Here is a 217,312-nt window from a genome sequence, read left to right as displayed (position 1 = left end):
CCTCCCCACCCCAACTTCCAACTGTGCTCTCTGCCTTCTGCAGATGGTTAGGGAAGAATCTCACCGGAGGGGCACGAGCTCGTCTCTTCTCCCTGCCACCCCACCCCCCACCCCCAAAAAATTAAGCCTGCTTTTACCCCTCGTGTTTCAGCTTTCTGTTCCTCCCTCTGTGCTGTTGTAACCTTTTGGTAATATTCAGTCAGCTTCTTCAGTCTCTGATCCTGAGCTGCTCCATTCCCCGCTCATTACTGATTTTGCTGACCCAAGGGCAGGGCCTCTCTCATTCCCCACTGCCCTTCCCTCGTCCTCTGCCCCTTCCAAATCTAATTTCAAAAAAACAATCAAATTAGAATTTTGTGCCTTTTGTCAGGTACTCCGAGCTGGAGTATGGTTATTGTTGTTTACTGAGGTACAGTGGAAAATCTTTTGCCTGCCGTGCAGACAGATCATTTCACCGTATCAGTATGTTGAGGTAGTACAAGGGAAAACAATAACAGAATGCAGAATAAAGTGTTACACTTACAGAGAAAGTGCAGTGCAGGCAGACAAGGTGCAAGGGTATAACAAGGTAATTAAGGTCAAGAGTCCATTTTATTGTGCCAGGGGAACGTTCAATAGTCTTATAACAGTGGGATAGAAGCTGTCCTTGAACCTGTGTATAGTTTTCTACTTGAAGGGCAAGTGTAAAGTTCTACTTTACATTTTCTTTTAATTTTGAGCTAATTTTAACATGTGGAGAGAGATTCATTTGGGATCCTGAAATCCACAGGAAGGAACAAACTTCAAGTCCGAATGGTTCATCTTTCTCACATGTGACTGTACAAGCTTTTGACATTTATTTCTAGCTCCCCTGAAGATGTATGAAGACATTCCAAGGTACAAACCATGAATATATTGTCATGGTGTGAAACAGACCCGCACGTCCTTGGGATGTGGGAGGAATCCAGAGCAGCCAGATGGTCACAGGGAGAACGTGCAAACTCCACACAGACAGCAGCCAAGGATTGAACCCAGGTCACAGGAGCTGGGAGACAATGGGACCACGGCAGCTCTCATGGTAGCTGATCTGATTTATAATCTCAACTCTGCATCCCCTGTGATTGTAAAACCTCTAAACTTTAAAAATATTCAGTCAGTAGAGTGGTATAACATGAGCAGGCCATTCGGCCTACCATGCTGACCAGTGGGCAGCCATCTGTATTCATCCCAGCACTTGCTCCATGGTCTTCCATGGCTGGTCTTGTGACCTCAGCTGAATAAAGCTCGCCAACAGTCCTGTACAACTGAGGCGTAACCCATTTACAGCACATCTGTTACATCTTTCCAACTGGAAAACAGACCCACTTATGCTTACTGTTTCCTGTTAGTCAGCCCATCCCTCTCTATGGTCATGTTATCTCCTATACCATGAGCCTCTGTATTTCCCCCATAATCTGAGGTGACATTTTATCATACCATATTCACTGGTTCCCTTCATCCACAGATGCTGGTAGATGAATTTTCTCTCTCAGGTATTCCCTGTGACTTGCTAGTTTGTCAGTGATGCACCATGTGGTTCAACAGAGAAGTTAAACATTGAAAATCATGGTGAAGAAGTTGGGGGGGTGAGTTTGTTGGGGGATCTCCTCGTCGGTCTGCTCCTGGGCCTGGCCTAAGTGGCCATTCACAGGTCCAGGCAGCAGGCTGTCGAGAGTTCCACCTGAGCTGACTGCCTCCCCCTCTTCTGAGGAAATGACCGTGCCTGGGTGTCCCTGGAGAGGGAGCACACGTTGTCCACTGGCTCCTTGGAGGCCTTCTTAGACCTATGGTGGCATGTGTCCTGGACAATGTTTTAATGCACATTTTGTACATATTGAATTGAGAACCAATGTAAATACTATAAAAATATTAGTAAACCCTTTTTTAAAAAAAAGACAGTGGACCAGGCAAATATTGCATGTGAATTCAGAAATGTTTGACTTTAAGATTGAGTGCATTGGTGTCAATGTCAAACGTGGTTTAGTTGGTGAGACTCCCAGACATTTTGCTGGTTGTAGAATGAAATCTCACTTGATACTTGAGCACAGAATTCTAGGTTGATGTCTCAGTGCAGTGGATACGCTGTGGTGCTGCAGATAGTACACAGATGAAAGAGACTGCAAATTCAGGAATCTAGAACAAAAACAATACTGAAAGAACTCAGCAGATGAAGTCCCGAAGTAGGGTCTTGATCCAAAATGTCAGCTTGAACCTTGTGCCTCAACAGATGCTGCTTGACCTCGAGTTCTTCCAGCATTCTGTTCTTGCTGCAGGTAGTGCATGTGTTTCCATTGACTTGCATTGGTCTCGAACTGAAACGTTGAATGCTTATTTCCCTCCATGGATGCTGCCTGACCTGCTGAGTTCCTCCAGCATTTTGTGTATTGCTACCTCATTATGACCTTGCACCTTACTGTCTACCTGCACCACACTTTCTCTGCTGTTCGGTGAATTGGCTACTGTAAATTGCCCCTAGCACAGGTGGGTGCTAGGAGAGTTTTTATTGGAGAGGGGTTGAATTGTTACTTAGCCTGAGAGAGAGAATACATTATGGGAAAATAAGTGGGGGAGTGGGATTGTTTTGAGACCTGACATGGACTTAATGGGTCGAATGGTCTCCTTTGCCATGAGGAGATACGGAAGGAACACTGTTGTTGGAATCACTGCCTTTTGGATCAAGTATAAAATGGAAGCCACGTATACCCTCCCAAATTGACAAGAAGACCCCATGATCAAGCAAGTTCTCTTTGGTCCGGTCAAGGTTTTCCCTCAATCAACGTAACTATAATGTTATTTGATCATTATCTCATTGCTGTTGTGGGAGCTTGCTGTGTCCAAATTGTTTGCCGTGTTTCCTCTGTTACACTTCCAAAGTGCTTAATTGACTGTAAAGGACTTTGGGAAACATTGCACTGAGAGAAGGCACAATCGTCCTGGTTTTAACCTCCAGTTGTTGTGCTGAAAGCTTGTTAATTTCTGCAAGTTGAATGATGTAATGTTTCCAAAAAATTCGGAGATCATGCAGTGTTATGATAATTCAGTTCGGGTATCTTGGACAAGTTTGAGTAATCGAGGCTTCAAGGCAATGACTTTAAATTTACAGCAATGGGTAGTGCTTGTGTGTTAAAGTTCCAAGTCAGGAACACCCATGTGGTGAGGCCAGCACTAAATGTGGAGTGGTGCCAGTGATCATGTTTGATTTGTTTTCTCTTGCACAGTATGATTGTGGCTGTTTGTACCCTGTCGGACTGATTAACTGCATTGATTAACAAATGGTATCTGCAGGCTTTGAAATCAAGAAATTGACAACCGGTTTAGCAGAGTCTGCCCCAGCCTACTCTCCAAACACATGGCTTATCTTGGGAAAGTGTAAATGCATTTCAGAATTTCATCTGCTGTGTGGGAGTTCAATTAGCACAGAGTCTGCTCTGGACTGAGTTGAGAGAGGTGTTGTAAATAAGGAGTGCCACCTCCTGGGTGTGACAGCAGCTGTCGATTTTTAAATCCAGCCTTATTTGAGAACTTGTCTTCCACTGGGCACGTTGCAACCTTTGGGTCTCAATATTGAAATAATCACACAGCATGGGAACAGCTCATGGGGTCAACCAATAGGTACCCATCAGTTTCCAGCACTCACCGTTCCCTTCAATGCCATCGTGCTTCCAGTGCTCAAATGTCATGAGTACCTGCTTCCAACATCCCCTTGGTCAGTGCGGTTCAGATTTCAATCACCCTTTGGGTCGGAAAACCTCTTCCTCAATCCCCTCTCGATCTCCCACCTCTTGAACTTGCGCACTCAGGCCCCAGCACTGATCCCTGCAGCCCACCAATGGTCGCAGGCTTCCAATCACAAAAACAACTCTGTCGTCACTCTCCGCCCCCTATCACTGCCAACCTACCTGAATCCCGTGGGCTCTTTTTGGACTGTGGGACCTTGTCAGAGGACTGATGTAGATCGCATCACACTAATCTCATGGAAGGAGGCCAAGGCTAAGGGAGCTCCTGCCTTTATCCTTTTTAAAAAAAAGTGAACTTCATGAAACTGGATCACTGCTTAACAAAGCCATGTTGATTATCCCTGATTAATCTTGTCTCCCCCAAATGCAGATTAATCCTGTCAGTAATCCAACAATTTTGGGTACCTTACATTTTCTGTTTATATCAGAACTGACCAAACCTGCTGCAAAGTTATCCATCCATAATAATTTGGTCTTTCTCTCTCCATAGACACCACCTGATATGCTGGGCATTTCCAGCATTCTCCTTTTGGTTTCACAGTTCAGCAGCAGCTCTGACCTGGCAACAAGAGATTGCAGATGCTGGAATCTGGAGGAACTCACTAGGTCAGGCAGCATCCGTGGAGGGAAATGGGCAGTCATTGATTCGGGTCGAGACCCTTCATTGCCACCAACTTCCACTTTGCCAAAAGCAGTCCAGTTGACATCAACTGTCCACTTCCCTCCACAGATGCTGCCTGACCTGCTGAGCTCCTCCAGCAGTTTTTTTTTAGCTCTGATCTGCATTTTACAGTTTTAACAAGTCTTTAACTGCCTTCATTCATCTATTAGCCAGAGAGCTCATAAACCTCAAAATCACCTCCGCAGCCTGCTTCACCCCATCAGTGACGTTCCCTTTGTCCTATTCATCCACCCCTCTCCCTGCAACTCAGCACTAACATATTCTCTCTAGACCCGAAACAATTCTTTCCAAAGACACTGCCTGACTTCTGAGAGTCACCAGCATTTTCTGTTTGAGAACTTTACTCCCTATCATTAATTTTCACGGGAAAGCAAGGGCGGATCTTGGGTTGCTTTGAATGTGTGCTAGAAACCTGAACTTTAACCAAAATGTTAGTGTTTTTAAACCAGCAGGTGGTGCTGGCTACTTCTACATTTCCCATTCCTTAGCTACCTTTGTTTGCACAGGATTCTCTCAGAAGTGCACACATTTTGTTGGACAACTTGAGAAACTGAACCTCTGACTGGTAACAAGTGCGCTGATTTCTTTTGTACATCTGTTTTTTTTTAATGGCCATTTCTGCATAAGGAAACACCTGATCAACAATGTGTGTGAGTAAAAATGTAAATCTAATAAATGTTAGTCACAGTCTCGTTCCAATAAGCTATAACTGTTAATGGAGCAAAAATGTGTGTCTCTCTGTGTGTATATATACTGGATACATAGATGTATGTTAGTCCTGGAACTTTGCTGGCAATAAGTGTACAGTTGTATGATGGTTACATTACTGAACTTGTATCCAGTAATCTGGACTAATGATTCTGGAAAAGAGCATTTAAATTCAGTTAGAGACACAAGAGACTGCAGATACTGGAATCTGGAGCAACAAACAATCTGCTGGAGGAACTCAGCGGGTCGAGCAGCATCTGTGGGGTGGGGGGAAAAATTCCAGGATTTCAACCTGAAATGTCAAAAATTCCTTTCCCCCTTACAGATGCTGCTTAAACCTGCTGAGTTCCTCCAGCAGGTGGTTTGTTCCTACTTCCCTTCAACCATTAGGTTCTTGAACCGACCGGCACAACCCTAATCACTACCTCAGCAGAGCAACACTGTGACCACTTGGCACTATAATGGACCATTTTTGTTTGTTCTAATTGTGTTCTTTCTTGTATAATTTGTTTTTCTTGTGAATGCTGCTTATCTGATGCTAGTGCCTGTGATGCTGCTGCAAGTAAGTTTTTCATTGCACCTGTGCACACGTGTACTTGTGCAGATGACAATAATCTCAACTTTGACTTTGATTCACTGATGTTCCTCAGGGAAAGAAATTGCATGGGGCGGAAGTCAACTGTTTATTTCCCTCCATAGATGCTGCCTGACCTGCTGAGTTCCTCCATTTTGCAGAGAAATCTGTCCTACCTGGTCTGGCTGTTTGTGATTCCAGACCCACGAATGTGGAGAACTCCTAGTAGTTTCTTCAGCTCGGGTTACGGATGGACGGTTAACACGAGTGAAGTGCACGTGATTATCATATTGGTTTACTACTGTCACGTGAAAAGGTTTTGTTTGCGTGGCCTCCAGACACGTCACAAATGGCAAAAGGAAAACCGTGCAGAACTGAAGTGATTGCGTTTATTATAAAAGTGAGCCAAGCTGAAGTAGCCACCCGTCACCTCAACATGTGAACTGAGAGGAATGCTGAAATAATTTGTTTGAAGGAGGAAATCAAGGAGCAACAACACTGTTTGGAACTAGATGTAGAAATACCATAAATACCATAAATACCATGCTGCCTGGTTTGGAGAGTATGCATTATGAGGAGAGACTAAGGCAGCTGGGGCTTTACTCTTTGGAGAGAAGGAGGATGAGAGGAGACATGATAGAGGTGTACAAAATATTAAGGGGAATAGATAGAGTGGACAGCCAGCGCCTCTTTCCCAGGGCACCAATGCTCACTACAAGAGGGCATGGCTTTAAAGTAATGGGTGGGAAGTTCAAGGGAGATATCAAGAGGGAGGTTTTTTACCCAGAGAGTGGTTGGGGCATGGAATGCACTGCCTGGGGTGGTGGTGGAGGCAGGTACATTGGTCAAATTCAAGAGATTGTTAGATAAACATATGGAAGAATTTAAAATAGAGGGATATGTGGGAGGAAGGGGTTAGATAGTCTTAGGTGAGGTTTAAAGGTCGGCACAACATTGTGGGCCGAAGGGCCTGTATTGTGCTGTACTGTTCTATGTTCTAAATCATGACGACCCGTGGCCATTCAGCCCATCACGTCCATGTTGGTCAAAAGGACCAATCGGCTAATCCCAATTTCCGCCCAGAATCAATATCCTGCAGCTGCTGAAAAGCTGAAGCAAAACAAAATATTAGAAGAACTTGTTGCAGCTGTAGGAAACTTTGGTTTATGGGAGTACTGTGTGCGGTTCTGGTCATCCCATCGCAGGAAGGATGTGGTGGCTTTGGAGAGGGTGCAGAAGAGGTTCACCAGGGTGTTGCCTGGATTGGAGGGTATTAGCAATAGGAGGAGTTTGGACAAAGTTGGATTGTTTTCTCTGGAGTATCAGAGGTTGAGGGTGACCTGACTGAAGTCTAGAGGCATAAATAGGGTGGATAGAGCCTTTTTCCCAGGGAGGAAATGTCAAATGCTAGAAGGCATAGCTTTAGGTGCGAGGGGGAAAGTTTAAAGGAGATTGACTTGGCAAGTTTTTTTTACACAGTGGTGGGTGCCTGAAGTGTGCTGCTCAGGGAGGGCAGACACAACAGCAACGTTTAAGAGGCATTTAGACATACATGAACAGGCAGGGAGTGGAGGGATACAGACCGTGTGCAGGCAGATGGGAGTAGTTTATATTAGCATCATGGTTGGCACAGACATGGTGGGCCGAAGGGCCTGTTCCTGTGCTGTGCTCTTCTATGCAGACAAAGACTACAGATGCTGGAATCTGGAGCAACAAACAATCCGCTGGAAGATCTCAGCAGGTCGAGCAGCTGGGAGGGGGAAGGAATTGTCGACATTTTGGATCAAAACCCTGCATCAGGACTGCTTGACTTGCTGAGTTTCTCCAGTAGATTGTTTGCTCCTGTTCTACTTGTTGTGTGTACGTAGCTGGTCAGGCAGCAGATATGAAGTTCAAAAGATGATGCACCTGGAACGTAAGCTGCTTTTCTCCCCATTGATCTGAGTGAGGCACGGTAGCATAGTGATTAGCATAACGCTTTACAGCGCCAGTGACCTGGGTTCAAATCCGGCCAGTCTGCAAGGAGTTTGTACGTTCTCCCCGTGTCTGCGTGGGTTTCCTCCAGGTGCTCTGGTTTCCTCCCACGTTCCAAAGGTGTACGGGTTAGGAAGTAGTGGGCGTGCTATGTTGGCGCCGGAAGCGTGGCGACACTTGTGGGCTGCCCCCCAAATCACTACGCAAAATATGTATTTCACTGTGTGTTTCGATGTACGTGACTAATAAAAAAAATCTTATCTTATCCTTGGAGTAATCTCTGTTTGTTCTATTCCATCTCTTGAACTGCACTCTTGTAGGTTACTGCTTATCAAATGCTTATCCTGCTGCCTTTTGTATCTGAGAGTTTCTGCCTTCACTCCTTGCAACAGCACCTCACTCCTCCCTCACCCCAAATCCTTTCTAATCACCTAAAATCTATATCCCCTAATTACTGACCTCCCTTATTAAGGAAATGGATCATTCTTGTTCGACTTGGTTAGATCCCCTTGTAATTTTATACTCCTTAAAGTAATTACACCGCCCTCCTCTTTATTCAACTAAAGGACAGCCCTAACCTCATCTGCCCTTTCTGCTAAGTTTCTCCCGTATAGGTAACGTCCTTAGAAACTTCCTTTAAACCTGTTTTGTACAATCACTAGCTGGAATCAAATCAGAGTGTGTTGTAAATAGTGAAAGTTTAAAAGATTGTTCAGAGGGACCTGGGGATCCTTGTACAGGAACTGCTGAATGTGCAGGTTCAACAAGTAATTGGGGATGCAAATTGTATGCTGATCTTTATGCTAGATAGGTGAGTAACTCATCAGTATCACAGACAGGGTGGTGAAGAAGGCGTTTGGCATGTTGGCTTTCAGTCAGGGCACTGAGTACAGGAGTTGGGAGTTATGTTGCAGTTATATAAGATATTGGTGAGGCCTCACTTGGAGTATTGGGTACAGTTTTGGTCACCCTGTTATAGGAAAGATGTTATTAAACTAGAAAGAGTGCAGACAAGATTTACCAGGATGTTGCTTGGACTTGGGGCCTGAGTTACGAGGAGAGGGTGCGTAGACTAGCACTTTATTCCCTGGAACGTAGGAGATTGAGGGGTGACCCAATAGAGGTATATAAGATCATGAGGGGCATAGACAGGGTGAAGGCACACAGTTTTTTTCCCAGGGAGGGAGGCTAAAAACAAGAGGGCATAGGTTTAAGATCAGAGGTGAGAGATTTAAAAGGGACGTCAGGGGCAGCTTCTTCACACAAAGGGTGGTGTGTATTTGGAACGAGGCGGGCACATTAGCAACATTTAAAAGCCACCTAGATAAGTCCACGGATAGGAGAGGTTTAGATGGTTATGGGCCAAACGTGGGCAGATGGGACCAGCTCGCTGGGTAACACAGTCGGCATGGACGAGTTGGGCCCCATTTCCGTGCTGTATGACTTTATCGCAAGAGGGTCGTACAGATTCCTGGTAGGACTGCCTATGGAATATTGTGTTGGTCTTGTCTAACCAATAGAGGGAGTGCGGTGAAGCTTTGTTGGATTGGTTCCTGGGATGGTGGGTTTGCCGTATGTGGAAATGGATCAATACTGTATAGAACTTTGAGGAATGAAAGGTGGCCTCATTGTAAAGTGCAAAATTCTTCAGGGACTTGGCGAGGTAGATACGAAGCTGAGGTATCATTGTCTCAAAATAAAGAACTGGCCATTCAAGGCCATCAGCTGCTATCTGTCTAGTTGGGTTAAAATGCATATCGTGAGGGTGTGGATGCCTGGTGTCATCACTTCTGGATCCAACCCTCTGTGTTACCTGTGGTATGATGACAACTTCCATCCAGATCTGATGAAGGGAAGACCGATGATACAGCCAGCTACAGTCCACTTCAGAAGCTTTGTAGTTGGGGAAGCGGTTTTTGAAGTGAAGGGAACATTGTGCACAGCAAGATCCCACCTGCATTTTGACTCTCAATTTTATTATTGAAGGTTAAATACGAGCCCGGGTACCTGGGAAAACTCTGCTCTTCTGCTGATGTATCCTTGACAAGCCAAGTGGCCTTCTGCATATCCTGGACAAGGAAGGCAGAACCTTTGTGGCAGTCAAAAGACAAGTGCACCATTGATGCACTGGAGTATCGCAGGGTGCTTCGCAGTGTTCAGAGAAACATGGATGGCAAACCAGCAGCCAGGCAGTCCAAGGTCAAGCATTTCTAAGGAGCATTTTAGGACTGTGTGAAGAGGAGGGAGAGATTAGAGGAGAGAATTGCAGGGCTTGCTGCCCTTGCAGAGGGAGGCATGGCTGCCAATGTTGAAGGAACTAAATCCAACAATGATCAAGTGATCAGAGTTGGAGGACTGCAGGAACCATGCAAAGCTGGAGGGCATTAGAGTTGGGGGGGGGGGGGCGAGTCCATGGACTTGCCTCTGTCCTCGATGCAGCGTCTGCTGAACCAGCAGTAGTTTAGCTGTTGACCAAACCTGACTTGAGACATTTCTCAATGGGGCTAACACACTGATGCAATCACGAAGAAGGCACGCCAGCAGCTCTACTTCATTAGGAGTTTGAGGAGATAAGATATCTTTATTGGTCACATGTACATCGAAACGCAGTGAAATAATCTTTTGCGTAGAGTGTTCTGGGGGCAGCCCGCAAGTGTCGCCACGCTTCCGGCGCCAACATAGCATGTCCGCAACTTCCTAACCCGTACGTCTTTGGAATGTGGGAGGGAACTGGAGCACCCGGAGGAAACCCACACAGACACGGAGAGAACATACAAACTCCCTACCGGCAGTGGCCAGAATTGAATCTGGGTCACTGGCGCTGTAATAGTGTTACCTTAACCGCTACAAAAGACTCTTGCAAATTTCTGCAGCTGTACAGTGGAGAGCATTCTGACTGGGTGCATCACCGCCTGGTGGGGAGGCTCCAATGCGCAGGACCAAAAGAGGATGCAGAGGGTTGTGGACTCAGCCAGCTCCATCACGGGCACAACCCTCCCCGCCATCGAGGACATCTTCAAGAGGCGGTGCCTCAAGAAGGCAACATCCATCACTGAGGACCCTCACCATCCAGGACAGTTGGGTTTCAGAATGAGATTTATTAACCCTCTTCACGTTACTACCATCAGGGAGGAGGTACAGGAGCCTGAAGACCCACACTCAACATTTTAGGAACAGCTTCTTCCCCTCTGCCGTCAGATTTCTGAATGGTCCATGAACACTACCCTGTTATTCCTCTTTTGCATTATTTATTTATTTTTGTAACTTATAGTAATTTTTATGCCTTTATGTCTTGCACTGTACTGCTGCCACAAAACATCATTTTTCATGATATGTCAGTGATAATAAACCTGATTCTGATATTCGGGTCCCTGCAGTCAGCTGATGGAGATTCCAAAACACAGTTGGGTTTCAGAATGAGATTTATTATCACTGACACCTGACGTGAAATCCGTTGTTTTGCAGCAGACTAAATGTGCCTCTCATTGGTGAAACACGTTACCAGTGTCAATTTCCCATCCCCACCTGCCACTGAGAACATGTGGTGTGTGCCTTCCTGTTACTTGTGGTTTGCTGGTCCATCTCACAGTGCAGTAAGAGACAACCATGCTGGTGTGGTCTGGAACCATATGTTAGCCAGACTGAGTAAGGACAGATTGCCTCAAAGGACAACAGGACACAAGAAGATCCACCTCTGTCTGGTAGTTTTGGTTTTGGCCCTCATTACTGATGCTAGCTTTTTCCCAGCTCTGTTAACTGAGTTTACATCCCCAGCTGCCACAGTGGGAACTTGTTTTTTGGATCATTCACCCCGGCCTCTGGTTCTGAGTCAAGTTACATGACCGCTGCTACCATGAGCTGGAGAATCAACATCATTTTGGGAGAAGGGACAAGTTTGGCCACAGAAGGCTGATGTGTTCCAGATGTGTTTCACTGGAGCTGCTTTGATCCACGTTCTGGAACACTGCCTCTGAAGCACAACACTGACACGCGTCAAGCAGATAAACTGATCATCTGTTGCTTTGCTCTTAGTTCTACCTAATGAGGTCACGCCTGTTAGTCCGATGGGGAATGTGAAACTACAGCTCACACATTTACACTTACCCGTTGGCCTCTTTAAATAAGATTTTCTCTGCCCAGTACCTTTCCCCAGTGTGAAGATCAGAGCGGTTCAGCCAAACCTTCATTTAATCTATGTCAGTGTGCCTCATTCAGCTGGTCTGAAACAACCACTGAGATATTTGTGCCTTTTATAATTAATGCACATGGAAATAATTATTTTAGCCTGCACTGTTGCATTTGGGCAGTTGGCTTTGAGGTTGCTACCACATTGGAAACTCAATTCCGATTGTAAATGCATTCAGATTAGTTTTTTAATGTGTACACCTGACTTTAGTGTCATTATATTGGTTTATTATTGACACCTGTGCCGAGATGCAGTGAAAAGCTTTGTCTGCTTGCCTTCCAGGCAGATAATTTCATAGATCAGTACATTGAGGTAGTAAAAAGAATCAGGTTTTATTATCACTGACATGACGTGAAATTTGTTGTTTTGCGGCAGCAGTACAGTGCACGACATAAAAATTACTATAAATTACGAAAATAAATAAATAGTGCAAAAGGGAATAACGAGGCAGTGTTCATGGGTTCATGGACCGTTCAGAAATCTGACGGCGGAGGGGAAGAAGCTGTTCCTGAATCGTTGAGTGTGGGTCTTCAGGCTCCTGTACCTCCTCCCTGATGGTAGTAACGAGAAGAGGTCACGTCCTGGGTGGTGAGGGTCCTTAGTGATGGATGCCGCCTTCTTGAGGCACCACCTCTTGAAGATGTCCTCGATGGCGGGGAGGGTTGTGCCCGTGATGGAGCTGGCTGAGTCTACAACCCTCTGCAGCCTCTTGCGATCCTGTGCATTGGAGCCTCCATACCAGGCGGTGATGCAACCAGTCAGAATGCTCCCCACCATACGTCTGCAGAAATTTGTAAGAGTCTTTGGTGACAGACCGAATCTCCTAATGAAGCTGAGGCGCTGGCGTGCCGCCTTCATGATTATATCAAAGAAAACAGAATGCAGATGTTACGGACTCAGTGAAAGTCCCTTTAAGATAGAGAGTGTGTGTGTGGGGCGTGCTTACGTCAATAGAAGATAAAGGACGTAATGACGTTGTTGAAGAGGCAGAAGAAGAAGGAGAGAGAGAGAGAGAAGGGAGAGAGACACCAGCCTGCTTGTTTTCTCTATCGATGGATGAGAAACAATAACTGTGTTTGCCACTGAAATCCATGTATGGAAGTTGGAAGTAATCCGGTGGAGTTCACTTTGTTGCTGACCTGTAGAAGGAAACAGGTATTTGTGTGTGGACGACCACGGTTTGGATGCTTTTCGGGGTGAGGAAGTCACTACCGAGTAAACACTGAAGTGTCGTTTGGGTTCCATCGTGGAACATTTGGATTTCGTATGTACTCTCTCTATGTTTTTCTACATCTACATCTTATCTTCAGACAACGGTGGTTGTTGAAGAAGCCCTTGCTCATGTTTCACCTTATGGCTTGCGGAACTGAACTTTAAGAACCATTCAGGAACTGGGAGTTTTGGACTTTGTCACACACACACACGACAAGTTTAGTTTTGGGGTTAACGTTCGAGGTTTAACATTCTTGAATTCTAACATACTAACATTTTTACTTTTATTTTACATATTATCATAAGTAGTGATTAATAAAATAGTTTTTAACACTGAATCATGCTCAGTGTGTTTCTTTTGTTGCTGGTTTGTGACAAAATTGGGGGCTCGTCCGGGATAGTTCCCAAGGTTAACGAGTGTCGTCTGGGATCGTTCCCCAGATTGACGAGATTTGTTCGGGATTCAATCCAAAGATTTTTGAGGGAGGTCTGATAAATTCTTTTTAATTGGCTTGTGTGTGTGGAAACCAGCAGCAATGGATATTAAGGCATTTTTGGAGTCACCAACCCAAAAGGGATTAGAGGTGGCGAAAAAGGATGATTTGATAAAGATTGCTACAAGGCTAAACCTTACAGAAGTAAAGCAGTCTATGAGAAAGGCAGATATTCAGAGACTGATAGCTGGCCATTATGTGGAAAAGAAGGTGTTTGAGAAGGAAGTGTTAAAACAGTTTCCTGGCAGTGAAATAGCAATTTCTGAGGCACAGGTGCAGCTGGCAAAGATAGAGGCTGAACGAGAGCAAACCCAGTTAAAGATAGAAGCTAAACGAGAGCAAACCCAGTTAAAGATAGCTGAACGAGAGCAAAAGAGATTAGAGGCCGAACAAAAGAAATTAGAGACTGAACAAGAGATAACTCGGATGAAGTTAGAGGGGGAACGGGAACTAATTCGGTTAAAGTTTGAGGCAGAGGAGAAGGAAAAACAGGCAGCATGAGTTACAAATGAAGCGTAGGAGTTCGGAATCTGATTCTGATGATGGTTTTTCAGCCAGCAGGGAGGTTCGATTAGTCCCTCCGTTTGAAGAAGATCAGGTTGATCAGTATTTCCAACATTTTGAAAAGGTTGCTGTGAGTTCAAACTGGCCAAGGAAAGGATGGGCTCTTATGGTACAGAGTGTGATTAAAGGTCAAGCTCAAAAAGCTTATTCTGCTTTGTCTGCTGAGGATGCAGCTGATTATACCAAGGTAAAACAAGCTATTTTGAAGGCCTATGAATTGGTCCCTGAGGCTTATAGACAAAAATTCAGAGACTTGAGGAAATCTGCAGATCAGACTTATATGGAATTTGCCAATGGAAAGCGAATATGTTTTGAACGATGGTGCCTGGCTAAAAATGTAGATGGGGATTATGATAAATTGACAGAATTGATACTGGTGGAAGACTTTAAAAGATGTGTTCCAGCTGAATTAACAACATATTTAAATGAAAAGGCAGTGGAAACTTTACAAGAAACTGCTAGGTTGGCAGATGATTATGCTTTAACCCATAAATCCAGATGGGGACAACCTAAAACCTTTCAAAAGAGTTACAAAGACAATCCAGGTAAACCGGAGATTAAATTGGGAGGTAATCAAAAAGGAAAAGATGAAAAGAAGCCAGGGCTGGAGAAACCTGTTGAGCGTACTTGTTATTACTGTAGGAAACCTGGCCACGTGATATCTAATTGTGCCCTTTTGAAGAAAAAGAAGGAAGCTGGGCCCAATGCTTGCTTTCAGGCAATTAAAAATCAAAAAGGTTTAGGAGATGCTGTTAAAGATCAGTCCTTGCAAGAGGGAAAAGCGGAAAAGTTGGAGGAGGTGAGAAAAGAATTCCGTTCTTATGTATCAGAGGGTTTTGTTTCACTGAATGATGAGTCACCCCAGGTGCCAGTGAAAATTCTTAGAGATACTGGGGCTAGTCAATCTCTCTTGCTGGACAGTGTTTTAAATTTTGGTGAAGAAAGTGACACTGGTGAAGTAAATCTAGTACGAGGCGTTACAGGTGAGACCATGTCTGTCCCTTTTCACAGGGTGATTTTAAAGTCAAAGTTCGTAGAAGGACCAGTCGAGATAGGGATAAGACCTAGGTTGCCAGTGGAAGGAGTTTCTTTGTTATTGGGAAATGACCTTGCAAATGGAGAAAGTGATCCTGTGGTACGGTTAACAACCAAACCAAGGATTGATGAGTCTGAGAATGATCCAGATGTTTACCCATCATGTGCGGTGACTCGAGCTAGAGCTAAAGAATTAGCCAAGACAGACAGTCCGGTGCAGTCTGATGTAGTTCCTTGTGACAGTCCTAAACAGGAAGAAAATTATGATGCCTTATCTGAGACTTTTCTGTCTTCACTGGAGGATCAACATCCTTATAGTGAGCCTGAATTTAAAGATTTGTCTTTGTCGAGGAAGGATTTTATGGTGGAACAGACAAAGGACCCTGAGTTGACAGAATTGAAAGAAAAAGCTCTCTCATGTGAGGAGATTGAGAAAGTGCCAACTGGATACTATGTCAAAAATGGAGTGTTAATGAGGAAATGGAGACCTCCTCATGTTCCTGTTACTGAGGAATGGGAAGTTATTCATCAGGTTGTTGTTCCAAAAGTTTATAGGGATGAGATTTTAAACCTGGCCCACAGTATGCCTTTGGGTGGTCATTTTGGTGTGAATAAAACTGTAGGGAAGATCTTGAAACAATTCTATTGGCCTGGTTTGAGAAAAGATGTGGTGATGTTTTGTCGAACCTGCCACACATGTCAGATGGTAGGTAAACCAAATCAAAAACCCCCTGTGGCTCCTTTGAAGCCAATTCCTGCTTTTGGGGAGCCCTTTTCGAAGGTGATTGTGGACTGTGTTGGCCCCTTACCAAAGTCTAAGACTGGAAATCAGTATTTGTTAACCATCGTGTGTGCCACTTCTAGATTTCCAGAGGCAATACCCCTTAGAAATATTAAGGCCAAGACGGTGTCAAAGGCTCTTGTAAAATTTTTTACCTTGTTTGGTTTGCCAAAAGAAATCCAATCTGATCAAGGTAGTAATTTTATGTCAAAAATTTTTCAACAAATAGTCTATGAGCTGGGAGCAAAGCAGATTGTATCATCTGCATATCACCCAGAATCTCAAGGAGCTCTGGAGAGATTTCATTCTACTCTCAAAAATATGCTGAAGACTTATTGCTTTGAAAACACAAAGGATTGGGACGAAGGTATCCATCTACTTTTGTTTGCCGTTAGAGAATCGATCCAGGAGTCAATCGGATTTAGTCCGTTTGAGCTTGTGTTTGGACATAGGCTGAGAGGACCTTTGGAGTTGTTAAGAGAGCAATGGGTTAATGAGGAAGTGCACTTGAGTCTGTTGGACTATGTCCAAAAATTTAAAACTCGGTTGGAGAGAGTCTGCCAGCTAGCGAGAGAGAATCTGAAAACAAGCCAGATAAGAATGAAGACATATTTTGATAGACGTGCTCGGCCTAGGACATTCGCAGTGGGGCAAAAGGTGTTGGTATTTTTCCCTAGCCAAAATAATCCCTTGCAAGCTCGTTTTTCTGGACCCTATGTTATTGAATCTCGAGTGACTGATCTAACATATATAATCAAAACACCAGATAGACGCAAGAAAACACAACTCTGTCATGTAAACATGCTAAAACCTTATTATAAGAGGGATTCAGTTGTGGCCTTGGTGGATGGTGTAAAGGTTGTTTCTAGAATGCCTGATGTTGATGTTGAGGAAGGCCAATTTAGACCAAATATTGTTCCCTCGAAACTAAAAAACCAAAATATCCTGGAGAACCTTGAAACGAAGTTGGACCATTTACAAGTTTCACAAAAACAACAGATGAGAGAATTAATTTTAAAATTTAAAAATCTGTTCCCAGATGTTCCAAACAGAACATCGATAATTACCCATGATGTTGATGTTGGGGATGCAAAACCAATCAAACAACACCCATATCGAATGAATGTGGAAAAAAGTAAACTTGTTGATCAGGAAATAAAATACATGTTGGAAAATGATATTATTAGACATTCTACTTCAAATTGGAGTTCGCCCTGTGTTATTGTACCTAAACCTGATGGAACTGTTAGATTTTGCACAGATTACAGGAAAGTGAATGCTGTAACAAAGTCAGATGCTTACCCTATTCCTAGGGTGGATGATTGCATAGACAGAGTGGGAAAGGCAAAATTTCTTACAAAGATTGACCTATTAAAAGGGTACTGGTGTGTTCCATTAACAGATAGAGGAAGGGAAATTTCAGCCTTTGTAACCCCTTCTGGATTGTATGAATACAATGTTTTGCCATTTGGAATGAAAAATGCTCCGGCAACATTTCAAAGAATGATTAATTCAGTGATTCATGGGTTAAAACATACAGATGCCTACATTGACGACTTAGTGACTGGGAATGATACATGGGAGGATCACATCTTTGCGTTAGAAAGGTTGTTTGAAAGACTTTCCAAGGCTAACCTTACAGTTAACTTGGCTAAAAGTGAATTTGGCCATGCCACTGTGACGTATCTTGGTTATGTTGTAGGTCAAGGCAAGCAAGCTCCTGTTCAGGCAAAAGTTCAAGCGATATCTGAGTTCCCTATTCCCACAGGTACGAGGACTGTTAGAAGATTTTTGGGAATGGTTGGATATTACCGAAAATTTTGTAAAAATTTTGCTGATATTGCTCTTCCCCGAACTAATCTTCTGAAGAAGGGAGTAAAGTTTGTTTGGACAGATTCTTGTCAAGAAGCATCTGAGAAGCTGAAAGCCATTTTATGCTACCATCCTGTGCTCAAATCACCTGACTTTGAAAAGCCATTTTCATTAGCAGTAGATGCCAGTGATGAAGCTGCAGGAGCTGTGTTGTTGCAGAAGGGTGACCTTGATGATATTGACCATCCTGTAGCTTACTTTTCAAAGAAATTTAATGAGCATCAAAAGAATTATTCCACCATAGAGAAAGAATTACTGTCGCTTGTTTTAGCCTTGCAACATTTCAGTGTATATGTTTGCACCGCTCAGAAACCATTGACTGTATATACAGATCATAACCCATTGGTGTTTCTGAGCCGAGTCAAAAACAAGAACAGAAGGCTGTTAAACTGGAGTTTAGTTTTGCAAGAGTTTGATCTCATGATAACTCACATTAAAGGCAAAGATAATGTGATTGCTGATTGTCTTTCTCGATGTTAAATGGGAAACATGTATCTGTACTAATCTGATAGTCTGTAGTTGTGTAGCATGACAATCATTAACATTACTAACTGTATGCGCGGTTAAATTTTTCTTGGGAAAAAATTTTTTTAGGTGGGAGGTGTTACGGACTCAGTGAAAGTCCCTTTAAGATAGAGAGTGTGTGTGTATGTGTGTGTGGGGCGTGCTTACGTCAATAGAAGATAAAGGACGTAATGACGTTGTTGAAGAAGAAGAAGAAGAAGGAGGAGAGAGAGAGAGAGAGAAGGGAGAGAGACACCAGCCTGCTTGTTTTCTCTATCGATGGATGAGAAACAATAACTGTGTTTGCCACTGAAATCCATGTATGGAAGTTGGAAGTAATCCGGTGGAGTTCACTTTGTTGCTGACCTGTAGAAGGAAACAGGTATTTGTGTGTGGACGACCACGGTTCGGATGCTTTTCGGGGTGAGGAAGTCACTACCGAGTAAACACTGAAGTGTCGTTTGGGTTCCATCGTGGAACATTTGGATTTCGTATGTACTCTCTCTGTTTTTCTACATCTACATCTTATCTTCCAACAACGGTGGTTGTTGAAGAAGCCCTTGCTCATGTTTCACCTTATGGCTTGCGGAACTGAACTTTAAGAACCATTCAGGAACTGGGAGTTTTGGACTTTGTCACACACACACACGACAAGTTTAGTTTTGGGGTTAACGTTCGAGGTTTAACATTCTTGAATTCTAACATACTAACATTTTTACTTTTATTTTACATATTATCATAAGTAGTAATTAATAAAATAGTTTTTAACACTGAATCATGCTCAGTGTGTTTCTTTTGTTGCTGGTTTGTGACACAGAATAAAGTGTTACAGTTCCAGAGAAAGTGCAGTGCAGGTAGACAGAGTGCAAGGGTCATGATGAGGTAGATTGGGAGTTCAAGAATTCACCTTTAGCATATGAGAGGTCTGTTCAAGAGTTTGATAACAGTGGGATAGAAGCTGTTCTTAAGCCTGATGGTGCGTGCCTTCAAGATTTAGTATCTCCTGCCTGACAGGTGAGGGGAGAAGAGAGAATGTCCGGGGTGGGTGGGGTCTTTGATTATGTCAGCTGCTTTACCAAGGCGGCGGGAAGTGTAGGCAAGAGTCCATGGAGGGGAGGCTGGTTTGCAAGATGGACAAAGCACTCGCGGTTGTGGAAGGTGTTATAAAAGTGACAGCTACACGTCTTTTTCTCTTCATCTCCATTTTGCCAAGGGCATAGGGCACAATTTCATCAGGTGCACTGGAGTGGTTCTTTAGGAGTCAGAGTCAGAGTCAGTGCACAGAAACAGGCCCATCGGCCCAACTGGTCTATGCCAACCAAGATTCCCATCTAAGCTGGTCCCATTTGCCTGCATTTGGCCCATATCCCTCTGAACTTTTCCTATCCATGTACCTGTCCAAGTGTCTTTTAAATGTCGTTATTGTACCTGCCTCAACCATTTCCTTTGGCAGCTCGTTCGATAGATGTACCACCCTCTGCGTGAAGAAGTTGCCCCTTAACTCTTTCCTCTCTCACCTTAAACCTATGCCCTCTAGTTTTAGATTCCCTTTCCCTGGGAAAAAGACTGAGTGTGCATTCACCCTGTTGATGGCCCTCATGATTTTATACACCTCTATAAGGTCACCCCTCAGTCTCCTATTCTCCGAGGAATAAAGTCCTTGCCTGTCCATCCTCTCCCTATAACTCAGCCCAAATCCTGGCAAAATTTTCAAATCTTCTCTGCACTCTTTCCCGCTTAATGACGTCTTTCCTATAACAGGGTGACCAAACTATACACAACACTCCAAGTGCGGCCTCACCAACATCTTGTACAAATGTAACGTAACATTTCAACTCTTGTATTCAATGCTCTGACTGATGAAGGCCATTGTGTCAAATGCCTCCTTCACCACCCTGTCTACTTATGATGCCACTTTGAGGGAACTAAGTACCTGTGCACCTAAGTCCCTCTGTTCCATAGCGCTCCCCAGGACCCCATCATTCACTGTATAAATCCTACCCTGGTTTGACTTCCCAAAATGTAACACCTCGCACTTATCTGGACTGAACACCACTTGCCGATTCCCAGCCCACATACCCAGCTGATGTAGACCCCCCTGTAATTTTGATAACTTTCTTCACTGTTTACGACACCACCTATTTTAGCATCATCTACAAACTTACTAACCATGGCCTTGTACATTCTCATCCAAATCGTTTATATAAATAACGACAGCAATGGTCCCAGCACTGATCACTACTGCTCCCAGCCCTCCATCACACGAAGGGAGTAGGAATGTTTTGAAAGAGGCATGTACCTGATGGGTTGGGTGGCCTCTCGTCATAACACAATAACGAGGTGAGACCTGAGGTATGAAAAGAGCTTGGATGGACAATAAATATTGGTTTGGCCAGCAGCTCTGATGTCCCGTGAATCAATAAGTCGTAGATGTCATATGTTGCCAAACACTTAATGCAAAGTGCTGGTAAATACTTAATGGGTGTAACAGAGTGCACTTTGAATGCGATCTCCTCTTTACTAATTAATGTTGTCACGTGGGACATCTTTAACGAGTAGTCTGGTAATGGTTTCAATGTCAAGTAGAAGCCCAATAATGCCGGACTTAATGCACTGTAATTGCTGTGAATTCACACATAACTATGTCTTAAGTTGCTTATTTCTGATTGGGATAAAGAAAAACAAATAACTTATGATATTGAAGATACTCAACAGGTCTATTGGTGTCCTACAGACATTACAGGTTAGTTCTGCATGATGCACTTATGGTTTGGAACTCTCTCTGTCTCGCCCATATTGTGTTGACATGAGTATCTTGTATTTTCCAACTTTCTGCTCTGGGTTGTTTGGAAGTTGGTCGTCCTGCACACTGTAATTCCTGCTTCATTTGGACATGTTGTCACCCATGGGTATTAAGGATACGGATATGTCAGTTGTGATCTCATGGAGCAGTGGGTACAGGCTTGAAGGTCTAAACGGACTACTTTCTCCGTGTTCCTAATTTAATCCTGCCTGGATGCACACAAGTAGTATCCTTTGTCATGAATAAATTAATCCTTATATTTTGTTCAATGTGTCATTCAACCAGGTCAGGCAAAGAATTCTTTGCTTTCAAAGTGCGGTCATTTGAAGAGATGTAAAGGCTAATTTATCTTGAGCAACCTCCCACAGAGCAAAGACAAAACCCATGTGTGGATGGAGCGGTACAGCACAGAAATAGGCCCTTCAGCCCATCGTGTCCACACCAACCTTTTGCCCATCTCTACTACTCCCTGTCCAAATGCCTCAAGGGTAGTAATTGTAACGGATTCCACCACGTCCACTGGCAGCACATTCCAGAATCAACCACTCTCTGTGTAGAAAATCTACCCCTCACATTCCCTTTTAAGACCCGTTCCTCTCACCTTAAATCTGGGCCCTTTTAGTCAGAGTCCTACAGCACAGAAACAGGCCTTTCAGCCCAAATGGTCGACACTAACCAAGATGCTAGTCCATTTGTCCGTGTTTGGCCCAGATCCCTCTAAACCTTTCCTATCTACATATCTGTTCAAATGTCTTTTAAGTGTTGTTAGTGTACCTGCCTCAACCACTTCCTCTGGCAGCTTGTTCCACATACTGACCACCCTCTGGGTGAAAACGTAGCCCCTCAGGTTCCTATTAAATCTCCCCCCTCACCTTAAACCTGTGCCCTCTTGTTCTTGAATCCCCAACCCTGGGAAAAAGACTTGAGTGCATTCACCCTGTCTACACTCCCCGTGATTTTTTTAATACCTCTATATCATCACCCCTCAGTCTCCTACGCTTTAAGGAACAAAGTCCTAGCCTGCCCAACCTCTCCCTATAACTTAGGCCCTTGAGTCCTGGCAACGTTCTCATAAATTTCCTCCGTGCTCTTTCCAGTTTATTAACATCTTTCCTACAGCAGGGTGACCAAAACCGAACACAATGTTCCAAATGCGGCCTCACCAGCGTCTTGTCCAACTGTAACATAAAGTCCCAACTTCTATACTCAGTGCCCTGACTGACGAAGGCCAGTGTGCCAAAAGCCCTCTTCGCCACCCTGTCTACTTGCGACGCCACTTGTTTTTTGATACCCCTATAATGGGAAAAAGACTCTTATCTACCTATCTGCCTCTCATAATCTTAGTTACTTCTGTCAGGTCACCCCTTGGATTACTTTGCCTCAGGAAAAAGAAAGCCAATTTATCCCATCTCTCCCTGTGTGTGGGATAAATATTTAAAAATTCACAGGAATAACTGCAGTGTTTCTCTTCAAGTCATGGTGAAATGGTGTCTTCTCTTGAGGTTACAAGTGATACCTCATTCTAATATTTTATCTTAGCCACAGTACCCCAGACAATGCAGTACGGGAACGTCAGCCCAGATATTGTGCTGACGTCTCAGGTTCTGGATTGGGCAATCCTACTCTGAGCTGCTACAGCTGGTAGATCCGCTGCCTCACAGCTCCAGTGACCTGGGTTCAATCCTGACCTCCGGCGCTGTCTGTGTGGAGTTTGCATGTTCTCCCTGTGGCCGCATGGGTTTCCCCCTGGGTGCTCCAGTTTCCTCCCACATCCCAAGGACGTTCAGGTTGGTAGGTTAATTGAGTTGTCCCCAGTGTGTGGGTGAGGGGTAGAATCTGGAGGGTTTTGATGGGAATGTGGGGAGAATGGTGTGGGATGGGTGTAAATGGGTGGGTGATGGTCAGCACGGACTCAGTGGGCCGAAGGGCCTGTTTCTGTGTCCTGTGTCTCCGTGACTCTATGACAAGTGACAAATCATTTCATTTTGATCATCGTCTGGAGAGGACAGGGAAGAGTACCTCTGGCTACCTTCCTTTTATTATTTTTTAAGTCGTTTTTTTTTGTCCAAAGATCAGAAAAATCTGTGAGTTTATAGGGATCCAGATTTAAATGTTGCATTTTACTTTGTGAGTCAACATCATTGGAGCAGCTCACTTGGTCAAAGTCGAGTCTATTGTCAGGTGTGCACAGGTGCAATGAAACACTTACAGCAGCATCACAGGCACAGAGCCTCAGAGACACAACAGTCACAGAGGAACTGAGAAAAGGGCACGGCGTCCTTGCAAGCGACAGAGTGGGTGGAGGTGTAGTCGAGGTACTGACACCCACGGCGACCTCGACCGCACCTCCTCCCACCCTGTCACTTGCAAGGACGCCATGCCCTTTTCTCAGTTCCTCTGTCTCCGCCGCGTCCGTTCTTGTGATGAACCCTTCCGCCCCAGGACATCCAGGATGCCCTCCTCTTTCAGAACATCAGCCTTTCGCCGGTCAGCTCTTGCTCCACCTCTTTATACCGGCTATCTCCCCTCTATCTTTCAGTCTAGACGAAGGGTCTCGACCCAAAATGTTGACGGTCCATTTCCCTCCACGGATGCTGCCTGACCCCCCGCTGAGTTTCTCCAGCATCTTGTGTGAGGGACCTTTGATGATCATGTTATTCATATTTCCTTTTGATAGAAAGAGGCCATTCAGCCCATCGAGTCTATCCCATTCCCCATTAATTTTCCTTCTAACCTATCCTCCCCACATTCCCTTCGACCCTCACCCCCCCCCCAGCTTCCACCACTCACCTACTCACTGGGGGGGGGCAAATTTTTGGAGACCGTGCAGACAATCTGCCCCCTGCCTGCCCACCCGAAATGGTTGCAGCCTTGGTGTTGGGGTCAATGGCCTTTGAGAGGACACGGAGGCTGGTGTCCTCTAGCCGCCGGTGGGTCTAGAGGATTTGCAGAGTCACCAATGGTGGTCTCCCTCCAGTGCTCCCAAGAACCTGGTTTAAATGGATCACGTTTCAGAAGCATTTGGGGAGTGGGACCACTTGCTCAATCATGAACTTGGTGCTGGGTTTGAGGTTCACGGTATTGAGAAATTGGCTACACATCATGCAGACTCCAAGGATTTTTTCACATGACAGACACTTGAATCAAAACATTTGGTCCAACTCGCCTGTGTCTGCTCTTGTGCAGAACAATTTGTTTAGTCCCATCTCCTGGTTCATTCCACCGATCTATGTAGTCCTTCTCCAGTACTTATCCCAATTCCCCTCAGTAGCTGACATTGAATCATCAGGCAGTGGATCCAAATCCTAACCACTTGTTTTGTGAAAATTTTACCTCCTTGGCACTCCCTCTCCTCAGCAACCTTTCTGCCAGAGACTTCATTCTGTCCAAACAGCTCATGGTTTTGGAAGCATTTCAGAACCTGCGTTGCCTTGCTCTGTGGAGGCAGGTATCCTGCTCTTCAGATGGAATTGCCGTTCTCCTTGGTTTTCAGGGCACAGGGACTTTCTTTTTTCTCTCCTTTGTTTGACATTCCAACATTTTAAGAAGACATCTTGCTGGTGTGTTTACATGGACTGAAAGCTGTTGATTTATCTTTGATTAAATATTGAATAAAATATGAGTCTTGTACTCTTTCAGAATTCTGGGTGTGTTGTTGTTGTACTGAAGCCATCCAGAAACCCTGCCCCAGCTATTGTCACCGAGATAGTGGAGTTATTAGGGAATGCAATGTCCAGGAGCAGTGAAGGTTAAAAGGTGAATTAATTGAGGTGTACGAGGAGATTGGAGGGGTTTGTACGAGGAGATTGGAGGGGTTTATCACGAGTAATGAATTCCTGAATGGTGAGATATCAAGAACAAAAGGCTGGAAACTCTAAAACTGGAGCCAGATCATTCAGAGTGAAATCAGGAAATGTTTGGTAGATTTTCAAGTGTTTTGAGGAATACAGAACCAAGTAAACCCATGGCCTTCCAAACCCACCACCTAGAAGGACAAGGGCGGCAAGAGCACGGGGAACCCCACCCCCTGGGAGTTGCCCCCCAGTCCACACACCGTCCTGACTGGGAAATATATCGCCGTTCCTTCACCGCCAGCTGGGTCAAAATGCTGGAACTCCCCATTGTGGGTACACCCACACCTCAAGGACTGCAGTGGTTCAAGAAGGCAGCTCACCACCACCTTCTCAGGGGCAGCTTGGGATGGGCAATTAAATGCTGGTTCAGCCTGCGGAGCCCACATTCCTTGAATGAATAAAGAAATCAGGAAACACACCAAATGTGGTTAATTGAGTGAGGGAACAGGTTTAAGGGGCTCCCCCCCACCCCCCCGTTTGTTGCCTGTTCTGAGGGGGTACATACACAAGAAGAGAATTGGGACTATTTTCTGCAAAATGAAGATGAAGAGATTGAAGTGTATGTCGAGAACCAAAGGACCGCAGATGCTGAATCTAGATGAAAAAACAAGATGCTGGAGGAACTCAGCAGACCAGGCAGCATCCGTGGAGAAAAGCAGACGGTCAACGTTTCGGTTCAGGACTCGCAGGAGAAGTGTAGGTGTCATTTTTATAACACCTTTCACAACCTCGAGTGGTTAGTCCCTCACTCAAACCTGCTTCCCCTCCACGGACTCTGCCTACACTTCCCACTGCTGCGGGAAAACAGCCAATGTAATCAAGGATCCCTCCCACCCCGGTCAGTCTCTCTTTTCCCCCCTCCCACTGGGTAAGAGATACAAATGTTTGAGAGCACGTACCCCCAGGCTCAGGGACAGCTTCTGTTATAAGACTATTGAATGGTTCCCTAGTATGATAAGATGGACTCTTGACCTCATTATCTACCTCATTATGACCTTCACCTTATTGTCTGCCTGCACTGCACTCACTCTGTAACGGTAACACTTTATTCTGCATTCTGTTATTGTCTTCCCTTGTACTACCTTGATGCACTGAAGTATGGAATGATCTGTCTGGACTGCATGCAAAACAAAAGCTTTTCACTGGAGACCGGTACATGTGACAATAATAAACCAATTACCAACTTAGATAAGAAAAGATATCTTTATTAGTCACATGTACCTCAAAATGCACAGTGAAATGCATCTTTTGCGTAGTGTGTTCTGGGGGCAGCCCGCAAGTGTCGCCACGCTTCCAGCGCCAACATAACATGCCCACAACTTCCTAACCCGTACGTCTTTGGAATGTGGGAGGAAACCGGAGCACCTGGAGGAAACCCACGCAGACACGGGGAGAACGTACAAACTCCTTACAGACAGTGGCCAGAATTGAACCTGGGTCGCTGGCGCTGTAATAGCGTTACGCTAACCGCTACACTACCATGCTTGCCAGAGGCCAATTAATCTGTATGTCTTTGGGATGTGGAAGGACAATGGAGCACCCGGAGGAAACCCACACAGTCGCAGGGAGAACGTGCAAACCCCACCCAGACAGCACAGGTTGAACCTGTGTCACTGGAACTGTGAAGTAGCAGCTCTGGTAGCTGCACCACTGTGCTGCCCCAAGTGTTTCACAGTCCATTTTCCATAGCGTTCTCGTGCTCCATCCCCCAAACCCACTCGGTTTTGGAAGATTCTTCTGGAACTGAGTGGGTTTGGGAGATGGAGCACCAGAATGCAATGGAAATTGGACTGTGAAACGACACTTGGACTTCCTCGTCTTTGCCCTGCAAGCAAACCACTTTCAAAGCATTTGGACCCCTGTTCTTATCTAGAACGCACTCCTTGGAGGTGCAGAGAAGTATTATTGAAAAATTCCCATTGATGAGCAATGGGAAGAATTCAGAAGGAAAAGATCATCCCTTATCAATAGTCTCCTGCAGAAGCCTACAGGATAACACACATAGCAGCAGAAACAGGGCGGACAACAGGTATGTATGGATCTAAGGGCACTTGTATCCCTGTGTTGGGTGACCATTCATTTCATTCAGTTTTTTTTAATAGTCTTTCATGACAGAAGGACTCAATGCAGTCGGGGGATTGAGTTCAAGAGCCGTGAGGTGATGTTGCAGCTCGATAGAATTCTGGTCAGACCACACTTGGAGTATTGTGTTCTGTTCTGGTCGCCTCATTATAGGAAGGATGTGGAAGCTTTAGAGAGGGTGCAGAGGAGATTTACCAGGATGCTGCCTGGATTGGAGAGCATGTCTTATGAGGAACGGTTGAGTGAGCTAGAGCATTTTTCTTTAGAGAGGAGGAGGATGAGAGGTGACTTGATGGAGGTGTACAAGATGATGAGGCATAGATCAAATGGACAGTCAGAGACTTTTTCCCAGGGCGAAAATGGCTAACATGAGGGGGCATAATTTTAAGGTGATTGGAGGGAGATATAAGGGAGATGTCGGGGTAAGTTTTTTTACATGAGAGTGGTGGATGTGTGGAACACACTGCCGGCAGACGTTGTGGGGGCAGATACATTAGGGACATTTAAGAGACTCTTAGATAGACACATGAATGATAGAGAAATGGAGGGCTATGTGGGAGGGAAGGGTTAGATAGATCTTAGAGCAGGATAAAATGTTGGCACAACATTCTGGGCCAAAGGGCCTTTACTGTGCTGTAATGTTCTAAGGAGGCCATTCAGCCTATTGAATCTATGCCAGCTCCCTGAACAATCGCATTTAAAATTGCCCTACTTATTTCCTTGTAATCAATTCTCACTCAACAACATCACTTAGATGGGCATCTTGGTTGGCATGGACCAGTTGGGCTGAAGGCCTGTTTCTGTGCTGTATGACTCTATGACTCTAACATGGCACAGTGGTGCAGCTATTGGAGCCACTAAGTCACCGCTTCGGTGACTGGGGTTCAATCCTGACCTTGGGTGCTGTCCATGTGGAATTTGCTCATTCTCCCTGTAGATTTTCCCCAAGTGCTCTGGTTTTTTCCCTCATCCCAAATAGATGTAGGTCAGTGGGTTAACTGGCCACCAGTGTGTGGGTGAGGAATAGAATGTGGGGGGAGCTGATGGGAATGTGGGGAGAATAAGTTACAGGGGAAATCAGGAGTGAATTGGATCGGTCTGTGAAACAGCATAAACAACCTCCTCTGAAGGCTAAGGAAATTCAGCATGTCCCCGTAGACCCTCACTGTTTTTTTTATCAATGCAGCATAGAAAGCATCCTATCGGGATGCATCACGGCTTGGTACGGCAACTGCTCTGCCCGGGACTGCAAGAAATTGCAGAGAGTTGTGGACACAGCTCTGTCTATCATGGAAACCAGCCTCCCCTCCATTGACTCTGTCTACACTTCTTGCTACCTTGGGAAAGCAGCCAACATAATCAAAGACCCCTCCCACCCCGGTCATTCTCTCTTCTCCCCCCCCTCCCATCGGGCAGAAGATACAAAAGCCTGAAAGCACGTACCACTAGGCTCAAGGACAGCTTCTATCCCACTGTTAGAAGACTATCGAATGGACCTCTCATACGCTAAGATGAACTCTTGATCTACCTCGTTGTGGCCCTTGCACCTTATTGTCTGCCTGCACTGCACTTTCTCTGTAACTGTAATACTACATTCTGCATTCTGTTTTTCTTTTTACTACCTCGATGTACTTTTGTATGGAATGATCTGTCTGGATGGCACGCAACCAAAAGCTTTTTACTGTATCTTGGTACATGTGACAATAATAAACCAATTCCAATAAAGGAAATATACCTCTGGAAATATAGAACTGCCCTGATTCTCCTGTCACCCAGGCACATGACAAATTAACCTACCTGTTGTCTGTCAGCTTTTTCCCTCTGTTTCCAAAGTTTACAACCTCTTCCAACCCTGGACCCCACTGGATCTCTGCAACTCTATTTCTGGTGTCTGATTTTTATTGCTCCTCATCAGCAGCTGTGCCCTCAGTTGCCAAGTACCTTGGCTTTGGAATTCCCTTCCTGAATCTCCTTCTGTGTCTTTGGGGCAAGCATTTGGTCACCTTACGCAATGTGACTGGTGTAAGACTCCTGTTAAATGGCTTAGGTGGCTCAGGGATGTTATAAACATTCAGGTTGTCGTATTACAGAAAGTTTTGAACAACTTCTATTCCTCCCCCGTTCCCACTTGAATTGTATTTACGGACACCAGGAGCAGAGGTTTCAATTCCCTGTGCCTTCCCCACTGGTCTGACAGCACTTCTCTGATAATCCAGAGGCAAGGAGAACCAAGTAACACAAGTTCAAGGCCGGTATACGCCTGTGGCACCCTTTGTTTTGGCATTGTTACTCCTGTTGTAACAGTAGTCCTTGTGGAAAGGACAGTAAATTCTTTCTCCTTGAGACAGCTCCATCTGGTTCACTCTGAACTGTGTTGGAAGATGCAACACTGAGCTGACAAGTAAGCAGTTCCATAAATATTTTGGATTACTGAGTACTTGTGAGTCAGTTGATTGGAAACCATGGATATCCCAGTACTGGGTTCATTCTGTTCTGCAGAATTTTTTCACCAAATATGTTGAAGGAACGGTGTAAGATCAGAGTTGCCTGTTCCAAGTCTCAGTGTGTGAAGGATCTTCCATGCAGTGGAATATTCTGCTTTGATCCATGCAAGGAGTTTCTGAACTCAAGCTTCTCTCTATCAATCTTTCTGAGAGGTGTTTTTCCCCCAAAATGGAAAGTCTACAATAGGATTACTAGTTTCAGAGTAAAGGATCATTCATTTATGATTTGTGATGGAAACATTTTTACTGAGAGTTCTGAGTATATTCATTTTTGGAGTGGAGGGGCTTGGGGGTGAGGTGGGAAGGAACACGCACACTCCTATCAAACAGTGAAATTGTTGGTGTGGCTGAGGGTTCAGGAAGGAGTTTGAGGTTAATCCTCATCAAATCCCTCATCTTAAACAGTTGTACCAAGGAAATTATTCTTTTGTGTTGGAAAAGTAAGGGCTGCCTTCTCTGTGACTGAGGGAACTTAAAGGGAATACAAGGAGTATTACATTCAATCTGTTTTCTGAGGGTTGCACTAACAAAAGATTTAACATCAGAACAGACTCCCAAAAGTTGGAAGTGCAAGTTTTATTTCAATATTAGTTCATGCGATGCGGTCATCTCTGACAATGCCAGCACTTATTGTCCGGCCACAATTGCCGCTGAGCAGTAGTTAAGAGTCAACCACATTGGTGAGGATGGCTGATATTAGTGAACCAGATGGGGTTTTCTGACAATTTGGTAGTTTCCTCATTCCTGTCACCGAGACTGGCATTTAATTCCAAATAAGAAATGTAACTGGAACATAAGCCTGCAGTTGCCACAGTGGGAGTTGAATCACTGTCCCTGGGTCAGTGGTTTGGACTTGCTCTGGTGAGTCGTTTCACCAAATGCCTTTGTTTCCCCAACAATAGAAGAGAAACTGATGAGTGAACTAGGGCTTTTCTCTCTCAACTTTTCCTCATAAGACATGTTCTCTAAACCAGGCAGCATCCTGGTAAATCTCCTCTGCACCCTCTCTAAAGCTTCCACATCCTTCCTACAATGAAGCAACCAGAACTGAACACAATACTCCAAGTGTGGTAGAGTTAATTGAGCTGCAACATCACCTCGCGGCTATTGAACTCAGTACCCCGACTAATGAAGGCCAACGCACCATATGCCTCCTTAACCACCTTATCAATTTATGTGGCAACTTTGAGGGATTTATGGACTTGGACCCCAATATCCCTCTGTTCCTCCACACTGCTCAGAATCCTGCCATCAACCTTGTACTCCATCTTCAAGTTTGATCTTCTAAAGTGTATCACTTCACACTTTCCTGGATTGAACTCCATCTGCCACTTCTCCGCCCAGCTCTGCATCCTGTCTATATCCCATTGTAACCTACTACAACCTTCTACATTATCCGTAACCCCTCCAACTTTTGTGTCATCTGAAAACTTACTAACCCATCCCCTACTTCCTCATTCCAGTCATTTATGAAAATCACAAAGAGCAGGGGTCCCAGAACAGATCCCTGCGGAACACCACTGGTCACCGATCTCCAGGCAGAATACACTCCATCTACTACCACCCTATGCCTTCTGTGGCAAACCAATTCCAAATCTACGCAGCCAAGTCTCCATGGATCCCATGCCTCATGATTTTCTGGATGAATCTACCATGGGCAACCTTGTCAAATGCTTTACTGAAGTCCATATACACCACATCCGCCGCTCTACCTTCATCAATTTGTTTTGTCGCCTCCTTGAAAACTCAAATAGGCTTGTGAGGCACGATCTGCCCCTCACAAAGCAATACTGACTGTCCCTAATCAGCCTATGCTGCTCCAAATGCTCATAAATCCTGTCCCTAAGAATCCTCTCCAGTAGTTTGCCCACCACTGATGTAAGACTCACTGCTCTATAATTCCCAGGATTATCCCTATTACCTTCCTTGAACAGAGGAACAACATTTGCCATCCTCCAATCCTCTGGTACCACTCCTGCAGCCAGGGAGGAGGCAAATATCATCGTCAACGCCCCAGCAATCTCTTCTCTTGCCTCCCGTAGTAACCTGGGGTATATCCTGTCCGGTCCTGGGGACTTATCTATCCTAATGCTTTTCAGAAGCTCTAACACTGCCTCTTTCTCAACCTCAACATGCTCCAGCATATTGACTACAAAGACTTCACATTCGTCAAAGTCCCTCTCCCCGGTGAACACCGAAGCAAGGTGTTCATTAAGGACCTCCCCTTCCTCCTCCGCCTCCAGATACATGTTACCCCCTTTATCCCTGAGTGGTCTTACCCTCGGTCTAGTCATCCTCCTGTTCTTCATGTACATGTAGAATGCCTTGGGGTGTTCCTTAATTCTACTCACCAAGGCCTTCTCATGTCCCCTTGTAGCTCTCCTAAGTCCTTTCTGGCTACCTTATAATTCTCAAGAGCCCTGCCTGATTTATGTTTCCTAAACCTTAAGTATGCTTCCTTCTTTCTCTTGACTGAATGTTCCAGCAACGAGAGTTGCTCTCCAAACTGCTCCCCGCTCTTGTTCTCACTATTGTAAAATGTAACGAGGTCCAGTTTTGCGTGCCATCCATACAGATCATTTCATCTCATCAGTGCATCGAGGTAGTACAAGGGAAAACAATAACAGAGGAAGTGCAGTGTAGGGAGACAATAGGGTGCAAGGTCATAATGAGGTAGACTGTGAGATCAAGAGTCCATCTTATCATTAGTTTTATAACTAACGATAAGATGGACTCTTGATCTCACAATAGTCTTATAACAGTGGGATAGAAGCTGTCCTTGAGCCTGGTGGTACGTGCTTTCAGGCTTTTGTATCTTCTGCCTGATGGGAGAGGGGAGAAGAGAGAATGGCCGGGGTGGGAGGGGTCTTTGATTATGCTGGCTGCTTTAAGAGGCTAAGTTGCACTGAGTCCTGTTCTACAGCGAAGGACTCCTGTGGAGGATTCAGCTTGGGAGTTTGGTGAATGGAGGAATTTGGTGCCAGGGCTTCTATTCAGGTGTTTTCAGGGGGGAAAGTGCCAAGTGGCCAGAGAGATTCAGGATAGAAAGTCAAATAAATACAAGATCCAAGAGTGGCAAATGAACTCAAACCAACTCAGTGGTAGGAAGCAAAGGCTAATGATTGTGATTGGAAGACAGTTAACAATGGAGCTCCACAGGACTCGGTCTCAAGTCTCCTGCCTTTTGTAATATATTTTAGTCTGAATCATTAGTGTGTTGGGAGAGTGGTAAAGAGGTTTGTTGCTGATACAAAAACTGGCCGTGCGGGTGACTTGGAGGAGGAAACCTTTGGACTGCAGGAAGATATTGATGGTTTGGCCAGTTGGACAGAAAAGTGGCCAAAGGAATTTAATCCAGATGGTGCACTTGGGGAGGTGCTGCAAGGCTGGGGAATGTGTAGTGGATGAGAAGATAACGAGAAGTGTGGAGTAACAGAGGGACCTTGGAGCACCGTCACATTCCCTCAAGGCCAAAAGTCAAGTCATTCAAGAAGCTCTGAGTAATTCCCGTGGGATTGGCCAGCCCGAGGACCCCAGTGGTGGTCATCTCTTATTGGACAAAAGCGTTACGCACCTCAGTATGGAGTCGGTCGCCACACACCAAGTCTATGGATGTCCTTCTCAAGTCCACGTTCCACAGTATCTCAGGAACTCTCCACCAGCTCGTCTCAGTTCTTGTACTGCTCTTCCTCGCCTTTTCGGAGGGAGAGGTTGCAACCAGCGGGTTGTTTCAGAAGGTACGCAGCAATCCAAACTTTGATCAACCATCTTTTTGACCCAGCATGGACCACTTGGGCCGAATAGCCTGTTTCTGTGGGTTATATTCTATGTAAATCCATCAGCCAGTCACCTACCGTCACGGTCCTGCCACGGCAGAGAATGGAAAAGGAGGTTCTGTGGAGGGACCACACCTGTGACCAACCAGACCCACCACAGCTGCCCCACCGCATTGTCAGAGAGTCATGTTCAAACGATTCAGGACTGGACGAGGCCTCCTGCAGACATCCAGCACCCTGACAGTCCAGGGGATACGGTCCAAGCATCGATGCATCTTGTTGAGGGTCTCTGCTGAGCAAACACGGTGGTGAGCTTGCCACTAGGGATGCTGTTATTGACTTGGTGAATGCAAAAACAAAACCGTGAATAAACAGAAGCAAGGAGAAGTGGAGTTGGACGTTGGACTGAAAGGCAATGAACTATCTCAAGTTCAGCAAGAGGTTGCAATGATGAATTGACAAGTAGACAGATTCAAAATCCTCTGACTCATCTTGATTTGCTTCCTTTAATAATGAAGTTGAGTCATTCTTGGATTGAAGACTAGAGAAAAAGACAGAATAGGATGAGTAAATTGTTGGATTCAACTGTTTTAAGTAGTTTTTTTTAACATGTATAGTGTTTAATACACCTCGTGGCTGCACAAGGAATGGCCACTTCCTAGCTGGTGAGCTTTCTTGGCCATGGCATCTACGTGATTGGAGCAGGACAGGCTATTGGTGACGCTCACTCCCAGGAACTTGAAGCTCTCAACCCTCTCGACCTCAGCACCATTGATGTAGACGGGTGCGTCACCCCTTTGCTCCAGGTGAAACAAGCCCAGGTTATCCAGTCTCTGCTTTTAACAGAAATGTTCCAACTCAGGCAACAACTTGGTGAAGCTCCTCTGCACCATCTCCAGTGCAGTCCTCTACAAATGACCATATCACCCATGTATTTGGGGAATGGTGTTGCACTGAGGTGGTGAACCAGAAGGAGATTGAGGATTATGTGAAGGAGATGCTGGATCATCATTGCCTTGAGGCTCACTGTGAACGATGGATTGTAGGTGGACCTCAGGGGAGAGTAACTGGGTGGTACTCCATTGATATATTCACCACGTCAACTTCTGGCAATTTGGGGAGTGAATACTTTACTTTCTTTTGTGTTGTGTACTGTCTGCCCCAGAAGAAACAGAGAAGGGAAAGGAAATATGATATAATCTCACAGGGTTAATTAAGTTAATCTGATAAACACTAACCTCTAAATTAAGGCATAAATCATGGCTCAGTTAGTCACACTCTCTCCTTCCAGAAGATTATGGGTACAACCTTCAATCAAGACACGGAAACAAAACTCTAAGTTGGATCCCCAGTTCATCAGAGAGGGAGAGCCAAGCTTCTGGAGGGACTATCATTCAGATGGAACATTGAACCAAGGCTCATTTGATTCCTCAACTTGGCATAAGATATTATTTTGATAAATAACAAAATTGTGCTTTTGGAATTGGAATTGGTTTATTATTGTCACGCATACTGAGGTACAGTTGAAAAACTTGTCTTGCACACTGTTCGTACAGATCAATTCATTACACGGTGCATTGAGCTAGTACAGGGTAAAACAGTAACAGAATGAAGAATAAAGTGTAACAGCTACAGAGAAAGTGTTATGCCACCTAGAGAGAACCAATGTCTTTTAGAGTCATTGAGTAGTGTGTTGTACTGTGTTTGTAATGTGTTTGTACTGTGCTGTAATGTTCTATAAGGGTTAGATAGATCTTAGAGCAGGATAAAATGCTGGCACAACATTGTGGGCTGAAGGGCCTGTACTGTGCTGTAATGTTCTATGTAATATAGCATGGAAACAGGCCCTTCAGCCCAACTCATCCATGCTGACCAAGATGCCCGTCTAAGCTAGTCCCATTTCCCTGCGATGAGTCTATATCCAGTTAAACCTTTCCTACCCGTGTACTGGTCCAATGTTGACTGCGTCATAATGCAAAGGGCTTGGATAGGATGGAAATTGTTAAATGTGTCCAAGAAAGCCTCCTTAATCAATAAATAGAGGACCCTACTGGAGAGCAAAAAAAAATCCGTTTCACTTATTTTGGGATCTTGCTGTGTAATGATTGCTACTTTGTTTCCTATGTTACAACAGTGACTAGACTTCTGTGATCTCCTGAAATCATGATAGGTGCTATATAAATGCAACTTATTATTGAAGAATCTCCTGCCTTCTGAATGAACAATGGTTTAATTAGTCAATGAAGGGGCATAGATAGGGTGAATGCACTCGGTCTTTTTTTTACCAGAGTTGGGGAATCAAGAACTAAAGAGTGTAGGTTTAGGGTGAGATGGGAGAAATTTAGTAGGAAATTGAGAGGCAGCTTTTTTACACAATGGGTGGAGTGTACATGGAACGAGCTGCCAGAGGAAGTGGTTGAGGCAGGTACAACAACAACTTTTAAAAGACAGTTGGACAGGTACATGGATTGGAAAGGTTTAGAAGGTTATGGGCCAGGCGCTGGCAAATGGGACTAGCTTTGATGGGGCATCTTGGACCAGTTGGGCCGAAGGGCCTGTTTCTGTGCTGTATGACTCTAAGTGCTCAGGTGGACCTGGGGAACGTCGCCCAGCTTCACCTGGGCACTTATTGGCTAACTAAACCATTCAGCAACAAGTTGCAAATCATGTTTTTCACCTTAAATGTGGTAGAACATTCTGCGCTGCTTCACAGGAATGTGATTAAAAATAATTTGATACCCAGCCTCAGAGATATTGACCAAGCTTTGTACAACTGACCTAATGTGGGTGGCTTTAAGGAATTTAAAAGGGCGGATGTTGAGGTTTTGTGAGGTGATTCCATAGCTTGGACTTCGGCAGATGAAGCTAGAGCCACCATTGGTGGTTAATTCTGAGAGAGGTCAAGAAGCTGAGATACCTCAAAGGAGTTCTGGGGTTTTGAATGAAAAGCTTAATGGACAGTGAGATGATAAGTATAGCTGAGAGGTTAAAAAAACACGTGCAAGGTTGTAGTCACACTGATAAGATCAGATATCTTTATTAGTCACATGTGCATCGAAACACACAGTGAAATGCATCTGTTGCGCAGAGTGTTCTGGGGGCAGCCCGCGAGTGTCGCCACGCTTTCGGCGCCAACATAGCATGCCCACAACTTCCTAACCCGTACGTCTTTGGAATGTGGGAGGAAACCGGAGCACCCGGAGGAAACCCACGCAGACACGGGGAGAACGTACAAACTCCCTACAGACAGCGGCCGGAATTGAACCCAGGTCGCTGGCGCTGTAATCGAGTTACGCTGACCGCTACACAACGACCCAACTGGTTCATTCATATTAGAGAAACAAAGGACTGCAGATGCTGGAATCTAGGTGAAAAACACGATGATGCTGGAGGAACTCAGCAGGCCAGGCAGCATCCGTGGAGAAAAGCAGGCCGTCAACGTTTCGGGTCAGGACCCTTCTTCAGGACTGAAGATCGGAAAAAGGGAAGCCCAACATATAGGAGGGAAAAGCAGAGCAGTGATAGGTGGACAGAAGAGGGGAGGCGGGGTGGGCACAGGGTGGTGATAGGTCGATGCAGGTGAGAGATAGTGATGGGCAGGTGCGGGGAAGGAGGGGAGAGCAGATCCACTGGGGGATGGGTCAAGGGTAAGGAGAGAGAGAGGAAAAAAAAAGGCTAGGAAAGGGAAGAAGAGAAGCATGGTGGGGGGGGGGGGTGTTGTGGGGAAGGGGGGGGGGTTGGGGATTACCTAAAGTGGGAGAATTTAATGTTCATGCCGTTAGGCTGCAAGGTTCCAAGACGGAAAATGAGGTGCTGTTCCTCCAGTTTGCGCTTGGAATTCTCCCGGCAGTGGAGGAGGCCGAGGACTGAGATATCAGTGGTAGTGTGGGAGGGGGAGTTGAAGTGACCGGCAACGGGGAGATGCAGACCGCGGTTACGGACAGAACGCAGGTGTTCTGCGAAACGGTCACCTAGTCTGCGTTTGGTCTCACCAGTGTAGAGGAGGCCACACTTGGAGCACCTTCCTTAATATCATCTACTGCATTCAGTGCTCCTGCATCTGCGGCCCTTTGTTTCTCTACTTTAAGGGAGTTCTGGCGTTTTGAATGAAAAGGTTATCAGAGGGTAGAAACTGCACAGTGAGAGCATGAGGGTAGTTGAGAGGTTAAAAAAAAGTGCAAGGTTGTAGTCACACTGAGGCAGGGTTGTTCAGACCCGACTGGTTCATTCATATTGTCTAGGGATTGAAATCTTGCACCCTTGCCCAGTAAATGGCAGAATGTAATCCACTAATATGAAGTGGTTGCATTTTGCGAGAACTGTTAAGGGTAGAACATACCCCATGAATGGTAGGGCCCTGCAGGATATTGAGGAACCGAGGATGTACGAGCCCAAAGAACACTGAAGGTGGCAGCACAGGTAGATACGGTGGTACGGGATTCTTGCCTTCATTAGCTGGGGCACAGAATAAAAGAGCAGGGAGTTTATGGTACAATCTTACAAAATACTGGTTAGGCCACAGCTGGGGTACAGTGTTGTTCAGGTCACCACACTATAGGAAGGACCATAAGATATAGGAGCAGAATTAGGCCATTCGGCCCATCGAGTCTGCTCTGCCATTTGATCATAGCTTTTTTTTTAACCCCCCTTCTCCCGCCTCTTCCTGTAACCCTTAACCCCCTTACCAATCAAGAGCCTTAAATACACCCAATGACTTGGCCTTCACAGCTCTCTGTGGCAACGGATTCCACAGATTTGCCACCCTCTGGCTGAAGAAATTCCTCCTCATCTCAGTTCTAAAGAGATGTCCCTTTATTCTGAGGCTGTGCCCTTGGATCCTAGACTCTCCCACTGATGGAAACATCCTCTCCACCTCCACTCTATCCAGGCCTTTCTCTATTTAGTAGGTTTCAATGAGATTCCCCCCCCCCCGCCCCCCCCCACTCCATCCTTCTGAACTCCATTGAGTACAGGCCCAGAGACATCAAACACTCCTCATACATTGAGCCTTTTATTCCTGGGATTATTCTTGTGAACCTCTGGACCCTCTCCAGGGCCAGCACATCCTTCCTTAGGTACAGAGTCCAAAATTGTTTACAATTGCACTGGAGAGAGCGCACAGGGGATTCACCAGGATGTTCCCTGAGATGTTCCAGTTATGAGGGGAGACTGAATAGGTTTGGTTTGTTTTCCTTGGAGCAGAAGATGCTGAAGAATGACCTAAAGGTGTATATAAAATCATGACGGGACGAGAAAAGGTAGATAGTAAAAATCTTTTACCTATGGAGTGCAAGTGCATAGTTTGCTGAAAGCAGTGTCACAGGTAAACAGTATGGTGAAGAAGGCTTTGGCACCCTGGCCTTCATCAATCAGGGCATTGAGTATAGGAGTTGGGAAGTTATGTTGCAGTTATATAAGATGTTGGTGAGGCCACACTTGGTGTATTGTGTACGGTTTTGGTCATCCTTCTATAGGGAAGATGTTATTAAACTAGAAAGAGTGCAGAAAACATTTAGCAGGACATTGCCTGGACTTGGGGGCCTGAGTTACAAGGAGAGGTTGTGTAGACTGGGACTTTATTCCCTGGAACGTAGGAGATTGAGGGGGTGACCTGATAGAGGTGTATAAGGTCATGAGGGGCATAGACAGGGTGAAAGAACAGTCTTTTTCCTGGGGGGGGGGTGGGGGGCAGTTGCTTAAAAACAGGAGGGCAGAGGTTTAAGATCAGAGGCAAGAGATTTAAAAGGGACATCAGGGGCAGCTTCTTCACACAAAGGGTGATGCGTATTTGGAATGAGCTGCCAGAAATAGTGGTTGAGGAAGGCACATTAGCAACGTTTAAAAGCCATCTAGTTAAGTATATGGATAGGAGAGGTTTAGAGGGCTATAGGCCCAAACGCGGGCAGATGGGACCAGCTCACTGGACAACACAGTCAGCATGGACGAGTTGGGCTGAAGGGCCTGTTTCTGTGCTGTATGACTGACTCTATGGTGGAGATATCAAAGACAAGAGAGCGTAGGTTTAAGGTGAGGGGTTTAGCGGGGGATTTTTTTTTCACCCAGAGGGTGGTTGGAATCTGGAATGCACTGCCTGAGGGGGTGGTGGAGGCAGAGACTCTCACAGCATTGAAGTGTCTAGTCAAGCACTTGAATTGCCAAGGCATAGAAGGCTGTGGACCTGGTACATGGAATAAGTATCAGTGGGTGCTTGATAGTCAGTATGGACGTGATGGGCTGAAGGTCCTGTTTCTGTGCTGACTATGAATCTTTCAATATCACCTTCACCCACATATAACTCGGATCTGCACAATGTGCAGCTGAAATGAAGTTGCCTTGAATTTGTGATGCCAAGCTCACCCTGAACATTGTGGTGCAGTTTTGTGTGGTTGAAGGATAGTTTAGTGGTTTGGTGACTGGGTTTAAGACAGGAACCAGAGTCATTATGAAGTTAGAGGAATTTTAGACTCCTCCAGTCTTGGACGTTGTTTGAGAAATCTGACCATGGAGGGGTTATTACAGAGATGTGGTTGCAAAATGACCAAAGGTGGGAATTAAATATTCTGGGATACTTATTGAAAGTGTGGGCGAAGTGGTGAGAGTGAACAGAAAGCCAGGGAGACACAAGAGACTGCAGGTGCTGGGATCTAGAGCAACACACAATCTGCTGGAGGAACTGGGCAGATCGTGCAGCATCTGTTGGGGGAAAGGAATTGTCAATGTTTCAGGTCGAGACCCCGCATCAGAACAGTTCGCTCTTGTGTTGATTTCGGCGCACCAGGTGGGATCTTGTGTGCCAAGTGGTCTGGGCTAGGCTAAATACCGATCCTTCCAGGTAAGCAAAAGAGACCTCGGTAAACTCTCAGTGACGGCAAATATTGTTCAGTTACAACAGAGTGGGAGGAAGGGGAGGGGACTCAAGGTCATGGGAAGGACAAGATCAAATGCCCTTGTGTCTTTGATAAAACGGATGCTTAACTTGCATTTGCCTCTCCATCTCTGCACGTCCAAAGAGACAAAAATATATTAAGCCTGGCATAAGATTTTAATTTTAAATATTCACTCAATACACCGGAGTAAAAGAAACATCGCTGCACCACAAATCGACTTTCAGAGAACAAGGGAAATGTGTATATTTACTTAAACGTAGGAAATCCGATACTAACACAGAGCAAAGACTGTCCTCTTCCTCCTCACCCTGAAGGGTTGTGAGATTGCCCAAGTTCCCAGGACTGTTGAAAAGCGGTTTGATTCCTACAGCACCTCTTGCATCCCCTTCACAATGTCCTGAAGTGCTTTACAGCCAGCAAGGTACTTTTGAAGTGGGCTCAATTCTCATTAGGAAATTTGTCCTTGTAGATGTTCTCAGCAGGGGTTGACCCTCAGCTGGCCTCTGATCTGCTACAGCGGTCACAGCTGGAAGAACCACCTGCGGTGAGCACGAGTCACCATCGTCCTCTCGAGGATAAGTACAGATGGGCAAAAGGTGCTGCGTTCACTAATGATGTCCGGACGTTGGGAATAGAGGGAGTGCTGTGAGTCCCATAACCAACCTATTTTCAGCTGTCAGATTTGACAGCAAGATTAGCTTGTTAAGTCGCGAGGTAGAGCCAAGAGGGGAGGGTGTAGACCACAGTAGTCAAGGTAACAGCAAGTGTACAATACGGCTGATATCTAGACTGAGGGAACAGGTTCTCGTCAACTGCCACTGATTTAACCCTTGACATGCTGGACCCATACTAGCAGTGGCCATCAGAATCAGGTTTATTATCACTGATTTATATATCGTGAAATTTGTTGTTTTGCAGCAGCAGTACAGTGCAAAGACATAAAATTACTATAAGTTACAAAATAAATAAAGTGTAAAAAAAAGGAATAACAAGGTGTTCATGGACCATTCATAAATCTGATGGCAGAGGAGAAGAAGCTGTTCCTAAATTGTTGAGTGTGGGTCTTCAGGCTCCTGTACCTCCTCCCCGATGGTAGTAACGTGAAGAGGGCATGACCCGGGTGGTGAGGGTCCTCAGTGATGGATGTTGCCTTCTTGAGGCACCACCTCTTGAAGATGTCCTCGATGGTGGGGAGGGTTGTGCCCGTGATGGAGCTGGCTGTGTCTACAACCGTCTGCAGCCTCTTGCGATCCTGTGCATTGGAGTCTCCATACCAGGCTGTGATGCAACCAGTCAGAATGCTCCCCACTGTACATCTATAGAAATTTGCAAGAGTCTTTGGTGACGTACCAAATCTCCTCAAACTCCTAATGAAGTAGAGCCACTGGCGTGCCTTCTTCATGATTGCACCATTGTGCTGGGCCCAGGATAGATCCTCCAAGATATTGACACCCAGGAACTTGAAGCTGCTCACTCTTTTCACCGCTGACCCTTCAATGAGGACTGGAGTGTGTTCTCTTGACTTCCTCTTTCTGAAATCCACAATCAATTCCTTGGTCTTGCTGATGTTCAATGCGAGGTTGTTGTTACACCACTCAACCAGCCGATCTATCTCACTCCTGTACACCTCTTTGTCACCATCTGAGATACTGCCAACAACAGTGGTGTCATTGGTGAATTTATAGATGGTGTTTGAGTTGTGATTAGCCACACAGTAATGAGTGTAGAGAGAGTGGAGCAGTAGGCTAAGCATGCATCCTTGAGGTGCGAGCAAAGATGTGCTAGAAGGTTAACTAACAAATGTAAACGAACCCTCGTGTAGATGCGTGGCAAAGAGAGTCAAAGGGGAGTTGATGGGCAGGTGAGGGAGGACAAGTTGCGGGGTGACAATGAAATGGGAAGGGGAGAACGGGGTTGATGTAATTGGTCTCCTGGGAACTAATATAGACTCTGTGGACCGAATAGCCTCTTGTGTCAAAATAAGTGAGCAAGCAAATCTAAACTGCCCAGAACCAAGTGGAATCTCCTTCAGGTGTTGAACAAGGTTCTGAACATGTGAAGCATCAGTTCCTCGCTTTTTAATTCCCTTGACCCAGGCACTAATGTTTTGTTATCATTTTAACTTCTTTCAGCACCTGCGTTTTAACTTTTGTTGACTTGACCAGCTGGACAAAATCTTCCTTTCCTCCCTGGAGTTCTTAATCGCTCCCTATGTTTTAAAAATTAAATCCATTTGTCTATCTTGGGTCCGAAGTGGATGAACTTCCCCATATAGGACACAGAACGTGGGAAGCACACAGCAGGTCAGGCAGCATCAGTGGGAGAGAAGCAGTCGACTTTTCAGGTCAAGTACTCTTAGACAGATTGAGAAAGCAAGCATGTTAAGTTACAGGTGGGAAAACAAACAGAGAATGTCTGTGATAGCACTTCCAGCATTTTCTATTCTTATTTTTGGATACCAAAACATCCAAAGTTCCAGCATCTGCAGTCTCTTGTGTCTCTATTTTATTTTTTGCTTTGATTTCTGGTTCTGAACTTCATTTATCATGTTTTGTCCACCGTGTGCCCATCTATGCAATCTACTGCATTTCTCCATACTGGCTATCTCCCCTCTACTCATTCAGTCCAAATGAAGGGTCTGGACAAGACATTAACTGTCCATTTCCCTCCACTGATGCTGCCTGATCCATTGAGTTCATCCAGCTCGGTTTTTGCTCCAGATTCCAGCATCTGCAATCTCTGTGTCTCTACTGGTACTTCCTAATTTGGATACTGAATTCTATTCTCTGATTCTTGAAGCATGGTGAAGAGATGATTCCTCAGTGCAGTTTTTTGGGGAACATCACTTGCCATGTCCTGAAAATAGGGAAACATTGGCTTTATCCCTGTCTCCCATCTCCCAGTCAATGTCACCTCCAATTTTATACTCTCTCTTATTTCCGGTGTTCTTACCCAGTACATTCTGGTGGTTCATCTGGGGTCTCACGATACTTCCTTGGGAGAAAGAACATGTCATGTGACCCTGCTGCACAAATGTAAGGTGCTCTATAATCTTGCAGAAAAACTTACTGAACTGATTCACAAAGATCAAAGGGGTGGGAGTTAAGGTAAAGGGGAGCTATTGATCAGGAGGAAGAGCTTAATCAAGTCTTGGTTGGAGAAGGAAAATAAATGAGCAAGTGGTAAATTGGTTTATTATTGTCACATGAACTAAGGTACAGTGAAAAACTTTGTTTTGCATGCCATCCATACAGATCATTTCATCACATCAGTGCATTGAGGTAGTACAAGGGAAAACAGTAACAGAATGTAGAATAAAGTGTTACAGTTACAGAGAAAGTGCAGGTAGACAATAAGGTGCAAGGTCATGATGAGGGAGATTTTGAGGTCAAGAGTCCATCTTACCGTACTAGGGGACCATTCAATAGTCTCATAACAGCGGGATAGAAGCTGTCCTTGAGCCTGGTGGTACGTGCTTTCAGGCTTTTGTATCTTCTGCCCTGTGGGAGAGGGGAGAAGAGAGAATGTCCGGGGTGGGTGGGGTCTTTGATAATGTTGGCTGCTTTACCGAGGCAGCGAGAAGTGTAGACAGAGTCCATGGAGGCGAGGCTGGTTTCCATGATATGCTGAGCTGTGTCCACAACTCTCTGAAGTTTCTTGCGGTCCCGGGCAGAGTGATAGTGGAAGTAATTCTGAGTGGTTGAAGACTTGAGTTGAATTTGATCTTTATCAATTTTATTAATAGCTTTAAATTTTAAATTTATTGTGGTTGTTTGGGTAAAATTTGATAAGGAGCTAAAACTTTATGAATCGGATTCATGTTTTTATTGCATGCATGCTTAATCTTTTCGTATTCTGCTGCCATGGTAGCAGATTTAAGTTTATAAAGTAACATTTCAGAGTAGAGACAGGATTTTATTAATGTGAAGCATGATGTTTGAAAGGGCAATGTAAACAGATTCATTTCAAAGAGTTGGATAAAAGGGAAATGAAAAATTGCAGGGAACAGCCCTTTCAAAACTGGGCTATGTGATGCTTTGGAAATGTACTGCCTATTTCTGAGATTTCTTAGTGTCCATTCCTTTGCCAAGGCCAACTTGTATACAGTCTAAAAATTCTTCAGACTATCAAATAAAGATTATATATCCAGTCAGAGATGTCTGTTGAAAAGGACAGAATAACAGGAGCACTGAATCTTTTGATTGTAAATTTACTTTTTGGAACAAGTTATGATTATGTAGATTGGTCGACGATGAAAGAGTGAGTTAATGCAACAGGCCAGAAGGACTTGAGAAAATCTGCTGCAGCAGATGGAATTTAGTGCTGGTTAACTTACTGAAAGACAGTAATACAAATTGGTAAATTGGTTTATTATTGTCACATGTATCGAGGTACAGGGAAAAACTTTGTTTTGCATTAAATCCATACAGATCACACTTAAGTACATCAAGGTAGTACAAGGAAAAACAATACAGAATGCAGAATAAAGTGTTACAGAGAAAATGCAGTATGCATAGAACAGTACAGCACAGAACAGGCCCTTCAGCCCACAATGTTGTGCTGACATAGCAATTCCCTCCTACCTACAAAATGCCCATATCTCTCTATTTTCCTCTCATCCGTGTGCCCATCCAAGCCCCTCTTAAAAGCTCCCAATGAATTTGCCTCCACTACCCTATCAGGCAACACATTCCAGGCATCCACCACAGTCTCAGTAAAAATTGTACCCCTCACGTCTGTTCTGAACCTATCCCCTCTCACCTTAAATGCATGCCCTCTGGTATTGGATCACTCAATAATGGGAAAATGATATTGCTTGTCCACCCTGTCTATGCCCCTCATAATTTTATACACTATGCAGGCAGACAGTAAGGTGCAAGTTCACAACGAGGTAGATTGTGAGGTCAAGAGTCCATCTTATCATACTGGGGGACCGTTCAATAGTCTTGTAACAGTGGGATAGAAGCTATCCTTGAGCCTGGTACGTTGGAAACACTCAGCAGGTCAGGCTACATCTATGGGAAGAGAAACAGCTAATATTTCAGGTTGAAGGCCCTTCATCAGAACAGGGAAGGAGACAGAAGAAGCTTCTTAAGCTGCACGTTGTTAGGGAGGGGCAGGGGAATGTCTTTGGTAGGGAATGTCTTTGGTAAGGTATGTCCAGGGTGACCTTGGCAATAAGCTGTCAAGGTTATCTGTTCAATGAGTGAATGGGAGCATAGAGAGTGAGAACATAGACAAAAGAATGTAGGAGTTGTGAAATGCAGAGCAGGAAGATGTGCCTGGAATGTCAGGCTGGGCATGTCCTCCACTCCCAGAGGTAAAAAAGGTGGAAATAAAACGAATGATCTGAGCCAAATCACCGATAGGACACTGACACAGGCAGAAAAATCAAGTTGCCTAAAGTTGTAGAATTCAATATTGAGTCCAGAAGGCTGCAGCTTGCTGAGACAGAAGATGAGGTGCTGTTTGTCAATCTTGCGTTGGGCTTCGGTAAAAGAGACCACAGACCAATGGGTCAGAAGGGGAATGGGATGGGGAGTTATGTGGCAGGCAGTGAATGGTGAAATGCCTGCTCCAGATTCCAATTGTTTACAACTTGGTAGTAATTTTTTTCCCTGGTTCATAATCTAACCCACTGTTATAAGACTATTGAATGGTCCTCTAGTACAATAAAATGGACTCTTGACCTCACAATCTACCTCGTTATGGCCTTGCGCCTTATTGTCTCCCTGCACTGCACTTTCTCTGTAACTGTAACATTATATTCTGCATTCTGTTATTGTTTTCCATTGTACTACCTCAATGCACTGTTGTAATGAAATGATCTGTATGAACTGTATGCAAGAAAAGATAAGATATTTATTTATTAGTCACAAGTACATCGAAACACACAGCAAAATGTGTCTTTTTGTGTTACTGAGAATGTGCTGGGGGCAGCCCGCAAGTGTCGCCACTCTTCCGATGCCAACATACCCAACATAAAGTTTTTCACTTTACCTCAGTCGGGCGGCATGGTAGTGTAGCAGTTAACTTAACGCTTTACAGCGCCAGCGACCTGGGTTCAATTCCGGCCACTGTCTGTAAAGAGTTTGTACGTTCTCCCCGTGTCTGCGTGGGTTTCCTCCGGGTGCTCTGGTTTCCTCCCACATTCCAAAGACGTACAGGTTATTGGTATTGGTTTATTATTGTCACTTGTACTGAGGTACAGTGAAAAGCTTGTCTTACAAACCGATCATACAGGTCAATTCATTACACAGTGCAGTTACATTGAGTTAGTACAGAGTGCATTGAGGTAGTACAGGTAAAAACAGTAACAGTACAGAGTAAAGTGTCACAGCTACAGAGAAAGTGCAGTGCAATAAGGTGCAAGGTCACAACAAGGTAGATCGTGAGGTCAGAGTCCATCTCATTGTATAAGGGAACTGTTCAATAGTCTTATCACAGTGGGGTAGAAGCTGTCCTTAAGTCTAGTGGTACGTGCCCTCAGGCACCTGTATCTTCTACCCGATGGAAGAGGAGAGAAGAGAGAATGTCCCGGGTGGGTGGGGTCTTTGATTATGCTGGCTGCTACACCAAGACAATGAGAGGTAAAGACAAGAGTCCAAGGAGGGAAGACTGGTGTCTGTGATGCGCTGGGCTGTGTCCACAACTCTCTGCAGCTTCTTGTGGTCCTGGGCAGAGCAGTTGCTGTACCAAGCTGTGATACATCCAGATAGGATGCTTTCAATTGTGCATCGGTAAAAGTTGGTGAGAGTCAAAGGGGACAAACCAAATTTCTTTAGCTTCCTGAGGAAGTAGAGGCGCTGGTGAGCTTTCTTGGCTGTGGCATCTACATGATTTGACCAGGACAGGCTGTTGACAGGTTAGGAGCTGTGGGCATGCTGTGTTGGCACCAGAAGTGTGGTGACACTTGCGGGCTGCCTCCAGCACATTCTCAGTAATGCAAAAAGACGCATTTCACTGTGTGTTTTGATGTACATGTGATTAATAAATAAATATCTTAAATATCTATCTTATCTTACATGTGACAATATCAAACCAATTTACCAATTTAACACAAAGTTTCCAGGAGGTGAAGTTAAAATGTACCATTTCCATTTCAAGTGCCTTTACCAGGGGCAGAATGTTGACTGAGGCGGGAGGGAGAGTTGGGAACAGTTACATTTGTTCTTTCAGGAGTTGTTCTTGTTACATTCTGAATATGCTTGCTTTTTACCACTGAAACAACAAGTTATAGAAAAGGAAATGCTGGAAACACTCAGCAAGTCAGGCAGCATCCATGGACAGAAAAATATTGACATATCCCTTTATTTATTTTCTCTCCTGCTTCCCTCATTAACAGATTATTCTCATGGTGACCCTGGAGATATTTCCTTTGTCCTATTCCTCCCCCCTCCCCTCCCCCTCTCTGCAACTTTGTCTTTTCTAACTTTTCTCCTTCTGATGAAGGATCTTTGACTTGAAATGTTGGCTCTATCTCTCTCTCCACAGATGCTGCCTGACCTGCTGAGTGTTTCCAGCATTTTTTTGTTTTTATTTTGGATTTCTAGCATCTGCAGGTTTTTGATTATTATTTCTTGTTTAATTTTAATTGTAATGTTGATCTATCAAATGAGGTAACATTAGGTGACATTTGATTTCTTTATTTTTTTGGTATCTGTGTGTTACTGTGTGGTCAGCATTTATTGTCCATTCTTAATTCAGAATATTGTGGGGAATCACCTTCTTTGAACCACCACAGTTTTCTGGTGAAAGTACTTCCAGAGTTCAGTTTGGTCTGTCTGGTTTTATTCTTTCATTGTTTAAGCAGAGTAATACAGGCAGTCCCCAGGCTACGACGGGGTTCTGTTCCTGAGAACTGTTTCTAACCCGAACTGTTCATAAATCAGAGACGCAAGACACTGCATTTGCCAGAGCAACACACAAACTGCTGGAGGAACTCAGCGGGTCAGGCAGCATCCGTGGGGAGAAATGGACAGTCAACATTCCACCATATTCAGCCCTTTTTCACCTCCACCTCTCACCTCCCGACCTCTGTCACTATCTCCACTCCCCCCTCCTCCACCTGGATCCATGTATCACCTGCTGGCTCTTGTCCACCCCTTCCCTCCACCTTTTTATACCGGCTCTCTCCCCTCTTTCTTTCAGTCCAGATGAAGGGTCTCGACCCGAAATGTCAACTGTCCATTTCCCTCCGCAGATGACCCACTGAGTTCCTCCAGCACCTTGTTGGAAAGGAACAACAGTGTGTGGGGGACGGAGCAGGCACAGGGAGAACGGTCGCCAGCCGGCCTCACTGACTCAGCAAGTGAGTCTGCTCAGCACTCCCGGGCTCTGCTCAGCTCCACCCAGCCCCCGATCGTTGGGGCTCGGGGGAGGTGGGGAGAGAAGGCACGGGGAAATGCCCCGTTCCCACCCGGCAGAAGATACCTGTAGCCCTACAGCAGCTGGCAAATCCATCCTGATCCACCCCGCCGGTCTCCCAAACACTCACTCGTGTGTACGGGGTGTCTGTAAGTTGGGCATTTGTAACCCAGGGAGAACCTGTAATGGTGTAACTGAGTGACTTGCTGGACCATTTCAGTGGGGATTTAAGAGCCAACCACATCGGTGGAAATGGATTCAGACCCAGGTACGGACGGTGAGAGTCTGACTGCACTTCAGCCGACGCTGCTGATCTACGGTCACCTGGTGCGGCGTGGGGTGGGTCGTGCGGAAGATCTCCTGGTGTGTCTTCTGTTGGGCCTGGCCAAGCTGGCCATCGACGGTTTGCAGCGGCGGGCAGCTGAGGGTTCCTGCGCGCACGGGTGTCCTTGGAGAGGGAGCACGCTGCCTCCGTGGTCACCCTGGTTGAGTTCCACGCTCAGTGGGCTCCTCAGGATCGCGTGTGTCGTGGACGGTGAGAATGCAATTCTTCTGTGAAGTGTTGCGTGGTGCGTTTAGTGGGTGTTGTGTTGCATGTGCGTTTCGCGGGTGATTAGTTAGTGTTATTTTGCTGTAGTTCTGTAGCTGCTTAGTTTGTTTCTTCTCTTCTGTATTAGATGTAGTGTACCAACACTGGTTGTCCTCTTGTAGAGCTTTTAGTTAATAAAAGGACGATGAGAGGGGAAAGATTTAAAAAAAGGACCTGGGGGGGAAACTTCTTCACGCAGAGGGTGGTCAGTATATGGAACGAGCTGCCAGAGGAAATGGTTGTGGCAGGTACATTAACAACATTTAAAAGACACTTGGACAGGAAGGTTTAGAGGGATATGGGCCAAATGTGGGCAAATGGTATTAGCTTAGATGGACATCTTGGTTGGCATGGACCAGTTGGGCTGAAGGGCCTGGTTCTGTGCTGTATTACTCTGACTCTATTTCATCTCCTGAAGGACATTAGTGTACTTGATGGATTTTTTACAACTATTTTTCTAGCCATCATTGCTCAGATGAGTTACTGCTGAGTTTTTCATATCCCAGATTATTAATGTGAATCTAAATTCCTCCACATCTATGGTGGGATTTGAACTCTGGATTGTTAGTCCATCTGGTCTGGTCCATATCCTCAGCACCACTCCTTAACCCATGGGTTGATGGAAATATCATAGTGTAGCGGTTAGCGTAACGCTATTACAGTGCCTGCGACCCGGGTTCAATTCTGGCCACTGTCTGTAAGGAGTTTGTACGTTCTCCCCGTGTCTGCGTGGGTTTCCTCCGGGTGCTCCGGTTTCCTCCCACGTTCCAAAGACGTACGGGTTAGGAAGTTGTGGGCGTGCTATCTTGGCGTCGGAAGCGTGGCGACACTTGCGGGCTGCCCCCCAGAACACTCTACGCAAAGACGCATTTCACTGTGTTACACGTGACTAATAAAGATACCTTATCTTATTGCTCAGTCATTATAAGGTATCTTTATTAGTCACGTAACACAGTGAAATGCGTCTTTGCGTAGAGTGTTCTGGGGGGCAGCCCGCAAGTGTCGCCACGCTTCCGACGCCAAGATAGCACGCCCACAACTTCCTAACCCGTACGTCTTTGGAACGTGGGAGGAAACCCACACAGACACGGGGAGAACGTACAAACTCCTTACAGACAGCGGCCGGAATTGAATCTGGGTCACTGGCGCTGTAATAGCGTTATGCTAACCGCTGCACCACCGTGCCTGCTCCCAAGTGAGACTAATTGGCTTGCCCTGACACAGGTACATTGGGCTGAATGGCCTCAGTAACATTGGAATTGGGATATCATCAGGGAAAAAAAAATATTTTTATAAAGCAGAATATGCCAAAATACAATTTGGTATGTAACCATGGTGTCATATATAAAATATGGTAGCCAAATTGTACACAGCTAGGTCCCAGATGGTGCCCAGGTAATCCTTTAATCTTTTGGTTGAAGAATAGTGCAGATACTTATCCTTGCTATCTGGTACAGGGTCTGGAAGGGGAATGGAGGGGGGAGGCTGGAGAGACCCCCAGTACAATGCTTTGTCATCCGAGGGTAGAAATGACTTGGTTTTCATATTTCCAACAGAATACAGTGCTCACTCCAACAGCGCGGCGCTCCCTCGGCACAGCTCCCCCCGGGGCGGCGCAGCGCTCCCTCAGCACCGCAAGTGAATTGTGCGCAATTTATCGCCTGAAACAGCAGAAAAATTGCCAACTTGCAGCGTGAGCGGGACAGTTACCCGAGCGGCCGAAGAGTTGGCTTAAAGTTGCAGAAGTTAGATTTGTGTTTTAACAACAGGGTTTTTTTTTCTGCAGTTTTCAAGTTTCGTTTTAAGGTTTTGTTTTGCGGAGGTTTTGCCCCGGGTGAGGGAGGGACTGCTCCCCGCCCTCGGCAGCCCACAGCGACCCCGGGACAGAACCGCAATCTCTTTGTCCGTCTGGGCAGCGTTGGATCGACGGGCGAGCCCAGGTGGGGAGCGGCGCCGGGCGGCTGCTGGAGGGGGCGGGGGTGCGGTCCTTCCCGCTCTCACACCACCCCCCGAACTCCCGGGGGGGGGGGTCCTCCTCCCCACTCCTCCTCCCTCCTCACCCTCCTCCCTCCTCCACCTCACCCCCCTCCTCACCCCTCCCTCCTCCTCCTCACCCCCTCCTCATCCCCTCCTCATCCCCCTCCCTCCTCCTCCTCACCCCCCTCCCTCCTCCTCCTCACCCCCTCCTCACCCCCCTCCCTCCTCCTCCTCACCCCCCTCCTCACCCCCCTCCCTCCTCCTCCTCCCAAACACCCCCCCTCCCTCCTCCTCCTCACCCCCTCCTCACCCCCTCCCTCCTCCTCCTCACCCCCTCCTCACCCCCCTCCCTCCTCCTCACCCCCACCCCCCTCCTCCCCCCTCCTCCTCACCCCCCCCACCCTCCTCCTCCCACCCCACCCTCCTCCTCCCCCTCCTCCTCCTCCCCCTCCTCCTCCCCCCTCCCCTCCTCCCCCCACCCTCCTACCTCCTCCCACCCTCCTCCTCCTCCCCCCACCCTCCTCCTCCTCCCACCCTCCTCCTCCCCCCCTCCCCCCTCCTCCTCCCCCCCTCCCCCCCTCCTCCTCCCCCCCTCCCCCCTCCTCCTCCCCCCTCCCCCTCCCCCCCTCCCCCTCCCCCCCCCCCCCCTCCTCCTCCCCCCTCCTCCCCCTCCCCCCCTCCCCCTCCCCCTCCCCCCCTCCCCCTCCTCCTCCCCCTCCCCCCCTCCCCCCTCCTCCTCCCCCTCTCCCCCTCCCCCCTCCTCCTCCCCCTCCTCTCCTCCCCCTCCCCCCCTCCCCCCTCCTCCTCCCCCCTCCCCCCTCCTCCTCCCCCCTCCCCCCTCCTCCTCCCCCCTCCTCTCCTCCCCCTCCCCCCCTCCTCCTCCCCCCTCCCCCCCCTCCCCCCCTCCCCCCTCCTCCTCCCCCCTCCTCCTCCCCCCTCCCCCCCTCCCCCCTCCTCCTCCCCCCTCCTCCTCCCCCTCCCTCCTCCCCCCCTCCTCCCCCCACCCTCCTACCTCCTCCCACCTCCTCCTCCCACCCTCCTCCTCCTCCCACCCTCCTCCTCCTCCCATCCTCCTCCCACCCTCCTCCCATCCTCCTCCCACCCTCCTCCTCCTCCCATCCTCCTCCCACCCTCCTCCTCCTCCCACCTCCTCCTCCCACCCTCCTCCCACCCTCCTCCTCCCACCCTCCTCCTCTTCCCATCCTCCTCCCACCTCCTCCTCCCACCCTCCTCCTCCTCCTCCTCCCCCCACCCTCCTCCTCCTCCCCACCCTCCTCCTCCTCCCCCACCCTCCTCCCCCACCCTCCTCCTCCTCCTCCTCCCACCCTCCTCCTCCTCCCACCCTCCTCCCCCTCCTCCCCCTCCTCCTCCCCCTCCTCCTCCCCCCACCCTCCTCCTCCTCCTCCTCCTCCTCCCCCCACCCTCCTCCTCCCCCCACCCTCCTCCTCCTCCTCCTCCTCCTCCCCCCCTCCTCCTCCTCCCACCCTCCTCCTCCTCCTCCTCCCACCCTCCTCCTCCTCCTCCCACCCTCCTCCTCCTCCTCCTCCCACCCTCCTCCTCCTCCCACCCTCCTCCTCCTCCTCTCCTCCTCCTCCCCCCACCCTCCTCCTCCTCCTCCCCCCACCCTCCTCCTCCTCCTCCCACCCTCCTCCTCCTCCCACCCTCCTCCTCCTCCCACCCTCCTCCTCCTCCCCCTCCCACCCTCCTCCTCCTCCCCCTCCCACCCTCCTCCTCCTCCTCCCCCCACCCTCCTCCTCCTCCTCCCCCCACCCTCCTCCTCCTCCTCCCACCCTCCTCCTCCTCCTCCCCCCACCCTCCTCCTCCTCCTCCTCCCACCCTCCTCCTCCCCCTCCCACCCTCCTCCTCCTCCTCCCCCCACCCTCCTCCTCCTCCTCCTCCTCCCACCCTCCTCCTCCTCCTCCTCCTCCTCCTCCCACCCTCCTCCTCCTCCCACCCTCCTCCTCCTCCTCCCACCCTCCTCCTCCTCCTCCCACCCTCCTCCTCCTCCTCCTCCCACCCTCCTCCTCCTCCTCCTCCCCCCCTCCTCCTCCTCCTCCTCCTCCTCCCACCCTCCTCCTCCTCCTCCTCCTCCCACCCTCCTCCTCCTCCTCCTCCCACCCTCCTCCTCCTCCTCCTCCCACCCTCCTCCTCCTCCTCCCACCCTCCTCCTCCTCCTCCTCCTCCCACCCTCCTCCTCCTCCTCCTCCCACCCTCCTCCTCCTCCTCCTCCTCCTCCCCTCCCACCCTCCTCCTCCTCCTCCCCTCCCACCCTCCTCCTCCTCCCCTCCCACCCTCCTCCTCCTCCCCTCCCACCCTCCTCCTCCTCCCCTCCCACCCTCCTCCTCCTCCTCTCCCACCCTCCTCCTCCTCCTCCTCCTCCCACCCTCCTCCTCCTCCTCCTCCCACCCTCCTCCTCCTCCTCCTCCTCCTCCCACCCTCCTCCTCCTCCTCCTCCCACCCTCCTCCTCCTCCTCCTCCCACCCTCCTCCTCCTCCTCCTCCCACCCTCCTCCTCCTCCTCCTCCCACCCTCCTCCTCCTCCTCCTCCCCCTCCCACCCTCCTCCTCCTCCTCCTCCCACCCTCCTCCTCCTCCTCCTCCCCCTCCCACCCTCCTCCTCCTCCTCCTCCTCCTCCCCCTCCCACCCTCCTCCTCCTCCCCCTCCCACCCTCCTCCTCCTCCCCCTCCCACCCTCCTCCTCCTCCTCCCCCTCCCACCCTCCTCCTCCTCCCCCTCCCACCCTCCTCCTCCTCCCCCTCCCACCCTCCTCCTCCTCCCACCCTCCTCCTCCTCCCCCTCCCACCCTCCTCCTCCTCCCACCCTCCTCCTCCTCCCCCCACCCTCCTCCTCCTCCCCCTCCCACCCTCCTCCTCCTCCCCCTCCCACCCTCCTCCTCCTCCCCCTCCCACCCTCCTCCTCCTCCTCCCCCTCCCACCCTCCTCCTCCTCCTCCCCCTCCCACCCTCCTCCTCCTCCCACCCTCCTCCTCCTCCTCCTCCTCCCACCCTCCTCCTCCTCCTCCTCCTCCCACCCTCCTCCTCCTCCTCCCACCCTCCTCCTCCTCCTCCCACCCTCCTCCTCCTCCTCCTCCTCCCACCCTCCTCCTCCTCCTCCCACCCTCCTCCTCCTCCTCCTCCTCCTCCTCCTCCCACCCTGCTCTTCCTCACACAAACCCCCGTCACTCCACCTCACCCCCTCCTCACCTCCCTCAACACCCCCACCCCTCCCGCCGTGGTGGGACGGGACTCCAGCCCTCTCCCACCTCCGGGGAGGGGCTGTTCGGTTCTTCCGCTGCGGCTGAGGCGCTCGGTGCGGCGGCGGCTCCCGGGACAGGGAGAGGGGCAGAGGGAGCCCGTGAGCGGCACCTGCGGCGGCCGAGCGCAGGTAGGCGGCGTGTAGTTGGGGGAGGGTTTGGGAGGGGAAGGGGGTGGGAATTCCCGGCTAAACTGGCTCCGAAGGACTTGTCTCCTTATTTGTTTTGTCTCCTCAGGTCGCTCCGGGCGGGGAGAGGCGACGCCGAACTTTTACCCAAACTTTTTTCGAACTTTTATCCAAACTTTTTCTCTCCTTGTGTGAGGAGGGGGGAGAAGTTTTTGTTTGGTGGCGATGGCGAGCGGGGGTTACCGGCCTCCCGGGAACACCACCGACTTCCTGGAGGAATGGAAGGCCAAGAGGGAGAAGATGCGAGCCCGGTTTGCCGCCGCTACCGGTGCCAACAGCGCCGGCAACTCCGCCGCTAACGGCGCCGCCAACTCCGCCGATTCCGGACCCAACCGTAACGGCGGGGCGCCGCCGGTGAGCGAGCTAAACAATAACAACAACGGCGGCGGCAGCGAACGGGCGGCGGTGCCACCGGGAACGGCGAGCGCCGGCGGCAGGGCGGCTCCTCCGGCAGCGCGGCGCGGCGACGAGGAGGGGAGAAGCGGCGAGGGCGCCGCCAGAAATTCGGCGGCGGACGGAGGCGAAGCGGAGCCGCCGCCGCCGGTTTCTGCTCCCGCCGCCGCCGCCGCCGCCTCCTCGCCGCCTGCCTGCCCCAAGAGCAAGGAGAAGAAGAGCTCGGGACCGAGCGCCCGCAAGGGCAAGGGGCAGATTGAGAAGAGGAAGCTGAGGGAGAAGAGGAGGTCCACGGGGGTGGTCAACATCCCCTCGGCTGAGGTAAGAGCGGTCTGTGCCCCCAACCCTCCCCCCGAATCCCCAACTCACCTAATCCTTCCCCTTCCACCCCCAGCCCCCCCGATCCCCTTCCTCCTCCCCCCCAGCCCTCCCCATCCTCCACCCCCCCAGCCCTCCCCATCCTCCACCCCCCCAGCCCTCCCCATCCTCCACCCCAGCCCTCCCCATCCTCCACGTCCCCCGATCCCCTTTCCCCCACCAGCCACCCCGATCCTCCACCAGCCCCCTTCCCCCCCCCAGCCCCCGGATCCCCTCCTCCCCCCCCCCCCCCCGGATCCCCTCCTCCCCCCCCCCCCCCCCCCCCCAGCCCCCGGATCCCCTTCCCCCAATTAACATCACTGCAATATATTTGCATTGGGGGCATCTCTGAGAATCTTCAATAGTCTAATTTTTCTGATAAATGAACCTTGTGAGACATCCTGTGGGTTGTGAGTGGCACTATATAAATGCACGCTTTCTGCTTTTATCAACTAATGCAGTTAAGTCATCAGCACATTAAACTTCTTGTTGACATCGAGGTGGTGATGTTGGGTCTTTCAAAGAATGTTCAGGTAGACAAGTCCCCAGGGCTTGAGGGGAGTTCTCCCAGGTTATTGAGAGGAAGTTGCTGGGCCCTTGACAGAGATCTTTGTATTCTCTTTGGCCATAGCTGAGGTCCCAGAGGACTGGAGAATAGCCAAGATTCCTCCTTTTGTTTAAGGAGGGCAATAGGGACAGACTAGTAAATTATAGGCTTGTTAGCCTTGTGTCCAGTGGTAGGGAAATTACTGGAGAAACCTATTCTCGGGGATAGGTTTGTACAAGTCTGGAAAAGCATGGATGTGGGATAGTCAGCAGGCCTTTGTGTTTGGGAGGTCCTCTCTCTCAAATCTGAGTCTTTGAGGAGGTGATGAAGATGATTGATGAGGATCGGGCAGTGGATGTTGTCTACGTGTACTTTGGTAAAACATTCAAGAAAGTCCCTCATGATAGGCTGATCCAGAAGACTAAGCCATATGTATCCACAGAGACTTGGTAGATTGGGTTCAAAATTAGCTTGGTCATAGAAGACAGAGGGTAGTGGTGGAAGGGTGTAATTCTGACTGGAGGTCTGTGACCAGTGGTGTACCACAGGGATTAGTACTGGGACTTGTATGTAAAAATGATTTGGATGAAAGTATAGGTGGGCTGATAAGTAGGTTTGTAGATGACACCAAGATTGGCAGAGCTGTGGATAGTGAGGAAGGTTGTCAAAGGATACGGTATGGGCAGAGAAATGGCAAATGGAGTTTAATTCAGACAAGTGTGAGGTATTGCACTTGGGAAGTCAAATGTAAGAGGAACGTATACAGTAAATGGCATGGGTGGATCTTGGGTGTAAGTCCAGAGATCCCTGAAAGTGACAGCACAAGCAACACAAGAATAAGCTTCCATCAGTCGGGGCATTGAGTATAAAAGTTGGAAGTCATGTTGCAGCTGTATAAAATGTTGGTTAGGTCACATTTGGAGTATTGTGTGCAGTTCTGGTCACTGCATTACAGGAAGGACATGGAGGCTTTAGAGAGGGTGCAGAAGGGTTTTAGCTATAAGGAAAGGTTGGATGAACTTGGGTTGTTTTCTCTGGAGTGTCGGAGGCTGAGGGGGGACCTGATAGAAGTTTGTAAGATTATGAGAGGCATATGTAGACAATCAGATCTTTGCGCCAGGGTGGAAATGTGAAGTACTAGAGGACATGCATTTCAGGTGAGAGGGGGAAAGGACAAATCTTTATACAGAGAGTGGTGGGTGCTTGGAATGCACTGCTAGGGGGTGGTTGTAGAAGCAGGTATGATAACAACGTGTAAAAGAGATTTGGATGTGCACAGGAACAGGCAGGGAATGGAGGGATATAGACTCTGTGCCGGCAGTTTAAATTGGCATTGTGGTCGGCACAGATCGTGGGCCAAAGTGCCTGTTCCTGTGCTGTACTGTTCTGTATTTAGGCTGGTTATGGTGTTCCCAGCCTGGTCCAGGATGAGTGCCTTTTCACCTGTTTGCTGCATTTTTCTGAAGGTTAAGATGATGAAAGGCATTGATTGGGTGGATAGTCAGAGGCTTTTTCCCAGGGCTGAAATGGTTGCCACAAGAGGACACAGGTTTAAGGTGCTGGGGAGTAGGTACAGAGGAGGTGTCAGGGGTAAGTTTTTTACTCAGAGAGTGGTGAGTGCATGGAATGGGCTGCCGGCAACGGTGGTGGAGGCGGATACGATAGGGTCTTTTAAGAGACTTTTGGATAGGTACATGGACCTGAGGAAGATAGAGGGCTATGGGTAAGCCTAGTAATTTCTAAGGTAGGGACATGTTTGGCACAGCTTTGTGGGCTAAAGGGCCTGAATTGTGCTGTAGGTTTTCTATGTTCTATGAGTCCTTTTGACTCATTGTAAAGCTAACCCAATAAATCCTGTTTCCAGTGCCCTTTCCCCAAAGTACCGCTTGTGTTTCCTTTATACCTAATCAATTTATTTTAAAAATTTGCTATTGGATTCTCAAAAGTTTATGCTGATCATATATTTTTGTTCTCCGAGGGTCTGCATTCAGTCTTGGTATGATTAAAAGATGCTGTTTAAACTAGACTAACATACTCTCTCAGGTCCTGGGTGATGGGCTCCCCAATCTGCCTCTCTGTTACTCTTAATACTGAGTCCCTAAATCCAGGTGATTGGTGAATTTATAACACGTTGCCTGCCTGTATGTTACCCTGGCTGTTCACAAACCAGCTGCTATACTTCCAAGATGGTAATCGGCTCACAAGCAGTTTATTCTGGTTTTGAAAGATGTATAAATATCGCTGTATTAATTGAATTTTCACCGTGGTTGGGGGTAATTTTGCAACTCCATCTTAGATTGAGTCACAAGTCTGCAGATGCTGGAAATCCGGAGCAACACACAAGATGCTGGAGGAACTCAGTGGGTCGGGCAGCATCTGTGGAGGGAAATGGACAGTCGACATTTTAGGTTGAGACCCTTCCTCAGTCACAACATGTACTCCCCTCTGTTCCTCCTACTGGTTCCCCTCCCCACCTCCTTCCCTTTATTCCATGGTCTGCAGTCCTCCCCTAGCAGATTCCCATCCTCTTCAGTCCTTGCAGCTATCACTTCACAGCGTCTTGCATCATTCCCACTCCCCTCTCCCCCACCTGCCTATCATCCCCTTCCCACCTGGATCCACCTATCATCTGCCAGTTCTCGCTTTACCCCTTCTCTCTCTTCTCCCCCCCCCCCCCCACCTCTTCATACCAGCTATCTCCCCTCTTTCTTTCCAACCCAGATGAAGGGTCTCGATCGGAAATGTTGACTGTCCATCTCCCTCCACAGATGCTGCCTGGCCCACTGTGTTGCTCCATCTTAGATTGGGTACCTAGTTCACTAACACGGAAAACTCAGATCAATGATATGCTAATTCCCTGTCGATGTTATAACCTTTATTTCTCTGAGCGTCTGTTGCTTGGTTATCTGCACTACGTCCTGTTTTCAAAAATTAAAAAAAACCTGCAGATGCAGGAAATCTGCAACAAAAATTGGAATTGGTAAATTGGTTTCTTGTTTTCACATGTACTGAGGTACAGTGGAAAAACTTGACTTGCGTACAGTCCATACAGTGCATTGAGGTAGCACAAGGGAAGGCAATAGCAGAATGCAGAATACAGTGTTGCAGAGAAAGTGCAGGGAGACAATAAGGTGCAAGGTCATAACGAGGTAGATGGTGAGGACAAGAATCCATCTTATTGTACTAGGGGACCATTCAATAGTCTTATAACGGCGGGATAGAAGCTGTCCTTGAGCTTGGTGGTACGTGCTCTCAGGCCTTTGTATCTTCTGCCCGATGGGAGGGGGGAGAAGAGAGAATGTCCGGGGTGGGTGGGGTCTTTGATTATGTTGGCTGCTTTACCGAGGCATCAAGAAGTGTGGACAAAACCTGTTCATTCTGTTTCTCTCTTCACAGATGTTGACTGTTCTGCTGAGTGTTTCCAGCATTTTCTGTTTCAGGCACTCTTTTTTAACTTGGTGAGAGGTGTGATCGTATTAAACGTCGAGATGAAATTGAAATATTTTCAAGAGAGTGCTGTAGCAGTTGGATAATTCACATCAGGATTATCTTCAGACTTCAGGAAGTTATTAACTTTTATCAGTTCTGTCCTGTAAACCTAGACTGTTTAGAATATACAGCAAACTACCAGCTTTTCAGTTTTTTATCTATTTCAAAGGACTGAGGATTGAAAGAAGCCAGCAAAGAATAAGCAAAAAAAAAGTTGGACAGTAAACCAACAAGAATTCAGCACACAGGCTGCAAGACGCACATCTCCTTTGAACTTCTCACCTCTCACCTTAAATGTATTAGACATTTCAACCCTGGGAAAAAGATAACGCCTGTCTACTCTCAATGCCTCATAATTTTATATTGGGTCTCCCCTCAGTCTCTGCCGCTCCAGAGAAAACTACCCAAGCCTGTCTTTTTCCCAAGGTTGGGGGAATCAAGAACTAGAGGGCATAGGTTTAAGGTAAGAGGGGAGAGATTTAATAGGAATCTGCGAGACAAGGTTTTCACTCAGAGGGTGGTCAGTAGATGGAATGAGGTGGTTGAAGTAGGTACATTAACAATATTTAAAAGGTACTTAGACAGGTACATGGACAGGAAAGGTTTAGAAGGATATGGGCCAAACGCAGGCATATGGCACCAGCTTAGATGGGTTTCTTGGTCGACATGGATCAGTTGGGCCAAAGGGCGTCTTTATGTGCTGTATGACTCTATGAAAACTCTTGTATGGTTGGGAAAAAAAATCGGAAAAGTTAATGTGTGTCCCTCAGGAACGGGTAAAGGGGAAACTGTAATGGGGAATAAGGAGGTCTGTAATAATTGTGTGTGTTTTCACAGTACGATGTATTGCAATCCATACAGAGATTGGAGGGAGCCAAGGAGCTAATGACAGTGAAGAACTTTGGTAATTGAAATTAGTAACTAAAAAAGGACTGGAGAATTCACTGGGACTAAGTGGTTGCATAGAGAGTGGGTGCATTGGTAGTGATCTTTTGAAAATATGTTTGATTTTGTAGTTGTCCTCGTGGCTCAGAACCTGACCACTGCTGTTCAAGACAGGAGGAAGCGAGAGAGAGAGAAAAGGGAAGTAAGGCCAGGTTCTGAGAAAACTGCGGGAAAAATTTCATCAGGAAATGGTGACAGAGAGTTTAGAAAATCAGCTCGATTTAAGCAGAGGCAACTTGATTTTCTGAAATCAATATAGTGTTTTAGCCAAGATTTCTTTTGAGGATGTAGCTGGATTGGAAGATATCGAAGTCTGTGGATGTGGCATATCTGGATTTTTGAAGAGCTTGGGAGGGATATTTAGTTTGGTGAAGGGCAGAAAACTGAGAAGGGCTGAATGTGCTACTTTGCGGTAGGTGGCGGGAGTTAAGTGCATGGGCTAGAAGGTGTCGGATGGTCCAGTGCAGGAAAATGTCAGTTTATTGTCATATGCACAAGTACATGTATGCACAAGTGCAATGAAAAGCTCACCTGTAGCAGCATCACAGGCACATAGCGTTAGAGACACAACATTTATAAGAACATCATAAATTAAACATGTATCATACAAGAAAGAACGCAATTAGAGCAAAACAAAACCATTGTAGTGCAAAGTGGTGATAGTGTTTCTATACTGAGGTAGTGATTATGGTTGTGCAGGTTGCTTGAAGGGAAGTCACTGTTCCTGAACCTGGTGGTGTGGGACTTAGGGCTTCTGTACCTTCTGCCCGATGGTAGCTGCGACAAGATGGCATGGCCCAGATGGTGGGGATCTTTGATGGATGTTGCCTTTCTGAGGCAGTGCGTCATGTAGACACTACCGATGGTGGGGAGGGATGTGCCCGTGATGTGTTGGGCTGAGTCCACTACTCTCTGCAGCTGCTTGTGTTTCTGCACATTCGAATTGCCATAGCAGACCATGATGCAACCAGTCAGGATACTTTCAACAGTGCATCTGTAGAAGTTTGTTGGTGTGTTCGATGCTACGCTGAACCTTCCAAGAAAGTAAAGATGCTGGTGCACCTTCCTTGTGATTGCATCTGTGTGCTATCAGATGTTCAGTGTGTGGCTATTCATTCTGTGGTGTTCAGGGAAATGAGTGTTCTTGCTGAAGGGAGACAAGATACTGCTACAATGTGGGTTGAATGTGTACTGCCAGAGTGTTGGGTTTGATTATATAGGGCTTTCATACTATACTGGAGCACTGAGTGGTTTTGGTCTCCTTGCCTAAATCAGTGCGGTGTACATTAACTACCAGGTTGAGGAGAGACTGAGGGAGAATGGAGACACAAGAGACTGCAGATGCTGGAATATGGAGCAACTAACAATCTCCTAGAGGAACTCAGCGGGTCGAGCAGCATCTGCGGGAGGAAAGGAACTGTTGATGTTTTGGGTTGAAACTGTCCTGATGCAGGGTTTTGACCTGAAACGTCGACAATTCCTTGCCCCACCCACAGATGCTGCTCGACCTGCTGAGTTCCTCCAGCAGATTTTGTTGCTAAGGATGTGTGTTGTACTCATTGGAAGAAGAGAAGTGAAGTCCTTGAGATGGTTTGACTGGCTGGGTACCGAGAGGCTCCTTGCGAAGGGTGAGAATGTGGGGCTGGTGTTGTAGTTCCAGCAGTAGTGGTTGGCCATCTGGGACTGATGACAAGAAATTCCTTTCCTCAGTGGGTTGTGGCCACTCAGTAACGGTACATAATCAGCCACAGTCATACTGAGGGGTAGAACAGACTTGAGGGGCTGAGTTCTATTTCTTATGTTGCCAGGACTCGAGTTATGGAGAGAGTTTGAGCAGGCTGTGACCTTATTAGATAAGATACCTTTATTAGTCACATGTACATCGAATCATCATAAGAGAATGAGGGGTGATTTTACAGAGGTGTATAAAATCATGAGGGGCATAGGTAGGTGAATGCACACAGTCTTTTTCCCAGGGTTGGGGAATCAAGAACTAGAGGGCATAGGTTTGAGGGGAGAGATTTAGTTGGAACCTGAGGGGCAACCTTTTCACGCAGAGGGTGGTCAGTATATGGAACGAGCTGCCAGAGGAAGTGGTTGAGGTAGGTACATTAACATTTAAAAGACACTTGGGCAGGTACATGGATAGGAAAAGTTTAGAGGGATATGGGTCAAACTCTGGGCATCTTGGTTGGCATGGACTGGTTGGGTTGAAGGGCCTGTTTCCGTGCTGTATGACTCTGACTCATGTTGGTAGTTAATTGTGTTGTCGATACAGTGTGCTTATTTAAAAAAATAATCACTGTTTGCCTGAAGCTGCCTACATACTGGGAAGCAGGTGGGGCTGGGAGACGGGCAGTGAATTCTACGTATTGTTTTCCATTATAATGTATAATTTCAGGCTGAAGTGAGTGCATGTATGACTGTACCGCAGAAATGCACATTATTGTAGGGTTGTCATGAAGCCAGCTGTTTTGGGCATCATGGCACAGCACTGGATGTAACAATCTAATGCATGGAGCAAGATATGAAAAAACAAGTGATGTGTTGACAGAGCCATACATTGAATCACCAGCTCTGCAGCCAAGATAGATGGTATTTTTCAGACATGTTTGACTGAGTCGCTACTCATTCAACATGTCATCACAAGAAAGGGAGCAGAAGTAGGCCATGTGGCCCATCAAGTCTGCTCCAAAGAAAAGGGGGAAAGGAAATGAGGAATGGGGGGGGGGGTGGAGGGAGTCTGCTCCATGAGCAAAAAAAAGACTATTCTAACCCCAATTTCCGGCCTTATCCCCATATCCCTTGATACCTTGACCAATTAGATATCTATCTATCTATCTCCTCCTCAAACGCCTCCAGTGATCTGCTGTACGTGGCAAAGAATTCCATAAATTCACTACCCTCTGGCTAAAGAAATTTCTCCTCATCTCTGTTTTAAACCTGTACCCTCTAATTCTAAGATTGTGCCCTCTGGTCCTGGACTCACCCACCAAGGGAAACAGCTTGGCCACATCTACTCTGTCCAGTCATTTTAAATGTTTTTGAGGTTCCCTCTCATTCTTCTGTACTCCAGTGAGTACAGTCCAAGAGCTGACAAACGCACATCAGTGGCTTGTTCTCTTGTCTCATAGCTGCCTAGTCATAAAGGCAAATGTAGGTTGGTTCATTAATGTAGAGAACCTCAACCACTGAAGTATCTCACAGTCAATGAACCACTTCTGGTGTAGTCTTTATTATAATGCGGGGAATGTGGCAGTCAGTATTGGCAGAGGAAGCTCCCAAAAGCAACTCTGTGGTAGTGGCAGTCTCATTTGTGTACTACCCAAATTGGGGCAGGTCCTCAGATACGATTATCAGCTCCTACTGGGTCCTCCTGGACCCTGTCATGATGTTTTGCAGGATTGCAATGTTTTCATCACAACCAGTGTTTGCACCATAATCCCCTTCTACCTTGACGTTGGATCATTTCACTGAGCCTCTTCACCAGGATTTAGACCGTCTGTTGGAGAAATAGTGGAGGATATGCGCGCTGCTCATGAGAATAGTTTTCTGAACATGTCTTGAACCTGTTGCGTTTTGTGGAAATTCAAACAGAGCTCTGACAAAGGGTCTTCAACCTGAAACCTTAACTCTGTTTCCCTCTGCACAGATGCTGCCTGCCATGCTGGGTGTTTCCAGCTTTATCTGTTTCCATTTCAAATTTCCAGCATCTGCAGTTTTTGTTTTGCTTCTCATAGAATGTTTTTTGCCTATTCTGAGGGTAGTTGTGGCCTCTGTTTAACACCACCTCTTTGACTGGATATTCCACTGTGACGTGAGCCTACACCAGGTGCTGCCACAGGGTTGTGGCTGCTGTTACCTGTATCTTCATGTCTGGCTTCAGTTTCCCAGCCGGATTCTATTCCACAGAGACCGTGACTCTGAATTATTAAGAATAGCTTGCATGTTATCACAGGGTGTTGGCTCCACATTGTAGCCAAGGATTTGGCATCTAACTGCGGATGAAGGTGCCGGATCCAGCTTTAACAACTTGCGTGTATTAGTGGTAAACTGCATGTAAACTAATTTTCCTAGATTCTTGCTGTGGGTTAAGTATTGTGTCAGAGAACTGAAATTTATTTTTATGACTGTTTACCATTGTGTTATTTACTTACCTTAAAAATAATTCATATTAATATTGCATTTCCAAAACACCTTTTGCTTTGTAGGAGATGGTAAGATGCACTTATTTTACTTTCTTCGCCATCTTTAAATGGTTACCACAATAATTGTTTCGTGTTATCACCATTCATGTGCAGCTTGTAATTGTCCACAATGCAGATGTTACTTGAGTGCTGTTTGAATGAGTATGTTGTGTATTGCTGTCAACAGGAGGTAGATTGAGCCCAAAATTTGGAAATGTGTTTTGAAATAACTTTTTTTTTAAAGATCTGGAAATATTCAGTTCATTTTGTACAGTGTATAGTTACTAATTGAATTTTATAAGAAACATAAGAAACAGGAGCAGGAATAGGCCATTCGGCCCTCGCCTGCTTTCCCCACCCCTTCACCAAGACGCCTGATCTTCCATCTCAGCTCCATTTTCTTTTCCCATGCCCACATCACTTGATTCCTCTTGGGAGGCTGTTATTGAATTCATTCACAGTCCTCTGCGCTAAAGAATTCCAAAGGTTCGCCACTCTCACCAGTGAAGGAATTTGCTTGACTCAGTCCTGATTTGTCAGTCCTTTTTTTTGAGGCTCAGTTCTAGACTCCTCGGCCTGAGGCAGTATCTCCCCTGACAGAGTTAAAGACATCACCTCTCATCCTTCTAACTCCAGGGAGTACAGCCCTGGTCTCCTTGGCCTTTCCTTATATGAGAGATTTGCCATCCCTGCAGGTCTGTCGACTTGTAATTAAACTTTGTGTATCTACTTCTGACTGAAGTGTGTGTTTCAGAAGAGCATGCTGTGCATCTGTCTCTGAGTTGGGTGGCTTCAGTTTCACTTCTGCTGTGGAGGTCTGAGCTCAAATCTAGTTGCTGCAGTTCAGTATCAGGAATGTGGTCTTCCTGACTTCTCCTCAGGGAAGACGGCAAACCTTACATGCATAAGTTGCTCCTGAATGGAGTCCAGGGCGTACATGCTGAGGACAGATTCATGGCTGAGGAGGTCCTCAAGGTGGTGTTTGCCTTTCTGCCTTCGATATCTTCACCTCTGGCCCTGGCCTGGTGGGGCCTTGGTATTTGTGCCACAGAGTGCCTCAACAGTACTGAGGAATCTGCATGTGCCCTGGTTTGTTGACCCATCTGCACTTTCTCCATCCACCACATGTTCTTCAGCTCTCCAGCCTTCTGCTGGCTCTTGGCCTTCACGTGTTTGCAGAGCTGTTGCTCTTCACCCAATGAATGGTGGCATCTCCCGTCTTCACGTCTGTAGTTCTCCTGTGGATCCCCTGTTTGTTCTCATCAGGCCTGTTGCCCCCTGTGTGTGGTAGAGCTGGAGGCTGGGAATGTGGTGAGATTTTGAGGTGGAGTTGGGTTGGGAACATGGGCGGTGTGCGGCCAGGATTGAGAGCAGAACATGGGAGCATGGAGAGTTGGGTGGGTGAGGAGGGAGGCAGCAGGCAAGTGTTGCCTTATTGGATGAGGTGCTACACCAGTGCCCTGTGTTTTATCCGAAGTGCATGTAGAAGATCGCCTATCACTAAGAGGGGCATGGTAATTTTCCCTGGCTTCTTGGCCAGTATTTATCAATGTCAAACATTATGCTGCTTTTTCTCGCACTGTTTTTTGGGGAGCTTGCTGTGTGCAAGTTGGCTGCCAAGTTTCCTGCATTGCACCAGGAGCATTTTCATTGGCTGTGAAGTGCTTTGGGATGTCTTGAGAGGAACATAAAGGGTGCAAGTCTCTCTATAGCGTGATTCAGCGTTTGCAACACACATCTGGCTGCTAGGCCCTCACTCTTCACCAGTGTTTATGCTCCACATGAGCCTTGCCCATTTCTGTCTGTCTCTCCCTGTTATCATATCATTCTATTCCTTTCTCCTCTGTTCATCCAGTTTCCCTTCGTGCACGCACACTCTTCACTTCAACTCCCTTGTGACATCGAGCTCCATTTCCTTCCCACTCTCTGGGTAAGGAAAGTTTATCTGTGACCATCTTATATTTGTTATCCCTGATCTCGCCCACAAGCAGTAATATCTTAAGACTGTTAAACCCTTTTCTAATGGATTTCTAAAGCACAAAAACAAGACTTTAGGCCCATTGAATCTCTGCTTGCTTACACTAATCCAACCTGAAACATGAAGTGTTCCTCTTTCCACAGATGTGGCCTGACCTGCTAAGTAGTCCAGCCTTTTCTGTTTTTGTTTCACAGTAATCCCGTTTTTATTCTCCCCACCTTCCTATCAACTCTCCCCTGACTCTACCCCTCACCCACACACTAGAGGGAACTTGCAGCGTTCAATTAACCCACCAACCTGCACGTCTTTGCAATGTGGGAGGAAACCGGAGCACCTGTGGGGAAACCCATGCGGTCACAGGGAGAGCGTGCAAACTCCACACAGACAGCACTGGAGGTTGGGATTGAACCTGGGTCACTGGAGCTGTGAGGCAGCAGCTCAGTTGTTGTCACTGTGCCACCCACTATATTTGACGTCTTATCAAGTCACCACTCAGTACAGGGACTTCCCCGGCTTATGAATGACTTGACTGATGGAAATCTGACTTTGCAAATTCTCCCATGTATTTTTAAAGCATTTTTCAAGCGAGTGATAATCCTAATAAAAACTATTAGTTCAATTATGGGTAGTGTTAGAATCAGATTTATTATCACCAACCACACTCAACTATTGAGTGTGGGCCTTCAGGCTCCTGTACCTCCTCCCCGATGGTAGTAACGAGAAGAGGGCATGTCCCGGATGGTGAGGGTCCTTAGTGATGGATGCTGCCTTCTTGATGCACCGCTTCTTGAAGATGTCCTCGAAGGTGGGGAGGGTTGTGCCCGTGATGGAGCTGGCTGAGTCTACAACCCTCTGCAGCCTCTTGCGATCCTGTGCATTGGAGCCTCTGTGCTAGGCTGTGATGCAACCCTGAAATGAAAGAATTATACCAAGAGTACATAGAGTGATACGATAAGGAAAATGGATGTTTCTAACTTGTGGAAAAATTGGTTTAAGGACCCTTGCATAAGCTCAGAACTGCCAGTATTTGTTTCATAAAATAGAGTCTCCTTTTCGATCTTTTTTGCTGGTATAAATTATTTGGTTCTTGATTCACCCTTTCCCAGAGTCTCAAAATCTTTATTTCCATTAAATTTAGTATGGAGACAATGTTGTTCACTGTCTAACTGTGTTTTGATGGGTTCAAAATTAATCATTTTTAAATTATCCAGAATATAAATATTTTGTTGGGTGAATTTATGGTTCATTTATCTTCAAGCTAAAGCCCCATTAGCACAGTTAGATCTTGCTTCTGAAGGTCCCTGTGACCACCTTAAACTCCACACCAAAAGGCATGATCTTGCATTTTATATATTGAACTTTCTTTGCCAATTTCCTGAACATTTGATAAACTTTTCAATGTTTTCCTATATATATTTTTTCTGGTCCTTGCTATGCATAACTGTATTCCCTGTCCACCACTGCCCAGATGTAACACAACCCACAAAGTTTAAAATTGTACTCCTGGAGTCAAGCTCACATTGTTTATACAGCAAGTTCTTGCTGCTGTTTTAGGCCATGTAATTGGATGATTGTATTGAAATCTTGGTCCAAGTAGTTAACTAAAAAAAAATGTTTGTTGTACAACAAACTTTGTTGTAGTTTCATTTAAAACAGGAAAAAAAAGTGTGTAAACAAACTACTTTTTGTTTAGAAATGAGAAAAAAAAATTCCCCTCTTTGTAGCACCTTTCACATTGTCAGGTCTTCCCAAATACTTTGCAACCAGTGCAACGTTTGGGCAGTTGATTGGTGCACAGCAAGATCCCGCAAGCAGCACGGAGAGAATCGAAGGTTGAGCGCTAAATACTTTCTCTTGAGATCTGAGAGAGAGAAGGGGAAGGCTCGGTTTAATGTTTCACTTGAATCAGTGACCTTGTCTCTTCGAGGCACGAGTTTTAAAAGCCCTGTTATCAGTGTCTCAGATAATCGGTAGGGTGGTGGAAACCTTTTTGGATGGACCTTGACCTATTTTACCAATCAGCCTTGTTGGCAAACAAACCTACATGCCCACGGACGCTTGGGGCTTCTCTGGACGTGTGTTTGGTGTCCTCTTCACGGTGAGGTTGGTGTGCCCGCTCTCCCGGAATTGGCTTGACAAAGGCCTCGCCAAATGGGCTCCCTGCTCACCTTTGACCTGGAGTGACGCAAAAGAGTGCAATCTCGTGCAATACTGTTGTGGCTTGTCTGATAAAGTTGCACTTTGGCAGGACACTCGCTGATGGAGTTGATGCTTTCACTGGTCGTTTAGTCTCCATTAAATCACGGACTTAAATACTAAAATTGGTAATTGGTTTATTATTGTCACATGTCCTAAGATGCAGTGAAAAACTTTGTTTTGCACACCATCCAGACAGATCAATTCATTACAGCAGTGCATTGAGGTAGTGCAGGGGAAAACAATACAGAACAAAGAATAAAGTGTTACAGTTAGAGAAAGTGCAGTGCAGGTGGACTGCTGGTAATCCGAGACTTGCTCGGTGGCTCTTCCTCATGAGGTCAAGGAGGCCATTTGGACCATTTGCATCAATGCTGGCTGCCCCAGCATTCTCATCAGTCCTGTTCTCTCGCTCTTGCTCTCTCTCTCGCACATGCACACTATTGCCTCTTGCTTCTCCTGGTACCCACCAATATTAAAAGTAATTAACAGTGACCAATTAATCGATAAAGAAATCTGGCATGTCTCCTTTGGCCTTCACTAATTTTGATCAATGCACCATGGAAAACATCCTATCCGGATGCATCGTGGCTCGGTATGGTAACTGCTCTGCATGAGACCGCAAGAAACTGTAGAGAATTGTGGACACAGCTCAGCACATCACGGAAACCAGTCTCCCCTCCGTGGACTCTGTCTACACCTTGCTGCCTCAGTAAAGTAGCCAACATAATCAAAGACACCACCCACCCCTAACGTTCTCTTTTCTCCCCTCTCCCATTGGGCAGAAGATACAAAAGCCTGAAAGCACGTACCACCAGGCTCAAGAACAGCTTCTATCCCGCTGTTATAAGACCTATTGAATGAGCCCCTAGTATGATAAGGTGGACTCTTGACCTCACAATCTACCCTGTTATGACCTTGCACCTTATTGTCTACCTGGATTGTACTTTCTCTGTAACTGTGACACTTTATTCTGCATTCTGTTATTGTTTTACCTTGTACTACCTTGATATTACTGATGTGGTGGAGTGATGTGTGTGGATGGTATGCAAGACAAGATTTTCAATGTACCTCGGTACATGTGACAATAATAAACCAACTTACAAGGACGTCTTTGGGATATGGGCGGAAACTGGAGCACTCGGGAGACCCATGCAGTCACAGGAAGAACGTGCAAACTCAACACACATAGCACTTGAATCAAAAGGAATTGCAAATAGTGGAAATCTAAAATAAAGATGGCAAATGCTGGAGATGGTCAGGCCTCGTCTGTGGGAAGAGAAACAGAGCTAACGTTTAGGGTTGAAGACCCTTTATCAGGACTTGGGTCGATGGAATTGTGAGGCAGCGGAACTACCCAAGTGTTGGGGGGGGGAGGTGTGGGAGAAGGACAAATGCTGGGTAGTGGGGCCAACTATCCAGCTCTTTCAGAACATTAGGTTTCGGGTGGAATTGGTATTGGTTTATTATTGTCACGTACCAAGGTACAGTGAAAAGCTTGTCTTGCATACTGTTCATACAATTCATTATAACAGCACAACATAAAACAATAACAATGCAGAATATAGTGTTACAGCTACAGAGAACGTACAGTGCAGGTGGACAATAAGGTGCAAGGTCATAACGAGCTAGATTGTAAGGTGAAGAGTCCATCTTATTCGTATCAGGGAACCATCCAATAGTTTTATAGCAGCGGCATAGAAGCTGTGCTTGAGCCTGGTGGTACGTGCTTTCAGGCTTTTGTATCTTCTGCCCGATGGGAGGGGGGAGAAGAGAGAATGTCCAGGGTGGGAGGGGTCTTTGATTATGTTGGCTGCTTTGCGGGGGCGGCGAGAAGTGTAGACAGAGCCCAAGGAGGGGAGGCTGGTTTCCGTGATGTGCTGATCTGTGTCCACAACACTCTGCAGTTTCTTGCGGTCCCAGGTAGAGCAGTTGCCGTACCAAGCCGTGATGCGTTCAGATAGGATGCTTTCTATGCTGCAGTTTGTAGGCAACAGGATAATTATCCCACATATTTGCTGTTCTCTTTGCTGGAGATGTTGTCTCACTAGAAAATGCCTCTCTGCCCATGTCTTCATTACCCTTGTACAGTTCCTTTATTGGTGTCCATACTTTTTGTTTTGTTTTTATTCTGGGTGGATTGGAGTCCCAAACATCTGCCTCTTGTTTTTGTGTCCACTTTAGTTTCAAGACTGCATTCATCTCTTAATTATGGCTAATTGTAATCTGGAGCTAAATCACTTTTGGTATCTGTGGTCCCAGCTTGGGCTTTACCTTCCTGGCTCCTTTTAGGGTAGGGGTTTGATGGGCTGAATGGCCCATTCTTCAGTATTTCTGGGTTCCTGAGAATCCTGATAATCCATTGAATATAATAAATTTGGATTAAGAAGTCTAGTATTTTCACTTTGGTCATTTTATCATTAGCAAACTTCTATTGTTCTAAACACAGTGCTTTCAGAACCATCTCTGCTGAAGCCTAAATGATTCAGAAACCCAATACCTGCCCTTGTGCCATTGGATGTGGGGATGGGGAAGTCTCTGCCGGTGTTGTTTTGCTTCTGCAAATGTTGTGGTGTTGCCTCGAGGGCTCAGCATAGAAATACTTGGTCCTGTGAAAATGCTGCACCTGGTGTGGTTGATGCCTACCAAACCAGAAAACATGAGGGCTTGTTCATTCTAGTGTGTGTGTGGATTCCAGTGGATGTGATAATTACTGACAGACCGCCTCTCTGACACTGAAAATTAGCTGCAGGAAGCCTTGTTCCTTCAAATTTCAATTGAGACAGTTGTACAGCACAGAAACAGGCCCTTCAGCCCACATGTCTATGCTGACCATTGTCCCCATCTATATGGCACCATTTTCCAGCGCTTGGGTCTGTAGCCTTCCATGCTCTGGTTCATGTGCTTGTTCAGATACTTAAATGTTGTAAGAGTATCTGCCTCCATTTCTCAGGTCCCCTCTTACTTTAAACTTATGCCCTCTGGTTTTGGATATCTCTTGGAGAAAGTTTCTTACCATCTATTTTATCTATGCCCCTCATAATTGTGTACACCTCTGTCAGATCCCTCAGCATAAAAGCAATCAGTCAGAGAGAGACAGCATAGAAACAGACCCTTTGGCTCACAGTCGATGCTGACCATCGAACACCCATTTGCACTCATCTGACATTATTCTCCGTAGATTCTACTACTTGCCTACACGCTGAGGGATTTTACAGCAGCCAATTAACCTAGCAACCCACATGTCCTTGGGATGTGGGAGAAAGCCAGAGTGCCTGGGGTGGAGGAAAATCCCACATGGTCACAGGAGGAATGTGGAAACTCCACACAGACAGCATCGGAGGTCAGGATTGAACCTGAGTCTCTGGAGCTGTGAGGCAGTGGCTCTGTCTGCTGCGCCACTGTGTGGGGATGGCAAGTTCCCCTGTCACCAACATCCCCCCCCCCCAAATGACATGAGTGAACCAGATGAGTTTATATGCCAGTCTGGCAAGTTTATATTTGTTACGAGTATTTGGTTGCTTTTTCATTTAGTTCCAGGTTATTAACTGAACTTAACTTTGTGTCCCTGGTGTGGTTTGGATTAACCTTTGGATTACTAGTCTTGTAACAAGTGCTGTGTCATCATAGCTCGCAGTTCACCAGGTCTTGTGGGTGTTCTCATTGAGTCATAATAAGATACAGCACAAAAATGGGCCTTCAGCCCACTGAATCTGTGCCAACCACCAAGTGTCCCTTCTCCCATGAATCCCACCCTAACCCACTTTATTCTCTGCTGATGCCCATTAACTCCCCCCGGATTCCACCACCCACCTGCACACTGGGGCTAATTTACAGCAGCCAATTAACCTACCAACCCGCACGTCTTTGGGATGTGGGAGGAAATGGGAGCACCTGGTGGAGACCCACGCAGTCACAGGGAGAACGTGCAAACTCCACTCAGACAGCGCCCGAGGTCAGCATTGAACCTGGGTCGCTGGAGGCAGTGGCTTTACCAGCTGTGCCACTGTGCCGTCCCACAGTGAGTTAAGAAGATTGAGAGGAAACCTAATGGTGATGGTTAAATGTGGAAAGATTTAGATTATATAACAAGTATGGGGAGGATGACTATTTAGTTGTGGTGTGGATATCCCTCTTCACATGGGATACATGAAATTTGGAGCTTCTCTTTCTGCAATGGTTAAATATGCCAAGGGACAGTTGGAGATTTAAGAGTGAACGACAGGTCTTGAATTGATCTGTAGCAACGGTATGCACGACCAGTTTTTCCACTGTACCTTGGTACGTTACAATAACAAACCAATTTATCAATTTGTTAGGTGCAAGTTTTGAGGATGTGGGGCAGGGAAGGATAAATGGGTTTAAGGGACAGGATCCAACTAAATGGTGGCACAAGCTTGTGGGACGAATGGTTTCGGGCACCTATGTTCCAGCCCCAACTTACAAGAAAGGCCTGTATTTTATTCAGAGCCTACCAGCATTTGGCAACTTCAGACTTGGAGCGAAGCCTCTCGTAGTCTCAGTGTGGGGTTCATTTATTTTTAAAACAAAAGGAACGTTTCTGTACAAAATGATCCTGTTGGACTTGCTGCAGACTTCATTACTCTGTCTACCTTCCAAATCGGCTGGTCTCCAAGTTCACGGAGTTGAATTCTCCTCAGTTAGTTATGGGCCAACAAAAATACTTCATAAGAATAGTTCAGCTGGCAGGTCCTAAAAAGTAATCTCTATTATTCTCGGCTCCTTAGATTAGATCCCGTTCTTTCTGAGCTAAATGTGCAGGATATTTGCCTGGCTCTTGAATGACCTTGGCAGCAGCTTTTCTCGATACAGTAAAACTCTGACCCTTCAGAAATCCTGATGGTTTGGCTTCTGGCTCACCAGGTGTGGTGATGTTTGTACTTTCCATTTGCTGGGACCCCAGTTCCTACACTCTCTTCCACCCTCCTGCTCTGCGACGCCCTCACTCCCTTCTGACTTGCCTAGTCACCCTTGCCCCGCTCCCTTCTGCAGGTCATGTGTCCTGAAATGTTTCCGTGTGACATTATTTTAATAAGTGAATTAGGGTGTTGGAGGATTAACAAAATAACATCTGATAGCCTGGGAAATCGCTTTGGCATCACCAAAACCCCAGCCGTGCCAGATTAACAGCTTTATTGTAATGGGAAAGTCCAAATAATCAGTTGACGCTGTTGTGTGTACAAGTCAGATTTGATCCCATAATGCAAGCCCATTGCAGTTCCAAGGGTGTGTTTCATGGTCAAGCATGAGTTGTTTTGAACCATCAGTTCAGGGCATGTAAGATAAGATTTCTTTATTAGTCACTTGTACATCGAAACACACAGTGAAATGCATCTTTTGCGTAATGTTCTGGGGGCAGCCCGCAAGTGTCGCCACGCTTCCGGCGCCAACATGGCATGCCCGCAACTTCCTAACCTGTACGTCTTTGGAATGTGGGAGGAAACCGGAGCACCCGGAGGAAACCCGCGCAGACACGGGGAGAACGCACAAACTCCTTACTGACAGCGGCCGGAATTGAACCAGGGTCACTGGTGCTGTAATAGTGTTACGCTAACCGCTACACTACAGTGCCTGCCCTCCATGTGGATGTTAAAGTTAAGTTTATTGTCATAGGCACAAGTCCATGTGTGCACAGGTGCAATGAAAAACTTGCTTGCAGCAGCATCACAGGCACAGAGCATCAGATAAGCAGCAGTCATAAGAAAAACATAAATTATACACAAATTTTACAGGAAAGAACACAATCAGAATGAAGAAAAAATGAAGTCCATTGTAGTCCAAAATGTTGCAAAACTGTAGTGATTAGGGTTGTGCCGGTTGGTTCAAGAACCGGATGGTTGAAGGGAAGTAGCTGTTCTTGAACCTGGTGGTGTGGGACTTCAGGCTTCTGTACCTCCTGCCCGATAGTAGCTGTGAAAAGATGGCATGGCCCAGATGGTGGGGTCTTTGATGATGGATGTTGTCCTCTTGAGGTAGTGCCTTGTAGATACTTCTGATGGTGGGGAGGGATGTGTCCGTGATGTATTGGGCAGAGTTCACTACTCTCTGCAGCTTCCTGTGTCACCAACGATGCTGGTATTTATTGTCCAGGTGAGCGTCAGCCACATTGGTGGTCTGGAGTCTTAGACAGGTTAGACCATGTAAGGCTGACAGATTCCCCACTTGAATGTGAATAAGATGTGTTCAAAGTATAATCCATTAATGTTATGGCCAGTATTACGAGATGTATTTTTAAAACTTTTGGATTTCTGTGAATTTAAGATTCCCAGCAGCCATGGTTGGATTCAAACTCTCATCTTTCGAGGCTCCAGAATTCTTGCAGCTTGTCCTGTAACTTAACCGATGTCCTACTGTATCCTCTGCTACATTGAACCCTGTCTGGCCTTTTGGGTTGTAATGATCCAATGGCAAGGTTTGAAGAGCACTGAGCAACACCAAAAATATCAAGGGTCATAAGAATTAGGAGTAGGCCATTCCGCCCTTCGAGTCTGTTCTCCGAACCATGATCTTGATGAATGATCTTCCACCTCAGCTCCATTTTCCAGCACAATCACCATATCCCCTGACCCTGTTTAAAATCCAGAAGTCTATGGATCTCTGTTTGGATGAACTCAGTGATTGAACCTCTGATGTTGAGAATTCCAAAGGTTCGCTCCCACTCTCTGGGTGAGGAAGTTTATCCTTAGCTCAACTGCTTATTGTGAGACCATGACCTCTGATTCTAGATTCTTCAGCTGGGGAAACTGCAGTGCTCTTGCTGTTGGATATATTACATCTCCCTGGGGCCTGACATGGCTTTGATGTAACATCAGGGGTCCCTGTCATGTTGCTGTTTGATGAATCTCTCTGTGGACAGCTTGGCTGCTGCGTTTCCTACATCACAGCAGCAACTGTGCAGGCAGCCAGAAGGCCTGTTTCCATGCTGTATTACTCCGGCTCAACTTGTCCATGCTGGTCAAGGTGCCCATCAAGTCAGTCCCATTTACCCGTGTTTGGCCCATATCCCTCTAAACCCCTCCTATCCATGTACTTATCCAAATATCCTTTTATGTAAGGGTTCCATTCCTAAGAACTGTCCATAAGCTGATTCCTCTGTCAGAAATGTCCCTTTTCTAAAGCTACCTATATCACATCACTCTACTTAAACTTGCTATAGTTTCATTTAATATTCACCCTAACACTACCAATAACTAACTTAATGGAATAAATACCACAGCAACAAACAACCTGCTGGAAGACCTCACTGGGTCAAGCAGTGTCTGTGGGAGGAAAGGAATTGGTCAAAACCCCGCATCAGGAGGAATAAATATTGTACCCAGTAATTCATGAATACCATGAAACATCATTATCACTAACTTGAAGTCTACTTTATGCAAATTCACCCACACATTTTTAAAGCTGAATTTCTGTGAGTTAGGTCCTTTGTAATCTGGGGAGTCCCTGTGTTTCATTGCCTGTACAGAAAGCAAAGGCTAAGCTGGTGATTCACAGTGCTAGACTGTGATTTTAGCCTAAGGTGGCCTGGTAGGGGAAGGGTGTGAAATGACATCTGCTGTGTTGTGGTTGGTGCAAGGAGATAGTGTCAATGAAATCAGAACTCCCATCAGTTCACTGTGTCCTAAAGAAATTTGGAAACCAGCCTCCCCTCCACGGACTCTGTCTACACTTCTTGCTGCCTTGGTAAAGCAGCCGGCATAATCAAAGACCCCACCAACCCTAGACATTCTCTCATCTCCCCTCTCCCATCAGGCAGAAGATACAAAAGCCTGAAAGCACGTACCACCAGGCTCAAGGACAGCTTCTATCCCGCTGTTATGAGACTATTGAATGGTCCCCTAATACATAAGATGGACTCTTGAACACGCAATCTACCTCCTTATGACCTTGCACCTTATTGTCTACCTGCACTGCTCTCTAACTGTAACACTATATTCTGCATTCTGTTATTGTTTTACCTTGTACTACCTCAATGCACTGTGTAATGAAATGATCTGTATGGGTGGTATGCAAGACAAGATTTTCAGTACATGTGACAATAATAAACCAATTCCCTCAGCAATGAGAGTTGTCAGCCCAACACTACCTGCCCTGTTCTTCCCCATACCCTGATACCACACACAAGGCTCAACCCTCCTGCAGTGTGAATTGTGATTATACAGCACAGAAGCAGACCATTTGGCCCAACCAGTCCATGCCAGCATCGATCCTCTACCTGGGTCTTCTCCTGTCTATCTTCATATATTTGCGTGACCCTCCATCCCCTTCTCTGAAGTGTAGCTGAGGACTGTGTAATTGAGGGAGGAGAGCCCATTTCTTTGATAGTGTTCAATGTTGGTTTAGAGTTTTGGCCTTGCCATGATTTCTTGAAGCCCAGGGATAAAATTTGTTTTCGTTATTGGGGACAGAATCCATTGAACCTCACAGAATGTGTCCATGATGCTGATGGTATCTCGGAAACACAGTCGTTCAATTACTTCCAGGAAGCCTCCATGCCATCCAAGGCAAAGCCACACACTTGATTGGCAGCCAGTCCCATTGCCTCTGGCCAGTCATGGCTGCAGTGCGCACAGCTGACAAAATGCACTGCCCAGACTACTCTGACAGAGCTTCCTAAACCTACAACCTCTACACCCAACAAAGACAGATGCAGTTCCCCTCCAAACCAGACGCCATCCTGACTTGGAAATATATCGCTGCTCCTTTGTTGCTGAACCCGCCCCAACAGCACAGCGGGAGCACCTTCACCAGAAGGACTGCAGCGGTTCAAGAAGGGGGCTCACTCCCCCCTCGCCTTCTCAAGGATGAGAAGTGTGCAATAAATGCTGGCCTTGGCTCTGATACAACACTTAGCAAAGCAACAAGGAGACAAAAGTGGGTAGGGCTGTAAGATCCTGTTGATAGTCTCTGCATAAAACCACATCACGTCAGGATAAAGGGCAAATCATATTAAGGTTGCATTTTGCCAAGTGCAGCTAAACCTTTGGAAGAATTTTTTGCTTTGAGTTTTAATTGAAGTGAATGTTCAGTAATCTTAGACTTGGGGGAGAGACGTGGGCAACAGATCCTGTGTTTTGCGCTGGGCATTTTGCTCCTGTGGAGTGCTCCTTGAGCGAGCAGTAATTTCGTCTGGTGTGAAAGGGAGGGAATGCTTGGGTGTTCTCGTTGAATGCTTTTCGTTTTAGGTTTCCTCTTAGCCTGTAATTTTGCTGGGCTTTGTATCTTGGGCGTACACTGATCCATTATCTCCGAGGAATGCGGAAGTGAGATCTGCCCATTATTTTCACTGAATATGTTTGCCCAGTGAATGTTCCACATTATTGAACACATTCGAGTTTATTGTACACCTTTCACACAACTACTGTATTCTACCACAAAGCTGCTGGATTTTAGTAATTAAATTCTGTTTTAAAGCTCCTTTTTACGGGTCAGGCTTCCACACTAGTTGGAAGCTGGTTAGCATACAAAATAAAGTACTGGGTGGGGGAGGGAGGCGGATAATTGAGAGTGTGCAACTTTGCATGGATTTTCTGGTCTCTGCTCACTCATGCGTCTTTGTCATAGTCAGACGTGGTTCAGTGAGGTTGGAATTTGATGCGGGAGTGGAGAATATCTTGTGCATTCCTGCTGCTTGGTTGCGACTAGTTATTGCATTGTTAAATTGCTCTAACTGCTTGCTAGGAACCAGCAATGTAAATAACTATCCTTTATAAAACTGTGAGACACTCTGAAGGAAGTTGTTGATATTCATTCTGTACTTGGTGAAGCACAGAATGTTCTAACTGGAATTTGCTTGACTTTTCACTGCTCGAACCCTGATAGTGTGCGAACTTCTAGTAATCATGCAGCACAGAAACAGGCCCTTCGGTCCACCCAGTCTGTGCTAACCATCAAGCACCCAGTAATGCTAATCCCATTTTATTCTCCCCACCATCGGCTACACACTAGGGGCAAGTTATGGTGGCCAGTTAACCTATCAGCATGTGCTGGGGCTGTGAGGAAGAAACCCACACGGTCACAGGGAGAATGTGCAAACTCCACACCGACAGAGGTCAGGATTGAACCCAGGTCTTGGGTGCTGTGAGGCGGCGGCTCTACCTGCTGCGCCAGTGTGCTGCCTCAAGTCAATTGTACCCACCCACTGACTCCTGTCAGGCTTCCTGGTTACCTGCTTAGAGACTTGGCTTAAAGTGGTATTGGTTTATTATTGTCACTTGTACCGAGGTACAGTGAAAAACTTGTCTTGCAAACCGTTCATACAGATCAATTCATTACACAGTGCATTGAGGTAGTACAGGGTAAAAACAATAACAGAATGCAGAGTAAAGTGTCACAGCTACAGGGAAGTTCATTGCAGGTAGACAATAAAGTGCAAGGTCAAACAATGTAGATTGTGAGGTCAAGAGTCCATCTCATCGTATAAGCGAACCGTTCAATCGTCTTATGACAGTGGGATAGAAGCTGTCCTTGAGCCTGGTGGTATGTGCCCTCAGGGAGAGGAGAGGATGACCTGGGTGGATGGGGTCTTTGATTATACTGGCTGCTTCACCAAGGCAGCAAGAGATATGGACGGAGTCCAAGAAGGGGAGGCTGGTTTCCATGATGTGCTGAGCTGTGTCCACATCTCTCTGCAGTTTTTTGTGGTCAGGGGCAAAGCAGTTGCTGTACCAAGCCATGATGCATCCAGACAGGATGCTTCCTATGGTGCATCGGTAAAAGTTGGTGAGTGTCAAAGGGGACATGCCAAATTTCTTTAGCCTCCTGAGGAAGTAGAGGTTCTGGTGCACTCTCTTGTCCGTGGTGTCTATGTGGTTGGTATTACCTGTGGGTCACAGATCATCAATCCATTTCCCACAGAGATCCAACGTGTGCTGGGAAGTCTTTTCTGTTGGAGGTGATATCAGTCCCAACCCTCAGCCTCCTGAGAGTCGTCACCAGCCCCCTACCAGCCCAAGTAATGAGACTTCACTATTCTTTGTTACTGAGCTATGATTATGGGCCAAGACTCCTTGCTGTTATGCAAATATTATTGAGCTTGGCACCAAGCCAGAAACATATTTACATAGCTGGACAATTCTCAGATGATGTAATAAAACTAGAGTCTGCCTCCTTAAAGAATTAAGCAATATATTTACCTCTTCCTTGAATATATTTAATAATTTGGTCCTCACTGCCTTCTGTGGAGAAAATTCCACAGGTTCACCAATCTTCTGGTGAAGAAATTTCTTCTCGTCTCTGTTCCATATGGTCAGGTTTACTGTCATGTGCACAAGTTCAGTGGGGTAGCAGCATCACAGGCACGTAGGTACAGATATCTTTATTAGTCACATGTACATCGAAACACACAGTGAAATGCACCTTTTGCGTAGAGTGTTCTGGGGGCAGCCCACAAGTGTCACCATGCTTCCAGTGCCAACATAGCATGCCCACAACTTCCTAACCCGTGAAGACTATCTGCCCTATCTGTGCCTGTCATAATTTTATATACATCTGGTCACCCATCAGCCTCTGACGTTCCAGAGAAAACAATCCAAGTTTGTCCCATCTCTCCTTGTAGCAAATCTCTCCAGCCCAGGCAACATACTGGTGAACCTCTTCTACACCCTCTCCAAAGCCTCCATATCCTTCGTGTACAGCGGCGACCAGAACTGCACACAATACTCCAAATGTGGCCTGACCAAAGTTTTATACAGCTGCAACATGACTTCCCTAGTTTTATACTCAATGATGAAGACAGTCATGCCATATGCTGCCTTTACCATTCTATCTGTAAGTGTTGCCATTTTCAGGGAGCTATGGACTTGCATCCCAAGATCCCTGCATAGATCAATGCTCCCAAGGATCTTGCCATTTACTCTATGCTTTCTGTTGCAATTGACCTCCCAAAATACATCACCTCTGGCTTAAACTCCACCTGGTATTTCTCCGCCCAAAATTCCAACTGATCAATGTCCTTTGACCACCTTCCTCTCTGCACACAACTGCACCAATTTTCGTATCATCTGAAAACCTAATCAGACCACCTACATTTTCATCCAAATCATTTATATTAACCATCAGAGGTCCCAGCACCGATCCTTGTGGAAAACCATTGGTCACAGACCTCCAAGTCAGAATGACACCCCTCTACCACTACCCTCTGTCTTCTGTGACCAAGCCAATTCTGGATCCAATTTACCAACCTATCATGTGATTTAATCTGGACCAACCTACCGTGAGTGACCATGACTAATACTGTACTAAAGTCCATGTAAACAAAACCCACTGCCCTACCCTCACCTTTGTCACCTCCTCAAAACGCTCAATCAAATTTGTGAAACAGGACCTCCCCCACACAAAGCCCTGCTGCCTATCGCTCATGTCCATGCTTTTCCAAATGTAAGTCCTGTCCCTGAGAACCTTCTCCAGTAATTTCCCTGCCACTGAAGGAAGGAAAGATTGGAATTCAGTCAAGTCAGTGAGCGGTGTTAAATGAAATGTGACACCTGGACCCTGAGAAGTCATTTTTCAAAGACTTCAAAATCCTTTTTTTCAACTTTAGTTAATTTTTTTAAAAGTTATTTGTTTGATCTTGCTGCCACTGCCTGCAGGGGCAGTGGAAACAGATGAAGCAGCAAGGTTCAGAAGGAGAGTTGGATAACTACCCAAAAAAGGAAAGGAATTTGCAGGGGTTGGAGAAGGTGCAGAGAGGAATGGGTGGACTGTGCAGGGCTTTAGAAGAGCCAACACAGTTGCGACAGGCTGAATAGCCAACTGGATGTTGCCGTACTATCAGGTTGGATTTGGGTATGGAGAGAGAGAGAGAGAGACTTAAAGACGGAGAAACGATGTCCCTGTGCAATTGATGAATTGGATCAATTTATTGCCATATACAGCAGGGTGCAATGAAATTACTTGAAATTAATTATTCTTGAGTGCTTTCCCTCATTTTATTACAAGATATCTCAAATTTAAATGCAACAAGTTCCTGTAAAATCAGCATTAAGCAACACATTTCTTGCGTCGATTATGTCAGGGTGGATGCCAGTCAGAATCCCTCTCACGAGTGCCATGGGACCATATTAAGAGGTTGGAAGGAGCCTTGGTCCATCTCATCCGAAAGAGAGCGCATTCAGCAGTGCAGCATTCCCTCCAAACCGCGCTGGGAGCACTGGGTTTAGATTCTTTGCTGCTGGGATGGGGGACTTGAACCCACAATGTGACTCGGGGTTGGGGAGAGAGCCAATGCACTAAACCACGGCGAGAGAACAAATATTTGCAAGTTGTTTTCATTTCTTGGCCTACAGTAAGCAGTCTGTACTATAACATTTGTTACAAAGCGATTGAGTCTGATAAAGTTTACAGTTAAGATTTATGGTGTGATCAGATATGTGCTTTTGGCAATATTAGACCAGTATCTGTAAATCTAATATTGTGCTGTATTGTGTCAATGTCACAATATTGTAAACCTGGATGCTGTTGTGTGGGCAATGCTGATATTTAAAGTGAGATTCTAATAACTCTAGATCAAAGTTCCATTTCCCTTCACTGAATGTAGTCGTACAGCATGGAAGCAGGCCATTCAGCCCACAACATCCGTGCCAAACCAGTGGGCACCCATCTGTTTTAATCCCATCCTCCAGACTTCTGTTCCCAGGCGATTCAGGTGTTCATCTAGACACTTCTTGCATGCCAGAGAAACAAAGGACTGCAGATGCTGGAATCTAGATGAAAAACATGCTGATGCAGGAGGAACTCAGCAGGCCAGGCAGCATCCGCGGAGAAAAGCAGGTGGTCAACGTTTCGGGTCAGGACCCTTCTTCAGGACTGGAGATAGGAAAAGGGGAAGCCCAATATATAGGAGGGAAAAGCAGAACAGTGATAGGTGGACAGAAGAGGGGAGGTGGGGTGGGCACAGGGTGGTGATAGGTAGATGCAGGTAAGAGATAGTGATGGGCAGGTGTGGGGGAGGAGGGGAGAGCAGATCCACCGGGGGATGGGTCAAAGGTAAGGAGAGAAAGGAATAAAAAGGCTAGGAAAGGGAAGAAGGGTGGGGGGTGGGGTGGGGGGGGGGAGGTGTTGTGGGGAAGGAGGGGTGGGGATACCTAAAGTGGGAGAATTCAATGTTCGCGCCGTTAGGCTGCAAGGTTCCAAGACGGAAAATGAGGTGCTGTTCCTCCAGTTTGTGCTTGGAATTCTCCCGGCAGTGGAGGAGGCCGAGGACTGACATATCAGGATTGATAGAGGTGGGAGGGGGAGTTGAAGTGACCGGCAACGGGGAGATGCAGATTGCGGTTACGGACAGAGCGCAGGGTGTTCTGCGAAACGGTTGGTGACTCTGCTTTCACCACTGTCTCAGGCAGTGTGCTCCAGATACTCGCTACTCTTTGGGTGAAATAGATCCCTTTCAGATCCCCTCTGAATCTCTTCCCCCTTACCCTTACCCTAAATCTATGGCCTCCTGTTCACCTGTGATAAGGGGGAAAATTTCCTGCATTCTGCTCTATCTGTAACCCTCATAATCTTACATTCCTCAATTATGTCCCCATTTAACCTCCTCCGCTCTGGGGGGATCAGACCCAGCTTCTCCAGTCTCCTCATAAATGAAACACCCCATTCCAGCAACATCCCCAGTGAAGCTGCTCTGCACCACCAGCAATATCAAATCCAGCTGGGGATTCACAGAGGCAGGTAACTGATTATCTATCTCGTGTCTGTCAGACTTTCAGATAGATAGAACATATCAACTCCCCCTCCCACACTATCACTGACATGTCAGTCCTCGGCCTCCTCCACTGCCAGGAGAATTCCAAGCGCAAACGGAGGAACAGCACCTCATTTTCCGTCTTGGAACCTTGCAGCCTGACGGCGCGAACATGAATTCTCCCACTGTAGGTAATCCCCACCACCATGATTCTTCTCTTCCCTTTCCTAGCCTCTTTTTTTTCCAGCCCTTTTTTCCCTCTCTCTCTGACCCATCCCCCAGTGGATCTGCTCTCCCCTCCTCCCCCGCACCTGCCTATCACTATCTCTTACCTGCATCTACCTATCACCACCCTGTGCCCACACCACCTCCCTCTTCTGTCCACCTATCCACTGATCCACTTGCTCTGCTTTTCCCTCCTATATATTGGGCTTCCCCTTTTCCTATCTTCAGTCCTGAAGAAGGTCTTGATCCACAACGTCGACCGTCTGCTTTTCTCCACGGATGCTGCCTGGCCTCCTGAGTTCCTCCAGCATCCATGTTTTTTTCGTCCAGATTCCAGCATCTGCAGTCCTTTGTTTCTCTACCCTTCGCTCTGGAATTACTCCAGAAATCTCCACCTCTCTTACCACCCTGGATAATCCTTAAATTGTACTTTAATTAAACTTTTGGTTCCTTGCCTACACACCCTCCCTTTATAAATCACTCAGATTTGTTTGCTATTGCACCTTGCGTGATGCTACCTGGATTAGAGGGTATGAGCAATAAGGAGAGGTGGATGAACTTGGTTGTTTTCTCTGGAGAGGCGGAGGCTGAGGGGAGACTGATAGAAGTTTATAAGGTCTGAGAGGCATAGATAGAGAGTTGACTGTCAGAATCTTATTCCCAGGGTGGAAATTCTCAGAGACAGGATTTATGGGCATTTGGAGAAGCATAGGCTGATTAGAGACAGTCAACATGGTTCTGTGAGGGGCATGATTGAATTCTATGAGGATGTGACAAAGCACATTGATGAAGGTAGAGCAGTGGATGTGGTCTACGTGGGTTTTGGTAAGGCATTTGATAAGGTTCCTCATGGAAGGCTCATTCAGAAAGTGAGGAGGCATGGGATCCAGGAAAACTTGGCTGTGTGGATTCAGAATTGGCTCACTCATAGAAGACGGGGTGGTGGTAGATGGAACGTATTCTGCCTGGAGGTCGGTGACCAGTGGTGTTACACAGGGATCTGTCCTGGGACCCCTGCTCTTTGTGATTTTTATAAATGACTTGGATAAGGATATGGAAGGGTGGGTTGGTAAGTTTGCTGATGATACAAAGGTTGGTGGTGTTGTGGATAGTGTAGAAAGTTGCTGTAGATTACAACAGGACATTGATAGAATACAGAGCTGGGCTGAGAAGTGGCAGATGGAGTTCAACCTGGGTAAGTGTGAAGGGAGACACTTTGGGAGATCGAATTTGAAGGCAGAATACAAGGTTAATGGCAGAACTCTTAGCAGTGTGGAGGAACAGAGGGATCTTGGGGTCCACATCCACGCAGGTCGATAGGGTTGTCAAGAAGGCGTATGGTGTGTTGGCCATCGTTAGTCGGGGTATTGAGTTCAAGAGCTGTGAGGTAATTTTGCAGCTCGATAGGACTTTGGTTAGACCATATTTGGAATATTGTCATCAGTTCTGGTCGCCTCATTATCGGAAGGATGTGGAAGCTTTAGAGAGGGTGCAGAGGAGATTTACCAGGATGTTGCCTGGATTGGAGAGCATGTCTTCTGAGAATAGGTTGAGCGAGCTAGGGCTTTTCTCTTTGGAGAGGAGGAGGATGAGAGGTGAGTTGATAGAGGTGTACAAGATGATAAGAGGCATAGATTGAGTGGACAGTCAGAGACTTTTTCCCAGGGCGAAAATGACTAACACGAGGGGGCATAATTTTAAGGAAGATGTAAAGGGGATGTCAGGGGTGTTTTATACAGAGAGAGTGGGTGTGTGGAACGCACTGCCAGCAGAGATTGTGGGGGCAGATACATTAGGGACATTTGAGAGACTCTTAGATAGCTACATGAATGATAGAGAAACGAAAGGCTATGTGGGAGGGAAGGGTTAGAGAGATCTTAGAGCAGGATAAAATGTCGGCACAACATCGTGGGCCGAAGGTCCTGTTCCTGTACTGTACTGTTCTATGTCTGATTGTATCTGTGGTGCTATATAAATACACATTATTTCGTGGGCAATGATGTGCAGGAGATTGGCTGGCAGAATGTGTGACCCCATTGAACACTGGAGATCATTAAAGTTGCTGGAGTTTAAGAACTGACTGGGCTCCACTGTAACTGCTCAGAAAAATTTCTTTGAATACAAAATAGCATTTGTTTCACATCAAAGCAAAACCAAGATTGTCTAAATATCTTTTGGTATTTAGTGTTAAATAAGAGCAAAGAAGAAGTAGAAACAGGAATGGGCCATTTGAACTTATAGGGATGTATAAAATCATAAGGGGCATCGATAGGGTGGATGCACACAGTCTTTTTCCCAGGGTTGGGGAATCAAGAACTAAAGGGCATAGATTTTAAGGTGAGAGGGGAGAGATTTAATAGGAACCTGAGGGGCAACTTTTTCACCCAGAGGGTGGTCAGTATATGGAATGAGCTGCCAGAGGAAGTGACAACAACGTTTCAAAGACACTTGGACAGGTCCATGGATCGGAAAAGGTCGAGGGATCTGGGCCAAATGCAGGCAATTGGGACTAGTTTAGATGGGCATCTTGGTCGGCATGGACCAGTTGGGTTGAAGGGCCTGTTTCCGTGCTGTATGACTGATCTTTTACCACTTTCCTGTACTAATCAATATCCAAAATTCTATTGATCTGTTTCTTGAATGTACTCAATGACTGAGTCTCCACGCCCCTCTTGGGTAGAAAATTCCAAGGACTCATCACCTTCTGGGTGAAGGAATTTCTTTTCTGAATGGCTGTCATCTTATTTTGCGATCATGTCCCCTGATTCTAGACACCTCTGCCTGGGGAGACATCTATCCTGTATGCACACTGTTATGCTGCATAAAATTTTACAAGTTTCAGAGAGATCTCTTTCTTTTAAACTTGAGCACACAGGCCCAGTCTGCTTGATCTCTCTCTAAAGGACAATCCCTCTCTCCCCTGCCCCTCGTTCAGGAATCTCTGGTGAAATTTTGGTGCACGTATGTCCTTTCTGTACCCACTATTCCAGTGTGGTTTCGCAGTAGCACTGTTTAAGTTGTACATAATTTGAGTCTACCCTTTCTGGAACTAGTAACATATGGTGGGTCAAAGGACCTGTTTCTGTGCTGTACTACTCTATGCATTTCTATAGGCATGTTTAGGATGCTCCAGAATGCATTACAGTCTATGAACACAGATCACGGCACCAGGGATCTTCAGTAAGATCATGGCTTAATCCTGACCTCCTGTGCTGTCTGTGTGGAGTTTGCACGTTCTCCCTGTGACCACGTGGGTTTCCCCGGGTGCCCTGGTTTCCTCCCGCATCCCAAAGACGTGCAGGTTGGTAGGTTAGTTGGCCGCTGTAAATTGTCCCTGGTATGTAGGTGAGGGGTAGAATATTGGGGGGGGGGCTGGTGGGGGGGGGTGGGAGGAGTTAATGAGAAGGTGGGGAGAATAAAAAATGGTAATTGGTTTATTATGTCACATGTATCAAGATGCAGTGGAAAGCTTTTGTTTTGCATGCCATCCATACAGATCATTTCAACACAACTACATCAAGGTAGCACATAAGGAAAACTATAACAGAATGTGGAATATAGTGTTACAGTTGCAGAGAAAGTGCAGTGTAGGGTTTAGAGTGCGTGGGTGTGGTTGATATCAGTGTGAACATTGGCTGAAGGGCCTGTTTTCACGCTGTATCTCTCTATGACTACAATTGCTCTTGAAGTGTAGTCATTGTGGTAATGTGGGGCACACAGCAAGCTCCCACAAACTGCAATTTTGCAGTGCTTCAGAATCAAGCATGACTTGCTGCCACTCTGGTTTTGTGGTTTCTGAGGTGGCTGATGAGGCAAATGTAGGAACCACAGATCCTTTCCGAGATGGGGCAGGTGGTGATGTGAAGTGTTTCTGTCACATCCAGGGACTCTGTGTGGACTCCTAGTTCTCAATATGATTGCTGGTCTTCCACTCTAAATGGTCACAGTCCAGAAATTCCCAGGAGTTGGTGGGAATATTTCATTTTTTTTTCTAGGATTGTGTTCTTGATTCTTTTCCCTTGTCCACCTGGTAATCTTCCAGTAATGGAGCCCGGAACAGAGTGTCTGTTTCCAGAGCGATGTGGTCATGACTACCTTATCTACTTTGACGTTGATTAGGAGATGAACATTTGCCAGGACTTGGATGTTAAATCCCTCTAATCATCCTTGGATTGTCATCCAGAGATTTTTTTTTAAACTCCACGTGAGAGGCAGACAGGTTCAGGAGACAACTGGTCTGGTAGTACTTCAACTGAGATTATTCTGAGGTTTGCTGGAACTGATCTTGAACCTGTGGCCTTCTGACCTAGAAGTGATAATTAGGTATGTACTGAATGTGCATTTGGTTTTAAAAATAGCAAAATGAATCCAGTCTTAAAATGGTTAAAAGCACAGCCCATGGAATTATTTCCTTATTAGGACTTGTGTTTCTTGGCAATTTCTTCTGATCAATGCCAAACCCATTGATAGGAAGTTGGAATTATTCACATTATTTAGGCATGCATAACTTAGATTGGTGTTCTTCCAGGAACTTTATCCAATGAATTGTGGAAGAAAAAATTCCTCCTCAATTGCAGGAGGATATTTTTAAACAAACAGAAAATAATTTTATTCCTGAGTCTTGGGATTGTAGGATTTGGATTCAGCTTCCTTGGAGTTGTTCATCTCAATCTTGTCTCATTCTTTCTCCCAGTTCATGAAGATACTAATGAGATGAAAGAATTCATTCTGAAGTATTTTCCTCCCAGTTTATCTTCATTCCTGTGTTTCTGGCCAAAGTTTCTTTGGGGTGGTGGGGGCGGGGGGAGGTGAAAGCAAAAATTTGCATTTCTACTACTCCTTTGACAATCAATGGAATATTTCCAAAGTGAAATCAAGCCATTTTGAGCACAGCAAACTCCCATCAGCAGAGGCAGAGGAGGCTGGATAATCTGTTTAATGATGTTGGTTGAGAGATGAATAGGGTAGGTTTCTGCTAATGCCCCTCAACGGAGGTTGAGAAGTTATACTGATCCCAGGAATGAAAGGCTTATTGTATGGAGAGCATTTGATGTCTCTGGGTCTGTACTTGATGGAGTTCAGAAGGATGAAGGGGATCTCATTGAAACCTACTGGATACTGAAAGGCCTGGATACAGTAGATGTGGAAAGGATGTTTCCATTAATAGGACAGTCTAGGATCTGAGGGCACAGCCTCAGAATAAAGGGACATCCCTTTAGAACTGAGGTGAGGAGGAATTTCTTCAGCCAGAAGGTGGAGGCTAAGTCATTGGGTATATTTAAGGCAGAGATCGATAGGTTCTTGATTGGTAAGGGGGCTTGGGATTATGGGAAGAGAGCGGGAGAATGGGGTTGGAAAAAAAATCAGGCATGATTGAATGGCGGAGTAGACTCGATGGGCTAAATGGCTTAATTCTGCTTATCTTATGTGACATTGTAACTTGGGCCAAAATATATTCTATGTGAAAATTCTCATATTCCAAGACAGCTGGGTTTGTAGAACAATGCCGTATAGAGTGAGGCCATTCAGCCCATTATACAAATGGCAGCTTTTTGAAAGAGCTCCTCGAGTCATCCCATTCACCTGTACTTGAGCACAAAAATCTCGGCTTGGCTTCAGGTGCAGCAGGTGAGAGTGCTGCACTGTAGGGGTTGGTGTTTTTGGCTCAAGCTGAGGACCTCATCAGCTCTCGGTCACTGGGATCATGGCACATAGAAGAAAAGCAGGGAATTCTCTGTGGTGAGCTGGTCAGTATTTATCCCTCACTGAACACTGAATAACTTTGTCACAGGTTGCTTAAGTGTGGGCATACGTATTGTTTGCTCAAATGCAACTGTGGCAACGGGCAGATACATTAGGGACATTTAGGAGACTCTTAGACACATGAATGATAGAGAAATGGGGAGCTATATGGGAGGGAAGGGTTAGACAGATCTTAGAGCAGGATAAAATGTCAGCACAACATTGTGGGCTGAAGGGCCTGTACTGTGCTGTAGTGTTCTATGTTCTAACACTTCAGAAGTATCTTAATTGCTGTGCAGAACTTCAGGGTGTCCTGAGGGATGTAAAAAAAAGATGCTGCAGAGAGAGTTTTCTTCCTTTCTGGCTGTTTCAAACGAACACAAGAAAATAAGAGCTAGGAGTAGGCCACTCAGCCCCTTAAGCCTGCCTCGCCCTTCAATGTGCAGCGCTGATCTGCCCCAGGCCTCTTCTGTGTCAATTCCCTGATCTTTCAAATGTGTATTAGTTTATTATTGTCACTTGTACCAAGGTACAGTTATACTGTACTGTTATCTGTCTTCACTTTAAATATCTCTCATGATCTGGCCTCCACCACTCTCGGGGGCAGAGAGTTCCAGAGATGCCCCATCCTTCTCTCCATAGAGTCATGGAGGAATGCTGCACAGATACAGGCCCTTCGGCCCAACCAATCCATTCTGACCACGTTGTCCACGTCCAACAAAAAGTCAATTCTGATCCTTTGCTTTATCCCAGTTTTAACAGTTCCACGATTTGCTGGCTTTCCTTTGGTCCTTTGATCCTAAACTTCGACGGGCAGTGGTGACACGGTGATTAAAATCCAGAGACTCGAATTCAAATCCCACCACAACAGCTGTGGAATTTAAATTTGGTTAATAATCTGGAATTGAAGAAAAAAAAGGCAGTCATGGGTAAAGACCACAAAACTACTGGATTGTTGCAAAAGCACATCAGGTTCACACATGTTCAGGAGAGGATATCTGCCGTCCTTCCCCGGACTGGCTGATGTGAGACTCCAGACGCAGCTGTGTAGTTTACACTTAAATACCTTCTGAATCGCCTCAGCCGCCCACTCAGTTCAAGGGGAATTAGGGATGGGCAATAAATGCCAGCCCTTCTCATGATTGCCCAGGTGCTAGAAAATGTGAAAATTTAAATAGAAACCTCTCTACCTTTCTATGCTCCTTTTGAGGTGCTCTTTTAACCCTACCCCTTTGACCAAGTATTGGGTCCATTTGGAATATTGTGTTCGGTTTTAGTCACACTGCTATAGGAAAGATGCCATTAATCTGGAAAGAGTGCAGAGGAGATGTACGAGGATGGGGCTGAGTTATGGAGAGAGGTTGAGTAGGTTGAGACTTTTTAGAAATGGGATGACTTGAGCTTTTTCAAAAATCTGTCATTGGTGTAATGGCCTCATTCTGTATGGCATTGTTCGACAAACCCAGCTGTCTTGGAATATGACAATTTTCACATAGAAAATATTTTGGCTCAAGTTACAATGTCATATAAGATCATAAGATAAGCAGAATTTGGCAATTTGGCCCATCGAATCTGCTCCACCATTCAATCATACCTGTTTATTCCCAACCCCATTCTCCTGCCTTCTCCCCATTACCCCTAACCCCCTTACCAATCAAGAACCTATCGATCTCTGCCTTTTTTCATTGGAGCACAGGAGACCGAGGGGCATGGACAAGGTGACTGCGCACAGCCTTTTTCCCAGGGTTGGGGAATCAACAACGAGGGAGCATAGGTTTAGGGTGAGAGGGGAAAGATTTAATAGGAACCTGATGGGCAACTTTTTCACCCAGAGAGTGGTCAGTATGTGGAACGAGCTGCCAGAGGAAGTGGTTGAGGCAGGTACATTATCAACTTGGTCGGCATGGACCAGTTGGACCAAAGGGCCTGGTTTCATGCTGTGTGACAATGACTCCGTGACTTGTCCTAATGTGTCTTGGGGTTAGGTTTTGCCACCATGAAGTGTCTTGTTACTATTTTGAACATGTGATATGAATGCAAGTTGTTGTTTATTGGTTGGTTTATTATTGTGATGTACTGAGGTGCAGTGGAAAAACATTTGTTTGCGTGCCATCCAGGCAGATCATTCCATAAATAATTACATCCAGGTAGTAAAAGGAAAAAAAATGCAGAATATATTGTGGCAGTTGCAGAGAAAGTACAGTGCAGGGAGACAAAGTGCAAGGGCCATGACGAAGTAGATTGGAAGATCAAGAGTTCATTTTTAGCGTACGTGAGGTCTGTTCAACAGTTTGATAATGGGGATTGAAGCTGTCCTTGAGCCTGGTGGTACGTGCCTTCAAAGTTTTGTATCTTCTGCCCTACGGGAGGGGGGAGAAGAGAGAATGTCCGGGGTGGGTGGGGTCTTTGATTATATCAGCTGCTTTCCCGAGGCTGCGGGAAGTGTAGACGGAGTCAATAGAGGGGAGGCTGGTTTGCGTGATGGACTGGGCTATGATTGCAACTCTGGAATTTCTTGCGGTCTTGGGCAGAGCAGTTGTCGTACCAAGCTGTGATGCATCTGGACAGGATGCTTTCTATGGTGCATCTGCTTTTTAAAAAAAAAAGCTGGTAAGAATCATTGGAAACATTTCAAATTTAGTCCATCCCACCAAACGGTTGTTGAGACTGGTGGTGCCAATTGCTGTGAAGGTTTGGCAGAGTGGTTCTGGGGATGGTTAGGTTGTCCCGTGAGGAGAGACTTGGGTATAGTGGGCCTGCATTCTTTATTGTTTAGATCCCATTGAAACATACAAACCTCTTATGGGAATTGACAGGGTAGATGCAGAGTCGATGTTGCCCCTGACTGGTCAGAGTCTTGAAATAAGGGATCGGTAACTTAGGACAGAGGTGAGAAGACATTTCTTTGAGAAGGTGCTCTTTGGAATTTTCTCCCCAAGAGAGCTGTGGAGGTTCAGTCACTGAGTGCATTCAAGCTGTTTGATTAATTATTGGGTATTAAGAAAATTAAGGGATATGGGGTTATTGTGGAGAAAGTGGCACCAAGATAAAACTCTTTGTAAGCTGTTCTCAGCAGATCCTCTCCCTGTAGCTGTGACACTTTCCTCTGTATTCTGTTATTGTTTATACCCTGTACTACCTCAATGCACTGTGTAATGAATTGATCTGTACAGTCAGTATGCAAGACAAGTTTTTCACTGCACCTCAGTACAAGTGACAATAATAAACCAATACCACTAATTGTTACAATCATTCTGCTCTTTTAAATCTCAATTCTAAGACTGTCAGAATCACTAACAATGTTCTGCATTCTGTTTTCTTTTTACTACCTCCTTGTACTAATGTATGGAATGATCTATCTGGGTGGCATGCAGACAAAAGCTTTTCACTGTATCTCGGTACATGTGACAATATCAATATTGGGTATGAGGCTCCAAAGACCCCCTCCTGCTCAATATTGGCTGTTCATGCACTGTGCAAGCTCAGCAGAATCATCAATAGAGCATGCAGATTTAGAGTTAGTGTATTGGCCTGGAAAGTAACTTTGAACAGGCATCAGTTTTGCATAGTCTGGCATTATGCTAATTTTCCTTCTCATGAACATCTTTGTTATGTAGTCACTGCTCTAACTCTTGTAATTAGCTAAAATTGTGATCTGTATTATTTCAGGTGCAAGACATTATTGGTAGTAGGTTTTGAATCAGGCAATGTCCCACATTAACTTGTGGAAAATCTTAAAAGTTTTTAGATGAAGTTGCATTTCGCTGCTGTGCATTGCTCAATGCACAATTAATTAAAACAATATTATTGTTATGTTCTTGTATGCAGAATAGTATTTTTCTCCATATCCAGCATTGTTCTTACATAGCGTAATACCCAGATTTATTCTGTGCATGTTTTGGATTCCTTTGGACTCTGCCTGTGCCAGATTCTTCAACTTAACTGGACTCTGAACTGGTTAAGAACAGAAGACAAACCATCCATTCCCCAAAGCTAGGATAAAAAGTTTCATTTGCATAGCCCTTTCCAACCATAGCGTGCTTTGCAGCATATTACAGAATCAGATTTATTATCATTGACTTGTATGAAGTGAAATCTGTCATTTTTGTGGCAGCAGTACAGTGCAAAGACATAAAATTGCTATAAATTACAAAACTAAATAGTGCAAAAAAAGAGTAACGTGGGTTCATGGGCCATTCAGAAATCTGATGGCGGAGGGGAAGAAGCTGTTCCTGAATCATTGAGTGTGGGTCTTCAGGCCTCTGTACCTCCTCCCTGATGGTAGTAGTGAGAAGAGGGCATGTCCCGGATGGTGAGGGCCCTTAATGATGGATGCCGCCTTCTTGAGGTACCGCCTCTTGAAGATGTCCTTGATGGTGGGGAGGGTTGTGCCCGTGATGGAGCTGGCTGAGTCTACAACCCTCTGCAGCCTCCTTCAATCCTGTGCGTTGGAGCCTCTGTACCAGGCGGTGATGCAACCAGTCAGAATGCTCTCCACCGTACATCGATAGAAATTTGTAAGAGTCTTTGATGTACCAAATCTCCTCAAACTCCTAATGAAGTGGAGCTGCTGGTGTGCCTTCTTTGTGATTGCATCAATGTTTACTTGATTTTTTGAGGTATAGTCAATCTTGTGATGCACAGCAAGATTCCACAAAGAGGCTGGACTGATAGACAATCTGGGCCACTGTTGTTCCTAGTTTGCATAGGCAATTTGGACTGCTGAATTGGAAGTATGATTTTTGTCATTTCTTATCTTACAGTCATAGAGTTATGCAACACAGTTCAAGTCATCCATGCCAACCATGATGTCATCTTCACTCCCCATTTGTCTGCAGTAGGCCTCTACCCCCTCCTACTCTCCTATGCGAGTATCTGTCCAAACGCCTTTTTAACATTGTAATTGTATCAGCTTCCACCATATCCCCACCACCCCTCAGATTTCCTTTAAATTTTTTCCCTTCTCAGCTTAAACCTGTGCCCTCTAGTTTTAGACTCCCCTACCCTGGGGAAAAGACTCTACCCTATCACAGTAGTGTAGCGGTTAGCGTAACGCTATTACAGCACCAGCAACCCGGGTTCAATTCCTACTGCTGTCTGTACGGAGTTTGTACGTTCTCCCCATGTCTGCGTGGGTTTCCTCCGGGTGCTCCGGTTTCCTCCCACATTCCAAAGACGTTTGGGTTAGCAAGTTGTGGGCATGGTGTGTTGGCGCCGGAAGCGTGGTGACACTTGCGGGCTGCCCCCAGAACACTCTACGCAAAAGATGCATTTCACTATGTTTTGATATATATGTGACTAATAAAATATCTAATTTTATAAACATTTATAAGATCACCTCTCAACCTCCTATGTTCCAATAAGAATAAACCCAACCTATCCAATCTCTCCTTATAAGTATGGAGACTGCAGATGCTGGAATCTGGAGGGGAAAAACAATCTGCTGGAGGAACTCAGGTCGAGCAGCATCTGTGGGGGGGAAATGGACAGGTGATGTTTCAGGTTAAGACCCTTCATCTGGATTGATGAAGAATCTTCTTTTTATTTCTCCCTATAAGTATCTTCTTTAAACTTAATACAGCTGGAGGCCCTGCTCCCATTGTGATCCTAGTTCCTGGGGAACAATCTCATCAGGCCCACCCCTTTCTCCTTATTTCTCTATACTCATGCAACTCATGTGCCCATCAGTGCCTTTTTGATTCTTTATGCCATTAAGTGACACTGGGAGTAATTTACAATGGCCACTTACTCTACCAATTTGCCTTTGGTTTATAGAAGGAAACTGGAGCACCTCGGGGAAACCCACATGGTCACAGGGAGAACGTGTAAACCCCACACAGAAAGCACTGGTGGTCAGGATTGAACCCAGGTCTCTGGAGCTGTGAGACAGCAGCTCTAGTAGATGCACCACCAAAATACTATCCCTTTTAGTAAATTGGTTCATTATTGTGACGTGTACTGATGTACAGTGAAAAATTTTCTTTTGCATGCCATCCATACACATCGCATCAATACATTGAGGTAGTACAAAGGGAAAAGCAATAACAGAATTCAGAATATAGTGTTACAGTTCCAGAGAAAGTGGATAATAAGGTGCAAGGGCCATGGTGAGGCGATTGTGAGGCCAAGACCCCATCTTATTGTACAAGAAGTCCATTCAATACAAAAGAGCAGGATAGAAGCTGTCCTTGAGCCTGGTGGTACGTGCTTTCAGGCTTTTGTATCTTCTGCCCAATGGGAGAGGGAAGAAGAGAGAATGTCTGGGGTGGGTGGGGTCTTTGATTATGTTGGCTGCTTTACTGAAGCAGCTAGACAGGGTCCATGGAGGGGAGGCTGGTTTCTGTGATGTGCTGAGCTGTGTCCACAACTCTCTGCAATTTCTTGCGATCCTGGGCAGAGCAGTTGCCATACCAAGCTGTGATGCATCTGCATAGGATGCTTTCTATGGTGCATCGGTTAAAAATTGGTGAGTGTCGACAGGGACATGCTGAATTTCTTCACTCTGTATCTCTCATTTTCACAACTCATCTCACCATCTCTGCCAAGGTCTCATTAATCCCTGTGTATTTTTCATTTTTGTTTTAGATTTCCAGTACATTATATTTTCTTACAATGTAGACAGGCCATTTGGCCCACTATGTTTGTGCTAGCTCTTGGAGTATTCACAGCAATTCCACTCCCCATTATGTTCCTGTAACTTATTCTCCCTCACGTACCCATTAATTCCCCTGGATTCTCCCACAACTGCCCACAGTAGGTGTAATCAACAGCAGTCAATTAATCCAAACCCATGTGGGAGGAAACTGGGGCACCTGGAGGAAACCTGCGTGGTTACAGGGAGAATGTGCAAACTTTGCAAACGTAGCTGTATAAAACTTTGGTCAGGCCCATTTGGAACATTGTATGCAGTTCTGGTTGCTGCATTACAGGGAGGATGTAGAGGCTTTGGAGAGGGTGCAGAAGAGGTTCTGTTACCTGCATTAGAGGGTATGAGCTATAAGGAGAGGTTGGACAAATTTGTATTGTTTTCTCTGGAGTGTCGGAGGCTAAGGGGAGACCTGTTAGAGGCATAGCTAGATCAAAAGGAAGGTTAAAAGATAAAGGAGCATGGTGTAGAATATCAGGGTGATTGAAAAGATTAATAAATAGTCAGAGTGTGAGGAAATGATTATATGACCACGTTGTGGCTTTCCACAGATCCTGGCAGACAAAAGATAAACGTTAGAGCTTGTGTGTTTATCCCTGGCTTAAACAATGAGAGTAGATGAGCAGCAGAGGCCGAGGGGAGACCTGATAGAAGTTTATAAAATTATGAGAGGCTTAGATAGAGTAGAATCCTTTTCCCAGGGTGGAAATGTCAAATATTCAATCATAGCTCTAAGGCGAGAGGGGGAAAGTTTTTAAAGGAGATTTACAAGGGAATTTTTTTGTGGTGGGTGCCTGGGACATGCTTCCAGGGGAGATGGTGGAAGCAGATACAATAGCAACGTTTAAGGGGCATTTAGACAGCCATATGAACAGGCAGGAAATGGAGGGATTTAGACCATGTGCAGGCAGATGGGATTAGTTTGGGTTGGCATCATGGTCAGCACAGACATGGTTGGGCCGAAGGGCCTGTTCTTGTTCCATGTTCTCCGACAGCACCAGAGGTCAGGATTGAACTGGGTCAGATGACAGCACATTAATAAATGTACAGAATGGTTAAGTAATTAGCAAAGAATCCACAATTGTGAGGTGGCACATTTTGGTTGGAATATTAAGGAGGCCATGTGTTCTGTGGAGAGTAACATGAGCTGGAGGAAGTGGAGGGTCTGGGAATATGGAGAAACAATCAGCTAAACTAGCACACAAACATGGCCTGGTTCATTCCCACTTCAAGGGAACCAAAGACTAACAAGTGATGTGCAGTCCACATCCGGAGTATCATGAGCATTTCTGCTTTCCATGTTACGAAAGTGGCTGAAAAGCTGCTATCCAAATGAAAATTGTTTTTTCCATGTCACACTTTGAATTTATTTCCCTCGGAGTATTTATCCAGTTCCCTACGGAAAGCTCGGGATGAATCCACTTCCACTGCTCTTTCAGGTAGCACATTCCAAACCGGGACTCGCTGTGTAAGGAGAAGTGTTCTGCTCCCTCTGGCACGGTTGTCAGTGGCGTGACATGACCTTTTTTCTCCAGCTTTCTTTTCTTCAGTGTTTTGGTAGAAGCCAGACCTCCTCCTGATGGCCTTGCTTGGTTTGTGGTGATGTTGCACTGGGCAGTTGCCCCCTTGTATTGCTGCTGCCATCACCTGACCGACCTCGTCTCGTGGTCTGGATTCCAAACTCCAGATCGCACTTGGCCTCGACTCTCCCCACACCTTGTACGCCCCTCTGACCGCGCAACCTTGGCACGTCACATACTCTTGGCCAATGCTGACCGCTTCCCACTGCTGGCAGCCTTGTCATACCTTGTCAACCCTTCATGCCTTCTCACCCGTCCCTCCTCCCTCAATATCTCAATACTTCAGTCTTTCTGAACCGTCCCAGTCTCTGTGTGTGGCTTGGTGGCAGATTATAGCTGAGTACAATTTATTGACGCACTTTTGGCCATTACACTATGTAATTCCCATAATCGTTTTTTTTAAATGTACTTGCTGGGAACTGCTCACAAGAATCTTTATGCACGAGGCTTTAATTGACAAATTGATACTCTTGAGAAAACTGCTGCAAATGACATCTCTTGAAAAAGGAACGACATACTGTAACCCATACGGCTCGCCCTAGAAATCTCCCCTTCTGGTTCTTTTTCTAAAAGAGACTGATGATATCTTTCACGTCCTCTGCAGCTTATGAACGATGGGAGATGTTCAAACAGCAGGTTGGGATTATTTTCATTGGAATGTCGGAGAATGAGGGGTGACCTTATAGAGGTGTATAAAACCATGAGGGACATAGGGTGAATGCACACAGTCTTTTTCCCAGGGTTGGGGAATCAAGAACTAGAGGGCACAGATTTAAGGTGAGAGCGGAGAGGTTTAATAGGAACCTGAGGGACAACTTCTTCACCCAGAGGGTGGCCAGTACATGGAATGAGCTGCCAGAGGGTGGTTGAGGCAGGTACATTAATATTTAAAAGGCACTTGGACAGGTCCATGGATAGGAAAGGTTCTGAGGGCAAATGGAACTAGCTTGGGTGGGAATCTTGATCGGCATGGACCGGTTGGGCCGAAGGGCCTGTTTCCAGGATGTATGACTCTATGTAGGTTTTGATGAAGATTCATAGTGCAGTTTTCTTTAAAAATCTGGATACAAAGTATTGGAAAAATTACACGAGGCTGGCTTTGCATTTGATCAGTAAATAAAAACAGAAAATGCTGAAAACTCAACAGGTCAGGCAGCATCTGTGGAGAGAGAGAGTTGACATTTCAGGTCAATGAGCAACACACAATCTGCTGGAGGAACTCAGTGGGTCGAGCAGCATCTGTGGGGGTGGCGGGGGGGGGGGAGGAATTGTTGACGTTTCGGGTCAAAACCTTGTATCGGGTGGAGACGGGAGATGGCCAGTATAAAGAGGAGAGGGGGAGTGGTGAGAAAGGACTCGAGGCGATTGGAGGACTGAGGAGGGGTGTGAGGTGACAGGTGGGTAGTGTCAGGTAGGGGAGGAGAGCGGGGCTAGAGTTGGGAGACGGTGGCAGGTGAATTCGCAGACAGAGAAGGCGGAAAAGGGGGGAAGAAACAGATGGAGCGAGGTGGGGGGAGGCGAGTGTGAACGTCACCTCCACCCCTACTCGCCTCCCTCACCTGGCACCACCTGCCTGTCGTCTTGCAGTCCACCAGTCGCCTGGGAATCCTTTCTCACCACTACACCGGCCATCTCCACTCTCGGTCCTGATGCAAGTTCTCGACCTGACTTGTCGACAGTTCCTTTCCTCCCACAAATGCTGCTCGACCCACTGAGTTGCTCCAGATTCCAGCATCTGTAGTCTCTTGTGCCTTTTAGGTCAATGACCCATCTTCGGTTCTAGCGATTGTTTCGGTATTTTCTGTTCTTGTTTCAGATTTGAAACATCTGCGCCTTTTTTTGTGTTCCAATCAACTATTAAATCCTTCAACACCAACCTTGAATTGCTCCTTCGTTAATCTGGTGCATTTATTTCCCACAGTAACCTGGAAGTATTGCTGTGCAGTCAGTGGTATGACTGATTGTCTGTTCAGGTCGCCCAGCTCTAGAAAGGATGTCGTTAAGCTGGAGAGGGTGCAGAAGAGATTCACGCGGATGTTATCGGGACTGGAGGGCTTGAGTTATCGGCAGAGACTGGATAGGCTGAGATTTTTTTCCTTGGAACATAGGAGGCTGAAGGGGTGACCTTATAGAGGTTTATAAAAATTATGAGGGGCATGGATAAAGTGGATGGTCACCAAGGTAGGGGACTCTAAAACTTGAGGGCATAGATTTAAGGTGAGAGGAGAAAGACTTAAAGGGGATCTGAGGGGCAACTTTTCCACACACAGAGTGGTGCGTATGTAGAACGAGCTGCCAGAAGTAGTAGTAGAGGCGGGTACAATTACAGTGTTTAAAATACACTTGCACAGGTACATGGATAGGAAAGGTCCAGGGGGATATGGGCCAAACCTGGGAAAATGGTATTGGTTTATTATTGTCACGTACTGAGGTACAGTGAAAAACTTGTCTTGCATACCGTTCATACAGATTGATTCATTACGCAGTGCACTGAGGTAGTACAGGGTAAAAACAATACCTGAATACACAGTAAAGTAACACAGCTACAGAGAAAGTGCAGTGCAGGTAGACAATAAGCTGCAAGGTCATAACAAGGTAGATTGTGAGGTCAAGAGTCCATCTCATCGTATGATGGAACCATTCAGTAGTCTTATGACAGTGGGATAGAAGCTGTCCTTGAGCCTGGCGGTACGTGCCCTCAGGCTCCTGTATCTTCTGCCTGATTGGGAAAGGGGAGAAGAGAGAATGACCTGGGTGGATGGGTTTTTTGATTATGCTGGCTGCTTCATCAAGGCAGTGAGAAGTATAGACAGAGTCCATGGAGGGGAGGCTGGTTGTGATGTGCTGGGCTGTGTCCACAACTCTCTGCAGTTTCTTGCGGTCCCAGGCACAGCAGTCGCCATATCAAGCTGTGATGCATCCAGATAGGATGCTTTCTATGGTGCATCGATAAAAGTTGGTGAGTGTCAAAGGGGACATGCCAAATTTCTTTAGCCTCCTGAGGAAGTGGAGGTGCTGGTGAGCTTTCTTGGCCACGGCGTCTATGTGATTGGACCAGGACAGGCTATTGGTGATGTTCACTCCTAGGAACTCGAAACTCTCAACCCTCTTGACCTCAGCACCATTGATGTAGATGGCTGCATGTACACCGCCCCCTTTCCTAAAGTCAATGACCAGCTCTTTTGTTTTGCTGACATTGAGGGAAAGCTTGTTGTCATGACACCATGTAGCTTAGGACATCTGGGTTGGCATGCATGAGTTGGGCCAAAGGGCCTGTTACTATACCGTATGACTCTTCCAGACGCTGCCTGACCCACTGAGTTCCTCCAGCAGATTGTTTGTTGCTCCAAATTCCGGCACCTGCAGTCTCTTGTGTCTCCCTGAATTCCATCTGTGCTGGAAGGAGGTATAAGAGACACAGTCAGTGAGTCACTGTCAGACCAATAGACATATGCCCCACTGCATTCCCGTGACTTTAGTTAAATGTACTTGCTGGAAGCTACCCACTAGAGTCTGTGTGCAGAAGACTTTAATTGAAAAAAATTGCAATTCTTGGAAAAACTGTGTAGTCAATGAGATATCTTGGAACAAGAACAACGTGAAGATCTATATTGTGGCCCAAACAGCTCACCCCCCCAAATTTTCCTCTCCACATTTTTTTGATGAAGTCATTTTGAGGTTCAAACACTGTTGAAATATATTGGAATGGCACAAGAGTTTCCGTAACCAGCAATGTGATAATGGTGTGACCATCTGAGGGATAAACCTGGGCAGGGCACAGGGTTAACTTGTATTATGCAAGTAAAATGGTGCAAGGAATCTTTTACAACAGCAGCAAAGTGCATTTATGTAAAACTATAACGTAATCATAGAGTCATACAGAATGGAAACAGGCCCTTGGCCAAACTTGTCTGTGTTGACCAAATTGCTCAGCTGAGCTGGTCCCATTTGCCTGTGTCTGGCCCATATCCCTATAAACCTTTCCTATCCATAAACCTGTCCAAGTGCTTTTTATTGTACCTGCCTTCACCACCACCTCTGGCAGCTCGTTCCATATACCCACCACCCTCTATGTGTGGGAAAAAGTTGCCCCTCAGGTCCCTTTTAAATCCTTCCCCTCTCACCTTAAACCTGTGCCCTCTAGCTTTTGACTCCCCTACCCTGGGTAAAGACTTTATCCATGCCCCAACCTCGTATAAAGTGAATAGCCAATGTCCCAAGGAACAGTGAGCCACACGAGGAGATAGTAGAAAAAGTGACCAAAAGCCTGGTCAGAGGTCAATTTTATCTTAAATGAAGAGGAACTGGTGGAGATGTTTAGGGAGGAGCTTAGGCACCTAGAAGCAATGGTGGAATGATTAAACTTGCTGAAAAGCGAGAGTGTACAACTGTGGGGATAAAATTTTTGGAGGACCTCGGGGTGGAGGAGATTTGAGATGGAGAAGGACAGTTTTTGACAGGGATTTGGAAACAAAGGTGTGCATTTTAAAATCATGCCATTGCTTAATTGGGGAAACAGTGTGGGTGATCAGCCCATGAGGACCAGGTGGTTTAACATCTCATTCAAAGGCTAGATCGGTGGAGATCCAGATGGCCATAACATCAGTCTTGCATTACAGGGAAGGACTTGTGACGAGCAGTTCAGTCGTACACCCTCAGTAAGGAACATGGGTCAGTCTTAAGTTGTGAAAGTCTTTGGGCAGATGCCATGCATGGAGTGTGACAATGGCCAGCTCCTCAAGTCAGCCATGGGTGGTAGACCATAGTCAGTGTCGGACCCTTTCAGATGAGGATTGGCTTGAAACTCGGTTGGAAGGTCGTGCTCAGAGTTTGCACAGAAACACGAAAGTCCAAAGCCAATGACATCTTCAGAGATGCCTCTGGTACAACCAGTGTAGGTGAACCACACAGATGGATTAAACCTACAAACAATCCACTGTAAACCAGTGCCAGTTCCTTGTAGAGCCAAATGGAAAAAGAGTTGGAGAAACTGAGGAAGAAACAATTACAGGTGACCCTTGCGTTATATCCGTTTGGGTAATGGAAATTTGCCCTTACGGAATCCACAAATCACTTGGGGGGTGGTGGAAGTAAATATACACAATTTATATTTTTTCACCTGGCGTTTCTTGACGTATGTACACATGGCGTGGCTTTGGGTCCCGGAAAATCGGGATAGGGACCGTTTTCTAGGAACACGACCTCCCCATAAAACGGTGGTCGCCTGTAACTCATTGTGAGTGGACAACTCCGATAGTTGTCTATCCAAAGGCAGAGAAACATCGGAGTTGACTACAAGATGGCTGTAAACCGGAGAGTTGGCAATGAACTATATCTTTTACAAATGTCCCAACACCTGTACACACTGTTGAAGGACTAGGTTTTCCACAACCTATATTTGTCACCTGCTGGATATGGGTGAGACACTGCAAATGCTGGCACCTGGAGCAAAAAGGGACTGCTGGAAGGACTTAGCAGGTCAAGCAACACCTGTGGAGGCAAGGGGATGTTCGCCATTTCGGGTTGAGACCCTTCATCAGACATTTGTGTTCCTCACAACCAATACAAGTAAAGCTTTGTACTGTACAAGTTGCCAGGTGGAGTCAGACTCAGTCCACCATGGACCAGATTTTACTGGGCATGGACCATTGTTTGTGCAGTCGAGATAACCTTCTTGTCAGTACAGTCAATGCAGGGAATGATCCGTATGTTTTGGTGGAAGTTCTGAACTGGCTTTACTATCGCAGCATGAAGTTGAGACAGTCTAAGTGTGCCTCTGTACAGCCAGAGATAGTGTTATCTTGGTCTGAAGATGAGTACCAATGGGCTGAGACCTGTTCAAGGCATGGTTGATGCTATCCAGAAAACCAGATGTTCAGAGGCAGTTAGTTTTGTTCTTTCTTGGGAATAGTTCACTGTTGCAGAGTTGGAGAGAGAGGGACAACCGTGGAAGCAGCCTCTTCCGCTTACTGAGTCCGAGGTGACCATCATTCACCTATTTTTACACTAATCTTACCCTAGCTTATTTTCTCCCCACATCCCCATCAACTCCCTCCAGATTCTACTACTCACCTACACACTACACGCAATTTTCAGTGGTCAATTAACTTGCCAACCCACACATTTTTGGGGTACAGAGAACACAATACAGTGCAGGAACAGGCCCTTCGGCCCACCATGACTGTGCTGACTAGCACATCGTTACATCCATTGAAATGGGTAGTACGATCATTTCAATGGATCAGTGTTGACTTTTTGTTAAAAGGGTAATGATAACTTTTTGATATACACCTGAAGTAGATTGAAGTCAGACTTGGGTGCTTGTTTGATGGTTGGTCCTACCATAGAAGAGTTGAGATGGATCTTCGCTACCCATGAACTACACGCAGGAGCAGTGTAGATTGGTTTATTGTCACATACTGAGGTACAGTGGAAAAACCTTGTTTTGCATGTCATTCAATTAGATCATTTCATCACATCAGTGCATTGAGGTAGCATAAGGGAAAACAGTAACAGAATGCAGAATGAAGTGTTACAGAGAAAGTGCAGTGCAGGCAGACAATAAGGTACAAGGCCATGACGAGGTAGATTGTGAGGTCACGAGTCCATTTTATTGTACCAGGGAACCATTCAATAGTCTTATAACAGCGGGATAGAAACTGTCCTTGAGCCTGGTGGTACATGCTTTCAGGCTTTGGTATCTTTTGCCCAATGGGAGGGGGAGAAGTGAGGTGGGGTCCTTGATTATGTCGGCTGCTTTACCGAGGCAGCGGGAAGTGTAAACAGAGTCCATGGAGGGGAGGCTGGTTTCCATGATGTGCTGAGCTGTGTCCACAACTCTGCAGTTTCTTGCGGTCTCGGGCAGTGCAGTTTTTACACCAAGCTGTGATGCATCTGACTAGAATATAGTGTCCAGAATGGATCATAGTTCAATTTGTAGTTATTTGATTTTTATGCAGTGCAACAGTATCAGATATCAGTTGAGTTCTTCATATCATCGTGTTTACAGTGGGGCAGTAGAGAGATCTGCCCAGGTGTTAAAAGAATCCTTGAAACAAGTGTTGATGTCTCTTCCTGACAGTAGAGAGTGGACTCCTCCTCTGGCATCAGACAATTAGCTTGCAAGTTCCTCTGTCCCAAGAAGGAATACATCTGAGACATGTAATGGTTGAGGAGGATGAACTGGTTAAGGAAACTTGACATTCCCAGAAGTGGGAATGACTGGGTTTCTGTGAAAAGCGGTTGGGGGGGTGGGTGGGTGGGGGGGTGTTGTATATAGCTACTTAAATATGGTTGGAGTATGTAGCGATATCAGTGTCAGGTGCAGTGTATGTTCCTTGGTTGGAAAAAAAACCTGATCATTCTTCTGTCTTCTGCTCTTATTACATTCAGTAGAACCCATCAGAACCCCAGCAATATCCAGGGTCACCTTGGGACAGATTACCTCCATGTAGCACAGCAAGAGCCCATTCATCACAGCAAATCCACACTATGTTAGATTCTTGATTGGCAGAGGTGGACAGTATGTGCGGTGATAGCGACGTCTACTTGTTGAATGAGTTGAAAGGCTTCCTTGCATCTCTCTCCCGCTCACCTCATTCACACACCTTTCTAATCCCCTCTCCTCCTCCTGTTTATCCGGCTTCCCCTCACATCCGTCTCTGCTGTTCCCCTCAACCTGTCCTTATGGGGCGAGAGCTCCACATTCTCCCTCTTTCTCTGGTTGAAGAGATTTCACCCAAATGTACGACAGTTGTGCCTGAGGTCCAATAAATGAGAATATTTGCAATTTTGTGCACCCTCAGTGCTCCACAGTCCAGGTAAATGTGTCAGTGAATCTTCTGGAGTGACCCCGTGGGTTCTTTCTCCCGATTCTTCCTCATCCTTCCCACTCAATCTCCCCAATCTCCAGCATTGTCTTAATGTCCAGGGGCATTTGAAAGTGAATCTCCCTGCATCTCAGAATGTTCTCCCCTTGAGCACACTCTCCTGTTACACACGGGAATGATCCCCCTTAAACTATCTCTTGGCATCGAAGATGACTTTCGTCCATTCTTGTTTTTTGGGCTCTTGGGTGGCCGATGAGGCCAACGTTGGAACTGCAGACTCTTCTGCAAATGGGGTGGGAGGTGACTGATGGGGTGGGTGGGTAGTTTGTGGAGGGTGGCGGGGAGGAACGCTCCTCCTGCTGCCTATTGCAGGGCTTCTGATGGACCCCAGCTTCTCAATGCCATCCTAAATGCTGCTGCTCCACTTTGAGTGGTTATGGGGCAGATTCCCAGGAGCTGATGCGGATATTGTAATTTTTTTCAAGGAGGCTTTGAGAACATCCTTGAACCTTTTCCTCTGTGTGCTCGGTAATGTCTTCCTTTGGCAGTGCTTGGAAGAGAGTGTTCATTTTATTTGTCTGTTATTGGCAATGTGATCGTTGTGCCCTACCTAGTGGAGGTGACTGAGTGTTAACTAATGCCTCAGTACTGGGGATGTTAGCTTGGGAGAGGACACTGGCATTGATTTGCATGTCCTTCCAGTGGATTTGAAGTATCTTGTGGAGAGAGTGTTCTTGGAACCTTTTCCAGTGCCTCGAGGTGCCTGCTGTAGGTAGTCCAGATTTTGGAAGAGTACAAAGGGCAAGGATCATTCCCATCTCCTCCTCACACCAACAGTTTCATAAGGAATACTTAGGGAGACTACAAGGATATGGATACTGAAAGGCCTGAATAGAGTGGACATGGAGAGGATGTTTCCATCAGTGGGAGAGTCCAGGATCCGAGGGCACAGCCTCAGAATAAAGGGACGTCCCTTTAGAACTGAGATGAGGAGGAATTTCTTCAGCCAGAGGGCGGTGAATCTGTGGAATTTGTTACCACAGACGGCTGTGGAGGCCAAGTCATTGGGTGTATTTAAGGCAGAGGTTGATAGGTTCTTGATTGGTAAGGGGGTTAAGGGTTACGGGGAGAAGACGGGAGAATGGGGCGGGGGAGAAAAAGGATCAGCCATGATTGAATGGCGGAGCAGACTCGATGGACCGAATGGCCTAATTCTGGTTCTATATCATATGGGCTAAGGGCATTGCCATGATTCAGGAGGAGAATGTCTGAGAGAGTGGCTGTTAACAAAGCCAGCACGAATGGGTGCCTATCTGTAGCTCACATTGGGCTAAAGGACAATGGCAGTGTTTAAGTTTGGGGAGAAATGCTCTGACTAATTACTGAAAACTCCCATCCAGCACCAAAAGTGCTGGAGAAACTCAGCGGGTCAGGCAGCATCTGTGGAGGGAAATGGACAGATGACGGTTCGGGTTGAGACCCTTCGACTGATCTTGAAATGTCGACTGTCCATTTCGCTCCACAGCTGCTGTTTGACCCGCTGAGTTCCTCCAGCATCTTGTGTGTTGCTCCAGATTCCAGTATCTGCAGTCTCCTCTGTCTCCAAACTCCCCATCCAGACCATTTCCCTGCCTGCATGTGCGCTTTCTGCAGTGGTGACCTTGCAACAGAAGTCGTGCTTGCACTGAAGTGACCGCACTTTGTGCATCAACAAATTAGCGAGTGGAAGATTCTTCTAACCTAACCAGAAATTTCTTACTCGTAAGCAAAAAAAAACCTCTTGTGGTGCAGATTAGAGCAGGATCCACTGTGGTGGAAGTTGTTTGGCATGCGAATCAGTCTGCCAGTAGATGTTTCAGTGAGGATAGTGATGTGCTGAGGTTAGAGGATGGACCTGTATTCTGTGGAAATGATAATCTGCGTGGAACGTATAATTAACCTTCAGCAAGTGGAGGCTAGCTCTCTCCTGACGTGACAATGAAAAGTGAGGCAGTGTGTTTCAGAACTCTTAAGGGTTGTAAAATCCTGTTCCTGGCATTGGAACATTTCCCAATGTTGCAAAATCACTGGCTTGGAGTAATCCAGCTCTTTTTCTTCTAAATTTCTGATTGGAACAGTGGATTTCTGACACCTGGGCAATAATCCAAATCAGAAAATCATTTTAAGATGTTGACAATATTTGTCCATGCAACCCTTTCCAATATAAATGGAATGTAAGCAACCACATTTCTAAGTATGGTATTAAAACTAATTCAGACAGGACAAAAAAGTATAATACTGGCAACATTTTGAGTGGAATCTGTCAGTACACTTGGCCTGTGTGGCTTTTTCAAATGGCAGTCAGCTATTCCCATTCTCCCCTGCTCTTTCCCCACAGCCTTGCACAACTCTCTTTCACAATTATTTATCCAATTCCCTACAAAGTCCTTGTTCAATCTGCTTCCGCTCTGCTGCCTTTTCAGGAGGCACATTCCAGGTCACAAACAGCTTGCTGTTTTTTTTTAGAAAAATAAATCTCTCTTTGCAAATTATCTTAAATCTGTATTCTCTGGTTCTTGAGACTCCTGCCAGTGGAAGTGGTTTCTCCTTATTTAGACAAAGGAAAACACAAGTGATTTTAGTAGCCTTGGTCTCTCTTCTCGACCCTTTGTACTTTAAGGAGCATAATCCCAGTCTCTCTCTCATAGCTCATATAGAGACACTATAGGATTTGAGGATTGTCAAGCTCTTTCCCTGTCCCTGTGCATGGATAGAAATTTTGGTGAAATTCTTGATGCAGAAATTCTGGGGTTTTGAGCCTTAAGCTTTTTCTTTGCAAGCCACGTTACTGAGTTGTGCAATAAGAGCTCTGGACCTTGGGTGCTCTCTGTGTGGAGTGCATCTTCTCGCTGTGACTGGGTGTGTTTCGACCGGATGGGTTGCCTCTGGATGCTCTGGTTTCCTCCCAATACCAAAGATGTGTGGTGGTAGGTTAATTGGCCACTATAGTGTGTAGGTGGGTGGTAGAATCTGGGGGGAGTTAATGGGAATGAGGGGAGAATAAAAAATGGGATTAGTTTGCACATCTCCTCTGAGCTGGTAGGCTATGGGTTCGTCCCACTCCAGAGACTTGAGCAGCAACGTCAAGGGTGAGGGAGCTCAGCACATCGGAGGTGCTATCTTCAGCATGAGAGCTCAAACACTTGTCTTTCAGATGGACAGATCTCCTGGCTTTCTCTGGAGCAAAGACAAGGGAGTCCTTCCTGGGTCTGTCTCTACCTACATCACTAATGCAGACGATCAGGCCTTTCTCATGTTATGGGCTGTGGGAGCTTTCTGTGCACTTGTTAGCCATTCAGGGTAAGGATAAGGAGAAATTTCTTTGTCCAGATGGTAGTGAATCATTCGATTCTCTAGCAAGAGGGTCGCAGAGAATCAGTAACTAAGTACATTTAAGACGGAGTTGATTGTATTTTTGGATACTAAAGGAATTAAGGACATGGAGTAATATAGCACGGAAACAGGCCCTTCGGCCCAACTCATCCATACCAGCCAACGTGCCCATCTAAGCTAGTCCCATTTGCCCACGTTTGGCCCATGTCCCTCTAAACCTTTCCTATCTATGTACTTATCCAAATGCCTTTTAAGTGTTGTTATTGTACCTGCCTCAACACCTTTTCTGGCAGCTCATTCTGTACACCCACCACCCTCTGTGTGAAGAAGTTGCTCCTCAGCTGCCTATTAAATCTCTCGCCTTAAACCTATGCCCTCTAGTTCTTGGATCCCCAACGCTGGGGGGAAAAGACTACGCATTCACCCCATCCCTGCCCCTCATGATGTTATACACCTCTATAAGGTCACCCCTCAGTCTCCTGCACTCCAAGGAATAAAGTCCTAGCCTGCCCAACCTTTCCCTATAACTCAGGCCCTTGAGTTCTGGCAACAAAGATATGGGGTTGGTGCAGGGTAGTGGTGCTGAGGTAAAAGATCAGGGGCAGCACAGTGACAAGACTGGTAGAGCTGCTGCCTCACAGCTCCAGTGATCCTGGTTCAGTCCTGACCTCTGGTGCTGTCTGTGTGGAGTTTGCACGTTCACTGTCATGTTATGGGTTTCCTCAAGGTTCTTCGGATTCCTCCCACATCCCAAAGGTAGTTAATTGGCCACCATGAATTGTCCCTAGATGAGTGTTAGAATCTGGGGGTAGTTGATGGGAAGAATAAAATGAATGTAAATGGGTGCTTGATGGTTGACACAGGCTCGGTGGGCCGAAGGGCCTGTTTCTGTGTTGTATGAACACACACAAAATGCTGGAGGAACTCAGCAGGTCAGACAGCATCTCTTGGGGGGGAAATAAACAGTCAACGTTTCGGGTCGAGACTCTTCATCAGGACTGGAAAGGGAGCTTCTGCCCTCTTCCTTTCGAGTCCTGATGAAGGGTCTCAACCCGAAACATTGACTGTTTATTTCCCTCCATAGATGCTGCCTGACCTGCTGAGTTCCTCCAGCATTTTGTGTGTGTTGCTCCAGATGCCAGCATCAGTAGAATCTCCTGTGTCTTTGTGCTGTATGACTCTAGTTCAGCTGCGATTTTATTGAATGGAAGATCAGGTGTGAAGGGGCTGAATGGCCTATTTTACAATGCAATATCTAGTATAGAATATTCCATTAGATTATGAGCAAGTTTGACCAGAAAACTTGCAATGTGGACGTGCTGAACTCTGCTTGACAATAGCGTCATATCAGAATGAGATAACCGCGTCACAGTATATCTCAGGATAAACACTGGAAAATACTTCTGCCTTTACCTCTCCCTCTGCATCTATTGTGTCCTGATTTTCTACAGCAGTGCATGTGATAAATTGAGCCTAAATGTAGGCTTAGTTGATAACCTTCTGGTTGAGAGGTGAGAGACTGATGGCTTCAAGTTGCACCTGAAGACAGAATTTGAGGCTGTTGCAGTGTTGGGGGAGGTGCCAGCCAGGGCAACTCTTCTCTTGGATGGAGGCTGAAGATTCTGTTTCGGAGACAAATATCCTTTCCAACGACCTGACAACATTTTACTCACTAAAAAGCATGAAAAACACGATGATGCTGGAGGCCAGGCAGCATCTGTGGAGAAAAGCAGGTGGTCAACGTTTCGGGTCAGGACTGTTCGAAGAAGGGTCCTGACCCGAAATGTTGGCCGCTTGCTTTTCTCCAGGGATGCTGCCTGGCCTGCTGAGTTCCTCCAGTATCATAGTGTTTTTCATCTAGATTCCAGCATCTGCAGTCCTTTGTTTCTCTAGTATCACTAAAAAGCAGATTGCTTATGGTGAGCGCTCGCTGTGTGTAAATTGAATGCTGCATTTTCTAAAGGCTTTACTTTGGAATGTGTCTTGGGACATCCTGTTAGTCAAAGGTGCTATAGAAATGCAGTTTTTATCCCCCCAGGTATTTATGGGATTAGTCAGCAGGGAATAATTGGATCAGGGTTGAGAAAGTTTAGTGTCAAACTTGTATTTTCTGCTCCTGTATTTCTGTTTGTATTTATAATTGAAACCCCCGATTATAAACTTCTTACACAATTACGATCTTCAGGCACTGGTAGCAGTGCTGTGTGTCCCTTCAGCAAACCTGTTTCAGAGAACTGATTCCACCTGAAGGGATTAAAAGGCATGGAAATTGTCTGTGGCCATAATTTTCCAAGTCAAGTCGAGTTTATTGTCATGTGCGCAAGTACGGTGAGGTACAGGTACAATGAAAAACTTGCAGCAATATCACAGGCACGTAGGTACAGATAATACACAGAATTGGAATTGGTTTATTATTGTCACTTGTACCGAGGTACGGTGAAAAACTTGTCTTGCACACCATTCGTACAGACCAATTCATTACACTTTGCATCGAGGTAGTACAGGGTAAAACAATAACAGAATGCAGAATAAAGTGTAACAGCTACAGAGAAAGTGCAGTGCAGGTAGGCAATAAGGTGCAAGGTCATAACGAGGTAGATTGTGAGGTCAAGAGTCCATCTTATCATACCAGGGATCATTCAGTAGTCTTATAACAGTGGGATAGAAGCTGTCCTTGAGCCTGGTGGTACGTGCTTTCAGACTCTTGTATCTTCTGCCCAATGGGAGGGGGGAGAAGAGAGAATGTCCGGGGTGGGAGGGGTCTTTGATTATGTTGGCTGCTTTACCGAGGCAGCGAGAAGTGTAGACAAGAGTCCATGGAGGGGAGGCTGGTTTCTGTGATGCGCTGGGCTGTGTCCACAACTCTGTGCAGTTTCTTGCGGTCTTGGGTAGAGCAGTTATGGACACAGCTCAGCACATCACGGAAACCAGCCTCCCCTCCATGGACAACGTCTACACTTCTTACTGCCTCGGTAAAGCAATCATTATAATCAAAGACCCCGTACCAAACCATGATGTATCCGAGTAGGATGCTTTCTATGGTGCATTGATAAAAATTTGTGATGGTCAATGGGGATGTGCCAAATTTATTTAGAACATAACTATTCAAAGCAGTGGGAAAAGAAAACTGTGCAAAAAAGAACCCACAGACACAGGTCCATGGTAGTACAAGAGGTGGTCTTGTAGTGTTCCGTTGCTGAGGTAGGGTTAGGGTTGTGCATGTTGGTTCAAGAACCTGGACCTGGTGGTGTGGGACTTCAGGCTTCTGTACCTCCTGCAGTGAGAAGAGGGCATGACCAGGATGGTGGGGATCCTTGATGACAGCTGCCACCTTCTTGAGGCAGCGTCTCCTGCAGATGCTGTCAGTGGTGGGGAGGGCTGTGCCCGTGATGGACCCAGCATCTGCCCTTTTATTTTTCCTTGCTTCCACCCTTCACTCAACTGGCTCTGACTTCCAACTCTGCCCCTCCACCTGCCTTCCATCCTCCACCTCCTCTGTCCACCAATCACCTATTTGCCTCAGTCTCACCCCTCCCCCTCTCTTTATACTGCCCATCTCCTCTCTCCACTCGGTCTCGATGCAGGGTCTCAACCTGAAATGTTGACCCTCCACAGATGCTGCTCGACCCGCTGAGTTCCTCCAGCAGATTGTTTGTTGCTCCAGATTCCAGCATCTGCAATCTCTTGGGTCTCCCAAAAACTTGCAAGTGCCAGAAATCTGAAATAAAAGCAGAAATGCTGGAAACAGTCAGCAAGGCAAGCAGCATCTGTGGAGCGAGAGTGTGAATATTTCAGGTCTGGGCTCTTCATCAGCAGATATTTATTTAGCCAGCCTTGGGGTAGATGTGCTTGTAGACACAGCTCAGCACATCATGGAAACCAGCCTACCCTCCATGGACTCTGTCTACACTTCTCGTTGCCTCAGTAAAGCAGCCAACATAATCAAAGACCCCACCCACCCCGGACATTCTCTCTTCTCCCCCCTCCCATAGGGCAGAAGATATAAATGTTGAAAGCATGTACCACCAGACTCAAGGACAGTTTCTATCCCGCTGTTATAAGAGTATTGAACGGTCCCCTAGTACAATAAGATGGACTCTTGACCTCACAGTCTACCTCATTATGACCTTGCACCTTATTATCTGCCTGAACTGCACTTTCTCTGTAACTGTAACACTTTATTCTGCATTCTGTTATTGTTTTACCTTGTACTGCCTCAAAGCAATCCTGTAATGAGTTGATCTGTATGAACGATATGCAAGACAAGCTTTTTGCTGTACATCGGTACAAGTGACAATAATCCAATGTTAAAGATTCCATGGCTGTCTTCAAAGGAGAGCAGGGAATTCTCCCTAGTATTGTGGCCAATACTGATCCAACACCAACATGTTTAATAAAAACATTAAATGGCATTCTCATTACTCTCTGTGGCATCTTTATGTGCTATATTTACAGCAGTGACTACTCTTTAAACGTGCAGTCCTGATGCAGGGTCTTGACCAGAAACACAAGATAAGATTTCTTTATTAGTCACATGTACATCGAAACACACAGTGAAATGCATCTTTTGCGTAGAGTATTCTGGGGGCAGCCCGCAAGTGTCGCCACGCTTCCGGCGCCAACATAGCATGCCCACAACTTCCTAACCCGCATGTCTTTGGAATGTGGGAGGAAACCCATGCAGACACTGGGAGAACATACAAACTCCTTACAGACAGCGGCTGGATTTGAACCCAGGTCGCTGGTGCTGTAAAGGGTTATGCTAACCGTTTCACTACTGTGCGACAATTCCTTTCCTCCCACAGATGCTGCTCGACTCGCTGAGTTCCTCCAGCAGATTGTCCGTTGCTCCCGATTCCAGCATTGGGGGTCTCTTCTATCTTCTGTAAAACTGTTCGATTGGTCATAAAGCATTTGGGGATGTCCAGTAGATGGGAAAGGCATTATACGAATGCAAGTCCGAAATACACTGTCACTGTTGGGTAGCTGGATGTAAATTTCTTAGAAGAAGGTAGGATAATTAAAACGAGCTTCCATCTGGCAGATGAGTGGTTGAATGCAGTATTGAGGACTCAGCCAGAATCACTGGAACTCCAAAGGATCTGAATGTAAAGGCTAACTGCACTGCGAACGGTTACTAATGCAGGATTCATTGTTCCTGCAAATTAATTGCAATCCCCTCTGGAATGTGTGGAATGTGCCACACTGCCAAATTGTTATCACATGCTGATTGATGACAGTATTTACTGGCAGTTGGCTATTTACTTCCAGCAATGGGTCAGCTCACAAATTGTTTTTGCTTGGGAGGTGCAATTGTAAAAAGAGCAGACTAAGGAAACTGACACATGCTCTGGGGTGCAGTGGGGGAGCTCTTTTGACTGGCTTCTTTTCGGTCAGTTTACTGACGGGTTCAGGTGATGGGATTTGCCACCTCAGAGGCACGAGAGACCGCAGATGCTGGAATCTGGAGCAACACACAACCTGCCGGAGGAACCCAGCAGGTCGGTTAGCATCTGTGGAGGGAAGTGGACAGTCGACGTTTCGGGTCGAGACCCTTCATCTAGACTGAAAGACGGAGGGGGAGGTAGCTGGTTTCAAGAGGTGGAGGGAAGGGACGGAGCAAGAGATGGCAGGAGATAATGATCACCTATCTCCCCTGTTATCTTGCAGTCCAGGTGAAGGATCTTGACCCAAAAAGTCGACTGTCCATTCCCCTCCACAGATGCTGCTCAACCTGCTGAGTTCCTCCAGCTATTTGTGTGTTGCTCCAGATTCCAGCATCTGCAGTCTCTTGTATCTTCGATCTGCTGGAGGAACTCATTGGGTCAAGCAGCATCTGCGGGTGGGGGGGGGAGGAATTGTCAATGTTTTGGGTCAAAACCCTGCATCAGTCCTGACCCTAACCCTAGGTGGCCCTAATGTAGGGTTTCGAACTGAAACGTTGACATTTCTTTCAGATGCTGCTCGACCTGCTAAGTTCTTCCAACAGATTGTTTGTTGCTTATTTTTAACTTTGCAGCTTTAAAGTGAGAGAGACCATTGGGATTTACCCCATCTGTTGCTCTGCATTCCCTCAATGGACTAAGATCGTCTTCAGAACATCGCACAGTACAGTCCCTTTGGCCCACGATATTGTGCCAACATTTTATCTCACTCTAGCTAACCCTTCCCTCCCACATACCCCTCCAGGCATGGTAGTGTAGCGGTTAGCGTAACGCTATTACTGCGCCAGCGACACAGATTCAGTTCCGGCCGCTGTCTGTAAGGAGTTAGTATGTTCTCCCCGTGTGTCTGCGTGGGTTTCCTCCGGGTGCTCCGGTTTCCTCCCACATTCCAAAGACGTACGGGTTAGGAAGTTGTGGGCATGCTATGTTGGCACCGGAAGCGTGGCGACACTTGCAGGCTGCCCCCAGAACACTCTACACAAAAAGATGCATTTGACTCTGTGTTTTAATGTACATGTGACTAATAAAGATATCATATCATATATATAATTTTTCTATCATCCATGTGCCTATCTGAATCTCATCAATGTCCCTAGTGTATCTGCCTCTCATTGGTTGTCTTAAATTAGTTTATAAAACAACAGCTTTCGGTGTATGTATGGGCGTATGTACGTTAGATGCATAGATGGGGTAGGCAGTCAGAATCTACTTCCCAGAGTAGAAATGTCAAATACTAGAGGGCATAGCTTTAAGGTGAGAGGGGGAAAGTTTAAAGGAGATGTGTGGGGCAAGTTTTCTTTACACAGGTGCCTGGAACAGGCTGTCGGGGAATGTGGTGGAAGCAGATACGAGAGGGCATTTAAGAGGCTTTTAGACAGACACATGAACAGGCAGGGAGTGGAGGGATATGGATCATGTGCAGACAGATGGGATTAATTTATTTTGGCATCATGTTCGGCACAGACATAGTGGGTTGAAGGGCCTGTTCCTCTGCTGTGCTGTACTGTTCTGTGTTCCATGTAAGGTTCCTACATCTGGTTTGGTACAAATACTCCACAAATATAAAAATGCAGCATTGAATTATGAAACATCTCCTGTGCTTTAGCACATTGGGTTTTATCTGCACCTACACCTCACTATCTGCACCCTTTATCTGTGCCTCACTATCAGAAGGATTTGGAAGCTTCAGAGAGGGTGCAGAGGAGCTTTACCAGGATGCTGCCTGGATTGGAGAACATGTCTTATGAGGATAGGTGGAGTGAGCTAGGGCTTTTCTCTTTGGAGAGAAGGAGGATGAGAGGAGACTTGATAGAGGTGTACAAGATGATAAGAGGCATAGATCGAGTGGACAGTCAGAGACTTTTTCCCAGGGCGGAAGTGGCTAACACGAGGGGACATAATTTTAAGGTGATTGGAGGAAAGTACAGGGGGCGATATCAGAGGTAAGTTTTTTTTACACAGAGAGTGGTGGGTGTGTGGAACGCGCTGCCAGGGGTGCTGGTAGAGGCAGATACATAGGGGACATTTAAGAAACTCGTAGATAGACACATGAATGATAGAAAAATGGAGGGGTTTGTGGGAGGGAATGGTTAGGGTCAGTACAACATTGTGGGCCAAAGGGCCTGTACTGTGCTGTTATGTTCTATGTACTGATGACTGATGTACTCTGCTGAACTTGGGCAATCTTCTCTCCATCTCCTCTGGAGGATTTCAAAGAGAAAGCAGAACATCATATTTGGTTTTAATCAGGGTACTGGAAAATTCATGATTAGCTAGAGAAGATCTAAATGCTGTTTTCCAACTTGATAACATCATTGTAGAGAAAAAGTTTCCAGTTGTAAGGACACCAAAATCTGGCCCTTAAATATAAGAGTCACTAATAAGTTTGCCTTAGAATTCAGAAGGGACTGATTGAGGTATAGAATGATTTTCAGGGTACTCATTGAGTTGTATGTTTGTCTCTGAGTCAGAAGGTTGTGGGTTCAAATCCCACTCCAGAATCAACACATCAATGCAACACTGAGGGAGTGCCACACTCTTGGAGAGGTTGAAGTGTGGCCACATCCATCCTCTTGGGCGAATGTAATCTCTTTCAAAGGGCAAAGTCCTGGTCAAGGTTTGTCCATTAATCAACATTACAAATAGAGGCTGGTTGTTATCATGTTGTTGTTTGTGGGAGGGAGCTGCCTCCAAATTGGCTGTCACCTTTCCTACATTATGACAGAGACAACATTTCAAAGCCACTGCATTGAGTAATAAGCACTTGGGGATATTCTGAGCTTCCAAAAATTGGTAAAAATGTGTAAGGTGACACGTGAGGGAGAAAGGAGTAGAAGGGAGATGGAGATGAGGGAAGAGATTTGGGAGGAGGTGAGGGAAGAGGGTGATGGAGGGGGAGATGGAGTTTGGAGGGGGCGGGAAGAGATACAAAGAAGGAGATTAGGGTAGATGGGGGAGAAACAGTGGGTTTGGAGAGGGAGATGGTAATGGGGAGATGGGAGAAGATGGTCATGGTGGGGGAGACTGATGGGGGGAGGTGGTGACTGAGAGGTGAGGAGGAGATGGTTGTGGGGGTGATGGACATGGAAGAAGAGGGTGGTTGGAGAGACGGTTCTTGAGGGAGATGGAGCATGGAGGACGGTGCTGGTGGGAAGATGGTGGGAAGAGCTGAAGAGGGAGGAGAGGCTGATGTGAGGCATTAATATTGGAGATGTTTCTGATTCTGTGCTGTAAGCTTGTTATAGACTATAGGCAGGAAGAATAAAGTTTTTGCTAGTCGTACTTTAAGTCTGAACCTTGTTATAAACGCTGGCATTCCCAAGTTGGGCCAACTGGCCTCTTCTCTTGCTCCGCACTTGAGGGAGTTTCATGCAAAATGTTGAAAGTTTAAAAACCCATTTTAAGTTCCCATTAGGTTAATCGATGGATTGGATGTGAGACTGAGGGGAGAAGCTACAAATGTGACTCAGAGTCATTACCCAGCTGCGAGCTGTTTGATCCACCCTGCGTTTCGAGGACACCAGTGCATCCATTCTTGAAATCGCAGATTGTGTTTCATGGCAGGTTGCTTTTTTCTTGGAGGGGGTGAGGTGAAAGGTCAAGAATGCTGATGGTCAATGGGTCACCTGCTCAGTGCCAAGACAAAAACCTACAGAATTGTTTGTTGCCTGCTTCCTTCAGTTATTTTCGTGTAGAATAAAGTCTTTTTCAAGTGCATTGAGATTGTTGAGATGAACCTCATTTTGTGTTAGTTGTTGATTTGTTTAGTATGGAGATGCAGACGTTTCTCTTTTAATGGTTTTCGTGTTCTGTTTAAAAACTGATCCTGAACGCATAATCGTGTCACAAAGCCCGCTAACGTGAAGGTTTGCCTCTTCTCTGAATCTGGCGTGAATGTTTAATCCCAGTAGCTTTTCTGGGCCATTCTCTGTTTGACAGCTCCCGTCATCCGCCTCAGCTGACTCATTTGATTCTGTCGGTCAGTGCGTGTGTGTAAAGTAAGCCTGTGGTGGTGGTGGAGCGGGGGTGGGGGCTTTGGGGGAGGGCTGAAGATTGGTTGTAATGTGGACAGAACAGAGGAGATGCCTTGTGAAACAATGAACAAAGCCTTGGTGGGAATATCAGAAACGTGGCAGGGTCTTGTCAGAAACAGGCAGGCTGTTGACTGAGACACAAAGTCTGTAGCTCTTGCACTTTACAAAGCAGAAGCTCGATCCCCCAGGTGTCCACGAGCTCAGTGACAGTGGAGCAGAGAGGGACAATGGCAGCCACCTTTCACACACATCCAGCGCTGAGCTCTGCCTTGCCCCATGGCCTGAAGCTTCTTGTTTGCTGATCCCACCCACTGAATGAAGGACGGAGCTTCACGGGTCAAACAACCGCTGTTAATTCACCAGCAACTCTTGTGATTAGTGCTAGATTGCATCCTCATCCGAACCTGCAAATCAAACCCCTTGAGTACGTTCCCCCGACCCCCCCATACTCAATCTGTCTCTCGCATTTTAAATCAATAAACTGAAACAACCTGTTGAGGAAAGTAATGCAAAAATGGAATTTATTGAGGTGCATTCAATGAGAAATTAGAAAACTTCCCTGCAGGTGGAAGTTTGTTAAAAGTTAAATATTACAGAAACAAAGTCTCTATAGTGATTCCTGAAGCTGTTCTGCGATTGGCTGTTTGACTGGTTCTGGCAGCGCTGGTTGCTAACACACTGGTCTCTGGCATCTGACACCAGTCTCAAATTAACCCTTTCATTGGTCCCAGATTTAGCAAATGGACTGCCTGAGCTCCATACACAGGAGCTGGGCCAGCCCAGCACCAGGAGTTTGGAACTCTTTTTTTGTGTGGGGAGGCTGCAGATTGTAAGCTCGTTCCGGGAGCAGGGAAAGTTCAAATGGAGACGCAAGAATTCGTGCAGATGCTGGGATCTGGAACAACACACAAAAAGTGCTGGAGGAACTCAGCAGGTCAGGCAGCATCCGTGGAGGGAAATAAACAGTCGACGTTTCGGGCCGAGACCCTTCATCAGGACTGGAAAGGAAGAGGGCAGAAGCCAGAATAAGAAGGTGGGGGGAGGAGGAGGAGGAGCACACGCAGGCAGGGGATATGTGAGTCCAGGCGAGAGGGGGAAGGTAGGTAGGTAGGGGAGTGGGTAGATGATGTAATAAGCTGAGATGTGACAGGTAGGAAAGGCAAAGGGCTGAAGGAGGAGGAATCCGGTAGGAGAGGGCCGTGGACCATGGAATAAAGGATGGGGGAGGGGAGGAGAGGAGATGGGCAGGTAGTATAGAGTGGGGGAGGACCTGACTCCATCTGCCAGTCAAACCTCCCCTCCCCCCCCCCCCCCCCTTCACCTGGATCCACCTATTGCTTGCTCCACCTTTCCCCTCACCCCTTTACACTGGCTATCTCCCCTCTTTCAGTCCAGATGAAGGGTTTCGACCCGAAATGTCGACTGTTCATTTCCCTCCCGCCTGACCAGCTGAGTTCCTCCAGCAGTTTGTTTTTTGCTCTAGGTTCCAGCATCTGTGGTCTCTTGTCTCCAGTGAATAAAAGCCTGGAGGGTTTAGTAACGGGAGGACATCAGAGGAGAGAAGAACAATTTGGTTGTAACTTTCAGAAAAGGGAACATGATAAATACTGGAGGATCTGCAGGTTTACAAGGACTGAGCAGAGGGTGCGACCAGTTGGGCTGAATCGTCATAAAGCCAGAACGTGCTGAATGCCTCCTCCCCGACAGCAGCCTCCCATCTCCTCAGCAGCCTCCCACCCCCTACCCCACCTCCTCAGCAGCCTCCCACTCCCCTCCCCAACCTCCCACACTGTTGCTGAACCAGGAGCCAGAGAACACCAGTGGCGACGGGCGAATGAGAATTGGCTTAGGAGTTAGCATATGGATGGCAGAGTAACTCGGATACAAGAGCCGCTACCTCACAGCACCACAGACCTGGGTTCAATCCTGACCCCTGGTGCTGTCTGTGTGGAGTTTGCATGTTATCGAATCACAAGAGTTGTACAGCATGGAAACAGACCCTTTGGCCCAACTCGTCCATGCCGACCAAGATGTCCACCTGAGCTAGTCCTACTTGCCTGCGTTTATCCCTCTCAGCCTTTCCTATCCGTGTACCTGTCCAAATGTCTTTGAACGAGGGGACATAATTTTAAGGTGATTGGAGGAAGGTATAAGGGGGATGTCAGAGGTAAGTTTTTTTTACACAGAGAGTGGTGGGTGCGTGGAATGTACTGCCGGCAGAGGTGGTGGAGGCAGATACATTAGGGACATTTAAGAGACTCTTAGATAGACACATGAATGATAGAGAAATGGAGGGCTATGTGGGAGGGAAGGGTTAGATAGATCTTAGAGCAGGATAAAATGTCGGCACAACATTGTGGGCCGAAGGGCCTGTACTGTGCTGTAATGTTTTATGTTCTAATGCTGTAATTGTACCCCTCTCTACTACTTGCTCTGGCAGATCGTTCCATTTACCCACCACCCTCTGTGTGAAGAAGTTGCCCCTCAGGTCCCTTTTAAATCTTTCCCCTCCCACCTTAAACCTGTGCCCCCTGCTTTTAGACTCCCATATGCTGGGGAAAAAGTTTGTGACCATCTACCTTATCAATGCCCCTCATTTTATAAACCTCTATAAGGTCAGCCTGCTATGCTCCAGGGGAAGAAAGTCCTAGCCTATCTGCTCTTAACGAGTCCCCCCAGTCTGATGTGTTGACCCTGGAGTGGGATTGGAACCCACAACCTTCTGAGAATGTGGAGGGAGTAGAATGGATGAAGGTAGGCTTGGTGTAAATGGGCGGCTGATGGTCGGCATGGACTTGATGGGCCGAAGGGTTTATGTGCTCTATCTCTATTACTACCCCAGACCAGGTGTGAAGTGTTCTGAAATGCAACTGCAGCTTGAGGGGCAATTCCAGCTAAGATCTGTCCAGGAGTACTGCCTTTCTCCTGCCTCGAGTGCGAAGGTTGTGGGCTCAATTACGACCTTGGGGGCACAATTCTGTCTGACTCTGTAGTGCAAAACTGAAGGAGAGCCCCACTGCCAGAGGTGCTGTCTTTTGGTCGAGATATTCGGTAGGGTTCTATAATCTGCTCTCTCTGCTCTGTACAAAAGGTTCCCTGCCAGTATTTTGAAGGAGATGTTCTTCAGAGGGTGAAGGGTAACCCGGGGTAGGGAGGAATGCAGGATTGAGGTTGGAATCTGATCAGTCAGGATCTTACCGACTGGCAGAGCAGGCTTGAGGGGCTGGGTGGCCTACTTCTGCTGCTCCGCAGTGGTTTTATTGATGTGAGTTTTGCTGACAACACCAGCATTTATTGTCCATCCCATTTTGTCCTTGAATGGAGGATGCTATGAAGAGTATGCCACATTGGTGGGTCATGCCACATTGGACGCTCAAAGCAGCTGCACAGGTTGACTCTGTGGTTAAGAAGGCATCTGGTGTATTGTCCTTCATCAATAATGGAATTGAATTTAGGAGCCGAGAGGTAATGTTGCAGCTGTATTGGACCCTGGTCAGACCCCACTTGGAGTACTGTGCTCAGTTCTGGTCGTCTCACTACAGGAAGGATGTGGAAGCCATAGAAAGGGTGCAGAGGAGATTTACAAGGATGCTGCCTGGATTGGGGAGCATGCCTTATGAAACAGGTTGAGTGAACTCGGCCTTTTCTCCTTGGAGCGACGGAGGATGAGGGGGGACCTGATGGAGGTGTATAAGATGATGAGAGGCATTGATCGTTTAGATAGAGGCTTTTTCCCAGGGCTGAAATGGTTGCCACAAGAGGACACAGGTTTAAGGTGCTGGGGAGTAGGTACAGAGGAGATGTCAGGGGTAAGTTTTTTACTCAGAGTGGTGAGTGCGTGGAATGGGCTGCCGGCAACGGTGGTGGAGGGGGATATGATAGGGTCTTTTAAGAGACTTTTGGATAGGTACATGGGGCTTAGAAAAATAGAGGGCTATGGGTAAGCCTAGTAATTTCTAAGGTAGGGACATGTTCGGCACAACTTTGTGGGCCAAAGGGCCTGAATTGTGCTGTAGGTTTTCTGTGTTCTATGAGCTTTGTGTACATTATTACAATGTTTAAAAGGTGTTTGGACAAGTACTTGGATAGGAAAATCAGAATCCGGTTTATTATCACTGATGTGTCATGAAATTTTTGTTTTGTGGCAGCAGTACAGTGCAAGATATAAAAATTACTGTAAATTACAAAAGTAAATAGTGCCAAAGAAGAATAATGAGGTAGTGTTCATGGACCGTTCAGAAATCTGATGGCAGAGGGGTAGAAGCTGTTCCTAAATCATTGAGTGTGGGTCTTCAGGCTCCTGTACCTCCTCCCTGATGGTAGTAACGAGAAGAGGGCATGTCCTGGATGATGAAGGTCCTCAATGATGGATGCCGCCTTCTTGAGACATGGCGTTTTGAAGATGTTCTCGATGGCAAGGAGGGTTGTGCCCGTGATGGAGCTGGCTGAGTCTACAACCCTCTGCAGCCTCTTTTGATGCTGCATATTGGAGCACCCATACCAGGTGATGATGCAACCAGTCAGGATACTCTCCACCGTACATCTATAGAAATTTGCAAGAGTCTTTGCTGACATACCAAATCTCCTCAAACTCCTAATGAAGTAGAGTCACTGGCATGCTGCCTTCGTGATTACATCAATGTGTTGGGTCCAGGATAGATCCCCTGAGATGTTGACGCCCAGGAACTTGAAGCTGCTCACCCTTTCCACCGCTGACCCCTTGGTGAGGACTGGTGTGTGTTCTCCTGACCTCCCCTTCCTGCAGTCCACAATCAATTCCTTGGTCTCGCTGAGGTTGAGTGCGAGGTTGTTGTTGCGACACCACTCAACCAGCCGATCTACCTCACTCCTGTACGCCTCCTCATCGTAGGTATCATGGTCAGCATGAACGAGGTGGGCCGAAGGGCCAGTTTCTGTGCTGTATGATTCTATGACCCTATGGAGCAGACCAGGTAAGGACAACAGACTTCCTTCCCTAAGTGGCATTAGGGAACCTGATGGGTTTTTATAACAATCTGGTGGTTCCATATTTATATGATAAGATATCTTTATTAGTCACGTGTACATCAAAGCACACAGTGAAATGCATCTTTGCATAGAGTGTTCTGGGGGCAGCCCGCAAGTGTCGCCACACTTCTGGTGCCAACATAGCATGCCCACAACTTCCTAACCTGTACACCTTTGGAATGTGGGAGGAAACCGGAGCACCCGGAGGAAACCCAGGCAGATGCAGGGAGAACGTACAAACTCCTTTACTGAAGCAACTTGTTAAAAGGCTATTTGATTATTTGAACCTAAACTGCCCACCTTCTGTGGTGGGATTAAAACTTGGGTCCCTGGATTAGTACTCCAGAGCCCTGGCTCCTAGAGCAGTGACACTGCCACTTTGGCTCATGTGATCTCATATTAAGGCAGTGGCTACCCTACAGAAGTACTCCTGCTGTGAAGTGCTCTGTGACATTGTGAAGTTGAGAAACCGGTTTCTTCTTGAAATGTCAGCAACTCTACTTTTTGATCTTCTAGTGTGCAGTGGGGAGAATGAGGTTATGGCTGTGATGTTCACCGCATTATTTTTTAAGTGGATATGACGGTGAATAACATTTGCAAAGTACACAAATGTTATGTCTTATTATCAGCTTAAACAGTGACCAGAATTGTTGCCTAGTAACAAAGTTATGAAAGAGGCAGAAGCCGTACACTTGTCTGTGCGGCAACTTGGAATTTGTCTGCCTGTGAAATTCCATTTGGGAGCAGGACCGTGAACTATTGTTACTTGGATGATTCCCTTTAGAAAAGTGAGTAGCAGTGAGGTTTTTTTTTTACCCTCCTCAGCTGCAAGAAGCATCAAGTACGTGATGTGTGCTGAGTTTTCACTCAGTTGCAGCTCCTCCCACCCTGTCTCTTGCAAGGACACGATCCCCTTTTCTCAATTTCTCTGCCTCCGCCACATCTGCTCCCATGATGAGGATTTCCACTCCAGGACATCCGAGATGTCCAACTTCTTTCCTAACCGGGGCTTCCCCTCCACCCCCACCCCCAACTGTGGTCGAGAGTGCTCGCACCCGTATCTCTGCCATTTCCCGCACCTCCACTCTCACCCCCACCCCTCCCAGACCCAACAGGGAGAGAGTTCCCCTTGTCCTCACATTTCATCCCCCCAGCCTACGTATCCAACACATCATTCTCCGCTACTTCCGCCATCTCAAATGGGACTCCACTACCAAGCATATCTTCCCCTCCCCATCCCTTTCTGCCTTTAGTTCTCAGAGCCACCACTTGTGCGCACCTGGTTAAGCAGCCCTGTGTTGTTAACACGGCACCGTCCCTGCTCCATACAGCTGATAATCATCAAGTTATACAGCTGAAGAACAGGCCCTTCAACCCACTGCTCATGCCAGCCATCGGACCTATCCACACTCGTCCCATTTACCAGCGCTTGGTCCGTAACCTTTCATGCCTTGGAGATCCAAGTGCTTGTCTTGATGCTCAAATGTTGTGACAGTCTCAGCCTCCACCACCCCCTTCAGGCAGTGTGTTCCAGATTCCAACCACCCTGAAAGGGACGTCGCAGGTAGACGGGGTGGTGAAGAAGGCTTTTGGCACGCTTATCTTCAGTCAGGGGACTGAGTCCAGAAGTTGGGACGTTATGTTGCAGTTGTACAAGACATTGGTGAGGCCATGTTTGGGATATTGTGTTTAGTTTTGGTCACCCTGCTGTAGGAAAGATGCCATTAAACTGGAAAGAGTGCAGAGGAGATTTTTGCGGATGTTGCCGGGACTTGAGGGGCTGAGTTATGGAGAGAGGTTCAGTAGGTTGGGACTTTATTCATTGGAGCATAGGAGAATGAGGGGTGATCTTGCAGAGGTACAGTTTATAAAATCATGAGGGGCATAGATGAGGTGAATATGCACAGCCTTTTTCCTAGGGTTGGGGAATCAAGAACTAGAGGGTGTAGGTTTAAGGTGAGAGGGGAGAAATTTAATAGGAACCTGAGGGGCAACTTTTTCATCCAGAGGGTGGTCAGTATATGGAACGAGCTGCCAGAGGAAGTGGTTGAGGCAGGTACGTTAACAACACTTAAAAAGTACTTGGACAGGTACATGGCTTGGAAAGGCTCAGAGGGATATGGACCAAATGCAGGCAAATGGGACAAGCTTAGATGGAAATCTTGGTCGGCATGGACCAGTTGGGCCGAAGGGCCTGTTTCCGTGCTGTATGACTCTGCCTCAGCCACCCCTCTCAGGCACTACGTTCTAGATTCCAACCACCCTCTGGGTGGAAAAAGTTCTTCCTCAGACTGCATTGAAATCTTTTACCCTGAACCTATGCCCTCTAGTTTTAGACTCCTCTGCTCTGGGCCGCATTCCTATGCTCTGTGTATTTCTATACACCTCCATCAGGAACCACAACCACCTCAGCTTCCTCCTCTCCAAGGTAAACAAACCCAGTCTATCCAGACCTTCCTCATCCCCTGGTGTATGTCTTCTGCACCCTGCCTCTTGAGTGCACATAGAGGGTAACAGATCCCGACCAACCTGCCCCCAATGTGCAACACCAGTCCCTGAGCAAACAGCTATGGAAGTACACTAGGATAGGGCAGGACCACGTGACCAGTGTGGTAGGTTCTTAAAGAGACATTATGAACTCTCTGTGCTGCTCCCCCCAGCCACGTGTAAAACTGGTGTGACTCCTAGTTACCAGTGCTGGTCAATTCCAGTCTCCTGGTTAGAACATAGAACAGTACAGCACAGGAACAGGCCCTTGGCCCACAATGTCTGTGTCAACCAAAAGGCCGATTTTAAACTAATCCCATTTGTCTGCACGTGGTCTGTATTCATCCATTCCTGCCTGTTCATGTGTCTGTCTAAGTGCCAATTAAACATGGCACAGTAATGTAGCAGTTAGCATAATGCTATTACAGCACCAGCGACCCGGGTTCAATTCCGGTTGCTGTCTGTAAGGAATTTGTACATTTTCCCCACGTCTGCGTGGGTTTCCTCCGGGTGCTCTGGTTTCCTCCCACATTCCAAATATGTACAGGTTAAGAAGTTGTGGGCATGCTACGTTGGCGCTGAAAGTGTGGCAACACTTGCGGGCTGCCCACAAAACATTCTACACAAAAGATGCATTTCACTGTATGTTTCGATGTACATGTGACCAATAAAGATATCTTATATGGGTGGCATGGTAGTGCAGCGGTTAACATAACACTATTACAGCGCCAGCAATCCGGGTTCAATTCCCACCGCTGTCTGTAAGGAGTTTGTACGTTCTCCCCATGTCTGCATGGGCTTCTTCCGGGTGCTCCCATATTCCAAAGACGTACAGGTTAGGAGCTGTGGGCACGCTATGTTGGCGCCGGAAGCGTGGTGACACTTGCGGGCTGCCCCCCAGCACATTCTCGGTAATGCAAAAAGATGCATTTCACTGTGTGTTTACGTATGACTAATAAATAAATATTTTTATATCTGCTGTCGTTCCGTCACGTCTCCTGGCGACATGTTCCAGGCACCTACCACTCTCTGTGTATAAATAAAAATGGTTCACAAATCTCTACATTTGCCTCCTCTCACCTAAAAGCTGTGACCGCTTGTATTTGAGTCGTTGTTGAGATGTATATTGAAAGCTTTTTTAAAAAAACACGAGCTGCTGGAGGAACTCAACGGGTCGAGCAGCATCTGTGGAGGCATTAGGACCGAGCAGGGTCTTGACCAGGAACGCTGACCATTTCTTTGCCTCCACGGCTGCTGCTCGACCCCGCCGAGTTCCTCCTGCAGTTGGTTTGTTGCTCCAGGTTCCAGCATCTGCTGTCTCTGGTGTCTCCAATCTGTGATAGTTCCCAACAAAATGAAGGGCTTAATGTTTATCAGGTCCAGATTGTTTTAATTAACACTTCACAGGCTGGCCTTGTGGGATGGGTTATTCAATACATCAGCCTACATCAGGTCAGTAAATTAAACGCTGATTAATGGAACCCTGTGGTGACATTGCTGCTGAAACCTGCTCGGTGTCTGCATGCTATCTTTAACCTTGTCACGTTGGTAAGGAGTCTTTGTTTTATTTGATCACTGCAAGTGCCTTGGTTACTGAATGGTGTCGAGTAACTGACATGCAGTACGTGCCTTCGAGGATGACACAGCACAGAAGGAGGCCATTCAGCCTGTTCTGCTGCTGCCAGCTCTTTCAGAGGTACCTGATATGTCCTTGCCTCATGAATTGAATTAGCTTATTATCATCACATGTACCGAGGTACAATGAAAAACTTGTCTTGCATACCGTTCATACAGATCAATTCATTACACAGTGCATTGAGGTAGTACAGGGTAAAGCAATAACAGAATGCAGAATAAAGTGTTACAGTCACAGAGAAAGTGCAGTGCAGGTAGACAATAAGGTGCAAGGTCATAATAAGGTTGATTATGAGGTCAAGAGTCCATCTTATCGTACTAGGGAACAGTTCAATAGTCTTATAACAGTGGGATAGAAGTTGTCCTTGAGCCTGGTGGTACGTGCTTTCAGGCTTTTGTATCTTCTGCCCGGTGGAGAAGAGAGAATGTCCAGGGTCGGTGGGGTCTTTGATTATGCTGACTGCTTTACTGTGGCAATGAGAAGTGTAAACAGGGTCCTTGAAGGGGAAGGTTGAATATAAAGTCTTACATTTATATAACCTAACTATCCATGAAGTACTATTAAAGTTTAGTTATATTAGTGTTTCCTTATGCAAGTTTTTGTTAATATTTCTGTGAAATGCCTGGCATTATTTTGTTATTTACAGGTGTTAGATAATGTTGGGTGTTTGGTGTCTCAGGCTTAAGTTTGCAGTATGATGCCTGCTACCTTGTTAGAAAGAATAGAAAAGCAATGTGTTGTTTAAATGCAGAGAGACTACAATACACAAAAGTGCGCACACTGTGCCAATGAACACAAGGGCATAAAAAGTAGGCGTGGGAGTAAGCCTGGTCTGTTTAGTAAGAATATGGCAGATTTGAACTTTGCCTTAGATCCACTTTTCCTATCTCTTACCTCCTCTATAGGCCAGATATCTACCTGTCCCCGCCTTGAATATATTCCATGACTCCACCTCCCTAGCTGTTTGGGATAAAGAAATGCAAAGATTCTTGACACTGAGGAAAGAAATTCCTCCTCATCTCTGCCTGAAATGGGTTATCCCTTATCCTGAAATTTTTATTTTGTTCTAATTGTGTTTTTTCTTGTAAAAATTGTGTATAATTTATGTTTGTTTTTCTTGTGAATGCTGCTTATTTGATGCTATGTGCCTGTGATGCTGCTGCAAGTAAGTTTTTCATTGCACGTTCATACATGTACTTCCGCATATGATAATAAACTCGACTCTAAGTTTGGCTCTCTAGTTCTAGATACTCTCAATCGTAGAAACATTCTCTCAGCATCTAGCTGGACTCTTGTGTTTCAATAAGATTGTCTCTCTTTCCTCCAAACTCTAACGAATACAAGTCTGTCTTCTTTGTGTTTTCTCATAAGACAACTCCTTCATTCTCAGAATCAACCCACTGAATCTTCTCCGAACTGCCTCCAATTTAAGTAATCCCTTTATATCTAAAGAGACCAGACGAAGAAACAGTATTCTAGGTGTGGCCTCACGCTGCATTGTAGCATGACTAACTCCACCCCCTTTGCAATAAAGGCCAATGTTCTGTTAAGCTTCCTAATTCCTCGCTGTAGCTGCATGCTAACTTTGTGTTTTCTGTAAAGACATCCAGATCCCTCAGAACCTCTGTCTTCTGCGGTCCCTCTCCATTTAAATTCTACTTTTCTTCCTACCAAAGGGAATAAACTTACACTTCCTCACAGCACACTTCATCTGCCACATTTCTGCTGCCCCCCTACCTATATCCCTTTGCAGGCTCTTTACTCCCTTCACCCATCTTTGTATCATCAGGTACATTTGGCTACAAGGCACTTGGTCCCTTTGTTTAAGTCATTAATGCACATTGTGAATTTGAAGCCCCAGCAATGATCACTGTGTATGTCACCAAGCTGAAGGTGACCTATTTATCTCGACTCTGTTTAGTGTTACCCCTGCTGGTGTATTGTCCTCAGTATTATGAACTTCTGCCTTGTCCTGTAACCTTTTATCTGGCATCTTATTAAATGCCTTCTGGAAATCCAAATACATTACATCTGCTGTTTCTCCTGGAGGCACCCTGATTGTTACATCCTTGAAGAACTCTAATATTTGTCAAGCAGAGAGCCCATGATTAAAAGTGCCAAATAGATTTCAGCAGCTAAAACAGAACTTTGTGAACACCGTGTTTGTAAGCCTTAGGGAATGATGAAGCAGCCGGCATAATCAAAGACCCCACCCACCTGGGTCATTCTCTCTTCTCTCCTCTCCCATCAGGCAGAAGATACAGGAGCCTGAGGGCATGTACCACCAGGCTCAAGGACAGCTTCTACCCCACTGTGATAAGACTATTGAATGGTTCCCTTATACGATGAGATGGACTCTTGACCTCACAATCTACCTTGTTATGACCTTGCACCTTATCGTCTACCTGCAATGCCACTTCTCTGTAGCTGTGACGCTTTACTCTGTATTCTGTTATTGTTTTTACCTGTACTACCTCAATGCACTCTGTACTAACTTAATGTAACTGCACTGTGCGATGAATTGATCTGTACGATCAGTATGCAAGACAAGTTTTTCACTGTACCTCGGTACAAGTGACAATAATAAACCGATACCAATGATTGAAGGAAGAACCAGTTCAGCCACACTGCAGGAGGCGTCAACAGAAATTTGGAACTGGATTTTGGGATTGGAGCGTCTGTCAGTGAGCCACTAGTGTTGCAGCTCCACATCGGCACAGTTTCATGGGGCCATCCGCAAAGACAGATTACAGGCAGAATGTATTTTGAAGAACATTTGGCTGCTCCTGGATGGCTTCCTTTCAAACCAATTCATTCAAAGTTCTGCTGTCCTATGTACCAACTCTTGCCTTTTTTTTATAAACAAGACGTCCATTGTATTTTCAAAATTGGAGCATTACAAAAATTTTGCCACTCCCACATTATCAAAACCGAAAAATGCCAACATTCCTTGGAGTCCTTCATCATTGCAATGAGGTAACTGTGTTGCTCCATTTATAGTGTCAGCCAGACAACAGAGATGGTCACTAAGTTCAGGAAGGAGGGAAGTGCACGTGCTCCTGTTTACGTCAATGGTGCTGAGGTGGAGATGGTTGAGAGCTTCAAGTTCCTAAGTGTAAACATCACCAATAGCCTTTCCTGGTCCAATCACATAGATGCCGTGGCCAAGAAAGCTCACCAGCACCTCCTCCTCTTCAGGATGTTAAGGAAATTTGGCATGTCCTCATTGACCCTCAGCAATCTGTACAGATGCACCATAGAAAGCATCCTATTCCGATGCATCACAGCTTGGTACAGCAACTGCACTGCCCAAGACCGCAAGAAGCTGCAGAGAGATGTGGATGCAGCCCAGTGCATCACAAAAGCCATCCTCCATTCCACTGACTCTGTGTTTCTGTTTACTACCTCAATGTACTTGTGTATGGAATGATCTGTGTGGCTGGCACGCACACCGAAGCTTTTCACTGTATCTCTGCACATGTGACAATAATAAACTGATATCAAACCTCCTTCCACACAAAAAGCTGGAGGAACTCTGGAGTTCTGATGAAGAGTCTTGACTCGAAACATCGACTGTCCATTTCCCTCCATAGATGCTGCCTGACCCGCTGAGTTCTTCTAGCTTTTTGTGTGTTGCTCCAGATTTCCAGCATCTGCAGTCTCTTGTGTCTCAGACCTACTTCAACCTGCTTTGCTTCACAGAGTGTGTTGGAATTATTATGGCTCATTAAAGTCGAGTTCAATCCTTGTAAAGCAAACTACAAAGTCCCCTTCTGCTGTTCTTTGCAAACAGCTTCAATAATTATTTTCCCATGTTCTGTAAAGGCTCACATTACTATAGCACCTTCTACAAGCCTTGTGATGCCCAGATGTGCTTTACAGTCACAAGGAAACTTCTAAAGTGTGGTCATTGTTGTATTGTAGGGAATGCAGCAGCCAATTAGCACAGAGCAAGATGATGATAATCTACCCTTATGATGCTGACTGGATGATTATTGGCCAGAACTCTGGGCAGAATGTGCCTTTTCTCTTTGAAAATAGTGGGATCTTGTGGATTCACTAGGGAGAGGAGACAATGCCTCCATGTAACATCTCATTCAGAAGCTGGCACCTTGGCCAGTGTGAGACTCCTTCTGTGGGGCTGCCAGCCTTGTCTATTGGCCCAAGTCTCTGAGCTGGTACTTGAAGCCATAAGTGCCTGAGATATCGCAGAAGGCTTCCAATATAAGATGAGGTGAATGAATTAACAGAACGAGGTGATGTTGGCTCCTGCTCAGTACATTGGTTTATTATTGTCGCATGTACCGAGTTACAGTGAAAAACTTTATTTTGCATGCCATCCATACAGATCATTTCATCACAACAGTGCATTGAAGCAGTAAAATGGAAAACGATAACAGAATGCAGAATATAGTGTTACAGTTACAGAGAAAGTGCAGTGCAGGCAGACAATAAGGTGCGAGGGTCATGACGAGGTAGATTGGGAGATCAGGAGTTCATCTTTTAGCATATGAGAGGTCCATTCGATAGTCTTATAACAGTGGGATAGAAGCTGTCCTTGAGCTTGGTGGTTTGAGCTCTCTTGTATCTTCTGCACGACAGGAGAGGGGAGAAGAGAGAATGACTGGGGTGGGAGGGGTCCTTGCTTTTGTCAGCTGCTTTCCCGAGGCAGCGGGAAGTGTAGACGGAATCAAGGGAGGGAGGCTGGTTTGCGTGATGGACTGGGCTGCATTCACAACTCTCTGCAATTTCTTGAGGTCATGGATAGAATCATAGAGCAATGCAGCACGGATACAGGCCCTTCAGCCCAACCAGTCCATGCTGACCACCTCGTCCACCTAGCTGGTCCTAATTTCCTGCATTTGGCCCATATCCCTCCGGGCCCCTCCTCTCCATGTACCTATCCAAGTGCTTCTTAAATGATACTATTACTAGATAGGAAAGGTGTAGAGAGAAGGCATATGGTGTATTGTCCTTCATTAATCGGGGAATTGAATTTAGGAGTGGAGAGGTATTGTTGCAGCTATATAGGTCCCTGGTCAGACCCCACTTGGAGTATTGTGCTCAGTTCTGGTCGCCTCAGGAAAGATGTGGAAGCCATAGAGAGGGTGCAGAGGAGATTTACAAGGATGCTGCCTGGAGTGCAGAGTATGCCTTATGAAAGCAGGCTGAGGGAACTCGGCCTTTTCTCCTTGGAGAGACGGAGGATGGCGGGGGACCTGATAGAGGTGTATAAGATGATGAGAGTATTGATAGGGTAGATAGTCAGAGGCTTTTCCCCAGGGCTGAAATGGTGGCCACAAGAGGACACAGGTTTAAGGTGCTGGGGAGTAGGTACAGAGGAGATGTCAAGGGTAAGTTTTTTACTCAGAGAGTGGTGAGTGCAGGGAACGGGCTGCCGGCAACAGTGGTGGAGGCGGATAAGATAGGGTCTTTCAAGAGACTGTTAGGTACATGGAGCTGAATAAAATAGAGGGCTATGGGTAAGCCTAGTAATTTCTAGGGTAGGGACATGTTCGGCACAGCTTTGTGGGCCGAAGGGCCTGAATTGTGCTGTAGTTTTTCTATGTTTCTATATGGGTCAAATGTAGGCAAATGGGGTTAACAGCTGTGCATCTTGGTCAGCATGGATGTTGGGCCAAAGGGCCTGTTTCCATGCTTTATCGTGGTATTGGTATTCTTTTATTATTGTCACTTTTACCGAGGTACCGTGGAAAAACTTGTCTTGCATACCGATCGTACAGAACAATTCATTACACAGTGCAATTACATTGAGTTAGTACAGAGTGCATTGAGGTAGTACAGATAAAAACAATAACAGTAGAGTAAAGTGTCACAGCTATAGGGAAGTGCAGTGCAGGTAGACAATAAGGTACAAGGTCACAACAAGATAGATTGTGAGGTCAAGAGTCCATCTTATCATATTAGGGAACCATTCAATAGTCTTATCACAGTGGGGTAGAAGCTGTCCTTAAGTCTGGTGGTATGTGCCCTCAGGCTCCTGTATCTTCTGCCTGATGGGAGAGGAGAGAAGAGAGAATGATCTGGGTGGGTGGGGTCTTTGATTATGCTGGTTGCTTCACCAAGACAACGAGAGGTAAAAACAGAGTCCAAAGAGGGGAGGCTGGTTTCCGTGACGCACTGGGCTGTGTCCACAACTCTCCGCAGTTTCTTGCAGTCCTGGGCAGAGCAGTTGCCATACCAAGCCGTGATGCATCCAGATAGGATGCTTTCTATGGTGCATTGATAAAAGTTGGTGAGTGTCAAAGGGGACATACTGAATTTCTTTAGCCTCCTGAGGAAGTAGAGATACTGGTGAGCTTTTGTGGCTGTGGCGTCCATGTGATTTGACCAGGACAGGCTGTTGGTGATAGCCTCTCTTGGAATCTACAGTAAAACAATTTGCAGGAGCTCATTCCATGTTACAATTCCAGATGAAAATTCCACTTCTTTTGCAAGAGCATAGAGATGGCTGGGTTTGAAGCTTTTGAAATCGATGAATTCTCTCTGAGACAGAAAGTGTTGAACTGAAAACAGATATCTGATAAACAGAGCTGATTGGTTGGGAAAGGTGATTAAACTTGTTTGCACAAGGCAACTGAGATTCTTTGTTAAAAAAAATTCTCAGCCAGTATTTTCTTTGGCGATTAATGGGCACAAAACAAGAGTTGCCAGACCGTGTTTATGTTCTGTAAATTGATTCTTCGTACCATTATGAACTGATTGAATGATACTTCCTCCAACGCCTTGTAAACATCGAGCTACTGGGCTCTCAGCTTTCTGTGTTGCCATCAAGTTTGTGGGACGCAGTCCTTCATTCTTGAGCATACAGTAATCCTGCCTGATTATTGAAAGTTCCCCTGCCCCCTGCAGCTGTTGCCTTGTGTTGGATGGGTGTGGCTGGCTGGCCAGTTTCCAACAGTTGTTAAATAATCATCAGCTGGGCTACAACACCAGTGAGAACCCAGCACTCCAGAGTGTCTGTCATCTGTCCCTGCAACCGAACCTGCTGGAACATGAATTGCCCAGGTTGTTAAAGTGATTTATCATGGGAGTCATAGTCATAGAGCTGTACAGCATAGAAACAGGCCCAGCCACTGTCTGTAAGGAGTTTGTGCGTTCTCCCCGTGTCTGCGTGGGTTTCCTCCGGGTGCTCCGGTTTCCTCCCACATTCCAAAGACGTACGGGTTAGGAAGTTGTGGGCGTGCTATGTTGGCGCTGGAAGCGTGGCGACACTTGCGGGCTGCCCCCAGAACACTCTACGCAAAAGATGCATTTCACTGTGTGTTTCGATGTACATGTGACTAATAAAGATCTTATCTTATCAGCCCACCATGTCTATGCCGCCCATTGTGCCTATCTATACAAGTCCCACTTGCCTGCATTAATTGCACATCCCTCTAGGCCCTGCTCATTCAAGTACCTGTCCAGATGCCTCTTAAATGTTACTGTTCCTGCCTCCACCACCACCTCTGGGAGCTCATTCCAGATTCCCTGAAAAATTTACCACTCAGATTCTCTTTAAACCTCCCCCCTTAAACTTATGCACTTCAGTTTTAGACCCGAGCTCTCTACCCTATCTCTGTCTCATAATTTTATATACCTCTATCCTGTTACCCCTCAGCCTCCTTCACTCCAGGGAAAATGGACCCAGCTTATCCAATCTCTCCTGATAAGGCAAGCTCTCCAATCCAGGCAACATCCTTGTGGATCTTTTCTGTAGTCTCTTGTTTAATCACGTCATAACTTCTTAAACGTTGCCTTAAGTTTCATCAGCTTAAAACTTGGGGATGAATGTTAAACTCCTGTACAGAGACACGAGACTGCAGATACTGGAATCTGGAGGAGCAAACAAAATCCTAGAGGAACTCCGTGGGTCTGGCGGTATCCGTGGAGGGAAATGGACACCAGAAATGTCGACTGTCCAGCATTTTGTTTGTTGCGTTAAACTCCAGTATCCTGGTGGGAGTTCACATCCACTGAAATAACATTGCTGAGCTCTAATGCAAAAGTACTGCCTGTTAAGTTATTTGTTGAGAGTTACATTGTGCAACTAGGTACCAAGTCTGGAGATGAGACCTGATCACTTCTCATGGAAAAGGAGTGAAGATTCGGGAATTGAGTGTTTGCTTACATAAGAAATCGAAGTAGGTGTTCGCCATTTGGTCCCTTGTTCCTGCTGTACCATTCAATAAGATCAGAATCAGGTTTATTATCACTGACATATGATGTGAAATTTGTTGTTTTGTGGCAGCAGTACAGTGCAAGACATAAAAATTACTATAAGTTACCAAAAAATAAATAAAATAGTGCAAAAGGGCAATAACGAGGTGGTGTTCATGGACTGTTCAGAAATCTGATGGCGGAGGGGAAGAAGCTGTTCCTGAAACGTTGAGTGTGGGTCTTCAGGCTCCCGTACCTCCTCCCTGTTGGTAGTAATGAGAAGAGGGCATGTCCTGGGTGGTGAGAGTCCTTAGTGATGGATGCTGCCTTCTGAGAAGCTGCCTCTTTGAAGATGTCCTCGATTGTGGGGAGGGCTGTGCCTGTGATGGAGCTGGCTGAGTCTACAACCCTCTGCAGCCTCTTTTGATCCTGCGTTTATGATTATGGTGGGATCATGGGTGATCTTTTACCTCAGCACCACTTTCCTGCACTAAACCTGTATGCCTCGATTCCCTTCGAATCTATCAAACTCTTGAGAGTAGTGGACTCAACCCAATATATCACAGATACGTCCCTCCCCACCATCGGTAAGTATCTACAGGAGGTACTGCTCAAAGAAGGCAACATCTATCCTCAAAGATCCCCACCATCCGGGCCATGCCATCTCCTTGCAGCTACCACTGGGCATCAGATACAGAAGCTTGAAGTCCCACACCACCAGGTTCAAGAACAGCTTCTTCTCTTCAACCATTCGGTTCTTGAACCAACCGGCACAACCCTAATCACTACAGTTCAGCAACACTATGACCACTTTACACTACAAAGGACTTTGATTTTTTTTTGTTTTAATTGTGTTCTTTCTTGTATAATTTGTGTTTTTCTTGTATATCTGATGCAATGTGCCTGTGATGCTGCTGCAAGTAAGTTTTTCATTGCATCTGTGCACACGTGTAGTTGTGCATGTGACAATAAACTCAACTTTGACTTTGGTCCTTAGGGGCGGAGGCTCCACAACTCTTGGGTAAAAGTTCACCACCCTCTGGGTGAAGAAGTTTCTCCTTATCACTCCTGAATGGTCGACCCCTCATTTTGAGACTGTGCTCACTGGTTCTTGACTACACAGGCCGGGGAACAGACACCCACCGAACTATCCTGTCAAGCCTGGTAATAATTTTGCACATTTCACTGAGATAAACACATTCTTCACAACCTGAGCATCAGCCCAGTCTGCTTCCCCTGTCCTCGTATGACAGTCTCCCTTTGCATCGTGCAGGGGGTTTAAAAGTTTGTAGCATTTCCAAGCACTCATTCTCCCAGAGGCAGCCATTAAGTGTCTTGTTTCTTTTGAGAAGGGAAGGCTGAGGGTGACCTATTGATTCTAACAGGTTTCGATAGATTGGCTGCAGTGGCTGCCAATGTATAATCATTGACATGAACTACCACGGGGAATTCAGGAGAAACTTCTGATCAGGAGAACGTGGAACTAGTCATGGAGGGAAATAGCACAGAAACAGGCCCTTCAGCCCATCAACTCCATGCCGACCATTAACCACCCATTTTGCGCTAATCCTACAGTAATCCCTTTTTATTCTCCATACATTCTCATCAGCTCGCCCCGGTTCACCCATACACTAGGGGCAATTTACAGCAGCCAATTAACTGACCGCCTCACGCATCTTTGGGATGTGTACAGAAACTAGAGAACCCAGGGGAAACCCACGTGGTCATAGGGAGAACGTGCAAGCTCCACACAGACAGCGCTGGAGGTCAGGATTGAACCCGGGTCTCCGGTGCTGTAAGGCAGTGGGTCTACCAGCTATGCCACCAGGCCCTCTGTGTGGTTGAGATGACGTGCAGGTGCATTTAAGGAGAGGCTAGACTGAGGGAGAGGGAATATAGGATCACAAGTGATAGATTTAGCTGAGGGAAGACATGAGGAATGGCACGTGAATGCCAGCTTGGACTGGATGGGCCAAATGGCCTCTGGTCCACACATTCTATGTAATCCATTTGGGATGGTGCCAGAAGTTGGCTTTAAACCTAAAGACTGGGACTTCTCTCTAACAAGAAAGATCTCATTGAGGTCTTTAATATCATGAATGGGGTTCCATAAGGTAGACACAGAGGAGATATTTCCACAGCTGGAGCAAGCCAGAATTGGAGGATGTCATTGTAAGATGGTCCCTCATTAATCCAATTGGGAATTCAAGAGAAACTTTTCCTGGAGAGTGGTTAAAACATGTAAGGAACCACCCAGGAGGGACTAGAATAGATATATTTTTAGGGCAAGCTGGATAACCAGTAAGGAGAAAGGAATGGAGTGTTCGACTGAAGGGGTTAGCTGTAGGAGGGGGCAGGTGTGGAGCATCAGCATCAGTTGGGCCGAATGGCCAGTTTTTGTGGACTTTGTCTGAAAGTCATTTTGTGCCGTGTTTGGCTTTGGAGGAGGTTGTGGCACTCACCATCAGCATGGTGGCAACGCATCACTTTGGAAGTGCATTCCTGGAGCAGTCATCTGCTGGAGGAAGGCGGGTGGAGGGGGGGGAGGGGGTGGGGTTGATAGCGGTGGTAGGTTACAGATGGAGGGAGTGGAGGCAGCATGGAACGATTTGAGCGGGTGGTTGTTCAGAATCTATTCTGCACTGTGGCTGACTTGTGAACCAAAGCAATTAGCAGCAAATGTGGATCTTTGGTATCTGAACCTCCTGCGGAAGTGTAGTTCTGCCACCTAATCAGCCCTCTGCTCAAATTGAATGCAAGAAACAGTGCCCTCCCAATGTCCTGCCTTTGATCGTATCATCTGCCAGGCATTTATTTCCCTTTGAGAAAGGGTGAATGTTGTTTCACCGGGTTCCTCTGCTTGAATGCAGCGTGTGGACTGTTTCTGCAGAGGAACTAGTCATACCACTGGGACAGTTGAGCAAAATTCCATGATCAGAATCCGATTTGTTATCACTGACTTAGATGACGTGAAATGTGTTGTTTTCAGTGCAGTACAGTGCAAAGATGTAAAATTACAATAAATTACAAAAATAAATAGAGTGCCAAAAAATGAATAACGAGGTAGTGTTCGTGGACCTTTCAGAAATCTGGGGGAAAAGCTGTTCTTGAAACGTTAAGTGTGGGTCTTCATGGTCCTGTACCTCCTCCCCGACGGTAGTAATGAGAAGAGGGCACGTCCCAGGTGGTGAGGGTCCGTAGTGATGGATGCCGCCTTCTTGAGGTGCCACCTCTTGAAGATGTCCTAGATGGTGGGAGCAGACTTGCAGAGATAAGATATCTTTATTAGTCACATGTACATCAAAGCACACAGTGAAATGCATATTTTGCGTAGTGTTCTGGGGGCAGCCCGCAAGTGTCGCCACGCTTCTGGCGCCAACATAGCATGCCCACAACTTCCTAACCCGTACGTCTTTGGAGCACCCGGAGGAAACCCACGCAGACACGGGGAGAACGTACAAACTCCTTACAGACAGTGGCCAGAATTGAACCCGGGTCGCTGGCACTGTAAAGTGTTACGCTAACTGCTACACGGATCAAGGAGCAGAGCTATGAGTTATTTTTTGTTGGCTGACTTAGGAAGTAGTGAACCAATCCTGCCCATTCTGGTAGGCATGGACTTTGTTTACCACTACGTCCCAAAGAAGGCACCTCCAAAAATAAAAAAAATTAGAAAATGCTGGAAACACTCAACAGGTCGGGCAGCATCTGTGTGAAAAGAAATAAAAGTCAAAGTCGAGTTTGTTGTCATATGCACAAGTCCATGTATACACTGGTGCAATGAAAAACTTACAGCAGCGTCACAGGTACATAGCATCAGATATACAGCATTCACAGGAAAAATATAAATTAAACATAAATTATACAAAATTATACAAGCAAGAACACAATTAGAACAAAAAGAAAGTCCATTGTAGTGCAAAGTGGTCATAGTGTTGCTATTACTGAGGTAGTGATTAGGGTTGTGCAGGTTGGTTCAAGAACCGAATGGTTGAAGGGAAGATGCTATTCCTGAACCTGGTGGTGTGGGACTTCAAGCTTCTGTATCTCCTGCCCGATGGTAGCTGCAAGAAGATGGCATGGCCCAGATGGTGGGGATCTTTGATGATGGAAGTTGCCTTCTTGAGACTTGCCTCCTGTAGATACCACCGATGGTGGGGAGGGATGTGCCTGTGATATATTGGGCTGAGTCCACTACTCTCTGCAGCTTCTTATGTTCCTGTGCATTTGAATTGCCGTACCAGACCGTGATGCAACCAGTCAGGACACTTTCAGCAGTACATCTGTAGAAGTTTGAGTATTCGGTGAAAATAATACTTGAGATCGAAGACTGTTCATCTGAAGGAGGAAAGAAAATAAGTTAATTTAAAGTTGTGGAGAGGTTGGGGAAGGGATGGCTAGAACAAAAGGCATCTCCAACATTGTAAAACCTGGGATTGTATTGAATTTCAGCCAACACGAGACAACGTAATTTGCTTGTAGCGTCCTCTCACCCATTGCTGGTGAGAACATGATAATTAGGAGTGGGCCATCTGGCCTTTTGTGCTTACTCTGCCGTTCAGCAAGCTTGTGGCTCATCTTCCACCTCAATGCCATTTTCCTGCACTCTCCTCACATCCCTTATTATCCAGGAATTGATTGATCTCTGTTTTGAATTAAGCAGAACCATCATCCTCAGTTCTCTGAGGCAGAGAATTCCAAACATTTGCCACTTCTTGAGTGAAGAAATTTCTCCTCTGCTGACTTCCGCTTGGCCTACCCCTTGTTCTGATGGATGTTTGCTTGTATTGAGCCCTATATCTTTGCTCTGCAGGTCTCTCCTGTATGAACGGGGTGCATCACCAATACATCTCAAAAAAAAACAAAGGCTGTTCTTCTGACTGTGACACTCTCACTGTTCTGCTTCATCAGATTGCATTCCTGCTTCTGAGTCAGAAGGTTCCAGTCCTTCCCTTTCAACTTTACTAAAAATGAAAAACTTGCATTTGTGTAGTGTCTTTGGTGGAATGAGTTATGGAGAGAGCTTGAGGAGGTTGGGACTTTATTCATTGGACCATAGGAGAATGAGGGGTGATCTTTTAGAGGTGTATAAAATCATGAGGGACATAGGGTGAATGCACACAGTCTTTTTCCCAGGTTTGAGGAGTCAAGAACTAGGGGACATGGGTTTAAGGTGAGAGGGGAAAGATTTAATAGGAACCTGAGGAGCAACTTTTTCACCCAGAGGGTGGTCAGTATATGGAATGAGCTGCCAGAGGAAGTGGTTGAGGCAGGTACATTAACAACATTTAAAAGGTACTTGGGCAGGTACATGGATAGGAAAGATTTAGTGGGATATGGGCCAAACGTGGGCAAGTGAGATTAGCTTAGATGGGAATCTTGGTTGGCATGGACCAGTTGGGCCAAAGAGCCTGTTTCCGTGCTGCATGACTGCAGTGAATTTTCCCCAAGGTGTTTAGCGGGAGCCTCATCAGACAGAATTTGACACTGTGCCTCCAGGTGTTAGGATAGGTTGACAAAAGTTTGGAGGTTGGGAGGTTTCGGAAGTTATTCCACAGCTGGGGGCCCAGGCAGCTGAAGTCGAGGCTGGACTGAAGGAGGTCAGTGAGCCACTGGAGGCAGGAGCTGGAGGAAGGCAGAGGTGGGTTGTCGGGCTAGAGGAGGTCACACAGAAGGAGGGGAGGCAGCATGGAGTGATTTGAGCAGATGGTTGTTCAGACTCAACTCTGCACTGCGGCTGAAGTGTGAAACAAAACAATTAGCAGCAAATGCGGATCTTCGGTTTCTGCAGCTCTGAGGAGATGAAGTTGTGGCCGGAGTTTTGCCCGAAGCAGAAAAATGTAGGTTGACATTCCCGTCCCTTTCAAAGGGATGGGATACCATCAGAGGTGCCATCTTTTGGAAGTGATACTAAACATCAGAGCTGTCTGCACAGTTAAATGTTTGGTCATAGAATCACACAGCATGGAAACAGGCCCTTCGGCCCAACTGGTCCATGCAGACCAAGATTCCCATCTAAACTAGTCCCATTTGCCTGCGTTTGGTCCATATCCTTCTAAACCTTTCCTTTCCATGCACTTGTTCAAGTGCCTTTTAAATGTTGTTAATCAGTGGAATCAGTGGTCCAAGTCAATAGATCCCTAAAGCAGCCACACATGTTGCTAGGGTGGTTAAGAAGGCGCATGGTGTGTTGGCCTTCATTAGTCGGGGGATTGAGTTCAAGAACCACGAGGTAATGTTGCAGCTCTATAAAAGTCTGGTTAGACCACACTTAGAGTACTGTGTTCAGTTCTGGTCGCCTCGTTATAAAAAGGATATGGAAGCTTTAGAGAGGGCGCAGAGGAGATTTACCAGGATGCTGCCTGGATTGGAGAGCATGTCTTACGAGGATAGGTTGAGTGAGCTAGGGCTTTTCTCTTTGGAGCGACGCAGGATGAGAGGTGGCTTAGAGGTGTATAAGATTATGAGAGGCATAGATAGAGTGGACAGCCAGCACCTTTTCCCCATAGCGGCAATGGCCAATACCAGAGGACATCCATTTAAAGTAAGTGGAAGAAAGTTTAGGGGAGATGTCAGAGGTAGGTTTTTTACACAGAGAGTGGTGGTTCCTGGAACACACTGCTGGGGGTGGTGGTAGAGGCTGATACAATAGGGACATTTAAGAGACTCTTAGATAGGCACATGGATGTAAGAAAATGGAGGTTATGGGCTGTGTAGTAGGGAAGGGTTAGACTGATGGTGGAGAAGGTTTATATAGGCGGGCACAACGTCGTGGGCTGAAGGGCCCGTACTGTGGTGTACTGTTCGTGTTTCTATTAGATGTGGTGGGGCAAGTTTTTTACGGAGGGTGTTGGGTGCCTGGAATGCACTGTGAGCGGTAGTGGGAGAGGCAGATACGATAGAGGCGTTTAAGAGGCTCTTAGATAGGCATGTGAATGTGCAGAGAATGGGGGGATATAGACATTGTGCAGGCAGAAGGGTTTAGTGTAATTAGGCATCATTGGCTTAATTAGTTCGTCACAACATGGTAGGCTGAAAGGCCTGTTCCTGTGCTGTACTGTTCTGTTCTATGAATCAAACCTTTTTGAGGAATAGAAGTATCTTGTGTGTCAAATTTTGGATTAATTTTTTTGGAACTGCCGTAACATTATCTTGCATTTGCTTCGTGCCCCTAACACAATCAACTGTACTAAGGGACTTAGCAGGATTATTAGCAAACAATAAATTCACAAAGTGATTAGCCACAGAGAGAATAGAAATTATGAGAGTGTTTCTTTTTGCTGTAATGTTCTTCAGAATGTTGGGAAATATCTCAAGAATTTAGTTCAGACATCAAGTGATTGGGTAACTGTGGTTTATTTGCTGACGTTAGGATGGAATTTATCCAGAGTTCCTTCTTGACATCGACCACATTTCTGTGATATTAATGTTCAGGGAGTCTGGTAAACAAACTGATTGGACAGGGTGTACAGACGAGGAAGATTGGAACAAGAGAGGGTTTCTAACTTCTCGGTCCCTTTCTATCATTTGGTTAGATCATCCCAGCTCCACCCTCCCCCCCCCCCCCCACCCCCCCACCTTGGCTCCAGAACCAACAATGACCATTTACCACACCTCTGTTGTTCATCAGCAAGATGAGGGTGACATTAATTGTGAGATCTACCCTCTGATGGATGCAACAGATCCTATGGCACCATTCTGAAGAAGAGCAGGAGAGGACTTCCCTGTGTCCCACACATTATCGATGGTCAATGTTTGCGGCTCTATTGGAGGCAACAGTCAGGGAGGTTGAGGAACTCTTTCTTCACTTCAACAGTGGCGAGGTTTTGAACTTGTCCGCGAGGGTGATGGAAGCAGAAGCTCACTGTGTTTAAACATTGCCTGGAAGAACTGTGTTGGATGCCTCAACACTGGTTGCATCATCACCTGGTATGGAGGCTCCAATGTGCAGGGTCGCAGGAGGCTCCAATGCACAGGATTACAAGAGGCTGCAGAGGGTTGTAGACTCAGCCAGCTCCATCACGGGCACAACTCTCCCCACTATCGAGGATACCTTCAGAGGTGGTGCCTCAAGAAGGCAGCATCCATCATTAAGGACCCTCACCATCCGGGACATGCCCTCTTCTTGTTACTACCATTGGGGAGGAGGTACAGGAGCCTGAAGACACACAATGTTTTGGGAAAAGCTTCTTCCCCTCTGCCGTCAGATTTCTGAACGGTCCATGAACACTCCCTTCTTATTCCTTTTTTGCACTATTTATCTATTTATTTTTTTGGTAACTTATAGTAATTTTTATGTCTTGCACTGTACTGCTGTTGCAAATACAACAAATTTCACGACGTATGTCAGTGATAAACCTGATCCTGATTCTGTTACATGCATGTCTCTGGATTGAAGAGGTGGATAGTGGGATTAGTCTGAGTCACTCTCTTTTGGACTTCTGCATAATATAATGCCACAAAAGTCAGCATTGTTAACCATATAAAACATCCATTTTACCCCCACAGTGTATTGTGGACAAATAGAATGATTGAGTGTTGCTATTTGTGGAGGAGTGGGGGGTTGGGAGGGCACAGACCTTGTCTGCATTCCTGTGCTCCATCGTCCTAATGCTCGAGCTTTTGGTGCTCTAATCTCTGCAAACCATGAACATTACCTTGTAGGGAGGGCTTGATTTAAATAGCAACAGCCACTTGATTCAGATTTGGACTAGTTTATTGTCATACACACCAGGGTGCAATGAAATTCCTTGCTGGTGTGAAGCTCACAGAGAAAACAGTGGAAGTGCGAATAATAAATACAATGACAAGCACTCATCCAGCAGGGAAACAGGCCCTTCAGCCCAACTGGTCCATGCCGACCAAGATTCCCATCCAAGCTAGTCCCATTTGCCCGTGTTTGGCCTGTAATCCTCTAAACCTTTCCTATCCATGTACCTGTCCAAGTACCTTTTAAACATTGTTAATGTACCCGCCTCAACCACTTCCTCTGGCAGCTCGTTCCATATACTGACCAACAAACAAGCAACAAGCTGCTGCCGCAAATCAACAAATTTCACGACATCTAAGTCAGTGATAATAAACCTGGTTCTGACTCTGGCCACTCAATGGGGGAAAATGTTGCCCCTCAGGTTCATATTAAATCTCTCCCCCTCACCTTAATCCTGTGCCCACTAGTTCTTGACTCCCCAGCCCTGGGAAAAAGATGGTGCGCATTCACCCTACCTATGCCCTTAGTAGCATTTCTTAGCATACTGTAATGCAATCTGAAGTAGAGCAAAACAACAAATGCTAAAGTGACAATAACGGAATAACCGAGAGCGGGAGAGTTCAGAGTCCGGGAACGTAGCAGCACCACTGGGATGGGGATGTGAGAGAGGTGATGGTTCAGGAGTCTGATAGCAGTGGGGGAGAAGCTGTTCCTGAGTCTGGACTTCTAGGCTTTCAAGCTCCTGTATCTTCTCCCAGAAGGTAGAGGAGGGAAAAGGGAATAGCCAGGGTAGTAGGCACCCTTCATACTGTCAGCCTTCCTGAAGCAACGCACCGTGAAGATGGACTGGGTGGAAGGAAGTGACAAGCAGACAAAACTTGATGCTGTAAAGGGATATTGGGGCTGATGAGCAAATACTTGGTCAAAGGGCTTTAACAGAGGGGTAAGGGGTGGGGTGGAGGGTAACGATTAGAGCAGAATAATTAGGGCCCAGATAGCAGAAGGCATGGTCGCCAGTGGTTAAATTTAGTGAAGCGCATGGGGCTGGAATTAGAACAACACTGATATCTCGTGAGTTAGAGGAGATTGCAGTGATGGGTAAATTGTGGGTGTGATGGGTGAACTGGACTTGATTGGGGTTGGGAGACAGGCAGTGGTTTTGCTTGGCCTCCAGTTTACAGAGGGTGGAATGACGATGAAGATTTCTTTATTAGTCACATGTACGTTGAAACACACAGTGAAATGCGTCTTTTGCATAGAGTGTTCTGGGGGCAGCCCGCAAGTGTCGCCACGCTTCTGGCGCCAACATAGCATGCCCACAACTTCCTAACCTGTACGTCTTTGGAACGTGGGAGGAAACCGGAGCACCCGGAGGAAACCCATGCAGACACGGGAGAACGTAAGGAGGTCGGTCAGGACCAGGTTGTATAGCCAAGTCTAGAGTTAACGGAGATGATGACAAGCCTTTCAGCAGGAAGTGAACTGAGACAGTGGAGACGGGCAACATCAGGGGAGGTGGGGTTGGAATTGTGGATCCTTGGTGGTATCTGGAAGCTCGAATTGCCATCAGATATGACACCAGGGGTCTCACCATCAGAAAGCACTCGTACATCTCTCGTCACTGACGATCCCCGTGTTGGGTAACTCTACGGGGAGAAAGGATCACTTTCATAATCTCTTTATCATTGTTCTTTCAGAGCCCAGACGAGGACAACGACCCTTCAGAACAGAAGCTGCACCAGAGAGAGGATGCCACCACCCAGCAGAACACCATCCTGAATGAGTCCATTACATCGGATACAGGCAGCCCATATCCAGTAAGTTCACTCCCTGCTTTTAACTGTCTATTTTTCTGCTTCTGTAACATCATTATGAGCTTTACATAGATATTGTGCTCTACTTGGTTTATAGATTTTTAATTTTTTTTAGATGCTGCAGTGTTTTCAGCCTCTTCTGTTCTATTTTAGATTATAATTCACGATGTCCAGTTTTCTTGGTGAATTGCTCCTGGTTCTTTGTCAATTATTTTCAATGATCTATTCTGATGCTGGAACATTTCCTCCTCCCTTTTTCCTGCCAGAAACCTTTGTTGTCTGAATGCCTTAATTATCATAGATTCATACAGAACGGAAGCAGGCCCTTTAGCCCAACTCATCCATGCTGACCTTGGCTACCTATGTAAATCTATTTTCCTGTATTTGGCCCATATCTCTCTATTCATTTCCTATCAATGCACCCGTCCAATTGCTTTTTAAAAGCAGTGACTGTACCTGCCTCTACCACCTCCTCTGGCAGCTCGTTCCATATTCCAACTAAGCCCATGTGTGTCAAGAGCCTTTCTGAATATCCACCTCTTGCTCACTTTGCTGTCCATGATATGAGACAGATGGTGACTGTCGGTGTGATCAAGTCAGTTATTAAGAAAGAAACTTCTGGCAAAGCCACCAAGGCTGCCAATAAACAATTAAACAGGAAGTGAATATCACCCCTGGCTCCCAAGATTCAGCAAACCCTGAGACTTTGTGGAAAAACTTGCCCCTCAGGTCCCCTTTAAATCTTTCCCCTCTCACCTTAAACCTGTGCCCTCTAGTTTTGGACTCCCCGACCCTGAGAAAACTACTGTGACCATCTGCCTTATCTACGTCCCTCATGATTCTATAAACCTCTATAATGTCAGCCCTCGGCCTCCTGTACTCCAGTGAGAACAATCCCAGCCTGTGCTAATCCCTCCTTTGTAATGAAAGCCCTCCATTCCAGGCAACATCCCGGCGAATCTCTTCTGCACTCTCTCTAGCCCTACCACATCCTTTCTATACCAGAACTGCACATGATAGTCCAACTGTAGTCTAACCAGTGTCTTGAATTAAATTCAGAAGCGTGGCGACACTTGCAGGCAGCCCCCAGAACACTCTACGCAAAAGGTGCATTTCACTGTGTGTTTCGACGTACACGTGACTAATAAAGGTAAAAATAAAGGCAAGAACAGTAGTGTAGCGGTTAGTGTAACGCTTTACAGCGCCAGCAACCCAGGGTCAATTCCAGCTGCTGTCTGTAAGGAGTTTGTACGTTCTCCCTGTGTCTGTGTGAGTTTCTTCTGGGTGCTTCAGTTTCCTCCCACATTCCAAAGACGTACGGGTTAGGAAGCTGTGGGCATGCTATGTTGGCACCGGAAGCGTGGCAACACTTGCGGGCTGCCCCCAGAACACTCTACGCAAAAGGTGCACTTCACTGTGTGTTTCGATGTACATGTGACTAATAAAGAAATCTTATCTTTTGTGCTGAACAATCCCAGCATCTCTTAAGTAAAACCAAAGAAAGCTCAGCTGGTCAGGCAGCGTACGTGGAGAGAGAAAAAGTTAGCTGATATTTTTGTCAATGATCTTTACTCAGGAGCACCTCCCCTCTACTGGACCGATACCGTTCTAGTAAATCACCTCCATAGCCTCATGAAGCTGTGGTACACTTGTTGAAGTGTCGGGCCCTGACTGACTGCAGTGCTCCCACACTGTGGCCTCAGTGTTAAATGGATCCTAGATCTTAGAGACTGGATCTTGAAGTAGATGCTAATTAATTGTAACGTCGATCTAAACTTTATATTACCTTTCCTTGCTTTACAAGATGACCATTACACAGCATTAGCTGTGGGTTCACTTGCGGTAAAGTATAATTGGGTTTGTTTCCAAGTACTTGTTTGGGCTGAATGGTCAGTTTCTGTGCTGTAAAGTTGCTGCAATATATATGGAAAACATCTGACACAGAAGAGGCCATTCGCCCCGTCATATCTGTGCTAGAAGATCAAGGGGGATCCTGTCTAAGCCCATGTGGTGCGTGCCTCCTTTAGACCAGATAGCAGAGAAGATGCCCATTTCCAACCTCACCTTCCCAGATGTTTCCAATTCCACCTCCCTTCGCTCACCTGCTGCTGAAAGCCTTGTCACTGCCTCCATTAACTCTAGGCTTCAATCCAGGCCAGGCCGACCCTCATTTCACCCTCCATAAACTAGAGGTAAAACAAGACTCTGTTGCCTGTATCCCAAGACATCAACCCATTCACCCATCAAACCCAGCCTGGCTTGTGCTTAAGTGCCCACAAGCACGATTATTCTCAACACTGGTGCCCCACAAGGCTGCGTCCTCAGCCCTCTACTCTACTCCCTTTATACTCATGACTGCATGGCCAGATTCTACTCTAACTCCATCTACAAGTTTGCAGATGATACCACCGTAGTGGACCGTATCTCAAATAACGACGAGTTGGAGTACAGGAGTACAGGAAGGAGATAGAGAGCTCAGTGACATGGTGTGATGACAACAACCTTTCCTCAATGTCTTCAAAATGAAAGAGCTGTTCATTGACTTCAGGAAAGGGAGCGGTGTACATGCACCTGTCTACATCAGTGGTGCTCAGGTCGAGAGGGTTGAGAGCTTCGAGTTCCTAGGAGCGAACATCACCAATAGCCTGTCCTGCTCCAACCACATAGACGCCATGGCCAAGAAAGCTCACCAGCGCCTCTACTTCTTCAGGAGGCTAAAGAAATTGGCATGTCCCCTTTGACAGTCACCAACTTTTATCAATGCACCATAAAAAGCATTATCTGGATGCATCACAGCTTGGTATGGTAACTGCTCTGCCCGGGACCTCAAGAAACTGCAGAGAGTTGTGGACACAGCCCAAGGCATCACGGAAACCAGCCTCCCCCCCCCCCCCCCCCCCCCCCCCCCCCCCCCCCCCCCCCCCCCCCCCCCCCCCCCCCCCCCCCCCCCCCCCCCCCCCCCCCACGGACTCTGTCTATACCTCTCGCTGCCTTGGTGAACCTTGGTGAATCAAAGACCCCAACCACCCGGGGTCATTCTCTCTTCTCTCCTCTCCCATCAGGCAGAAGATACAAGAGCCTGAGGGCATGTACCACCAGGCTCAAGGACAGCTTCTATCCCATGGTGATAAGACTATTGAATGGTTCCCTTATACGATGAGATGGACCTTGACCTCACAATCTACCTTGTTATGACCTTGAACCTTATTGTCTATGTGCACTGCACTTCCCTGTAGCTGTGACACTTTACTCTGTATTCTGTTATTGTTTTTACCCTGTACTACCTCAATGCACTGTGTAATGAATTGATCTGGACAAACGGTATGCAAGACAAGTTTTTCACTCTACCTGGGAACAAGACAATAATAAACCAATGCCAATTCCAATCTATAAATCTCTCCATGGTTTATGCTAGATCATTAGTGTAATGTCCTCAAGCCCTAGACAAGTGTCCCTCTAATTCTGTCTCTCCAAGTGCGTTTTGAACGTGGTGAAGGTTTCTGTCCTTGCCACCCTTTCAATCCCTCACCATCCCCAAAACATTTTGCATTATCTCCCCTCCTATTCTTCCACCAATGACTTTAAATCCATGCCCGATTTAAGGTCCATTTGCTCATGGAACTAGTTCCTTTCTCTATATTCTATCTAGGCCCCTCATTATCTTATACACTTGCCCTCAGCCTCCTCTGTTCCAAAGAAAGGAACTCAAGCCTCGCCAATATTTCCCCAGAACCACAACGTTCCAGTCCTGGTGACATCCTCGCAAGTATCTTCTGCACCCTCTCCAGTGCAATCACAACTTTCCTGTAAAGTGGTGACCAGAATGTGCGCAGTAGATGTAATATTCCTATTTACAGGGCTAACAAAGGAAGAACCTATAAATATAAGACTATCACTAATAAAATGGCCTTTAAAGGAATGCAGCATAGATTTGTCAGAATTTATTTCAGATTTCCGGAATCAATTTCATTTTTACCAGGATGATATCTGGACACAAGGAGGTTGTTCAAAGTCAAAATCGAGTTTATTGTCATATGCATAAGTACATGTGTGCACAGGTGTAATGAAAAGCTTACTTGCAGCAGCATCACGGGTACATAGCGTTAGAGATACAACATTCATAAGAACAACATATATCATACAAGAAAATGCAATTAGAACAACAAAAAAGGCCGTTGTAGTGAAAATTGCTGATAGTGTTGCTATACTGAGGTAGTGATCATGGTTGTGCAGTTTGTTTGAAGGGAATTAGCTGTTCCTGAACCTGGTGGTGTGGGACTTCAGGCTTCTGTACCTCTTGCCCGATGGTAGCTGTGAGAAGATGGCATGGCCCGGATGGTGGGGATCTTTGATGATGGATGTTGCCTTCTTGAGGCAGCGCCTCCTGTAGATACTCCCGATGGTGGGGAGGGATGTGCCCGTGATGTATTGGGCTGAGTCCACTACTCTCTGCAGCTTCTTACATTCCTGCACATTCACACAAACTAATGTTGCATTTCCAGGATTTCTGTAGCTTCGAAAGTGATTTAAGTTTTTGGGAAATTCAGGGGACCTGAAAAGACTGGTGGACAGAACCTGTTTTGGTTGGTTGGGGAGCGCTGTGTGAGGAGCAGAATCTGAAAAACAGGCAGGTTTTCAGGAGTGAAGTTTGGAAACATTTCTACATGTAGGGAGTAGTGGAAATCTGAAACCCTTTTATGTTTGGCAATTGATGTCAGGGCAATTGTTAATCTCAAGTCTGAGGTCGATATTTTAATCAGCATGACTAAGGAATGAGTAACGAACATTGAGCTTGTCAGATATCCAAATACGCGATGGAGATGGATTGCAGATCAGGCACAATTTCATTGAAGAACAGGCTCAAGACACTAAACTGCTTACTGTTGTGTTCCTGTAAATCAAATAGGGAATTTGCAAGAAAAATTTTTTTATCCAGTGAATGTGGAACTGGTTGCTATGGGGAGTTGTCGAGCTGGATTTAAGGGGAAGCTGTAAAAACATGAGGGAGAAAGTAATAGAAGACCTTTATAATTTTATACATTTAATTCAGCCTCCCCTCAGCCTTCTCTCTTCCAAAGAAACTAACACCACCCAATTGAATCTACCCTTGGAGCTCCAAGATTCCAATCCTGAGACCATCCTCCTCTGCACCATGTTGGGTGTAGTGGCATTACCATCAACAACCATTAGTTGGGCAATTTATCTAAGGTAAGGACCACCTGTCCCACCTGAACCACAGTGCAGATAGATGGATAGATTGATCCTGACAGGGTGAAGTTCTGACAAAGGGTCTCTGACCTGAAACGTTAATTCTGTTTCTCTTCCCTCACCACCCTGGACATGCCCTCTTCTCGTTACTACCATCAGGGAGGACGTACAGGAGCCTGAAGACCCACAATCAATGATTCAGGAACAGCTTCTTCCCCTCCACCATTTCTGAACGGTCCACGAACCCATGGACACTACCTCGTTACTCCTTTTTTTTCTGCCCTATTTATTAATTTTTGTTATTTATAGTAATTTTATGTCCTTGCACTGTACTGTTGCTGCAGAACAACAAATTTCATGTCACATAAGTCAGTGATAACAACTCTGATTCTGATTATAGAACTTTTATTTTAACGCGGGCAGTAACATTTCTACCCAGCTGTGATTAATTCTCCCAGATCCTGTAGCAGTCTTAAAGTTCCTTTCCCACTGTCTATAAAGTCACTGAGTATTTCTTGTCAAGCTGAACATGGAAAACATTTGGTACAGACAACACACTGAGCACAGCATCAGTTATGACTATCTTCTCCAAAGCTTTCCCTGATAACCTTGAGTACCAGAGTTTTGGTTTCCTTATTTAAGGAAGAACATACTTGGATTGGGGGCAGTCCAGACAAGGTTCGGTGAGTTGATTCCTGGAATGAGAGGTTTGTCTTCTGATGAAAGGTTGTGTAGCTTTAGCCTGTGCACATTGGAGAGGTGATCTTATTGAAACATAAAATATATAAATTGACAACATATATACTGAGAGTTTTTTTTATATTCACTCAAGGGATGTGGGCTTTGCTGGCTGACTGAAGCCCACATCCATTAACTGCCCATCCCTAGTTGTCCTTGAGAAAGTGGTGGTGAGCTGCCTTCTTGAACCACTGCAGTCCTTGACGTGTGGGTGTACCCACAGTGCTGTTAGGGAGGCAGTTCCAGGACTTTGACCCAGTGACAGTGAAGGAACAGTGAAATATTTCCAAGTCAGGATTGTGTGTGGATTGGGGGTGCAACTTCCAGGGGGTGGTGTTCCCCGTGCTTGTCCTTCTAGGTGGTAGAGGTGGTGGGTTTGGAAGGTGCTGTCTGAGCAGTCTTGGTGAGTTACTGCAGTGCATCCTGTAGATGGTACACACTGACGCTGCTGTGTGTGGTTGGTGGAGTGAGTGAGTAGCTGTGGATGGGGTGCCTATCAGCGGGCTGCTATATCTTGTATGGTGTCAAGCTTCTTGAATATTGTTGAAACTGCATTCATCCAGGAAAGTGTACTCCTAATGGGGGTATCTAGAACTGAGGGCATAGTGTTAGAACCCTTTGTCGCTATTTTAAAACAAAGGTGAGGAGGATTGTGAGGGTTCACTGAACCAATTCATAACCCTTAACTCCCCTATAGTCCAATAATAGGCAGAAGATAGAAAAGCCTGAAAGCACAAACCACCAGGCTTAAGGACAGCATCTATCCCGCTGTCATAAGATTATTGAACGATTCCCTAGTACGATAAGATGAACTCTTGACCTCACAATCTACCTTGTTATGACCTTGCACCTTATTGTCTGCCTGCACTGCACTTTCTCTGTGGCTGTAGCACTTTACTCGGCATTCTGTATTGTTTTCCCTTGTACCACCTCAATGCACTGTGTAATGAATTGATCTGTATGGACGGTATGCAAGATAAGTTTTTCACTGTACCTCGGTACATGTGACAATAATAAACCAATTCTAATACGTCCAATGACTCCACCCTCACACCTCCCTGGGGCAGAGAGACCCCTCAGGAAGTGGCGAGCTGCCTTGTTGATACAATGACTGTCTTGCTGGGCAGCTTCTGAGGGCATTTAAGAGCCAACCACAGTCATGAGGGTCTGGCGTCAAATGAGGACCAGAGTGGGTAAGAACAGAGATGTGGCTTCCCTGAGGATGTTAATGAACAAGCTGGCCTTTAATGGAATCATGGTCACCAGTCTTCGAATTGATTAGTTCACTGAATTTAAATTGTTCAACAACTTGGACTTAAGTGTGTCTTGGTTGTTCGACCAGGAACTTGGATTACTGGTCCAGGAACATAGACAGTGTGATACAAGAAATAGAAGCAACAGTGGGCCATTTGGTCCCTCAAGCCTGCTCTATGATTGATAGAATTATACAGCCCAGAAATGATCCCTTTCAGCCCATCTCATCCATGCCGTCCATGATGAGTACCTACATTAATCCTAATTGTCTGCACCAGGCCAAGACCCCTTTGTTCCTTTCCTAAGTACCTGTTCAAATGCCCTTGAAATGTTGTAATTGTATCTGCGTCTATCACCTCCTCTGGCAGCTTGTTCCAGATAACCACCCCAACATCCAGTGCCCTCTAGTTTTAGATTCCCCTGCCCTGGGAGAAAGACGATTCATCTTAGCTATGCTCCTCCTGATTTTATGTACCTCTCTACAGTCACCCCTCAGCCTCCTCTGCTCCAGGGAAAAACTGGCCCCTCAGAGATCCCCTTTAAACTTGTCGCCTTTCACCATAAACCTGTGCCCTCTAGAGTCCCCCATGCCCAGGGGAAAGACTTTGACCATCTAACCTATCTATGGCCCTCAAAATTTTATAAACCTCTATAAGGTCACTTGTCACCCTCCTACATTCCAGTGAGAACAAACGCAGCCTGTCCAATCTTTTCTCATAACCACAGCCCTCCATTCCAGGCAACACCCTGGTGAATCTCTTCTGCACTCTCTCTATTGCTACCACATCCTTCCTGTAGTGTGGTGACTGGAGCTGTGCACAATCCTCTGTGCGGTCTAACCAATGTTTTGTATAACTGCAACTCTTATACTCAGTGCCTCGTCCCATGAATGCAAGTGACCTTTTTCACTTTCCAGAATGTGACTTCCCACCGTGCATTCCCTCACACTTCTCCGGAAAGAATTCCACCTGCCTTCACTCCAGCCAACTATACCGTATCTGTATCCCATTGTATTCCAAGATCATGGCAAATCTTTCTTCTCAACACCATTTTCCTGGACTATCCCCATATCCCTTGATTCCTCTAATATCCAGAAATTTATTGATCTCCATTTTGAATGGAATGAATGATGAAACTTCCATGGCCCTCTGAGGTAAAGAATGAAATTGGCTGAAGAAATTACTCCTCATCTCGGTCCTAAGTAACTTCCCCTTAGTTTGAGACTACAGTCCTTCCTTGTAGACTCAGCCAGGGAAAACAGCCTCCTGCATTCACCCTATCAGCTCTGTAAGAATTTTGTATGTTTCAGTGAGATCACCTCTCATTCTTCTAAATTCTGAAGAATAGTGACCTAGCCGACTCAACGTAATGGATCTGCAATCCAGAAACAGTCTGGTGAACCTTTATAGTACTCCCTCTCAAGCAAGTATATTCTTCTTTAGATGAGCAACCAAAATTGGTGAGACCACACTTGGGGTGTAGTGCTCAGTTCTGGTCGCCTAGCTATTGGAACGATCTTATTAAGCTGGAGAGGGTGTGGAAAAGATTCACAGGGATGTTGCTGGGACTGGAGGGCTTGAGTTACAAGGAGATACTGGATAGACTGGGACCTTTTTCCCCTGGAGTGTCAGTATACAAAATCATGAGGGGCACAGATAAGGTGAATGGTCACAGTATTTTTCCCAGGGTAGGGGAGTCCAAAACTAGATGAGAAGGGAAAGATTTAAAGAGGACCTGAAAGGTTTTTACACAGAGTAGTGGGTATGTGGAATGAGCTGCCAGAGTAAGAGTTAGAGGTGGGTACAATGACAACCAACACTCAGTGTTTCAGGAACAGCTTCTTCCCCTCCACTATCAGATTTCTGAACGGTCCATGAACCGATGAACGCTACCTCGTTATTCCTCTTTTGCACTGTTTATTTATTTTGGTAACTTATAGTAATTTTTATGTCTTGCACTGTACTGCTGCCACAAAACAACACATTTCACGACATAATGTCAATGAAAATACACCTGATTCTGATTTAAAAGACATTCGGACATAGGTTTAGAAGGATGTGGCCAAATGCAGGCAAACGGGACCGGCTCAGGTAGGCAACTTGGTCGGCATGGACGAGTTGGGCTGAAGGGCCTGTTTCTATGCTGTATGATTCTATGACGATATTCTGGTGTGGTCTCACCAAGGCCTGATAGAATCGTCATGGAGTTATACAGCATGGAAACAGGTCCTTCGGCATTAGTAAGACAGCTTTGCTCTTGTACTGAGATGCTCTTGTTGCAGTGAAGGCCAACTTAACATTTGCTTCCTTACTGCTGCCTTTATTTGTGTATGAGGACACCCAAGCCCATCCACTCAGCTTGTCTACATCCTCTTGAAACCTCCTCATCGTTACTGACCTGCCCAGTTAGTTTCATGCCACCAGCAAAACTGGAAATATTACATTTGGTCCCCTCAGCTAAAGTGTTGATATAGACGGTAAATAGTTGGGTCTCAAGCACCGACACCTGTGGTACCCCACCGGTTACACCCTGCCAATGTGAGGACTACTGACTTATGCCTACTCTGTTCTCCGTGTATTAACCCACTGTCAACCTACACTTGCATATCACCACCAATTCCACGTGGTCTATCTTTACTCAGCAACCCCCTGTGTGGGAACACAAGCTACGGCCAGCTGCTGGAATCTGGAGCAACAAACAATCTGCTGGAGGAACTCAGCAGGTCAACCAGCATCTGTGTGTGTGTGTGGGGGGGGTGGGGGTGGAGGAACAGTTGAGTGAATGGAGTGCTGCGTGTCAGAGGGGGTGAGGTTAGAGTGGTTAGAGTCCTTCCCTCCCCACAGATACTGCTCGACCTGCTGAGTTCCTCCAGCAGATAGTTGCTCCTGGGTCACAATCTGTTCTGGAGCTCCAAACATCACAACTGTTCTGCAGGTCCAAACACACCACATCAACTGGTTTCCCTCTTATCAACTCTGCTGGATAAATCCTGAGAGATCTCCGTAGGTCAGTGAAACAAGATTCCCCTTCAACAAATCCCTGTTCGTCTACTCAATTGTATGTGTTGTTATTAAATATCATAGATTGCAGCCATTTCCCTGTTACCAATGTCAGACTGTCGGGTCAGTATATCCTCCGTTTTGTCTCTTCCCTTCTTTCTTAAATACTGAGGTCATATTTACTGTGGTCTGCAATTCCAGAATCTTTAGAATTTTTAAAGATAACATCCAAAGGATCCACTGTTCCCACAGCTGCTACCTTCAAAACTCAGCGATGTATATCAGGTCCTCGGTAGCTTTCAAGCTCATTAACTTCTCTAGCAGTATTTTGTTACAAGCGTTAATGTCTTCTACTTCTTTATCATCACTATTCCCTTGATTCAACAGTATTTCTGGGATTTTGTTTGCGTCATTTTCCATGAAGTCAGACACAAAATATTTGTTTAATTCCTCTGCCGTTTCCTTCCCCTGTCGTGAATTCTCCCGTCTCTGCAATAAGGGACTCGGATTTAACCTTGATAGCCTCTTCCTTTTTAGATCATAGAACATAGAACAGTACAGAACAGGAACAGGTCCTTTGGCCCATGATGTCTGTGCCGACCATGATGCCAATTTAAATTAATCCCATCTGTCTGCACAATGTCTATATCCCTTCCATTCCCTGCCTGTTCATGTGCATGTCTAAATGACTTTTAAACCTGTCTGCCTCCACCACCTCCCGTGGCAGCACATTCCAGGCACCCACCTCTCTCTGTAAAAATACTTGCCTCACACATCTCCTTCAAACTTACCCCTCTCACCTTAGAGCTATGCCATCTAGTATTTGACCCTTCCACCCTGGGAGAAAGACTCTGACTATCTACCCTATCTATGCCTTTCATAATTTTATAAACTTCTATCAGGTCTCCCCTCAGCATCTGACACTCCAGAGAAAACAACCCAAGTTTGTCCAACCTCTCCTTATGCTCTTCAATCCAGACAGCATCCTGGTGAACCTCTTCTGCACCCTCCCCAAAGCCTCCCCGTCTTTCCTGTAATGGGGTGACCAGAACTGAAAACAATACTCCAAAAGTGGCCCAATCAAAATTTTGTACAGCTGCATTTTGACATATTAATAAAAGCTCTTTCAGTCTGCTTTTATGTTTCTTACGTTTATTATCATATTTCCCATTCTTAGCAAATTTCTTTGTCATTCTCTGTTGAATTCTAAAACATTCCCAATCCTTATACAAACTGATTTCTGGCAACTTTGTAACCTTTTCTTACTTTTAATTTCTCCTAAAAGCTATGCTTGTACTTTTTGTAAATTTCCATATTTGACAAAAAAGGCCCTTTTGACCCATCGAGCCTCTACTGAGTCACAGGGAAATCCCATTCCCTACTAATTTTCCCTGTAACCTATTCTCCCCACAGTCCCATTAAATCCCTCTGATTACACCACTCACCTACACACCAGGGACAATTTACAGTGGACAATTAGCCTACCAACCCGAATGTCTTGGGATGTGGGAGGAAACTGGAACATCTGGGGGAAACCCACACAGTCACGGGGAGAACGTGCAAACTCCACACAGACAGCACCCGAGGTCAGGATCGAACCTGGGTAGCTGGAGATGTGAGGCAGCAGCTCTACCAGCTGTGCCACCGCGCTGCCCAGATAATTGATGATCATCGCTTGCCAGCTCTTGCTCCACCCCTTCCCTTCACCTCTTTATACTGGCTATCCCCACCTGCCCCCCACCCCCCCACCCCCAATCTCCAGTCCAGTTGAAGGGTATTGACCCAAGACATCAACTGTCCATCTCCCTCCACAGATGCTGCCTGACCCGCTGAGTTCCTCCAGCAGTTTACTTGTTGCTCCAGATTCCAGCATCTGTAGTATCTTCTGTCTCCTAACTGATGATCATATTCCGATTATAGATTTGGAACTTCACAGTGTTCTGTATTGGAAAGTTGGAAAGGAAATATCCCATTGCTGACTAATTATATCCACGTTTTATTATCAATGACATACTGTTTTCCCCAGTAATTCATTGTCTTTGTTGGTGAATGAAAGATCTCATGAATGTGAACTGGACTCTCCCTTACAAACATTTTGATTTATGAAATAATTTTGGAGGTTATAGTGATCTTGCGTCAGCCCACCAGTTCCCTTTCAGATACATGAGTTGGATTTTGCAGGGGGGGCAGTGGGGGGTGTAATGTTACATCTCAGCTCAAGAGTCAGAAGGTTGTGGGTCCAAGCCCTCTCTGCAGACTTGAGCTCCATAGCTTACCCTGACACTCAGTGCAGTCACTCATTACTGGCACATCCCTCCCCACCCATCGGTAGCATCTACTGGAAGCACTGCCTCAAAGGAGGCAACATCCATCATCAAAGATCCCCACCATCCAAACCATGCCATCTTCTTGCAGCTCCCATCAGGCAGGAGGTACAGAAGCCTGAAGTCCCACACCACCAGGTTCAGGAACAGCTCCTTCCCTTCAACCATTCAGTTCTTGAACCAACCTGCACAACCCTAATCACTACCTCAGTATAGCAACACTGTGACCACTTTGCACTACAATGGACTTTGTTTTTGTTCTAGTTGTGTTCTTTGTTGTTTAATTTATGTTTTTCTTGTGAATGTTGTGTAGGTGATGCTCTGTGCCTGTGATGCTGCTGCAAGTAAGTTTTTCATTGCACCTGTGCACACATGTACTTGTGCAGATGACAATAAACTTATGAAAGGTGTAGATAAGGTGGACGGTAACAGTCTTTTCCCCTAGGGTAGAGGAGTCCAAAACTAGGGGGGCATAAGTTTAGGTTGAGATGGGAGAGATTTAAAAGGGACCTGAGAAGGGGCAACTTTTCACGCAGAGGGTGGTGAGTATATGGAACGAGCTGCCAGAGGAAGTGGGTGAGGCAGGTACATTAGGATCGTTTAAGAAGCACTTGGATCGGTACATGGAGGGGTGGGGTTTGAGGGATATGGGCCAAATGCAGGAAATTGGGTCTAGCTGGGTGGTCACCATGGTCGGCATGGATTGGTTGGGCCGAAGGGCCTGTATCCGTGCTGTATTGCTCTGTGACTCTATGACTGATCACCACCCATCCAGGCACTGAGTTCCAGACACCCACCAGTCTCTGGGTGAGAAACATTTTCTTCAATGCCCCTCCAGTCTTTTTACCTATCGCCCCAGGCAGTGTCAGCAGGAAGTTATCTGATCGTTATCCCAGTGCTGTGTGTAGGAGCTTGCTGTGTGTAATCTGACTGCCCCCTTCCCTGCTCACTGAAAAGTATTCTGCAAGCGTAGTGTGTTTTAACATGACCTGTAGTGGTGAGAGAGGTCAAGTTTTATTGAAGAAACCCACTCTCTGTTGCTCAGCCCAGACACATGTAAGTGGAGCCAGCTGGTTATTGCAAAATCCAAGTCAAAGGAGCCAAATTTAGGAAGCAGACCGCTACACAAAGTCACTGCTTGGATGAATGTTTACCCAAGTTTGGGGATGAATTTCTCCCTGTCTTTTCAGAATTAGATAATAAACTGGGTCATTTCTAATGCCTAAACAAATTTGACATGTCCCCTTTGACTCTCACCAATTTTTATCGATGCACCATAGAAAGCTTCCTATCTAGATGCATCACGGCTTGGTACGGCAACTGCTCTGCGTGAGAAACTGCAGAGAGTTGTGGACACAGCTCAGCACATCACGGAAACCAGCCTCCGCTCCATGGACTCTTGTCTACACTTCTCGCTGCCTCGGTAAAGCAGCCAATATAATCAAAGACCCCACCCACCCCAGACATTCTCTCTCCTCCCCTCTCCCATCGGGCAGAAGATACAAAAGCCTGAAAGCACGTACCACCAAGCTCAAGGACAGCTTCTACTCCGCTGTTATAAACTATTGAACAGTCCCCTAGTACGATAAGATGGATTCTTGACCTCACAATCTACCTCATTATGACCTTGCACCTTATTGTCTGCCTGTACTGCACTCTCTCTGTAACTGTAACTTTATTCTGCATTCTGTTATTGTTTGCCCTTTTTACTACCTCAATGTACTGTGTAATGAACTGATCAGTATGGATGATATGCAAAACAAAAGTTTTTCACTGTACCTCGGTACATGTGGCAATAATAAATCAATTTACCAATTTGTGAGACAATAAAACAAACTGCTAGAAGAACACAGCGGGTCAGGCAGCATCTGTGAAGGGAAATGGACAGTTGGCATTTCGGGTCGAGACCCTGCAGCCGGCTGAGTTCCTTCAACATTTGCCGCAGATTCCATCAACTGTCATCTCTTGTGAGGCATTTCTGAGGCATTTATTGTGGCGTGTTGCAGGAATGTCAGGGGTGAGAACAGGGTTAAACGAAGTCACCCAGTTTGTGTCTGGAATGCGAAGAATTGCTGTTGTACATGGGTTCTGGTCAGCAAACGAATCTGAAGGCATCCACTGCCCGACCTCCCGGGAGATTTGTGATTTTTTTTCCTTGAACGTGAGCCAGCGCTGAAGAACTGGGGCCAAGTTCACTGAGTGACACAGCAAAAACGAACACAGATGCCAGGTCTAATGAGCAGCTTAAAGAAAGGAACCATTCCTAGGTTAATCCAAAACTCTACAGCCGACGACACATTCTTACTGGCCTGAACCCCTTCCTCCCTGCCCATTCACCTACATTGGTAGCTGATTCATAAGCAAATTCATTTTGCGCCTCTCACCTACAATCTTCAACCATCCACCCCCTACGTGACTTTGCGCCCTCCCCTTCAACCCTGCAAGAACTCTGTGCTGTTTCACCTTCTTATTCTCCAGTTCCTTTGACTATGCCGTCATCTCACAAGACCCTGAGTCATAGCATCAAACAGCATGGAAACAGGCCCTTTGGCCCAACTGGGCCATGCTGACCAAGATGCCCATCAAAGCCAGTCCCATTTGCTCATGTTTGGCCCATGTCCCTCTAAACTTTTCCTATCCGTGTACCTGTCATAGTGCCTGAGCTCTGGAACTCCTTCCCTGAGCCCATGGATCCATCAAGGACGTTGGCGCCAATGACAACACCAGCATTTATTGCCTATCCCTAATTGCCTGGATTGGAGAGCATGTCTTATGAGGATAGGCCGAGCAAGCTAGGACTTTTCTCTTTGGAGAGAAGGACGAGAGGTGACTTGATAGAGGTGTACAAGATGATAAGAGGCATAGATTGAGTGGACAGTCAGAGACTTTTTCCCAGGGCGACAATGGCTAACATGAGGAGACATAATTTTAAGGTGATTGGAGGAAGGTATAAGGGGGATGTCGGGGTGAGTTTTTTTACACAGACAGCGATGGGTGTGTGGAACGCACTGTCGGCAGAGGTTGTGGGGGTGGATACATTAGAGACGTTCCAGAGACTCTTAGATAGACACATGAATGATAGAAAAATAGGGGGCTATGTGGGAGGGAAGGGTTAGATAGATCTTAGAGCAGGATAAAATGTCGGCACAACATTGTGGGCTGAAGGGCCTGTACTGTGCTGCAGTGTTCTATGTTCTATGTACCCCTGAACTGAGGAAGCACTTGACTCTCAGATATCACATATAACCAGACCAGGTAAGCATGGCAGATTACCTTCTCCTCCCAGCTGCCATGGTGGGCTTTGAACTCGTACCTCTAGACTGGTGCTCCAGAACTCTGGCTAGCAGTCCAGTAACTCAACCAATGTGCTACCAACCCCCTGCATTACCTTTCTTCCTACCTCCAAGACTGAGCTTTTGGTCACCTGCCCCAGTATCTCCTTATGAGGCTTGGCGTCAAATTTAGTTTGACATGGCTGCACTGATCCGTCTTGGAATGCTCTGCTACATTCAAGGCGCCACGTCAGTGAAGTCTGTTTTGTTTAAAATAGTTGATGCAATGCTTGAGCTAATCAGGGCGCCAATAAAAATAGAAATAATTAGATGTTGTTTCTCTCCATTAATCTGTCAAAACCCTTAACAGGTGCTGTGATTAGGCAGCATGGAAAGGCCTCAATAAGCACCCAATAAGCACACTATTTTAATGCTGTTCTTTAACCTGTCTGTCTCTTGCATCGTACTTGCATTTGTATAAAGGCCAGAAGTACTTTAAATAATGGGATACTTTTTCACCTGAAATGATGGTTAGGTACAAATTGTCTTAACACTGATGAAAGATAGATTCCCTCTCCCTGCTCCTGTGGTTATTACTTTGTAATTGGTTTATTATTGTCACATGTATTGAGGTACAGTGAAAAACTTTGTTTTGCATGCCATCCATACAGACTATTTCATCACGTCAGTACATTGAGGTAGTACATGGGAAAACAATAACAGAATGCAGAATATAGTGTTACAGTTACAGAGACAGTGCAGGCAGACAATAAGGTGCAAGGTTACGATGAGGTAGATTGTGAGGACAAGAGTCCATCTTATCATACTAGGGGACCATTCAATAGTCTTTTTACAGCGGGATAGAAGCTGTCCTTGAGCCTGGAGGTACGTGCTTTCAGGCTTTTGTATCTTCTGCCCGATGGGAGGGGGGAGAAGAGAGAACGTCCAGGGTGAGAGGGGTCTTTGATTGTGTTGGCTGCTTTCCCAAGGCAGCGGCAAGTGATGGATTGGACTGCATTCACAACTCTCTGCTGTGTCTTGCAGTCATGAGCAGAGCAGCTGCCATACCAAGCTGTGATCTATCTGGATAGGATGCTTTCTGTAGTGCAGCAGTAAAAATTGGTGAGAGTCAAATGGGGACATGCTGAATTTTCTCAGCTTTCTGAGGAAGTAGAGACGTTAGTGAGTTTTTTTTCCCCCATAGTGTCCACGTAGCTGGACCAGGACAAATTGTTGGGAATATTTACACCTAGAAACTTGAAGCTCTCAATCATCTCCACCTCAGTACCATTGACACAGACAGGGCCATGTAGTGCTCCCTGCTTCCTGCAGTTACTTGCCCAAGCTTCTCCAATGGTACCTTCCAAACACACGACCTCTATAGCAAGGCAGTGGGTGCATGGGAACCTGCAGGGTCCCCTCTCCCTTTGAAAACTGTTGTTGGTCCTTCACCATGTTTGGGTCCTGATGGAACTCCCTCTCCAACAGCACTGTGGGAGCATCTTCACCAGGAAGACTGCAGCAGTGACTCCTTCCCAACTCAGGGGGATATGGAGACGGGCAATAGATACTGACCTTACCAGTGAGAATCAGGTTCATTATCACTGACTTATAATTTGTAAACTTTGTTGTTTTGCGGCAGCAGTACAGTGCAAAGACATAAAATTACTATAAATTACAAAGTAAATAAATAGTGCATAAAGGAATGAGGTAGTGTTCATGGGTTCATGGACCGTTCAGAAATCTGATGGCAGAGGGGAAGAAGCTGTTCTTAAATCATTGAGTGTGGGTCTTCTGGCTCCTGTACCTCTCCCTAATGGTAGTAATGTGAAGAGGGCATATCCTAGATGGTGATGGTCCTTAGTGATGGATGCCGCCTTCTTGAGGCACGTCCTCGATGGTGGGGACACGTCCCTTGTGAATAAAGAGTTAACCTCTAGAAATACTACCACCTAGTTGTGTTAAACTCGTAGGCATTTTAAAGTAACTCAGTTTAAAGGTTAACTAGGTAGCACTGGAAACCTGTGCTCTTGACAGCTGAGCACTGGGCTTTTGATTCTGGTGATGTACATTTTGGCAGACTTCCGCCATTGAACCTGGATGGAATTTTCAACGGGAATGTCCAAATGGCTTTGGTTGAATTTCAAATTGGAAAGCCATTGTCTCACTGTGACTGCTGATTCCTTTCATCCCTGTGATCATCTTCCCTGCCTTTCTTCTGTCGTGCCAGGGCTACACTGTCACTCAGATCCCCCTTCCGACTTCTGTGGAGTGTGTTTGCTTCTTGTTATTCTGTGATGTAGCCTTGGCTCCTGTCCCCTGATCGGGATCCTTCTACTTGTGTCAACACTGAGTCTCTGTCTTGCTCACATCTGCTGTGAGTTAGCTGCTTTGATTTGTGTACTGATGAAAAACAGCATGTATTTTAAGTGGGAAACATTTCTGCCTTAAAATCCCTAGCAGCGCCGAATGGAAAACATTCCAGTATCTCATCTGTACTTAATAGCATTTTCGACTGGTATGAGTAAATATTAGTTTACAGAAAAGTTTCCACCCACAGAAGAATTCTGTTGAAAATAACCAAGGTCTGAGTCAGCATTTCACAGTGCCCAATACTTACAGTTGTGTTTCTCAGGATTGCTTAGGATACTTAGCACAGCAAGAGCCCAGGAAGCTCGTGAGGTTCTGCCTATCCTCCCTGGCCTGGCTGACACAGCCTATCCTCGACCTTTCTCACTGGTGATACCAATCTCCACAATGGCAGCTACCCTGGGGCAGGAGGTGCAGAAGCCTGAAGTTCCACACCACCAGGTTCAGGAACAGCTACTTCCCTTCAACCATTCTGTTCTTGAACCAACCGACACAACCCTAATCACTACAGTTTAGCAACACTATGACCACTTTGACCACTTTGATCACTTTGCACTAAAATAGATTTTTTTTTGTTTTAAATTGTGTCCTTTCTTGTAAAAATTGGTAAATTGGTTTATTATTCTCACATGTACCGCAGTACAGTGAAAAACTTGTCTTGCATACTGTTCCTACAGATCAATTCATTACTCAGTGCATTGAGGTAGTACAAGGGAAAACAATAACAGAATGCAGAATAAAGTGTAACAGCTACCGAGAAAGTGCAGTGCAGGCAGACAATAAGGTGCAAGGTGGTAATGAGGTAGATTGTTAGGTCAAGAGTCCATCTTATCGTATTAGGGAACCGTTCAATAGTCTAAAAACAGCGGGATAGAAACTGTCCTTAAGCCTGGTGGTACGTGCTTTCAGGCTTTTGTATCTTCTGCCCGATGTGAGGGGGGAGAAGAGAGAATATCTGGGATGGGAGGGGTCTTTAATTATGTTGTCTGCTTTACTGAGGCAGCGAGGTGTAGACAAAGTCCCTGGAGAAGAGGCTGGTTTCAGTGATGTGCTGAGCTGTGTCCACAACTCTGCACAGTTTCTTGCGGTCACGGGCAGAGCAGTTGCCATACCAAGCTGTGGTGCATCCAGGTAGGATGCTTTCTATCTTGAGCACAAGGCAGAAGCTCCCTGTACAGTCCTGTTTAACCAAGACCTAGTCTGCTTTCTCAGGTGGATGTAGAAGAAAAATTCCACGGCACTCTCTCAAAAATCTTGTTGGGGTTCAGACCTATTATTCTCCCCAATTTAGGTAAATTAGATACATTTAAGAAGCATGTGGACAGATATATGGATGACAAGAGTTTAGAGGGATATGGGCCAAGTGCTGGGAAATGGGATTAGCATGAGAATACATCTTGGTCTGCATGGACACATATGGACCAAAGGGCCTTTTACTGTGCTGTGCATCTCTATGACTCTAATCATTAAAACATTATCTGGTCATTATGAGATTGCTGTTTGTGGGAACTTGTGGTGAACAAATTGACCACCATGTTTACTACAGTATAACAGAGACTTCACTTCTAAAGTACATTAGTTCTTTGGGAAGTCCCTTGGTCATGAACAGTGCTATAGAAGTGAAAGTGGATGGTGGGGTGGCTTTTCATCGAGTATTCAGTAATTGATTATTTTGTTTCAAGGTTCATGTTTTCCATTCTGAGGTCAAGAACTTCATCCAGTGGGTGGTCAGATTTCATTTTTCGGCATTGTCAATGGTAGGGGATCTTCAGTCCCTATCCCATGTGAACCAGACCCACAGCAATGTGGTTGACTCTTCATTGCCCTCTGTAATGGCCTGCCAAGGAGATGTTGGACAAACTTGGGTCGTTTCTCTGGAGCGTCAGAGTCTGAGGGTCATCCTGATAGAAGTTTATAAAATTATGAGAGGCATAGATAGGGTAGTCAGTCAGAATCTTTTTCCCTGGGTAGAAATGTCAAATGCTAGTGGACATAAGAGGGGAAAGCTCAAAGGAGATGTGCGGTGCAAGTTTTACACAGAGAGTGGTGGGTACCTGAAACAGGCTGTCAGGGGTGGTGGTGGAAGCAGATATGATAGTGGTGTTTAAGTGGCTTTGTGACAAATGAATATGCAGGGGATGGAGGGATATGGATCATGTGCAGGCAGAAGAGATATAGTTTTTGGCATCGTGTTTGGCACAGACATTGTAGGTCGAAGGGTCTGTTCCTGTCTAGAGATCAGGACAATTAGGGCTGGTCAATAATTACTGGTCTTGCCAGCAATGGATAATTAAAAATCTATATTTAATTATGCACACTGACCTTCCTCATGTCAAGTTTACTGCTGAGTTCCCTGCTTGAGTTGAAATGAAAGAAATTTATGAAATCCAGGGATAAGTAGCTGGTTCCTAATATGGAAATGAACAGGCAATAAAGTTTGTGCTTGCATCCAAGAAAATAATTCCATCAATTACATAGAACATATCCTTCTGGGAACATTGCTAGTAGCTCTGTGACCTCTTATCATGTGCTCAGCACCTCCCAGATGTTTTCACAGCCAGGAGATAAGCTTTAGATACATCGGTATGTCAATGAAAGAATGTCCAAATGTACTAACCCTGGCAAAGGTTGGTGGACAGATATCCACCAGCACACAATGACAACTTCAAATGGGACTTTGTCTTCACTGGAGGAAGACTTCAGGGAGCTGACCTTCAAGTTCCAATTTCCATAGCGAAAGAAAGTAAAACAAAACTGCAGATGCTGGAAATCTGAAATCAAATGCTGGAAACACTCGGCAGGCCAAGCAGCGTCCGTGGAACAAGAAACAGTTATTGCTTCAGGTCCTGGACACTTTGTTAAAACTGGGAGAGAAAAACAAGTTAGTTTTCAGTAGGAGAGAAGGTGGGGGAGGGATGAGTAGAACAAGAGAATCTCCCTGAGAGCGTAAGTCCAACTGGGTGAATTAGGGCAGTTACCAGCACATTAAGCTTCTTTGTGTAAGGTATTGTAAATGTTGAGGTGGTGGGATGTGCCCAGCTGGGTAGACTATACAAGAGAAACAAAGGACCGCAGATGCTGGAATCTAACTGAAAAACACGATGATGCTGGAGGAACTCAGCAAGCCAGGCAGCATCCGTGGAGAAAAGCAGGCGGTCAATGTTTCTGAAGAAGGGTCCTGACCCGAAACGTTGACCGCCTGCTTTTCTCCGAGAATGCTGCCTGGCCTGCTGAGTTCCTCCAGCATCGTCGTGTTTTTCATTTGGGTAGGCTGTACACATAGATAGAGAAAAACTGAGCCAAAATAATGACAGGACCTGAGGCGTTAACTGTTTCTGTCTCCACAGATGCTGCCTGACCTGCTGAGTGTTTCCAGCAGTTTCTGCTTTTATTCCAATGCCCATAGTGTTGGAGCAACAAAAGATCTGCTGGAGGAACCCCCTGAGTTCCTTGAGTAGACTGTTTGTTGCTCCAGATTCCAGTGTTTGCTGTCTCTAGTGGCCCCATAGTGTTGGGCTGGGTGCATCTGCCTGGATAAAGGGCTGAAGTTTCTGGAGTGAGCCTTGAACCTGTGACCTGCAGGCACACAGGGACAAGATTGCTCCCCACCAAAACGGCAGTGTTCTGTGTATTTTGTGATGAATGGGATTAAGTACAGGAAGAATCGAAAATTTATGGTAGAAAACTTAACGTGTGAAAGTGGCTACCAACACTGACAAAACCAGTCCATCCTCATTGTCCCTGAACTTTGTGGATTGCTGGCCATTTGAGAAGTTAGTCAAGAGACAACCACCTTGTTGTGGTATGGAGTCACATATAAACTCAACTGGGTAGGAATGGCAGAATTCCCATTGGTGAACTGGATGGAATTTTATGACAAGCCTTATTGTTTAAAATGGTCATTATTATATTTAATCAGTTAAAGTCAATTAAATACTCCAACTGCATTGGTGGGATTTGAGCTCGTGACTTCAGATCAGCCCATTGGATACAAGTCCAGTAACTTAACCACTCTGCTACTGTGTTTTCTTTATCTTATAGTCAGACAGCAACAAAACAGGACCTTCAGCCCACCACGTCCATGCCAACCATCAATTACCCATCAACACTTATCCCATTTAGCAGCACTTGGTCCACAACCTTCTCATACTTCTTCTCAATACTTCTTCAATGCTGTGAGAAGTCTCTGCCTCCACCACCCCCTTAGGCAATGCGTTCCAGATTCCAACTACCCTCTGGGTGAAAAACTCGTCCTCAGAACCCCTCTAAATCTATTGCCCCCTGGCCCCAAACCTATGTCCATCATTTTTTGATTCTTTTATTAAGGGTTTCTGACCAGCTTCCATTACCTATTGAGCTTCCTGTTCCTTTAAACAAAGGAAGAAGTCCCAATGATGTAACACCTTGGCATGTCCTTAGGCAGTTAAATGCTTTTCAATGATAATGATCTAGTTATTGGTAATGGTCAGGGCTAGTTTTTCACATTTGGTTCACCAAGCATTAAATGCATGGCTGGTGGGAACATTTTGCTTGGTTGGAAATTGAGGATAAATGTTGACCCAGACACATGACACCTTATCTTGTGCTGAGCTGATTTCTTCCACAATCAGTAGATTACTTCTGGACTGATTCTGCCGATATGCAGTTAATTAATCAGTGAATGAAAACTCGGATGTGCCCGGCATGGCAGAATTTGGGGGGTGGATGTTGGTCTGGACGTGGTGACAAATCATTGCTCCTTTCTGGATGGGACCATGTGATCCTTCTCCATTGGATTTCTTTGGTATTGGACTGGGTGCATCAGGTTGGATGAAGTAGAAGTAGAACAGGGAGCTTGGTGGAGAGTAGTCCTGCTCTTGCTGGGATAGAGCCATTCAGCCCAACGAGCCTATCTCACTGTATGGTTAGTTCATGGCTGCACTGAATCTTGCCTCTTGTTTCTCTGTGTTGCTTCCTGAACCCTGTAGCCTTGAGCAGTGAGCAGCCCAGTGGTAGAGCCACTTCCAGCTCCAGTGACCCAGGTTCAATCGCAATCTCTGGCGCTGTCTGTGTGGAGTTTGCACGTTCTCCCTGTGACTGCGTTGGTTTCCCCCGGGTACTCCGGTTTCCTTCCTTGTCCCCAAAGACGTGCGGATTAGTTGGTAAATTGCCCCCAGTGTGTAGGTGAGTGGTAGGATCTGGGGGAGTTGTTGGGATAATAAGAGTTAGGATGAGTGGTTCAACATGGACTTGGTTGGCTGAAACAACAAACAATCTGCTGGAGGAACTCAGCGGGTCAGGCAGCAGTGGGGGAGGAAAAGACTTGTCGACGTTTTGGGTCAAAACCTTGCATCAGAACATGATGCAGGGTTTCAAACCGAAACGTTGACTATTCCTTGCCCCCCCCCCCCAGATGCTGCTTGACCCAGTGAATTCCTTCATAAGATTGCTTTTGCAGCAGATTCCAGCATCTGCAGTCTCTGGTGTCTCTGTTGATTGGCTGAAGGCCTGTTTCCCTGCTCTTATGCCTCTATGACTATAATATCATATTCTGAATCAGGTTTATTATCACTGACTTCTGTGTCATGAAATTTGTTGTTCTGTGGCAGCAGTACAGTGCAAAGACATAAAAATTACTATAAATTACAAAATAATTAAATAGTGGAAAAAAAAAGGAATAACGATGTAGTTCATCGACCGTTCAGAAATCTGATGGTGGAGGAGAAGAAGCTGTTCCTGAATCATTGAGTGTGGGTCTTCAGGCTCCTGTACCTCCTCCCCGGTGGCAGTAAAGAGGGCATGTCCCAGATGGTGAGGGTCCTTAGTGATGGTTCCGCTATCTTGAGGCACCACTTCTTGAAGGTGTCCTCAATGGTGGGGAGGGCTGTGCCCGTGATGGAGCTGGCTGAGTTTACAACCCTCTGCAGTCTCTTGAGATCCTGTGCATACCAGGCGGTGATGCAACCAGTGAGAATGCTCTCCACCGTACATCTATAGAAATTTGCAAGAGTCTTTGGTGACATACCAAATCTACCAATTTGGCTTCTACCCTCTTCCTTTCCAGTCCTGATGAAGGGTCTCAGCCCGAACCGTCGACTGCTTATTTCCCTCCATAGATGCTGCCTGACCTGCTGAGTTCCTCCAGCATTTTGTGTGTGTTGCTCCAAATCTACCATTGTTGCTTGAAGCTTTGCAGTTGAAGTCCAGTCTCCCCAGTGTTTCTGGGGAGAGAGTTGCAGGTTCCCACTGCCTCTGTGTGATGAGGCATTGATGCTTCCCAGCATCTTCTGGACTCATGCACCATGTTCTCGAGCACTGAGGCAGTGGTGCATGGCCGGATGTGGTGACTCTCCACCAGGACATTTGACCCGTCTTGATCTGCTGTCTCGAGTGGACGTAGTGGATCCTGGGGTGCCGTCCTGAAGAAGAGCAACGTTCCCTTGGCCATTATTTAACCTCTTACCTGGAGTAACTCTCGCCCCACTCCCTCTGTGTTGACCCTCACTGCCCCACCCCTTCCATTGTCCCAACAACACAGCCTGGTCTCTCCCCTCCCTGCCCATCCCCACCTCGTTGTCTCCCTCACCCACTCCTGCTGTTCCCTCTTCTCTCCAAACTGGCCTAAATCCTGTGGGGACAATGGGGCACAGACTCAGTGGGCTGAAGGGCCTGTATTCATGCTGTACGTCTCATTGACTCTTTTCCCCATTCCTCTCTCTCTCCCTTCCCCTTCTCCTGTACTTTGTCTCTCCCAACCCTCCCACCTGTCTCCCCTCCTACCCCAAAAGTCCTACGCACTCTTCTCTCCCCCTTCCCATCTCAATCTTCCTTCCCGCTGCCCCTCTACCTCTACCCTTGCTGTCTCCATCCATCCTCCCCACCCATCCTCTCCCTCCCCTGCCCTCCCTCCCCACCCTGAACTCTGACTCTCCCTGGACATCTCTCTCTGCTATGTCCCTGTCTACCTGCTGTGTGTATAACCCGAAGCTGGATCCCATCTCAACCACTGATGCATTGGTCCCCACACCATAAGACATAGGAGCAGAATTAGGCCATTTGGCCTATCCAGTCCGCTCCACCATTCAATCATAGCTCATTTATTTTTCCCTCTCAACCCCGTTCTCCTGCCTCCTCCCCGTAACCTTTGATGCCCTTGCTAATCGAGAATGTCTCAACCTCCACTTTAAATACACCCAATGACTTGGCCTCCACAGCCGTCTGTGGCAATGAATTCTGCAGATTCACCAGCCTTTGGCTAAAGAAATTCCTCCTCATCTCTGCTCTAAAGGGACGTCCTTCTATTCTGAGGCTGTGCCCTCTGGTCCTAGACTCTCCCACTACTGGAAGCATGATACGATTGTCACCATGGATTCTTCTGAAACTGCAACCCTCTCAGAGCTGCCAATTTAGTCCGAGCCTTTCACCTTGTTTCTGTGGGACCAGAAGCCACCAACTGCTACAAGCTCACGCCAGCTCTGCAGATCCAATGTTTCTTGGCAACACCGAACATTTTCTGACCTTTTCTTGTAAAATATTGTTGGCTTCACAGCACGCTCCTCCAGATGTTTTTGTTTAGGAGATTAAGGGTTCCGATCTCATGCGAGATGTTTTGCACACCAAGTAACAGATACCAGGGGTCTTAAAATGCTGTAAACTAATCAACAGGCTTATACATTCATAGAAGCCTTGATTAGTGTCCGATCCTTTGAAACTCAGATCAGGTTACACACTGAAGTTTGCTTGGTTACCTGTTAATTATCCGTGGTAGATATTGTTTTAAAATAAAACCTGAAGACATAGGAGCCATTCAGCCCATTGAGTCTGTTCCACCATTCAATCATGGCTGATTTTTCCAACCCCATTCTCCCACCATATCTCTGTAACCCTTAACCCCCTTACCAGTCGAGAACCTATCAATCTTTGCCTTTAAAACACCCAATGACTTTGCCTCCACAGCCCTCCATGGCAACGAATGCCACAGATTCACCACCCTGTGGCTGAAGAAATTCCTCATCTCAGTTCTAAAGGATCGTCCCTTTATTCTGAGGCTGTGCCCTCGGGTCCTGGACTCTTCTGCTGATGGAAACATCCTCTCCACATCCACTCTATCCAGGTCTTTCAGTATTTGATAAGTTTTAATGAGATCCCCCTTTATCCTCCTGAACTCCATCGAGTACAGGCCCAGAGATATCAAATGCTCCTCATACGGCAACCCTTCCATTCCCGGGATCATTCTTGTGAACCTCCTCTGGACCCTCTCCAGGGCCAGCACATCTTTCCTTAGATACGGGGCTCAAAATTGCTCACAATATTCCAATTGCGGTCTGACCAACACCTTATAAAGCCTCAGTAGTACAACCTTCTAGTTTTAGTTTACTTTGACTCTACGACACAGAACGTATTTCCCTTTCAACTCTGTCATCTCAGTGGGTAGTTAGCTGAGGATTTTGACAGTGTTAGTTGCTTTACAAGACAGGCATGGGTCTAGTGTAGGTGCTTAGAGATGAGGGACTTCAACTCCAGGGTTGGTTGGGAGAAGCCAGCATTGTTCTCCTTGGAGCAGAGAAGATCCTTAGGAGCTTTAATGGAGTTAGACAGGCTCGTGGTGAGTTTAGTTTGGGTCGGTAAGGGGAGGTGTTCCCATTTGTGGATGGTCCACAGGCCAGAGGACATTGACATAAAATTTTAGGCAAAAGATACAAAAGGAAGTGAGGAGGGGTGTTTTTCAGTTGGAGGGTAATTGTGATCTGGCACTCACTATGAGGGTCGTGGAGACAGAATCAGTCAGGGTCTTCAGAAGGGAAAATAACACAAAACTGCTGGAGGGACTCCGTGGGTCAGGCAGCATCTGTGGAGGGAAATGGACAGTTGACATTTCAGGTCGAGACCCTTCATCTGGACTTCAGAAGGGAATGTGAGGGTAAATAAGTTGCAGGGCCAAGATGGTGCCGGAGCATGGCGACATGTTGCAAGCTGCTTTCTACAGATCTACTCATTACCCTTACTATAATCATTCTATACTTTTAAATTTAAATTCTATGTCACTTGCTATACCTTATTGCTGTGACACTTTGTACTGTTATTGTTTTTACCTGTACTACATCAATGCACCCTGTACTAACTCAATGTAACTGCACTGTGTAATGAATTGACCTGTACAATCGGTGTGCAAGACCAGTTTTTCACTGTACCTTGGTACAAGTGACAATAATAAACCAATACCAATACCAGAAAGAGTGCTGGAATGGGACTGATGTGATACCTCTACCAGCAGCTGACATAAACCTGATGGGCTGAATGGCCTCTTGTAATATAACAATTCTATGATACTATAGTTTTGAAACAGAGGACAGTCAGAGGACATTGAACCTATCATATCTAATTAAACCCCCAATCACCTGTTCTCTCACACACCCGCGCGCGCGCGCTCACACACACACACACACACACACACACACACACACACACACACACACACACAACACACACCACACACACACACACCCTATCTTTCCCTCTAGCCCTGTAAATACATTCCCTTTCAAACATCTCTGACACAGTAGTCAGCATATAGAGCCACTGCCTCACAGCTCCAGTGGCCCGAATTCAATCCTGACCTCTGGTCCTGTCTGCGTGGAGTTTGCACATTCTCCCTGTGACTGCGCAAGTTTCTCCCATGTCCCAAAGCTGTGCAGGTCAGTGGGGTAATTGTCCACTGTAAATTGCCCCTAGTGTGTAGGTGAGTGGTGGAATCTGGGGGGAATTGATGGGATTGGTGTAAGTGGGTGGTCAGTGCAGACGTGGTGGGCCAAAGGGCCTGCTTTTGTACCAGGTGACTCTGGTTCCCCTTTTGCAAGTTCCCATTATACCTGCTTCTTTCAGCAGTGCATCCCAGATCACCACCATCGCAGAGGTTAAAGCCCCACTTGCCCCTTCTGGTTCTTTCACCAGTTACGTTACGTCCAAGCTCTTACTTGAGGTAATTGCCCTGTCACTGGAAACCCTATATTCTCTTTCAACACTGTTGATCATGTTGGAAGTCTCTTAATCTCCTTGTGAGCTATGATGAGAGTATCTCTCTGCTCATCTTCTCCCTGTCCCTGTAAGTGGTGCATTCTTAGACCTGCTCTGTAAATATACCTCTGTTCTGATGCCTCTTACGGATTCCCTGTACCATGCGCAAGAAAGCTCTCCAATTTGTTACCCCTTCCACTATTGAAGTATTGTCCAAAGCGCTTCACTCTTTAGCCACTGTTGTAAATAAGAAAGGACATTGTAGCATTGGAGGCAATCCAAAAGAGATTCAGGTCTTTCAATTTTTCTTTTCTTCATTCCTTCCAGACTGGTACTACAGTGACCAAGTTCAAGTTTATTGTCACAGGCATACATACCCAGGGTATAAGTGCCAAGAAAATAGCCTCTTGCAGCATCAGTACATTACAAGATGAGGACTAACATAAGTTAACATAAACTTAAGTTAATATGAATTATACTTGACTTTCACAACAAAATAAACAAAATGACACTAGTGCAATTCGAGAGAGAGAGAAAGAAATGTAGTCCGAGGCAGTGTTAGAGTTTTTCAGGTGGGTTCAAGAACCTGATGACAGTGGGGAAGAATGTTGTTGAACCTTGAGGTGTGGGTCAGGCTCCTGTACCTCCTGCCTGATGGCAGCATCGAGAAGAGGGCATGGCCTGGATAGTGGGGGTCCCTGATGATGGATGTTGCCTTCCTGAGACATCGCCTCTTGTAGATGTCCTTGTTGGTGAGGAGAGCCGTACCCATGATGGAGCTGGCTGACTATTCACCAATAACCCCAGCCCTAGGAGGATAATGTGTGTGAAATGTCTGAGACATTATTCAGTAAATCTTACCTTTTGTTTCTCTTTTTAGGAAAGTTCCAGAACTACAAGTCGATGGAAAAGGTAAGGAATTTTTTCTGAATTACCAGTTTTATATGCTAATTAAGGCACTAACCAAGGTGTGATTTTCAAGGAACTGGATGCTGCACACTCAAACCTCTACCACAGTGGGCTGGATGGTCCCATTCCCGGGTCTCCACCCTTCCCCTGCACTGTTTCCAGGGTCTCTGGCCTCCTTCCCGGACATTGCCAGGTCCTTGGATCTTCATTCCCCCTTCCCCCCACCCCCCCAGAGTCTCCACCTTCTTGCTCGGCCATTCCCAGAGTTTTTTTTCTCCCTGTTGGTCATTCCAAGGGTCTCCGGACTGGAGTGTGGCTGATCCTGGGGCTGTTCATCCAGTCCCACACCCACCATTTCTCCAGTGGACCTTACAGACCAAACCAGTCATCTCCCTAGAGTGAAGCAGTCAGCTCAGTGCACCAAGCGATGGGCGGCACGGTAGTGTAGCGGTTAGCGTAACACTATTACAGTGCCAGCAACCCGGATTCAATTCTGGCCGCTGTCTGTAAGGAGTTTGTATGTTCTCCCCTTGCCTGCATGGGTTTCCTCCGGGTGCTCTGGTTTCCTCTCACGTTCTAAAGACGTATGGGTTAGGAAGTTGTGGGCGTGCTATGTTGGCGCCGGAAGCATGGCGACACTTGCGGGCTGCCCCCAGAACACACTACGCAAAAAGATATATTTCACTGTGTGTTTCGATGTACGTGTGACGAATAAAGATATCTTAATAAAAACAATAATGATGAAACATTTAACTGGCAGAACTAAGTGGCACAAGTTAATTGCTTTAAAACAGAATAAAAAATGTTCATGTAAGTTAAGCTTCTGTCTATCTCTCGAAATTAGCATTACCATAATTAATCAATGTAAATATTATATTTCTGTAACTTTGACTAGTCCACAACTTAGCTGCAACCATTGTAAGTTAAGTCGGGCGCACCCTACTGATCCCTTTTTACGTATCAGTATGTTCCCCACACCAAGGGCCAGTCCCACCACAACCGAGACTTCACTCTTATTTCTCCACTGCTCCCAGTCCCACCATCAGCTCTGTGTGGACTTGAGGTCACTCTCGCTGGCATGAAATAATATCACCTGCCCAGTGGAAAGTCCAGGTTAGACCATGAGATTTAGGAGCAGAATTAGGCCATTCGGCCCATCAAGTCTGCTCTGCCATTCAATTATGGCTGATTTATATTTCCTTCTCAACCCCATTCTTCTGCCTTCTCCCCGTAACCTTTGACACTTACTGATCAAGAACCTATCAACCTCTGCTTTAAATGTACCCATTGTTGACCAGTATGGGGTCACCCCAGAACAGAAACGGCTATAAACATTTTACAAATGAGGATGACTGTGCGCTGAAGGGTTGCAAGTATGGTGAGGTACAAGTACAATGGAGAAACTTGCTTGCAGCAGCATCACAGGCATGTAGGTGCAGACAACACACAGAATATAAATTGTACATGAATTATACATAGTTGGATGTGGCTCAGTATACAGCACCCTCACCTCTGAGCCAGAGATTATGGGTTCAAGTCCTGCTCCAGAGAATTGAATGCAGAAATCTGGGCTGACACACTGGTGCAAAACCAATAGACCAAGATCACATGCAATTTTGTCAAATATTCTCCAGAGCTGAGGAGCCAGGCATTACTGGTCTTACCACAAGGTCTGTAGGGGTCTGCTTTCACGGGCAAATTGAGGAGGTGCCCCGCCACAGACCTCTGTATCTGTGCCTACACTAACAGCTGTTTAATTCTTGGTCATTTTTGAGTAAGGGATTTTCCTGATTGTACCCAAGATCATGGGCCACTAATTGGATTTGATTTGTCATCTTGACAGGATATGAGCCAACTTCCAGTTCATTGGCTAATTCACAGCTCTCTCTTAGAACCAAGTACCTTCAGTTCCTCTAAACCATCTGAACTTTAGATCACTCGTGAACCTGTTTTGCTCTCTGTTGTCACTCAAGCAGGGTTAGTCTCCCCTACACTTCAAATGATCTTACTCTTCAAAGCCTCTCAGATCTCCTCCTTTGGTCTCCCTTGACATTCCAGGTGAATGCCGTCTACCCCTTGTCTTTAAACCCCTGCACATTTTTCTAGCCACGTTTCTGAGTGTTAGTTATCCCACACAGAGCCCTCAGCCTCTTCATTAGTACAGAGTATTTTCCTTCTGCTTTTCAGTTATCCAGTTTTGCTTGGCATCTGGAGCTGGATTAAGTATTGATTTATCCTGAATACTCAACATTACTCTGTTTAAAGGTATTCCATTCATCCACGACTGAATATTCATTTGCTGAAATTGTTCCCTTTATTTTCAGACTGGTAGTGTCACGGTTAGTGTAACGCTATTTCAGCGCCAGCAACCCGGGTTCAATTCTGACCACTGTCTGTAAGGAGTTTGTCCGTTCTCCTCGTGTCTGTGTGGGTTTCCTCCGGGTGCTCCGGTTTCCTCCCACATTCCAAAGACTTAGGGGTTAGGAAGTTGTGGGCATGCTATGTTGGCACTGGAAGAGTGGCGACACTTGCGGGCTGCCCCCAGAACACTCTCAGTAACGCAAAAAGATGCATTTCACTGTGTGTTTCGATGTACATGTGACTAATAAATAAATATCTTAAATATCTTATCTTAAAAGCTGCCGACTATTGATTCTCCTGAATCCCTGGGCATTGGATTTGTTAATTCCAGGTCATTGCTGTTGACCTTTGGGTGTCCCTGCTCCAGTTGTGCATCTTCCTTAACATGCCTTATCTATCAGCACCTCCCTCTGCCCCTCTCTCCTGCATATGTTGATCCAGCTTGTCCTTAAATGGATCTCTGCTCTTCAGCTCAACCACTCAACGTGGGAGTCACCTCCACATTCTCTTTGTCCTGGAGCAGATCTTCAGCCTGAAATCTGAACTCTGTTTCTACCGCCACGGATACTGCCTGACCTGCTGAGTATTTCCAGCATTCTCTGCTTTTATTTTGGACCTGAGGTGTTAACTTTGTTTCCACAGATGCTGCCTGACCTGCTGATTGTTTCAGATTTCCTGCATCTATAGCTCTTTGATTTTCATCTCCTGAATTCCCTGCAGGTTCTCTTGTAAGGATGAACTTCAGTTTTGCTCTCCCTGTAAGTGAAAACACAGTCGGGTAGACAGGGTGGTGAAGAAGGCATTTGGCACACTTGCCTTCATTGGAGTTGGGATGCCATGTTACAGCTGTACAAGTCATTGGTGAGACCACACTTGGATTACTGTGTGCAGTTCTGGTTGCCCAGCTACAGGAAGGATGTCACTGAACTAGAAAAGGTGCAGAAAAGATTTACAAGGATGTTAGTGAGATTGGAGGGCTTGAGTTATAAGGAGAGGCTGGATAGACTGGGACAAGTATGCAAGGCAAGTTTTTCACTGTACCTCGGTACAAGTGACAATAATAAACCAATACCAATTCCAATTGTTTTTTCCCTGGAGTGTAGGAGGTTGAGGGGTGACCTTATGGAGATGTATAAAATCATGAGGAGCATAGATAAGGTGGATGGTCACAATCTTTTTCCCAGGGTAGGGGAGTCTAAAATAGGTTTGTGAGAGGGGAAAGACTTAGAAGGGACCTGAGGGGCAACTTCTTCATGCAGAGTTTGGTTGAACATACAAAGAACATAGAACGTTACAGCACAGTACAAGCCCTTCGGCCCACAATGTTGTGCTGACCTTTTAGCCTACTCTAAGATCAATCTAACCATTCCCTCCCACATAGCCCTCCATTTTTCTATCATCCATGTGCCTATCTAAGAGTCTCTTAAATGTCCCTAATGTATCTGCCTCCACCAGCACCCCTGGCAGCGCGTTCCACGCACCCACCACTCTCTGAAAAAACTTACCTCTGATATCCTCCCTGTACTTTCCTCCATTCACCCTAAAATTATGTCCCCTTCTGTTAGCCATTTCCACCCTGGGAGAAAATCTCTGACTGTCCACTCGATCTATGCCTCTTATCATCTTGTACACCTCTCTCAGGTCACCTCTCATCCTCCTCCTCTCCAAAGAGAAAAGCCCTAGCTCGCTCCACCTATCCTGGTAAATGGTATATGGAAGGAGCTGCCAGAGGAAGTGGTGGGGGCGAGTACAATTATAATATTTCAAAGCCATTTGGACAGGTACAAAAATAGAAAGGGCCTAGAGGGATATGTGCCAGACGCAGGCAGGTTGGCATGGATGAGTGGGGCAGAAGGGCCTCTATGACACTCTTCTGTTCCGTGTTCTTGAAGGAGATTCTTTCTTTCTGCACCTTCTCTGGTGTATCTACATCTACTTTTCATTGCCTGATAATCAAATTTGTGTACAATATTACCAGTGAGTGATAAGCCACGTTAAACACAGTCATTCTGTATATGATGTTCTTTGTGGGTGACATAACCTTATTTTATAGTTTGCGTTACCAATAGTACCAAGTAGCACTGACTGCAACACCTTATGACTCTTCTAAAGCACTGAGTCATAGCTCAGTCATGCATTACCTTTCTAACCTGGAACTCCAGGCCACACTGAAGTTTCTCCTAGTTAATGTTCGTGTGATTGATGTTGGCCATTGAAGCAACTTTCCAATAAAGGTCGAACCAATCTGCTTCCTGATGCTGGCAGAGGCTTATGACTATTCTTTTATTATTAGTTTAAAAGTCCTTCCTGTCACAAATTACCACCAAAACGGTCAGTGATGCAGTAAACACAGGAAGTGCTGGAAGATCTCAGCAGGGCGGGCAGCATCTGCAGTTAATGTTTTAAGTCACAGAGTCATACAGCACAAAAACAGTCCCTTTGGCCCAACTAGTCCATGCTGACCAAAATTCCCTTCCAAGCTAGTCCCATTTGCCCATGCTTGGCCCATATCCCTCTAAACCTTTCCTATCCACGTACCTGTCTAAGTACCTTTTAAATGTTGTTAACATGCTTGCCCCAACCATTTCCTCTGGCAGCTCGTTCCATGTATTGAGCACCCTCTGGCTGAAAAAGTTGCCCCTCGGGTTCCTATTAAATCTCTCCTCTCTCACCCTAAACCTATGTCCCCCAGTTCTTGATTCCCCAACCCTGGGAAAAAGACTGTGCACATTTACTCTGTCTATACCCCTCATGACTTTATGCACCTCTATAAGATCACCCCTCATTCTCTCACACTCCAATGAATAAAGTCCCAACCTGCTCAACCTCTCTCCATAACTCAGTCCCTCGAGTCCCGGCAACATCCTCGTAAATCTCCTCTGAACTCTTCCTAGCTTAACAGCATCTTTCCAACAGCAGGGTGACCAAAACTGAACACAATATTCCAAATGTGGCCTCACCAACACTTTGTACAATTGCAACGTAACATCCCAACTTCTATACTCAATGGCCTGACTGATGAAGGCCAACATGCCAAAAGCCTTCTTCACCACCCTGTCAAAGACCTTTCCTCCAAACTGGAGGAATGTAGGCAACTTTATGAGGGTTATTGATGGCAATCAGAGGTGAATCCTTTTCTTCCTCGGATTGGTTGATGGACTATCTATGGGCCAGAGCTCCTTCCTCTTGCTGCCCTCCGAAATAGTGCTATGGATGTCCACCAGAGGGGGAGATTTCTGCTCAGAATGAAGGCACTTCTGACAGTGCAGTGCCTCCTCTATATTCTGTCATCCTCAAAGTGGGCTCAGATCTCTGAGTGCAGCTCAAACCCACAATCCTCCAATCCAGACCGAGTGTGTGACCCATTTTACCACAGCTGACACTGGTGAGATGTGTGAGACAGAACCTCATGTATTCATTTACTAGTTACATGTGCTTTTCATTAATTCACCTGAACCTGTTATATTGAATCGCTCCTATAGTATCTTCATTTTGCTGCAGTTTCACCTCCCCCTTTAAGTTTCAAACTCTCGCATGTTCTCCTGCAGTTCCATGGGTGCACCTGAAGAAGATATCGCAACGTACTCAACCAATAGTCGATACTCTGGTCGAGGAGAGAGGATGGGTTATGGTCGCTATGGAAACTCTGCAAGCTATGGCGGTTCATTAGAGAAGAAATTGGAGGAATTTGAAAAGGTATGTGGGTGGGAGGGAAGAAGAGAGAGTGACAGAGAAATAGCCAGGTTTTTCTGGGTAGCTGTGTTTATTCTGGGCAGCTAGCTACCTCCGACAGCAACACACAAATTGCTGGAAGACCTCAGCGGGTCAGGCAGCATCTGTGGAGGGAAATGAACAGTTAACGTTTCGGGTCGAGACCCTTCTTCAAAACCTCTGGCACCTAGCACTGCCTGTTCATCACTACCACAGCAACTATTTCCAAAGGTGCAGTGCAGTGGAACAGCCAGCAGAGCCACTGCCTCACAATTCCAGAGGCCCGGGTTCAATCCTGACCTCCGCCGCTCTCTGTGTGGAGTTCGCACGTTCTCCCTGTGACCATGCGGGTGCTCGGGTTTCCTTCCACATCCCAAAGATGCACGGGTTGGTAGGTTAATTGGCTGCTGTAAATTGCCCCAACTGTGTTGATGAGTGGTAGAACCTGGGGAGGATTAGCTTATTTTGTTGTCACATAAATCAGGGTGCAATGAAATTCCTTGCTTGCGTGAAGTTCACAGAGTGAACAGTGTACATGGTAATAATAAATACAACGATAAATACAGCGACGAACGCAAAGCAACAGAAGGGCGCAAAGTACAACAGTGCGATCTGAAGTAGTGCAAAAAGAAATGCTAAAGTGACGATAACCAAAGAGGTAGAATTAAGGGTTCGAGAAGATGGCAGCACCACCAGGAAGGAGGAATGAAAGAGGTGACCTTGGGAATAAAATATAGGATTAGTGTAAATGTGTGGTCGATGATCAGTGTGGACTCAGTGGGCCAAAGAGCCTGTTTCTGTCATGTACCTTTCTATAGCTCTTTGCCACATAACAAAAAGCTAAGTGTATGCAGTAATGTTATTAGATGTGTATATTTCAGTGCAAGGAGTATCAATGACGTGAAATGTGTTGTTTTGCAGCAGCAGTACGGTGCAAATACATAAAATTACTATAAGTTACAAAAATAAATAAATGGTGCATTAAAAAGGAATTAAGAGGGAGTGTTCATGGGTTCATGGACCATTCAGAAATCTGATGGCGGAGGGGAAGAAGCTGTTCCTGAATCGTTGAGTGTGGGTCTTCAGGCTCCTGTACCTCCTCCCCGATGGCAGTAACTAGACGATGTAACATGATGCTTCACAGGAGTGTAATTGGATAATTTACCATGGAGTTACATGAAACACTACAGCACAGTACAGGCCCTTCGGCCCACGATGTTGTGCCGACATTTTATCCTGCTCTAAGATCTATCTAACCCTTCCCTTCCACATAGCCCTCCATTTCTCTATCATTCATGTGTCTATCTAAGAGTCTCTGAAATGTCCCTAATGTAGCTGCCCCCACAACCTCTGCTGGCAGTGCGTTCCACACACCCACCACTCTCTGTCTAAAAAAAACTTACCCCTGACATCCCCCTTATACCCTCCTCCAATCACCTTAAAATTATGTCCCCTCGTGTTAGCCATTGTCGCCCTGGGAAAAAGTCTCTGACTGTCCACTTGATCTATGCCTCTTATCATCTTGTACACTGCCATCAAGTCACCTCTCCTCCTCCTCCTTTTGAGTTGACCCACGACGTCTTAGGGCAGGTGACCGCAAGCTTGGTCAGAGCTTTGGAGGAGGAGAGAGTAGAGCAGTGGACTTAGAATGAGGGAACATTGTAGGACCAAGGGCCCAGCTAGCTGAAGGCATGGTTGCCAAGAGAGGAGTGATATTAGAGATGGTCAAAAGGCCATTTCAGGAGTGTGGAGGTGGTGTTTGCACGTAGAGTATTATGGACAATCCAAGCAGATGTTGTATCTTGTTAAAGATGACATGCCCCCACCCCTATCATGAAATGGATTTTGCGGTTTGAATCAGGATGCCGCCACCCCACCCTCCCCATTCCAACCCCTATCCTGTCCTATCAGCGGGCAGTTGGAGTTGCATATCTGGGGCCAGGCACTGCCTTGAGTGACAGGCAGCCTCCAGTAGCCTACTCCGTTATCGCTGAGGACTCTGTGGTCTGCAACCCCCTTCCCACTTCTCCTCCCCCCTCCCCATCCCTCTTCCCTCACCTGCCTTTCCTTGCTCCTCCAACTTCCTTCCATGTTTCTCTCTCTCTCTCTCCCCCCCTCATTCTCCCTCACCGTCTCCCTCAAGCCTCCTATTTTTCTTCCCCATCTTTCACCTTCATTCCTCTCCAACCCCTCTGCCGTTCATTTGTTCTGCCTCTTCCTCCCCTTCTCTCTCTCTCCCTCCCCTTGTCTCTCTCTCTCCCTCCGCTTCTCTCTCTCTCCCTCCCCTTCTCTCTCTCTCTCCCGCCTTCCTTCTATTCCTCTCCTCTCTCATGCGTGCTGTCCATCCCCATCACCTCATGCGTGCTGTCCATCCCCATCACCTCATGCGTGCTGTCCATCCCCATCACCTCATGCGTGCTGTCCATCCCCATCACCTCTCATTTTCTCACTCCGTGTTCCCTTCCTCTCTTTACAATGTGCCGACTGCTTGTATTTCCTGAGTTACAAAACTCCCAGTGTGTGTGCAGTGCTCCACCTGAGCCTTGCTTCTGGAGAGGGAGTGAGGCTTTGGTTCTGTAGGTCAGTGGTGCTGGAACCCTTCAGGAATAAAGGGTGGAATACAAACTGGGAAAGAGGGCGTAGAAGTAAGGCAACCGTGCAGTGGGAATAAAGAAATGCTTCAGTGTTTTGGGGTCTACCTGTAAAGGGGTAAGGGATGTAGAGGAGATCTGAGGGGGACCTTCCTCACCCAGAGAGCGGTGAGTACCTGGAACACACTGCCTGAGAGAGTGGTGGAAGCAGAGTCAATGAGCACTTGAATCGCCCAGGCACGGAAGGCTACGGGCCAAGCGCTGGAAGCTGGGATTGATGAAGATGGGTGCACACTGGTTGCCATGGCCCTAGTGGGCCGAATAGCCTGTGTATGACTCCGTGACTCTCTGGCTGTAATACTCAGTTGGGAGGGGTAAGTTAATTGCTCGAAATCACAACTGACGGGAAATCTCTTGTCTCTCACCAGGAACTTGCCAAGGAGAGGCAAGAAAATCAGAAGCTGGTCAAACTGCTACAGGATCGGGATGACCTTATCGGGAAACTGAAGGAAGAAATCGACCTTCTTAACAGAGTAAGAACCACTGGTTAGAGACACTTCAAGCAGAAGGAATGGAAAGGGGCAAATAAAAACAGAGAAAGCTGGGAACACTCAGCAGGACAAGCAGCATCTGTGGGGAGCGAAGCAGAGTTAATGTTTCACGTTGAAGGTCTTTGATCAGAATTGGGAAAGACAGAAAACAAGTTGGTTTTTGGTTGCAGAGTGGGTGGGAGACGAGTGGGTAGGGCAAAGGGAAACTTTGTGTTAGGGTAAGGACAGGGTTGCCGTGGGGATAAGCTGCAGATGAGGTCATTCACTCGGTGGGTTAATGGGAGCAGATGCTTTTGCAATGCAGTTGGCATAATATGAACAAAGGAACATAAATGCTGTGAAATGGGGACCTTCAGAGAGTGAGAGCACAAAGAAATGTAAAAGTTACAAAACGCAGGGCTGTAGGACTCATCCAGTGCATCAGAAGACTGAGGAGTGACCTTATTCAAACATACAAGATCCTAAGTGGACCTGACAGGGTAGATGTTGAGATGTTTTCACCCGTGGGAGAGTCAAGAACAAGGGGACATAGCTACCAAATCTGGGGCCCGTCGTTTTAAACTGAGGTGTGTAGAAATTTCTTCTTTCAAAGGGTGTGAATCTCTGGAATTCTCTGCCCCCGAGGGTGGTGGAGGCCAGAGCGATGGATATGTTTAAGGTAGCGATAGATAAGTATTTAAAAGATCGAGGTATTGAGGGTTATGGGGATCGGGCACAGAAGAGGAGTTGAGGCCAGTGTAGATCAGCCATGATCATATTGAATGGTGGGGCAGTCTTGAGGGGCCGAGTGGCCTACTCCTGCTCCTATCATCTCGTGTTCTTGTGTCATGCTGTAGTAATTGAGGGAGGACACCTGAGCCAATACCATAAGTATATTGGGTAGTTCTGATACAGACAGAGAAACTGAGTTACCTGAATTCATGTTGATCTGATTTATGAACATTTGGAAAGGAAGGGGCTGATCAGGAATGGTCATGGCTTTGTGTGGAAAATATCCTGCCTCGCTGATTTTATTGAGTTTGTTGAGGAGATAACTCAGAAGATTGACAAAGGCAGGGTGGTAGACATTGTCTTTTCGGACTTGATTAAGAGATTTAACAAGTTCCCACAGAGTAGGCTGGTCCAGAAGGTTAAGGCACATGGGATCCAAGGCGAGCTGGCTAATTGGATCCAAAATTGGCTCGGCGATGGGAGGCGTAGGGGAGTGGTGGAAGGAGAGGTGTTGATTCTCCTGTAGTTGTGTGGGAAGGTGCTGTAAAGCAGGGAGTGGTCAGTTGGGATGGAAGAGTGGACTGGGGACTTGCGAAGCGATGGGTCATTTCCAGGTGCTGAAACGGGAAGGGGAATACACGCGCGGTAATGGGATCTCGCTGAAGGTGGTAGAAAGCTGCAAAAGGTGATCTGTGGGGAAGGTGAGGACTAGGGAAATTTTATTCTTGCTCTGTCCGGGAAGAGAGGAAATGGGAGTAGGTGTCTGGGGAAACAGATGAGATAAGGTTATCTGTAGTAGATGGGAAGCCATGTTTCGAGAACAACCGGCTTCGTGTCGCCAAGGCATGGAATGGTCAGTTCACTGTGGATCGCACAGTGCAACACTCTTGTCCTTATCAGGGCCTATGGTGGTGGTGCAGTGGCTAAGTTACTGGATAGTAATCCTGGACAAACAATTTAGAGACCCGAGTTCAAATCCCATTGGAAGCATGTCATTCGTTGTAAAAAAAACCATCAGGGGAAGAAATCTGCCATCCTTGTGTGACGGTAACATGGTTGACTTTGGAATGGCTCAACAACCTCTTTGGAGATGGTGCAGAAGAGGTCCACCAGGGCACAACTGGAGGAGCACACCTCATATTCCACCTGGGTCGTCTACAACCCAGTCTTAGGTAACTCTCCCTTCTGGTAGGTTGTTCCACCCCCTCCCTTTCCCCCTCTCCTCTTCCCCCTCCCTCTTCCCCCCCCCCCCTTCCTCCCCTCCTTCCAATCCTCCTCTAGTTGTCTCATTTTTGTTCCCTTCCCCCAGCCCCCCTTTTACCCATCTTCATCCCCCTCCTGTTCCCTCCACCCACTACACGCACAGTTCTCCACACAGGCTTCACCTCCCCCCAGTGGTTCCCAACCTCACCTCCGTTACTTACCAGATTCTAGCCCTTGTGTTCCTGTTTATCTCCCTCCAGCGGCCATCTCCAACCTTCACCCTGCCCTCCTTCTTCACCCAGCTCTCCCTCTCCCTCTCCCCTCTCTGCCTCCCGTCTATCATTCACCTGCCACTGTCTCCCAACTCCACCCCTGCTCCCCTCCCCTACCTGGCACTACCTGCCCGTCATCCTACACCCCCCCCCTCAGTCCGCCAATCACCTCGGACTCCTTACTCACCACACCCTCTCTCTTCTCCCGGCCATCTCCCCTCTCCACTCTCAGTCCTGACACTGGGTTTCGACCGGAAATGTTGACAATTCCTTCACCCCCAGAGATGCTGCCTGACTCACTGAGTTCCTCCAGCAGATTGTTTGTCGCTCCAGATTCCAGCAGCTGCAGACTCCTGTGTCTTCACCAGGATGCCGCCTGGATTAGAGGGCATGAGCTACAAGGAGAGGTTGGACAAAGTTCGTTTGTTTTCTCTGGAGCGTCAGAGGCCGAGGGGAGAACTGATAGAAGTTTATAAAACTATGAGAGGCAGAGATAAGGTAGATGGTCAGAGTCTTTTCCCCAGGGCCAACATGTCAAATACTAGGGTGCATAGACTTAAGGTGAACAGGGGAAAGATTAAGGGGTTAAGTTCTTTACGCAGACAGTGGTGGGTGCCTGGAATGTGCTGTAAGGCGAGGTGGTGGAGGCAGATACGACAGTGGCGTTAAGAGGGCATTTAGACAGGGAATGGAGGGATATGGATCATGTGTGGGCAGATGGGTTTAGTTTAACTTGGCATCATGGTCAGCACAGCCATTGTGGGCCGAAGGGCCTGTTCCTGTGCTGTATTGTTCTATGTTCTAGCCCCCAGGGCATATTCAAGGTTGGACGTCCCGTGGTGCTCAGGGACAATAAATGGCAGCAAAGCCCATGTCTGAGCACAATGGAACTCCGACCCTGAACATGGCTGGCACAGTTGTGTGGAGCGTGTTTGTGAGCAACACATTAGCATCCTTTTTAAAAACATAGGTGAGATTATGTATGTTGTGTTCCTGCGTATGTTCCTTGCAGAGATATTTACTTCAACGTTAGCCACTGGTGAAGTTCCCGAAGACTGGAAGGTGGCTACTGTTGTTCCATTGTTTAGAAGGGTAGCAAGGACAAACCAGGGAACTACAGGCTGGTCAGCCTGATGTCCGTAGTGGGGAAGTTACTGGAGGGAATTTTGAGGGACAGGATCTACCTGCATTTGGATCGACAGAGTCTGATTAGGAGGAGCCAGCGTGGCTTTGTGCGTGGAGAGTCATGCTTCATGAACCTTCTAGATTTTTGGAAGAGGTAACCAAAAAGTTAGATGAGGGTAGGGCAGTGGATGTTGTCTATTTGGACTTTAGCAAGGCTTTCAACAAGGTCCTGCGTGGCAGGCTGGTCTGGAAGGTTAGGTCCAATGGAATCCAGGGAGAACTGGTTAGGTGGATTCAGAATTGGCTCAGAGGTAGGAAGCAGAGGCTGGTGGTTGAAGGTTGTTTCTCAGAATGGAGACCGTGACCAGTGGTGTGCCGCAGGGGTCGGTGTGGGACCCTTGTTATTCATTATTTATAGAAATGATTTGGATGCGAACACACGAAATTAGGCGGTGTTGTTGATAGTGAAGAATGTTAGCATAGATTCCAGGAGATCTTGATCAGTTAGAGAAGTGGGCCATGGAGTGGCAAATGGATTTCAATACAGATAAGTGTGAGGTGATGCATTTTGGAAAGTCAAACCAACGTAGGGGTTATACTATGAATGGTAGGGCACTAGGGAGTGTAATGGAACAGAGAGACCTAGGAGTACAAGTGTATAGCTTGTTCAAAGTGGCATCACAGGTAGACAGGGTGGTGAAAAAGGTGTTTGGCATGCTGGACTTCATCAGTCAGGGCATCGAGTACAAGAGTTAGAACATTATGTTGCAGTTGTATAAGTCGTTGGTGAGGCCACACTTGGAGCACTGTGTACAGTTTTGGTCACCCTGTTATAGGAAAGATGTGGTTAAACTGGAAAGAGTGCAGAGAAGATTTACGAGGATGTTGCCAGGACTCGAGGGCCTGAGTTATAGGGAGAGGTTGGTCAGGCTGGGTCTTTATTCCTTGGAATGTAGGAGAATGAGGGGCGACTTTATAGAAGTGTTTAAAATTATGAGAGGCATAGATAAGGTGGACGATAACAGTCTTTTCCCCAGGGTAGGAGAGTCCAAAACTAGGGGGCATAGGTTTAGGGTGAGAGGGGAAAGATTTAAAAGCAGCCTGAGGGGCAACTTTTTCCACACAGAGGGTGGTGAGTATATGGAACGAGCTGCCAGAGGAAGTGGGTGAGGCAGGTACAATAGTATCATTTAAGAAGCACTTGGATAGGTACATGGAGGGGTGGGGCTTGGAGGGATATGGGCCGAACGCAGAAAATTGGGACTAGTTGGGTGGGCACCGTGCTCGGCATGGACTGGTCAATCCAAAGGGTCTGTATCCGTGCTGAATTGCTCTGTGACTCTATGTATGCACATTCCTATTTAATAATTGGTTCAATGCATGCTGGCAAGACCATTCCTGATTGCCCCGGGAAGGTGGCCTCCTTGACCTACTGTAGTCCCTCTGGTGAAGGTGCTCCCTCAGTACTGTTGGGGAGGGAGTTTCAGCTACAGTGGTATATTTCCAAGTCAGGACGGTGTGCAGCTTGGTGGGGAACCTGCAGGTGGTGGTGCTGCCATCCCCTCACTGCCTGCGACCTCATTGACGGTAGAAGTGTGCATGAGTAGGTGGGTGAAACAGAGACACCTGTGTGTTGTCATCTTGAACATTGAATTCTCCAGTTTCAGGTCACCTGCTCCCCCTCCGTCCCTTTTCCCACTCTTCCCAGTTCATCCTACACCCACCCCAGCCCCCCATCACCTTCTCTCTTTCCCCTCCTCTGCCCATCACCCACACACTCCTCCCACTGGGTCCCCACCCCCCCACTGTTCCCATTTGCCCTCCCCACCTCGTTTATTTGGTGTTGGTTTATTATTGTGACTTGTACCGAGGTACAGTGAAAAACTTGTCTTGCACACCGATCGTACAGGTCAATTCATTACACAGTGCATTGAGGTAGTACAGAGTAAGACAATAACAGAATGCAGAGGAAAGTGTCACAGCTACAGGGAAGTGAAATTTAAGAGTAGAACGATTATAGTAAAAGTAATGAGCAGATCTGCAGAGAGCAGCTTGCAACAAGTCGCTGCACTCCAGCACCATGGTTCCAGGCTCCACCTTCCTCTCCTATCAGATTCCAGCATCTGCAGCCCTTTGTTGCCTCCACCCGTCACCTCCCGGCCTCTGTCTCTGTTCCCACTCTCCCCTCCTCCATCTGCCTGTCCCCCCTCCTCACCTGGATCCACCTATCACTTGCCACCTCTGACTCCACCTGTTTCCTCGATGCTGGCTCTCTCCCCTTTATCTTTAAGTCCAGCTGAAGGGTCTCGACCCGAAACGTCAACTGTCCATTTCCCTCCTGACCTGCTGAGTTCCTCCAGCAGTTTGTTTGTTGCTCCAGATTCCGGCATTTGCAGTCTGTGTCACCACCTGTGTTTTGTGGGCTGTGTTCAAAAATAGCATGTGTGTGAGGGAGACACAGACGTGAGTGTAGGATATGCATGCTTGTTGGAGAGATCTATGCAATTATGCTTACGAGATGTGCAGAGAGCCTTGTGAAAGATGAGTATGTGCCGTTTTCAGAGAGACGTGCAGGTCTCTGCGTTGTATTCTGTAAGCGGGGTGGGGGGGGGGGGTTGGTTCTGCAGTCTGAAAGTATGAACTGTAATCTTAATAAACTTAATCCACATCCCATCATTAACCAACCCCATGCAAGATTTAATCTTTCCCAGTAACATCTGCTCAATTGGAATTATTTGCTCTGTTGGGTCTGTTTAATTGGCCTCATGACTGGAATTGATCTCACTTGTCTAGCTTCGTCCGCTGATCACAGACATTTCTGCAAGGTGGGGGGGGGGTGCTGGTGGGGGGGTGCCGGGGGTTAAGACAAAATCCAGCTTTCCGTCATGTTGTCCGAGGTTTAGCCTCTCTGTGGCAGCAGGACTCTTCCTGAAAGCAGGACTGAAAATATTAAATTAACACTTGCATACATGTACCATGTGTTTGGAATGATTAGGAGTAGGTCCAGGGGCTCAGTTCTCTAGAGGAAAGTATTCCAGAATGTGTTTGTTCAACAGCCAAGCTGGGACCTGGAATGTCAAGAGGAGCCCAGAGACCAGGCCTTTTTGATCTTTTAATCACCCTACACTTCCTCCCTATAATCTCAGTTTGGTTGTGCTATAAAGCCCAGAGAAAAAAATGAACTTCAGTGCTGCTGAATGGAAAAGCTTCGGGCTGGCAGCTTGTCTTAAAACCCGAGACTTGCACAAGGAGGTTGCTGGACCCTTCATCCCTGTTCCAGCTCTTTAGTGGAGCCAACTGGTTGTTCTGGTGCAGAGGGAGGGCCATTCAACCCTTCTTGTCCTGCTAGCTCCTGGAGGACTGTTCCCACCTGTATTATAGAACATAGAACAGTGCAGCACAATACAGGCCCTTCGGCCCACAATGTTGTGCCGACCTTTAACCTCGCCTAAGACTATCTAACCCTTTCCTCCCACATATCCCTCTATTTTAAATTCCTCCATATGCTTATCTAGCAATCTCCTGAACTTGACCAATGTACCTGCCTCCACCACCACCCCAGGCAGCACATTCCATGCCCCAACCACTCTCTGGGTAAAAAAAACCTACCTCTGATATCTCCCTTGAACTTCCCACCCATTACTTTAAAGCCATGCCCTCTTGTATTGAGCATTGTTGCCCTGGGAAAGAGGCGCTGGCTGTCCACTCTATCTATTCCTCTTAATGTTTTGTACACCTCTATCATGTCTCCTCTCATCCTCCTTCTCTCCAAAGAGTAAAGCCCCAGCTCCCTTAGTCTCTCCTCATAATACATACTCTCTGAACCAGGCAGCATCCTGGTAAATCTCCTCTGCACCCTTTCCAACACTTCCACATCCTTCCTATAATGAGGTGACCAGAACTGGACACAGTACTCCAAGTGTGGTCTAACCAGAGTTTGTAGAGCTGCATCATTACCTTGTAGCTCTTAAACTCGATCCCACGACTTATGAAAGCTAACACCCCATAAGCTTTCTTAACTACCCTATCCACCTGTCAGGCAACTTACAGGGGTCTGTGGATATGGACCCCCAGATCCCTCTGCTCCTCCACACTACTTGATCCTCTCCTCGCTTGTGCCCTGAAGCCCCTCCACATTATCCCGTCTCCAGTGCCTTCTTGGTTTCCGCAATGGCCCTGACTGATGCCATTTTCTACCCCCACAGCCCCTGAGTTCTGCTCCGTTGCCAAAGTTTAACCTTACCTCCCCTTTGTGTCTTGGTCTGACGTTTTAAACCTGTTCCCCAGCCAAGTGATCGGTGGATCCAGATGAGGAGGAGTGATAGGCAGTTGGAAGGAGTGGGGGATCTTAAACATAGGCCAGCACAGTGCCACAAACAGTAGTGCTGCTGCCTCACAGCTCCAGTGACCCGGGTTCGATCCTGACCTTGGGCGCTGTCTGTGTGGAGTTTGCACGTTCTCCCTGTGACCGTGTGCGTTTCCTCTGGGTGCTCCAGTTTCCTCCCACGTCCCACAGAAGTGTGGGTTGGAAAGTTAATTGCCCACTGTAAATTGCCCCTAGTGTGTGAACGTAGAACATTGCAGCACAGTACAGGCCCTTCAGCCCACGATGTTGTGCCGACATTTTATCCTGCTCTAAGATCTATCTAACTCTTCCCTCCCACATAGCCCTCCATTTCTCTATCATTCATGTGCCTGTCTAAGAGCCTCTGAAATGTCTCTGATGTATCTGCCTCCACCACCTCTGCTGGCAGTGCGTTCCACGCACCCACCACTCTCTGTGTAAAAAAAAACTTACCCCTGACATCCCCCTTATACCTTCCTCCAATCACCTTAAAATTATTCCCCCTCGTGTTAGCCATTTTCACCCTGGGAAAAAGTCTCTGACTGTCCACTCGATCTATGCCTCTTATCATCTTGTACACCTCTATCAACTCACCTCTCATCCTCCTTCTCGCCAAAGAGAAAAGCCCTAGCTCGCTCAACCTATCCTCATGCTCTCCAATTCAGGCAGCATCCTGGTAAATCTCCTCTGCACCCTCTCTAAAGCTTCCACATCCTTTCTATAGTGATGTGACCAGAACTGAACACAATATTCCAATTGTGGTCTAACCAGAGTTCTATAGAGCTACAACATTACCTCTCAGCTCTTGAACTTAATACCCTGACTAATGAAGGCCAACACACCATACACCTTCTAAACAACCCTGTCAACCTGCGCAGCAACCTTGAGGGAACTATGGATGTGGACCCCAAGATCCCTCTGTTTCTCCACACTGCTAAGAGTCCTGCCATTAACCTTGTATTCTGCCTTTAAATTCGATCTTCCAAAGTATATCACTTCACATTTTTCTGGGTTGAACTCCATCTGCCACTTCTCAGCCCAGCTCTGCATCCTATCAATGTCCTGCTATAACCTATAGCAACCTTCTACACTTTCCACAACACCACCAAGCTTTGTGTCATCTACAGAATACTCTCCATCCACAACCATCCTCTGTCTTCTATTCTGAATCCACACAGCTAAGTTTCCCTGGATCCCATGCCTCCCGACTATCTGAATGAGCCTTCCATGAGGAACCCTATCAAACACCTGACTAAAATTAATGTACATCACATCCACTGCTCTACCTTCATTAATGTGCTTTGTTACATCCTCAAAGAATTCAGGCTCGTGAGAATCCTGTCTCTAACAATCTTCTCCAGAAATTTGCCCACCATTGAAGTAAGACTCACTGGTCTGTAATTCCCAGGGTTATCCCTGCTCCCTTTCTTGAACAAACAAACAACATTTGCCACCCTCCAATCATCTGGCATTACTCCTGTGGCCAGTGAGGATGCAAAGATCATCGCCAAAGGCGCAGCAATCTCTTCCCTCGCTTCCTGTAATAACCTTGGATATATCCCGTCCAGCCTCACTGACTTATCTATCCTAATGTTTTTCAAAAGTTCCAGCACATCCTCTTTCTTCACATTGACGTGCTCCAGTGTATCAGCCTGTTGTACGCCATCCTCACAATCGTCAAGGTCTCTCTCACTGGTGAATACTGAAGCAAAGTATTCATTAAGGACCTCCCCTACCTCTTCCAACTCCAGGCACGTTTCCTCTTTTATCCCTGATCAGTCCTACCCTCACTCTTGTCATCCTCCTATTATTCACATGTGTAGAACACCTTGGGGTTTTCCTTAATCCTACTCGTCAAGGCCTTCTCATGCCCCCCTTCTAGCTCCCCTAAGTCCATTCTTAAGTTCCCTCCTGGCTACCTTGTAACTCTCCAGTGCCCCGTCTGATCCATGATTTCTAAACTTTAAGTAAGCTTCTTTCTTCGTCTTGACAAGATATTCTGTCTCTTGCCAACCACTGTTCCTTCACTCTACCATCCTTACCCTGCCTCAATGGAACAAACCTATCCAGGACCCCATGCAAGTTCTCCCAAAACAACCTCCACATTTCCGTTGGGAACAGATGTTCTTGGGGAAGTGCACAATTTACGCTCCCAAGTTCCTGCCTAATAGCATCATAATTCCCCCTCCCCCAGTTAAATACTTTCTCATATCATCTGCTCCTATCCCTCTCCAAGGCTATGGTAAAGGTCAAGGAGTTATGGTCATTGTCTCCAAAATGCTCTCCCACCGAGAGATCTGAAACCTGATCAGGCTCATTGCCTAGTACCACGTCCAGTATGGCCTCTCCTCTAGTCGTCCTGTCCACATACTGTGTCAGGAATCCTTCCTGTGCACACCGAACAAACTCTGCCCCATCTATCCCCTTTACACTAAGGAGGTGCCAATCAATATTTGGGAAGTTGAAATCACCCATGACAACAGCCCTGTTATTTTTGCACCTTTCCAAAATCTGCCTCCTGATCTGCTCCTCAGTGTCTCTGCTGCTACTGGGGGGTCTGTAGAATACTCCCAATAGAGTGATCGCTCCCTTCCTGTTTCTGACTTCCACCCACACTGACTTAGTAGATGATCCCTCCAGGACATCCTCCCTTTCTACAGCTGTGATACTGTCCGTGATCAGCAGAGCCACTCCCCTACATCTTTTACCTCCGCCCCTGTCCCTTTTGAACCAGCTAAACCCTGGAATATCCACCAGCCATTCCTGCCCTTGTGACAGCCAAGTCTCTGTAATGGCCACAACGTCATAGTTCCATGTACTTACCCATGCTCGAAGTTCATCACCTTTGTTCCTGATACTTCTCACATTAAAGCAGACGCACTTCAGCCCTTGCAACTGATTGCAAATTTTGGCCTTTCAAATGCCTATCTTTCCTCAGTCTTTCTACATGCTGCATCTACTTGTACACTAAATGCACCAACCTCTGACCTATCACTCTGGTTCCCATCCCCCTGCCAAATTAGTTTTAAACCCTCCCCTGCCCGCAAGAATATTGGTTCCCCCTCCAGTTCAGGTGTAACCCGTCCCTTTTGTACAGGTCGTACCTTCCCCAGAAGAGATCCCAATGATCCACAAATCTGAAACCCTGCCCCCTGCACCAACTCCTCAGACACATATTCATCTGCCAAATCATCCTATTCTTACCCTTAGTGGTGCATGGCACAGGCACCAATCCAGAGACCCCTGAGGTCCTGCTTTTCAGCTTCCTACCTAGCTTCCTATATTCCTTCTTCAGGACATCTCTTTTCCTACCTATGTCATTGGCACCAATATGTACCACGACTTCTGGCTGTTCGCCCTCCCCCTTCAGAATGCTATGGACCCGATCCGAGACGTCCCAGACCCTGGCACCCGGGAGGCAACATACCATCAGGGAGTCTCTTTCTCATCCACAGAATCTCCTGTCTGGTCCCCTTATTATTAAATCCCCTATCACTACCGCTCTCCTCTTCTCCCCCCTTCCCTTCTGTGCCACACGACATGGCTCAGTGCCAGAGACCCAGTCACTGTGGCTTTCCTCTGGTAGATCATTTCCCCCCCCCCCCAACAGTATCCAAAGCAGTATACCAATTATTCAGGGGAACAGTCACAGCTTAGGAGTGACTGCCTCCCTGTCTCTTATCTATGAACTCCTCGGTATCCCATAGGAGCCAAAGGTCATCCGGCTGCAGCTCCATTTCCCTAACACGGTCTGTAAGGAGCTGCAGCTGGATGCACCTCGTGCAGATGTAGCTATCAGGGAGACTGGAGGTCTCCCAGAACTCCCACATCTCACAAGGTGAACACACTGCTGGCCCTGGAGCCATTCTACCTACTCTAGCCTGGCTCCAAAGGACAAATCAAAGAAAGAAAAAACTTACCTGAGACTTACCTTAGCCTCCGCCTCCTCTCACCAAAGCCTCTTGAGCCAAAATCTTGAGCCGAACCCCCCCAACCCCCCCTTATTTGGGAGGGTTTGGCAGGGGCCGGTAGGTGATAGGTGGACTGAGGAGGGGTGATGGATGATGGACAGTTTGAGCAAGGATGGGGAGGGGGAGAGGTGGAGTTTGGAGACAAGAGGCAGGTGGGTGAGAGGTGGAAGCAGACAAGGAAATGAAAGGCAGACAGAGCCAGGCAGTAGGAGCGTGAAGTTGGAGACAGAGGCTGGAGGGAGATAAGCAAAGGCTGCCAGTACTGGAATCTGATAAGTAAGGAAGGACTTAATGGGAACCATCAGGGGAGAGGTGTATGGCAGATGGAACCAAGGTTGAAATGTCTAATACCAGAGGGCGTGCATTTAAGGTGAGGGGGGTAAGTTCAAAGGAGGTGTGCGGGGCAAGTTTTTTTACACAGAGGGCGGTGGGTGCCTGGAATGTGCTGCCACGGGTGGGAGTGGAGGCAGATATGAAAGAGGTGTTTAAAAGGCTCTTACACAAGTACATGAATGTGCAGAGAACAGAGGGCTATGGACCATGTGCAGGCAGAACAGATTAGTGTAATTAGGCGTCATTAATTAGTTTGGCACAACATGGTGGGCCGAAGGGCCTGTTCCTGTGCTGTACTGCTTCGTGTTCTATGACCGGAGGTGGATCAGAAGGGGAGAGAGAGGAGGAAACACAGGAGTTAAGCGTTACCTGAAATTTGAAGACTCAGTGTTCATACCAATGGGTTGTAGAGTACCCAGGCAGAATATGAGGTGTCGTTTCTCTCAATGGGTCCTTCATGCTTGCACTGCAGTTGGCCGGTTGAGGTCCTAATTCCATGCTGTCTCTCTCTATCATCTAACTGTACAGTATTACAAGTTTAACATAAGATAAGATATCTTTATTAGCTTTCTGAAGGTCATACCTCAATTTCTTGTACAGATCAGGAGCACCAGATTTGTGTGCAGCAGTCCTCGCCTTCAGCAGGGAGTGGATCTCCCGGTTCATCCATGGTTTCCTGTTTGGGAACACCCATATTATGCAGATGGAAAAGATTAGTTGCCATTAGCTTAATCAGTTCAGCACAACATTGATAGGTAGATCTTTATTAGTCACATGTACATCGAAACACACAGTGAAATACATCTTTTGCGTAGAGTGTTCTGGGGGCAGCCCGCAAGTGTTGCCACGCTTCCGGCGCCAACATAGCATGCCCACAACTTCCTAACCCGTACATCTTTGGAATGTGGGAGGAAACCGGAGCACCCAGAGGAAACCAACACAGACACGGGGAGAACGTACAAACTCCTTACAGACAGCGGCGGGAATTGAACCGAGGTCGCTGGTGCTGTAATAGCATTACGCTAACTGCTACACTTCCGTGCCTGCCCTCTCCTGAACCTTTCTCCTTTGACTCCTTGCCCTGGAACACAACCTCATAACTCATATTGTCTTTGTTTCCCACTCAAGGATTTGGACGAAATCGAGGATGAGAACGACCAGCTGAAGCAAGAGAACAAGACACTGTTGAAAGTTGTAGGCCAGCTAACCAGGTAGAAGGCTGCCTGCTCCTTCAGCACGTCACTCCGTGTTAGTTTGACTGATGACATTGCATTCCTGGACTTTGCTTTGCAAACGAAACACAAGGGCCAGACTGAGAATAAGAAGTCCCAAATTCACACCACCCTCACCTGAGAATATTACACACCTTTTAGAAGAACCCCATCACGTACAGATGTGTTGAATTAGGTGCTGTTGACCTTCAATAGCAGCTGCTGGATTTTTAAAAAAATTTCCCGATGTATTTCCTGAGATGATCTGCAAGAACTTGCACTACAGGGCTGTTTACAAGCAGATGGAATTATGGCTGCAGTCTTGTAATCTGTGCGATTCAAGTCCAGTTCATGCACCCGTGTTGTCCATTGTGTTTTCTGCTGCGTTCAAAAATTGTGAGACGTTAGCATGCTTTGAGTGTGAAAATTAGAAAAGGTTTGAAAGCAGTGGTTCAAAGAAGTGAGATATTGCTGTTGCAAGCAAGCCCTCATTTTAAATTATGGATAAAACCTCATACTGTACAACATTTAAGTGCACAATATTTTCTTAACTCATATATTCAAAACTTTGTATGTTAAAATGTTGCTTGATAACTTTGAAAGGCAGTGGTCCCAGTGGTGTAGCCCACTGGAAATTTACCCTCAATCTCGTGCTGAATCTGTGATGCAGCGTGTTGAACTCCCCTTCCAAAATTCATTCCACTGATTGGATAAAAACTGTAACATACAGGAGGAGGAGGGGGTTATTCAGCCCCTCGAGGTTGTCCCATCACACAGTAAGACCGTATCTGATCCTGGTCTCAACTGCACTTCCCTCCCTGATCCTGGCAACCATTAATTTCCCCCTGTATCCTTTGTAGCCCTGAACACAACTCTAAGGACACGGGAAAATAGGAACAGGAGTAGGCCACCTGGCCCCTCCAGCCTATCCCGCCATTCAATCTGATCATGGCTGATCTGCCCCAGGCCTTATCTCCTCTTCTGTACCAGTTCCCCATCGCTCTCAATTCCCTGACAGAACATAGAACAGTACAGTACAGGAAACAGGCCTTTTGGCCCACGATGTTCTGCCGAACTGTTTAAACCAGTGACATCAAATGACACTAATCCCTTCTGCCTGCATATGGTCCATATCCTTCCATTCTCTGTGTGTTCATGTGCCCATCTAAAGAGCCTTTTAAACACCTCTATTGTGTCTGCCTCCAACACCACCCTTGGCAGCGCATTCCAGGCACCCACCACTCTTAAAAATATAATTTGGCCTGCACATCTCCTTTGAACTTTCCCCCTCTCACCTGCCCTCTAGTATTGAACTTTGAACTTTACCCACTTACATTCCCTCTACCGTTAGACATTTCAACCATGTGAAAAAGATACCTGCTGTCGACTCTATCTATGCCTCTCATGATTTTATAAACTTCTATCAGGTCTCCCCTCAGCCTCTGCTGCTCCAGAGAAACCAGCCCTTGAAATCTTTCAAAAATTAATCTTCCTCTACTTTCAATGCCCCCAGTGATTTAGCCTCCACAACTCTCCAGGGTAGACATGATGCAGCCTCGATATTCCAAGGATTCACAACACTCCCCGGGAAGGGGAAAAAAAACGAACTTCTGGAGGAACTCATCAGGTCAGGCGGCATCCGTGGAGGGAAATGGACAGGTGATATTTCGGGTCAAGACCCTTCACCTGACTCTGACTCTCCGAGAAGAAGTTCCTCCTCATCTTTGTGTCAATGAGTAGGCCCTTCTACTGAAACCATGCCCTCGGCTTTACATTTGTTCACGAGGGGGAAAGACCTCTCAGTCCATAAGACAAAGGAGCAGAAGTTGGCCATTCGGCCCATCGAGTCTGCTCCGCCATTCTATCATAAGTTGATCCATTCTCCCATTTAGCCCCACTCCCCCACCTTCTTACCATAACCTTTGATGCCCTGGCTACTCAGATACCTATCAATCTCTGCCTTAAATACGCCCAATAACTTTGCCTCCACAGCCGCCCGTGGCAACAAATTCCACAGATTCATCACTCTCTGGCTAAAGTAATTTCTCCACATCTCTGTTCTGAATGGCACCCTTCAATCCTGAAGTTGTGCCCTCTTGTACTAGACTCCCCTTCCATGGGAAACAACTTTGCCACATCTACTCTGTCCAGGCCTTTTAATATTCAAAATGTTTCTGTGAGGTCCCCCCCCTCATTCTTCTGAACTCCAAGGAGTACAGCCCAAGAGCCGTCAAACGTTCCTCATATGTTAACCCTCATTTCTGGAATCATTCTAGTGAATCTTCTCAGTACCCTCTCCAACGTCAGCACATCCTTTCTTAAATAAGGAGCCCAAAACTGCACACAGTACTCCAAGTGAGGTCTTACCAATGCCTTATAGAGCCTCAACATCACATCCCTGCTCTTATATTCTGTTGCTCTAGAAATGAATGCCAACATTGCATTTGCCTTCTTCACCATCGACTCAACCTGGAGGTTAACTTTTAGGGTAATCTGCACGAGGACTCCCAAGACCCTTTGCATCTCTGAATTTTGAATTTTCTCCCATTTAAATAATAGTCTGCTCGTTTATTGCTTCTCCCAGTCAATCCCCTTCAGAATCTGATATGTTTCAATAAGATCACCTCTCATTCTCTTAAACTCCATGAGTGCAGGCCTAACTAGTGCCGTCTTTCCTAATAAGACCTTCATCCCAGGAATCACTGAACTGTGTCTAAAACAAGCATATCCCTTATTAAGTGAGGGCAAAACTCTGTATTGCAGCTGTGGTCTCAACAATGCACTGTATAGTCACACCAAGACTTCACCACTCTCCCTTACTCTTTTCAATGGAACTGGGTTTGTGAAGCGAAGTTCAACATCCAACTCATAGGTCTCCCACATGCTCTCAGACGACTGCAGGGAGTTTCTGTCCTGTTGTTTTGACACTTTGCCGTGAGCCTGTTGGATTGGTCACAGATACAGTGTGAACACAGTCTACATCAGATGTCAGTGCACTAAACTGCAGTGACTAGGTGTGAAAAGCACTGCGTGAGCTGATCACACTCACACACTGAATCAAAGTCAGCCTTTTGGATTTATGCTTCAGTTTTTTTCCTGCTAAAATAAATGAATCAGCAAAATGTTGGTGCGTGAAGAGGCAGACAGTACACTCCTGCCCGTTGGGATAGACTTAGCAAAGACCATGTTCAAATCTTAGAAGTTATTTATCATACCCTTGCCTGTTTGAACATCGCTGCATCATATTCTTAATCATTTTCATTTCTCACATTTCCTTTTCGGTTCGATCGAAGAGGTAGTTATTTCTTTGTGATGGGATCAATTTCAAGTAGGTTTGGTGCGGATTAGTTCTCTGTTGTGAGTGCCTAACGTGCGATGTGGTCAGGTTTGTTGATTGACTTCATTCTGTGAACTTTGGTGCAGTAGAACCAAATTTTAGAGGGTCCTGCAAACGAATGGAATGACGTCAGTTGTCGAGGACACATAATTAAAGGATACACTTCTGTCTTCCTGCCGTTCACTTAGAATACTCATAGCCATGAATCACGTTTGGTGTTAGTTTACTTGCAGCACATGATGATTACAGCAGTAAATAGAAAAAGGAGGGATTTTCTTTTCAAATGAATCCACTTTTTTAAGAAAAATGAAAAGCCTGGAGCTTTGAACTTTACAGAGGCCAGCATACTCAAGAAATGCAGGGAATGAGTTCTGACCATTGCTGGGGCTACTTCTTATGACTTCTGACATGCATTTGATTTCCTTCTAGGTTAGATTAGTGCATCAGGAAGAATGGTAAACATTATAAACCGTTTGTGCTGTTGCAGATAGATTTATGCAAAATAAACTCTGACGCACGTCACAATTAAGACTTGTTCTGTATTTGATTTTATTTAGAACATAGAACAATTGCAGCACAATTCAGGCCCTTCGGCCCACAAAGCTGTGCCGAACATGTCCCTACCCTATTACCCTATTCTTTCACATTAACATCATTTGATAAGCCCAGGCAACTGGTTCCCACTTGAGTCCTCCCACAAACTGTGATCATAATTCTTCGTCTCTGATGTGTTTACAAACCTTACTTGCTCAGAAGAGTTCAGGCAAGGGAGAACAACATGTGAGATTGCAAGGAGGGAGGTGGACGGGTTGTTTCCTCTTGTGGGAGAATAGAATTAAGGGGTCACAGTTTAAATGTTGATGTGAAAAAGGTCTTTTGTAACACCAAAGGAAGGTAAGCTGATAAAATAATTCTCTAACTCGAGAACGAGAAAAAAATCTTCCACTGTGGATATGCAGTTTTTTTTCCTCTGGAGTAGAGTTGACATAATGGAGGTGTTCAAAATTATGAGGGAGATGGGGTAGAATCTTTTTCCCAGGGAGGGGATATTTAAGACAACAGGGCAGAGGTTTAGGGTGTGAGGTAGGAGGTTTGCAGGAGATCTGAGGGTGTTTTGTTTTACACAGAGAGCGGATCGAATCTGGACCATGCTACCGAAGAGGTGGTTGAGCCAGAGATTCCTGTGACATTTAAGAAACATCTGGACAAGTATTTGGAGACACAAGAGACTGCAGGTGCTGGAATCTGGAGCAACAAACAATCTGCTGGTCAAGCAGCATCTGTGGAGGGAAAGGAATTGTCCTGATGCAGGGGTGCGACCCAAAATGTCAACAATTCCTTTCCTCCCACAGATGCTGCTCGACCCGCTGAGTTCTTCCAGCAGATTGTTTGTTGGACAGGTATTTGAATGGCCAAAGCTTAGAAGGCTACGAATTTAATGTGGGAAAGTGGGATTAGTATAGTAGATACAACATGCTGGGCCGAAGGGCCTGTTTCTGTGCTGTAGCTCTCTATGACTGACACTACTTTGGAAAAAGTTACTAAGTACTTCGATTGATAGATATTTCCGAAGTGACTATTGTTCATTGTTGCTAAGGCTTGTATCAGTGGAATCCTCCTGGTAATACATCGGTCTTGGAATGTGACTTCTCCAATTGACTTTGGAAATATATTTATATTGAAATACAGGACTGGAAAGAAGTTCAACAGTGTAAATCACCAGCTCCAGTCATCCTCTAGTACATCTGCATGTCCAACATTCCTGAATGCTGTTCCAATTGGAAAAACCATAGGAATGTTTGGCGTCAATCTTGTGTTTAGGTCAGTCACCCCCAAGTTGTAAGTAAACTGTGGGAAGATGCCAGAATATCCTACTGAAAAGAGCAAAGCTCCAAGGAGGGGTAAACCCAGAACATTGCAATGGACTTTTGTACAAATGATCTCATGGGGTGTAAATAGAAACGGGCTGTGAGATTAGTTGTAAATCAAATTGGTGAAAAAGGATAAATTAGAAATAATTATAAAATAAGATTTATTTATTAGTCACATGTACTTCAAAACACACAGTGAAATACGTCCTTTTGCGTTACTGAGAATGTGCTGGGGGGCAGCCCGCAAGTGTCGCCGCGCTTCCGGCGCCAACACAGCACGCCCACAACTTCCTAACCCGTACGTCTTCGGAATGTGGGAGGAAACCGGAGCACCCGGAGGAAACCCGCGCAGACATGGGGAAAACGCACACACTCCTCACAGACAGCGGCGGGAATTGAACCCGGGTGGCTGGCGCTGTGATAGCATTACGCTGACAGCTATGCTACCGTGCCTGCCCATAATTGTGTGTGGTTGGGACAGTGGCACAGTAGGTGGAGCTTCTGCCTCACAACTCCAGGGACCCAGGTTCGATCCTGACCTCGGGTGCTGTCTGTGTGGAGTTTGCACGTTCTCCCAGTGACTGTGCGGGTTCCCCTTCCCACCTGGAACATAACCCCTCCCCTCCTGCTTTCCTTCCTCCCCCTTTTTGTTTTCCCTCATTCCTGTGGCCCCCCCTCACCCCTTCTCTTTCCCCTCCCCCACCCTCACGACCTGCCCACCTTCCCTTCATTCCATGGTCCACTGCCCTCTCCTATCGGATTCCTTCTTCTTCAGCCCTTTGCCTCTTCTACCCACCACCTCCCAGCTTCTCACGTCACTCCCTTTCATCCCCCCCTCCCCCACCCACCTACCTTCCCCCCTCACCTGAACTCACCTGTCGCCTGCGCTCTTCCCCCTCCCCCGACCTCCTTATTCTGGCTTCTGCCCTCTGCCTTTCCAGTCCTGACGGAGGGTCTCAGCCCGAAACGTCGACTGTCCATTTCCCTCCATAGATGCTGCCTGACCCGCTGAGTTCCTCCAGCGTTTCGTGTGTGGATGCACAACTGGCTGGAGTGGGACTTGAACCCACAATCTTCTGATTCAGGTGCAAGAGGTTCCGCGCTGTGCCACACCCAACACTTTCATGAGAGGAGATGTTGAGATTAAGGGGAGGCTTGTGTGGAGCATAAGCACTAGTATGGACTCGTCAGGCTGAATGTTGTAAATACAGCATACCCCTGGTACACCAGTATGGGTAATTCACCCGTACAGGATTCACACATCACTACCAAAAAATTTGGTATTGGTATTGGTTTATTATTGTCACTTGTACTGAGGTACAGTGAAAAACTTGTCTTGCATACTGGTCGTACAGGCCAATTCATTACACAGTGCAGTTACATTGAGTTAGTACAGAATGCATTGAGGTAGTACAGGTAAAAACAATAACAGTACAGAGTAAAGTGTCACAGCTGCAGAGAAAGTGCAGTGCAATAAGGTGCAAGGTCACGACAAGGTAAATCATGAGGTCAGAGTCCATCTCATTGTATAAGGGAGCCGTTCAATAGTCTTGAGATTTGGAATAAAAATTCACTAGTACAGAATTTAAGTGGGAAAAAATAATGAAGTAAACACAAAATGCAAAAGAAAGAATAACTTTTGTCAAGGGCTCACCTCACAGAAAATCACAATATGGACAGTTTTCTGGGAACACGACCCATCCGTAAGGCCGGGGGTGTACTGTACCATGAAGCTCTCAAGAAATGTGCAAACCAAGGTCTACAAAACTAGAACATGACTATCACTTGAAGGGAATGCGGAGGCTGGGTTATATTGGATTGCAGGGTTAAAAGGGGAGATTGCACAGGCTGGGACTGTTTTCCCTGGAGCGAAGGAGGCTGAGGGATGACCTTATGTGGGTTTATAAAATCATGAGGGGAATAGACAACATGGACTTTCAGTCTTTTTCCCAGGGTAGGAGAATCTAGAGGGCACAGGTCTGTGAGAGGGGAAAGATTTAAAGGGGACCCTAGGGGCAAGTTGATGACACAGAGGGTAGTGGGGATATGGACTGAGCTGCCAGAGGAAATGATAAAGGTGGATATAATTACTTTTAAAAGACATTTGGACATGTTCGTGGATAGGAAAGTTTTAGAGGGATATGGGCCAAATGCAGGCAAATGGGACTAGCTCAGGAAGATGCCTTAGTCGGCATGGACAAGTTGGGCCGAAGGGCCTGTTTCCATCCTGTGGAACTCCATAACTCTCTATAGGGGAGAGATTTAATAGGGACCTGAGGGGCAACTTTTTATCTAGAGTTGGTCGGTATATAGAACGAGCTGCCAGAGGAAGTGGTTGAGGCAGGGACATTAACAACATTTATTAGGAAGTTGGAGAGGTCCATGGATAGGAAAGAGGTTGGACAAACTTGGGTTGTTTTCTCTGGAGCGGTGGAGGCTGAGGGGAGAGCTGATAGAATTTTATAAGATTATGAGAGGCACAGATAGAGTAGACAGCCGGTATCTTTTGCCCAGGGTGAAAATGTCCAATACCAGAGGACATGCATTCGAGGTAAGAGGGAGTAAGTTCAAAGAAGATGTGTGGGGCAAGTTTTTCACACAGAGTGGTGGGTGCCTGGAATGCACTGCCAGGGTTGGTGGTGGTGCTAGATATGATAGAAGTGTTTAAGAGGCTCTTAGGCACGTGAAAATGCAGAGAATGAGGAATATGGACGTGTAGGCAGAAAGGACTAGGTTAGTTTAATTACGTTTAATTCAGCACAACATCGTGGACCGAAGGGCCTGTTCCTGTGCTGTACTGTTCTATGTTCTATGTCCTGTGTGCTATGTCCTATGTAACATGATGCCATGCAATGCTTTAACGACACTGCCACCTGTAGACCTTTATGAGGACCACATCTACAATCACTCACGAATGTGAGAGCTGGGAACTGAAGGATGAACAATTCAACTGGAATTATAAAGCCAAAACACGTCCGAGCTGGAAAAGCAGGACAGATGACTTTTTATGGAATTCTATTTAGGCTTAAAGAGAGAATTTGCAACCCTATTAGTCTTCATTCTCACACTTGTAAAATCTTAGGTCCGGCTTTCAGAAGGTGTTGCAAAGTGGCTTCACAGACAATAAAATGCATTCCCTTGTAACGTACCCGATATACCAGCCAATAAGAGCACAGCCATTTCCACAGACACTAGGGGAGCAATGGCAACTATTCTGTATTAGCAACATCAAATGAAGAATTAATATCAGCCGGCACTGCAAGGAAAAGCTCCCACTTGTGGTGCGATGAGACCAGCTCAGTAAACTAAACCTCAGTTTAATGTTTCACCCAATGGGCGGCATATCCATTCGTGAGGAATTGCTAGCCCAGAGGTGGCTGAAGTGGGACATGAACCCGCAATCTTCTGATCTGGCTGCAAGCGGTTCTGCACTGTGACGCCCCTGACACTTTAATGTACATTGGTCTGTATCCAATAGATTTAAGAACATAAGAAACAGGAGCAGGAGGAGGCCATCTGGCCCGTTGAGCCTGCTCCGCCATTCAACAAGATCATGGCTGATCTGGCCGTGGACTCAGATCCACCTACCTGCCTTATCCCCATAACCTTTAATTCCCCTACTGTGTAAAAATCTGTCTAACTGTGTCTTAAATCTATTTAATGAGGTAGCCTCTACTGCTTCCCTGGGCAGAGAATTCCATAGATTCACTACTCTCTGGGAAAAGCAGTTTTTCCTCATCTCTCTCCTAAATCTATTCCCCCGAATCTTGAAGCCACGTTCCTCAATTCTAGTCTCACCTACCAGTGGAAACAACCTTCCTGTTTCTATCGTATCTATCCCTTTTATAATTTTATATGTTTCTATACGATCCCCTCTCATTCTTCTGAATTCCATTGGGTGTAGTCCCAGATGACTCAATCTCCCCTCATAGGCTAACCCCCTCATCTCCGGAATCAACCTGGTGAACCTCCTCTGCACCACCTCCAAAGCCAGTATACCTTTCCTCAAGTAAGGAGACCAGAACTGCACGCAGTACTCCAGGTGTGGCCTCACCAGTACCCTGTACAGTTGCAGCATAACCTCCCTGCTCTTAAATTCAATCCCTCCAGCAATGAAGGCCAACGTTCCATTTACCTTCTTGATAACCTGTTGCACCTGCAAACCAACCTTTTGCGATTCATGCACAAGCGCTCCCAAGTTCCTCTGCACAACAGCACGCTGCAATCTTTCACTATTTAAATAATAATCTGATCTTCTATTTTTCCTTCCAAAGTGGATGACCTCACATTTACCAACATTGTGCTCCACCTGCCAGACCCTTGCCCACTCACTTAACCTGTCTATATCTCTCTGCAGACTCTCCGCATCCTCTGCACCATTTGCTTTTCCACTCAATTTAGTGTCATCAGCAAACTTAGACACGCTGCACTCGCTCCCCTCTTCCAAATCGTTGATGTGTATCGTGAACAGTCACGGGCCCAGTACCGACCCCTGCGGCACCCCGCTCACCACGGATTGCCAGCCAGAGACACACCCATTTATCCCAACTCTCTGCCTTCTATTGGTTAACCAATCCTCTATCCATGCTAATACATTACCCCCAACTCCATGCATCCTTAGCTTATGGATGTCTTTAATGCGGTACCTTATCGAATGCCTTCTGGAAATCCAAGTATACAACATCCACCTGTTCCCCTCTATCCACTGCGCTCATTATATCCTCAAAGAACTCCAATAAGTTTGTCAAACAGGACCTGCCCTTCCTGAATCCATGCTGTGTCTGCCTGATGGAACCACTTCTATCCAGATGTCTTGCTATTTCTTCCTTAATGATAGCTTCAAGCATTTTCCCAACTACAGATGTTGAGCTAACTGGTATACGGTTATCTGCCTTTTGCCTACATCCTTTTTTAAACAGTGGCGTGACATTCGCTGTCTTCCAATCCGCCGGGACCCGCCTAGAGTCCAGAGAATTTTGGTAAGTTATTGTAAGTGCATTTACTATAACCTCTGCCATGTCTTTCAGTTCCCTGGGATGCATCCCATCAGGACCAGGGGACTTGTCTACCTTTAGGTCCACTAGTTAGCTCATCGCTACCTCTTTAGTGACAGCGATTGTATCGAGGTCCTCACCTCCCATCGCATCCATAACATCTCTCTTTGGCATGTTAGACGTGTCCTCCACCATGAAGACCGTCAAAAAATAGTCATTCAAGGCCTCAGCCATTTCCACATTACCCAATATTAATTCCCCCTTCTCATCTTCCAAGGGACCTACGTTCACTTTAGCCACCCTCTTCCACTTTATATAATTATGAAAACTTTCACTATCTCTTTTTATATTTTGTGCTAGTTTACTTTCATAATCTATTTTCCCCTTCCTTATTGCTTGCTTCGTGGTTCTTTGTTGCTTTTTAAAGTTTTCTCAATTTTCCAGTTTCCCACAACTCTTGGTGATTTTGTATGTATGAGCTTTTAGCTCGATGCCTTCTTTTATTTCCTTAGTTATCTGCGGCTGGTTCTCCCCACCCTTACTGTCCTTGTTTTTGACTGGAACATAATTTTGTTGAGCACCATGAAAAATCTCTTTGAAGGTCTTCCACTGTTCCTCAACTGTCTCACCACACAGCCTGTGCTCCCAGTCTACGCTAGCCAGCTCCTCCCTCGTCCCGTGTAGTCTCCCTTGTTTAGGCATAATACACTGGTTTTAGATCAAACTATTGCACGCTCTATTTGTCTGAGAAATTCAATCATACTGTGATCACTCTTTCCAAGAGGCTCCCTAACTACAAGATTGTTAATTTTACCCATCTCATTGCATATGATCCAATCTAGAATACATTTTCCCTTGTAGGTTCACTAATATGCTGTTCAAGAAAGCTATCACGGATACATTCTATGAAGTCCTCCTCAAAACTGCCTCGACCAACTTGATTCACCCAATCTGTGTGGAAGTTAAATTCTCCTGTGACAACTGCCGTTCCATTCTTACATGCATTAGATATTTCTTGGTTTATTGCCTGTGCCACTGTAATGTTATTACTCAGCGGCCTATAGACAACTCCCACCAGTGATTTTTACTATTCCTAATCTCTACCCAGATGAACTCAGCATTCTGCTCCTTAGATCTTATATCGTCTCTCACTATCGCCCTGATCTCATTCTTAATTGAGAGCACTACCCCACCTCCCTTACCTCCCTGCCTATCCTTCCGTATTACCTCATACCCTTGGATATTTAATTCCCACTCATCTCCACCCTGCAACCACGTTTCAGTAATGGCCACTAAATCACACCCCTTTGTACTGATTTGTGCCACAAGTTCACTGACCTTGTTTCAAATACTACGAACTTTCAGATAAGGTGCCCTTACACTCATTGTCCTTTTAGAATCCGGTAACCTTTGTGTCCTTTGCGTTTGACATTTCTGTTCTCCACTCTTACTTTTCTCTTTTCTAACTTTTGCTCTGGTCTCTGCTTTGCTTCCCTCTGTCTTTCTGCATGGATTCCCATCCCCCTGCCATATTAGTTCAAACCCTCCCCAACAGCATGAGCAAACAGTCCCCCTAGGACAGTCCCCCTTAGTAAGGTGGCATCAGGGTGAAGTAAGGTGCAAAATGGTGTGTCCTGCTCTTGTTCCTAACCCGATTAACCCAGAGGATGCCTGGAATTCTCAGCAGGCCAAGCAGCATCTGTGGAGTGAGAAACAGCACCAATGTCTTAGGTCAGTGTCCTTGACCTGCAACATTAACTCTATTTCTCTCTCCACAGATGCTGCCTGATCTGCTGAGTGCTCGTAGAGTCATAGAGTGATACAGCACAGAAATGGGCCCTCCATGCTGACCTTCTTTGCCCCTCTACACCAGTCACATTTGCCGGCAGTAGGACTGTATCTGTCTATGCCTCGGATATTTAAGTGCAAAAGGCAAAGTGTTCCAGTGTCAAAAGGCATGAACTATAACTTGGGATGCAGGCTCACACATAGGAAGGAGAAGGTCGTAAAGAGAAGAACATTGATTGCAGAACTATCCTTTTACTCTTAGGGTTGAGAGCACAGAGGACTGTAGGTGTTGCACTTTAGGTGATCAAATGTGAAGGGACAGGACACTGTTAATGGCAGGATCCTTACAGAATCATCCTGGGGTCCAGGTCCATCGCTCCCTGAAAGTGGCTGCACAGGTTGACAGGGTGGTAAAGAAGGTGTACGGCGTGCCTGCTTTTATTAGTCGGGGCGCTGAGTTCAAGAGTTAGGAAGTTATGTTGCAACTTTACAAAACTCTCGTTAGGCCGCTTCTGCAGTATTGCATTCAATTCTGGTCGCCCCATTATAGGATGTGGAGGTTTTGGAGAGGGTGCAGAAGAGGTTCACCAGGATGCTGCCCAGATCAGAGGGTATGTGCAATAAAGAGAGGTTGGACAAACTTGGGTTGTTTTCTCTGGAGCGGCGGAGGCTGAGGGGAGACCTGATAGAAGTTTATAAAATTATGAGAGGCATAGATAGAGTAGACAGCTGGATGCTCTTTTTCTCAGGGTCAAGATGTCTAATACTAGAGGCCACGCATTTAATGTGAGAGGGGGTAAGTTCAAAGGAGATGTGCGGGGTAAGTTTTTTTACACAGAGAGTGGTAGGCACCTGGAATGTGCTGTCAGGGGTGGGGGTGGAGGCAGATACGATAGAGGTGTTTAAGAGGCTCTTAGATAGACACATGAATGTGCAGAGAATGGAGGGATGTGGACATCGTGTGGGCAGTAAGGATCAGTTTAGTTAGGCATTTAATTACTAGTTTAATTAGTTTGGTACAAAATCGTGGGCTGAAGTTCCTTTGCTGTACTGTTCTATGTTCTGTGTTTAAATTCAGAGAGGTCATGTTGAACCTGTATAAAGTGTTTGCTAGGCCACGAATTCTTGTCTTAAATCTTAACACCACACTTGAAGAAGGTGTGGAGTTCTCCAAGAAAGCACGGGGGAGATTTGCCTGAATGAGTCTGTGAATGAGGGCCTTTAGACTGGAGCAGTTGGGCCTGTTCTTCTCAGAGCTACACTGCTGGAGGTGGACAAGCTGATGCCCGTTTTAGACAGGGTAAGGAGAGGACAGTTGGTTTAAAATTATGGGCAAAGGATGCGAAGGGGGCTTGAGGAGAAGTTGTTATGTAGAGCAGTGATCTGGTAAATTGGTTTATCATCATCACATAGAACATAAAACGTAGAATAGTACAGCACAGAACAGGCCCTTTGGCCCACAATGTTGTGCCGTGATAGCTAATCCCTCCTACCTGCAGAATGCCCATATTCCTCCATTTTCCTCTCATTCATGTGCCCATCCAAGCCCCTCTTAAAAGCCCCCAATGAATTTGCCTCCACCACCCTATCAGGCAACGCATTCCAGGCATCCACCACTCTCTTAGTAAAAAACTTACCCCTCACGTCTGTTCTGATCCTACCCCCTCTCACCTTAAATGCATGTCCTCTGGTATTGGATCGCTCAATAATGGGAAAAAGATATTACTTGTCCACCCTATTTATGCCCCTCATAATTTTATACACTTCCAACAGATTACCCCTCAGCCTCCGCCGCACCAGAGATAAGAGCCCAAGCTTGTCCGGCCTCTCCTGATAGCACATGCCCTCTAATCCAGGCAGCGTCCCTGTAAACCTCCTCTGCACCCTCTCTAAAGCCTCGACATCCTTCCTATAGTGAGGTGACCAGAATTGCACACAATACTCTAAATGTGGCCTAACCAGAGTTCTATAGAGATGTATCATAACTTCTTGACTCCTGTACTCAATACCTTGATTAATAAATGCAAGCATTCCATAAGCCTTCTTAACCACCCTATCTACCTGTGTAGTCACTTTCAATGAGTCATGTACCAAGGTACAGTGAAAAACTTTGTTTTGCATGCCATCCAGACAGATCATTTCATTACATCAGTGCATTGAGGTAGTACAAGGGAAAACAATAACAGAATACAGAATAAAGTGTTACTGTTACAGAGAAAGTGCAGTGCAGGCAGACAGTGCGATGCAAGGTCGTAATGAGGTAGATTGTGAGGTCAAGTGTTCATCTTACTATACTAGAGGACTGTTCCATAGTCTTATAACAGCCGGTAGAGCTGTCCTTGAGCCTGGTGGTACGTGCTTTCTGACACACAGTCTGTAGGAACGGTGGTAATAGAGTTGTTCAGGACTCTCCAAAGGGAGTTGGATGGGTCTAGAGACAGAATAATGTGCAGGGCTACAGGGAAAGGTCAGGGGAATGGGCTCGATTTCTTTACTTGACAAGGAGCTGGCACAGGATTGATGAGCTGAGTGGCCTCCTGTACCATAACAGCTCGATGCTGTGCAAAACAATAGACACAGGGGAGGCCATTTAGCCCTCAAGCCTGTTACACCATTCAATGAGATTATTACTATCCACTACTCACACTGTAGCCATAACTATTAATTATTCCTGGCTGCCAAAAATCGAGCAGTCTCACACGTTCACACATCAGCACCGTCAAGAATAATGCATTTCATAACTTGCTTATGGAACGGGCCCAAATTATATTGATCTGGACCTAAATAAATAATGTCAACTGGAACAGGCTCAGTCTCTGCTTACAGATGCATGCTGATGACCAACGTGTGAATTCTCTCTGTCTCTCTCTCTCCTCCCTCTTTCTCCAACTCTCTCTCTCTCTGTCAGTTTCTCTTTCTCTGTCTCTGTCTCTCTCCCTGTTTCTCCTCTTTCTATTTCTCTGTCGCTGTCATTATTTCTCTCTTTCTCTCTGTTCATCTATTGCTTCCCTTCTTCCCCCTCTCTCTCTTTCTCCCACTCTCCCTCGTCTCGCTTTCTCTCTTTTTCTTTCTCCCCTCCCCCTGTTTATCTCCCTCTCTCTTTATTTCTCTTTTACCCATCTCTCTTTCTCCCACTCTATTTGCCTTTGGCTCTCTATTTCTGTTTTCTCTCTCTGCTTCTCTCCATCTTTCTCTGTTTATTTCCCTTTCTTCCCCCAAATCTATCTATCTATCTATCTATCTATCTATCTATCTATCTATCTATCTATCTATCTATCTATCTATCTATCTATCTATCTATCTATCTATCTATCTATCTATCTATCTATCTATCTATCTATCTATCTATCTATCTATCTATATCTCTTTATATCTCTCTGTGCCTTCAGTATCACTCACCTTCAGTAAATGTGCCTCGGACAGACTTGTCCAAAACCTGCCACCCTCCCTCCCCTGCACACAAAACTTTTCCGAAGATCTCTCTTGGCTGTCTGGCCATCTGCAGTGCTGGATCAATTGTCCGAGTGTAGCTGGAACAGCAGCCTAATGGCCAAAAGTAACTGAAGCCTCTCACAGTCCCAGAACTGGGTTGGGCTCCAGTCCAGGGGTCTGAGGGGATGAGGTCTGGGTCGATGATCAACTGAGTTTCCCAAGGCTATTTGATGACTCATTGTTTGCAAATTGTTCAAACTTTCCATTCACTTATCTCGGCTTTGCTTCCCAAATAAACTCAGGCAACAAATATCTGAAACTTTCATAAAATCATTGAATTGTTCTAACACACAAGGCCATTCAGCCCAATGAGTTCATACTGGCCTCCTGTAGAGGAATTCACTCAAGCTTTTTCCCTGCAGTTCCACAAATTATTTTACCCCAAATGTTGACTTAAGGTAACAATTCTTAATTAGTAAATGTGTTTATTATTGTCACGTCTTTGCACTGTTCTGTTGCTGCAAAACAACACATTTCACGTCATATAAGTCAGTGATAATAAACCTGATTCTGATTCTGACATGTACCCAGATACAGTGAATAACTTTGCTGTCCAGACAAATCATTCCAAGCATAACTACATTGAGGTAGTACAAGGGAAAACAATAACAGAATGCAGAATAAAGTGTTACAGTTACAGAGAAAATGCAGTGCAGGTAGACAATGTGAGAAACAAAGGACTGCAGATGCTGGAATCTAGATGAAAAACACGATGATGCTGGAGGAACTCAGCAGGCCAGGCAGCATCCGTGGAGAAAAGCAGGCCGTCAACGTTTCGGGTCAGGACCCTTCTTCAGGACAGATAAGGTGCAAGGGTCATGATAAGGTAGATTGAGAGATCAAGAGTTTATCTTTATCGTACAAGAGGTGCAGTCAAGGGTCTGATAACAGGGGGATAGAAACTGTCCTTGAGCCTGGTGGTACGTGTTTTCAAGCTTTGGTATCTGAGAAATTAAGGATGAAAAGAAATATTGAAGGTGGGTGAGTTTATAAAGTTATTGAAGAAAATGACCAACAGGATAGATTTTGTGCTGTGAATTCTTCTTTAATTCCATGTCCAATCAGCGATGTATCGGTGTAACTTCTCATGCCCTTAGATACTTGCTAAGATCAATACATCCATCTTGGGATTCCCATTGGCACCAAACCCCAATCCAAGGCTCGTGTGACCCTCTGAGTTCCTCCAACAGATTGTTGGTTGCTTGTGTGTCACAGTTTGTCTGATGCTCCCATGAGAATGTACATCACTTTCCATTGTTAGGTTACTATTTTAAACTGAGGCTCAGTTTGACTCCCAACTGGATGTAAAACATCCCGAACATCGCTGAAGTGGTGGGGAGTTCCCACTGCATTCTGTCCAACATTTGTCCCTCAACAAATTTCCTTTGGGGAGGAAAGAGAGACTGTTTGTGGGAGGACCAATAAGAGAGAGCATCACAATGAAAGGTAGAACCCTGGAGGCTACTGAGGAACAGAGGGACCTTGGTGTACAAGATGGCAGCACAGAGATAAGGTGGTGAAGAAGGCACATGGGATGTTACCCTTTGTTAGCTGGGGCAAGGAGGTTATAGCACAACTGTATAAAACATTGGTGGGTCCACAGTGAGAGTACCATGTGGAGTTCTGGTCACCACACTGTAGGAAGGACATGATCACACTGGAGAGGGTATTCACCAGGATACTGCCTGGGATGGAGCATTTTAATTATGAGGAGAGATTGGATAGGCTGAGTTTGTTTTCCTCAGAGCAGAGGAGCTTCAAGGGTCTTGACTGAGGTGTACAAAATTATGAGGACCATAAAAGAATAGATGGCAAGAAACCTTTCCCCATGGCAGAGGTAAAGTTAGAGGAGATTAGTTTTAAGCAAAGGTTTAGGAGGTTTGGAGGCGATCTGAGGAAGAATCTTTTCACCCAGATGGTGGTTGGAATCTGGAACACACTTCCTGAGGGGGTGGTGGAGGCAGAGACTCTCACGACATTTAGGGAGCACCGAGATGAAGACTTGAATAGCCGAGGCAGAGAAGGCTACAGAACAGGCGCTGGTAAATGGTACCAGTATAGATGGGTCCTTGAGAGTCGGCATGGACAGGGTGGGTTGAAAGGCTTCTGTGTTGTAAGACTCCATGACTCTACGACGTATGTGTTGATTATTATGTTGCTGTTTGTGGGAGCTTGCTGTGCACAAATTTTTGCTGCCTTGACATAGACAAAGATATAAAATCATGAGGGGCATCGATAAGGTGAATGCACTCAGTCTTTTTCCCAGGGTTGGGGAATCAAGAACTAGAGGGCACAGGTTTAAGGTGAGAGGGGAAAGATTTAATAGGAACTTGAGGGGCAACCTTTTTACACAAAGGATGGTATGTGTGTGGAACGAGCTGCCAGAGGAAGTGGTTGAGGCAGGTACAATAACAACCTTAAAAAGACAGTTGGACAGGTACATGGATAGGAAAGGCTTAGAGGGATATGGGCCAAACGTGGGCAAATGGGACTAGCTTGGATGGGAATCTTGGTCAGCATGGATCAGTTGGGCCGAAGGGCCTGTTTCCGTGCTGTCTGACTCTATGACTATGAAGTGGCTGTAAAGTACGTTTTGAGTTCCTTGCATCAGGGTTTTGTTGACTTCTGGGGCAGGCTGGGAAGGAATGGCCTGGTGGAATATTGAGGTTGAGAGGTTTGTAAAGTTCTTTGATACTTCCTGGATCATAAAGCAGCTTGTTTTTCCACCACTGCTGCCTCACTGATAACAGAGAAATAGGAAAGAAGGAATCAGCAGTGTGATAATGACCAGGTAGTCTTCTTTCTTTGTGATAAATATCGGCCAGAATCCATGGGAGGTTCCCCCATGCTCATCGTAAAATGTGTCAGAGATGGCAGGGAGGACTGCGAGTGAATGTTTCCCTGGTTAATGTCACACCAGCTCATGCGCAGAGTAGAATTTTGTGCCCCAGTCTCTGGAGATATCCAGCGGTGAGATTCACCTCGCGACACCCCAAAACCTCTCCACTATCTGCAAGGATAAAGCAGGAGGCTGAGGGAACACTCTCCACTTGCCCAGGTGGATGCAGCTCTGAAAACATTCAGGAAGCTCGACACCATCAAGGACCAAACAGTCTGCTGCATTGGTACCCCATCCACTTCCACTCCCTCCACAGTGGCTGCATCGAGTCATGCAACACGGAATCAGGCCCTTCGGCCCAACTCACCCATACCGACCAAGATACCCATCTGAGCTAATCCCATTCGCCCGCGTTGGGCCCATATCCCTCTGAACCTTTCCCGTCCGCGCACCTGTCCAAGTGTTGGCAGTGTGTGTGCCGTTTGCAAAATGCACAGCAGTTCCTCACCCAGTCAGTAGGTACAGACAACACACAGAACACGTTATGCATAAATTATAGATAAATGATACAAGACATTGACAAGAGTGAAGAAAAAGAAAACTTTGCAAAAACAAGACCTCAGTGAAAAAATCAACGCAACCCGTGACAAGTCCACGGTAGTGCAAGAGGTGGTCCTAGTGTTCCGTTGCTGAGGTAGGGTTAGGGTTGTGCCGGTTGGTTCAAGGACCTGATGGTTGCGGGAAGGTAGCTGTTCCTGAACCTGGTGGTGTGGGACTTAAGGCTTCAGGTCTTACCAAAGTCAAAGTCAAAGTCGAGTTTATTGTCGTCTGCACAAGTCCATGTGTGGACTGGTGCAATGAAAAACTTGCTTGCAGCAGCATCACAGGCACAGAGCATCACAAGAAAAACATAAATTAAACATAAATTGTACAATATTTTTACAAGATACAACACAATTAAAACAAAAAAAGTCCATTTTATTGCAAAGTGATCAAAGTGGTCATAGGCATTGCTAAACTGTAGTGATTAGGGTTTTGGTGGTTGGACAATGATGTCTAGGTTGTGAAAAATGAATAAATAATAAAAAAAGAAAACTTTGGAGCAAGGTGAGTGTGCGGGTGAGTGAGTCACAGCTGATGTGGTAACAGCGTCACAGCAGGAGTGAGGAGACCCACTGTAACTTGTTCTAAATCCTTCATGCAGACAGCAGCAGATGCACCAGGAGGCTTTTCCCCACCTTCAGCAGTTTTGCCTTGAAGGTGCCTGAGGCCAGCCTGGCCAGCTGGAATGATGAACAAATAGCTTCAGATCTTGTCAGGGGACGGTCTGGCCCTCAAGCCATGAGCCAGTGCCCTCTGGGCCTGAGCCGGCCACAGTGGACTCAGAGCTCCTAGCTGTCCCGTCCTGCAGCTGGCAACGGCCAAAGTCTCACCCAAGT

General features: G+C 46.4%; 1 protein-coding gene across 1 annotated transcript; it reads left to right on the top strand.

Moving 5' to 3' along the window:
• Nucleotides 1–54,332: 54,332 nt before the first annotated feature.
• pawr (PRKC, apoptosis, WT1, regulator) lies at nt 54,333–198,079 on the top strand. Its single transcript, XM_052030630.1, has 7 exons — nt 54,333–54,561; nt 54,668–55,332; nt 145,984–146,103; nt 175,139–175,170; nt 181,077–181,224; nt 184,259–184,363; nt 197,470–198,079. Exons 2-7 carry the CDS (start codon nt 54,784–54,786, stop codon nt 197,554–197,556), a joined length of 1,041 nt encoding a protein of 346 aa, XP_051886590.1. The 5' UTR covers nt 54,333–54,561; nt 54,668–54,783; the 3' UTR covers nt 197,557–198,079.
• The last annotated feature ends 19,233 nt before the right edge of the window (nt 198,080–217,312 follow it).

The sequence above is a fragment of the Pristis pectinata genome, chromosome 15, assembly GCF_009764475.1.
Source record: "Pristis pectinata isolate sPriPec2 chromosome 15, sPriPec2.1.pri, whole genome shotgun sequence".
Classification (NCBI taxonomy): Eukaryota; Metazoa; Chordata; class Chondrichthyes; order Rhinopristiformes; family Pristidae; genus Pristis; species Pristis pectinata.
This window is presented reverse-complemented; position numbering and strand designations above follow the sequence as displayed.

Excerpts from the sequence above, each read along its gene's own strand:
- pawr (XM_052030630.1), top strand. The coding sequence starts at position 54,784 with ATGGCGAGCGGGGGTTACCGGCCTCCCGGGAACACCACCGACTTCCTG. Across the intron at positions 175,171-181,076 it reads ACTACAAGTCGATGGAAAAG|TTCCATGGGTGCACCTGAAG; the intron begins GTAAGGAATTTT and ends GTTCTCCTGCAG. Across the intron at positions 181,225-184,258 it reads AATTGGAGGAATTTGAAAAG|GAACTTGCCAAGGAGAGGCA; the intron begins GTATGTGGGTGG and ends GTCTCTCACCAG.